The sequence below is a fragment of the Eleginops maclovinus genome, chromosome 9, assembly GCF_036324505.1.
Source record: "Eleginops maclovinus isolate JMC-PN-2008 ecotype Puerto Natales chromosome 9, JC_Emac_rtc_rv5, whole genome shotgun sequence".
Lineage (NCBI taxonomy): Eukaryota > Metazoa > Chordata > Actinopteri > Perciformes > Eleginopidae > Eleginops > Eleginops maclovinus.
This window is the reverse complement of record NC_086357.1, coordinates 11889556-12164740: the sequence shown is the minus strand read 5'-3', so window position 1 is coordinate 12164740 and position 275185 is coordinate 11889556. Positions and strand designations below refer to the sequence as shown.

The 275185-nt window shown below is 39.9% G+C and overlaps 8 protein-coding genes and 1 long non-coding RNA gene across 16 annotated transcripts; 2 read left to right on the top strand and 7 right to left on the bottom strand.

The window, feature by feature from the left end:
- Positions 1-4620: 4620 nt before the first annotated feature.
- Positions 4621-23406, bottom strand: dnai3 (dynein axonemal intermediate chain 3). The gene is given in 24 exon segments (XM_063891228.1): positions 4621-4898; positions 5703-5761; positions 5764-5818; positions 6078-6169; positions 7386-7593; positions 7826-7956; positions 8256-8316; positions 8481-8605; positions 11397-11496; positions 11835-11979; positions 12137-12210; positions 13272-13391; positions 14888-14974; positions 15193-15282; positions 15945-16063; positions 17066-17262; positions 17622-17738; positions 18014-18213; positions 18518-18646; positions 19109-19213; positions 19606-19790; positions 21779-21811; positions 21921-21992; positions 23357-23406. Coding segments are annotated over 23 exon segments (2628 nt in total). The 5' UTR covers positions 21976-21992; positions 23357-23406; the 3' UTR covers positions 4621-4757.
- Positions 23407-23524: 118 nt separating this feature from the next.
- mcoln3b (mucolipin TRP cation channel 3b) lies at positions 23525-29696 on the top strand. 2 transcript variants are annotated; one of them, XM_063891236.1, is made up of 14 exons: positions 23525-23711; positions 24427-24650; positions 24743-24910; positions 25272-25425; positions 25550-25625; positions 25740-25836; positions 26235-26334; positions 26491-26603; positions 27252-27401; positions 27519-27620; positions 27961-28083; positions 28480-28686; positions 28849-28976; positions 29121-29696. In XM_063891236.1, exons 2-14 carry the CDS (start codon positions 24429-24431, stop codon positions 29170-29172), a joined length of 1692 nt encoding a protein of 563 aa, XP_063747306.1. In that variant the 5' UTR covers positions 23525-23711; positions 24427-24428; the 3' UTR covers positions 29173-29696. The 2 variants fall into 2 exon arrangements, with proteins under 2 accessions (XP_063747306.1, XP_063747305.1); XM_063891235.1 differs by having other exon boundaries at positions 28846-28976.
- LOC134869537 (G-protein-signaling modulator 2-like) lies at positions 29580-47711 on the bottom strand. Of its 5 annotated transcripts, none has more exons than XM_063891233.1 (15): positions 47525-47711; positions 39733-39954; positions 39497-39632; positions 38998-39137; positions 35899-36022; positions 35556-35671; positions 35048-35203; positions 34256-34364; positions 33855-34020; positions 33232-33329; positions 32673-32858; positions 31991-32153; positions 31470-31655; positions 31274-31389; positions 29580-30563 (listed from the first exon to the last, which is right to left on the bottom strand). In XM_063891233.1, the coding sequence occupies exons 1-15, from the start codon at positions 47530-47532 to the stop codon at positions 30396-30398; spliced, it is 2094 nt and encodes a 697-aa protein (XP_063747303.1). In that variant the 5' UTR covers positions 47533-47711; the 3' UTR covers positions 29580-30395. The 5 variants fall into 5 exon arrangements, with proteins under 5 accessions (XP_063747303.1, XP_063747304.1, XP_063747299.1 ...); XM_063891234.1 differs by having other exon boundaries at positions 47412-47601; XM_063891229.1 differs by lacking the exon at positions 47525-47711 and adding an exon at positions 43512-43777.
- A 1025-nt stretch (positions 47712-48736) lies between these two features.
- On the bottom strand, positions 48737-54356 carry si:ch211-262h13.5 (uncharacterized protein LOC571127 homolog). The gene is made up of 7 exons (XM_063891781.1): positions 54055-54356; positions 52883-52993; positions 52399-52486; positions 51552-51718; positions 50988-51095; positions 50320-50400; positions 48737-49457 (listed from the first exon to the last, which is right to left on the bottom strand). The coding sequence occupies exons 1-7, from the start codon at positions 54286-54288 to the stop codon at positions 48948-48950; spliced, it is 1299 nt and encodes a 432-aa protein (XP_063747851.1). The 5' UTR covers positions 54289-54356; the 3' UTR covers positions 48737-48947.
- A 7844-nt stretch (positions 54357-62200) lies between these two features.
- LOC134869060 (uncharacterized) lies at positions 62201-64544 on the bottom strand. The gene is made up of 3 exons (XR_010166379.1): positions 64497-64544; positions 64194-64303; positions 62201-62747 (listed from the first exon to the last, which is right to left on the bottom strand). It is a non-coding gene; the product is annotated as an uncharacterized LOC134869060 (long non-coding RNA).
- Positions 64545-89871: 25327 nt separating this feature from the next.
- LOC134869570 (ephrin type-B receptor 1-like) lies at positions 89872-174334 on the bottom strand. The gene is given in 21 exon segments (XM_063891292.1): positions 89872-95327; positions 96499-96657; positions 96760-96956; positions 102589-102738; positions 103489-103636; positions 104672-104739; positions 106664-106911; positions 113296-113493; positions 113598-113659; positions 114924-115029; positions 115537-115702; positions 124117-124241; positions 125519-125594; positions 128403-128590; positions 128593-128664; positions 132404-132559; positions 144949-145129; positions 145233-145451; positions 146117-146407; positions 147062-147126; positions 174104-174334. Coding segments are annotated over 21 exon segments (3081 nt in total). The 5' UTR covers positions 174198-174334; the 3' UTR covers positions 89872-95215.
- A 1982-nt stretch (positions 174335-176316) lies between these two features.
- On the bottom strand, positions 176317-212997 carry LOC134870250 (glypican-1-like). The gene is made up of 10 exons (XM_063892354.1): positions 212567-212997; positions 187246-187404; positions 185563-185780; positions 184824-184997; positions 183432-183597; positions 182612-182742; positions 181726-181863; positions 181183-181313; positions 180015-180190; positions 176317-179649 (listed from the first exon to the last, which is right to left on the bottom strand). The coding sequence occupies exons 1-10, from the start codon at positions 212721-212723 to the stop codon at positions 179474-179476; spliced, it is 1626 nt and encodes a 541-aa protein (XP_063748424.1). The 5' UTR covers positions 212724-212997; the 3' UTR covers positions 176317-179473.
- A 6698-nt stretch (positions 212998-219695) lies between these two features.
- Positions 219696-265679, bottom strand: LOC134869300 (glypican-5-like). Its single transcript, XM_063890818.1, has 11 exons — positions 265391-265679; positions 261439-261600; positions 257688-258235; positions 255380-255562; positions 253880-254058; positions 253649-253708; positions 252949-253071; positions 240850-240970; positions 234500-234641; positions 222206-222312; positions 219696-222113 (listed from the first exon to the last, which is right to left on the bottom strand). Exons 1-11 carry the CDS (start codon positions 265566-265568, stop codon positions 222018-222020), a joined length of 1899 nt encoding a protein of 632 aa, XP_063746888.1. The 5' UTR covers positions 265569-265679; the 3' UTR covers positions 219696-222017.
- Positions 265680-267307: 1628 nt separating this feature from the next.
- Positions 267308-273162, top strand: LOC134870183 (nuclear autoantigenic sperm protein-like). Of its 3 annotated transcripts, XM_063892252.1 has the most exons (15): positions 267308-267540; positions 267932-267982; positions 268079-268192; positions 268539-268619; positions 268874-268986; positions 269445-269816; positions 270036-270082; positions 270167-270237; positions 270411-270484; positions 270792-270980; positions 271184-271335; positions 271410-271493; positions 271602-271676; positions 272140-272271; positions 272966-273162. In XM_063892252.1, exons 1-15 carry the CDS (start codon positions 267329-267331, stop codon positions 273002-273004), a joined length of 1806 nt encoding a protein of 601 aa, XP_063748322.1. In that variant the 5' UTR covers positions 267308-267328; the 3' UTR covers positions 273005-273162. The 3 variants fall into 3 exon arrangements, with proteins under 3 accessions (XP_063748322.1, XP_063748324.1, XP_063748323.1); XM_063892254.1 differs by lacking the exon at positions 269445-269816; XM_063892253.1 differs by lacking the exon at positions 272140-272271 and having other exon boundaries at positions 267309-267540.
- Positions 273163-275185: the final 2023 nt, after the last annotated feature.

The window sequence follows — 275185 nt, the reverse complement described above, 5'->3', positions numbered from 1 at the left end:
CGGTTTACTGCGATCAAAACATATCCTGACGACTTAAATAGGGATCATTTTAGCGACTCAGGGCTGTTTTGAGTTTAAAGAGATGCTGAGGATAAGCTTTTTCAGGGTATTTTTGTTTGCTGTTCTGACGGACACAACAATAATTAGAGACATGTCTGAACAATAGTTTTCTCAGAGGTAACCACCTGTTCCTTCTCCAGCGCGCCATTGCGTGTTTGTGTTTTTGTCTATCTAAAGCTGCGATCCAACTTTGGTTGACTGTGTGTGAAATATTCAGGGTGCCCCCATGTTGGGAGATTTAGGGAGCAGACCCTCACTCCACCCCACCCCGCCTAACACCCTCCCCAGCAGGAGCGGCTAAGAGGCCAACAAGAACAATGGCAAGGCAATGGCTTAATTCGCCAGGCCAGATTTACAGCCCCTCCTGCCCAGCACCTGCTCACATTGTTTCCCAGGATTTGTCTTGAAAACTTTGAAGAATTGGTGATAAAAAGTGGATGGCAGGCAATAGAAACCCCCCTCAGCTAGAGATTTCTTTTTATCTTTTTATGTTTGGGAAATCTCTTAGACTTAGATAAAGAAATCAACTGAGGGAAATCTTACATCATGAATACCCTTAATGCCAGGAGGTGGGGGGTTCACAGGGTTTATTGCTGCTGTGTTCTCCTATTGTCCAAAACATTAAAGAAGTGTGAGTGGAGCTTAACCTGCAAAGCTCTCTGCATTTATCTGTGGAACCCCAAATGCCACGGGTGTTTATGTTGCATGCAAGCTTACTCAATTGCACAACATTCTTTGCATCAGCCATTACAATAATGACTAACCAGCGAGGGTGAAGACACTCCCAGCGTGTGTGTTGGTTTGTAGAAGGCACATTCCTGAGCCGGCCTGGGAGAAAGTGAGAGGCTCCGCAGAGGAGAGAGGGACTGCAAAACAGAATTCCCAGAGCGGGTTGAGGAGGGGACGACTGGAGAGCAGAGGCCCCTTTTGTCACCCGGGTCTTGTTGGTGCCTCAGGGGCCATATGGACGCCTGCCTCTGTGCACTCTCACATCAGCCCATTCTTCCCCATCCTCCACCCCCTCTGCTCCGTGACAGGACCGTTCACGTGAATGGGTCATGGCCAGATTGAAGTCGACCCCAGCTCACTTCTCTTGAGGGGAATCAGCTCTGGTTTGAGCCATCTTCTTCCTTTGTCTTCTCTCTCGCCCGACATTCAACCATTGATGTTGCTGTTGTTCATCTCAATGCTCTCACAGTGTGGAAACCTGGCAATAAACAGCTGTCCAATATTATGCAGGGACCCCCCTTTCTGTGTCCCCAGCCTCCTTTCTGGCAGGATACCGACTGTCAGTAGTGCCTATAGGTTTGGTGAGCTGCTCTTGACCTGAGGTGGACTCAGCACTCAGATTTTAAGGAGCGGAACTAATAGAATCCAGAGTGCTGGAGAGGTAGTTGTTGCGACACACAGCAATGAAACAGCGTCTTCAAAAGTGTTGAAAACCCCGATTTCATTAAGTGGATACAAACATTGTACTCTAACCCACAGGTTACTGTTAAAGTAAATGGGTCAGTATCTGACCGATTTGCATTAGAACGTGGATGCACACAGGGCTGCTCTCTATCGCCCCTGCTATTCGATATCAGTATTGAACCATTGGCACAGTTAATCAGAGATGACAATGACATAAAGGGACTAACAACAATTGATGAAGAACACAAGTTGTCATTATACGCAGATGATGTGCTCTTATACCTAACAGATCCGGCAACAACAATTCCACGCATAAAAGACCTAATTCTAACATATGGATATTTCTCAGGCTATAACGTAAATGTAGATAAAACAATGGCAATGGAATTTGGGGAAAGAATTCCACGAACTGTAAAACTCCAGAGTGGGTTTAAATGGCCTAAAGATGGCATTAAATACCTGGGTATACAAATTCCCCCTTAATTAAAAAGTATATATGATTTAAATTACAAAAGCATAATCCAGAACATCAGTAAGGATTTAGATTGGTGGACAATACTTCCCCTGTCTCTGCTGGGCCATATCGAGACTGTACGTATGAATGTGTTGCCAAGGCTTCTCTATCCATTTCAAATGTTACCTGTGGACATCCCTAAATCTACATTTGACAAGTTAGAGAGGCTCATTTCAAGATTTATATGGCAGAAAAAGCGACCAAGAATTACACTTAAAACATTACAATTATCCAAGTTACATGGAGGGCTCAAACTTCCGAATCTAAGATATTATTTTTGGGCTGCACAGTTAAAACCTTTAACAACATGGATCCAGGATCTTACATGTACACAATGGCTTAATATTGAAAAAACTTTGTGTGTGAGACCCTTGGAGACATTACCTTTCCTAAACATCTCCTTAAGGGAAATTCCAATGGGTGAATGGACTAAAGTCACACTTTTGAAGGAAAATAAAATCACCATTTGGACTACCTAAAGCAATCTCAGCACTTTCAAATATCGGGTGCAGGATTTAGACAATGGTCAGCAAAGGGACTCACTAATCTATACCAACTCCATAAGGACGGTTACCTAAAATCATTTGATCAGTTAAAAGAGGAATTCAAACTTCCTGCCACCAAGTTTTTTAGGTATTTACAATTGAGGAACTTTCTGACAAAACAATGGAATAAAGTCTTGGTCCCATCTCCAATTGAATAGTTCTTGATACAATTACAAACAGGAAATGGAGATAAGAGAGTTATATGCCATCTTTACCAAATATATTTAGGCATGACTATGAATGGTACACTACAAATAAAAGGGAAATGGGAAATTGAAATGAATACAGACATACCACATGTGTGGGAAGAAATATGTACTGAAGCACATCTGGTTACCAACTCTAGTTCATGGAGGGAATTTAAATGGAAGGTAATTACAAGATTTCTCCGGACTCCAGAATTAGCTAAAATGGGTCCAACAACTTCAAATAAATGTTGGCGGAGTTGTGGTGCGCAAATAGGTAACCATCTTTTTCTTTTGGACATGCCCTAAACTATGAACGTTCTGGGATGATGTGTTTGAGGCCCTTAATGAAGTGTTTCATCAAAAATTCATAAAGGATCCAAAGGTTGCATTATTAGGAGTTATACCTGGAGGCATCGATGGAAGAGCTAGGAAATATCTTTTACAAATACTGCTAACAGCAGCAAATAAATGTATCACAATTAAGTGGTTAAAACCTGACCCCCCAACATACAATCTATGGACTGAGAAGGTGCGGGAAATCTATCAGATGGAACAAATAACGTATTCTTTGAGACTTCAAACAGATATATTTATTAGAAGATGGAACCCTGCCATTACTACACTAATACAGTGAATTGATCCAAATTTCCCCACACCTTCTGAATCATAACAGTATCTACGCCCTCCCAACCCACAATATCTGTGGCGGCATAGGTGTTAGCAGATGAGTACACACATTAACACACAAGTCCTCCGTCCAACCCCTTCTGCATGTTTTATTTTTATTTCTTTATTTCCTTATTTATATATATTTATATATATATATATATATATATTTTCATTTATTTTAATTGTATTACTTAATATATTTATATTTATTTTTAATTGATTTACTCTTTTTCTCTTCAGTTCCTTTAATCTTTCTCTACTTGTATAAAATATGCTGATACAGTTGCTGAAAAAATTGAAAAACAATATGCATAAGTGTATGTAAAAGTGTGAATATGTCTGTATAAGCTGCTGGAACTGAAATACAAATTAAGTTTTAAAAAAAAAGTGTTAAAAACAATGATAAAAAGATGATCCTTTTTGTTGTTGTTGTGAAAATGGAAAGTAATGACACCACCCTTTGTTTTTTTTAAATATCAAGCAGATACAGAATAGCTTTCACTTGCCGTTTCTAAACTAGCCTGTCAGGAACTGGGTGCTGAGCCGGTAATGTAGGGAGCTTTTTGTCTATTCTGTTAATAGAGACCTATATCCGCTGTGACTATGTGTTCAAGTCATCGTTTGCTGAATAAGAAAACTCCTTAAATCATGTGAATAATTACTTTTTCTTGCTTATTCATTTTAAATTCCAGCCAGGCCCACTACAAGAAGTTCAGATAGATGCTGTGTGAACCTGAGTCTGTAGAACTGAACCCCCAGAGGGTTATTTATAGGTTGTGATTCAGGTGTGTGTTTGCATTAAGGGTTTGTGGTCTTTGACTTTAAATTCCTACTAAATATTTCTCTATTAAAAGCTCACAAAAAGAGCCATGCCAGATTAATTTTGTACTAGAGGAGTTTTCAACAACAACAGATAAATATCATGAAATTAAACAGCCATAAAACGACTTCCTGTCAAGGTCAGATCCTTGAGATATTCCAGACTGTTTCCCCGGGGAGCACCGGTGAAGAAGGGGCAAATGGATGGCATTACCCTGTAACTAGATCTTAGAAGGGTTGAGGAAAAACAAATCCATGTTTGACTCTGAAGTACCAACCAAGGAAAGGTTCTGAATGTCAAAGGAAGAATTTATTTGATGTTTTTTTTAATAAATCATATTTCAATAAAAATAGTACATTAGAGGTTTCAAATAATGTGAACACAGAATGAAAGATACAAAGAGATTCCTGGTGAAAATTGGAATGTGTTTAATGTTACAAAAAACAGTTAAGGTAAACCATTTTTTGATAAAGTTATAAATAAAAAACTAAAAACCCTGTTTTGGTATAAAATGCAATCTGTGCAGATGTGTGTCAATGTGTGTGACATCAGGTATCTTGTGTGTCGGCAGGAGCTGACCACAGGCCCAAGCCCTTCAAGATGCTCTCCTCCAGCATCAGGTGATCATTACACTCCTTCATGTTCTCCTCTTCAATCTCTGTCAGAGATTTGACTGGCTTCTCAGGTTCCTGGAGGAAAAACACCAGAGGAGAATTACAGTCAAACAATATGTAGAAAATGGTAGAGAACTTCTTCTTACCAAAGATCAGACATTTATTTTTGCTTTGAAGCTGAAAAATGAAAAGACAGAATCTAGCTAACTTGTTGTAAATATAGAGTTTTTGATAAATGTTTTTGATTCTGAATTCTTGATTTTTTTTATTAACTAATGCAAATATTGACATTTCCCCAAAAATATGTCCTCCTTAATGTGGAAAACTTTTGTGGATTCAGGAAAGGCTTCACAAAACACTTAAAATATTAGTCTTTTAATGCTGATTGATGACATGTAAATGTGTCGTGATTAGCTGAGGTATGCAAAATGTTTCACCTTATTTTCCTTCATTCCTTTACTTTCCTTGACAGTGAGTGGTGAATTATTGAATTGAAAAAGAAATACATCCAAAAACAACACTTCCCCTGTGTTCAGTCAAAGATAAGAACATTTGGCCACTAAAAGATTTAGCTGCTATGGTTAGCGGACAGACTGCCAGTCACTGTCAATAACTTTTCTCTCCCTGGCGCCCAGGATCAAATAGCGATCAGACTGAATTAAACATGAGGGGAGGGAGAGGGAAAGGGAATAGGCGAGTGACAGAGTAATGGCCTCAAGCTTTTTCAGCGTCAACTTTGAACTTGTGGATACACTTTCAAATAGGCTAATAAAAAAGACTCTGAAACATTCAGAGGCCTGTCAGTGAGGTAACAGTGTAGCTGGGGACACAAGGTAGCACTCAAGGCTATAAAACAGCCAATCAGACTCCACAACACACCGTTTTCTTCTTGAACTCCTCAGCTTCCTTCTTCTGTTTCGGCCACAGTTCTTCCCTCTCATAAAGTCCTTTAACCTGTCCTCCTCCAGCTTAAAGTACTTCTTCACACTGAACTTCTGCAAACAAAAAAAATAAGAAAGGCACAGGTCAGCAGTTTGGTGAGCATTGAACCTGCATTTCATAATTGAATCTATTGTTGGCTCGATTATAATGCATTGTTTTGATATGTAGCAGAACTGGATTTATTATCTCTATTTTTCGGCTTTGAACAATGGTGCATTATTATCTGATAATAATAATTAACTAGACAGCCTTTAACTGTTTTGTAAAGTGAGGAGTACATACAGTGAGTAGGAGGTGGTTGGACTGTCTTACCTCACTCCTGGACGGATCGTAGAGTGTCTTTGGGATTTCCAAAACACGAACCATCCCACGGTCGTCAGTCACAGCCAAGAAGTGCTGCTTGGCTAAGAAAAAGAAATACAGTAAATAAACTCAATGCTCAAACTATCTTACTGGAACATAGCACCAAGGCTATGAAAGTATAAATAAAACAGACAGAGGCAGGCAGAGACAGTCAGTATCTGAGCAGCATAGCGGGGTGAACAGCAGAGTTGATGTGATTTCCCATTGTTTATGAGATTTAACCATTTATTTGATTGTATTTGTGTGTTAAAGTGTTTTTCTAAGACAATTTAATCTTTTCTGTTGTTTTTTTATAGCATTTTGTCAGATTTGTTTTCTCTAGTGTGTGTTAGTCTCAAATTGTTCTATTGTTTTTATTTGCTGTTTTATAAGCTTGTCAGCCAAATGTGAATCGCTCTGAATGTCAGTCTCCTGTAAGCAAAGGGCAGTAGGGCCTACAAAAATATAAATCTATATTTGTTTTGCATTTGTAGCAGCACACTCAACTCTCCACCCTTTATTGCCATTTAGTTTTAAAAGCTCCTATTGTGTTTTTTTCTATTATTCTGTTTTGTTCAAAATAACAAACAGATTATTGATTTTAGCGTGTCCGCTATCCCTCTGTTTAAGCCCCGTTTTCGAAAGTGCTGATTCTGAGACTGTCGCTTTATATTTGAGCTGAGCTGAAGATGGCCACACCCCTTTGGAGTGCATGATCTCTGTCTGAAGAGAGAAGTTTCTAACGGAGATAGTCAGCTAAACGTTGCCGTGATTAAACTATTAAATATATTATGTTCCAAACCACATCAACATTATTTCTGAAACACTTCTCAGTGTTTACCATTAGAACAGTGACATTATATGTATTAAATATACAACAACTCTCAAGTCCCTCATGCACACATCCTGCTGAACACACAGACAGACAGGTGCTGCAGAGGGGATTCAGCTTGCGATTGTATATTGCGGACGATAGGTTGAGACGTGTCACGTGGGTGGGACGTTGCCAGGAGTTCAATGTAAAGCCAGCCCACATTTCCGATATGACGTCATAACGGCAGCAAATCTGGAACAGCTCGTTCGTACCCCTGTTTTTAGAGATGTGGTTAAGGAAGAAAAGACAGAGGGTTGTATTTTCTGACACTTTGTGTCTCCTTACACACTGGGGACACATATGTATGTATAAAAGACAGCAAAAAGTGCATTTTGCATAATAGGGGACCTTTAAATAGTATTTTCACATTCACACAGATGCTAACTCCTGCGCCGGGAACTCACAGGAGGCTGTCCAGGGTTTGATGCAGGTGATTTTGGCATCAGTGATGTGTGCGTGGACCTGCAAAGGTTCACCGGTCTTTTCCAGCAGGTTCCACACCTCAATGCTGCCATCATCTTTCCCGATGAAGAAAACAGCTGGCCGGGATAGGGACCAACATCCAGCAGTGCACACCTGCTCAGAGCTCGGGGACGTGACGATGGGGCCTTCCTGGATGTCGGAGAAAACAAGAGTTCAAATGATTGGTAGGTTTAAAATGCAATAAACCTGTTGTGTTATAATTGAATTAATATACTTTCTTTACATCATGATGGATTGAAGAATACATTGGGTTAAAATACTGGAATGACTTGCATATTTTGAGATTATTAAATAAATGGGTATGATTTCAACTGGTTGCAACGTTTTCTGCTACTATAGTTGAAGCGACAGGTATCGTTACCATGACTCCCTCCTTCCAGATGGCGAAGTTCCAGCTTCCCGTTGTCAAAATAATGTCTTTGTAGAAGGGCGACCTCTGTACCGTATTCACCAGCCAGTGATGGATGCTAAAGCAGTGGAGGGGCTTGGCACCTGAGAGGAGAGAAAGGAAGAGCAGGTGGTTCCATCGGACAGAGTAGCTGCTTCCACTGAAGCAACAGGGCAATAAAATACATGAAACAATTACCCATCTGTGTCCTCCCGGTACAAGGCGAATACATTCAGCATGACAGGACTACGTTGACAACATTTTTTTTAATAACTTGTTTTTAAACCCATAGCTTTCTCAAGATTTGAAGATATAATAACTTCAGTGTAACAAACCACATCCTGGTCTTAAAAGTCAACATGGACATACATTAATACAATCAATCATCTTTAAACTGACTTACTTTGCATCCTCCCAGAGTCGTCCTTCATGAGTTTCCAGTCAGTGTAAACAACCTCCCCATCCTGGTAGTAAAGATAAACTCATTATGTGACATGTAGTTAACATGGGGTCGACCAGTAAACCTTTTTTTTCCATAGCTTTGTTTTAAAGCTCATCCAGCAGCTCAGCATTGGAGCATAATTAAGTACTGCTCGCTGTTGCTGATTATATTGGTAGGAATGTTTACCTCTGTTCCAACATAGAGCCTGGTATTGACATCTTCCAGAGTTGCGAGTGTTTTTGCCGAGGGCACTCTGAGCTGGCTATAGTCAGGGATGACCTTTGAGTTGCCATCATTTTCATTAGCTTCCTCTGTCAGGGGAAACAGTGAGGGAGGGTAGAGAGAAAGGAGAAGTTAAACCTTTCTTTTTTATATTCAGGGCCTTTTTCAGCCAATACAATGTAGAAAACTGCAGAATACAACATTTACAAAACATATTAGAGGACTTCTGAAAACACAAGTTACTTATTAGGCAACTAAAGAAAATAAACATTTAAAAATACCTACAATTTATAGGGTCAGTAAAGATAAAGAGGAATTAAGCAGCTGCATTGGTGAGGCCTCCCCTGGTATCTGACCATGAACAAGACAACAGAAGGACAAAAGACATGGAGATGGGGAGGGGTCCAGCTGAGGTGAATGGGTTGATAAGAGAGGATATGCGGGGAGTGGGAAAGAAAAGGAGGTGGAGGTAAAAGTGAGGATTGTGTCGAGAAGGGGGACAGTAAGGGAGAAGGGTGGAAAGGTAGAGATAGGCAGTGCTGGTCGTGATGGAAGAAGCTTTTTCCACCACAAAAGCCCAACTGTCTGTCAGGGACAGTACAGGACTATCCATTCACACCCCCTTATCAGCGGGCCGCTCCCAATCAAGTCTCAGCCTCTTGAAGGTCAGATCAGATTACCCAATCACACATATTCTAAATCCACTTTGCCCCAGTTAAGATGTGTGTAAAGATATCAGACAAACGATACAGCCCAGCAACAGATGTAGACATTGTTTCACTTTCACCACACTGCACTGCTGCTCAACTGTTGCTTAATCCCCATGAGGGGTTGCTACGAAAAGTGTGGAAAATCCTGTGGTACTGGTAAAGAGCCAAGTGGAACTTTTATACAGTGGCTACTTATGTAAGTGAAAGTTGCTCCAGCATCAGCAGAGGTGGAAGAAGTATTCAGATGCTTTACTTGAGTAAAAGTACCAATACACTATTGTCAAAATACTTCATTACAAGTAAACGTCCTGCATTTCAAATCTTACTTAAGTAAAAGTACAAAAGTATTGTCAGCTAAATGTACACTGAAAAAACTAAAACATGACATTAATTAAATATATTATGTAAACAAATTTCACATAACGGTACTAGGTAAGTTGAGAGCAATAATAACTAGTTTAAATAGGTTCAACTTAATATTATTGTTTTCTACTAATCTAATTTAATTTCTATTAATTGAAGTCAAAATTTCACTTTTTTCAGTGTACTTCAAGTATAACAAGTAAACGTTATCATTGTGCAGAAAAATGGTCTTTATGTGTGAATATAATGATATATTTATTGATGTGATATTTCTAAATAATATTGTTGCATAACGTAGCATTTTACTGTTGTAGACAAGAACATTTCAGATGGACTTTTTGTTAAATATTAAAATAATTTTGTGACTTAAATCGTTAGTCCACTATTTTAATTTTCAGAGATGCATTTTGTTAGTATATAAAGCTATTTAATAAATGAAGTGTAGTAAAATGACTTTCTTTCCCTTTTTAATGTAGTGGTATAGAAATAGAAAAGTAGCATAAAATGGAAATACTGAAGTTAAGCACCTCAAAGCAAATACAACACTTGAGTATCTACTTCCCACCTCTGAGCATCGGAGATGGCCGAAGGCGAGGAACAAAGTTAATGATCATAGAGTTCAGAGGAAGACAGTGTAGACTCAATTAATATGAGTCAAACATCTTAGCAAAGTATTAATCACACTGGGATTAATTAAAAAACGTAATAACAGACTGCCTGAGGGGTCTGCAGCAGATTTATTGCCTCTGATAGTGAACATATTAATTCTATAAACGGCAGCCACCGAAGCTGTGTTTATGGAGGCAGACCTTCAGCCAGACAAAGACAGGTCTCTTCTTGACCAGCCAGGACACACACAATCATCTTCTGGAGCCTAAAGGAGCCTGAGCAGCATATTGCAAAGAGCTGACAGTCACCGAGGCTAATGCTGTGCAACTATGAGGGCCTTGTTTTGGAAGTATCACTTAATAAAGTGCTATGAAACTGGAGCAGAGGACAGGGAGACAGACAGAGAATGAGAGCACTTGGGCTTGGTGAACCCTGCCCCGCTGATCACTGCGCTCAGCCATCCAAGCAGAATTGGTTCATAGTTAAGGAGGCACTGCTGCATTTAGTTTTCTATGCAATATCTATCATCGTTGTGTGTTTTTTAAATATCTTTTCTATATAATACATGTGTATTTATTTCTATAATTTTTTTTACTGTGTCTTTAGTGTACCACTGTACGGCTTTGTTGGCTGCTTATTGTTCTGAGTTGATTGCAGCTGTGTTTAACACTATCACCAAAGCAAAAACAATTCCTTTGGGGACAAAGATAACTTATGTTAAGAATCTAAAATATTTCACACAGCAAGGAACAGAGTTTTGTATCAGACATAGGATATTTAGGTTTGTAATGTTCATTATTTGGTCTCACACTTGTTTTTAATGCAAAACGATTTACAATTGGGTTGTTTTACTTTGTTTCTCGTGTGACGTTTTAAAGAGTAAAAATAGAAATAAAACTACTCTTGAAAAGTTACTCCAAACCAGACGCAGTAACCCAAGCTAAGAGTGGCTCTTTGACAGACGAAACAGCCATCCTTTTTGGACAATATATAATGCTTTTTGAAAGTGATTGAGTGAGTGAGCTATCACCCACTTTCATGGGGGGTTTTACATCCAACAATGACACCAACAGTATTTAGTGGGCACATTATTGTAATTAAATCATGCCCACGAGTGACTGATTGTAGGAGGAGGGAGAGATGATGTCACAGAGTGAAACCAATACACAGAGACAGCCTAAAGGTCAAGGTTTCTCACCTTTGGTCCTGTCTGTATTATTACCGTTACAGGTGTAGAGTTCCATGCTGAACTTAAGAGGAGCGTATTCTCCACCGGTATCGATCTTCGGAAGGGAAACCTGACACAGGACAAGACAACATTTGGAATTTTAAAAATGCTGACAAAGACAAAACACTATTTCAAATAATGTCAAGAATTACGCAACTGCACAAACACAGATCGAAATAGATATAAATACTGCGTTACATTTAACTGGGAAATACGTGTGGATTGTAAGATTCTCAACCTTTTACTGAATTTTATGTTGGTAGAATCAATGTCTGCCAGAATAAGTAGATACAATGGTCAATTGGTTAATATCTAGATGTCTATAGAGCTCTATTTTGGGGATTTGGAGACAACAGGAAAATAACTCTTGATTAAAATGTTTTATTGCACCCTCCATCCCTGCAGTACCCTAAACAGAGGTTTCCATGTCCGGTCCAGATGTTGGAAAGTGTCGGGGACCCCGTAGGAAGTATTCTGATCGGCATTCTGTCTCCTGTCTGACGCTGACTGGCTCAACAGTTTGGTCACTCGCACATCCCAGAACATTAAAGAACTTTAGAGGGAGACAAAGGAAAAATGAACGAAAGCTAGGGAAAAAAAAACTTGAATCCTATTGTTTATACACACACTGTGAATACTAACTGGAATGGACTCAAGCGCTTAATCAAAAAAAAAATATGGACATTACCAACATTTTCCGTACAACCTACCAGTCTGGGGAGCAGGTGACGACCTGAGCAGACACATTGTACTTGTTCTCCACTGCTAAGCCCACCCTGGTCACCTAATCATTGAGAGAGTCACAAAATCAAGAAAATGTGTGCCAGGCCTCATCAGAGCTGATTATAGTGAAGAAAAAAAGGAAAGCAGAAGATATATGGGAGCTTTATGTGACCCCAGGGGCACTTTGATGATTGCCTTATTGTACTTATCCAGACGAGTGGCAGTGCTTGTCATGATTTATTATGTAGACACGAGGGACAGGTACCAGTGGGAAACCATCATTAATTGTTTCATAAAGAAAATTCAAGCTACATGCTGAGGTTCTGGGAACTGTGATAATGTCTGTGTGAGACCATAGCTCATTGTTTGTGGCTGCAACTATTACCTTTCACTGTTATTACTGCACTTCTTTGTGCTGGGTTAAAGACCAAACCCCATAGTGTTACTGCAGCAAGGATCAATTTAGATCAATACATGTTTTATTTTATTATATGCAAAATGTTGTGGCAGTGGTGCTGTGGAAAGACTGTTCTCTCCCACAGTGTTTTCCTTACAAACTCCTTTGTTGAACCTTTTAATTTCTATCATTATATCCTCAATATGTTGAATTATTGGCCTCACAGTGTTTTTGCTGCCCTATTACTTCTCTGTGTCCACTATGCTGGACTTGTTTGCATTCAAGTGGCTTTTAGCCTTAGTCAGGTAAAACTGTGTCAATATTTCAAACCTAGATATAGAAATCATTAGAGCAATGACAAACCTGGACCTTTAAGTGTTTAATATTTATTTAGCAATTTAAGACTGAGGTTTGAAGGATTACAATGTATACTTGTTGCCTTCCGTATGTTGGAAACAATGCCCCAGTGTTTGCTTAAGATATGATAAAAGAAGCTAGAGATAAAGAAAACATTAAGAAATATTTTGCTGTGTAGTCACACAAAGCATCTTTTCATAATAGGCTTAAATAAATACGTATTAACCCCCTGTGGAAGGTTCCAACACCTACCCACAGCTGTCATGTTGGAAAATCCCAAGAAATAACTTGTTTGTGATCTTGTATTCTGTATGTTGGATTTGAAGTTGCTGTTTCTTCAAACGCTTCTGCGCTTCAACTCTGCGTACCTCAAATGTTGGTGGCAGCCACTGGACATCAGTAATTGGCGCTTTGTGGCTGCTCTCTAATGCGGACACAGCACAGTAGCGCACAACAGGAGTCTTATTCTCTTTGTGGTCATCGAGATCCTGGTGGCACGTCAGACACAAAAAGGCACAGCATGTACAGTGAGCTCTGACAATTCAATCTACATGCAAAGACTTTGGACAGCAGTCAGGCTGTTCTAAAATGGTGCAACAGGATATTAGAAAAAGTATGCATCTCAAATTATATATAGACCATTTAACTGATCTGTCATTTTAACAGCTTTCTAGTTCAGTTCTTGTCAGCATTCACATTCACTGCAACACAAAATACAATGGGACACATTATAATGTTGACATGTACAACTTTTAAAATGTCTATACTGCAAAATGAAAGTCTAAATACTGTCGCTGTAATATCAAAACATGCATAGAGCTCGGAACAGCATTTTTTTTTCAGTAACACTCTGCAGTGCTCATGCGGTTAAATGTGAATGGTGTGAACAGAACAGAAATCTGTACAGGAGGATTGTAATTCTCTGTTTATCTGATAAGCCAACAACAGGTGCTGGTGTAGCGCAGCTTTCATAGCATAGAAATGAAGTCTTTTAAGCAGATACAACCACCATGTTTACACTGCAAACACAAGTGTGTGTGGGGGGGGGGGGCGCGGTGATCTGATTTGCTTGTGTGTTATCTTCTATGTGGGCCAGCTATGGTGGAGGATGGAAAGGCTGGAGTAACAGCTGGAGTATGTGAGCTGATGCTGTTGACTCTAGGGAATGAAGAGCAAACAGGGACAAAGAGAATGGAAGGTGGTACGGAGGTGGGAGAGGGGAAAGCAACAAAGAGGGACGTAGCGAGGACAGAGATGGGAACAGCTGTTCCACTGTAGAGGCGATAAACAAACACAAAGCAAATGAGGGCCGGATGATAGGGGTAGATACAATTTAAACACGGCTGCCGAGTGGAAGATATCAGTGGAGGTCAACGAAAAACTGCTTTCCTATTTGGTGTCTAGACGCCAAGCGTTAATGTACTTGCTTAAACTGAGCCGTGGTTCTGTCACGTATCATTCCCGCTCTATTTTCCTACCTATCTGTATCACTCTACATCTAAACAGGGAAGCTATAAAATACAAAATAATAATTTACTATGAATTTAGGTGAAAAGAGAAACCATTTTGGAAGTGTTTGTCCTCAAGAGGTTTTTGATCACTTAAATCTGTCTTCAATGAGGCTGTCTTCGTTTAGCAGTCGGGTCATGCAATGATACAAACTTGCTTTCTGATGTTCTCCTGGCATTAGTACTAGTTTTGACAGCTGTGACTGGCTTGAAAAGGACCATTAGGCCACTGCATTCCCATCTAATGAAAGAGTGAGGATGAGGGGAGAACTCAGGAGTCAACGTATCATCATCTCAGTCTGTCATACAGCGCAGCCTGTCCTTACAGCAAATCTGCTGCATGCTTTGATAAACTGAGGGCACAAATTTGAATAAACCAAGCTGACCGTAACTGATACCACATGTAGCACACAAACACAGAAACAGAACAACTTGTATTATTGTATCAACATTAGAGAAAGTATATAGGTACTTACGAATGTGTCGGTGTTGACTGAAGCCTTTTTGCCAGGCTGTGTTACCTGTAAGTGTATGACGTGAGCAGAAATGTCCCACAACACTACCTGAGAAAACAGCAACACAAAATCAGTAACAGGAGATCCGAGACAAGTGCAGAATACACTTCCTGTCCTATAAAACAGGGGAGCAGTACATTAGATCTGCACAGCATATGCTTCTGACGACTGAGGGTCTATTTAATCATTTGCACTTGTAATGAAAAATGGAAAAGTGCAGAGTTACAAGGCAGGAAAGGCAGCAGATGAAGAGTCAAAGTCAGCACCTGGCCATTCACGCAGCCGCCAACGATAATATTTGGATCAGAGGGGCAGAACTCAAAGGCAAAAATGTCATCTGGGCACTCCAGCAGCAACTGCAAACACAAAGAAAACCCACGTACAGGCAGAAATATTATATTTCAGAGTACACATTTCCATGTATTGGGTGCTTGCCATCCCAAATATTTATTTATTCTAGTCTCCTCACTTAGAGTTCAATTTTGAATCCACAAAACCGAGTGCATACAGTATTCCATTTCATCAGGCATAAGCGGGAGAGGGCCCAGGAGGGCTAGGATGGTATTACAGAGAAGTCCTTTTCCAGCATTTTGTTTAAATCTGCTGCTTTTAAAATAGCTTAACTATGGCACTCTACTCCACACAGTAAGTACATATAAGCATTTCATTCATATTGATTCTCCGGTTGACTACACAGTAGCCTGGGTCATTTGAACTGAAATACACACTGAAACCAAAGCATGACACACGACCCGCTGAAGGGCTACGTCATGCAGAACTCATATTACTTTTGAGTGATTTGGCAACTCAGTTTTATTGATTGAGTGTCTGGGTTAAATCAATAGGGCCTCTCAAATGTTGCTAAAGCTAATAAAAGGCTTGGATGACAGGAGAAAGCAGATCCTTCCTGCCATTTATTATCAGAGAGTGTCAAACAGACGTGAGGTGGGAACTAGCTGTCAGAGAGATAGAAATATGCTCTCTTCCACCTGTACTTATTCATTTACAGTTTCCATACCTGGGGACTAGAGGGGTCGGAGAAGCTGTAGAAGACAATGTGAGAAGCTCTGACTTCAAACGTTGAGAACTCCTTCAATGGCTCCTCCTTCTTTTCTGTCAAAGCCACAGCTAGCACACCTGATACATGAAACAAGTCATACAGATGTATGACCACCACAGCAGCAGGAGGAAAGAAAACGTAGTGTTATTAACTTGATTGAGAAATCATTGTTTCAACTCTGATCTTTCTTTTCAATTACATGTTTTTGCTGTGATCACGTGATTTGGCGCTGATATTATGATTGAGGATCTTGCTGAAAGCCTACTCTGAACGATGACAGCCAGGCGACAGTACAAAGCAGGAGTGAAAAACATAAATGCTTTTTCAAGGACAGTGACAGTTAGAGCCAGTATTTTTGTTTTCATAAAAAAGGGCAACCTAATGGTGACTATGTAGTACTGTAGTCCAGGAAGTATAAAGGACTACAATTCCCACGGCACCACCCTCTAAAGTGACAGATGGGCAACCTGTGGAAAAGACGCCCTCCAGGCTCAGTTTTTTTAACCGTTTAAAGTTTCTTAGTTATACAAGCTTATTAATAGAAAGAAAGAGAGAAAGAACTACCTAGGTTGTTTACTATTTTATTTGAGTTTTGCCTCTTGTTTTTGACTATTGTAAACGCCTGTTTTCTTTATTATCTGTGTCTTTGCTATTTTATTTTGAGCAAACATTGCGCAATATCACCACCATCTGAGGCCAAAACAAGTCAACACAAATGTAAGTAAAACAAATACAAAGGAAAGAACAATGGGTTAAACATGTCTGTGTAAGGCTTCTAGTAGTTTGATAGGAAAAATAATAATAATAATTATAATAATACATGTTTTAATATAGCGCTTTTCATTCAATTGTATCTTTCAATTCATAAAAACATAGGGAGAGGGAGAAGGAAGGGAGAAGGAAGCCCTGACAGTGACTTTAGAGGGAATGTGTCCATCAAAAGTATCACGTTTAATCCAATGATTTAAAACTAGTCATTTTTTCTGTAGGAACTGCCAGAAGAGCATGAATCATTTTGTCAAAATGTAGAAGGATAACACTAAGCTATTAGACCACTCCAGTCCCTGTTTGCACTTTACCGTAGATGGTAGGGTGCCAGTTTATGCTGCTGATCTTCTTGTGCTTGCTGTACTTCAGGTCTATGAAGGCCTGAAATAGCATCAAACCTTCGGAAACCTTCCCGGACCAGTCAGCATCATCACCTGCTGGCCCCAGAGCCTTCCAGTCATCGAAGAACACATTGAGGATTTCCTCCTGCTGTAGGGCTTGCAAAACTCTGCAAAACAATCAAGATTCAAGATTCAAGAAGCTTTATTTATCCCGAGGGAAATTGAGGATTCTTATGTATGACTTCCATTGGCAAAACGTGTAAATATGTTCAATATTTTCTCCCAAAAAAGGTTCATAGCTACAGAACAGTGTTTCTAACAGGCAAGATGTTCGCTCATCCCTCAACAGGACACACTGGGAAGGTTAAGGTGTTGCCTTTGAATCGTCTAATGCTCCCATAATGGCAACATCAGATGGGTTTCAGTACCCCCAGAGAGAGAGTAATGTATGAGTTTGGAGTGACTATCAATTTGTGTTTACAATACACACGGGGTATACCATGTTTTCTAGAATAGTTCATCTTACCTGGGGGTCACAGACTTGCACAAATTCTTCAGACTCTCATGCTGGTGGATGTTTTCCTTTTCTCCATCACCTAACTCTCTTGGCGTGTACTGGGTGAAGACATTCCTCTTAAACTTCCTGTAAGGTTGATAGAAATAATGATACAATATGTGAAGGTGGAGGTACTATTAAAAGTAATAAAGACAGAAAGAAATGTGAAAGGCTGGTGTTATTTCATGAATGTGTCAGCTATATAATCTGAACCACCTGAGAATAAGGCTTGAGTAAACGTCACACAAAGGGTTTTTATATAGCATTGAGTGTTAAAAGTATGGTCTAAATGCACTGAGGTGTTGGCAGATACTGTTACTGCAGAACAAATCCATTTTATGTGTAGTGATTTTCTGGCATACCACTGTGTCTGAGCACTGCTGCTCTGCAGTCTGGGAACAGCCTGCATCCCGCAGTCCCTCTGCATCTGTTTGATGCTGAATCGGCTATCTTGGTAGGGAACACACTCCATGTAGCTGTCCTTAGCATCTGCAATGTTACGGTCAGAGAAACAGACTGGAGCAGCAAACTTCCCCCTTACTCTGGAGAACTTGTACCGCAGCTGAAAGAAACCCAGTAGAGATGTGAAATGGAAGTAAAAGGGTGAATGAGAAAAAAATAACCTGATTTAATATGTATTTAAGAGCTGCACACTGGAAAAAATGCTCCTCCAAAACCAAGTAAAAGTGTAATAAAAACAAGGTGTTTTTGCTTGTAATAAGTAAAGAAAACTGCCAATAGAACAAGTGATTGGTGACTGCATTGTTACCTCTTAGGTTATTATGTATTATATGAAGTTTAAATATTCTGACTAGATATTAGACACATATACTTGGCAAGATTCCATGTTTTTTACAGTGCAGTACCTTTTCCCTGCTGTCTTTGAAAGATTCTTCATTTATGTCCTGCTCACTACCCAGAGATATCCATGGCTTCGGTTCTGAGGTTTTATTGACTTCATTCTCAAGAGCCTCTGGTGTCTCAGGCTGGGGGGGCTGTGGAGAGAATAACAATGATACAAAGAACATACTACAATACATGCTGACAGGTAAATGTGAAGTCTGTCCACATGATCACTAATCTACAAAATATTAGAGCTGGAGCAAGGTAGTGAAATCCTTTTAGTTTAATCGACCATTGAAAATATGCCAGCTGGGAAGGCAAAATGGCCTGCTGATAGCAGCCATTACTCTTAGCGATAAGTGATAAAGTAGTGTACATAACTAAAGTATAAAAGGAGAGTAAATTACACAGAACAATACTGCCCACAGAATTGAAATAAATGATTGGCGCCACTCGTGCTCATGTTTATGATAAACGGCTTTTCCCATGACAAGCAAGATAATATATTTAGTTAGTGTACAAACCTAGTGCACCACTTCTCAAACACACAGTGGTATTAGTAAAGGAATATTTGAACCTTGTTTCTAAACCACACAAAACCACACTTTGCTTACATTGAGGATTCTGTCTTTGGCTTCTGGGGTCAGAACCAGGTAGAAGCACTGGTCATAGGTGAAGTCCCTGTCAAACACCAGCAGGAGCTCATCCTCTGGGTAATCCTGTCAGGGAGAAGAATAATAACTCATAACAATAAACAATGTTTCTTTAGAATTAATCAATGTTTGAATTGATAGTGGACAGTTTTTATAGAGGGATAGAACCACACTTCCATCACTAAAGTCAAGGTAAGGCATTAACTCGGTCCATTACTTTACACTTAAACAGATGATAGGGTCCCCTTGGGTCCGCTATCTGGTCTCAATAGAGTAATGTGTTGTAATAGAAGCAAAGTTTAGAGTAAGAGTGGACGATACTTTGTATTTAATCTTGATCAGAAACGAGATTGAACTTGTTGCTCTGTTCCCACAGCCTTTGAGTCGGGGTCTCTGTATCATCACAGTGTCTGGTGGATATTGTCTGAGTAATCTGTATGACAATGGATCAGTCTCACCAGCACAATCTGCTTCACAGGGCTGAAATCGGACACTCCGGCTCTTCTTTTAATGTCCTGTATGATGTCGTCCTTTTTTAGCAGCTTGTACGGGCTCTCCGCTGTGACGTCCTCATCCGTGCGGCAGCCGAAGAGCTCCTGGGTGGCTGATGTCAGGACCATGGGGAAGATGTCCTCAGGATGACCTTTGGGAGGAGTATCATGTATCAATACAGGCAGGAGAGATGGAAATTATATTAAAAGCTACTAAATGAGATCATGTTCGAAATCAAATCATGTTTTGGGATTTAAATGATTCGGCAAAGAACTCAATAATAGCATTTGTTTGGTGAACTAGGCACTCCCCTTTCAAAAACGGTCTTTATCACTCTGACTAGAAATGTTTCCGGGTTTACAAATAATATTTAACTTTTGTTAAAGTAATGAATATTAATCTGAAACATCTATTGCCACAGGTAATCTGTATTTAAATTATCCTCCTCGTCTACCAAGCACATAGTATAAAGTTTCACTGAGGTCAATCTTTAGGATCAATAAATAAAATCATAAAGAGAGTTGTTTTGTCAGAAGCGAGAATAATTGTTGCTGTAAAGTGTTGGAAATGATAATAATGACCTTAGTGTTACATTTTTTAAAGCTACATGTATGTGTTCTGTCTATTTCACTGGCTGTACATTATCTCTGCATCACTAATATCACGTTAAAGTCATTTGTACAGCTGTAGGTGTATAGTTGAGAAGTTTAAACAATAAATATTGATTGATTATGTCCTTCATATATAAGATTTAAATATTCAAATTCAACATATTTTCATGAATGGTGAAAGCCATTATAAAGGTTGTAGAAACAGGTGCTGATACAGGCATGATGAGTAGGAATTTAGAGATGCCACACTTACTGAGATACTATACTCTCATGTTGCTGAGGGGACGCTGGGTACTCAGGTACCGACTCTCAATAATCAAATGATTTGCACACAATGGACAGGCTTTAAATTCACCATGCTTACGGACTGTGACATTGGTTCTTGCCCCTACTTTTCTGATCAAACACACAACAATGCCTCCGATGCTTCACCTGCCCCACCCTGCAGTTTGGCCCACCTACAGTATCACAGGATGAAATGTAATCCTAATGAATAGACTACACGCAATGTCCAAACAATTATGTTGTATTTATCTAGTATAGTATGTGGGAGGCAGTGCAGTGGATTCACGATATGAACTGCTCATACACACAACCACCTGGGATTGTTACTTTATAAAACCGTAGCACTGCATCACCCAAAAATGTTTTCATAGTAAACAATCTATGCAGACTCCTTTATATCTGAGGCCAGGCTCAGTCCAGGGCACATTACAGTAAACAGAGCTCAACATAATGATAGTTTTCATCCTACTTGCGGTCTCTCTCTTCAAAGTCTTTCCACAAGGTTGCTGAGGGGACGCTGGGAATGCTAAAGTACAGCTTAAGTAACCACTTCCCAGCTGGGCGTGTCAACGTTTTCCACTCACACCATTCAGACCTAATGCCAAATCATTGTAGTGGAATCTCACACCAGTTATTTCGCACAGTTGTGTGTCAACTACGGCATTTGTATTCATGGGAAATATTTGCTTGAGAGACTTAGAGAGTGTAATGTGCAATGTTTCATAATACTAAAGAATGCAATTAAACTGCGTTTGTAGGGTTAGGGTTATATAAGGGCTTCATAAGAACACATATAGTTTCTCCCACTCCACTTCAAAGTCAGACGGATCATTTTGGTCTCAACTAACAAAGTCTAATCTAAATAAAAAGTTGATTTTTGGGGTCTTCCTAATCAAACAAATGAAGGTAATCAAAAACAAATGAATTAATCCAAGTTAAAAACATTTTTATAAAACTAAACATAGGGCCTAACACTTTAGTAAACTGTATCCCAAGGTCATGTTTCATTCACACGACCTTCAAAAAATATAATTTAAGATGTTTAAAATTCCCTCAGGGTTCGCAGACATGTTGTTCACTTTTAAACAGTTGCATCTATGCAGACTATGGCCAAATGTATGCTCAGTTTACCTACAAATTTTACTGAAATCCTTTTGGTTTTAAGAGAACCATAAGAAATGTTGTTTTTTTATTATCACCTACAATACATTTTAGGATGGGTGAAAAAGTAATTTTCTCTTACCTGGCACTTGTGCAGGTGACTCACTCTTCTTGCCTAAATTGGAAGAAACAGTAAGATCACCATTTCATTTATTGTGTCTCTGTCTTATCTTTCTGGGACAAGCGTGCACGAATTCAGACACATTAACACCATTGTTATTTACCTTTCTTTTTACTGCTCGCACTGCTAGCTGCACTCTTTGATCTCTTGGGTGGCATCCTTGCTCTTAGGATTGCTTCATTAATGAAAGGAAGAACATTTTCAAATAGTGTTGTATTTGTCTTGCAAAATTTAGCACATCTTTATCAATACAGACATGCTATTTCACTGACCAGCTGTCAGAGAGTGAACATGTATATTAACAGCCAGGCAACACAGAGAAGCAAAGCAGGGTGTCCTACACGGGCAGCACAGAATCATTATTCATGGCGGTGGCGACATCTTGTGGTGGAAAAGAGAATTGAACATATTTTATTTTAATTTGCGACATGAGAAGGAAGCGTACATCTATCTTTGTCAATGCAGTTTATGCAAATGAAAGGGCCCACTGCTGTGAAACAAGTTATCATCCAAACTGCTCTTTTGAAGTTAATACAATACAAAAAAAAAAAAGTTTTCATAAAATATACACACTTTTTGTATACATGTTAAATCATAAATTGCTCATCTATTAAGATGAAGGTGTACAACATTTTCCAATGGAAAACTTCTTCTGACTTTCATACAAATATGTCCTACAAGAAAATAATCACAAGTTTTAAGTAAAAAAATATCACAATTTTTATACAACAATATGCCTATATAATTGAGAATGTCACTTAATCCAATTAAGAAAGTGTCTCTTTCCTGTGTAGTAATAATATGTGCAATGTTTATGGAGTCATTGTGTCACATGGGATCTTACACTGAATATTTTTCTAAAATCAGTTGATGACACAACAATGATAAACTAAAAGTGGGATACATAAGACACATTTATTATAATTGTTTAGCATAATTTTCATTCATGCATTGTTTATGTGAAATGCAGCTGGTAATTTACTACTTAGACGACTAATCTTTTGATGAATCATTAATCAAGGCAATAAGTTTTACAACATATTTTGTAAGTTGTTTTGAATAAGTAAACAATAACTCATTAGTTGTGTTTTACATTGCAGTGCTATGATGTTGTGTGTTAGTTGTTTTGAATTAGTACATAATATTGTACATAACGTTACAAGGTCATAATGTTACAATAATATAATGCTAGCCTACTGCACAGGATAAAACAATACCATTTAATTCAGCTGTTGTTTGCAATAAGGACACATTAGAAGCCCACGTAAGAGTGACACATTACAGGTGTGCATGGTCTCTTTTCGACCAAAAAGGACAATAACGACTGGTCATGGTAATCTGGCAACATTTTCTTGGAGGCTAAAATACATTAGCATGGCTAACTGTTTAACAATGGTTCAAATACACTGTAGTTAACGCAGGTTGTCTGTTGTTAATCTTTCTTTGTATAGCAATAGCTACTAATTGCAGTTATGAATAATGTAAAATCCACAACGCTCCATTAAACTACAGTTTCAAAGATGAATGAATAAAGTTTACCGCTTGTTTATCAACCGTAGTTAGCGTAAAATCCTCCACGCTCATCGGTGGCACTGTTTGGTAACCAATGGTTACAGGAGTGAAAAAACTTGAGACGACTGACAGGCCAAAGAGCCAATCAGGTTGCAGCAGTAAAATGACGTTGCATCCTCACAAGAAGTTACCTGAGCCATTCCCACAGTCTGGGTTGACTTTGCTCACAAAACTTACCTCGGAAATCTAGCACAGTATTATTACTTTAGTCATGACTCTCTGGTTAAAGACTTGAGAAAGTTCTGACTTTTAGATAGATCAAGATATTTTGGACACGTGGTGCAGACGACAGGTGAACTAGATATTCTTGTACCGTACAAAGGTAGGTAGCCTATTGGATTAAGTTTCCATTCCTTGCACTGGCAGAATACTTTTAGTTATTACACAACACGTAATTAATATTTAATAGTTTGCCTCAATGGTAGAAGTCGACCAGCTTTCAAAATGTGAGCTGCTATGTTTTATTTAACAATTATCAGCTATACAGGATTTCCTTCCCTTCCTCTGGACAGGCAGTTGTTGGTTAGTAATCCACTTTTTGTGTAAACAAAACAACTGGAAATACAACTAGCCAACAACACTGGAGACCAATATTGATGCGGTGCCAAATGTAAACATGTTTATTGGTTTTCTCTCAAGGAAACAAAATAAGGAAGAATAACCTACAGTTACCAGCAGCAGTTTAAGAGTTACAAGAGACCGTTTTGTGAAGCAAGTGTACTAGATGTTATTTGAGTAGGATTGTTTTCTATTCTATCGACTGTTGTCTCGTTTATGTATGTAAATAAACTGAGAAAATACAGTATAGAGAAAAACAGCAACAAGTACTTTACAGTTATTCAAGAAAACACAACAACTTCTATGCTCTGTTGACTGTTTTATGAATAATTGGTGCAACAGCTTCACTTTGTTAGTCTAAAAGAGTGTAAGAATAATTGCATCAGTAACTTTGCCCTTGATTCCCCCTCACATTACAGTGATCTCTTATAATGCACTTTCTTTATAACATTTATATCACCAACATTTAATTGGTAAAGATATGGAGGACCGCAGTGACTTGTATGACGTGTACACGACCAATGCCCCCCCTCACTGGGAAGACCCCCAACATCAGTGTCTGGAAGATCAGGACAATGTGGAGTGTCTCAGAAGGAAGATCAAATATTACTTTATGAACCCCTGTGAGAAGTACCGCGCTCGCGGTCGAAAACCATGGAAACTCATACTGCAGATCATCAAAATTGCCATTATTACTATCCAGGTAATATATCTCACCCATAACAGGAACAGATGTTAACTGTGTTGTTTCACCAGCTTGATAACACATTTCTTTTTTTTTTCTACCTGAATCAGTTAGTGTCCTTTGGGCTGAGCAACCAGATGGTTGTCACATTCAAGGAGGAAAATCTGATGACATTCAAGCACCTCTTCCTGAAAGATTATGCCGATGGGGGCATGGATACATATGCTGTTTACAAGCAGGCTGATGTTTATGACCACATTGATTACATAATCAAACAGGTAATTGAATGGTGGTATTTCTTTTCTTCCTTCTTTTTCTCACAGAACACCAAGAAGGCATGATTTAATCTGAACAAGTCTGTTTATTTTAATCATGCAACACATTTTCTTTTGTGTTACTGTTATATAATCATAGTTAGTCAAACTTTGCTTGCTTATATGACCAAACAGCTTAACAAGCAAGTGTCATTTGTCATGGGTTTGGACTTTGTTCATATTTATTTGTATTTTTGTAGATTTTGACTGCACACATCTAACCATAAACCACAGCAGCTGTTCCTTTCTTTTTCCACACAAAGACTGTCAAGTTGTCAACAAACCTGACCTTATTATACCTGAGATTTCAATTCTTAATTTCCAGTTTGGACATCTGCACAACATCACAGTAGGCAATCACGCATACAAGAAAAATGGTGATTTCTACACGCCCCTGTCAGTGTGTCAGGAGTCCTACAGTAACGCTTCCATCTACCCTGGAAATGAGACCTTTGAAATTGATGCTCGTGTGGAAACTGGTGTGTTGGCATGATTATTTGAGTTATGCTCAGAAAAGCAGAATACTTAAATACATTTAATACGTTTATGTGTTGCTTGTTTGTCATTGTGTTTTTTTGTTGTTGTTGCGGCTTGTATCTACAGAGTGCTTTGACATTTATCCGATGTATAATCCGTCATTGCAGGAAACACTTCCACATTTTGAATTGCATTTCAAAAGGTTTGCATTTAACATTTAATTATAATCAATTAAATAAGGGAAAATAATGTCCACTCTTAATTTTGTAGTCGCTGTAAAGAAACTGTTGGTTAACATAGCTGCTCTGTTTTCCAGGATGCTCTCTGTTACGGTCACATTTGTTCTCAAGGCTATAAATCTGCAGACGGTGAGACATCGAGAGCTGCCTGACTGCTACGATTTTACTGTTATTGTAAGTCACTTGACTTGTTTTCATGACTCAGTAAACACAAGTGGATCACGTGTCAGACATTGTCTTTAAAAAACAGTGATGTGATGCACCTGTTCGCTTTATTGTTGTCATAACAGGGACAAGGATTCCTAGTGACACTGCTCTTGTTCTCACACTACAAATGGGGGTTTAAAGGAAAAGAGTCGGTGGGAATCTTGGTGTTTTTAATGAAACTACTGAGGACATATCTGAGCAGTCTTTAAGTAAAGTTAAGCTGTTTGCTCACCGTGCCTGCTATGCACATAGTTAAAGGTTATTTTTAGGGCCTGGAAATTGAATGTTTAGCTATAGGGTTTTACTGTATGTATACCTATTTAATTAATGTCTTACCTCCCTTGAACACAATCTCTGGTTTACAGATCACTTTCAACAACCAAGCTCACAGTGGAAGGATAAAGGTTGACCTGGACAATGATGTAGACATCAATGAATGCCGAGACTGGAAGGTGGCAGGGGCATGTAAGTTTGCTGAGATGAGTTTAGTCTGAGTTGTGTCCCCGATTTTATCTGATTCATTAAGGCTGCTCTTTAAGCTTGAGACTTTTCTGTTAATAAAATCTGTTTGAAGATCGTCCTTTTAAGGTGAGAGTAATTACAATTTCCCTATTCCCTCAGCTGCCAGGAACATATATCTGACTGTACTGTTTGACTGCCTCATTATTGTAACGTGCATCATGTCGCTCGCCCTCTGCACACGCTCAGTCATCAACGGGATTCAGCTGCAGCTTGTAAGTAAATGAAACTGACAGTAAAGCACAGTACCTTTTGCTTTGTTCAGATGTAAAAAAAAAAAAAGAAAATATGCTTGTCTGATGTCTATACTGTGATATATCATCTGATTGTTATGTATTCATTATTTTATTTTTATGGCATACAGGACACTTTTGATTAACTTTTCTGGTGAATACTTTCTTGTGTTATTTATGTACATAGGGCTTACAACACCATGTTTAAAACATTTTTAAATGGCATGCTATCCCCTTTTTTATTGACTTTTTTACGCTAACACAACTTTCTTTTTTTAATACATACTATACTTTTATTTTCAAGTGGATACTGTACTTTGACTTTGAAATACTATATATTACTTAGCTAATATTATAACCTTTTATTTTACAGAAATATTCACATATGATTTGTGTGTGAAATCTTGGTTAGGTAATTACAGCTGGTAAATAAATGTAGTGAAGACAGAAGTACCATATTATAGTAGAAGTGGCATGAAATGAAAATACTTAAGTACAACAACTTCTAATCTCTACTTCAGCACCTGAACCTCGAGTCTGTACCTGTACCTCAAGTCTGAGATGAACTAGTAATTAGTCCAAACGGAAATAAAAAGAATAACTACATCTGTTTCCTTCTGTTTTAACCAGGCGTACACTCTTTACAGCCAGAACCGCTATGATAAACAAGTCCCATGGTCAGACAGGTTAGAGTTTTTGAATGGTTGGTACATCCTGATCATTGCTAGTGACATACTGACCATCATTGGCTCCATTCTGAAGATAGAGATCCAGACTAAGGTAATGGGGATTTTCTGTAACAGTAAATTGAAATGTCTTTGAATATTGCATCCCGACATTAAAAGCTAAAAATGTCCTTAAGTCACATTTGAAAAAAAACAAACACTTTTCTTTCAGGTACTCACAAGTTATGATGTCTGCAGCATCTTCCTTGGAATAGGCACCATGTTTGTCTGGATCGGGGTCATCCGCTACATGGGCTACTTTAGGAAGTATAATGTAAGACAGTATTTATGGAATAACGCACATGTTTATTGAGTGCCTCAAGTAGTGCAATAACTCAACATTGTTTTATGATAGAGATGCCATAATATGACACAACATTAGTAGCATTTAACATGTTTCTTCTATTACCAACTCTTAAAGGGGATGCTGATAAACTTTTTTTTTTTTCAAATGGTTAAAGATAGAACTACCAGTATCTGATCAACAACCAAACTCCAATCTCCTTTTTCTCTAACAACACATCCTGTGGGACCAGAACATCACATTTGTGTCTGTGAATTTACGTATACTGGTGTTCAGTGTACCTTTTTCAATTGTCTGTAGCTATTTTCAGATTCTCATCCTGACACTGAGGGCGGCTTTCCCAAATGTTGTCCGTTTCATCTGCTGCGCCGGAATCATCTACCTGAGCTACTGTTTTTGTGGCTGGATTGTCCTTGGCCCGTATCATGAGAAGGTAAGGGGTGTTTACATGATTCAAAGACTGCTAGAATTTTGCAAAAGCCAAACTAGGAAATAATTTAAAAACTAGTTAGGTTCTGGCTGCTAGTATTAATAAAAAAATCACAGGGGTTAAAAAAAAAAAATCCAAATTGATGATATAAAATATAATAAAAATTCAGATGCTACCCAACATTATATATTTAAATGTGTTGCACCAATACCAGCGGCAAGAGAATGCATTTATTATTATAATCCAATGATACAACAGTTTCTGAAATGTGACCTTCTGCATAATGAGTACTATTTGTATGTTTTTAATATAATGTATACTTTCATACTTTTACTTAAGCAAAATGTAAGATTTTCTATCACTGGTTGATTCTTAACGGCTCTTTGATGTTTGTCTTAGTTCCGGACCTTAAACACGGTGTCCGAGTGTCTGTTCTCCCTGATTAACGGAGACGACATGTATCCCACCTTCAAGAACATGAAGCAGAAGAGCAGCCTGGTGTGGGTCTTCAGCAGAGTCTACCTCTACTCTTTTGTCTCACTCTTCATCTACATGATCCTCAGTCTCTTCATCACAATCATCACTGACACCTATGACACCATCAAGGTGATGATTACTATCATTTTGGATATGTATAACACATTTTTATTATGCCTCCTACCTAGTTTTGAAGGATTGTTTGTGTGCTGGTTATACAAAGAGGAGTAATGTTGTATTTGCAGTTTTTGCCACACTGTTAGCTGTGCCTTTTTTCTTCTCATTAAGCAGCAGCAGCAGCAGAGTGAAACCCCGACATCTGAGCTGCAAATATTCATGTCTGTGTGTCAAGATCTGCCAAACTCTGGGATGTACAGGCTGGAGGAGAACAGCTGCTTCTTAAACTGCTGCGTCACCAGGTAGGTCAAAACCATTCAGGGCGCCCCTTAGCAATAATTAAACTGTGGATTCAAGCTCAGTGTGCCCAAGCTGTTTAATCCTTTTTTCTAATTGCCGGTCATAACATCTCTAATGGGATCTAAGCTGAGACTTTTTTCTTTCAGGTGCAGGACGCATCAGGAGAGGCATCAGGAAAGGCTGACTTCAGAGGCATAGCAGGGCTTTAAAGTGGAATTATTATTAAAAATGTTATAGTTTGTACAGTATAACCTAACAATTGTGGCACTTTACACTTACATTCAAATGTACAGTCTTCAATATGCCTTTAAACATTTCTCAGGTGATTTATTTAATGAAAAAGGACTTTTGAAGGGTTTTTAAGTGCTAAAAAGACCTCAAAGGAAGCTTAGAAACAAAGGGATTTGAGTCGCTAATAATATGTGGTATTTATGATGCAGAGCTCTTTGTAAATGCACTTTTTATGTTGATTTGTAGATTTGAAAAGAGAAGATTGTAAAACATTAAAACTGGAATTGTTTTTCCTTAATATATGTCTTGGAATGATCCCACTGTTGTACGCTGATAATAATGTACAAGGTTAAATAAATAAGCTGCTATGTAAATTCATTTTAGAGATTTTATTTCTCCATTGTTTCAATACAAAAGCTAATATAACTTCTTTTTTTCATCACACTAGTAAAATGTTATTACAATAAAAATCCCATTTCAGTTTATGGCAATGATAACTCCCCTCTCAGCTTTTAATATAAAACTGACAGACTGACAGGCTATATTGACACGCAGATGCTATAAATGGATCCACAAGTCACCACTGCAGCAGTAGAAATAGATGTGGGCATTTATTTCCCCAGAGAGGGTCTGTCATTTGATCCTGGGTTATTGTTGCAGGGGTCTGAGATCAATCCAAACCAAGATGTGTCATTCAGAGATGGTACAGTTGCAGATAGAAAGAACAAGCAGTGTAATGTTTCAACTTCCTTGCGACAGATTCATGTAACATCTCGTGTCCATCATCGTAAAGTACAAATCTATTCAGAATGGCTTATATCCTTGGATACAGTTGTCCAAAAAATACGAACCACCTTGACCCACTGTTGTAGCTTGATGCAAGCTTCCAGAGTAGGCAGACGTCTATGTAAACAGGCAGGAGACCACATAAAAAAGGGTGCAGATCACCCAAAGACAATTTCATTTATCTAAAAACAAGTCCATGAGGCTTGAAAACCTTATCTTGTGTTGTTTTGAGATCTTGATTCCTTATACAGTAGCGTCCCTTTTACTCTTGGCAGTGCCATCTCTGTCAGGACAATCCAAGGAGGAAGGAAACAAGTATTTGGGGTTAAAAAAAAGAATGTTGAGAAGACCAATCGAAGCGTAGGTACTTCATCTTATATTCGGAAGAAAAATGTCCCTCAGAGTCAGTCTGGTTTGGATTGGGTGACACCAGCGGGCGGCAGCACCCGCTGCTCTTCCATCCTGTTGGATTGGGACCGCAGAATGAGACTAAAAAAATCCTCATCTGGAACGGTTGGTCCTTTCGTTTTGGGAGGTGGAGCAGGACACCGCTGGTCGTTCAGTCGGGAGCCCTTAACATTATGAGAGACAGTGCAGCTCTATTAGTTCCAGTAACCACATTGGTATCACTGCATATTAAGGAAAACTGGTTAGCTAAATTAAGTCTTTTGAATATACACATTGTGTAATTACAATGTACAAATACATAGAGTAATGGAGATATTTAGCAGGTACAAAAGTCTAGTTATTATGTGTTATGTTAGTAAATACCTGCAGTTGTTCCTAAATGTAAACTTCCTTTAATTATACCCTAAAAAGATCCTTGTCTACACCTTGCCAATCTGTAACTAAAAAATAATGGGTATATTGACTACCCATACTGTTAATGGCTTCCAAGAGGGATAGTACTGTTTGTCAAGCTTTCTTTCTTATAGATCTATATTTTCACAATCATTTCCAAGAAGATTCCTGGAAAGAACAATGTAATCTGGAATGAATGAACTATATCAATTGGTGCACTTTGAATAAATAAATACAAATATATTGCTGATGAAGTCTAGTGACTGTTTAAAGTCTGTTTAGACACATAACAATATATATACAATTGAACATGGACTTAAGATATATCCCAGACTTAATAATAAGAAACATATATATTTTTCTGTAAGAAATATGGTTCAGAAATTACAGGGCGTTTTGGTTCTATATCTGTGATGTAGAAAACAAAGACTCTTTGCTATTGCTTGGGCAGCTAACCATACACTGGATTTATTTTTCTTACCTGGCACTTCACCAGCATGTCGAAGAAGACATCCTCTTCCTCGGGCTGCTCAGAGCTGGCCTCAATGTGACTGTACAGGGAGGGTGTGTGATGGGCATCTGTACTGGAGATGGGGGCTGGGGGGAGAAACTAGTATTAGTCAGGATGTGAGAAGGCTTAGTGAGGGAGAAGATAGAAATGGTCACGGATTGGTCACCTTGTAGCGGGACTTGATCTGTGCTTAAGGTGGAGGGTGTAAGAGGCGGGTTGGATGTGCTGAGCCGTAAGCCAGGAAAATGGCTCATGCTCACTCTTTGGTCGTCCAGGCGACGGGCCTGGGAGCTGGCCAGCAGCTCCAGGAAATGACCAGGATCCTGTAAGGGTGTTTCGCCCTCCAAAATAGCTAAAAACAGAGATAGTCAATTTCTGGCTGATTTGTAACAACGTTAATTTATTACTCTTAGCTGCTCATTTACTCCTACATAGCATTTCGTTCAGATTTGAAGACCTAAAATAAAGGAGATCGAGACAGTAATTCTATGACGTTCAAACATTTCTTCCCAACATTTAGGAGAAAAACTGATTGGCTTCCAGTACAGAATTTTATTAGGATGAGTATTTGCCTTGTAAAAAATAAAGGACAAACTAAATTACCTTAATCCAGTATAACATTTTGTATTCCATGAGTATGAAAAATGGTCCTTTTAAATATCGTGTGAACACAAGGGGCTGACTCACATTTCCTCTCAGCTACAGGTGGGGTGGAGGAATGAGAGGGAGGAGCAGGGAGAGGGCTCTGGTCATCTAATAGCGAGCACCTTTGGTCGTCCATCCTGCTGCCTTGGAAACGAGACAGGAGATCGAAAAAGCCATCCTCTCCAACAGTGTCCCGCGATCCCAGCTACAGTGTAAGAATGAACGGCAAATAGAGTTAATAACATTAAAAAAGGGGGCTCCTGATCATTAAGGTAATCAGTATAGCCCAAAGTCTTTTAATGAAAACAATCAGAACACAGGAAACGACAGCAAGTGATCCTGCATCACTCTCAACTAAAAAGTGGCTTCTGTAACAGCAGCGTTTAAAAGTTTCAGAGGAAAACAAAATAAAAAAATAGTTTTTAAATGGTATATAATTGTTCTTGTGCAAAGTAACTATAGAAACATTTGCAGTCCTGTGTGTGTGGAAACAGAGGCCATAACAGTTTTGACACCACTATACAGTTTGTAATATAAACAGTGTTTTTGTTTTTTTGGTTTTAATACTGTACGTGGACAAATATTGCTCAAATTGAAGCTGTGTAAAAGGACACTTGGTTATACTTTTAACTTTTCCTCGAGGGAGACTCATCATTGCTTATCTTGTGGATTGATTCCATGGATGTTACGAGTGAGAAGGGCCATCTGATGCATTAAGATATACCTGAGCAGACACTGGTGCGTCCAGCTCAGGGGCTGAGGGCTCGGGGTGGTTTTCGTGCTGGTCTTTAGGAGGGGATTTGTTGTTCTTCTGCTTCTTGCTTTTAAGCCGGTTGAAGAGGAAGAGCTTAGTACACGCCTTGATGGTGTAGTTTTTGGAAGACCCTGGGAATACATCCTCTTCCATGTCCTTTACATTCAAAGAACAGATTGGTAATGAGTAGTGCTGACAGATTCATGTTAGGCCTTGAATGTTTTACCCGTGCAAACACTGTAGGGACGTGAACAAGTGCTTGGGAAAATATTTTCTTATTAGTTGTTTTATGACAGAAACCAACATTTCTGCTGATTGGCCTACATGTCCTTGGAGTCGTAGCAAGTGACTCATTGAATTAAACGAGACTGTCTCTAAGCACCAAATTCAGTGTGTGGTAATTCCAATTGGGCAGTTCTGAATGTTACAAGCCAGATTTCAGATAAAGACTAAATGTTTCTATTAATTTGAATTAAAAGGAGTACTACATACTTCACATCATTAGCCTTCGCTGCCTTTTCATACATACCGGATGTTCAGATGAGTCCGCAGTTTGATTTTTGTCAGGAGTTGGACTCAGTCTCAGGTTCTCTCCACTATCTCTGATCCTTGAAGGAGAATTTAGCCCTGAATAAAAAAATAAGAAATCCAACAATGAGTTCACCTTTTAATATTTAAACAGCACTTTCACAACTACAGGAAAGCAGTGATTTAAAAAGGTGTCCTGTGGATTCCTCTTGGAAACACACACAAGCCATGTTTACATTAAGTGTTGCTTGTCAAAACTCCTTGTGTGTATTGTATTTTTGAGGATTTATGTTTACTTTTCGCAATGTTATTCTTTCTTGCCTTGTTGGTACAATGCTGTGTTTGATTTGGGTTTCCAGCATGCTTATGAGATTGCATTCCTAGCCCTGCTTCATGAAAAATCCCACACAGGTTATTTTGAAGGATACATTAGAATCGAATGCTGCCTTTTCTGAAGATCGGAAAAATTTGGTTTTCCATATCACAAAATGTAACATCTCTAAATGCGTGTTTTCTGGCAGTCACGTTACTAATATGCTATGACACAGATTCACGAGTATGCTACATGCTCCAAATAAGGTTTGTCCTGAAAGCAACAAGCATTTCTACAGGGTGCAGATTTACTTTGGAGGCTTTGGAGACTCAGTGAGCCTGCTGGCAGGGCCGAGCTGTTAGTGTTGGTGTTACGGAAGATGTTGGAGTGCATGTGGGAGTTGGACTTCAGGCTTACGACCAGCCGTAGGTCCGACAGGTTCATCCTGGCTGTTGCTTCACTGTTTTTGTCTCCAGTCTGCAAGATTAGATAATGTAATGAAAAGCTTAATGAGAGCATGTAAATCCAGAACAAACACACTATTGCTGAGTGGGATTAGTTTTTAAACACTGGCAGTATGTCCGTGAAAAATCTGCATGCAAAACAAGCTTTAATTCCCTGCTGTTATCCATACAACCACTAGAGGGGGCTGTGGCCTGATGGCTGCTGCTGATTGCACTCAGAGGGGGGAAGGTAAACAATAAACAGTCACCTCTTTTGCAATTTCCAGATGTTTCTCAGCGAAGTACATAGCTTGCTGATGATTCCCTAGGGCGGTGTGGGCATTTCCTAGACTCCAGTACGCTCGTCCTTCACCGACTCTGCAGCGAGACACAGAGAAACAGGACGAGCAACTTCAGCTGACATTACGCAAGAAGGGGAAGGGCATTCATCACTATCATGCAGTACAATCACACAAACCTGACCATAACATGTACATTTCACAACAACAGCTGGTACTCAATTTCATATTTATCCTGTTTTGTGTTTATGTTCCATAGTACAAAGAAACCTTTATTATTAAGAGATTTTGAAATTGATCAGACACTTTCAGGAACCATGGTACTTCAACATTATAAATATCAGCATTGCTTTGTAGAGCTTAGCAGAGGGAAAGACTATACACACTGACACATCTTGTGATTGGCCTTTTGATATTCTACTTGTTCAAAGAGGAGCACATTTTAAATGTAATCTATAGAAGAACTTCATGTTATAGTTATAATAAATGAAGATATGTTGCTGTCTGCTGACATCTCATTGTGGGAAAAATGTGATATGATATTAATCCCATTGCAGGACCCAAAATACTCTTTCCTTGCTTTTTAGGGTTTTGCCTTTTTTTTTTTACTGTAGCTTCATGGGTGTTGGCAGTAACACCACCACATTTTGGTAGGTAGTTAGCTCAGGGGCCACCTACGTAGAAAGTATACATGCTCATTATACCTCGATCTAAGAAAGTATGGCAAAAAGCTGACAGCAAATGGCTTTTTATGGCCGCTACCTGTCATTGAGGTCCTGAGCAATGACCAGATGTTTGAGGTGGTAATCAATGGCTCTCTCATAGTCCTGCAGAAGTGTGTAGGTGTTTCCCAGGCTGTAACAGGCCTGGGCCTCCACTGCTTTGTCTTTCAGAAGCCTAGCCAGCTGCAGAGTCCTCCTGGAGGTAAAAACAGAGGAGGAAGACGGTCAAAGAATGTCTTGGGTGGGAGCGGGAGAACGATAGTTATCTGCTGCTTTCTTTTCTTTCTTTGCTGCAATTTTCCAAGGGCTGCTGTCTTAAGTAAATGATGGTGTAATAGATCAAAACCTTCAGAATGTTATCAACTTCTACTTGTGAACACCTACATGTTTACATATCTGTGCTTCTTAAAAATTATTGTATTGTTTTTAGCACTTTTTTAGTAAAAACAAAAAAAGCATTCCAGGATCAGGACGGTGAAGTGAAACGCATCGTTATCATTGTTGTTTCATGTCCAATGATGACATCATGAGGTCATTTGTGTACTCACTTGTAATGGCCTGCCGCTACTTCAAACTGGCTGAGGAAAATGTGAGCATTGCCAAGGTTACAGTGGGCCCTCCTTTCAGCGGACTTATCCCCAAACTCTTTAGCGATGAGCAGCCTCTGCCAAATAGGACAAACCGTAGTATGCACATTAGTCAGGTCATGAGTTAAACAAAACATTTTCATGTAATCGGGGAGAACAAAGCCAACATTTATTACTGATAAAAACTGAAATAGACTTAACTTAAACACTTTTAAACAACTGGTTTAAACTAAACACGGGGACGAAAGACCATTTGAAGCAGGTGATGCGTAGCAGACATTGAAAGCGTTACTGTTCCACATACCTTTTCATGTGCAGCCGCTGCCGCTTCAAAGTCACCAAGAAGATAGTAAGTGTTGCCTAGGTTACCATGGGTGCGACCCTGAGCTGCCCGATCACCCAACTCCTTCACCAGGGAAAGGTTTGCTCTTTATGGAAAACAAAACAAGGGTAGGCAAATACACATTATAAGGCACATGCAGTAAAGTATAAGCAATGCAGCTAATCGCTCAATTATGAAAAAACAAACAATAAGAAATGTGTTTTCAGAATCCCCCGCCCAATCCTTTCCACTTGTTTCCTTGTGATGATTAAGAGGGCTTTTCATAATATACACTTTGACAACATAATATTTCAGGTGCGTTCAGGAGCTTGACCGTAGTTTAAGTATCACCACCTCTGAGCATGAAACAAGGGTTACAATTAGATTAAATTGCTGAGTTAATTGACCTGGATTATGTTGTCAAAATAATATTTCCAAGGTCCAGACTGAAATTTCCCACTCGACAAAATATAAATACCAAGAAATAATATCTTGGCTACATTTCACAGAGCAGTTTTTTGTCCTATAGAGATCATTCCTACAGGCTGATTGAAATGACAGGAATAACTTCATCACCAACTTGACAACTTAAGCACCAGCAAAAAGTTAAACATATATATACATGCGTTTAACTTTTTATATATATATATATATATGGTATATGTGGGGCAAAGAAGTATTTAGTCAGCCACCAATTGTGCAAGTTCTCCCATTTAAAAAGATGAGAGAGGCCTGTAATGTTTATCATAGGTACACTTCAACTATGAGAGACAAAATGAGAAAAAAAAATCCAGGAAATCACATTGCAGGATTTTTAATGAATTAATTGGTAAATTCCTCTGTAAAATAAGTATTTGGTCAGCTACAAACAAGCAAGATTTCTGGCTCTCACAGACCTGTAACTTCTTCTTTAGGCTCCTCTGTCCTCCACTCGTTACCTGTATTAATGGCACCTTTTTGAACTCGTTATCAGTATAAAAGACACCTGTCCACAACCTCAAACAGTCATACTCCAAACTCCACTATGGCCAAGACCAAAGAGCTGTCAAAGGAGACCAGAGACAAAATTGTAGACCTGCACCAGGCTGGGAAAACTGAATCTTTAATAGGCAAGCAGCTTGGTGTGAAGAAATCAACTGTGGGAGCAATTATTAGAAAATGGAAGACATACAAGACCACTGCTAATCTCCCTCGATCTGGGGCTCCACGCAAGATCTCACCCCGTGGGGTCAAAATGATCACAAGAACGGTGAGCAAAAATCCCAGAACCACACGGGGGACCTAGTGAATGACCTGCAGAGAGCTGGGACCAAAGTAACAGAGGCTACCATCAGTAACACACTACGCCGCCAGGGACTTAAGTCCTGCAGTTCAGACGTGTCCCCCTGCTTAAGCCAGTACATGTCCAGGCCCGTCTGAAGTTTGCTAGAGGGCATTTGGATGATCCAGAAGAGGATTGGGAGAATGTCATATGGTCAGATGAAACCAAAATAGAACTTTTTGGTAAAAAACTCAACTCGTCGTGTTTGGAGGAGAAAGAATGCAGAGTTGCATCCAAAGAACACCATACCTACTGTGAAGCATGGGGGTGGAAACATCATGCTTTGGGGCTGTTTTTCTGCAAAGGGACCAGGACGACTGATCCGTGTAAAGGAAAGAATGAATGGGGCCATGTATCGTGAGATTTTGAGTGAAAACCTCCTTCCATCAGCAAGGGCACTGAAGAAGAAGCGTGGCTGGGTCTTTCAGCATGACAATGATCCCAAACACACCGCCAGGGCAACGAAGGAGTGGCTTCGTAAGAAGCATTTCAAGGTCCTGGAGTGGCCTAGCCAGTCTCCAGATCTCAACCCCATAGAAAATCTTTGGAGGGAGTTGAAAGTCCGTGTTGCCCAGCGACAGCCCCAAAACATCACTGCTTTAGAGGAGATCTGCATGGGGAATGGGCCAAAATACCAGCAACAGTGTGTGAAAACCTTGTGAAGACTTACAGAAAACGTTGGACCTCTGTCATTGCCAACAAAGGGTATATAACAAAGTATTGAGATGAACTTTTGTTATTGACCAAATACTTATTTTCCACAATCATTTGAAAATAAATTCTTAAAAAATCCTACAATGTGATTTCTGGATTTTTTTTCTCATTTTGTCTCTCATAGTTGAAGTGTACCTATGATAAAAATTACAGGCCTCTCTCATCTTTTTAAATGGGAGAACTTGCACAATTGGTGGCTGACTAAATACTTTTTTGCCCCACTGTACATGTGTTTAACTTTTTATATATATATGGTATAGAGCATCCAACCAGCTATGAGGAATTCTGCTGGCAAATGTATAAAAAGTAACAACGTAGGAGTTCAGCATGTTACTTGGGGGTATTTTTATACAAGGTAGAGCAGTGGGATGATAAAATATAAATATGCTACTGTGTATTTTGTCCTACTTGGAAAAAAAACACATATTTTCCAAGCAGAGACCTGATATATTATTACATTTTCAAGGTTTCAAGGTTTTATTTGTCATATGCACAGCAGATACAACGTATATGTTGGCAATGAAAATCTTATGTCGCGTGCTCCTCCAACAACTCAACATACATGGTGCAAATAAGATAAATAAAATAGTGCAAAAAAGAGAGAAGAATATTTTTGGATGGTATGTCATTCCGGAAGAAGTAACATAGATTTGACTTCACTTGCAACTGCGTAATACTTTGTTTAGTAAGACACTAAACACTAAGTTGACTGTTCACATACTTGGGGAACCTGGGAGTTGAGAAAAAAAGTCATTTATCAGGTGAAACTGTCTGTAGTGTACAGTTAAAAAAAATAACACTTATAATGCAACTTTTGACAGCAACTTCACTCTTTAAAAAAAAAAAATATCGGGATTGGGCTAGTTGTTTGGCATGTCCTAGATAGGACAACAACAAAATAAAATGTGTTTTTTGGGAGGAATAAACCTGCGACACAGCAGCAGATGTATTGTGAAATTACCAATGAAGTCCCTTGCACTATTCCTCAGGCCTTTCCAAACATATGCGAAACAACACATATTTATTGATTAGTGATGAAGACTCACTCGTAGTAATGTGAAGCTTTCCTCAGGGCGATCCTGGCTTCCTCTGGGAACTCTCCTGGCTCGGCTCCAGTCCAGCAGATGTTCTTGCCCTTTGCGTGGTACACGTTCCCGAAATTATACAGCGCACGAGCCTGCCCAACCTACAGCACGCACAGCACATTTTCAGAGACGGAAACCAGAGTGACTAGTGCTGTAATTACATACTTAAAATACACTGACTCTAGACTTGCTTGTTTTGCATGTGGGCTGGCAAACTATTCTAAATTCTGGTACGTCGATGCTTTGCAGTTATCGTGCATACCAAAACTGTTCTGTGGCTTGTGTGGTATGACTGAAAACAAATCTGAAATCCCTTGATACTATTCAAAGTAAATGGGCCATTTAGTCATTGACTGGCCTTTTGATTACAGGACAGTGAATAGGCATCTATTGTCAGTTTGCTAAGAAGGGCTGAAGGAGTGTTGCACGTATAACTAAATAACTCTTAAACATAACCCACCTTGTCATAAATGGCTCCAGTGATATCCAAATGTCTTTGGCAACAAACCACGGCTTCATCATACCGTCCTAAAAGCTTTAATGTGTTCCCAAGGTTACCGCTGGCTTTCGCCTCACCAAGTTCATCTCCAATTGTTCTGGGATTTCAATGGGAAGAACAGGAAATGATTAGACCTGAATTTTAGTGTATGAAAACACAAGAGGCAGGAAAGTATTTAAGGTTGTGAAAGTGTTTACCGAGTAAGTGTGAGGTCATGCCGATGGTACTCCAGGGCTTTGTTATACTCCTGTAGGTGAAAGTAGGCATTTCCCAGCTGGCTGTAGATGGCGCTAAGTATTTGAAGGTCCTCTGTTCCAACCTGGATGGCGGACTCGAAGAAGGATACACCGGCACGATAGTCACCAGCCTTACACAGCCGCTCACCTTCCAGAGCCAAATCCAGACACGATGACTCCATCCTGTGAGCAAGTGAGAATGACATGAGAACTGAAAGAGAACTATGTCCAAAGTGAGGACATTGCCTTTACTTTATCAGGAAGATTCTAAACTTACCTCTCTAAGGATTTTGTAAACAAAGGCTTTAAAGACGGGCTTAGCACAATCAAATATTGTTGTGATCAACACATTCAAACAGCCTTGGGTGGTACAGTAAATCAATAAACTAAATGAGGCAAAATAAAGGATTTTCAAAAACAATTATTCTCCCTGAGAACGAAGTGATGTCCTCAGGTAGCTTGCTTTGTCTCACAAACAATCCAGTTATATAAACTATTATTGTAAATGAAAGACACACAGATTATCCTTACATCTGAGAGGCTGAATGTTGGGGATCTTTATCTAATAAATAACGATTATCAATTTCTCACACATTTAATCTTCTGTTGCTCAACTCAAATTGCCACAAATGTAATTCACCATACACTACATCCAAGAGATGTCTCGTCCATGATAACATGCAGTCAGTGGTTAGTTAAATTCAGGAAGTACAGTGAATGAACCAGCATGTATACTCTGAAAGCGTTTACGTACAACAGATGCGAACGACACAGCGAATGTTAGGCAGAGAGTATTCCAGGCCATGTGAAGCCACAGACACAAGCTATAACTCCAAAATAGAACAGAGCACTTCCTGTCTCTTGTGAGGCTTAAAAACCCCCAAAATAAAATGTGTGCCTAACCATGACACAAAGTCAAGTCCTACGTGTCTGTGGTAAGGACGACCATTTAGAAGCGTCCACACCCTTCCTAAAAAAAAAAATCGGATCATCCGTTTTCATCAACATCAAATTGCTAGCAATAAAAAAAGATTACATCATACCCTAGTTAAACAAATCCAGTCATGCTTGGGTGCACAGGACACCCAGCATCTACTCTGATGCTGCAGAACATATCCCACTAGTCTTACATTTTGACAAAACAGCATGTGCTTCACATTATTCAGACCTAGAAAGCTATGTTCACAACTTCTTTATATTTTCTTCTAAGTATTTGCTAACATGGTTTCTGAGATATAACTGGATTTCCGTGCAGATCGCATGAAAACGTAAGAGATGCAGATGTGTATAAATAATGCCTATACAGGTTTATGACTTTAGGCTCGTCTTCTGATATCTAACAATGTCAAACCAAGTAAGGGTAAGACATCTAGCTCTCCACAGGTGAGGACTTCGCCCCCATGCTGACATTTGAGCCACCCATAGAGACCCAGGGCTTTAAGAGAACTAACCCTACCTAAATAAAGTTCAACAAAATGCAAAAAGATCAAACTGTGATTTATTGGCTGCAAGACTTGTATTTATTATCCTGTCTCAATGTGTGAATGATTGAATAATATCTGGAAAAGAACTACAAATCAATGTTGCTGTGCCTTCACCTATGGGTTTTCTTAATTTAAAGCTCAATCATCTCCATTCGCCACCGGTATGACTTACACACCTTGGTGGCATAGATGGAAGTGTTTAATCTCTTCTTGACAGCAGGGACCTTCTCTCAAAAGTACGAGTCGGTGCAGAGACTTCATAAACTTATATTAAAAAATGATTTATAGCTCGACACAATAAAGAAAATGCTGTATGCTCTAAGACCTTTCAAATTGGCTGTTTTTTTTATATTTACACGGGATGTGAAATCTAGGGAATATTTTGTTTAGTTTTATTTGAAATAAAAAAGAAAAAAATTCTACTAAATGGGTTCCTTACATTTAACAGAACAAAGTAAAGTGACATGTGACCAATGACCAGGCCCACCTACCTGTTGCATCTCCCCGTTTTGATGCATTGAAGACAGCTTGACGCGGAGGACATTTCAAGTTTCCTGATCACTCTCTGGAGCAAACACAGCTCTTTCAATACGACACCCGTTACATTCTCCTCCTTCTCATGGACACACATAATGTACACAATGTCCCAAGTTCAGAAAAAGAAAAGAAAAATCCAGCCCTCTTGAATCTGCTGCTGTCCCTCGTAGCGCTGTGCTAACCGGTTGTAACGGCAAAACAAAGGACTTAATCTGCTCAGCGTTCACATTGACCTCAAAGATTAGGTGTCGGGGCAAGAAAACGTTTGTTTAATCATGTGCAGATTAACAACAGGTCGTTACCACGCAGAAGTGATCAAAGAAAGAACGGTTAGATAAATTTAGCCGTTTGTCGTTTTTCACTACGATGAGCCATTGGTAACCTGCAACTCTAAGCCACCTGATGGTAAGTGCCACTTCCAATTAGGCCAGACGTCAGTGGTAATTCTTTTAAGTGGCTTCAGAGGACACTAAGGCTATTTGCTCAACACTCCAAGAAATAATCATCCAGGCTCAGGCAGCCTGGATGTGAAGGAATTATTCTAGAGAGCCCATTAATAATAATTTACGTGTATGATCATACACGTTTTAATAAGATGGATTACTCATTTTGGGATTTCCATAATTCTCCATGATCCCGTTGGGAAAATTCCAGCTGATATTTCCAAAGCGTCCAGCAAGTAATTTGATTCAAACCGGAGAAATCTTAATAACCAATTCTCCAATGATGTGCCCTCTAGGGGTAGAAAAGGCATTAGGCATTAAATCCGCCACCTCAGTTGACCAAAAATCAGTCAAACATTATATAATAAGGATGAATATTGTGGATAACGCAAACTCTGTGCTTGTGTAATACTTTCAGACTACTATAAATCAGTAGGGATGCTTCCTAAACAGTAACTCCGAACAGAGTTGACTCTAGTGCAGTTCTTCTTTAGCACCAACATTTTAGAAACACACCCAAAATCTAACAGTTATTTCTCACTGCCAAAAATATATGATGTTAGTGCCTGAGGCTGGACCTGCAAGTGTCTAGTTATCAGATTCAGTGACAGGTCACGGACTAGCCTGCAGGTTATTGAAACAGAGAGGAATTTGTTTAGAGGAAAATGTGCAGACGGTACACAGACTTGACAAGGCTTGTTTGTTATGCCAAACATTACAATGGGCTGATGCAATGGATGTCAACTCTATCTGCATTCAGAAGCATAATCTCACAATTGTTTCAATCTTGCCATGAAATATTTACATTGTGGTCAGAGAGGACCTCCTGTGGTCTGCTCAGCATCCTTCATCAGTTATCCAACAGGTGTCATATGACTGGCACTGTTGTGACTATTTTAACATCATGACACATAAATGTGTAAATATATTAATTAAATCAAGTAAAGGCAGTTCTACAATGATGAAAGAAAAAAATAAAAAGAACAAGGTCTTAAAAAATATTTGCCTATTGATATACTGTATATAGAATATATTTCTTAATCCATTAAGCTGCAACTAAACATTCATTTTTGTATTATTGAAAGATATAAGTAGCCCAAAAAATTGAATTTTGGTAATCAAACATCATGAAGCAAATATATACAGGCCCATCAATGTCATTGAATTTAAGCTGTTATAATAATATATGAAGCACTCAATGTAAAAACGTCTGATTCTACACTTCTCAGATTCAGAAAGTATAGAACAACAGTTAATGTGAAACTATGCAGCCTACCTCTGGTGGACATGAAGTAAATGCTCCCTGTCCTGTACACAGTGCAGGTTAACACTGCCATACATGACAGTCATCCTGGAAGTCCCGACAAGAGCCAGAGCCTGAACCACATCACAGATGCTCGTCGACTGCCAGGCTGAAGGGGTATTTGAAAGGAATTTGGAAACTAACTGAGAAGGAGTTGTCCCTAGAAGAGGCTGAATACTGCCGTGCATGGCTGCCTTTGGACTACACAGAAACTTAACCGTCATAGTATCTCCGTCCCACCTCTTATCTTGAAACTGGAGACGGGGAGCGAGAGTAAACACTCACTGACACACGCAGCCATGTGGTACATCTTATTTCATTCATTCAACAAACACTGTTGACTAGAAGCTATCAGTTCAAGAGCAGAAACAATAAGTCAGCGATAAGAAGATCAAAGGAATTGCCAGTAATTTTCCTTTGTTAACCATTTTACTAATTTTCTTAGCAAAATGTGCCTTAAATAACTAGTTATGTTCCTAAAATATACATTTGTGTGTTTTCTTATGAAACCGATGATAGTGAAGTGAGGACTTTTTAGCTATAAACTTGCTCTTAAACTGGTTAAACTTCATAGATCAAGATTTAATTGACTAAAATATCTTTATAGACCAAACCATTTAAAGATAGTGAGAAAAATCATTGATACAATATCTAACGATAAAAGCAATCATTAGCTGCATCCAAATGCAGTTCTCAGTTTAGTTCAACGCAACAATTTCCTCATGTTTCTTCAAGATATAATATGCAACTTAATCAATAAATAAGTAAAATGCAGAAAACATGCTTTTGCCACAAGCTAACATTTGTAGAATAATGACTTCACATGTGGATATTTAGCGGGAAGTATTTAAAAACAGGTTTGTCATCTACTATTTTTGGCTTCACTGTGGTATTGAGTGCAACGTTAACCAACGGCTTTAAACCACTGTAGGAAGGATCCTATTTGATCAAAAACACTCGGGAGCATGTCAAAACAGAAACTTGAGATTCAACTGATCAGACAGCTTTTTACCCACTCGTCACACCTCTTTGTAATGTGCTCACTCACTGTGGATCTTTCTGCACACACCATTGCATTGAGCTGAGCTGAACGCGTTTGCCTTTCTATTGGCTTGAATGAGCCCATTACACTATGACCTCATTCACTGACTAAACGATTTCACACTCAAAATCTCCTGCCGACTCACTTTTTGTTGATTTCACTCTAAACTTTAGACAGCGTAGTGCACATTAACAGTCCAAGGGTGCAGGCAACTGTGATGCAGCAGCCACAACGTCTGGAACCGTCACACCTATTCAAAGTAACTCTGGCGCTTCACTGTTTGATCTGTCTGCATGTTTGACATTGTTTTTTCACACAGTGTTTTAGACATGGATTGTGGCTGTCAAAGTAAAGAAAAGATAGTAGCTGAACTGAAACATTGCACTGAAAAGAATATATTGATTAACATATACTGTAGATTATTAACACAATTGGGATAACCTCTGCAGTTAATTTCAGCACTTCTAACCATTAGGCTTTGAACAATTGCTTATTGGTATCAAGGAACATTAAAGGATCAAAGAACAGCAGCTGAGAAGAATACCTATACACACAAAGATGTTTTCTAGTCGACTAGTAGTTGTCAATTCAGGCAATTAGGCTAGTCGACTAATCGTCTCAGTATGATATATTATGATTTATGAAATGGTTTCAGTTTCAAAAGCCTGATAAAGGCCGTTAATATAACAGGTCCGTTGTGCTTCACATGAAATATAAAATACAACTGTAATTATTAACCGTTGAAATATAAATTAAATTGTAGATGTAGAAAGCGCATGAGAGTCACAGCGCACCGCACGGACGGAGCGGTCCGCCCCACAGCGGTACAAATAGCAGAAGCTCCAGTTAGGATTCTTAATATGTATGTGTGTGTGTGTGTGTGTGTGTGTGTGTGTGTGTGTGTGTGTGTGTGTGTGTGTGTGTGTGTGTGTGTGTGTGTGTGTGTGTGTGTGTAAGCAGCGAGCACACACAGAGTAGGCTATTTTCTAGTTTCTATCATTCATATCTGAATATAACAACCCAATAAATACTACACAGGAAATGGATACAGCGACAAATATGCTCGTCTGCAAAAATCCCTCCGCACATTATGCCCTGATCATGAAATGAAAGCTTGAATTGATCGTTTTCTGAGCTCAGAATGATTATAGGCTATATTACATGTTTATATATGTTGATACAAAGCAAGCTGACACACTGCTGCTGTTTTCCTCACAGTCTGAGCTCCGTGTTTTGATATGATGGCGTTAATACGGAGGAACCTTTATTCCTGTGATTGCATGTCACCTTTTTGGGGTCGTCCTTTACTCGCTCAGAAGGATCGCACACTTTGGATATAACGCCCGACAAAATAACTTAAGGACCAGGCACAGCTCTGAATGTAGTCTGAGGGGGTTTCCGGCTGACGCGCCATAACACATGCAGCATGCGGATGGACCTTTTTTTTTGACTAATCGACTAACGATTAGTCGACTAGTCGGGGGCAGCCCTAGAAGGAACCACCAAATACTTTCTTTTGTACTTGGGTGGAAAAGTACAGATTTGGAGTATTGTAAGTTTAAAAAAGCTATTTCAAAAGTCTGTGCTCTAAGGAAGGTCATTCAGTCACATATGCTAAAAATAAACCCATAACCATTTCAACACGAACACGCCCAACAAATCCCTTTCCAATTAAGGGAGGCTCTCTAAAGTGAAAACCATATTTTCTTTTGAAGAACGCTCTATTTGAAGAAACCATCATTAGAGACTTAACCCTAACTCTAACCCTGCGTGGGAAAGAGGTCAAGCTAAGTTAAATGGAAAAATTAGCTGCAACACCATCCGTGATGTTCCTCTGTAATCACAGCCTTTCTAGCAAAGTTTGGTGTGCATTTCAAATACGTAGTGGTTGAAAGAAAAATTATTTTTACTCAAATACTGTACTTAAGTATAAAATGGTTGTACTTGTACTTTACTTGAGTATTTTCCACTTATGCCACTTTATACTTTTACTGCTGGAAAATACTGTAGTTTTTACTCCACCACCCTTATTTTACAGATTAAGTTACTACCTACTTTGCAGATTTAGGTTATTAATACAAATACTGAAACTCAATATTATTGTTATATATATTATTATAAATGAAGCTAACAAGTAGTACAAAAAAGTATTCAATAAACCTCCACATTTACCAAGTGCAAAATTGAAGTAATGAACACTTTCATGCATCAATAATTATATACAATTATTAAATGGGCCTTTCTGCTAAATTAGTAATTTACTTCTAGTAAACTTATTTAGATGCCAAATACTTACAATAGTAGTACAATAAGGAATTCAGGACTTTGACTTTACTACTTGTTTTTCATTGTGGTATTGGTACTTTTACTTAAGCTAATTATTTACTTCTTTCACCTCTGCAAATACGCATTATAAGACAAATGTTTGTAAAACTATACGCAATAATTTTAAAAGTCTACCCTTTCATGCGTCTTAAGGTATCAGAAACTCTTGTGTGCTTTTTAAAAGTTTATGTGGGAACCTGAAAGTTAGTCACATTATTTTTTAGTAACGCCTCAGGATTACACGGTGATGATGACTGTTTGGAAAATTACACGCTATAAATGAGTCAGTTTATTATGAGCATGCCATCACATGCTTGCTGTCTGACAGATATCTCAGTCCGTTAACCATAATATAACTTTAAAAACAAGTTTCAAACCAGGAAATGTGAAGAAAGCCGCAACACAAGCTAAAGTTTTAACGCCTTTTGCTATCCAACCATAACAGCGAAGTGAGCACGACAACACGACTGACGACAACAAACTTTTCAGGTAATCAGTTCACCTACCTCAAACTGAAGAACGCCAATTACACCAAAACAATAGCGTCTGTAAATATCTTCAACCAAGTTGCGGGATTTTTAACTAATCTGTTCGCCCAGTTGTTGTCTAAACTACTCACTTCTCCATCTGGGAGGAACTCTGTCCAGGGAAGCAGAATTTGTGAAGCCACTCCTCGCGCTGAAAATCTGCCTCTAATTAGGATTCCACGCATGCTGCCTTCAGGTACCGTCGGAAATGTTCTCACTGCTGCTTAAGCGTTAACCATCGCCCAATCAGATCTGTCCAACGTAAAGTTTAAGCATAAACTCTTTGATTTAAGTGTTGCGTTTAAAGGGAAGAGGACATTTGAAGACCTTTACTGCTTGAATATGTTGAAGATCTCTCCCGCCCCCTGTCGCAGCAAGTGTCTCTGTGCTACTTATTGTGTAATTCGACATTTCCCGATTTTTAGAGCTACAGTTTCAGAATCAAACAAATGCCCCTGCCTTTTTAAACATATTTTTAAAAAAAGTTAATCCTTTAGGAAATGGGAATTTAAACCCTTTTTTCCAAATATTTGCTTTCAGTTCAACAGGAGGGGTCAGGGTCACTCACTACTTGACTTTGCTGCTTTTGAAACATTTTGGATATCTTGTGCAAAAATCTAAGACAAAACCCAAGAAAAGAGAGAAACAAGGGCATTAATGTGATTAATCAATGTAAAAGTTATCGTGCTCAATGTTAATACCTCAGTGTTTGGTGATATGAAAACTCAAGCATAGTGTTGCAGCCTTTCAATTTGTTTTGGGATGGTTATTTTAGACTGCTTCACTCATCTTTCAAACCCCCTGTCCTTTGTCAAAAATGTACTCTGCTGTCCCCAATAGAGTTTCCACTGTCCTATAAATGAAGACAGGCAATTTTTCATCTCCAAATGTACATCTCTGTAAACTAGTCGCTATTGTCAGTTTCTGAAAATCACAGGTATCTTATGTTTATTTAGGATTAGACTGTACGATGCCCCATCTAGCCACATACAGGATGACTTATTACATCTTCACTTCTTCTCTTCTCTGTGTTTGTTTGCTCCTCTAACAGTTTCTGTGTTGACAAATGCCCACTTTGATTAACTGCAGCTTTTAAAGCTTCCCTGAGATGTTTGCACTTTCTCTGTTGTCTGAAAGCTATTTGACAAAGCTTTGGCCATGTGGTAAAGAATCCTAATTAACCATGACTTCTCCTTTATTGTGATCGAGTACAATCTTACACCAACCTAGGATCATGGTCCAAAACTATAACTACAAGACACATGTTTTTCTTTTTAAACTTTTAATATTATCAGACCATTAGCTGGGGTTTAAATCAAGGTTTATTCAAATTGTTCAAATATTTAAAGCCATTTTTAAATATGGTTTAAGCTTTGGCCACTTGAGATGTAGTATAAAAGTAGCAGCATGTAATTTGAGGGGCCAGGGAGAAGTGATAGCATTCCTCTCATTAGCACAAATCATTACAAGCTATCAGAGCACTTTACTGCTCCACCCCTTCACTGACAGTGCCAGTCAAACTGTGGTGTATCGAGCAGGACCAGGACAGGAGCGGAAAGGAGAAGACCCACTGGGGAAATCAGAAAGGAAGGTGGGGTTGTGAGAGGTTGTGTTCTCCATCAGGGCCTGCCTTTTCTTGCGGTCACGCCTCTGATAGCGGAAGTTAAAGGGTGGTCGTTTAGCTACGGGACCTCCCATCTCTTCAGAGGATGAGGCAAGAGGATCAGCACCTGGTGGTTGCTGTTGCTGATTTGCTAAATCTTCAGCAGACTCACTGGAAGAGGAGGGGAAGGGGTAAGAGGGATTGGCAATAGGAGGTTCATAGGGCACTGGGTCAAAGGGCACAGGGAGAATGGGTGTGGGGTCAAACGGTGGTGGTTCAACAGCAGGGGGCATTGTGGGATCATAGGGAACAGGCAGCAGATCATATCCTGGATCTTCGATCAGAGGTGGGAAGGTTTGCATTTCAGGATCCGGAGAGATTTCGTGACCTTGAGGTTGCACTGGTCTAAGGATATCGACATTCTGCAAACAAGAAGACAAGATCATGCCAAGCTGATATTTGACAAACTCACTCTCACTGGCTGCAAAATACTCCCTGTCACGCAATATTGCATTACAAACCACAGCTCTAAAAAGGAGTGAGAAGACAGCGTAATTATAGCTCAGAACCATACAATTTTGAATCTCATGCGTAAGTTAAACACACACAAGAAAAATGTACATTAGAAGTCACAAGATGACAGAATAATTATATGGCCAGTGGCATTCATTCAGAAAGTTGAATTATCATTTTAAAGGTTGCTTTTGTAACATCTGAAACAAAATACAGAATAAAACATTCTTCCAATCTTGCTGAGGCAGTGGCTTATTACAACCCAACTGCAGTCCCACAGTGTGAAGTGATTGGCATTTCAAATGACATTTTGCTAATTTTTTTTAAACAACATGTTGTTCATTTTTGGAGGTGTAGATGTTTTTTTCTGCTGTGATTAATAATCTCTAGTTCTGCTTTTTCTCCTATTTATTGCATTTAATAATGGTTAAAAATGTGTAGACTTCAAGCCAGGTTTAACATCAAGGTCCACATGTTGACTTACGTTTAATTTGTTTGATAATTTTTGTTAGGGGAAAAGACGAACGCCCTAATAAACTGTAAACATATGTTAGCATCAGTATTTAGAAGAATGGAGTTTGAATTATTATCTGTATGTTTTAGATTTTAACAGTAACTTTAACTTTGGTCTCACTTAAGAAACCTGTTTTGGTTAATCATTCAGGGATAGGATGAGTAACGCATTTTTGATGATAACTAACCCCAAATCCAAAGGATAATCCTTGTAGGTGAAAACCCTTGTTTCTGATTCTGATTGTAAGATTCCTGTACCTTTATTTTAAACATCTCGCAGGACACCTGCACATCAGGGTGGACGTCTCCGTGCACAGATCCTGCACAGAAACCTGCAGTCTGAGGGAAGAGATGAGACATTTTATCAATTTCATTATGATACTGGGTCACAGCAAAAGCAAAAGGATATACCAGGGAGTGTAGAATTATATCAAATAAAGTTATTCATTAAAAAAAGGAAGAGAGAACATGTCAGGCTTCTTTCATAAAATCATCAATAACTGCAGCCTTTTAGTGGTGTCAGTTTTATAATTAGAAAAATGTATCAATCTAGTCTTCAAGTAAAACTCCCAGGAGCTGCTTCAGTGATAGTCAACAATATACTGGCTGATTGATGTGTAATATTATTATTATTATTATTATTATTATTATTATTATTATTATTATTATTACGTTTTCTGAATAACATTAAATTGTGTCATAACAGCGTCAGGATGTCAGGCATAGGGATCCATTTTCTTTAATTAATGGAGCCTCTTCAGACAATGTTGTTCAATCAAATGGTCCAAATCAATGTTTGCACTTGTGCAACCAGGTCTGATTGTGTGACCTTTTCAGTGTTAAACTCATTTAACCTTTGACTTGTCTAATATAGTGTGTTAGTTGTGCTGAGATAGTCTCTTCTTTTCACTCTCTGTGTTGAGTACCTCTGTGTCAGACTCCATTGTTAGTCGCTGGCAGGTGCCTCTTTCTGTCACTCCCTCTGGACACTCTTGGACTATGTACTCCACAAAGCTGGCTTTAACTGGCACAACCTGAATACAAAAGTGATATGGTCAGAAAAGGGTACATTTAAAAAATAAACACATAAAAAGGCAGATACAGAGGGAGCTATGATTGATGTTAAGTAGATGTCATCATTTTGGTTTTAGAGCACCGAAACATTTACCCAAGGGAGGCTATTGAGCCATTTTCTGACCCGAGTAAACTAGTAAGTTTAATATTTTCTTCTCAAACAAAAGGCCGCCCAGACAGTAAAGTTTAAAGTCCCTCAAGTCATTCTCTGCAACCTCAGCCTGTATCATTATGTTATTTGTAGAGCAATAAAGGCACACAGAAGCTCAAAGGTGCACTTTTCCATCTGCCCATGTACACACAGAGATTTACCTTATGTTACAATTCACAACAAACGTAATATTCAACATATTGTTGTGTAATGATATCAACTTTGTCTGTCCAGTCAAAGATTATAACTGTACATGCAGGCGTACCTGTGCTGAAGCTCGGGTGATCTTCTTCACTCCCAGCCCTGCACCCACTGTGGACTGTCTCTTATAGGATTGCAGAGTGGCCCGAGCAGCGTCCACAGCCTGTGGGCTATCTACAGGCAGCAGGAGGGGGCAGGTGGGACAGGTCTGCTGGAGCTTCTCTGGGGGGTCTACGGCACCCAGAAAAGGATAATACAAAAAGCTTTAATAGTTATATCTGCTCTGAAATTACAACTAACAAGGTATTATGAGTGGAATATAATAGGCAGACATGCGTGGGCATTAAATAAAAGCAGTGATTAGATATATTCAGTAAAAGCTGACTATTGAATAAATTATCTTTTGAAACATTCTCTCGTTTATAATTTGATAAAGCCCTTAATGGTACACCAACACAGGTGTTTGAATTCATTTTGCAATTAAAGAAAGAATTACTTACAGCTTTAAGATTCCTCATAAAATTTCAAATCTATTTAAGCTCTTCACAAGTGAAGCTATTCCGAGCCTTTTAAGGAGATATAAAAATAAATATTGAATCTCCGATTGACATTAGGGTGAGACTAATCAACATTTCCATGGCCAACAATTTGATTTGTCATAGTGGGAAATGCACAGGTGTGGCTAATTATATTAATTAAGGCTCAGTTCCATCTATTTGTGCCAGTAAGCCATTATTAATGTTATTAGTTACACCTGTTTATCAAAATGTCTCTTTAAAGGGGAATATTTTCACTGAGAAATACTTTTTTTCTTCTGATCAGCTGTCATAAGAGCTATATTATTAGCACAAATAAAAAATAAAATTATTTGCAAAAACCTTATAATGCTAAAAAGTAATGTTTTAACATACCTGGGACAAGTGTGCAGTCGTAGCTGTACAGATAGGAGTATCCCTCTGGTGTGTGCAGAATGGTGGTATTGCAGTTGCCAGAGATTTGCTGTGAGGAATACAATGAAAATAGAATATAAAATGTCCCAGTTAATGCCACTTAACAGATTTGACCTCATGTGACATAGCAAAACCAATCCAAGTCAAACTGTCTTTAGGATTAGGGGCTACACTGCCGAAGAATTTGTAAAATAATATGTAGAATATATGGGTTAAAATAAGCTCGAATCCAAATCTAAACCATAAATTCAAAAGTAAAGTAATGAATGTGTTCACAACCAAGATTTATAATGCTCTTTGTACAGAGTGGGTTACAGGGACAGTGTGTGTGTGTGTGTGTGTGTGTGTGTGTGTGTGTGTGTGTGTGTGTGTGTGTGTGTGTGTGTGTGTGTGTGTGTGTGTGTGTGTGTGTGTGTGTGTGTGTGTGTGTGTGTTTGTGTCGTACTGTTTCCATGAATGGTCTGACGTCACAGCGTTTCCATGGTTTTGGGCTGCCTATGTGACACTTGGTCTCCAGGACATCCAGGTCCAGGTAATAGACATTGCCTGCTGGGCCCTGACAGGCACAATGCAAACACAGGTAATAAGAGAGGATGTACAAACAATGCTGTGAGCTCAGATTTTCCAAACATGGAGTTATATACCCCACAAATTCTGTTCATGAAATAAATAGAAGTTTTGCAAATATTGAAGTATATATCAGAGGTTCAAATGTATAATAAAACTTCTGTCAAGTACCTCCATGTGTTCATATTTTAAAGGAACCATTTATGAGGCACTGTGTGTGATTCCCTATAACACTTTAGACTTTTTAGCGTTAGCATTAAAAACAAATTACAACAATTTGAGCACTTGTAATGGCAGCCTTTTCAGGTCCTGAAGTTGAAGTGAGCGTCTTAAAACCTGATTTATCCCGCAGTCTGGTCACAATAGCCCTCAGCAGCTGACAGCATGAAGTTCATAAAGCCTGTCATGTAAAGTTTGTCCCAGTGCTCCTGGACTGAAAAGACCTGGACTTTTATTAACTGTTTCTTCAGTCCTGAAGGCTTTTTTCTGGAAAATGAAGAGGCTGGACTCCGATTTCAATATATACAATTCTGTACATCTACACATTCACAGTAACATTTATTATAAACAACATTAACTGATGGCTTGCATTCACAGCGAACAACACATATTTGTTTTTGTTTTTAGTCTGTAATGGTTGTGCACTAATTAAATTGCTGCTATTTTTCAAGTGTTTGTCAGTGGTCTGCAATAAGTATTTAAAGCAGAGTTTATTTTCATTATCGTTTCCCCAGAATGAGAGTAGACACATTGTTAAATGTAAGAGGGTGATTTCTGATTATAATTTTGACTGTGCACAGTCATTTGTGACAGCAAAACACACATCTTCTCAAATAGGATCCCACTGACATGAAGATTGGCCACGGTTGGTTAAATCTATCAACACGAGACTTTGTTTTTACACACGGATGTTTAGTATTTTCAGCGACATGAGGGGAAATAACCTTTCCACCCCTTTTCCTTTGTTCAACATGAACAAATCACCCACTGACAGAATATTACAACAACACCAGGCAGCTTCTCCCACTGGGTATTTGCCTCTTTACTGACCTGAGCGTGCAGGTGGACATTTGCAATGCGGTTGAGGGCAAACTTGTAGCCGTCAGTGCGATCCTCATTGATATAAGTGACAGCCAGACGAGACAGCTTCTCCACTGCTTTGTCATTACAGGGGATTGGAGCAAGTCGGATGGGCGACAGTTCAAAATTCTCGCCATACACACACAGAGTGTGAATAGATAGCAGGGATAATAGCAGTAATAATTTGCAGATGGATTTGTCCATGGTGGCAGCGGCTCCAGACAGGAGCTGAAATACAGAGCCGGTTTAAAGTCAAGTTTGTTCTCTTTTGTTTGCATTTGGTCTCTGCAGTGACTTTTGGAATCACTACAGCACAGAGATGTTGAAATTATGCCAAGGACAAAGTTTATTTGATGTCAGAGGACTGTTATTTGTTATTTTAGCCTTACAAATGTAAGTGTTATGTATACAAAATAAAAATAAACTACTAGTTTAATGCTATTATCCCCATTTACACTATGTGTTGGACCAAGCAATCACACTTATGTTGTAGCTGCACTATAATTATATAACCACAAGGGGTCACTGTGAGTCTGGTCTGCTGTACTGGTAGAAAATCTGGTAGAATTTTTGGTCCACCAGACAGAACTGGGTTAATGATTCTCTGATATCAAGTTAAATAATTTGAGCATTAGACTTGCTGCTGAATTACATCCTTCCACCTCCGATATTTGTGTTTTCAGTCTGTATTGTACAAAAAAAGGCCCCCCCCCCAAAAAAAAAAACATAATTCATATGACTTATCTGACTGTATTTAGTTAAAAAGCAATGGTAAACATCTAAGCTCCAAATATTATGTTGTATACGCAAAACATATATATGGATGAATTTTGAATGAATGGGAATCAGTTGTTATTGTACTGTTTCCGTAATACAAAGCAGCAAACAGATGAACTGGATTCTTATCTGTATAAAGGGTGGGGTTCACACCTTTGGAGCAGTCGGATGATTCCTTTGTTCAAAAGAAGACCAATTAATGTCTGTGATGCCGTTGAGTAAATAGTAGGCAACAAACAATCTATACCTTTGTGTCAACATATTTCATTTTAGGTTTTTTGTCTTTCTTTTTCATTCATGTAGCTTTTTTGTGAACGCCATACATTGTTAACAATCTTGTCTGTGGACACATGAAGAAGATAAAAAATATATTTTTTACCAGAGATATATTAGCAGCGTGGCTACAGGTATGGTATGTTGGTTGGTTGGTCAGTCCATACCCTTTTCGAGACTGGAACCAGATGGATTTTTGCAACAGTTATTTATTATCCCTGCAGGATACAATGTAATGATTTGGGTAATCCCCCCTTTTTCCCTCAGGAATCACCATCAGTTTTCATTTGTCTGACAAAATACCTTAGCATCTATTATATAGAACATAACATCTTGTACACACATTCAGTTCCCTGAAGATGAGTCCTGACATTTCCCCTGTTTTGACATGTCACATGATCACTCAAAATATCCATCTTGTCATGCTTTGAGCAAAGATGTTCTATAACTGAAGATGATGGATTATTACAAGTGGCGCCAAAGGTATAGTAAATGGAGAGCATTTACAGTATATAACACTTTATCCAGTCTTTATGACTCCTTAAAGTGCTTTTTCAAAAGTAGGGGCTGCCATGCAAGGTTCCAGCTGCTCAAGGAAGCTAATATTCGCACATACATTCACACATGCTATCTGGAGTATCTTACCCAGGGATACATCACCATGATGACTGCAGGGGCCGGGATCAAACCCATAGCCTTCTGATTGGAAGCAAGCACACTACCCCGACCACAGTTTCCCATATATACAGTAGGTATAAACTTGCTATTAAACATATGTGATGCAGATACAGGGGCACATTTTCTGTGCCCTTAAATCTATTGTTGTCAATGCAGATCAACCGACCAAATACCTTCAATTTTAATGACTTCCCCGTTGACCTCAGACTTTCTGAAAGCGCTAACTAGTACAGTTTAACATGCTGATGTTAGCAATTGGCTCAAATCACTGTACAGCCTCAGAGGGCAGTTAGCATATCAGTAGACTCTACCTTGTTTAAGTTGTTCCAAATTGCTATTCAGGTTTAACTCATGTAACTCCAACTCAGGGTAAACACAGGTTGTTGTGATGTATGTAAGCATATTCAATTGTGGTTTTAGTGGTAAAATATTTAACACAAAATTAGTAGTGGGTTCCTATTGAAAGCATCTATCCAGGGATGAATCATTTTTCCCGTTTCAAATATTCACTGAACCAGGTTCAGCTCTCAACAGGAGCTGGAGGAGGGAGAGAAAGATTGAGACTCACTCAGCAGAACAAATTCTACTAATATCAGAGGAAGAAAAAAGAGCCGCCTCAATGTTGTGTGTGTGTCTTTTTGAATGTGAGTTTGTGGGTGTGCTTCCGTACAAGATAATGTGCACCAGTGTTTGTCTGTGTGCACATTTGACCGTGCAGAGCCATGATTGCATGCGTCAGTGTTACCGGCAGCTACTTGTGTTGCAGCAGAAAGCAGAAGGAGTCTGTGGGGGAGAGATAAGGATGGTGAGGCTGCTCCAAGGACTCGCTCTACCAGCACAACGCCAGACCCAAGTTAGACAAACCTCCTTTGATGTGAGCACAGAGTAATCTCCCCTTCTGCTCAGTGCGAAGAGATGCCACGCTGTAGTGATGCCCAGGCCCAGATAGGATGGGGCTGCTGCCACTGGGGCTCCTGCTGTTCAGGATCGTGTGTGATGGGCCCTGGGTGAGAAGAGAAGATAACATTTCCGTTTGACGTGCTCTAAAAAGCAGTCTGAAAGGAGTCATCGAAGTTTCTTTTAGTGGAAAGTTTCACTCTGACATGGTCTTAATGGTTTTTCAGGGGAGTTCATTATTGGTATTGTTTTTCAGTGGAGAGTTTCTATGCCTAAATGCCGTTTCACAGATATTCTCACCTTGCCAAGAACACATTTCTGGGGGAAATGCTGGCAGAACTGTCCTGAATCATCCCCTGCCAGTAGGAGAGGAAAAGAAATGGTTTCTGTGCTGTACTGCATATTAAGGAAAAAAAGACACGCCTAATGCTATTCCTCCTGTTTTCCTTTCTAATCACATTCTACCTGGGATTTGTATGTCTGCATCAGAGTGTTCACATGTTGCCTTTTATCTTTACTTTGTCCATCTCGCACAGATACGTGTGAATGAATTGAGGAAAATTACAGGATGGCAGCCAACCTTTATCTTTTGGAAATGTTCCTCTTGTATTCACACACACACTATCTTTGCCATTGTTTTCTCTTTTGCAGTATATATATATATATCTTTCTCCTTTTACTGTTTCTGTTTCTTTCTTTCGTAAGATGCTGCTGGGATTTCTTTTTGATCTTATTGGTCACATTGAAAAAGAAAGACATAAGGATGGAGAGAGAGTAGGAAGAGGGATAATTCCCTCATTTAATTGGTTTCAAACTTTTTCTCCCCTGGAGGAGCTGCTTCCTGCACTGTTGTGGCCAAAACATGGACACTGATGCTAAACCCATTAAATTTCACTGTAATTGGTCAAGCTGTGAGCTCACGCTAACAAAGCTTTCACAGTTGACTGGCATTCTCTGAAGCAGTGGTCACAAATCCCTATCATTTTGCTTGGATAAAGTCGTCAGGTTTAAACTCTTAATTTCCACACTGTGTTCAGATTCTCTCACTGCAGCTGCAATAAATGAGCATGGGAGCCACATTGAACATTAGCTGTATGAGGATATATATGAGGAGTTATTTATATACAGGATTTGTATGCCTGTATTGTTATTGGGAGGGGAGAAAAAAGAATACTCTCTAAAACGTTGACATTTCAATGTACATTTTAGCTTCAAACAATGGTTTTATTTGTAATTATCTGTGATACCTTTGTATTTTAACATGTATAGGTTCAAGATTCAAATACCCTAGCATGCATTGAACAGTTGAGGAAAAGCTGTAATTTTCCTTTTTTAAATGTAACCTATAATAGAGGATTGTGTTAAATCATGCTATTTTATTCAATTCTTCTTCTTTATGTTGCACTGTATTCTATTTAAATCTAAAGGCTGCATGTGCTAGGAACTGGCTTATTTGTTCCTGCTGAAACGTTCCTGCATGCAGACAGATACATAGAGACCTCTTTGATTTAAATTTCAAAGCAAAGCGGCATAAAATGGTAAACAATAAGCTAAAGAGGATATGAAATTGGGCGAGTACTCTCTGTGGCTTTGTAAATCTGAGACCGTTTTTCACTACATAGTCATTTGATTCACTGTTAAAATAAAAATAAAAATTGAGCACTCCAGCTTTCATGTTTTTTGCTTGTCATTTAAACCGTTTTGCGTACTGTAGTACAAATTGAGATGCATTGCACAGTAAATGACAATCAAAGCATAGTTCCATCATATTGAGTCACAGAGAGAGAAAAATAGTGGAGAGCATAGTCACATCAGAGTGTGTTATAGAAACCCAGAGTTGGGATGATGATGCACACAGTGAGAGAGACTGGCTCAATCACTGAATGTGATTGAAGTACCATGTGTGGTACTCCAAAGTCTGGCCCTCACGATGCATTGCCCACTCCTCATTTTACCTCCTTGGTCAACTCTAACATGTATCACAACCAATCACCTGCTACCCACTACCTGGCTGGACATCAGTGCCAGCTATGCTGACAAAAAGATAATTATTTGACAGTATTATTGTGGCTATTTGGAGCATGTCCTAACCTCTATCTGCTATATTGCAGGCTTATGTACGCATACATTTAGAATATTCTCAAATGTGTTGGGTTTTTTATGATATGTGTGTGAAAGAAAGAAAGAAAGAAAGAAAGAAAGAAAGAAAGAAAGAAAGAAAGAAAGAGAGGGGTTAGGGAGAAGTCACTGAGTCAATGCATGACCTTGCCTAACCACTGGTTATCAAACTCATGACAACTAAAACTTTTTCAGCCCTAAAGCCTATTTATACACCCATACAGGCCGCTTTGATGTCGGCACTTAAAAGCACCACTTACTCACCCCGGAGGAAGAGCCTGGCACACAGAGGATGCTCTGGATGTCTCAGCCTGTGTATGTGTGTGTGTGTGTGTGTGTGTGTGTGTGTGTGTGTGTGTGTGTGTGTGTGTGTGTGTGTGTGTGTGTGTGTGTGTGTGTGTGTGTGTGTGTGTGTGCGTGTGCATGCGTGCGTGCGTGTGTGTGTATGTGTGTTGTGCACTCACCATCCGTTATTAGCTTCATGATGACTAACCGTTTTTTTACTTTCGTATTTCTAGACTTTCTTCCCTTCTATGTTCATCTGCTCAAACGCCTGAACGTCTGCAGTCTTTGTTTCGTGGTGGGATGTTTTTTTAAAAGCTTTCACACATTAAAAGGACATTTAAGCATCTCATTAAAAATATGTCTTCCGTTTGAATCCAAATCTGTAGTCCTAGCATTAAGTTGGGGGGGGGGTAGAGTATTAAACAGTACCTGTGTCTATTCTGTCAACAAACCACTGATCTGATAGCCTACCTTGTATTTCTCAGACTGCCTGATATACCACAGAGTTGGGATGTATTTGGCAGCATGCCATTTCAATTATCTTTTGCTTTCACTTACTCTGGAGTAATCTTTTAATCTCACTGCTATCCACCTTAGTCTCAGCCCGGCCTTAGAAAATCACTTAGCCTTTTTTTTCTCACTTTTTAATGTCCACCAAATATTGAATATTTTATTTGGTTCTCATTATGTTTGTGCGTCTTGCAGCAGCATTCTCCTGTGCTGAAGACTGTTGTTGTAATATCCTGTTACACATGGATTAAAACAATCCAGTTTTGATGTTATATATAATGGCAAAACAGTGATTTACTTGAACCAGGTTCGTACAAGCCTTTAAATATTGTTTTCCAAGATTTGATTTCTAAGCTTCTAAAACTGAATTAGAAGGGTTATATTTTACATTTTAAATATTCTAAAACAATCAGAGGAATAATCAGCAATGAACAGTGATTACACGGAGCCCCCACAGGCAATAATTGTGATTTGAGATATTTGGCATTTTAAATAATATTGACAGTAATGATGAACAGTCATCCATCTGTCTATTTATTAAAATGTTCACTTTAAAAGTAGCGCAAAGGAACACACTTCAATTTTGTTTCACACTTTCTTTATATTTTGTGATGCACATTGGTTGAAACACATGCAAATGATGCAGTTACAGTACATGTGTTCCACCTATTTTACTCTCTTACAGGCTTTGGAAGGGTACCAAAGAAAAGTATCATTCTGTGGTGTGCCCCTGTAATTTCAGCCAATAGTAAATGAAGACCCCCTAGAGTGCCTGTTTAAGGCACAACATCAGGTCATCAAAATTGTCAGACGGTGCTTTGGTGTAAAGTCACTCTTTATATCATTATGTCATCGATTGTATTCATGCTAAACAGAAACTAATAAGTTATATTGTGAGGAAGTAATGACTTCCTGTCTGAAGCTATAACATCCAACACGTCACCGGAATTCAAGATCACTCGCTGTCTTCAGTTGAATTTCACCTTTCCTTCACTTCAGCTGGATTGATTCTGGTTAGACGTTTGAATGAAGATGACTGGTTAGGGTCAATTAAAAAAACCCGACACCACACCCACACAGTCTGTCTCTGACTACCACTCTGCTTGTCTGCCTCTGAATAACTATCTGCCTGATTGCTCTCTCTCTCTCTCTCTCTCTCTACCATATCTGTTTTTCCAACAGAAAGGGAATGAGGAAGTGTGAAAAGCCCATGCAAAGACAGCAACCCAAGGACATGCAAACCAGAGAAGGACTGAAACATGAAAGTGTGTCAGCACATGTGTGCATGACGGGTTGTGTGTGTGTGTGTGTGTGTGAGTGGGCGCATGAAGTTATTGGAGTGAAATTGCGCGTGTTACGTGTCATTCTCCTCTCTCCAGTTTTCTACCTGTCTGATTCTCTTCACTTTAATGGATAAGACCCTCAGCCTGACAGTGTTATAAAGCATGGCATGTGTGTAATATTAAAACAGTCTTTTAGAGTAAATGGGGCTGATATAAATATTCCCAAGTTCATACACACAATCTCCAAATATAGGACAAATTCACATTTATATGTAGCATTTGCACATCGCATTTCAGAGCCAAACATGAAATCCATTTTAAGGTGTGTGTGAACACTTGCCATGGTACCGCTATAGTGGTTGTCCCAAGTCAGTGTGCACACGAGTGGCATGCAGGGGACATGATGATGTAGTCATTTCAACATTTTAATCATAGATGTTTCAACACTTTAATACTGTAGGAGAGGAAATGGAGAGTTGTGCCCTCTGCCAATGACATTAAGCATTTATGGATAAGAAAAACACTCCACGCACTACACACATGCACACTCCAGTGGCTCCTGAGAGGAACAGTTCTACAGCTTTATCAACCCTGAAATGGGAAGCGGTTTTGAGGTATTAAAAAGGCATACGTGACTGTGGCAAGCAGGCAGAGGCGAGTAGGTCCTTGGGGTGAACAGGGTAATCCTAATCAACTCTGCCATGTAACATGATTCTGGCTCAGGGATGAGCCTCCCGTTGCTTAATGCCCACATGGAAAATGGAGCTAGCTGACTGCTGGACAAATCACTGAAATAATGCCAAGTAGCAGAAGAGAGTTCCAATGTACCTATTTCAGTCCATCATGTAATAATTACTTAAAGGTGCCATAGAATGGAAAACTGTATTTACCTTGGCATAGTTGAATAAGGAGTTCGGCACATTGAACTGACATACACTGCAAAAAGCATTAATCTTATAACAAGAAAAGAAATATGTGATTTGAGTTTATACAGACTTGAAACAAGTGTAATAATCTGCCAGTGCAGTGAGATAATTAGACTTATTAAGAATTCTTAAATAAGAATAATAATTCTTGAAATAAGGATTCTGGAAATAAGAATAAGAATTCTTAAAATAAGAAATATATGGATGGTAGAAAAGTGGCAAATGTCCTGAAGTAAGCAGAAAAACACTTATTCCATGCACAGGTATAAGCCAAATATACTCAAAACAAGTTGTCAAATTTTCTTTTACCATTTGTTTATTTCTGAATTCAAGTACAGAGATCTCAAAACAAGAACCTAGAAACCATCCAATAGCATGCATTTTACAAAACGTATGAATTAACCATGACGATCATTTTAAACTTAAATTATAACATTGAAAACCACTCAACATTACTTTGTGTTAGATAACCAAAAATGAAGAATTATTGCAACTTTGTTTTTGTACATGAGTTGTTTTCTGGGATGTTATTCTCTCCCAACCTCGACAGACATCGCAGGTGAGCATTGTAGAAACAGGTTGGGAACCTAACTACCACCAAGATCTACTCCCCAATAAAAGCTTTCCACTCAGCCAAGGCTTTTTTGTATGAGGCTGTGGCGTCTCGGTCATGGATAGTGTCCTTCAATATTTCTGTTTGAATAACAGAAAGGATGGTTGCAACACACTTCGGATAAGTGAGATGTATTGTGTAGTAATAGGCCATTAGATATAGCAAACCCTCATGCAGGTCTTGCTTGGCAAATGTAGTGATGCGAGTGGTTCCTATGGCGACAAGGCAGTTGGAGTCATCAACAAGTAAGACAGGGCTGGACAGAGATCTCTTCTGGAGGTAGAGGGCGGCATCTTCTGTAGGCTAAAGGAGATAGCAAAACTCTGATAAACATCCATAACATAGAACTACTAAAGCAGACCCTCTACTACCATTATGTATATATTGCATCTATGATTGAAGTTATAATGCTTTGCATGTATTATGTGAATCCAAAGACAGCACCATTTTATGTACTAATGAAAATACAAAAACATGTCTTCCAATAAAATAATGAAAACAAATTGCTTAACCTCCTGCTGAAAGCTGGATTACATGACCAGCAGTAAAACAGCTCTGCACTGATGTGCCGATTTCTTCCAATGGAGGGAACGGTGCCAACAAGCTCCAAATTGCCACAGTGCTTACACTTAAAGTGAAATTATTTCAACTTTACTATCAATTGCCGCTGAGAGAATGTCCTTTTATGACAAGGCAGCTTAAAAAACAGCAACATATTTTGTTAAATGTTGTCCTAATTGTGAAAAGCGACTCCATTATAGTAGGGCTGGGCGATAAATCGATTTTATCGATTAACTCGAGTGTGTAGTTCACGTCGACTTGTTTAAATGAAAATCGGTTTTCTCTTCAACATCCGCCAACGCTTCCCTCTGGGATCCCGTAGTTCGGAATGGGCTCAGCCCTCCCCCCGCACAGTGCGAGCATTTACCAAATAGAGTGATACACAAACAACATGGCAACGAGCCGGGAAGAACTTGTTCCAAAGAAAGGCACGGTGTCATCCGTTATTTGGAATTGGTTTGCGTTCGCGAGGTCAGATTTAGGCCAGACAACACCCCGCTGCAAAGTATGTTTGGAGTATGTTGCTAGCAAAGGCAGCAGTACGACAAACTTACTGCAGCACCTCAAACAAAAGCATCCTGCCGAATGGGAGAAATGTTGCGCGCAGCGGAATGAAAAAGACCGCGGCACCACAAGCACCTCACGCACAGCCGCCAAAATACAGTCCACCGTAACACAAACATTTGAGGCAATGAGGCAAAACTATTTCTCACGTTGACCACGCAAGTGCGCGAGTCGTTTATTTCTGTGAATGTAATAACTCGAGTTAAAGAAAGCGCTGTCCACAAAACCGGCATGGAGCAAAGCATAACGCTCGTCTTAAAGGGGCCGTGGTCACTTAACAGCTAAACGTACAACATCACGACTGTGCATGTAAAACATGAAACACAACACACTGAAAGATGATGGTGAATTATGAATCTCACATTCAATCAAAATATATATTTTTTTGGAACAATTACTTTGTCATCTGCATATGAATTGGGGGGGGGGGGGAGAGAAGAGAGAGAGAGAAAATGATTTAAATCGTAAATCGATTTTTTGTGAAAAAAATCGGGGATTTTTTTTTGTTGGCCATATCGCCCAGCCCTACATTATAGACGTAAAAAGGATAAAGCATGGAAGTAAATGGCTTTATAGACACAAGTAAAAAAACATCCAAGATTTGAATGTGACACAATAGCTCACCTGAAGAACATGTATCAATGCCTCACTGGCATGTCCCAATTTCTTAGGCGATGCAGCTAGTGAAGGAAAGAGTGTAGGGAGTGCCTTGAACAAGGCAATCGAGAATTCCACTATGAGAAGAGAGAAGAGAAAGCGAACAGATGGATGGAAAGACAGACACTGTATTAACTGTTTTAGCTCACACAATCTGTATTAACATAACTACAGTTTAGACACATGAAACAAAGGATAATGCATATAAAGTCATATAAATATATAACTGACTTAAGGTCAAAGTTATTCAAGTTTAGGAGACATACATACCAGAGGCGGCTGGTCCATAGGGGGCGCTGGGGCTCTGCCCCACCAGCTGTTGAGGGGAAAAAATATTTTTTGCATATTTTTTTTTAAATCAATGTCAGTTTTACTTAATAGTGTGTGTGCCTACATGCAATTTAAATCATTTAAACAACATTTCCACCAACTAACACTCATTAAACAGTGAATTTCCACTGACAGACAGTGTATCATTCTCTCATGTGGCAATCGGCAAAGTGCCCCTGACCAGCAGCTAAACAGCCAATCCGGTTATGGTTGCTAGGGGGAAATTATGAATAATTGGCCTATCAACGTCGCCAAATTTAACGCCGGTGGGGCGCTGGAAATTTAGCCCCAACTGCTACGTAAAATGCGTGAAGGTTTAGGATTGCTGTAGCTACATAAGGAGCCAGTGATAATAGGAAAGTTCTGTTTCATTCTCTCTTCTCAACCCACACTCACTCATTCACTCACTCACTGTTGATTTGTATAGATTCAGCTGAAATCATACCCTTGTTGTTAATTTATCCCTTGATTGTATTGTAAAGTATTTGATAGCATAAAGTCTAATATAGCTGTAAATTGTTACTTTTTCTGTGAAGCTGGAAACTGTGAAATTAAATTATTATTGTGGAACTGTAGTCATTTTCCGACTGTTCATTTGAATGCTTATGCTAGATTAGGCAGGGAAATCTGTTGGCACACTAGCCCCACCAAGATTTTTTTTCACCAGCCGCCACTGATGCATACATACATTTACTGTTTTGAGTGTATAAATGTGTTCCAATCTGAAGGTTACCACTTAGTTACCATTTTGACTGCGTAATGGAAGTTGTGGGACCAGTGAACACATCATGATGCAAATAAAAGTTATACATGTCGTTTTTAATTCATTATTTAATAAACGTACCACTATACTTGTGTAGAAAAGCAACTGACAATTTTAGTGTATTAATTCAGCAGTCTGTAATGATTTGCTAACCCGAACGACAACGTTAGCATCGCCGCTAGCTAGCTAACAAGCTAGCTAGCTAACAGCGCTAGCTAACTAGTAGCGCTAGCTAGCTAGCGTTAAAAATTCAATGAATGTTATGTCTGTTAGCTAGCTAGTTAACAGACATAACATTAATTGAATTTTTAACCCAGCAACATTGGTACCGTGACAAATTAATGCGCTTTTATTATAATATGAATACACACCTTCTCTCAATGTGTGACCTTCTTCTCTTCTCTTCTTCTGTGACCTTCTCTTCTTTCTAACCTCGTGAACTTGCTACTTGACAATGATACAGTAGTGGGTTGAACTCCTCCTCTGACAAATAATAATCTGGGTAAATAGGGATGATAAAATTAAGCATTTGAGGAAAAAAAGGTGACGATAGTGTTTGTAATTGCTAATACATATGCTTTTTGTATTTTTCATATCGCAGCACATACTAAAGAGGATATAACAGAGACACCCCCCCCCATTGCTAATATGGTTTGACCCAACCAACGCGCCAAAGCCAGCCCGCCAGGAAGTATTGCAGAACTAGGAGATATTACAGTACTGGCACGGGCTGTGGATCAAGTTTACCTTTAGCAGATGTTTTGTCTGTCACATCAATCTGTCAGCTTCCATCTCCCCTCAGTTCAGAAGGTTTTGAAGAACATGGCGTATTGGCGGTGTGTGATTTGCTTAGTTTTTTGTGCATTAACATTGAAGTCTCTGCTGAGCCATATTAACAAGGCACATGGCCGCAGTCCAGATTTCCGTGTTATATGCGGAATTAATGGATGTACCGAAGAATAGAGTTTTCAACTCGTTCTACTACCACATCAGACGTAGACATGCTCTTGTATTTGGAAAATGGAAGCCCGCCTTCTGGGTTGATGACAACTGCATCCGAACCATCTAGAGTTGGACTTGAACATTTTGATATGCTCATTTTTTCTGGTTGTGCCACTGCAACACCAGGGATGCAAAGGACCAACAGTCAAATCAGCACATGTGTCCCTTCACAGAGAGTCATTCAGGGAGTACGTGCAGCTTGAGGGTGTTGCACCCATGGAAATTAAGTGTGTGTTAAAATACCTTATTCTGTCAGGACAAATGGAGTTGGACATTTTCAATTCAGCCATGCAGAGTTTTCCTTTTTCATCTATTGATGTACGAGACAAGCCCTGTCCTGTCAGTGTCAATACCTTGTCATCTAATGATAACAAACTTAAACAGTCTTCTGGGCAAATGCTGATATTGTTAAAGATCATGCCTTTTCTGTTGAAATATATGAAGGGAAATATTTACGTTAAGTTTATTTTGGAATTAATTGAGATAGTTCTAATAGTTTTTGCGCCTGTCATATCTCTGCAAACTGTATTAAGACTTAAACAAATGATTGAGCAGCATCTAAAACAGTTTAAGCAACTTTTTCCTGACAAAAATCTAACGCCTAAGCAACATTACATGTTGCATCTCCCTACCCAAATTCTTTCTCTGGGTCCTTTGACAAGGCATACAGTGGGGCAAAAAAGTATTTAGTCAGCCACCAATTGTGCAAGTTCTCCCATTTAAAAAGATGAGAGAGGCCTGTAATTTTTATCATAGGTACACTTCAACTATGAGAGACAGAATGAGAAAAAAAAATCCAGGAAATCACATTGTAGGATTTTTAATGAATTAATTGTAAATTCCTCTGTAAAATAAGTATTTGGTCACCTACAAACAAGCAAGATTTCTGGCTCTCACAGACCTGTAACTTCTTCTTTAAGAGGCTCCTCTGTCCTCCACTCGTTACCTGTATTAATGGCACCTTTTTGAACTCGTTATCAGTATAAAACACACCTGTCCATAACCTCAAACAGTCATACTCCAAACTCCACTATGGCCAAGACCAAAGAGCTGTCAAAGGAGACCAGAGACAAAATTGTAGACCTGCACCAGGCTGGGAAAACTGAATCTGCAATAGGTAAGCAGCTTGGTGTGAAGAAATCAACTGTGGGAGCAATTATTAGAAAATGGAAGACATACAAGACCACTGCTAATCTCCCTCGATCTGGGGCTCCACGCAAGATCTCACCCCGTGGGGTCAAAATGATCACAAGAACGGTGAGCAAAAATCCCAGAACCACACGGGGGGACCTAGTGAATGACCTGCAGAGAGCTGGGACCAAAGTAACAGAGGCTACCATCAGTAACACACTACGCCGCCAGGGACTTAAATCCTGCAGTTCCAGACGTGTCCCCCTGCTTAAGCCAGTACATGTCCAGGCCCGTCTGAAGTTTGTTAGAGGGCATTTGGATGATCCAGAAGAGGATTGGGAGAATGTCATATGGTCAGATGAAACCAAAATAGAACTTTTTGGTAAAAACTCAACTCGTCGTGTTTGGAGGAGAAAGAATGCAGAGTTGCATCCAAAGAACACCATACCTACTGTGAAGCATGGGGGTGGAAACATCATGCTTTGGGGCTGTTTTTCTGCAAAGGGACCAGGACGACTGATCCGTGTAAAGGAAAGAATGAATGGGGCCATGTATCGTGAGATTTTGAGTGAAAACCTCCTTCCATCAGCAAGGGCACTGAAGATGAAGCGTGGCTTGGTCTTTCAGCATGACAATGATCCCAAACACACCGCCAGGGCAACGAAGGAGTGGCTTCGTAAGAAGCATTTCAAGGTCCTGGAGTGGCCTAGCCAGTCTCCAGATCTCAACCCCATAGAAAATCTTTGGAGGGAGTTGAAAGTCCGTGTTGCCCAGTGACAGCCCCAAAACATCACTGCTTTAGAGGAGATCTGCATGGAGGAATGGGCCAAAATACCAGCAACAGTGTGTGAAAACCTTGTGAAGACTTACAGAAAACGTTTGACCTCTGTCATTGCCAACAAAGGGTATATAACAAAGTATTGAGATGAACTTTTGTTATTGACCAAATACTTATTTTCCACAATAATTTGAAAATAAATTCTTTAAAAATCCTACAATGTGATTTCCTGGATTTTTTTTCTCATTCTGTCTCTCATAGTTGAGGTATACCTATGATAAAAATTACAGGCCTCTCTCATCTTTTTAAATAGGAGAACCTGCACAGTTGGTGGCTGACTAAATACTTTTTTGCCCCACTGTATGTGCATGAGATTTGAGTCAAAGCACTGTTTTTTTAAACAGTGGTCATCTAAATTGAACTTCAAAAATGTATGTAAATCGTTGGTGAACCATAACCAGCTTCTTGAATGCTGTCAAAATGAAATGGGCATTGAGCATCCAATATTTTTACATGAGAAAGAATTGGGCCCCGTCTCAGAAGTCACAAATCCATGAACCTCAAACCCCATTGTTTCCTCCTTCACGTGCAAATCATGAATATGGATATCACAGCTCTAAAACGGCGAACTACAATAATCCCTGTGTGTTACGTAACACACGGTAGTCCAGCCCCAACATCTGCATAAACCAGCTACTGGAAACACTAATGCTAACACTCACCACTCCGTAATGTTGTTCTCCAATCTCCGACCAACTGCCCATGTTCTTCAAATTCATCAGTTTCCTCCTCCGATAAAGGCTCATACATGTTAGGTTAGATGCCAATAGATGGTTCATCTCTCACAGTTTCCCGAACTTCACTTACTTCTGTGGGCTCTAAGGCAGCCATGGATCGCTCCTTGTGAACCAGCCAATCAGAGCAGAGCTCGTCATAATTATTTAAATGAGCGCCCAAATAAGGCAATTCAGCTTGTTTCATTCTAGGACCAAATCATAGGGTTGTAAATGTGTCTGTAAAACCGCATCTGGACATTTTTTGGATCAACCAAAGTTATATACCTTATTTGTAGATATCAGAGAACAAAATACCAGATAGATGCTTTCTATGGCACCTTTGATGTACGAATTGCAAAAGTTAAAAAAAATGTAAATCGAAAAGAGTTTGTCGACAGACCAGCCTTAATTACGAGAACACATTTTAGTTTGGATGTGCACATCGGGTGGTATCAATGAAGTTGACATAAAAGTCTCTCTGGTTATTTAACAAAAATATTGATTAATGTTATGGTCATCAGATGATTTACATTTTATGAGTCTGTACCTTGAGCATTCAAGGTATTAAATTAAGTCAGTAAAATAAGTATTTTATTCAAATAAATGCAACCTCGCTAAGCTAGATAGAGAACATTTGAGAAAAAATGTAAATAGAATGTTTGGTTTGGGTTTTGAAAATGAATGCAAGACATTTCCTCTGACTATAAGCAGAAGAGGCCAGAAGTTGACCAATAGAAAACATTCTTGCAATATGAAATATGACTTTAATTTCATTACACTTTCTCCCAAAGCAGAGACAAACACAATCACACATTACACAGTATATGGCTTTGACCCGCCAGAAAAAAACCCCACTTTAAATTAGTTTTTTGTTTCAAAATGTTCCGAGCATTTTAAAACAAATGTCTATGTAAATAGAGAGGCAAAAAGGCTGCTGCAGGTTGTACCTTCAAAGTGTGACCACATGTAAACACAAAGGGCTGGTGCATGATTTAAAGGGTTTTAATGAGCTCAGCCATTGTGTTTCTGCATGTATAATCATGTGCGAATAATGCCATTGAACTGTGTGAGCACCTCCCACTGTGGGTCCCTGTGTAGCCGGTCCCTCTGCTTTCACATCTGGCAAGAGCTTTGAAGTGGCAGGTGTGCCATCTACATGCCACACACACACACACACACACACACACACACACACACACACACACACACACACACACACACACACACACACACACACACACACACACACATTACTACAGGTTGGCGAAGGAAAAGAGATATAGCCTTTTGTTGGAAAGAACAAAGAACATACACATTGTCGTTTTGGTCTTCAGGGATTGTTTTTGATACCGCATAATCAGATTCACATATCTTAGGTTACTGAGGCTTTTATGAAAACAAGAAAACAGGCTTATAGCCCATGTTGTTGTCAGGCACAAGTCATCTGGGAAGACAGTTGATATGACTCGATTCACACAACTCTTGTGTGAAAAGACCTGATCTGACACGATTTCCCCTCCCAGTGGTACCGCAGAATTGTATTTCATATCAAAAGATGTTGATGTGAAAAGTTACACACATGCACACAAACCCACACACATGCAAAGTTGCCTTAAAAATTATTTGCAAGTGAGACAAATATTCAGTAGAGTCAAAGTCAAAGAATTACAGAAAAGTCGGAGTCAGTTGTCACTATCTCACACATCCCTATGCACCTCTTGTTTAGGAGGTTGCATTGAGCCCAAAAGTTTGACTAAACAACTAAGCTCAACCAAATTACTTTTTCTTTCTATGGGGATGCATGAATATAATCTCCAACAAGTTTGGCAAGCCAATATGTAGATTTTTTTATTTAGAGTGTGTATGTTCTTTAATCCCCCGTTTATCTAATATTGCAGGAAAACAGTAAGGCAAAATAACACAGGAGAAATGGAGGCTTTTTAATTATAAGAAAAAGTGTGAAAGCAAAAGGTCAATACCCACCATGTGAATTACTTCATTACAAGGGCATTAAAAAGACCTTCTTTAATATAATTAAAGAATTCTTATTGACTAAATATACTTAAAGTATCGATAGTGAAAGTACTAATAACATCAACAAAAAAACATCCACATTGCAAAGAAATCGAAGAGGGCCTGTCTTCAGCAACCACCAAGATTAAAATATCTTTTTGTAAATGCTTTAGTAATAAAGCATGGCACATTTGCCTACAAAGGTATGGGTCCATACATTACTGTTTTTTGTCACCTTTAGATTTGAATGGACTTTTCCAGCTCTTTTTTTCTGGCAGCATTCACACAGATTACTAAACTGTCGCAAAATTGCATGTAAATAAAGTCAGTCACATGTTGCTCTAAATGATTAATAGGTGATTAGGATATACGCCAACCTAACAAAATACCTTTATACTTAGAGTAATATTAATATAAGGTTAAAAGTGTAAACACCCTCAAAAACACTGTTCCTGGTTAAAAATAAACAGTGTAATTACTTTCCTGAGTGTGTATGTTTCTGTGTGTGTGTGTGTGTGTGTGTGTGTGTGTGTGTGTGTGTGTGTGTGTGTGTTCAAATGTTCCTCAAAAAATAAATCCGCCAAAAATAACCAAGTCTAAAAGTGTATGCAAACCTTTAATTCTCTGCAGAACAGTGGAGGAGTTTGATCTGTCTGCTCTGGTGACTTTCTGCTTTTTGGTCACGGATTACATGTGACTTCCTTGAAATACCAGATTTAGGTCATTATAAAAAGTATTACAACTTTCTCCGAATCAGTTTTTCTTGCCAACTTTGTGACTAATTGACAGGAAGATAATTTGAATGCTGAACAGTGGCAGCAGGAGTCCACACTATTCAGCGGTGAGATTGATTCATCTAAACAACATCAACAAACATGGCCCGCAATCACTCCAGAGGGGGTGCTCCATCGAGAACATCATTACTGACGCTGTGTTTTCTTCTAAATCAAAGAAGCTCCCACAACTTTGATAAGAGGGGCTGGTGCCTACCAGGGCCGGAGTTTGCCGCTGGGTTACTGAGATGAGAATCATCCGATTGTAAACCAAAATGTTTTCTGGTATGAATGAAATCAAACTAAAAGGACTAAAGAATAATATTAGGTAAGTTTTTTTATTGCATCATGGGTGTTACAGAACTGGACTGAACTGCTGTTAAAGTCAGATGATAAACAAAGCAGTGATATCGAAAGAGTACTGATCAAAACAGGACTGTTACAGAGCAGATCAACCCTAGTACAAGTTTAGTGTCATTTATCTATAAAGACTTTATGACTTTATGTAGAAATCTATTTTATCGACATCAAAAAGCAGTTGGTGGAGCAAAGCATTGGTATGTAGAAGAGAGGGACATTGCAACAAGAAGAGGTAAAAGTAGTTTAAAAGGTTTATCAATGTCCTCTTGAACGACTCATAGCGTAGAAGTGTTTGCTGCTATTTGCAAGACGACATCATCACTGAATTCTGAAAAAGGGATCATTTTCACCAAAATATCACATCAATATTATACACCAACACTGACTGTTGGGGTCATAGTTTGGAAACATAGTAAAGAGTCAAGTGAATTTGATAAAACCTTCAAAGAAATCCTGCAGTTTGTCTGAGAACTTCAGTATATGCAAGGAAACACATTTTGATTGTCATCTGTATAATGAGGCAGTTTAATATTCAGAGCAGTGCTCACACACAGAGTTATTTCAGCAGACTTCAACATGCTAAACACATCAGAATACCTTATTAAATGCAGATTTGCACCGGCTAAATGAACAAATGTTTCACACTTTCTGAAAACTTGACCTTTTTAGAGTGCAGTCTGTTTTCTGTTTGTTGGAGACAGGCGATAGGTGTCTTAATCAAACTGGGGAATTTGGACCGGGCAGCCTCTGACAGCTTCAGACAGTTTCTCATTATTCAGCTGGCATTTAGCATTTAGTCATTTTAACATTCAGTTCCACTCTTGTCTGCTGACTCAGAGAACAGTCTGTACCCTGCTACTCCCAAACACACCCAAACACTCTCAGTGGGACATTAACAAGGTTTGAAAACACTTAATGGAACACTAAAGGCTGACTTACTAATAGCCTGATTAGGAGTGATGAGTGTACACAAAGATTTAAAAACAAAGTGACAAATGTTTTTGTTCTTTTTATGCTTCATTTCTTTAGTTAATAATTGTCTGGGTGGCTTGTGGCTCCCAATTTATACGTTTCACACACTTGCTGCCATTTACTGCTGTAAGGAAATCCATTATATTCCTCCCCTACTAAACCTGCAATCACACTGCAAGCATTTGCATGTCACTAGTTTCTTTTAGAGCTGAGAAACCAAACTTTGACAGTGTTTGGATGACACACAAACTTTTCAAGAGACAAAAAGTCGGCCAAAAAGGAATTTCTTTGAACCAATTGGACGTCCATTACCAATCATGTTCTCACCTCTTTTTGTACCAACATCACTGTGAGGTTGCTTCATGAACAATGTGGGTAAAAAAAAAAAATGGACGAGAGGCTGATTACAACCATTCAACGCCTCCCAGTTCTCTACTTCTTTGATTTGAAAGGCAACAGGACTGAAATGATTGGATGCTTGGTGAATGGCTACATCTTTCATTGACATCAATGTCAAAGAAATACTCAAGCATGATTGAACAGTTTCTGAGTTCCGTGATTTATCCTGACGTTTAGCATCATGTTTTAGTGCATACTCTGTATCCCACTTTGAGATGTGTTGTTTTGTTTTAAGCAACCATGACTTACAATCCAGGACATCCAAATTAACAGTAACAGGTCAGTTTAAAGGCTCATCAGGCGACAAAACACTGTACCCTAGTTTATAATACACAGGGAAATCATTTTTCAAGGACAGTTCACAATGTCATAATCAGTTTACCTTTTGGTGTGACGACGATGTGAAGTGGAAATACAGTGTTTACGCCACAAAGTAATCAGTCAGGAAGAAGTTCTTGCTAGGACACGATTGGACATTACAGTTGCTCCTTGGTTGAAGATGCAATGCAATGTGGCAAAAGTTGAGTCAGGTTCACCTTTTATTCCTGAACACCCTACAATTTCTTTGCCCGAAACATCTGCATTGCTGCTGTGTCAAAGGACTCAAATATATATTTGATATACTGTACAGGACGACCATGTTTGAACAAGCCTTTTTGCAGATTGAGCCATATCAATCATGAAAATTCTACAGTGATTGTATTATGGTGTAGAAAACACAAAAGGATAGCAAAAATGTAAGCTTTACTCATCGTCTCATCCTGTCTCTTGCAATATTGTAACATAATAATGTTATATTGCATCCCTGAGAACAAAATCTCCATTCCACAGCTTTTCTCAGATGAAGTTTGCCAAGCTGTCATTGAAATGTAGATATTAAGATTTGTCTTAAGTTCTGAAAAGTGCGGGGAAAAAAATGTAAGGCTTACAACTGGATGACAATAGGAACATTATGAAAAGCTCCAACAGCTAATGAAGGGACAATGCTGCTTAATAATTTCATCAACTGCTATTTCCAAGGTCAACAATGAATGTGCTATTGGTTACAGGGTATTGTCACAATTTCATGGCTCCAATTTCAACCCTAAGACTTTGGTTGCATGTCACCAACTCTTACCCCCTAAGATCTGTCTTCACCCTATCAAACAAAGACAACAATAAAAACTAAAGAAATATTCAAAAAATGAATGAACTCGTCTGATGGTGGTATTTTTTAAACAATGATGCATAATGCATTTACCAGAACAGTAAGCCAGTTTTTTCCAAAAATGAGATGCATTTTCCTTCTACGTATAAACAGCAGCTCCAAATATAACCTGTCCAACTCACTACCCTAATCTGTTTCTACCTCCAAATGGCGTAATGACTCACGTAGGGAAGAGCAATCTCCTGTTGCACTGTTGTTGGAAACCCCTGCCTCTCTTAGGTGCAATAATTTGGAAAATCCTTCAGTACTAAGGCTCTCTACTTGCCAGGTAATGGGACTTTTAAATGAGTACAGCTTGCTACCTGTACTGCACACCCTGCTGCTGCACAACACAGTATCAGGAGATTATCCCCTGGCGTGCGGTGAATCCTTATCTTTACGTTGCAGTAGGGATTATTTTTGCTCTGTGTTGTGGAGGCACCAGTAGGAGAGAAGACTCAGTGATGTAATAAAAAGTACAATTTATCAAATTAAAAAAATTTGCCCGACACATACTGGATTTCTATTTTATAGGGTTACTTTCCAGTATATTCAGATCGCTGCATTAACATTAGGCAGACACATTTTTTTTTCTGTAGAGCATGACTCACAAAACTGGAATAACACAAGCAGCACTGGATGCCTGAGCCAAGAAATGCCTCTGCCAGGCAACACATCAGTTGCCACAGGTGACACTGAGACGTCAATTGTTAATTTCCACAGCAACAACACTTACAGCCAAACACACAATGAATGAACTTGAAAAGACTGGTAGAACTGCTGCAATCCAATATTGACAATATGCGCAAGAGAATTAGAGTATTTATCAACTTCTGTGCGCCAAGTGTGTGCACATGTGTGTGTGTTGCACAGAGGGATGCTTGACTCCCAATAGATGTCATTATTTTCCACTTGCAAGCTCTCATCTCAGCATGAGTGCAGAGGTATTTTTATTATTAAGTGTGTGTGTGTGTGTGTGTGTGTGTGTGTGTGTGTGTGTGTGTGTGTGTGTGTGTGTGTGTGTGTGTGTGTGTGTGTGTGTGTGTGTGTGTGTGTGTGTGTGTGTGTGTGTGTGTGCATGTGTGTGTGTGTGTGTGTGTGTGTGTGTGTGTGTGTGTGTGTGCATGGAGTATATGGCAGTTGGAGGGAGGAAGGTATTTATTTCTGTGACACCTTCCTTTGCTTCCTGGTTAGCTTGAAACTGTGGAAAAATCTCATTTCCTACCAAAATTCCTGCAACAGAGAGACTACGGCGCATCAAGTGTCACAGTGTTGAGGGAATCGGTTCGAGTCACTGGCACAAATACAATCTTTCATCTCCTTCAGGAGCAAGCTTTTGAATTAACTCAGAATGTGGTGTCACTGTCTATCAGGCTGGCAGGCACAACGTTTGTGTGTTAGAGAGTGGGATGGGGTTCAACCTGAGAGGAAAGAGACGACACTATTAATTACATCACCAAAAATGCTTGCAGAAGGTTTTGACATACGGCTTTTTTGTGAGGGCATTGCCTGGGTAAAGGAAGTCAAGCGTTTTTGTCACACCAGAGATGTCGGTGTCTGATCAGCACCACGGACAGCAGCCTGCTCACTGCACCATGACTTCAGCTCTGATCACTGACATTCATCTCACTTTATGCCAATTAGTAAAGATAGATTATTGAAAAATAAGCTTTCATGAATGTATCTGAAAACCTCACACTGGACCCAGGTTTCTGCAAAACTGCTGAGCCTGTGACTAAAATGATGAAGTCTGACAAGGGCAGGCAACAGGGGGTTGTCAGTTATAATGCCATAAATGTTCCTATGAAGACTGTAACAATAGCGCAGTGAGTCGAACCTGATTGAGACCGAGTTCGGCAGACATGTGTTGGCACTGACTTGTCAAAGGAATATTTGAAAAGTTTTGAAAATTTAAATATAAATTTAAATGTATCTAGTATTTGATAATTGAAGGCACACAGCAGTGTCTATCAGAAGTACTATTATTGAGGAATTCAGTCTTTATATGACTTCATTAGAGCTGAAGATACCCATTATGAAGACTTCCTTATCTGGTTCTTGTTATTAAAATGTGATCAGCTTGCCAATTCCTAGCAGACCAAGTGCACAACACTGTCTGTTCTGTCCACTTGTATTCAAAAATGTTTATTTATCCCAAATAATAGCTTCATAGTTTGTGCTACCAATCTGTCCAACTCTCTGCCAGACAAATTATGATATAACTGATATATATATAACTCTCTGCCTTCATTTGTGTTAATGTCGAATTAAGTCAATTAGGTTTTCCTTCTATTAACAGCCTTTTTCATGTTTACGAGGACGGCCGCCTGAGCTAAGCTTGTTCCATTAAAACACATCCATGAGCCGATGAGCTGTTAAGATTTTTATATAGTGCTTCAAACCACCTTTACAGTATTTCCCAGAGGTGCAGTTTGCTGAGTTGTGGTGACTTTCACAAGCCTTTTCCCAATTACGTATATGTTGTTTGTCTACTTTGCTCCTTATTTTCGTAAATCTTGAAAAAATATATCCGTTAGTCATCAAAAAGAAAAGAAAAAAACAGATTGGTAATGCCTTTTTACTCTCACCTTGCTCTCTTTTCTATCCAGCTCTTTCCACTCCTCTTTCATTGTGAAAACTGTGACAAATTTGAAGCTGAATAACTCCCCGCAGCACTGAGAGAGATAGAGCGAGACAAAGAGGGACTGGGAGGGCAGAGAGATGACGAGAGCAGTCACTGGAGAGAAAGGTAGAAAGTGAGACAAAAGAGAGAAGCAGACAGAGAGAGACAGATAATGACGACAGACAGAGCTGAATATTTTACTACTTGAATATTTCACACTTCACATACTATTTAATTTTTACCCTCAGATTCCTTGGTTTGAGATTCTACCGGAGCGGACAGATTGACAGGCTATTTCTCATCAGCTTTTCCTCCCCGTCTCCTGCAAGTATAAACCACTCCCTAAATGACTGCCATAAATCCTACTCTAATCCACATATATTTCTGCCATATTTCTGGACACAAAAGATTATTTCAGCAGAGGTTAATGTGTGTGTTCATAACTAACAGTGTATTAATCAAAGTAACATTATCAAATCGATGGAGCATTTATCGCTTTGTGGGTGTGTGTTGAGTCCATATGAACTAAAATAAGATAGGATGGTCATTTCCATCAAAATAAGTTTCCTGAACAGAAAAACATAATCTGTATTGAAGGTATTGTCAAATAAATTGACCTTTCGCAGCAGGAAGTTAATGTCGCTTCTCTAGAGATAAATTAGGGTAAAACAGAATCAGATTAACACATTTAGGTCACCGAGCAGGGGCAATTTTTCATGTTTAACTTTGTCATTGCACAAAAGTGTGATCATGACGAGCTCATTTTACCCATAGTGTCATAAACTTGTCGAATGACCAAGGTACACGGTCCACTGTCTGTTGTACTCTCATTATAATTCAATGGTAGTTCACTTCAAGCTTTCTTGTTCCGCATATAATATGCGGAGCACAGGGATCAAGGGTGGCATATTTATCATATTTTTTGCTTAGCTTGTGTTTCTAGCCTAGCGCTTAATATAGAAGCAGAATTGTTTTTGTATCGCAGTGAAGCTAGGTGCAGCTAATTAGTTCTGGTCCAAGCACTTCAAGGAAATGTTCAAAATCAATACTTTTTTTTTAACAATGCTAGCCTACTTATGTGGTTGATGTGATGCTTGGCAAATACAAAACGTACCCTTTCTTTCGAGTAAATGATTACACTGTTTAATCAATCTTTCCATTATCTGTGGTGGTCTTAGAACCACATTTCTGTTATTATTTGGTTATTTTAGACTAAAATAGTACAATACTGAACCTTGAAGCAAAAAAGTAAAACATATCCATCCAACAAATCCATCACAGAAATCATAAATAGCAAAGTGAGATGATTATAGGGATAACCTGCCTGTTTTTTTTTAGCCTATAACCTATGACCCTGAATTCAACCCCATGAGGACATTATATCCCTGGAGTCTTCATTATACGGCTGGAAGAGCAGAATTATAAATAACTGTCTTTATTATATGACATCTAGTTTTCTAAGTGCTTTGCTTTGTTAATCCACATACTCTTGCTAAGGAGAGGTAACCAGAGCTTCATGAGAGTATCATGAAAATGCTTCATGACGGAGGCCTACACTATAAAATTGAGGTGGAATTTAAACATCAGTCATTGTTAAGCTGTATAATTATTTTGAACAAATGACACCATGGTTGAGATGAATGGTAATCTGAGCCTCGCAACCGTGTCGCCGTCATTGCTAATGTTTCTCTAAATTAAGACCATATTTCCTAAAAAACAATAAACCCTAAATCTTTTAAATGTGAAACAGCATTTCCTCACAATAAAAAAGATGATGCCTCGTCAGACAAATGCTTTACTGAAGAGGATAAAGAGCCAGAAGGTGATTTTTCATCCGTCTTTCATTCCAATCTCCTTTTGTGAGAATCTCTGAAGCATTAATTATGATGTGGAGGAACACGGTCTGGTCCTGGTATGTGTCATAAAGCAATAATTACATCTCTGGTTAGACGTAACCCTGGAAAACAATTTCAAATGTAACGTCAGATAGAGGCTTCCAGTCTTTCTCAACATGTTGTCATTTGAATGTTGCGCTCATCTTTGTTCTGGCATCAAAAGCCCAAATGTTTGCCAGCTCTTGCACATATATGGCTGCTAGATTTGGCTAAGATGTTGGGGAGTGCACTTCAGCTGAGAAGCATTCAGGATGGTGTCAACACCTGGACTGGGACAAAGGAAACCTGTGAGGATTCTGGCATAAATCAAGTCTGGCAACCATGCATGCGGGATTCATGCTGCTGTTGGGTTGGGTTTTGGCAACTGCGTGTGATAATGCAGTGAAAATCTGCATGTGCAACAGTAGCTTTAAATGTAACTATCACAGGTCTATTTTGTTATCTGAGAAAAGATCAGAAACAAAAAGACATACACTTCAAATGTTTTGTTTCCTGTGTTTTAATCATAAATGATGTGGTTCTCAATCGAGGTAAATGAAAACCTTGTTCTTTATGTAGGTCTTTAAGTCTAAATATAACTGCTAAAAAAACACTGTCAATGGCTTGTAAACATTATGTTTACTTGTCTCCTGCTCCCCTGCTGGGACTGAGTTTGCCCCTTTGGCTGTCAATCAAACACAGACACAACCCTTCAGTCACTCAGCGGGAATGAGTAATTTCTGATAAGAGGTACAGCAAACGTACAAATGCTTTTTTAGATGCTAACTAAATTACGCGGTTGCACTAATATGATAAAAACACATTTCTTACCAAAATCAATTGGTCCACATTTTGTCCACATACTTCCTTAAAATTGACTGATGCTGGCTGACCTCTTATCAATTGTCAAAGTCCTTTTTCCCCTCCTCTGTTTTTGAAGTGACAGCCTTGTTTCCTCAAGAGCCTTGTTCCTTCTTTTTGTTGCTAAGGAGAACTTTGATTCTCTGGCAGCTAATTGTCAAAGTCTTTGTCATGTCGCATGGCAATGAAGTGTGGCACATGGCTGAAGAAAACAACGGGGGAGCCACACTGCCACAATCAGTGTGTCTCTAGTCAAGCCCTTGGCTCGGCTGGTTAGTATGGAGATTTGATGCCGGAGGTTAAACGAGGAGAATAGACATTCCTTTTGGGAGAAAAACCAGGCGTCTGCTCTGGCTTCTAACCATGTGAAATATTAACAAGGCTGGGGACTGTACAGCGGCAGCACAGCCCTGGCCACGTCAAGACACAGAGACGGCATGAAAAGACACTTTCTTCCAAAAAGGAAGAAGAGAAATAAGAGAAAGGAAGCCACAGGCCAGCCAGACTGGAAGAAGGCAAACATCTGACAGAAATTCAGACAAAGATGATGATGCATGCCTTAACATAGCCATCCTGCGCTGACTGAAGAGTTAAGCGGGTACTTAATCAGTAATGTAAAACAGATCATAATTAAAAGTAACCGTCTGAGCCCCGCTGCGCGTGAGTCATTCTGAGCTCAGAGCTGAGTAGAACTCCTAATATGATGCAACGATCCTGCAACTCAGACACACACACAGGTAAAAAATATGCAGGAAAAGCCTGCTAAAATATTCATCACTTCTATTTTAAAATTTTCCTAAATCATATTTTGGTAGTTTTTTGTCTTTTGTAAACTACAGACAAACACTGAATCATTTCTCATGTAGTACAAACGCTGCCCCTCAACGAGTTACAATGATGCTCATATCAGCATAACTGTAGGCTTTTTCAATCGCTTCAAGGAGAGACCGGAATTCAAATTTGTACAACAACAAGATTACTTGACATTTGTTTACTGAAAAATGGGAAACAGAGAGAAAAAATGGAGATACGAGAGGGAGAGAGTAGGAGTGAAGAGGATATGAAAGCAACAAAGGATGCAAATTGGATTTCAATATGCCATTATTCAAGTTTAACTTTGCCGTGTCACCGAATATTTTTGAGTTTTTAATCTTGAATTTTTACCAGCCGAATTGCATCAAAACAGATCTAACTACTTACATATGTGATATACTCTGTGAAGGGAAAGCCAGAAGTCTTAAGGGAGCAGCCTTTGACTTGAAAGCCCATGTTCTTTCTTCTACACAAGGAGACAGGGGCCAAATGAGGCTGGCTGATTGCTATTCTGAAATGTGCTGTTGTGCAGAGAGAAAGACAAGGCCAGTGCACAGAGAAAATCTGTAGGCTGGCAATGGCGGAAGTAGTGAAGGGTGTGTGTGTGTGTGTGTGTGTGTGTGTGTGTGTGTGTGTGTGTGTGTGTGTGTGTGTGTGTGTGTGTGTGTGTGTGTGTGTGTGTGTGTGTGTGCGTGTGTGTGTGTGTGTGTGTGTGTGTGTGTGTGTGTGTGTGTGAGATAAGGAGAAGGTGTGGAAAGAGACTTGAGCCACAATAGCTGTAAAGGTTCATTCTCGTACTCAGTATTTCTCTCTTTCCCTCTCTGTCATACACACACACACACACACACACACACACACACACACACACACACACACACACACACACACACACACACACACACACACACACACACACACACACACACACACACACACACACACACACACACACACATTTTCAAAGATTTAAAAAGAGATTAAAAAACGAGAACAAGATTTCTCTACAGTCCCCCGTTGCTATAGCAATACCAAATTTTGGCCTCCCCCCTCCCTCTCTCATTCTTAAGGTCAAATCATCAAATCAACATGTAGGTGCAGTCCTGGACACAGAGGCAGACTAAGTGCAGGCTGAGTGTGTGTGTGTGTGTGTGTGTGTGTGTGTGTGTGTGTGTGTGTGTGTGTGTGTGTGTGTGTGTGTGTGTGTGTGTGTGTGTGTGTGTGTGTGTGTGTGTGTGTGTGTGATTTGGACACACTCCTGTTATCTTGGCTCACTATGCCTCCCACTTGCTGCTGTTATTGTTGCTGTTACTATGTGGGGACAATGAGGGAGGCTGAATGAATCAGACCCCGGTGTGATCTCATGTTAGGGTGCTTCCTCACACCGCTGCTGCAGTACGGAAACTTTGTACCATTAAAATGACAATGAGTTCCCAACAACATCTCCAAAGCCATAGCTTATGTTTGATTTTTGGTTACTTTTCTCCTTTATTCGTATGATATGAGAAATCACAACATGTAAAACTATACATTTTTGGAATTCGGTACGAATAATTCACTTTTTTATATCAGGGTAGTGCTTTCCAAATCAGGAAATAGGGCGCATTGCACATTGAATGAAACAGTTACATTGTCTATAGCAAAACACATTGCATTCCTTTCTAATTGTTTTGTTTTTTAGCTTTGAGAACCAGAAACACATTCAAATCATATATATCCATTGCAATTTTACGATGGCACATCATTAAACATATGTAAACATCAACAAATACTGAACTGAAAAATTGTGCGTGGCTAGATACTGCAACAAGGAAATAAAGGGTTGGGATTTAGGAGAAATAACCTTTTAAATACTTTATTGATGTGCCCATGATACAACAGAAACAAATAAAAAGCAAAGAAAATACACAAAAGCAAAGAAATGTACCTTATATATTCTGAATTCAGACTGTATCAGCGTAAAGACTTGGATTTAAATCAGTGTTTGGTTCCATCCTGTTCCTATATTCTCAACAGAAGACACCGTAAAAAAACAAGATTAGACTGAACTACTTCCTACAAACACCGAGGGCGGCTTCAGTAAGCAACACTTGTACTGATCCCTCTAGAAGAATCACTGGCTAAATTTAAACTTTAGAGGTTCCAGGGAAGAAAAGAACAATGGGAAGCAGGAAACAGAGGGGAGAGGGGAAGTGAAAGGGGGGATGAGGTGGGAGGAAGGAAAAGATGGAGAGGACTGGAGAGGAAGAAGGAAGTGTAAAAATGCAGACAGAGCAGGGATAGCATAGGGATATTTTGACCTTCGACACTTGAGTGTTCTTGAGCTCACTAAAAATAAACAGCCTAATACCTACTACAAGTATCTTACCTATCTGTTACAGTGCAGATGAGTAGATCTAAAACTAAAATACTAAATGTAATCGTAGTTCGGAAGAAATCTCTCAACAAAAGATGCTATAACAGAATAAAGCCGCCAGGTAATTTGCAAATTAACTACTTTACCTCTGAATCAACTTCAGGCAAGACTTAAGGGGATATTAAGTTCAGATAAAGTTGAACGAGTTGAGCATCAAAGGTATGTTTCAATTCTTAAATTAAGATGCTCAGACGAAGTCCCATGGCATTTTTTTGGTGTTCATTTAAACTGGATCTGGTAACACCATGAGTCTAGTCAAAATGCAAGACGATACTTCCTGAATTCATTAATAGTGAACTTTTGAGTCTGAAGGACCCCGTACTGGGTCCACTGCTGTGCTGTTGTTAAAGAAGTTGTGATGAAAGGTGGTGTGTTTATTTGGATATGCCCGTTATTAACATGGGATTTTCAGCTTTCCGAATCTGTTTCCTAACTTTGTGTTGTTGCTGTCACAACACCAAACACACAGCAGGCTGAATTAACAATTTAGCAAGTGACGTGCACAGAGACTTGGAGGGCAAAGCAAAGTTGAAGGCGAACGCTAGCAACTTAATAGAGCTACCCCACAAGCCTGTCAAATGTTCACGTTTTTAAAACACAACACAAAGACAAAAACAAAGGTTGCTTATACAAACAAACTGCAAGTTGGGGGTACCTGTCACTCATTAAAAGCACCTGCTGTTGTACTTCAATCATTAAAAAAATATGAAACCCTGTTGGGATTTTATTTCCACAATGTTTAACTACGTTTCATCTTACGGTGAATCTACCCCTTTATAGTCTACTGCTGCCGAATGAAGATGAAAAGCAATTCAATGTACAGACAGTTATCTGGACTTCTGATCTGCATGGGTGAAAATTGATGTTGTTTGGTACGATCAGAAATTGTTCAACATAAAGCAATGATGAGGCCTAATTGGCTATCTAACACAAAACATTGCTTACACAGAAACAACTGAATTTCAACCAAACCACAGTTGGACAGCCCTATGGTAATTCTATAGGGCTGTGACGTAAATTGAAAGCTATAAGTTGACAGAGAAATGAGGGAATTTACAGTTTATACAGTAACACTGTCAAAAATCTATGTCCTTGTCAAGAATTGTATCGAAGGCCTTTTTTTATCTGTGTCCAAAATTGCTTTCAGTGGAACACATTGCGTCCCATTATGTAAAAAAAGTTATTTGCGACATGACAAGGCTACACCGTGCTTCTAGAGAAAAACTGCATAACTTAGCATGAAAAGGAATATATTTTTAACTTAATTTAAAACTAGTTCAAACTCTTCTTTCATCTACCGTACCTGTAGTAAAGTTATCTGAACCTGCTGTGCCTCATGGACTGCTGCTCTTACCATGTATGTATGTGACAGGAGTGATTGATGTCACACGACGCCGTTCACAGTTCAAAAGGCAGGAAGGTCATAAACCTCAGTTTTTTTAAACAAGGTGTTTACTCCCTGCTGGGGTTGAGTGCCACTCTGAACAGACATTTATGGCACTGTTTTTGTTGTTCCTGGAAATTCCTTGATCGTTTAACACGCTCCACAGAGCCTCATAATGCATTGTGCATACAAGCGTTTGAATGGGTTGCTTTTTGCTGGCATTGGTTGAGATTCATATGAAAGCTGGAGTGACATTTTTACCACTGTTAAAAAAGACAGATGATGGCCTGGGTTGAGGTTGTATTTAAAGAGTGATCTGACAAACTTTATAAGACACCAACACTTGCAATCTTTTGACATTACACTTGCGCTGCACATCCTGTATTCATTACACATAAAGTAATTAGCCTAATGAGGGTGCTATAATTAAAGGTCGTAGTCTTTACCTCAGTCATGATCACTTGTTAGAACTAAAGGTTTGACTTTGACAAAGCTGAAAGGGATGATGCATCCTGGCACTAAGTTTAATAATTTAAAAAATGAACTCAGCAAATAAAATGTTCCAACTATGAAGGGGAGCAACCGCTTCCCATATGGCATCAGTATGACATCAGCTCACTGTCATCATGTCAAGTCAGGCAGCATGGGTGCTGGGCTGTGAGGGGATAAAAGGGCTATGAGACTTTAAACTCCTTTCCTGGATACAGATGCAAGTTCTTGAACACATAACACATCCCAAATTATTTTTTCTGAAAGGTCCCTAGTGGTTCTGACATGGGTATTTTGGTGGTATTATTCTTCTGTCCATGGCTTACTTCACTGTTAAGGTTCTGATTGTCTTCCAAATAATAAACCCTATTCAAAATGTCAAACCCAAATTATTGTCTTTATCATTTTTCATTTTGCTTTTACATCATCAAATCAATCCATGTTGCTATGAACAGTGGAAATGATGTCTGCCAATACAAATACAACACAATACAATTACTCAGTCTTAAATTCTGCAAGTGCAGAGAAGTCTGTATATTTGGATTTATCTTCAGTGATTTGTCTCTTGGCCAACACTGATTGAGCTTTTCTAGCTCCTATACTACTGATACTCTACCTCAAACACCAGATCCAGCCTTGGATGCCAAGAGAAGTAACATTTCTTGATCTAACCCTTCCACTGCCAAGTCCCACAACGCCTGAATCTATTCCTGACCCTGTCTGTGTACCTTACAGATGGTAACTCCACAAGGGAGTGATCCTGACTGGCTTTTCACCTGCAATAGTAGCACCCCGATGACTTGCTCTGGGCTTGCTGTTCCTATTCTGAACAAGGTTTTCTCTTGAACCAGTCAGAGGTGTTTTTATGAAAAGTCAAAGCTGCAAAATCATATTTTATTTAGTCCCTTTAAAAGCGTAAACTAAAGCAACCGAGCTTAAAAGCAGACTGAATGAACAGGGCATGTACTGAGAGGATAATACCATCTTAATTGAGACTTCCACTGTAATCAACAGACACTATACATAATAGGCAAACAAAATCAAAAAGAGAATTGAGGAAGAGGTAAAAATAAACCAAAGCAGGCAACACAAGGAAATAGGCTAGAAGGCTACAGCAGGGTGGCAAACACAGTGAATCAGACAAGGAGTAAGTGTTCACTGGAGAGTATATACTACGGTACATGACTAATAAGGGGCATGCATGCTGGAGGCTAACCAGGTGAATGAAGTCATTAAATAAACATAATTGAGGGAATTAGCTGGACGTGTGAAAAAGAGGCTGTAAAATGCCTGTAAGTTCAAGCTAAATAATGTAACAGCATCTAAAGAAAGGGCACCAAAACAACCTAAAAGCTGAGTTTTATCCAAGAGACTCAAAAAGGTCTTTATTTTCATATTTTGTCATTTTGCCATACCAACAAAAAAATAACTGTACTGGTTGGTTTGAGCATCTGTCTTTCTGGGTTTTGATTTGCTTTTCTGGTAAATGTGTAACTGGAGAGCACAAGTGGGCTCAGTTCAGATCTGTGCAAATCACTCCAGAGCTGTGTCATATTTATTTCAGCAGCCGAGTAGATGGAGATAGCTGCTGCTGACTGCTGCTCAATAATAGATAACCGTTCACTTCTTTAAAAAAAAGAAAACGCTCACTATTCATAGTTTTCCTGCTGAGAGTTCTGTGAGGAAAAGATAGGGCCGAATGAAAACAAGAGAACGGAACAGGGCGGGAGAGGGAAGAGAAAGAATCACGCTGTCTCATCTCCAGGATGAAGTCCGGAGAGCAAAACGCCTCACACCAGTGGACCAGTGTTGGTAAAGCGAGTCAATTATTCATCCAAGGGGTTGTTGGGGGAGGAGAGGACAGATTTGTGTTGGTGAGGTCGTATGAAGATGACTCACTTTTCAAGACGCATACACACACATTAAACACACATTTCGTAAAGCATCTCTTGTTGTCTCTTAACCTCCTTCTGTCAGGCACTTCTTGATGAATTCATGCCACCACACCCGGTGTTGTGCCTCCCGCTGACACGCGTGGCCAGGCTTTTGTCTGATACTGCTGAAAGCCATTAACCCTTAAAGCAGAGGTTTTGGCGAAACGCACGGTATCATCCATAAGATATGAGATCTGGCTCGGTTTTTTAAATCTAAAGGTAATGAAACAATAGCAGCAAATATGGGAAGTATGACATTTTTTAAAATCAAATTGAGGATTGGAAACTTGTACACCAAAATGGATTTGAATTATATCCATAACCCTAACCCAGAAATGTTGGATTAAATAGCCGTAATGAGTTTCTGTGATTTGTGCTCTCCATACTGTCCTTACATTACATTTTTTTCAAAGCACTAGTTGTTGACAAGCTGCCTTGAATTTCCTTCATGCGACAGCCAAGCCTGGTATTGTGCAGAGCATGGCCATTATTTTCAGTGCAAAAGTATGTATATTTTGTCCTGCTGTGCAAGCCATAGTGGATAACACTGTTTTTATTTAGCCTTTTTGGTTGAGTGGGCAAACGTTCAATTTGGTAAACAATTTCAAACATGGCAAAATGGGATGGTGGGAATACTAGAAGTACTTAGAAGTACTTAGAAATGCTAACATGCCAGTTTAGCATCCATATTAGTTCTTAAACCTTTTTCTACACCTTGCAAAACAGCTGATTTAGTTGCATATGTGGAAGTTGCTCAAATAAGTAATGTCCTACAGCAATCTTAAGCTCGCTGTATGTTTCCCATCTTCTACAAAAAGTAGACATCTATGCATTTTAACCACAATGGTGGTCTTCAACCAACACCATCATTTTTCCCTTGCCTAAACATTGAGTTGTAAACCAGACCAAACCAGACCTTAAGGGAAAACGTTCCCAGTGTGAAAAAATCTATTTAAAAAGTCTCGAATAGTGGAGCAGGTGGACCCAAAAGCAGGAGACTGCAAGCAACAGGAACTTGCATTAATGACTTTGAATCAAGGTTTTGTGCAGGAAACTAAACATCACAGAACTATACCAGGAATCCAACAAAGTGGTGTAAAAAACATTTGAATTAGAAGTCATCTGATGAAGGGATTACGTGCAGGTGGAGAAATGGGTGGAGAAGTGTAGGTGAGGCGAATGAGGTGATTATTCAGGATCTGCAGGGGAAAAACTCTGGGAGCAAAAAACACTAACCAGGAGAATACACAGCGGGTGTTTAGATGAAGAGAGAAGAAATACCGATAACAGAAAATAAATTCAGTGCATCTAGACACAACGCCAGACAGTGACACAAAGGGCCACAAATGTTTCAGCCCCAAGAACAAGAACATATCATTATTTGGTGTAATGTGTAATGTCAGTGTAATGTCAATAGTAACAAAGGAAAACGAAATTGGACAATGTGGCCCATGCTAGTATTTCTAACAGTTTTAGGACAACAATTATGCTTTACGTCGTATCCTTGAAACATAGTAGTAGTGGTAGATCCGTAAACTCATAGCAGTTGTTTTGTAATGGATGTTTTTACAGGGCAGGTTTATATTATATGTCTAATTACCGGTAGGGGCATTTGACTTGAATTTTTAATTTAGATGCTGTAGTGAAATAAATGGCAAATTTACTTATTGCTTTTCATTGCAGACCACACTTATTTTTGATCAAATTGTATTCCCTGTCACTTAGCTGCAGTTAACGGCTTCATGTCAATTACACTCCTAACTTGTATTCATGGCACTCATGAGCAATTCGCAGTAGTTCCTGTGCTGTTAATCTGTTTCATATGAATTGATGGGACTCTCACGGCTTTGAATAATACACTGCAGCAGACTCCACAGGCTGTCAGGTAATGGCTTTCTTTTATTAGTGAATCTAGCTTTAAATAGGATTGAATTTAGCCCGCCTTGTGGGTTTTTGAGTTTTTGTAAAAAAAAAACGTGTCAGCTCAGCTGTGTAAATTTTAGTTACGTTTATTATATTGTAGAATCCCCATTAGCTATGTCCTAAAGCACAGCTAGTCGTAAAGGGGTACTACACTGTGTCATTCAAAGCCGTCTTCTCATGTTGAACACTTTGCCATTTATAGACACAAAATCACAGTCAAAAACATAGGTGTTCACGTATAAAAGCTGACTCACATTTCAGCAAGATTAAATTAGTCTGCTGGCATGAAAGGGGAAACTCATTATGAAGTTTTATTACTGGTTTATTACTTTTCAGAATGCAGTTGCCTTCTATAATCTTCTAAGGCGTCAGGTGTTTCATGTTGCCTTCCAGTAGTGAACATTAAGTATTGAGAATTTTGATAAGCCTCATTATTACTATTAGAATTAATATTAACAATAGAACATACCTTATCTGCCATGTCCCAAGTAGACTCCAACGGACCCCACTGTTGTATGTGTGAAGGAAAAAAGTTAGTTGAAAAATCTAGTTTTTTTATTACATAAAATTAAATCTAAAAGAAAATGGCTTACCTTGCGTTGCCAAAAAAGTCACTCAGACAGTCCATGACTCACTGGAGTACATTTAATACCATAGATGTCTCCCTGTCGGGCTTTCTCCTTACACTATTTCTTGTATGTACGAAATAAATAATTTAAATTTGTTTTGTATTGATTATACAAACAGGAATGGCTGAGCTTTAGAGGTGCTGAGATTATGTCACTTCCTTCTCTCTTTCACTTCAGATCATCTGTTTGTTAATTCATTACCAAAGAGGATCAGTCTGATTGCTTTGTCATCTTTATTGACAAACAGTGCATTGTAAATGTAAGACTCAGGAAGGTAACAGCTACAAACTCACACACGCACGATATACAAACATCTTACTGTACACGGAGGAGCACACACACATTATGTTCATTATGTTACACACACACACACACACACACACACACACACACACACACACACACACACACACACACACACACACACACACACACACACACACACACACACACACACACACACACACACACACACACACACACACACACACACACACACACACACACACACACAGTATATTACAGCATTATAATACATAACAGTGGGCTGCTCCAATTATAAAAGCAGTAACATCTATAACAGTTTCAGGTAAACAGAGAAAGGCAAACTACAGCTGATTACTGAGCTGTTCTTTTTTCAAGAGAAACCAATATACATTACATACATACTGAAAACAATGGCAAGCAATAAGAAAAACAATAAATTAAAATGAAATAAAAGTACAAAAACACTTTTGTGCATCTGTCTTTAGCCAGACTGTTTTAGTTATTTGATCAAACACTGTGAATGGATTAACACATGAAGAACATATTGGAAACCTGCCATTTCTGGGTAAAGAAGACCTTGACATTCACAGTTTTGGGATAAATGCTCTCCTTAAAACCCTTCATAACAAACTGCAGGGTTTGTGTGTGTAAACATACATCATCAAGAGATGCAAGTCAAAACGTTTTAGAAAAAAACATGCATCTAAGAATAAAAGTGAAATGTTGGTCAGTGGAGTAACAGAGTGGAAGCAGAGTGAGTTGTACAGAGAGGTTGTGGGCTTTAGGAGAAGAAAGAGGATGGCTGGGAAGAGCAGGGAGAGAGGGAGACAAAAAAAGAAAGAGTAATCTCTCCACACCCAGCCTCATTTTTATTCAAACACCAGTGTCGAGCTCTGCCTCTCGCGCTTCAACCCCTCCTTTTCTTTTTTTCCTTCTATAATGTTTCTCCTCTGGCCCCATCTATTCCATATTCCCTTTCAGTTTTTCCCTCTCATCTCCAGCCTCACCTAACATATCTATTACACCAGAGCAACAGCAGAGGAAGAGAAGCAGCCGAGCTGGCCCAGCCTCCAGAAAAAATAAATGCCTTTAAAAGATGAATCCACCCTAAAGCACTTAGTGACGCACCTTGCATTTCTCTGCCTATTTTGTTGAATATTGTTATTTTTTTTCCCATTTCACGGTTAATTGGCCAAACACAAAGTAACATCATGTTGTTATATACGTCCACCACGGTTACAGTGGAATCTGAATGGAATTCTCTATCTAAAACATCTGCAGTAAATGTCAGGTTTGGGTGTCAGTCACTCAGTATCAGAGAGCAGGGGCTTTTGTTTGCTATCAATTGTTCCACTATTCAACAATGGGCCCGTCGTTCCCCTTGAGAGTACCAGCAAACCTAAATTTGAGACTGGGGACACAGATACATGCTAACCTTTTTCAGAGCAGCAAGTTCCTGTTAAACTAAATCCATAGTATTATGATTATGTTATGTAAAAATAGAGGAATATTTGGAGCTTTTCTTTTATAGGGGGAACCCACCTTTAATCATTACAGCCGCTGTGTCTCAAAATGATGCTATATGGAGATATGAAGCGAGAGGAGCTAGTTTGTTCATATAAAAGTCCCATTTCGTATTCTAATAAACACAGGGACACTTTATCTTGGGTGGATCTGATAGCTTCCCCTCATCTCAAGAATCTATGTTTTTTTGCATCAAAAAAGGATTCAAGGCAGACTAAAAACTGATGGTTTGAAACAACTCTGGAAATGGCGATGAGTTGGAATGGTTGTTTCACTCGCATTCATAAATATGATTTATTCAGCAGTCTGGGTGGATAGTTTAACAACAGGTAATCCATAATTGTTGTTACCACATTTCTAAAATTCAGAAGTTATTCATCATTGAAAGAACCCTAACCCTAACCAGGAGGAAGATGATTACATTTTTTTTTTAAATTCAACGGTTTCACACTACCTAGCTGACATCACAGGTGGTGATAATCCACCAATAATGCTGCAATGCTCTACCAAAAGGTAATGAAGAACACTAGCAAATGAAATCTAAAAAACAAACAAATATCCTGTGTTTTACAAAGATATATAGTGTTTGTTATGTCTAAGAGAAACATTTTTTAATCTAACAATGGTCTGCAGTGAAAAAGCCCAATATATGTGCGTAAAATAATAATGAATAACAGAGTGGCAATAATGTCAAGGATGGACTTTCACTAGAAGCTTGGTGATCTTTTTTTCTAACTAAAAAATCTCCATAAAAAAAGAGAAGCACTTGAAAGGCTTGATGTCAAACTCTCCACTTTCAATGAAAAGGATTATAAATGTAATTTAGCCGTGAACTAGGAGATGTGCTCAGGCGTTTTGCACTGATATCAGAAAACCTATTAAATCTTGCTACTATTCATTGCCTAAAAGCGTATCTCAATGTTTTTTTGTATAAAGTCATGTTTATTTTCACAAACAGAACACTGTTAAAGCATTAAGTTATATATTCCTTTCTTTTATGGGTTGGATTTAGGGTGGATTTAACTTTTAATAAGCACTTCAGAAAAATAACATCAAAAAACAATTTCTTTCCGGAGCGCTTATAAAGCACTTACTCTTGTATTACGCTTTCTATATAGTCCATTATTTACAAATAAATTATCGCATTTTATGCAGCAATGTGAAGGAAAACCTAACATCCTTCTAGTTCCTGAGATATCCCCTCTGTTTGTGCGCAAACCACACAAGACATGTCATCGTATAAATACAAAACAAACTGTAGATAATATATGCCTTTCTCAAACACAGACAAAGGGTCACGTAAACACCCTCTGAAAGCTCACAACTAACCCTGGTAAATAGAGGAAAGCAAAGGATAGATTCATCACACTTAGCTAAATGTACCATAATGTATTTATAACCCTGTCTGTGATGATAGCTTTTATTTCTTCACCATGACACATTCTTTAGATGGCGTTCAATATGAGGTTTTTAGGCACACTTATCACCTTGCTCTTTGTTTAACCCCCAAGCCAGCGCTGCAACTGTTTTTGCACAGGCATTTATTTACAACGATTATGCCTCTGAACCACTGTCACCCTCCCAGTTGATCTCAATATTTCCTAATAAAATGTTCAATAAGCTCTCGTTGCTGGGCGACAAATGCAATTGCGGGTAGCCAAAAGAAAGTGGCACATTTTTGGACGTCTCAAATAGTCTCAGACCTGTTCACAAATTAAAAGAGTGAGTGCTCCAGCTGTGAGACAAACACTATAGAATGTTAGAGGTAAGTCGAGTTGAAAGGAAACAACCTAATACTGTCACTTCTTTTGTGTGCACAGCTCTAAGGGGATGACAACTAAAAATCACAACATCCAATCAGTGCTGCCGACTGGTAATCCTCGGGATGTGGGAGCAAACCCATGACTAGAGGTTTGGGCTAAAGGCAGAGTGGGCTTGCTGTTGTTTCACAGCTGGTAATCTGCTCAGCGCTCAGATAAAACAGATTAGGCATTCTTGATATTACAGTGTGTCAGGTCCAGTGCATCAAACCTCAAATTTGTGCACAAAATGATGACAAACAAGCCTGTGAATCCGTTCTTGACCCCTCCAGCATTTTACTATCTTTTCCTGTTAGATCCTTTCTCTGACATGTCTGAAAAATCAATCATTGCTGCTTGTAAATGACTGTTGCGTAAAGGTTGCCGTCCACAGATGTGAATAGGTTACTTCATGTCATTTCATCTGCAATCTGACACGACAATATTAATAACTGATGTCAATCGGGAGGAAATGTGGCTGTCACAACAGAACCGAACAACATGGGACGTGTTCAGAAGCCAGAGAATGAAAAAGGAGTTGATACAAAGGCCCCTGCCTGCCTGCCTGCCTGTCTGCCTGCCTGCCTGCTGTAGAGTGATTACCATCTGGAGGGCAGCCATACAGTTTTTGACAGAAATTAGATTTGTTTCATGCGTGAACAGTACATGAGCATTGGATTTCTGGTTTGTTCTTGTGTTGTATTAATATGCCTGACTGGCGTTCAGCTTAAATGTTTGTAGCCAAATCACAAGAATATTGGATGGGAATACCTTTTCAGTCTTTCAGGACAATCTGGCCAATGCTGTTTCTTTTTTAACAGGTGCTTCTCAGCAGCTGGTAATGACTCAATATCCACAGTCTCTTAAGCTGTTTTCCTCTTCTCCCGTACGCTCAAGTTGCTTCCCAGATAGAAAAAAAGACATCTAACACTGCTATGGTTTAATATTTCTTTATCTGATTTTTGGTTTCCTGGTCTATAATTGCCTTTACTCAGAGGGCATGTGCGCTGATTGTAAAACATCACCCATAATGAGTAACCTCTGAATTAAGTATTTTAAGTAGGCCAGGCTTCTCAAGCTCTCTCTGTGAAAGGGTTTATCTTTTTTCTTTTGCTGCATAAAAAGGAGTAAAACACGGCACCATGAAACCTATTTTTTCCATTTTCTTTTGTCTACAGTGCACTTTAAAGTTTGTTCCAGTGATGAGTCAGGCAGAGGAAGATAATCAAAGAGCGCTCACAAAACACTGAAACACAATTAATTGTTTGATGCTGTAGAGAACATGAAAGAATGAGCAAATGGGAAATAAACATCCCATATCATAATATGTACAGACTCTTCAATATGAAGATAGATTCAAAAAAGTCCCATTTCACTTTTGTCTCTTGTCTGGATTCAAATTGTAGCAATTTTCACCAACTCTCTGAAGTAGTCTCAACAAAACTTAATGAAGATAAGAAAGCCTGTGAGGGTTCTCCAGAAACACTGTTTCAAAAGACTTTTTCTCAGACTTTTAGAGCAGTTTGTGTTTCAGTACATCAATGTCAGTTTTCTGTTCACAGTAGCACATTTGTGTGATTCATAGTCCTTTAATCATTGATCCTTGAATCAACCAGTCAAGCTGGTAAAACCGGATCTGTGGATCTCGATGGTATCTTGCAGGGAGATTTTTTGGGGAAAAGGGATGGTCGGCTGGTACCCATTACACTGAGTCCAGACACTATTTTCTGCTTTGTTTTTCTCTCCTACATTTAGTGTTTTTGCTAAAAGGTGTGAAGAAACTCTGTCCAACGACTCGTAGTCATGAGGCCACGGAGCGACAAAAATGGCCACTGTGATTTTTGAAAACATGTAGAGTGGTTTAGATATCCAAGAAAGTAGATGAAGGTAAAACAGATGTGTGAAGAGATGACAGCCTGCTCGCTCAGACTGTACACTTGTCAAATATTTCATACTGTGTCACTCCGCTGTGGTTACACGGATTCCGTAGGAGACTGGTCATCGATGTTGTGCCTCATCGACTGAACGCTGGTCAGGATTTTCTTCTGGTGTCCAGCTAGAGACACTCCAATCCTCTGAAGATCTCTGGAAAACCACAGAAAAAAGGAACAGATGACTTCTCAGATGATATCATCATTGTCACAACATTTTCTTATCAACTTGGCTGCTTTTTAAACCTATTAAATGCCATTTTCTGACACTGGGATGCTCTCAATAAAACAGTATTTTGCATATCTGTTGATTGGAGTTTGTCATTGGAGTCAGATTCTCTGGGTTATGATTACATCGTTGATTCGTTCAGGAGGTTTGCCCCAGGGGCCAAATTATCTACAGATGTCCACTACTCTTCAAAACAAACAGCCTGGTTGAGTAAATGTTGCGAAACATGGAACAAAGCAGTGTAAAAAAAAAAAAAAATCACCATATTACTCTTCATAGGATCCAAAATGAGCCTGCATTTGTGTGAAATTCAGTTTTTGTGTAGTTCCTTGTAGTTGAAGGTTGCAATATGAAGGTTAAAAAAGAAATTAATGTTCCATTGTGTTGCTTAAATCTGTGTGTCATCCATGAAAAGTGTTTACAGTTCACTGGCATACAGCCAATTGTGTGTGTCTCTATATGCACTGATACTATGTGAAAGCATACTTAATTAATCCCTGTGGGAAAACTTTGACCCTCAGTGGAGCGCACAGGGACCAACTCCAGGTCTGAGATTGGTGCCTTGGTCACAGAAAATCGCTGGGGCAGGAGACAAATCTTGTAGCTCTCAGACAGGAGGAGTGATGCTAATTATCCTCCTATGCAGGCTTGTTTGTGCATGAAAAGCCACAATGGACACAAACTAGAAAAAAGCTAGCAACAAAATGCATATTAAATGTTTTACATTTAACACATCCCAAGTAAAAAAATTAAAAACACCAGGTGTGAGAAATATCTGCAACAGCTTAAAAGAACCCAATATCTTAAACATCACCCTTGATGAAAGAAGCTTCTTATTATTACAGTTTATCAAGATATATGGACCCTTTGGTGTTGCACTAGGTATTTTATATCAAATTCAAAATAAGCGGAAATGAATTGATTTTGTGAGATTGTTCAGTGAGACAGACAGGCGTGTACATGGACAAGCAGCCAGCCAACCAGCTGCCCTGCCAGTTGTCCGACTAACAAGACAGACTTGGCAGGTGAACAGTGTGAGACGTGCTGGAAAGGCAGACACACAAAATCAGAGAGGCAGTAAAATGAATGGACTTACTCGGCTGTGATATCTGTGACGAGTGGCAAAGATGTGAAGCCGGAGCCCAGGAAGGAGTCTCTGTACTGGGTCATCTTCAACGCAGCCAGCCAGTCCTCCACAGAGCTCACCCTGCTCAGGTCTGGAGCCCCACGGTCTAACAAGGGATGATGGGAAGGTCTGAAGGCAGTGGATACAAACAAAAAGACAAGGAGCCATTAGAAAAAAAGAAAGAGTATAACTGTATATGTAAAGAAAACTGTAGTATTGTTCTCTTCTCACGCAGGAGGGATGTTATTGGTGCCGGCTTTGAGAGATGCAGGATTCCGTATCATTTTGTCCAACATGCTGACGATATCTGGGAACTTTGGTCGTGAGTTCCTGTCTTTCTGCCAGCAGTCCAGCATCAGCTGGTGCAGCACTACTGGACAGTCCATGGGCGCTGGCAGCCTGAAGTCCTGCTCGATGGCATTTATCACCTGGAATACAATAAGAGGGGCGGGACAGGGAAATGAGGCAAAGAGACAAACCCTCTGAGGATTAAAAGTTGACTCCCAGCTCATCGTTTTTAGGTTTTATCATGAGTAGAATTTTCAGTCACAGGGGGGAAACTGTTTTAAGTACACAAAAAAAAATAGCTTGCAGCAAACAGACATGAGTAGCAAATAGCTGGTGAACATAGTGAAGCATATAGCAGCTATAGAGCATGATGTTTCCACACCTGCAAATAAATGCTGATGTTTCTTTCAATCTAATGGATGTCCAACTTCACTGTTAGCAACTGCTAACACATTTATTATATATAACTTTGTGAGGTGCTGATATGCTAATGTGTTTTCTCCACAGCCCCCCGGTGCTTCATGTTATAATATTAAAAACACAGTGAGAGGGCAGTAAACACATTTTATGGCTTCTTATTATATTACATTATATATGCTTTTGCGTTCCAGGGGTGATGGAATATGTTTATAATTTTGAGAGGGATTTTATTAAATCATTCAAGGATTTGATGCTGTAAAGTGATTTAGTGAGCAGAGTCTGTGGGGAACTACTGCAGTTTGAAACTGGATTCAGGTGTAGAGGAGTGTTGGCCTCCACCCACACCTCCAACACTCACATTTTTTTGATGAGGAGGCAGAGAAAGAATAAGTATACACCTAGACTGCAAAAACAGCAGTTTTGGAAATCTAACAGCGGTTTTTCCAAAAAATTGAATCTTAGGTTAATCTTCTGCTTTTTTAGCCCACAATAAGTTAATGTGTGGTTTTATATAATAGAACGAGATACTGTTAGCTGGGGCATCACGATTCTCATTTATTTGTATACATTTAATTACACTTCCCATGTTCGATCGTAAAATATGTGTTTCAGTAAAAAGAGAAATAATTGACTAATGTTATTGACATGAATGGGACACAGGACACACCTTCTTTGTGTGTTTTCAATGACAGAGGTGACAACATATCTGAAAGAGATGTATCAGGCATCAGTCAATTGCACAAAGCATGGGGCTATTTATTGATCACAATTTCAAAGGATTGAAAGAGGCAAACATATCTAAAGCTGATTCCCTCTCTCTCGCTGCTGTTCAGGGGACACCTTATATCTGGCCCTGGAGTTTTGATTTGTGAGCTTCTGCTGGCAGAGAAGAGTGCAGTCTTCTCTTGTTTCAGCTCCTTTGTGATTTTGAAAGGTGTATTTCTATAGGAGAATCTTGCCTCGTTCAGCTTTAATTAAAAGCACAAAAAAAGAAGAAAACTTAAGAGGATTTAATTTCCATTTGAAAATTTCATCATGACAAAACGTGCTGTCGCACAATATACCCAGATATTCATCGCTAAGCAGCAGTGAAGCCTGCTGCAGTCTCTGATGTCGAGGCAGGTAGTTTTACACAGAGGAGCTTTTGATTTTATTATTCCAGTGCTTGACTGAGAAAGACAAGGATTTGTCGAGGCTTCTATGTGAAAACTTTTAGGCAAGAATTGTGTATCGCAGAGGAGTGCAGAATGTAATTATCTCAAGCATCACTGATTTCCAAAACTCCTTTGACTGATTGAGTAACTAGCTACCTTAACACTCATAACAAACATACAAGAAAGGAAAAATTGCTGTGATCATTATCTCAAATGATTAGCCCCGTTTCAGAAATGTGAGAATGCCTACCTTAATTATGATAGTCATAATGTTTGAAACTCACACTGCTGTATAACTTGATTGCTTATTACATTTTGTGTGCTCTTTAAGTTTTCAAACAAGATAGGTCTTTCAGCTGTTTTCACACATCACTTATCTGCTATCATCTTTCCCAATGTGTATTTCTAAGATGAACAACATCTTTATAGCATCAGGAATCAGAGCGGCTCTATGGACAACCGCCTGGAGCCTGATTGTCTGCTTCAGTACCATTTGATGTAACCATAAATAGGAATATGAAAAAGTACAACATAGATGATTAAAATACATTTTTGGGACACAAGTTAATTTGCCTTCTTAACAAGCATTAGATGACAATGTAGATGCAACCCTCTCAGCACAGTAAATATGAAGCTTCCCCCAGCAGCAGGTTAGTTTAACACAGACTGGCCGGCACATGAGGTTGACGAGTAAACAAAACCCCCATTGTTGTTTTGTATAATTATAGAAAAACGTATAGTTTCTGCACCTGTTTCGTGGATATTAAACACGTGAGGTCTGTACATTTCATAGGTCTTTGTGCTAAGCTTAAGCAGGCCCAACATGATCAGCACTGGCTTTGTATTTATAGATTTCATTAAGTTCAAATTGTGAAAGATAAAATTCATCAATTTTGACCTTTGTTGTAGCTGCTCTTTAAAACGGCAACCAATGAGCTTTATGCTATTTAAATACTCTTTGATAGCGGATACCTTCCCATAGTTTTGCTACAAGCTGTCCTCTGTGCCCTAAATCAATCAGAAAATATGAATACATTTTGTTCCTTCAGATAAATGTTGTTATTACAGTCAGGTAATCCAGAAGATAAATACCTGTTGTTGCCTTATTAAGGTCAATAAATTGTTATTTTCCAAAGTTTTTTTTTCATGCTGGTATGTATTTTCCCATAATAATACCTGCACATCTGCTCATTAGTTCACCTGTCCTGTTGCGGTGCTCGCATACTCCTATACTGCTTCCCTGACAAAATGTTCCATTGTTTTTGTTATTTTATTTCCCCTTCCCGTTTATAATCTTTTGCCTGCAGACATTTTTGCTTTTGGTCCTGGCTCTAGTTTCCTTGCTGTTATAGTTGACCCTATACAATTTGTTTTAATTCTACTTGTTCTGCCTGTGACTTGAGCTTTTGAGACCATATCTAAGCTGATGCTCTGTCTGTGACTGTACTGCCGCTGCTTTGATATCAATGACATCTGCCTTAAACAAAGCCAAGTGCAATAGAATTTTTTGAAATAATACTTCAAAATGTTTTTCTTAGCACTTCCAATGATTTTAAAGTTACCAGCCCGTGTCATTGTACAAGTAAGCCTTCTGAACAGTAAGCTAGGGGAATGCGGTGCTTCTACTACTGTAAATTCAGCACCGGGGATTTGTCTGCTTGCTGCCTGAACTCTAGTTGACCCCGACACACTTCTCAGACTTTGTGCCGCATAAATCTTCTCTAAGCAATGCTGTCAATCAAAATAGCAGCGACTGTAGTAAAACATCACAGGTCTCTTTCATGATTAATTCATGTCTAACACAGCACCTGTGGTGGCTCTGCCGACAGTTTCACCGTTCCGTGATCTTTGAAATCGCTTATGTGTGTGCGTGCCTGTATGTGAGTGTGCCTGCATGAGTGTGGTTAAGTGTGTGTGTGTGTGTGTGTATTGTGTGTGAGTTCAGGGTGTGAGGTTCATGCATAGTTAATGCCCCAGCAAACCCCTCGTTAGCTATAGTGGTAACACACACTTTCCCCATCATTATACACTGTCTATGCCATTATAAAACTGTCTCTGTCATTATACTGACTCTCTGCCATTACCGCTGCATAGACTGCTTCTTTTGCGGCGGAGCAACCATAGGGGAATGGGGGGGGGGGGGGGGGGGGGGGGGGGGCACCGGGGGAGGAGGTGAAGAGAGACGATAGGGGGGAGGTAAGAGACGGAAGGAAAGTGTGAAATATGGGAAAGAAATGGCTGATGTTGTATAGCTAGACATGGAAACTGCTCTCAGCTGACCCATATGGGGGTATGAGATATTTTAAATAGTAAAAATGTGTGTCTGTTATTCAGTCTTAAAGGGCATCTCACCACTGATTACTTCCTCATTAATGGGAAAGTTAACAACTTCAGATACAGTGTAGAGGTCGAAAGAAGGTTAAAAATGCTGGAGAGGAGCTTTGTGTCTTCAAATGCAGGTGAAGTATATCTTGTAGCGATGTTTGTGAAGATGATGAAGAAGTCTCCGGAGACACCAGCTTGTATATAATAAGGTTTATTACAACAGCATAGTATCAGACACCAACACGGGCGATGCGGGATTCCCAGAGCCAATTGTGGAAGTCCCCCGAACAGTCTTTGTGCATGCCATTTAAAGAGGAAAAAAGAGTGTGCGCACCCAAAGTGTGTGTCTCCCATGAGGTAAACAATACCCCTGCGTGCCCCACTAAGGTAACCTAGGTCAGTTCCTAAATGGACCCTAACGTATTCCAGATGTTGTTATTCACTTTTCTTCCACCCAACATTCCTCTGGCCTCAGGGAGTATTCACCTTAGTATATCTCCAGATTTAATACACCACACAGGCTTACAAGGACTTCCGCTACAGCTCCACATACTTCCTTAAAGAAAGTTAATAAGAATGTTTTCCAAGTGATGATACAATGTTAGTAAGTCAGCAGGGTTTTGTAACTTTTTTTTAATCCATACTTCAATTTTTTTCTTGTAGAAATTCTAGACAAACCCTTACATCTATCAATTGGATTTGGAGCACTTTGAAGTGGGTTTTGAGTCAAAACTAATTATAATCTGAGTATCATATTTCAGCTCGGAATAAGAACCTAAAAATACAAAGTGTCAGCAATCCCATCTTCTTAAACCTCCTTTTCAATGTACTGTCCCCTTTAGCTTTAAACATGAAAATGTAACACTCACCCAAAATAAAGGATAAAGATGAAGATGCATTTTAACACAAAAGCAGCAGAGGCTATTGTTAGGATCTCAGTTTTGGTATTTATAGTTTACGGTTTTATTTTGAAATGTATCTTGTTTTGTCACTTCCTGTCTTGTCTAGTTTACTTCCTGTCTTTAGTTTCCCTCCTGTCTGATTGTCTGATTGTGCTCACCTGTTGCCCCTGTGTTTCTCCTCCCCCTTCCCAGCTGTTTCTTGTCTTGTGATTACCCTCCTCTGTATTTAGCCTGGTCTTTCCTTTGTGTTCTTTGTCGTGTCGTCGTCGTTGTTTTCCTGTTCCCTGTAGTGATGTGGATCTCCCTAGTTAGCCCCCTGGATCCTTTCCACCTGTGTCTGCGTTTTCATTTTGATAACTTTTCCTTGTACTTTTTCTGCATTTTTGTTTCAGTTTTTTCATAAATAAAAGCTCGTCTTTTGTTATTCGTTTGTACCCCGGTCTCCTCTATCTGCTTCTGCACCTGGGTCCTTCCCCCAATCCTGACAGCTATGCAATTATTTTTTAAATAATTGCTAAATACTTCTAGTCTAAAGACATGTAATCTCAAATAACTTAATTACAACATTGTGATGCCAACAAATAAGGAAAATAAAAGATCAAAATGTGCAGCACATTGACCCCACTGTGCAGGTAATTGGGATAAAGATGTCAAAACAATGAACTATTCCCAACAGTCAACAGTCACACTCATCCCGATTCCTTTTGCTTGGATGTTCCAGGAACAAACATTTCTCTGACACTTAAATTGATGTCCTCATTTTCCATGTGCTTTCCTAGACATGCAGACACCCCACTGTGAGAGACAGCAAAGGAAACAAACAAGCACAACACACACACACACACACACACACACACACACACACACACACACACACACACACACACACACACACACACACACACACACACACACACACACACACACACACACACACACACACACACACACACACACACGTAATGACTCACATCTTGGTTGCTCATGTCCCAGTAAGGCCTCTCTCCGTATGCCATCACCTCCCAGGTGACAATCCCGTAACTCCAGACATCTGAGGCCGACGTAAACTTTCTGTATGCGATCGCCTCTGGGGCTGTCCACCGTACTGGGATTTTACCTCCCTGTGGGAAAGAGGAAAAAGTGAGGGTGAGATAATTAATGAGAAATCTTGGAATTTGAAGTTCCATTCTTTAATTGCACACAAATACATTCATGACACAGTACTAAACAGAGGTCATAGGCAGCATGTATCTGCAACAATACAATGTCATAAACATCCAGGGGAGGACTAAATATAAACATTATGGTCATCAAAAAATCAACATGTATGTGAGAGTACTGTTTTTTTAGCAGAGAAAGTAAACAGTACTGAAAGAAAATGACACTACAATATAACACACGTTTAGTAGAAGTGAAGACATAGAAGAAGGTAAACATACAACTACGACACTATTTTTTAAGTGTGAAGACATTGTGTTGATTATGAGTCAAAGAAAGTAAATGTTTCTACAGGTTGGTTTCGGCTAGGCTTCACTCTCTACCAACTGTCACCTTGTGTGTAAAATGAAATGGTATATTAAATTGGGATTAAAATGTGAATTAATTCATTATTGCTACAATATTCTTGTCTTTTAGCTTCTGACTTCAGATTACCTGTCTTGCTCATTCACAATTTCATAATAATAATAATAATTATGACAAACGTAGTTTTTTTTAAATGTATGTATATTTCATTATGTCCGTTTGTATTTAATTCCTGCTGCATTTATAAAATCACTTCTGTTTATTTTTAAAGAACATAATTGTAGCATAAGTGTATCAAAAGGGCACATTTCTTTGCTCTATTTTCCTGGGTGTGTGTGAGTCCTCACCAGTGAGCTTGTGTAGGTCGGGTCAGAGGTGTCCTCCTCCAGATATCGTGATAACCCGAAGTCAGACACCTTACACACCAAGTTACTGTTCACCAGGATGTTCCGAGCAGCCAGGTCCCTGTGAACATAACTCATTTCCGCCAGGTACCTGGAACATCAAAAGGATTTATTGTTCGGATATGTGTGTTATCCGTTGCCAGCTACCTGGGCTACTATAAAAAGCTAATGGGATTTAGTGTGTGTGCGTGTTTGTTATCACTGCCAGCCACCTTTGATAAAATAGGAAAGGGATTTTATGTCTGTGTACATGCACACGTTTGTGTGTTATCACAGCCAGATACCTGCAATAAAACACAGATAGGATCTAAAGTGCGTGTGTGTGTGTGAGAGAGAGCAGTGTTTCAAGCTTACAAGCCATACTTGATGTGTGTTCATGTGTTTGTGTTTGTGTTTGTGTGTGAGAGAAAGACATATTTCAAGCTGCTGATGTCTGAAGTAGAACACATGCTCAGTATTATACACTGCCTGGCCAAAAAAAAGGTCAAACACTCTAATATTACGTTGGACCGCCTTTAGCTTTGATTACGGCACGCATTCGCTGTGGCATCGTTTCCACAAGCTTCTGCAATGTCACAACATTTATTTCTGTCTTGCATTAATTTTTCGTCAAGATCTTGTATTGATGACGGGAGATTTGGACCACTGCGCAAAGTCTTCTCCAGCACATCCCAAAGATTCTCAATCGGGTTCAGGTCTGGACTCTGTGGGGGCCAATCCATGTGTGAAAATGATGTCTCATGCTCCCTGAACCACTCTTTCACAATTTGAGCCCGATGGATCCTGGCATTGTCATCTTGGAACAATGCCCGTGCCATCATGGAAGAAAAAATCCATTGATGGAATAACCTGGTCCTTCAGTATATTCAGGTAGTCAGCTGACCTCATTCTTTGGGCACAAAATGTTGCTGAACCTAGACCAGACCAACTGCAGCAACCCCAGATTATAGCACTGCCCCCCACAGGCTTGTGACCTTTTCTTTTGGCCGGGCGTGTATTTATTCACATGAAATCTCAATGTGGTAGAATTTGTATTGTAACAAAAAAAACGTATCTAACATAATGATTTAAAATAGATTCTTTTTCATCTTAACAATAACAAATGTGTGTGTGGATGTGTGTTTACCTCATTCCAGACGCGATGCCTCTCAGCATACCAACCAGCTGGATCACTGGGAACTGCCCATCATTTTGCTGCAAAACCATAAACAGTGAAAGGATTGTTTTTATCATTTTTTTTATCAGAAAGTTTTCACATCAGCTATTTGAAGAACATCAAAGAAATTGCAGTATTACAAATATCATGTCATGACAGGAGCTTTAACGATTTCTGAAGAATTAAAGCACCTGTTTCAAACCAGATGACAGTTTTATGTTACAAACATTTAAAATAAATTAATCAAAATGATATGTCTTGTTCAATAACAGAATTTGATGTCAGACACGTTCTCTAAAGCAACAAAAAAGATTCTCGAGCAGAATATGGAAAGATCAACAGAAGCACACATTTCTTCAGGACATAGAGGCTTGTTGTTATGAGACATGTTGACGAAACCCAAAAACTTTTTGCCGTTTTACTTTTTCCACCCCATAGGCCAGAACGTGCCTGTCTCTTATAAACCTCACTGACATCCCTGCTGACATAGTTGCAGTAGAAGGGGGTGTGTGTGTGTGTGTGTGTCTTTTAATTCACTTTGTGCATCAAACCGAGCCTTTGATGCTCCTCTAGCCTAATCCTCTGCAGAGAAAACCTTCTCTTAGGTACACACACACACACACACACACACACCCACACCCACACACACACACAAACACACACACATACAGATCCTCTGGGTCTTGAGGCTGCAAGATGGTCACGCAAGGACAGCAACACCATTGTGATCGATCAATGTGTGTGTGTGCGTGAATGAGTCAGCGGATGGTTTCCGAGTCAAAAGGGGTCACGCTGTGAGAACCAAACATGAAAGAGTTTCTTTTTCTGTCTTTAGAGGCGCCCCAAAAGGAGGGAAGGATCAAAGGGACGGACAGACTGACAGACAGACGTGCTCGCAGGAAGAGGAAGAAGGGGCACAGGAAGGGGAAAGAGAGGAGAAGAAGAGCAGGAGGATTTTCTGTCTTTGTGATTTTCTGTCTCCCAATCCTCTCATTTTTATCTGTTTCTGTTTGGCCGTTGTGTAGGTGTTTGTACTTTATGTGATTTTGGACCAAAGATAAATGTCCTTTTAGATTCTGCATGTACATATATTAACACATACATTATGTACAATGTTGCTTAGCTGTTTCACAAAAATTATGATATTGGTTGCTTAATTATTCAAACACCTTTCATTTGTTTGAAAAATGACACCTCTACCACCTTGTGTTAGAAAGAATGTAAAAGAGCTGTTTCATATGTAAAGAAAAAACTACCAAGTTCATTAGTGTGCTAAAAATGTTGATTTGACAAAGCTTAAAGCTCCAACATAAGATGGTAAATCAATTTTTTAATCGCTATTTCAAATGTTAGATGAATAAAGGTACTCTTACAAATCCATCGCAGCACAGCATCTCAATTTGCTGATGAGGATTGTTTGAAGCTCATGAAACCTGTTGCTCTGAGTGTGTCAGCAAACTGTTTGCTAGGTCAAGAGTGAAATGCCAAACTCGTCTTTTTGACACACGTTTAAATATGGTTTAGTACAATAAACATACTTTTATTGTATGGACTTTCAATAGCTTCTCTTAAAAAGGTATTTAACAACGTTATAGCATATGGGGTTATTTTAAACTTGTCTTATCTGTTTCTATATTTCTAATATGTCATTTAAAAAACAAATGTATATATGATGTATTTTTCTTTTTCATTGCAGTCCCAATGTTTGTGATTTGCTTTTCAACCAGGTAAAGCAATGTATTATAGAAGAAGTACTGTAAAGTATCTGACATTTGCAGCTTTAAAAAAATACATTATTAATACATGATAGGGTCAGTGTACTGATAGAGTAATTATGTCTGCTATTCCTCTGCAGAAATTAAGAAATTATATATATTTTTAATATCACATAACATGCAGCAGTAGACTGTTAACATACATATGTCTGTTTTTATCTGTGTGTACAGTATGTTTGTGTTTTACCCTGAGAAATGAATCCAGTGCTCCGTTTTCCATGAATTCTGTGATGATCATCGTAGGCCTGCTCTTGGTCACCACGCCCTCCAGTCTGATGATGTTTGGTTGGTCAAACTGGCCCATGATTGATGCCTCGGACAGGAAGTCCCTCCTCTGCCTCTCTGAGTAGCCAACCTTCAAGGTCTTTATGGCCACAGGAATTTCTTTCTTCCCGACCGGCTTCAGGCGACCCTTGTAAACCTCCCCAAACTCACCTGACGAAAACAAAAACATGTTGCTGAAATGAAAGCATCTTGTCTGAGATACAAATTAAAAAAGGTTCCGTGTACAGATACAGTATATGACCTTCACGATGTTCAAACCCTTTAGTGACCATTCATTATTAAAATCCACTTTCAATGAGACAAGAAGCAGCATATTGTCCTTTACCACAGCGAGGGGCAGGGTGTGTTAAACACATAAACACTCTCAGTGGTGGGAGCTGCCCTCTGCACGCTCACACTGATCTGAGCAGCTTTGCTCGAGCAGATTGAGGTCGAGGGCTTTGCTCAAGGGGGACATTGATGGTTTTTTTGCAGACCAAAAGAACAACAGAGTTGAATCCTCTCAATAGCTGGTCTCAGGGGTAAGAAAGGGTATGTAGCAAAGGTGGCAAACAAGATAAAAGGGACAATGCCATTATAATTGCAAAGGTATTTGGCTTTGCACACCACATCTTATCTAGGTTAAACAACTGCAGCAAGTGATGAAACACAACATTTTAACATGAAACAAAGGTTAATCCCTGCCTGCAGTTTAATTTGTCAAAAGCATTTTCTATCCTTGTTCATTGGTCCTGAAACATCAACTTATTTTGTGAGGTCTTTATGGCCACATAGGATGCCTTCTTTTTTGTTAGCTATGCAGGTTAATAAGCATTCACTGCCTAAGAAGTAAGAAGAACTCAGAGAGGACTATTATGTTTTACTCTACATAAATATAACCTTTCATTTTAATGTTATCATCAGGGTTATTGAAGACTTAGCTGTGGGTTATTATTGCATGATTGTCAAACAATGTTTCCTTCAGTAACACTGGAAGGCTTACAATCATAAAGAGGAGATAGGCCGTCATTGTCATTAAAATACAGGTATAAAGGTGGACATTTTCAGACCTTCATAGTGTTGCAAACGGTCGTTATTTTTTAAAGGGAAAAGAAGAATGGCAATGAGAAAAGAGAAAAGGAAGTTCAAACCCTGGCTCAATTATCACCTCCACACAGTGAATTTCAGATAATTGGGCTCGAGAAATTCCAGAAATAGTCGGGGAATCCCCCCTCCTATAAAATGTGATAATGTAAAGCACTACAATGAGGAAAACATTTTCAAGTTGGATAAACTTGATATAGGCAGTGGTCAATGATGTTACCCATTAGTGTGTAGACTACAGTTTTGAAGCTTTCAAGTGTACCTTTATGTCTGTTGCCAGGTTGGCTTTTTAGTAGAAGAGACAACACATGAGAGCCAAGCAAATTACAACTGAACGCTGGACATTTTAGACAAACAGCAGCGCCCCCTAATCCGGACAGCGCCTCATACTGTATTTAATCATACTTGAAACTAGCGATTGAGATCATCATTTTGTCAGAAAAACAATAACTACACTTACAATATAAGTGAGAAAATGGCAGTTTTCTCATAGACTTTCATACAATAGGACATCTTCCTACAGACAGTGGAGTTGGGCGGTGGGGGCGAAGTCCATAGGGACTTGGCTTGGAAACTGGAAGGTCACCAGTTCAAGTCCGCGAAAGACCAAGAGCTACCGAGGAGTCCATGAACAAGGCACCACACTACACTGTTCCCGGGCATTGTACATATGGCGGCCCACTGCTCCTAACACTAGGATGGGTCAATGCAGTATATTTCCTCTCTGTGGGACGATTGAGGGTACATTCTTCTTCTTCTGGACCTCTGCTGGCAATAAAGAAGGCCCATTTGAGGCACTTCCACACTGGCTTCATTTTTCAGACCCAGAAGTTGTCGCTTGGTTGGACCCATCAGTGCAATGTCCCAGAATGCACTATGTTCACAACAAACACCAGACAGTGCGGAGGGAAACTGCCATGGTGTTAAAAATAATATTCTATTTCATGAGTGTTCCCCACATTCGCTTTTATAGTTTAGTTGTTGTGGACTGTTAAACTAAAAGCTCCAGGAGGTTATCTTCTTCATGTCTCTCTCTTTCTTGCTTTCCAATGCATTGATGTTGATCTGTAAATTGCTTGGTCATGGTTGGTTACAAAATATGAACTGTTTGACTCAGTGTACAGAACCTGTCCTACAGTGCTGGAGAAACAGATGTCTTTTGTAAAAATAAACGCAGCCATATGTTGCTTGGGGACATGAAAATTGAATATCACTTCAAAATAAAAGTCCCCATCTCAGAGATATAAATCATGTGTGAATAATGGATGAGTGATGGGAATTGGATGACAGGCTGTGTCGTCCTGTCTCACTGTGATCTCTGCTCCACATCTCACCGCTCATTAAAACAGAGCTGAAGTAGAGATGGAACGAGGGAAGAAAAGGAAGGAGAATAGAAAGAGAGGGTGTCGGGAATAAGAAATGTAGAAATGAAAGAGTCGAGGAATGAAAACAGGAAAAATAAAAAGGCATTTTAAGGTGAAACCTCACTGAGTTGGTTGAGGAGAAAATGAGAATTAGAAAAAAGTCATTTGTTTTATTCCAAAATGTTATACACTGTACTGTAAGTTAATAAACAGGCCTGTCAGGTACACTACATTGATCCTTTATATGGTTAATTAAAGCGTTTCAGGATTTAAATAAAGTGCTTTTTGATGAATCGCAGTTCTTACAATGTGAATGATAGTAATAAGGGAAGTGGAAAAGAGGTAGAGGAGGAGGGAGTGAGGTGAGTTATTTTTATCATCTCCTTAGGGTGATCTATTCTTTTATCTTCCCTCCTCAATGTGTTGTTCCCCCTTGGTTCTTTGTTTTAGCATTTCTCTATACGCAAACAAACTGTAAAACTCCAGAGGGGCTGAATTACACGGAGAGAGATAACGATAGGAAGAAGTATCAAAGAAATAGAGAAAGTTAAACAAAAAGGAGGAAGTCTAATAGAGGAAAGCTGAACTGTGGTTACATTTTTACTTTCTATCGCAGCAAAAGGAGAGAGATTCAAATGTTTAAGGGCTCAAGCTCCGACCACATCACATATCAGCCAGGCTCACATTTTTCTCTCCCACCCCATCGTTTTCATCCCTCCTCTTTTACCTCTGGCTGAGGTGAGAAACCTTTCCCTGAGAGAAATAAAGCGCGAAACGGAGGGATTACGGAAAGCCTCTCAGAGTGGCTCAACAGACCAAAGCTCTTACTCTCAGCGGTGAGGATCTGAATCTGTTTAGTGACCTTTACCAGCCCAAGCGCCATGGCCATTTGGTTGATTTTGGTCCAAAGCACAAAAAAAAAGTTATACAGTAATTGGGGGATAACATTTACAGTTAAAGCTTTCCTACATCTATTATGGTTTAAGATATGACTCACATATCCCTTATTATTCAAAATGATCTTCACAAGACCATTAACTATTGTTTATCATACGACAAAGCATGCTGGTAACCTATTCTAAAATATGAACGCATTGCAGAAAGATGGTGACATTGGGGTCGGACAATATGGAAATACACACATACATTTCCTCTATCTTATACTGTGGTAACTATTACTATTTTTCTGTACGTGAATATATACAGTGGAGGAAATAAGTATTTGATCCCCTGCCAAATTTAGTTAGTTTACCCACTTACAAAGAACTGAACAGTCTGTAATTTTTATGTTAGGTTTATTTTCACAGTGACAGACAGACAAATCCCCCAAAAGAAATCCTGAAATAAAGATATAAATTAATTTGCATTTAATTGGGGGAAATAAGTATTTTTATATATCCTTTATTTAACAAGGTAAGTCTCATTGAGATTAAAATCTCTTTTCCAAGAGAGACCTGCAAAACATGTCCCCCTCCATCCTCCCCTCGATGCGGTGAATCGCCCTGTCCCCTTAGCAGAGAAAGCCCCCGAAAGCATCATGTTTCCACCTCATGCTTGAAGCTGGGGATGGTGTTCTTGGGGAATAGTCAGCATTTCTCTTCCTCCAAACGCGACATGTCGATGTTGATACCTAAGATCTTGATTTTGGTCTCATCTGACCACATCATCTTCTCATTAGCCTTCTCTGAATCATTCAGATGTTCACTGGCAGACTTCAGACGGCCTGTACATGTGCCTTCTTGAGCAGGGACGCTGCAGGATTTTAATTATTTACTGCATAGTGTGTTATTATTATTTTTTATTGTATTTTATAAACTACTGACAATTTCAACAGACACTGGAATGGCTTGTGGTGTATTAAATCTGGAGATATATCAGGGCAGATACTCCCTGAGGTCAGAGGAAGGTTGGTTGAAAGAAGAGTGAAAAACAACATCTGGAATACGTTAAAAATGTCCTAAGTCACCGAGTGGGGCATAAAAAGTTAGGGCCTAGGTGGTATAGTTAATCAGTTCAGATACAGTTGTTTACTCCCTGAGGTCGTAGAGAGTGCAGAGAGTGATGTGGTACAACAGGAGGTTGTGTAACAAACCTCTGGACTACGTCAGAAGACCTCCAGGGATGAGCAAGGCAAAGACTAACGTATATCTCACCGTATATGGGTACCCGCAAGACATGCTCTACGAACGTATAGTTCACCTTATTTGGGTACACATCCTCATGGAACATCCAATTTGACATACACACACACACACCCATATTTCTCCTATAAAGTGTATGCACAAAGACTGTTCAGGGAGACTTCCACATTTGGCCCTGGGAAGCTCACATCGCCCGTGTTGGTGTCTGATACTATGCTGTTGTAATAAACCTTATTATATACAAGCTGGTGTCTCCGGAGACTTCTTCATCATCTTCACAAACATCGCTACAAGATATACTTCAGGCTGCCATACATGTAGAGATACAGATTTAAGAAAAATTTGGAGTGGTCTCTGGAGCTGTATATGGTAATTGTATCTATTTAAAAAACTAAATGTACTAAAAGAACATGTTCCATATGAGTGAAATACAAACTAGAATAATAATAGAATAGATTTTGACACAAGGAGAGGTCTACAAGAGTAGGTCCCAATGCAGGTCCCAACTTAGTTTAATATTGTAAATGAAGTCTGTAAAAAAAGTACTGACAGTCAGCCGTGGCCTTTCGGAGTGTCAGTGTGCCGTGAGGAAGTTCAGTGACTTTGCCCCTCTAGTGAATGGCCTTGAGCTGCATGCAAGAGTTCAAAATGTAACATGGAAATGATTGATAAATGGCCTATGACTTTAAGACCTTGAATATGTTATCACATATTCGATGCAAGAATACACATTAAGTATAAATATCACACGCAGAGCTTAATAATATTCGCCAGCATTCTGTCTTCCCAAGTTTTAAGGCACAATGCAAATTAAATATTGAAAAAAAGTTAGATTTATCTGAGAAGTTGTTTCTTTCACCACCACTAAAACTGATTGGGTGAGGATGCGTGCAGGCACCCCTGGTTTGAATGGAGGAACACTGCATTTTGTGATCATACTGTATTTATGACCTTGTTTGCCAGGTTTTAGCATATGTTGTACATATTTGTTCTTGATGTTTTATGTATTTATTACGTTTTTAATGAATGTTATGCTAAAAAGGGTGTGTGTTTAGCATCTGACTTGGACCCCTTGGAGACAATAAATCTTAAGTGAAATGATTGAAGATGTTGCATAGATTTTAGCAGCTGTAAAATGTATCCTTGTTTTTGGTTTCTTATTATCTCCACCAAAGACATTATGTTTCATTTGTTTGTTTGTTTGCTAGCAGGATTATATAACAAGTGCAGACCTTGGAAAGAAGAATAATATAAAAAAGTTGTTTCGGAACTGAATCAATGGGAGGATATACACATTATTTTAACCTACGGTATGACCAACAAGCTTTCAGAGTGCCCTTCTTGTTTTCATCCTTTTTTCCATTTTCCAACCGATAGCAAAACCAGTGCCCCCTTAAAAACGTTTCAGAGGATGCTCTGGGACTCCATTTCACATCCAACTTTACTCTATTTGCCAAACATCACACAGCATTTTTACAGTTCAGCTCAGAAAGCCAAAGAGAATGCACGAAGACCATTTTAATTTATTCCTGTGAAAGTTTGGAGAATGAATAAAACATCTCTCCTGACTTCAAAGGAAAAAAATAAAGCAAAATAATAAATTGGAATAGCACTTTTTCAAGATCTTTCTCATTGACACAAACGTTGAATAAATTCATTCATTTACTGTAGAGTTACCGCTGTTTCAAGTGACAGTTGGTCTCATTAGAGGAAACCAAGGTTTACTTTTCTAACGTTCCCTTCAAAGCGGTATGAATATGGACTGTATTTTATTTTCTCATTTTATCTTAAGCTGTGAACAAATAGAATGAACGAACAGTAATATTTGAAACACATTGAAATACTCATGGATATGAATTTACTGGGGTTTTGTTGAGTTTATCTTTTATCTCTTACAGGAACTACATGAGAGTTAGAGTGGGTGAAAGAACTATGAAAATCTCTACCTGATCCGATGACTTCCTCAATTTTCACACAGGAGGGGTCGATTTCCTTGGCGAATTCTCTAACTGCCTCGTTAGGGTCCTCATAGGTGAAGGGGTCAATGTAAATCTTGACCCCTGGTGAACTATGACCTTCAGACAGTGTGGGAAAGGTCACAGTGGGGGTTGTTCCGCTGAACATGTCCGGCCTCAGAGTCACCTCTGAGGAGAAAATAAGAGAGTACAAATATAAACACTGTTTTGGAAGTTTGGTGTGTAAGCATATTTAAAGCGGAAGCTCATTAAAGTGTCAGCACTGGTCGTACCTCCTCCTGCGTTGTACTGCTGCAGCTTGTCACCGTACACACTCTCCTTCAACTGCCGCCTCCTGCAGACAGGAATAAAAGAGAGAGGTTTTGGGGAATTGAAAAGAAATGTTGCAAAAAAGTTAAAAAAGTTACAAATATAATTGGTTGTCTTCTCTTCAGCTGAGATGGGGTTAAAAAATATAGTCTTCCTTTATGTCAAAATAAATCTGCTTAAGACAAGGAAAATGACTTTCAGGAATGCATTTATATGTTGTTGCTTGTTACTGTTCTGCGTTGTCAGCTCTTGTCCCGTGCTTTCATCTGAGGACTGGAACCAAAGAAATGCACTGTGTTTTTTTTTAGATGTCAACTGATCTTCACAATAGATCATCCGCATAAAGCAGAGAGAGTTTGACACTTGTGTTTGTGGCAGGTCATGGGGTCACAGACACTTTGAAGCATTTCAGAAATGTGTGATCTACTTAGAAACCATTGGCCATACATTTGGAATTTTGTTATCTACAAATCATTAAAAAATGGACATAAAGAAACACTTTTTCCAAAAAGTGCCATTTCTTATGCATTACCTCCTACATTTTAAGTCAAATCTACTATAACAGTACTATTTAATGAGTGGAATACAGTATGAAGCTGCATTTGGTTGCACTAAAGGCAAATCTAGTCTATGAATACTTGATGTAAAAATGATGTAAAACTGAATTCCTCAGTGTAAGTCATTTACTGTAACAACAAGCTGATCAAACACACCAGACCAAACCTGATACATGATTTATGTGGAAGGTCATTCTTGACTTTGGGAAAAAGATGTGATAAATACAATACAATTCTCAACTCAATGTTCATTTACTACCTGTAAATCTCATCATGTGGCTCAGTCATTATCCCATGCCAATATGTATAACATAATATTCAAATAAGGAATCATCCTCACAATTCTAAATTAACTTGGTTTGCAATCCAATTTAGCTGCTACCGCTTCAGGGTCCCGAACTGCGTATGCTTGGTCACACTGTAATGGCTTTTCCTACATGGCAATCAACATGTTTTCTGTGAAAAAGGGCCAATAAATGGTTGGGATACCGAGTGTTTACACTGTTCATAGTCTGGTCGTCACCCCTATTCTTTTCAATGATTTGTTTTTCACACATTGAAAAACAATTGTACTGTATTGCTATTAAATCCTATCAAGTCCATACATATGTATTACATTGCTCAGGGACATTTTGATAGAACAATTACAATTATGTTAAGTGTGTAACAGGCAAACACGTGAATGCAGCATGTGTATCTGTGTGTGTGTATGTGTGTGTGAGTGTGTGTTACCTGGTACAGATGATGCCAATTGCTACCAATGATACGATACACACTCCACCAACTAAAGAGCCTGCAATCAGGGAGAGCTGCTGTCCAAGCTCAGACTTATACTCATCTGCCAAAAAACACACACATCATTTTATTTTAGAATAATACAGTTTCTCTTGTCGTCACATCATTTAAAGGCTTGCTTTACAAGACTGTAAGGTAATGCACGCACGCACGCACGCACGCACGCACGCACGCACGCACGCACGCACGCACGCACGCACGCACGCACGCACGCACGCACACACACACACACACACACACACACACACACACACACACACACACACACACACACACACACACACACACACACACACACACACACACACACACACACACACACACACACACACACACACACACACACACACACACACACACACACACACACACACACACACACACACACACTAGAGCTGAATGCAATTACGTCCCAGGGAGATACTGCTCTTGCTAAACGTCTCACATCCCCCTCTCAGTCCTGCTCTGTTTTCTCTCCGCCACAAACCCCTACTGACACCCCCACATCTCAACCTCCACCCCGACACACTCCAGGCGCCCACCCACTTACCGTCGGTGAGTGTTTGGAAGAGCATCTCCTTGCTGTAGGCACCATAGCCAGCCACAGTGCGGGCCCGCACCTGGACCACGTATCCGGTCCCTGGCCTCAGACCCTCCAGAACAACATTGGGAATTTTGGTCTGGACCACTGAACTGTTCAGAACCGAGGACAGGGACTGAAAGGAAGCATTGAAAAAGATTAATATGTTTCACAGCGAGACAAGACAGGCAATAACACTTCTACAGTCACAGATCCAGTTCCAATTTCCAATCTGTTCTTCTGTTGGTTTGTCACACTGAAAATGGCTGGAATACATAAAAATACTAAAGACTTTTTCTAAAATAGTCCTACAGAAAAATGGGTCAAAATTGGGATAGGAACACATGGAGGTGAATCAAATTGAGTTTTTTTCAAAGAATAGAATGTGTTTTCCAGAAGCACTGTCCAAGAGTTATCCACTCAGCCCCTTTGTAAGAATGTATTTTATTGGAACTACTTCCTACAGCAAGAAAAACAATGGAAACTGTAACTGGAAATGCCTTACTCTTATAATCTATACACGTTTTTAAAAAAGCAGCTTTTTTTGTCCTTGCTGTTTTATAGTATCAACTCTGTTGTAGTTTTCACCACATCCAGACTAGCATCATTGATAGACGTGGTCAGAGGTTTGTTAACTCACCTAACAGAAAAACAGAAAACGTGTACTGACACAGACAGGAGTAGACCTTTATATCTCAGCAGTAAGGTGACAAGTAAAACTACTTAATGAAAAAAGCAAGAATACTTTTTCGCCTGCTGTTAATTTGATCTTTTAGCTGACAGACAAAATGTTGTCTAGATAGAACATCCTCAGGCCTAGATGTAAACAGATGTGATTGGAAGTAGAATCTTCTGAATATATTGTCTCTATTAAAACTGGTGAAAGTTAGTTCTACAGAGGAAACAGGGTCACTGTTTCTGGAAAGACACATTGCCATTACATGTTACATTGTTTAAGGTTTGTGCACCACAAACAAAAATCAATGTACTCCATTTAGCCAGAGTGGTGACTGAGGAAAAGACAAAAGTGCAGAATTCAAAGTCGGGAACATAAAACCAAAACTACACTGCCTGGCCAAAAAAAAGGTCATGCACTCTAATATTCGTTGGACCGCCTTTAGCTTTGATTACGGCACGCATTCGCTGTGGCATCGTTTCCACAAACCTCTGCAATGTCACAACATTTATTTCTGTCCAGAGTTGCATTAATTTTTGCCAAGATCTTGTATGGACGACGGGAGATTTGGACCACTGCGCAAAGTCTTCTCCAGCACATCCCAAAGATTCTCAATCAGGTTCAGGTCTGGACTCTGTGGTGGCCAATCCATGTGTGGAAATGATGTCTCCCTGAACCACTCTTTCACAATTTGAGCCCGATGGATCCTGGCATTGTCATCTTGGAACATGCCCGTGCAATCAGGGAAGAAAAAATCCATTGATTGAATAACCTGGTCATTCAGTATATTCAGGTAGTCAGCTGACCCCATTCTTTGGGCACATAGCGTTGCTGAACCTAGACCAGACCAACTGCAGCAACCCCAGATCATAGCACTGCCCCCCACAGGCTTGTACAGTAGGCACTAGGCATGATGGGTGCATCACTTCAGCCGCCTCTTTTCCTACCCTGATGCGCCCATCACTCTGGAACAGGGTAAATCTGGACTCATCAGACCACATGACCTTCTTCCATTGCTCCAGAGTCCAATCTTTATGCTCCCTATCAAATTGAAGCAGTTTGTTCCGATTAGCCTCACCGACATGTGGTTTTCTTACGGCTACACAGCTGTTTAGTCCCAATCCCTTGAGTTCCCTTCGCATTGTGCGTGTGGAAATGCTCTTACTTTCACTATTAAACATAGCCGTTAGTTCTGGTGTTTTTCTACGATTTGATTTCACCAAACGTTTAAGTGATCGCCGTTCACGATGACTTTCAGACCACATTCCTTCCTGGAAGGTGACGTTTCCCCACTGTCCTTCCAGTTTTTATAATGCGTTGGACAGTTCTTAACCCGATTTTAATAGTTTCAGTAATCTCCTTAGATGTTTTCTCTGCTTGATTGCATGCCAATAATTTGACCCTTTGACCTTAACATCTTTTCCACGGCCACAGGATATGTCTTTTGACATGACTGTTTAACAAATGAGAAGCTACTCACTGCATCAGTTAGGGTTAAATAACTTGTTGCCAGCTGAAACATAATCACCCATGCAGTAATTATCCAATGGGAGGCTCTTACCTATTTGCTTAGTTAAATCCAATTTATTGGGCCGGGCAGTGTATTTGAAATGCAAGACACCATAATAGTTTAAAAATGAAAAGGTTTTTCAGTATTTTTGTACAGTAGTATAACTTTCCCCATATTTTGTAAAACAGTGTTCTTTGACCAGTTCTTTCATCCATCTCCTTCAAATGACTGAGTGATAATGGAGTTAATTAGTTATTGTCCTCAGAGTAAGATCTAGCAGAGCATCTGGGCCTCTTGCTGCTCCTGAGGTGAATCAGGCAAAGCTTCAACCTTATACCTCTATCTTTCTATGCTGTCCTTCAATGCTTCCTCTACCCCATTTCTTTAAGATAAGAAGGTTTTTACTGCGGCAATATCGAAATAGTCCAGAGGGAATGACAGATATGGTGTGGGGATGGCTTGAAAGGACGGGGGAGGGATTCATGCTTTGAGGTTGAAAGAGGTGGAGGGCTGGACAGCAGAGCGAAGAGGAGAGGAAGAGAGATCAGGACGATGATGAGAAAACAGTTCAGGAGGGAAAAGAGCGAGAAGAAAGTGAAGAGTAAGGATGGAAAAAGGGAAGAAGAGGGGTTATCAAAGAAGGACATGCACATGAATAAAAATGGGTTAACCATGATTGTCTTTTTTATTAATGTTATCATTGTAAATCTTTGATCTTCTTGAACCTCTATTTGTCGCTGCTGGCTATCTTTATGGGCACTGTTATGAAATAAGATGTCTTATATCATGTACTAGTGGTATTCCTGTGTACACACACTTCTTTGATGCACTGTATTTTACATCATGAGGCTATTATTTCACAATACAACACATGGACTGATACAGAGCTGTGTTAATACCTGGGAGAGAATAATAGGGTTATACTTGGAAGAAATGGGGGTAGTGTGTTGTGGTGGGGTTTAGATGTGAAAGTGTGTGTGTGCAGTTGGATGGAGGGGGGCCCTATGCTTGCCACAGTGAGAAGGTTAGGGGGCAGCCCATCTGGGAAGGTCTGGAAGTCAGAGATAAGTATTGGGGGAAAATCCTGCCTCCCTGTGCCATATCAAATTTACAACATTAAGACCTCATTATCTATAGAGTCACTACGAGGGGAGGAGGAGAGGGAGGGAGTAGATGGAGGGAAGGAAGGTGGAGAAATGGCGGTACAGTTCAGCTGTCTGGTAAGAAAAACTTGTCCTCTCTCCAGGCTTATCAAACTGCTCCCCGAGGACTTCTTCACTTGAAGCCATGAGCTAAAATGAGTCACTTGATTTTTGTTGGCTTGTCTTCAGTGAAAAATGAAGAATTTCTTTTGATGTATATCAAGGTAGAAGAATGAGAAGGAGAAACAATGAAAAATTGTATAACGACCAGCTTTTAATTCTGGGTCTTAATTGGCTTCCATGTTAAATAATTTTAAAGCAAAGGCAGCAGCATATGAGGCCAACTTAGAGTAAAGCCGTTGCCCTGATTTTGACAAAGAAAGTTTTTATCAGTGACAGTCAGACTGCAGCGACAGTGCATGTCTCAGCGAGTGCAGCTCTTCACACTCTGTCCTCTACTCTAACTCTAACTCACTATAATTGCTCTCCGAGCTGCAAGAATCTTTTTCCCTCTGCTTTTCTCCATCCTTTGATGGATCTTTGCTTATAACCAAACTATGGAAAGTAACCCCCCCCCCCCCACCTCCAGGTGCAGCACCCTGCTTCTTGAGATGTAATGGTATTGAAAGGATTTTTCTGTCACATTATTACCCTGTAACCTGCTACATCTATTATTTTTTCATGAGTTTTCCAGGTGATTTCCTACAATACTGTTCATCCTCTCCTACACATTTAGGGAGCGTCTCTCCTGTATACATACATTTCATGTCGAAATTATGTTTTTTAAACTAACAGCTAAGTGTTTCATATAAGCATTTTCTGATCTACAGCCTATAGTGTACATGGACAGAAAACACCAAAACAGTTGGTAGGACTCACATTACTCTAAGAGAGGTCATTCACTGTTTGCAGGACCACAAAAGAGGTTTGTTTTCAGGAGGAAAAAAAAGATAGATGTTAAGCACTTCAGTAAACAACAGCACTGCTGTTTTTATGTGCTGCAGACAGTCAACATGAGTACTGCACAGTTGAATCTGCAATGTTTTTCCCATGAACATAAAAAAATCACTCATGCATTTCACTGCAAAATATATTTTGAATACTATCTCATGAATAAAAACAGGAATGAGGAAAGTTACAACTCAGCTTTCATTATGCTAAAACTTTGACAGTGAATCTGAGATGATCCTTTTAGTAGCATTTCAGAATGTGAGACTAAGATAGGAATGTAAAAAACATTGAATATAATATGTAACAAAATTGCAATGGAATAAGAATGTCACTTTCGTAGGATACCAAATTATACTTCTTGTTTAGCATACACATTTTTCTATTTTATTTCATTTAAAGTTGAAAAATGATCAAAAGAATAAAAACATACATGCAAAACGTACATTAATAAAATGAACAGTTGTGTCAGGGCTGTGTTTAGTTTAATTACAGGATTACAAATATTAGTACTTTAGTACACCCAATTAACCAAGAGAAGAAACAAAAATAATAAAAACAAAACACACTTCCTCTTCCCTTTCACAACATAGTGACATTATATCCATATAGTGTGCTGCAGATTAATTGGACTCTACAATTTTGGAGTGTTTTAACTGGAAAAAAAAGATAAAAGAGAGCCAGTTGTGAATAGTCCTGAGCCTTTACAGTTTGTAGTTGTGATTTTATCTCTGTATTTTATTGAGTTATGGAGGCACCAACTCACTGCCAGTATGTATTAGAAAGACAGAAAGGAATAAGGGCAGAGACTAGCAGTGGTGTCCCAAAGAATGCCCAAAACAATTTTCTTCTATTTAAAAAAAAAGAAAAGATAAATGGCAGGAAATCAAATGTGGGCTGTGGATGAGGGGGCATGTTGTTCTTTTTGGTGTACAGTATCTCACACAAACACTTGTAGGTGCTTTGCTCTTTGTTTTTAAATCGGTCTGCAGTGAAAGTTCATCTGTTTACGCAGCCGTTGGCTCTGCTACAGAAAAGATTTGCTTAGCTTTGGGTGATAAATAAGCTTTAATTTAACTTTCAAGCTCCAAATACATTGCTTTCCTCTGACTCAATTACAAAGAAGACAAGATATGCAGCCCCAGTTTGTCCTCTCTATGGAGTGTTTCTCTGTCCCGGAGCAGCAGTCTTTGAGGAGGAAGCAATCAGCTCCTCCACGTTTCGACCCTGAATCAGAGGCACTTATTGTTGACCTGGATTTGACTTTCTTTGTGCCGGATAGTTTGATAATTGGACTCTGGCAGTGAAGTGTTTTGTACCTTCAATCTGCTGGTACACACTAGTAAGGACAATGTCCACTACAGGGCAGCTGGAAGTTTAAATTGCTTCGGTCGGACAGACTTCTTTACAGAGCAGAGGAGTGGAAATTTTGATTTCAGGAGCATCCACAATAGGGAGTAAATTGGTGTTTTTTTTTTCATTCGTCTTCAAGTGATTCAGCTAGGGAGAAAAAAAGAGCTTCCAGTGCTCTCAAGATGTTGACATACACAGCAAGATTTGAGAGTGAGAGTGACATTTTATCATCATATTCACTCTTTGATCTCTTTTGCAAAACACTGAAAACAAGCCCATGCAATAGGGTAAAACATCTGGAGGGAGATCTGCTGCTTCTTTGCATAAAAAGGAGCCGGTTGAGGTGGTTTGGGCATCTGATAAGGATGATTCCTGGGTGCATCATTTTGGAAGATTTCTAGGCATGTCAAACTAGCTTAGTAGGAGACCCTAAGGTAGAACCAGAAAACGCTAGAAAGATCATATCTCAGCTGGCTTGAGGTGCTTCAAGAAGTTTCTCTTGAGAGTTTTTCCTTAGATTATTATCATAGAATCTAACTCAAAGTGCAAAGTATGTAGCAAAGTTCCCAAAAGTTTGGTTTAAGGACATAATAGCATTTCTCAATAAGCACATTTGATGTCTGTGAGTTCATCTTTTGCTTATTGGCAATGGCAAAGATAAGAGAAACACCATCTTCTTCATGCAAGCCTTGATGAATGGATGGTGAGTCCATTTATTTGGGAGGAAAGAATCTGGTCTTTACTAATGAAGGTTTCAATTAAAAGGCGGTCTGTGATGTGACTTTTGTTAAAGATTGAGAGACCAAGCTGAGATCAACAGTAAGCACAGGAGATGAATCTCTATCATTCCTCTGAACAAACAGTGCAGCAATCTTAGTGGCAACAGTCCACAAACAAACCACAAAGAGCCTATGGTGAAAAACTGTCTCATGATATAATGAAAAAATGAACATACATATCCTGGATATGGCTCTAAAACATTAAAGCAGTCACGGTAACAGGGGAACGTTGTGTTGTTGGTCCAAATTAGGTTTTTCTAAATCACTGTCCATTATTATCCAACCTTTTTTTCTTTTAGAAATATAAAAGTGATACGTTGCCGGTACTACACATACAATATGAGTTGCTTGACCAATTTCAAGGTAGCAATTGGATCTTCCAGAGCCCACAGACCATAATTAGATTCCATTTTGCGTCATACAGCTCATGAAACTGTGGCCCCTTACACTACATCAGTTGTTCATCGAAGAAAGATACACAGCTTTGTAGGATACAATAAATCATTAAACCTTTCTTTCATAATTTAGTTGAAGTGATGTAGGCTTACCGTTTGAGAGAATATCACTGACCACTTATTAATGAATAGATGCTTTGTTTTCTACATGAGTACAACAATTGATGTGTGCTAGAACAAAGAGAGGCACTCCGTCACAGTGAAAGACTGTCAGTGTTACGACAGGCCCCATGAGATATGAATTTGTGACTCTAAGATCAATGGAGACTTATTAGGAAAGGATATTGTATAAAAATGAAGCATGGACCCAACACTTTCATTGCTATAGAGTGCAAGTGGGAGAGAAAAATACATCAATAACAGCAATTATAAATCTCAGCATGTTGACAGGTGTCTGCCTTCCACCGTCTTTTAATATTCCTCTTGTTATACAATATTGAATGATTTGTATTATTATTTTTAAAGACATTGCTGTAAATGGATACATTTTACAACCCACAAGCCAAACCACACCACAAAGGTCTTACAGTGGACATTGCTGTTTTAAGGTGATCATTTTAGTTCAGTTATATAAGTAGATGAACACATATCTCACAACATGATAACCTGATTCGTGTTTCTGAAGGAAGCAAAACAAGTGAGAATAACTCCCACACACTGAGTTATTCAAATTAGGTCATCTCCAGTTGTGCCGTCAGGTAAAACCTAAAATTAGTCTTGCATGCCTTTGCATTGCAGTATTATTCCGCACATATTAGGGTTATTTTATCAATGAAAAAAATGCTTTCATTACATTTTAAATTGTGTTACTTTGATCTCATTGGCCTAGAGTATTTATTTTTGGGAAAAATACACATTTGCTTATTTTGCTTAGAGTTGACTGAGATGATTGTTACCACTCTCAAGTCTCTACAGGATTGTTCATTATGAAGGTGGAGTCTGAAAGCTATTAGCTTAGCTTAGCATAAAGACTGGATAACCTGGCTCTGTCAAGAGGTAAAAACATCTGCCTACCAGAAAGTCTGAAGCTCACTGATTAACAAATTATACCTCGCAAAACTAAGTAACTGACATCAATGTGTTGACAAAAACGTGTTGTGTTTTTACTGGACAGTAATGTGCCACACTATTTATTGGCCAATGACAAACCTAAGTAATAGTGTTTAATTTGGAGGAGCAGCTCAGAAGATTTTAGAAGACCTAGTTGTTCCAATCTTCATGCTAAGCTAAGCTAACTATCTCCTTGCTCATGCTTAATATTCAATGAGTTTGGTTGCCATTTTTTTTTTTATTAAGTAGAATAACTTTCTTTGTCTGATTACCTGGATGACAAAGTGCAGGTTTTTAGGATGTTTTATCTCTGACCTAATGTTTTGTTATTCTTTAATTGGTAATTTACCCATATGTTTCTAGAGACCTTATGAACTGTTGTGACTTATTGTCCATATTCCTGAACATGGGCCAACATATTGTAAATGATCAAGCATGCAGTAGTTCTTCTTTTATTAAAGTTCTGTAAGAAGCAGTGAGACTGTTGCTGCTTATCACTGAGTCCTGATAATAGATGACTCAGACGTAGTTGATATTGATTCTCCTGTTTTTATCGACTCTAATGGATTACTGTCTGTGAACATAACACCACAGAAGCACAGACAAACACACACAAACATTTATCATCCCACTTTACCTTGTCAAAGTATTGTATCTCGTAGTCGAGGATAATTCCGTTGGGATGCTCGGGCGGTGGCCATGACAACGAAAAACTGCGACTAGTTGAACTCACTTGGTGCATTATGGGAACTACAGAGGGAGCTGTTAAAAAACACGTACACACACAAGTACACACAATCAATTAGCAGTTAAACATTTCCCTTACATGTTTTAACTTCATAAATATGGAAATATAGTGTGTAATGTAATGACCGAGGATTATATACACCCTGGCAAGAAAAATGTTTAAGCATCCGGCCTCGTTAAAACAAATTACTGCACTTGTCACTGATGGGGAAGCAAGAGTTATGTCGGCAATGCATTTTCACCCATCATTTTAGGAACCAGAAGCTCTTGGCTATAATATATTTTCATGGTTTTGCCTCCTAGATCTTTTTATGAGTTGTTTTTCATCACATTTGTACAGTACTTCACTTGAGAGGGTGCACTGAAGAGAGGAAGAAGCAGGATTGATACTATACCCAGTAAAAGTATCAAATTGATGTTGCTATATTGAGAATGCATGCATCTCACAAAGTCATAAGGGGATCATAGGCTGCCAAAAAACTCAGAAAAAAACTGTGATACCTCAAAAACCAAAGACTTCCTCTGTAGTCATAATTTGAGTAAGCTGTCACCTTAAAAAGACTCATTTTAGGTTGGCCAACATTTATATTTTACAGTGTTCCCTACATGTAGAGTCACTTCCATATCCTCAGGTCCCATGAAATACACTCAAACATGTTACATAATTTAAACCCCGCTGGTGCAATAAACCGGAAGATAAATCAGTTTTTGTCGAGTTCTAAAAGATTTCAGGGATAAGAGAGTTTTGCATCCGGCAGCAGTTACAAATGCGTTCAGAAAGCAGCAGGGTGACAATGGATCATGTTTCGATTAGGAATGAGCCTGAGTTGCCGTAGATGAGGTAAATGATGTGTTTTCCATCGGAGCAAAGCGGCTTTTAAATCTAAATTTGGTAGTACTGGAGATATCACTTGTGTCTGTCTCTATAAAGTATTGATTGAGCTGTAACTCAGCTCACTTTATAGTCTCTGAGAATTACACAGTGAGAGACAGAGGGAGGGGGAGATAGAGAAAGGAGGGAAGGGAGAGGGGATACAGACAGGAAAAAGAGAACAGAGAGAGAGGGGCAGAGGGAAAGACGAAAACAGGATGAAAGCTGTGGATATGCAGGAAAGACAGAGAAGAGGCAACAGAGAGAGGAGAGCTGACAAGCTTATAACATGTTTTATGAATAAAAAAGCTGTAACTCAATTTCCTTTATCCCCCTAGCCACCCCTCGCATAATCCGCTGTGCCCCAGGGTATGCTTACACACACAAACACAGATGCTTGCACACAGTTTTCTGCACTCACCCGCCTGATTGGTCGTAATGTTGATTGACAGTTGTTGGGCGGGATAAGGGCTTTTGTTGGAGACTCCGTTGACTGCCTGTAGGGTTAAAAGTGCAATGGTCAGCTTATCCATCTTATAGACATTAACCCCCATAGTAACTGTTTTTTTTTTCATCTCACAACAGTAGCAAAACTACCAATCCTTACTCTAAGTAATTCCTAAATCAATAGTTCCTTGATTTTAGGTGGAGGTAGACAAAAGCATGTTTCTCTTTTCTCAGCAGCAACACATTTTACTGGCTGATCGAACAACTTAGGGGCTATTTCAAAACGAATGTATTGTGGTCACTGACAGCACGATAAATTGTGAATCATTTGCCACAGCTATCTTCCCTGTCTCACTGTCCTATTCTCAAAAGATATTGCGCTCATGACATTAGAGCCTATATGCCCGAAACATTTTGCTGATTGCAATTTGCCATTTTTTTGTAAAAGGGGGATGGAGGAACATTTTGCCATTTTTTTTGGCAAAGGGAGATGGAGGAAAATACTTAGTTTTTTTGGTTTTGTGTCTCTTTTTTTTTTTTACACATGTATTCTCAAAAATGTTACGTAGAACAGTTGTGCATCCTGTCTCTGCATTCCAAAATAAAATGACATTGAGTTCGGCTACAATCACTGCTGCTCTGATCACAAGTCCAGGCATATATATACTTTATAGTCTAAATGACTTCAGTTACTATCAACGCTCTAAAGACGCTAATGATTTCACTGTAACTCTGTGTGGCTGTAGCTTGGTTTCTTGAAGGTTTGTTTGAATACAAAGGGGCAATTTAAAGAAAGATATGTTATCTTAAATAGCACAGGAACATCTCGGCGCTATTTGATTGCTAACGCAATTAGGATTGAATTTGACCCTTAGCAGGGGCTTTAAGGATTACATTTACATGTTTTCCTATTTGTGCAGGTTAAGTGGCCCCAAATGCCATACAATCCCTTTGTAAATGTGTCCCTGAATTGGTTGAAAATGTGTGAATTGATGTTCAAAATGAACTGCTTTAATTTTTCCCGCTGACTAATCTTTAAGGAAAACCATGTCAATTCATCTTAAATATGAGACAGTGCTAATAAAATGAGGCTTTAGCCAAAACAATTCAACTTCTCCCATTGAGGATCCATTATTCTTTTATTTTACTATAGAGGTAGTTAGTTTAGTTTTAGAATAATAATAAGGGAACATGTAATATCAACCTATTATTTGTGTATAAGATAACACTGTTAAACTGCTTAGCTTACACACTTGGACAAGCAATCCACACTTTATATTTATGTTCCTGTTATTGTTTTATTTATTTCAATGTAGAATGACTGTAAATGTTTTCATAAAACTGTCTCAGCGTCTTTCTCATCTCACCAACACAAAGACACAATTAAATGGTTCGGAGTGTGTTTTAAAGACCACCTAATTATCTGCCACATGTTGTTTGTCGTGAGCTCAGTTAATCATTTTGACGGTTGGAACAATGTCTTCAGTCACGGGAATCATTAAACCAAGGCGTGGCAATTACTAATGATAGCTTAATGGCTTACTCCAAGCTCTAATTCTATAATGTTGTGTTGTTCCTTTATGATTTCACATTTCATTTGATGTTTTTTCTTTCCTTTAATGTCTAAAGGATTACCTTAAAATATATCAGTGCCAGATTAAAAAAAAACATGTTTTTACATTGCACCACTAGTATTTTACACAGTTGTTTTATCAATATAGAATAACTTTTTTTAATGTAACCATTTGGAAGAAATGGATGGATGTCTCAATGGATATTCTCTTCTGGTGACTGCCTTCAGGAAGCACATCATATTATAATCAATAGTTTCAAAATCAGGACCGTATTTTAGACATTCATTCATACATCATTATAGATTTATACGTCCCCAAACAGAGTATTTTCTTAATGAATCAACTCACCAACTGGGCCACACTACTGCATATTAAAAAAAACATGAACTATATGTCATAAGACTAGATGTTACAGGTCTGAATTTGTAAAGTAAGACACCTCCTTACCTTACCAATTACAATGCAGTAGACCTTGATTTAAACACCCAGCCTTGATGTTAAAGGCGACCAATGGTAGATGATTGGTTCACAATGCTATGGGCTTTATAAGGGGTGGGGGTGGGGGGGGGGGAGTGGCCTTGTGGTTTGAGAGAACATGATATAACTGGAAGTTGTGCATTAAAGCGTCCATGTCAGCAATCATATTTGCAGCCTCAGTATCCTTGAACACCACAGGGAATATCTGGCAGCAATTTGCAAATTAAAACAAGAGTTGACAACACACCAGTTAACACTAAGTATATTTTATATATAGTTATCATGTTTTAGAGGCGCATCTTCATATTTTGACTAGCGATCCAATCTGTAGAAGTTACCGTCTTTAACATTGTGTAACTAGTAGTGTGAACAATTTAAGGAACTATCCAACTATCCACCTTCATCTGTTATGTAGGCTTTAAATGAGGCTTTGTAATGTTTGGTATTCATTTTTTTCCAAGGAGTGTTGCAGCCAATTGCAACCTTGAGCTTTCAGGGCTATGAAGTATTTAATAGTACGATGAAGAATTTTATAATTGTAAATGAATATTTTCAAGATCGACAAAAGACTAGCAGCGTGATTTTTGAAAGGTTTTCTTAAAAGTCTTTTTGATACATTTTGTCAACTGTTCTTGAGATTCATAAGAGCCATTGGTGTCCATTGCAACTGTTGTGAATCCACAGACAATGCATGTTAACTTTCAAGACATTTAAAGCCTAAAGACAGTAGGCTAAGCTTGTGATACTCCAAATAAAGATTTCCATTCCAGCTTTAAAAAAGCCCTTCTCTCCTCGCAATGGACAAACCTGAATTTCGAAGGTGTACGATGTATGGGCCCGCAGCTTGCTGATCTCCACCCTCGTTTCCTTTAAACCTTGCTTGCCCGGAATAAATGCCACGTTGTCGTCACATGGCTGGCACGCTCGGCGCTCATTGCTGTGGCAACGGCGGCACAGGACATTATATGACAGGTCCTCACGGTGCCCGATATCCGCGGTGGGTGCCACTCCACTGCCACCGATGTCTGGTTGACGACTGAGACCACGTTACGAGGAGCCGAAGGGACACCTAGAGACAGATGATTGGACGTTAGGAATTGAAAATACACACGTGAAGCGCCTGTTTCAGAATCTACCAGCTCAACTGTTCCACACCTGGATGCAATCAAACTTCATTATGGTGAGCACTTGCCAAAATAATTAGCATTTTTATTAGTCGGTGTACTTATGTCTGACATATGGATATATTGTTTTTATTATCACAGGATGTCTGGTATTTTATAGCCAAGCAAGCTGTTGTGATAGCAGAGAATCAGTGCTTGTATGGTGTGAGCTATTTTTGGAAACGTTGTAGTTGATATAGTATTACAGTAACAAAGAATAAACAGTCTCACACTGACAGTAAAGACAATGTCTGATGGGACAGGACATTTATGCATTCAATTGTTGGTACAGCAACTGGAGTATGATTGTCCTGTTGTTGTGTTTTTTTCTACATTTTTAAAGAAACATTTTTTAAATTGTAGTAAGGAAACTATTGGATTAGTGTTTGTTTTTTGTTTGTTTTTTTACAATAGTTTTGTGCAACCAGTGCCCTCTCTTGAAGTTACAGTGTTTAAAGAGGGAGACAGGGGATGACAAAAAAGGGTTTAGGCCTGATTGAAAAACCTCAACACGGGTACCAAGGTCCAGTACACACACAGCTCTATCAACTCATAAGCTATCAAATTAAAAGATACATCTTAAAAAGCTGATCACTCGTTCATCTCTGGTGACATCAACAGAAAAGAACATGTCCTTTCCCATCTTGTGAACTTTTTCTTCAGCTGATTTTGCCAGGAATATATTCTACAATAAAGTATGGACAGTGCAGCATAATATTGGTCACAGAAAAAGTAAAGAATCACAATTTGACTTTAAGTAAGTGCTCTGTCAAGAAGTTAACTTGACTTTTCTGTTCACTGAACAGAGACTATGAGGATGATAACTTTACTTCACTGACACTGCAGTATTGCTCCTACAGATGTGGAGAACTTAGCCAACCCTGTCTCTATCAGTCAGAAGGTGACCTAACAGCTCACCGCCAGCCAGAGAATCTTTTATTCTGTCACTCTTCATTCAGTCACTCAGCTTCAGTCTCTCGTTTCTGTCAACTCATCTCTTTGATCTGAGCAGAAACTCTGGCTTTCAGGGTGTTAAAGCAAGTCTTAAACACACAGACAGAGTTTTCACAAGGTTAAACCTAGCGGGTTCATTTATCCTCGACTGTTCACGCACATCACACAGAGCAGCACAGACACAACCGCACGACAAGTGGGAACAAGAAATGAAAGCCATATTCAGCCTTGGCATATGTTACATATCAGTTTCATGAGAAATGTCTGAGATGGCCTGTGGAATATACAATGAATGTGTGTGTGTGATAGACCCACACTACAGAGTAGCAAGTCAAATATCTCAGTAGCATATTTAACAAGCCTGCAGAGAGAGGACCCGCCTACTAACTGTGCATTCATACACGTACAACAATCATCACAAATAATCACTCGATCTGAATAGCATGACGACAAAAAAGGCCTTATGATCACATTTTAAACCGTCCATTTTTACTGCTGCGAAGCGTTATCTGTGCTGCAGTCCACAACCGTTCTGCCATTCCTCATTGTGCTGTGAGGGGCTTTCACAGTATCAATCTGACCTATACCCGAAAAAATAAAATCCATCTAATCACATTGAACACTCACTCTTTCATATCACTGATCAGATTTTATATTTGATTTGATTACACAAAATAAAACTAAACTGATGCTCCTATCGTTGCAGTTAAAACCCACAGGTTTCATAGTATTTCATGTGTTACCCTTTGATTAAAAGTATCAAGGTAATCTACAAAACTGCATAGGCTGAGTAGGTTGACACCTGACACCTTTTCACTGGCAAAGTAGATTTTTTTTATTTCCCATCTGCAATCTATGATCAGTAACATGGTTTGGATGACAAAAAAAAAAATTTTTTTAGCGTAAGATCTGAAATTTCTGGGTGAAAGTTAACCCACAAATTGCCTCTATTGGTGTTTTCATTGATCACTATTTTACAACAATAATGATTATGCCTCTATGGTTGCTATCCCTCTGCCTTTGACTTACTCATTCAGAGAGGAACATTTCAATCGAACTCGAGCAATTGGACCACTGTTGCTGGAAAATGTTGTTTTTGATTTGCTTCCAGTGCAGTTTGTTATTTGTGATGTGAGCAAAAAGTAAACCAACCCAAACTGTGGAATATTATATAACTATGATGGGAACTTTCAACACTGATCTCTATAGAATATGTATTTATCTTTCTTGGTTTTTAAGCCAAACTGTAAACATTTACACCTAATATGATGGGACAACAAGTCTCTGTTTCATTCTACTTTTACCTTTTTTAGATAAAACTGAAACCAAAAACCAATTACTGCTTTGTTATCTCTTTGTGACCATCATATTAGATTAAAAAAAACATAAGCGCTGATGATGCAGGAAAATGAGTCAGCACATATGACCAAACATTACCATTACATACCATACCATTTTTGTTATCATAATTCACACCACTGATGGATGAATTTGAAGAACAGATCGGGTTAGCACCTTGACATGGCAGATAGCAGTCACTACCTGCTAGCTGATATCACAATCGGTATTGCGCTTATATTACTCTCCCATACAGCTTCGTGTAATTTGTTTTTTTGTGTTTGATTCAAATCGTTCATGCGGCAAATAATTCACGATACCTTTTGCTGCAAGAACACAGTAGGTAGAATTATAGCAGAGAGAAAAAACATTTTCAGATCACATGCGGTGAGGAAATTCGTTAAATCCCCATGAGAGAAAAATTCAAACGTGACTGAGTGTTTTTGCAATGTGGCTCATTTGCATGAAAAGGGGAAAATCTTGCATCAAATGTATGCATATTACTTTTAATATGTGCAAACAGCACAAGAGCACTGAGACTCTATTTGCTTGACAGCGCAGTAAGGGGTCCATTTCACCCTTTGCAGGTGCAGCAACACAGTGTCTTATTGTCATATTTGATTAGGTTTAGTAGCAGCAAGAGCAGCGCAATCATTTTGTGAATTGGAGCAAAGACTGTTTTTGGGTTACTTTTTATATATTCTTCAAGCTAAATGTTGCAAATTCATTCATGAATGTAGGAAAGTAAAATAATGAACTGCCCATGAATGAACCAGAGCTTTTTTTAGCTTTGAAAAACATGAAGTTGTATCCAGGTCACCAGGACTTGCACAAGCACACACATGTACCCACACACACAGTGTACACAGACTAATACACACAGTTTCACAGTTTGAGACTGGCTTCAGAGACAGTCCAAAATGATTCATGTCTCAACCTACTTACACCATCTCTCAGTGGAACTGAGAGGCTGTGTTTTTCAAATTCGGTGCCTTGCCTCGCATAGCAATACAGCCTCTCCAACACACTAAACACATATTCACTTCAATGGAAAGCCTGAGGAGTGTGGCAGTGTTATTACTTACTGTTCCCCAAATCCCCAAACAACGAAGGGAACATTGCGGCACACTCGCATCTGAATGAGGTGCATGAAATTAGGTTGGAATGATAAATCCAAAAGTATATTGTCCTTTAATTTAATGAAGAGAAATTGGACTGTCAGGGATGTCAACCACTGATTTGTTTTTGTATGTCAGCTGGTGGTTACAGCAAAATTGTCCTAAAGCATAATTACACACACATTGCTAATAGGTTTACTGAGTATATATTTTTGGGTTTGACAGAGAGACTTACTGGTGCACACGTCCTCTGGTTTGTCCATGTCTCCACGGTAATATCCGTTGCGGCAACCACAGAGGGTGGCGGCCTCGATGGTGGAGCGACTGTTGAGTGGACATTGCTGACATAATCCTGCCCCCTGGAATGACTTAAAGGTGCCCTGAGGGCATGCTGAAGAGGGGGAGAGAGACAGAGACAGAGAAGGAGAGGGGGAAAAACACACATTTAAAAAAATTCAAATGTCGGCCTTCTGAACATGAATCAAACGCAACATGTAAGCTCTGTTTGTGCGTCTTTTGTTTGTCCTGATTGTAAGGCATTCGGCAGACTTTGTTTTTGAAAGATACGGCCCCGCTGGAGTTATTACCGGTAGAGTAAAGTTGACAAAGCACAGAAGGGGATTTTCTGAGAATAGCAAAACATCATCCTGTTCAACCAAGATAGACAAACACAGGTTGTGTCTACAGTGACACATTGATTATCCACAGTGTAGATCATACTTTAATTTCTCTGGTTTGTTTATTTGGGTCACAGTTGTTCCTGCCCATAAATCTACCAAGTTATTCTTTGTGACATAAAAACAATTCTTAAAGATCATGTTCCCAATTAATGTAATTTTATTCATCTGGGAACGGCTTGCTCTGAGCATACAGTACATGCTTGTTATTCAGCTTTTATATGAATCTGGATTTTCATTATTTGCAGTGCAGTCCGCTTGGGGAAAGAGGAGCCAAATAATGGGGGTCTGAGGTATTGTGTAACTGCTGTACTGAAATTAAGGTAACAGCTGTCTCACATCCACAGTGTTAAGGCTGTGTGAAGGCCCTTGTTTTTAGCTCTTTTAGTGCCAATGCCGCTGGTCTTGTTATGTGTCCCTCTGCAGCCTTGAATTTGAGGAACGAAAGTGCCCATTTCTAAAGCAATTACACTTCTCTCAGCTTTTGTGGTTACCTCCACTGGTTCTTGTGCATTTAATACACATATGTTACAAATAACCTCTCAAGTTTCCAAGGTTTTTAACCAGTCAGTTATATTCAGGAAACTTTTACACAAAATAAACCAGTACAGAAAACAGAAATGAACTCGTCTTTAGTATTGAACAGCCTCAAAACTGCCCATTTATACCACCGTTCTTTTTCACAGAAAAAAAAACCTTTCAGTATGTTTGCTTACAGTTAGCTTTTTTCAAACCAATAAAGCTAAAACTTTCATGGATAAAATGTCACAGACCAGAATCAGGACTGGTGTTTTTTGATTCAATCTATATATACTATCATGACTGCTCTTGAACCAAATAAGCACCGTATGATAGTACATGTCTGTTTTACCTCAAAGATGTTTTCGAAACTGGTTGTTTGCTGGGAATATTTATTTAACCTTCATTTCTTTAGATCAGAATAGCTGCTTTTTTAAACAAATCATAGCCAAATGGTGGCATAATTTACAAATAATTAAATAAGCTCTCAAAATGCTGGATCTAATTAAAACTCATGGACAGCTATACGCAACTGTTCATCTAATCAGTTATAGGCCTGTTTTTTTAGTGTAGAGTACTTAAAATTACATAACCTGTTCCAGGAAATGTTGGTACAATCTCCAGTACCCACTAAAAATGTCCAAGTGGGTTATTAATGGAGCCCTCCAAAGCTCCAAATTGTGCAAAAACACCACCACCACAGCAGCACTACAAGTATAGCTGACTGCATGACTGACAGCCCCCTCAAAAAAAGTATTTAATCTAGTTTGAATCTAGTTTTCACTTCAGTATATCCCACTTCTAGTCATTTGTATTCTAGAAGAACGCCTGCTTTCAATTCACATATTTCATTTCATAAGTGCTTTTTTGCTTAGAGCAAAACAGTCAGAACTAGGACTCAAAGTAAAAGATAAAAGCCTAATGAGAAACAGAGAGGTGTCACAGAACAAAAAGCTCCGTCAAAAACCTGAGTAAAAACAAAATGAGGTTACTTTCTTCCAGCTTTGATTAACCTTTAGCACTTTGTTTTCCTTTCCTCTGCTGTAATGCAAGTTCACTTTATCTCCGAGATGCTTGAGATGCTTTAAGGCCAAAATGCTAAACTTGTTACACAGATTTATGGTGAAGGCAGTGGAGGGATTGCAGAAGCAGGCATTTGCTAAGTCCATTTAGACTGGAGTCCAAATGATAACATGGATTGAGTGAAATAAGTAAATGAGACAAAGTGCTAGCAAGTTAAGAGCCTCAGAGTATCACTTAATCAAATGCTAAAGGTTTTAAGGCTTGGGCAGATTGTGTTCAAACAGAAAGAAAAGGGGAGGGAAACAAAAAAACTGATACTCAAACACCCGAAATGAATCAGAGGAGAATAAGGGGAACAATGAAACCGCAGTTTTTATTTCTCCCTCTCAGTATCACCATTTCTGCAGTATTGCTCTATTGTGTTCACGGTCCTGAAATGTTATACAGTTATTTCTTGGTTTTTGCTGATGCATTTGTTCTAGCATGATCTACAACAGAGGATGCTTTTCGTTGCCTCTGTGTTTTACTGCAGATTACATTGTGCATGAACCACAGAGCCTGAAGAAACGACTAAGATCTCAGGTATGAAGTGCACTTCATATCATACAGCAGGACTTGATCAAGGTTGTACTAATTTAACATCTTTACACATCGCTGGCCCCAAATGATAGCATGGTGTAACCATTTCATCACTTTGAGAACTAGAAACATGCTCTCAGTAGAGTGCAGCCCTCAGGTAGTGTGTGCCATGACCATTGGTCTTCTATTAGCTATGCTAAATTGTAACAATAATATTGTAGGGCAATATCTATACAGAACATGTCTGTGAAGTGTTTTGCTCAAAATACCAAACAGCTCACCCATTGTAGCCATGTCTCATACCCCTCTATTTCAGCACTGTTCCTCAAGTGCTGATTCTGTGGCTGTTGCTTTAAATTTGAGCTGAAGCTGGCCACACCCCTTTGGAGCACATGATCTCTCGCTGAAGAGAGAAGTTTCTAAGAAAGATACTCAGCTAAACGCTGCCGTAATCCCCATATTATGTTCCAAACCACATCAAGCATTATTTCTGAAACACTTCTCAGTGTTTACCACTAGAACAGTGACATTATATGTATTTTATACAGTGATGGGCAAGTTACTTCCAAAATGTAATACTATACATATTACTGTCTTTTTAAAGTAATAAGTTATATTACATTGTTACTGTCTCTGAAATGTAATGCGTTACACTACTTTTGCGTTACTTGGAGTTACTTTCAATAAAATAACCGCAAAAGTAGGGCTTTAAATGCTAAAATGTAGTTTATTGCAGCTCAATAATTAATGCTATCTATCTATCTGACAGTACATGCTGAAAATTAGGAAAAGTGCTCAGAATTAAACTCATGCTCCGTTTAAATGGGCTAAATAATATTTGATACCGGTGTGGAGATCGTATTGAAACGCAGGAGACGTTCATTAAAGTTGAGGACACGAATGCGTGTCTCGTTTAATCACACAGTCAAAGTTAAAACAAAACAAAATGGCGCTGTCCTGTAAACCAACAAGCATGGGGCTCCACGTCATCGTAAACACAGATTAATTAAAGGGACCACGATCCCTTTTTACAGTTGTACTTTTAAGCATAAACCAACGGTCATACTTACAGGCATGAAACAACAGTGTGTAGAACCACACTTAAGAAGGAGGTGAATTATGTATATTAGAGTCACTACACACGTCCCCCCAGAATTCACCATATAAGAAGAAAAACAAAAAAAAACAGTCATCGGCGAGGTGGTCGTATTAAACGGCCACAACGGCTGTGCCGTACAGGAGGCAGAGGAGGCACTACTGCGGCAGGTGTCTCACCATGACACGGGTGTGGGGCATGCAGTGTGGGGGTTTTGGGAGGGAGGGGAGCAGGGGGTGGGGGCAGACCTGGAGGTCGCCCGCGTCTTGGGGGCTGGGCCAATTCAATGGGCCTAGCCACATCCAAATGAGCGGGTTTGAGGCGGTCAACAGAGAGTCGCTCCGGTTTGCCACCCATGTCCACCACAAAATGTTTATCCCCTGTCTCCAACACACGGAATGGACCTTCGTAGGGCGGGCGTAGCGGTCCCCTGTGGGCATCGTGGCGAATGAAAACATAATCAGCCGTCTGAAGCCCAGCGGGGATGTGCGACTGAGGGAGGCCGTGACGGGAAGTAGGGATAGGAGCGAAAAGCCTCGCATTGTCCAGTAGCGTGGCTCGCTGGAGAGTTGCAGACCAAGGGGCAGTGGTGCTAGGGACAAAATCCCCTGGAACCCGCAACGGCTGGCCATAAACAAGCTCTGCGGATGAGGACTGTAGGTCCCCCTTTGGTGCAGTTCTGATGCCCAGCATTACCCACGGGAGCTTGTCGACCCAGTTGCAGTCTTTGAGGCTGGCACGAAGAGCAGCCTTCATCGACCTATGAAATCGCTCACAGAGTCCGTTCGCCTGCGGGTGATATGCAGTAGTGCGGTGGAGTTTCACTCCTAGGCTCTGGGCAACAGCGTTCCACAGCTCAGACGTAAACTGCGCGCCCCGGTCAGAGGATATGTCTGATGGAGTGCCGAAACGGGCAACCCAGGTGCCGATAAATGCACGTGTCATCTCCACAGATGCCAGCGATGTCAGTGGCACAGCCTCAGGCCAACGGGTGGTCCTGTCAACCATGGTCAACAGGTAGGTGAAACCCTGTGAGGAGGGCAGAGGGCCGACCAGATCAATGTTAACATGGTCAAACCGTCTCTCTGGCACTGGGAACAACTCTAACGGGGCTTTAGTGTGGCGGTGTACTTTGGCCCGTTGGCACTCAACACAGGTGTTAGCCCAGTCCCGAACGTCCTTCTTGAGGCCGTGCCAAACAAATTTTGCCGCAACCAGCCTCTGTGACGCTTTAGAACCAGGGTGGGAGAGACCATGGACGGCATCAAAAACTTGTCGTCGCCAAGCCATGGGAATGATTGGCCGAGGGGAGCCTGTGGAGACGTCACACAGGAGCGTGGTGCTGGTATCGCCAAAAACCACATCCTCCATCATCAGCCCAGTAGTTGAGCTCTTAAGGTGTTGCACGTCTGGGTCTGTGGTCTGGTCCGCTGCCATTCGGCTGTAATCCAAACCAAGATGGACTGCCCCTGCCACAGCCCGTGACAGGCAGTCAGCCACCTGGTTGTCTTTACCTGCAACATGCTGTAAATCCGTGGTGAACTCGGAAATGTAGCACAGATGACGTTGCTGGCGGGCGGACCACGGCTCAGCCACCTTTGCCATGGCGAAAGTCAGCGGCTTGTGGTCGACAAAAGCGGTGAAGTGTCGCCCTTCCAGCAGGGAACGAAAGTGTCTGATGGCGAGGTAGAGGCCAAGCAGCTCCCGGTCGAAGGTGCTGTACTTCCGTTCACTGGGGCGCAACTGACGGCTGAAGAAAGCAAGCGGCTGCCAGGCCCCGCCTACCCACTGCTCGTAGACGGCACCGACAGCGTAGTCTGAGGCGTCCGAGGTGATGGCGATGGAGGCTGAGGGAGAAGGATGTGCCAGCATGGCGGCGTTCGCCAGGGCTGTCTTTGTGTCAGCAAAAGCTTTGACCCTGCTTTCAGTCCAGTCTACACCGTGCTTGGGCTTACCTTTCAAGGCCTCGTGCAAGGGCCGCATGAACTGGGCGGCTCGAGGAATGAACCGGTGGTAAAAATTCACCATGCCCAGGAACTCCTGCAGGGCCTTGACAGTGAGCGGGCGTGGAAACTGTGTCACCGCCTCCACCTTTGATGGGAGAGGGACTGCACCATCCTTGGTGACTCTGTGTCCCAGGAAATCGATGGTGGAGAGACCGAATTGGCACTTGGCGGGGTTAACAATTAGCCCATGTTGGCTGAGGCGCTCAAAAAGTGTTCTGAGGTGCGCCAGATGCTGAGCTTTGGAAGTGCTTGCTACCAGGATGTCGTCCAAGTACACAAAAAGAAAAGGCAGGTCTCGTAGGACAGAGTCCATGAGGCGTTGAAAAGATTGAGCAGCATTTTTAAGGCCGAACGGCATTCTCAAAAACTCAAACAGGCCAAATGGCGTGATAACTGCTGTTTTGGGAATGTCCAGTGAGTGTACCGGCACCTGATGATAACCCCGGACGAGGTCAACCTTGGAAAAAATCACCATACCAGCCAGGTGTGATGAAAAATCCTGTATGTTCGGGACTGGGTATCGGTCAGGTGTTGTTGCCTCATTAAGCCGCCGGTAGTCGCCACACGGGCGCCAGCAGCCACCGGGTTTGGGGACGATGTGGAGGGGTGACGCCCACGGGCTGTCGGATCGGCGGACTATGCCCATGCGCTCCATGTTAGCAAACTCAGCCTTTGCAACGGCAAGCTTGGTCGGGTCGAGGCGCCGAGCACGGGCGTAAACGGGAGGACCAGTAGTAGCGAGATGGTGCTCCACACCATGCTTCACGGCAGACGCCGAGAAAGTGGGCTGAGTGAGGGCCGGGAAACCAGCCAGTAGACGTTGGAAGTCATCTGAGGATGAGAGCATACTAGACAGTTGTATGGAGTCAGCCCCGCTGAGCGTGCACCGATATGAACAAAACGTGACAGCGTCAATCAAACGGCGGTTCTTGACATCCACTAACAGTCCGTGTGCACACAAAAAATCGGCACCAAGGAGGGGAAAAGCAATGTTGGCTGTAACAAAATCCCAGCCAAACCGATGCCCTCCGAAACACAACTCAACATATCTCTTTCCATATGTGCGGATGGGGGTCCCATTAGCAGCTTCCATAGGGGGGCCATGGCTGTCTGTCGCAATGTCCAAACGGGATGCAGGCAGGACGCTCCTCTGTGCACCCGTGTCGCACAGGAAACGCCGTCCGGAGATACTGTCACGGATGAAAAGCAGCCTGCCTACACGGCCAACGCTCATGGCCACTACTGAGCGCCGGCCCTGGCGTTTCCCGACCCGCCGAAACTGCATGGAGGACGGCATTTAAGAGCCTTCGGTCCAAACTTCTCATGGTAAAAACACATACCCGAAAACTGCTGGGGGCCTGAAAACTGCTGCCGAACTGTAGACTGCTGCCGGCCTGAAAACTGCTGCCGACGAGAAGATGTTGCAGCAATGAGTGCGGAATCGTCCTGTGGCACAGGAACGACGTGCGCGGGAAGGAGCGCCGCCATGACACAGTGCCCTTGACTCGCCAGGAAAAATTTATCAGCCTCTTCAGCCAGTCTCCGACAATCAGTGATTGTGGTGTTTGCTAATGCAGCTCTGACTTGGGAAGGCAGCTGACGCAGAAAAAGTTGCATGAAAAGAAAATCGGGTCTGTGCTCACCTAGGAGATCCAGCATACGGTCCATGAGCTCAGACGGTTTGCTGTCACCCAGTCCCTGAAGGGAGAAAAGCCTGCTGGCTCTCTCAGCATCTGACAGTTCAAAAGTTTTCAACAGGTGGGCTTTAAGTGTTGCATACTTTTCAGCTGCGGGAGGATTTTTAAGGAGGCTCACCACTCTGGATGCTGTTGAATTTCCAAGAGCTGATACAACGTAGTAGTAACGTGTAGTATCAACGGTGATTTCACGCAACGCGAACTGCGCTTCAGTCTGGGCAAACCATGCTGACGCAGATGATTCCCAGAATTCGGGGAGTTTGAGGGTAACAGCGTTCACCGTCATTTTCGTGTCGTGTTGTGTCTCTGGATACGTCCAGCAAACAAACGTCAGGGTCACCAGTGTGGAGATCGTATTGAAACGCAGGAGACGTTCATTAAAGTTGAGGACACGAATGCGTGTCTCGTTTAATCACACAGTCAAAGTTAAAACAAAACAAAATGGCGCTGTCCTGTAAACCAACAAGCATGGGGCTCCACGTCATCGTAAACACAGATTAATTAAAGGGACCACGATCCCTTTTTACAGTTGTACTTTTAAGCATAAACCAACGGTCATACTTACAGGCATGAAACAACAGTGTGTAGAACCACACTTAAGAAGGAGGTGAATTATGTATATTAGAGTCACTACACCGGTAACATTAAGTTGCTGTTTGTTATTAATAACATGTTAGTGGAGCCTCTGCACGGGCCAGTGTCCCTACTGTATATGAAGAGTCTCTATTGCAATGTTAGCTCACCTTCTCATTGGTGTGTTAGCGGGGATTCTGCTGACAAGCTTTCTAAAAGCCGGCGATTCCACAGAGGACAGAGGCTGCATGTCTTCAACCCTCTGCCACGAGTCTCTTAACTTCTCCAGGTTCAAGCAGCAGCCCGAGAGAAAGTTACCTTCTGTTACTTTGGCCTGCGTGCACTCCTGTCTTTTTCTTTTCTTTTCTCTTTCTTTTCTGCAGCCCTCTGAACCAATAGTAAACAGGCTTACTGAGTTACTATTCTACCTGCATAATTATTTCTCTGGTGTCGGAATGTCTCGCAATGTTTGTGAATTCTTAGAAACTAAACACCACATCATTTCGGGTTAAAATGTGTTTTAACTGCATTACTGAGAATTGTTACTGGTATTATATTACCCACATTTCAGAAGTAATGCGTTATATTACTGCGATACAGCTAAAAGTAATACATTACTGTAACTCCGTTACTTTTGTAACGCGTTACACCCAACACTGATTATATACAACAACTCTAAGTCCTTCCTGCAGACATCCTGCGGAACACACAGAGGTGCTGCGGAGAGGATTCAGCTTTCGACTGTATATTGCGGACGATAGGATGAGACGTGTCACGTGGGTGGGACGTTGCCAGGAGTTCAATGTAAAGCCAGCCCACGTTTCGGTTATGACGTCATATCGGCAGCAAATCTGGATCAGCTCGTTTGTATCCCCGTTTTTAGAGATGTGGGTAAGGAGGAAAAGAGAGAGGGTTATATTTTCTTTACACACCGGGTTCATAAAATTAAGAGACCATTTCAGCGTTATCATTTTCTCTTGTTTTATTATTTAACATTACTGCTTTAGAGGAGATCTGCATGGAGGAATGGGCCAAAATACCAGCAACAGTGTGTGAAAACCTTGTGAAGACTTACAGAACACGTTTGACCTCTGTCATTGCCAACAAAGGGTATATAACAAAGTATTGAGATGAACTTTTGTTATTGACCAAATACTTATTTTCCACAATAATTTGAAAATAAATTCTTTAAAAATCCTACAATGTGATTTTCAGGAATTTTTTTTTCTCATTCTGTCTCTCATAGTTGAGGTATACCTATGATGAAAATTACAGGCATCTCTCATCTTTTTAAATGGGAGAACTTGCACAATTGGTGGCTGACTAAATACTTTTTTGCCCCACTGTATGTCTTTGTTATTGTATTCTATAAATTACTGACAATTTGTCTTTGTGTCGGAGTCAAACAGACACTGGACTGGCTGCCATACATGTAAAGATAAAGATTAAAAAAAGTTGGAGTGGGGTCTTTATTTTTTCCGGAGCCGTATATATATATATATATATATATATATATATATACACTTACAATTGTCATTAATTTATATGTGTGTGTGTGTGTGTGTGTGTGTCTCGAATAGGTAGACGGACATCTGGCTTGTCAAGGTCATTTATTCAACAACCTTGCTCATATACATGGGGCGTGTCACCATGGCAACAGGCATCTCCATTTCTCTCTCTCTTTCTTTCCCTCCATATCTTCATGCAAACACACAGAGTAACATTTGTTTGGTGTCAGGGAATTTAAACGCACACCACTGATCAGAAGTGGACGTCTCTATTGGTTTATGGACTCCGGTTTTGGTTTAAGCTGTCAGCATCTTGTTTTCTTGGAACCAGAAGTGATTAAAGGAGGAGCAAAGTTCAACGGAGCACTAAACAATACATTATAAGGCAAACAAAATGTTACACTGAGCTTTCATGAACTGAATACACACATTGAAAAGGGCTAAAATTGTAATACTTAAACATCATAAACTTTAGGAAAATCTTTGCTAGAGTAGTACTCGTCGTTTCCTCATTCTTCTATAAAACTCAGACTTATATTATATATGTACATATTTAAGAGAATACAAGTTGAAGGCACTTCCGCATTGGCTTCCTTTTTGCAGAGCCAGAGGTAGTACAAATGTATTTGGAGTGATTCAGTTAGATTTTAATACCTAATTTTTGGGTCGAGCGAAAGGCGAAAATGAAAATGCCTTTGAGGATGAACTGATGCACCTCAGAGTAGAAAACGATTATTCCATCGGATTCTCTGTTTAATGCCAGCTGTGTGGAGTCACACAGCAACCATATGGATAACAATGTGTGTGTGTGTGTGTGTTTCTCTCTAAGAGCCAGGTCAGCGCCACAGCAGGAGTAGTTTGTGTGTATTCAATGGTAGTGCTGACATTTGTAGTGTGGTGCATTTGAAGTAAGGGTCTATTTGAACATTTTACCACCCACACACCCACACACACACACACCCACACACCCACACACCCACACACACACACACACACACACACACACACACACACACACACACACACACACACACACACACACACACACACACACACACACACACACACACACACACACACACACACACACACACACACACACACACACACACACACACACACACACACACACAACTTTGATGTTGAGCCAGTTTTGCCGGATGGTTTGCACAATATGCTGGTTTGGTGCAAAACAATCACAATCTCTGCGGCCTAACACACACAAATGCACACACACAAATATGCAAAACACAACCATCTGTTCTAATAGTGAGTCCAGTTTCCTGCCAAGTTGTTATCAACTAATGGGCAGAAGTGCACACCAAAAAGAAGCCAGCTCGGTGAAGACAGTGGAAGGTGTAGGTACCTGCCTACACAGAAACGATGTCAAATCAGTCTGTCTTTGGGCTGCAGACTTTTTAGTAGGCTGTACCCTATAAAAAAACTAACGCAATGTAACATTTTGCCGTGACTTTTTAACCCTATATAAAAATATTAATACATGTTTAAAGATACATTTCTTGACAACAAAACCCCAACTCCAACACAGGAATAATGCTGTTTCTAATAAGCAGCGCACTTCTCAAAGTAGGTCAGAGGGATTGGTAAAAAACAGCACTTTCTTTTCATTGGCATAAATAATCAATTCATCACATTATATCAATTACTTTATTGTAATAAAGAGTTTTGCCATATGTAACTTAGATTTTTTCATGGGCAACAATAACAAACTCAGTATATTTTAAACAAAGGACTGGAGAGACTTTATACTTCCACAATTCACAGTAATTCTTTCTGCAGTGCCAGTCATAATCACTGTAATGTTGTCAGCCTTAATCACTGTCTCACCATGAATTGGCTTAGCTTTTACCAACTAAAATATTCCATGAAGAGAAAGTATTTCTGTGAAAATTGACACTGACACCAAAGGCAAATCTAACATTTATTGTGTTTCACTGGAGACATAATAATATTCATCAGTCGCTCTCGCTTCTCTATAACTTTTATCTCTCAGTTTTTTAAAAACTTTCTGTCCTTGGTTTGTCCTTTTTTTCACATTCTTGCTAGACTAACTCTCCTGAGGGCTCTCCTGCTTTACTTTCTTTTCTACTTTCCTTCCTCCCTTCCTTTATTCATTCCTTCTTCCTGATGGCCCTCCATCTCCTCGATCCTCTCTGGCAGTTCAGGACTAGTTTGTGGTAGAGTAATCCGTCTGGAACACCCTAAATTAATTAACATGGGATGGAATGGATTCACTTATCATTTCACCATATGAACATACATCACGGTCACACATGCACACACACACACACACACACCACACACACACACACACACACACACACACACACACACACACACACACACACACACACACACACACACACACACACACACACACACACACACACACACACACACACACACACACACACACACACACACACACACACACACACACACACACACACACACACACACACACACACACACACACACACACACACACACACACACACACACACACACACACACACACACACCTCTCCAGGCAGAATAATAAATGATGAGTAGTATTGCAGAGGAAATGGGGAAAGAGTGCAGATATAAAAAGGAGGTAACAGACTATTTATGTGCCATGTTCACCCGAGTCTGTTCTCACTAATATGAACATTTGGAACATCCATTGCACAAAAAACAACCAAATAAGTAAGAATGCATGCTTGGACGATTGACTCTTCTAGTCCAGCTGGTTTTGTAAACCAAGCCAGGACTTAAATATGGGCTATTTGTAATATTGAATTGAAAACAAAGAGTATGCACACAATTTGTTCACAAGGTATTTTTCATGTAATATAATATGTAATATTTGAAACAGGTGTTTTTTGATAAATTCTGGGCTTAATATAAGCTATTGCAAGATGCAAAAGCATTGTTGCTATGGTTCATTCTTAAAAGCACATTTGCCAATTATTGATCTGCTGTCATACCAGGTTGTTAGCCTTTGCCACAATATAACACACAAGCTGCAAAAGGTCATTAGAGCAGGTTTGAAGAAAGAGAATGAAAACGATTAAGCATACATGGCATTCACAGATTTACCTTTGCAAACGTTGCCATTGTCCGGTTCATACCCCGCCTTGCAGCTGCAGCTGCCGATGGGTACCATCCACTCTCCGTCCCCGTTACAGTAGAGCTTTATGGGCACGTCCACTTCCTCAGCATTGGGGATACAACTTCCTCTTGCGATGACTAATGAGGTGGACTCTGCTCCAGTCAGTGTCTACAGAGAAAATCATAAAACATGTCCACTTGATTGTCTGTATACACTAGCAGCTACACCACGTTCTGATAAAAGCACACAGTTTGCAGTTTGTGGTCCATACCTCTGGGAAAAATGCAAAGTTCTGCACCACGCTGGGACATTTCTTGTAGAACACTCTGACAGCCAGAAGGGACATGCATGCTCCAAGATCCTGGAAGGCCAAGTGGAAACCTTTGCCTTTGGACAACGGTCCAAAACTCCTAACTTCTGTGTTCACCTTCATTAGTCTTCCCCCGAAATCAACCTGGGAGAAACTCTCATCTGCTGCGATGGTGTCCACCTAACATTGACATACAGAGAGAGGGAAGGTTAGGAAAGCCAAAAGAAAGTAAGTTAAAAAGGTTCTAGTGTCCCTGATCTATTGTTACTACTTTAGATACAATTATATTTTAAATATTTAGATAAGTAATGTTCGGTATTTTCTTAGTAATACTGAATAAACTCAATTTTCTTAGAGTTTAGTAATAATTTGCTCTTTATTTCCCCAGTGAACCTTAACAATAGCCCCAGAAAGGCTGCTAGGAGATTTACAACACTGGAAAAAACACAAACACAAGAAGTCAGATTTTTCTAGACTTTAATCAAAAAACCTTGTGGATTCTTAATCAATTTGAGATCACTGAAGTGTTTTGTTCTGGATTGCAACTCTGCCATCAGCTTTGTGATTAAGCATTTTTCAGATCATCTGATAGGTTTCTTTCCATCTCTTAGGTTTAAGATTTCCAGCATTTACCACGAAAAATAAACGTGAGAAATGACATGAGAGCATTTGAAATGAATTAAAACGTTGAACATAACATAGTAAAACAGTCTCAGCATCTTGGGTGTGGTTAGTAAAATAATAACTATCATTAAAATATTACTTTGAAATGCACATTTTTATTGTGGCAACTACTTTCAAAGCCAGCAGGTCTTCACACTTTGCATCTTTGCTGGTCTCATTACCTTAAGAAAAGGGGCATTGGCCCAGTACTCCACCCCTTTGATGCCCTCTGACACGGCCCTCTCGGTCTCCAGGTAGTACAGGTTGAACGTCTCTTTGCAGGAGCCCAGGACGCTGGGAATGGAGGCGCAGTCGCGGACGGTGAAGCGGATCTCCACGTAGATGCGCTGTGCCGCCCGCCGGTCAATGTAAGTCGTGAGAAGCCAGTTGTTCTGGCTGGGCTCAAACACGTTGCACACCTGGTACGTCCTTATGGTGTTGAGGTTCTCATCATAGCCACTCACCTCCTCCCACTGGGGGTGTGTGTGTGTGTGTGTGTGTGTGTGTGTGTGTGTGTGTGTGTGAGGGAAGAGAGGAGGGATGAGAGGGGAGGAAGTAGGGGAATAGGGGAGAGGAGAGGCCAACATGATTAATGGGTTTACCAAGACCTGACACAAATTAAACTTTCTCTTTCCCTCCTTCCCATTTTGTGTATCTCTCTCTCTTTCTCTACCTCTCAACTCCCCTCCCTATTATACTTTTTTCTCTCCTCTACCTTTTTTGAAGAGGGACAACCATTCATCACAATTAGAGCTGTTCACCTCTAACACACAGACACCCACAGGCAGCAGACCATTGTTACCGGCTAGCAGCCAAGCCAGCATTTATACAAAATAAAGAAAGGAGAAAGCCAGTTAAAGAACATATCCTCTTTAATTTATACTGCACTTTCTTATTTTATTGTATTTTATTAATCTGTCACTGGTGGACCCTTTTGAGGTACACCTCCGTGATTCTGTGGAATCCATTAAATTCTGCATCAATAGCGATTAATTGGTGTCACCTTGTGACTGTAATTAAGATTGTGACGGACTCTTTAATGGAGCGCCGCAAGGTGTACTCAAACCGTTTTCTCCAACGGTGCACACACTTGCACACACACACACACACACACACAAACTTCTTACCCCATTGGCAGGGAACGAGATCCAGCCAAGCTCAGCTGTCGCCGTCCTTGTATCCATCACTGTCTCTGTCAGACAAAAGGGGGAGAAAAACAGAGAGAGGTGAAGGGAGGAAGCTGCAGGAAGAGAACAGGTATGAGTTTAATTAACAGTCAGTTCAGGCACCAACTTTACTACTGCACAGTGATGCGTGTCATTCGTGTCATTATTTGTAATGCTTCTCCCAACCCTATCATAAATACATAAGTAGCCACAAATACACCATAACCAAATAATCATGCCTCTGGCTGTGCTTAGTATTAAGTAAGTAACAATGATACACAAAGGTAATACAATTATAAACAATGGTATCATTTCCTTCTGGGTTGGCATCCATTTCATTGGTTCAGTTTTATCTTCTGAAAATATGACCATCTAAGTATACAAAATACTATATTGAAATCCTGGTGTAAAGTAATGAGGTCGTTTGATATTGTAAGACTGCCGTGATTGCAGCTGGTCTGGTAAAACCAGTTTGCAACACTAATGGACATTAGCGACTGAAAGCAGTTAACAACAACCTTTGCACCAGCTATAACAGTTAGCAACAGCAGGCAGTTAGGAGCAGCAAGAGCGGTTACAAAAAGCTATTACAGCAGTCATTTCTTCATCGAGTAGGGTGAGGTACATGAGTACATTGAGGTCGAGGGTGTCAGCAGGGGTTGTACTGCTTAATAATAATAATAATAATAATAATACATTTCATTTAGAGGTGCCTTTCAAAGCTCCCAAGGATGCCTTACAATTCAGAAAAAAATGGCTTGCACTTAACCAGTGATTGATTTATTGATTTGAATAGAAAACAATCAGCTCTGCCACAGCAGTAGGTGCAGTATATGAAATGACCTTAAGGCTTCTTGGGGTCCCTTTACCAATACCATAGATTGACAATCATTTATAAAAAAGTTACCATGCACAGTTTACTCTTAAACCTGGAAAAATCAAAACCAGTTGAAAAACCCCTGGTGGACGGCTAAGAATCATCTGTATTTAATATTTCTTTAGCCATTAAGGGGCAGGCCCATGCATAGCCTCTGAACAAAGCACAACTCAATCTGAGAAGCTGTTTTCTTTACTTTCAACCACGAATTAAAAATTAAATTATAACCCTAATTGCCTTATCTTGACATGTTGTTGTTTAAGTAAGCTCATGGTGCAATAAACAGCAGACCGTCAAAGTAAGGCTAGATTAAAAACTGCCAGAGCCATAGTTGTTTTACTATCCAGAAATGTTGAAACTCTGCCTAAGAAACGTGTTCGGTGATCAAGCTTTGTGAGCACCTTTACAGCTGACCCAATCTTACCATTGACCCAAAAATAACGTATTCCATTTAATGTGGGCAGTGACAGTGTGTTAACTGCCATCCACCTGCATACATTAAAAAGTGATGCACTCAGCATACTTTATGTGTTTATCATTATGGAAACCAGCATCGCAGTCATTTGCATATAAAAACAGTTCACATTAAATGGCAGCCTTGAGGTCATTTAGAAATAGGAGGCTTTAATTAAATAATAATTACAAACAGGTGAACTCAGTCATTTGCAGCAATAGCAATTGAATAGACAACCCTATGGTGTGAATGTGTGTAGGTAGTACTAAACTGATCTGGATGCCTCTAATGACTTCATGTCCTCAGCCGAACCGACGCCATCATCTGCCTTAGTAACTTCGCATACTAACCTGACTCATATGACACCACAGCTGGGTGACACACTGACACAGACTGACTGCAAAAGCAAAGGGGAATTTAATTGGGTAATCACTGTGGATGTTTGTTTTTTTTGTTTAAAAAAATATATATACAGTGGGGCCAAAAAGTATTTAGTCAGCCACCAATTGTGCAAGTTCTCCCATTTAAAAAGATGAGAGAGGCCTGTAATTTTTATCATAGGTACACCTCAACTATGAGAGACAGAATGAGAAAAAAAAATTCAGAAGATCACATTGTCTGATTATTTCAAATTATTGTGGAAAATAAGTATTTGGTCAATAACAAAAGTTCATCTCAATACTTTGTTATATACCCTTTGTTGGCAATGACAGAGGTCAAACGTTTTCTGTAAGTCTTCACAAGGTTTTCACACACTGTTGCTGGTATTTTTGGCCCATTCCTCCATGCAGATCTCCTCTAAAGCAGTGATGTTTTGGGGCTGTCGCTGGGCAACACGGACTTTCAACTCCCTCCAAAGATTTTCTATGGGGTTGAGATCTGGAGACTGGCTAGGCCACTCCAGGACCTTGAAATGCTTCTTACGAAGCCACTCCTTCGTTGCCCTGGCGGTGTGTTCGGGATCATTGTCATGCTGAAAGACCCAGCCACGCTTCTTCTTCAGTGCCCTTGCTGATGGAAGGAGGTTTTCACTCAAAATCTCACGATACATGGCCCCAATCATTCTTTCCTTTACACGGATCAGTCGTCCTAGTCCCTTTGCAGAAAAACTGCCCCAAAGCATGATGTTTCCACCCCCATGCTTCACAGTAGGTATGGTGTTCTTTGGATGCAACTCTGCATTCTTTCTCCTCCAAACACGACGAGTTGAGTTTTTACCGAAAAGTTCTATTTTGGTTTCATCTGACCATATGACATTCTCCCAATCCTCTTCTGGATCATCCAAATGCCCTCTAGCAAACTTCAGATGGGCCTGGACATGTACTGGCTTAAGCAGGGGGACACGTCTGGAACTGCAGGATTTAAGTCCCTGGCGGCGTAGTGTGTTACTGATGGTAGCCTCTGTTACTTTGGTCCCAGCTCTCTGCAGGTCATTCACTAGGTCCCCCCGTGTGGTTCTGGGATTTTTGTTCACCGTTCTTGTGATCATTTTGACCCCACTGGGTGAGATCTTGCGTGGAGCCCCAGATCGAAGGAGATTAGCAGTGGTCTTGTATGTCTTCCAGTTTCTAATAATTGCTCCCACAGTTGATTTCTTCACACCAAGCTGCTTACCTATTGCAGATTTAGTTTTCCCAGCCTGGTGCAGGTCTACAATTTTGTCTCTGGTCTCCTTTGACAGCTCTTTGGTCTTGGCCATAGTGGAGTTTGGAGTATGACTGTTTGAGGTTGTGGACAGGTGTCTTTTATACTGATAACGAGTTCAAAAAGGTGCCATTAATACAGGTAACGAGTGGAGGACAGAGGAGCCTCTTAAAGAAGAAGTTACAGGTCTGTGAGAGCCAGAAATCTTGCTTGTTTGTAGGTGACCAAATACTTATTTTACCGAGGAATTTACCAATTAATTAATTAAAAATCCTACAATGTGATTTCCTGGATTTTTTTTTCTCATTTTGTCTCTCATAGTTGAAGTATACCTATGATAAAAATTACAGGCCTCTCATCTTTTTAAATGGGAGAACTTGCACAATTGGTGGCTGACTAAATACTTTTTGCCCCACTGTATATGTTTTTTGTTTTTTTGTTGTGTGTTTGTGCTGTTGTGTGATTGTGTGTATCTATATTTGATAATTTGCTGTTATTTTTGTCTCAATTTCTTATGTGTTGTCGCAAGTGCTTGTTTATGTCTATGTTTAAAACCTCAATAAAAATACATCGACAAAAAAAAAAATGTATATGTATACACTGTATACAGTGTTCCAACAGCCAGAGGAAATGTGTTCTGCACCTTTCTGTTGCGTTGCGCAAAGCCTGGGATTTGGAATGAAAAAACACTTCTAATGGGAGTTGGATGGCAAACAGTGGTGCAAGATGGTATATGGCAAACAAACTGCATTTATATAGTACTTTTCTTGTCTTTGTCAGCACTTAAAGTGCTTAACTCAGCATTCACACACATTAATAAAGAGAAAGAGGCTACCATACACAGAATCACCTGCACATCTGGACAGATAAACATTCACATGCCATCAAGAGAAATGTGGGGTTCAGTATCTTGCCAAAGGACAGTTTAATATGTTAACCAGAGAAGCCGGAGATCGAACCACAGACCAATCTACCTTCTGCAGAGCCCCAACAACACCTAACGTCTATGATGATATACTGTAAATGTCCATCAAAGGCAACTAAAAACATTTTTAAAAATGATGTTTGGCTAAATACCAAAAAGTATTTGGACCAAAGAAATAACTAAAAACACGTAATTTCTCCCTTTTTTTTCTCCCGTTTGCTCGGTCAGTCTCTCACCTCTCCTAAACTACTTCTAGGTTAACTTAGCTGCTGTATGCAAAAATGAAAGTAGACAGCAAGATGGGCTGAGACGCCAAAGACAACATAAGTGAGTTGCTGAGCTAACACAGACCCAACACAGAGGCCTTTGTCATAAAACATGGTGCGAACATTCAACAACATCACACCACGAGGGAGCTGCAGGCAAACAACCCCCTCTTGATTCTTGACATGCTCTCTTTCTCTTGCAGTCTTTCATTCTGTCACCCTGCTTCTCATTATCTCCTCCCCTCCTCCTCATCCTTACATCCTCCCCACCTTCATCCTCTCCTTCATTCTACCTCACAGTCTTGTATCTCACCCTCTACCTTGGGTGCTTTTTTTTGTCCACCAGCGAGCCTAATTACAGCAGAATCCACTCTTGCAGCTCTCCCCTGGGAATGAAGGTCGTTTGAGAGAATAAAATGCTTGTCACCAGAAAAAGTAGTCGTCTACAAATTTTTTGGACCAAAGCTTATTCAAACGGTGACAACTGTCACTATCTAATTTGTAGCTTTGATGCGTTTAGTGGCATGTTGTCAACAAAGATTTTCAAACACTGATCCAGGGGAATTTAAACCCAGTTTATTTATGCCTTGCATATTTTGCCTGTTCAGATGTCTTTGAAGTTTGGGTGAAAAAAATGAGGATAAAAAGAAAAATTTAATTGAACAGAGAAATCCACAGTGTTGACAGAAGAGATGTTAGAATAGCTCACGTAGTCTTACAAGCTGTACCTTGCAGCAAAGTCTATGCACAGTTGAACCATGCCACCATATTTCTACTTCAAACAAAGGGTTTACAGAAATATTCGCAAGCCAATTCCAGCACACACACTTTGCTGCTAATATATTTGTGGAAAATTGATTGCACCATCATGCCCAGGAATTCTTGGGAGACCTCTGTGATTCATCCTTTTATGTTATTACATCACGCTCACAGCCCGAGCATTATGACCTGGGAAATGAATGTGAGTGTAAACAATAAAAAGTCTTTAGTTTGTATGGATCTAACTTCTTATTTTATATTGAATAAATATAAATAAATGAAAAAATAAACTACAGCAATGTCCGATCATCTTTCTGGGCTGGGGATAACGATATTTTGTATTATTGATTTATGTTTTGTATTGAATTGAGAATAACAGCATCACCACTTAAAACAGATGATTTTAACATTAAAAAGGAAAATGATTTCTCCAAAAGCACAAGTTAACATTCTCTAACAGCTTTGTTGTAGGGAAAAACCCAAATATCTTACATGTATGTCATATACGACAAATAAAACCCTGAAATTTGAGAATCTTGAACCAGCAATTGTTTCAGAGATTTGGCAACAAATACAAAATGTAAAAACTCTTTTTATTATCAAAATATTTACAAATCATTTGTTTTCAAATCTGTAATTAATAGAGTAATTATTTTATTTACTTCATATTGTTGTACAATGACAGCATAACAAAACCGTATCAGCAGACATGCCCTATGAATTCTGAGTTTAATAGAGAATATGTCTACGCCGGGCTTATTAGAGTGCATCTACTCATCAGTCTAATTAACAGCGCACGGCACACACTTCTCTGTGCATAATAGGGTCTACTCTCCGATCAGCCTAATTAATTTTGACATATTGGTGGCTGTGATAGGAGTGTGCCCACCACCCCCGCAGTGTCACACCTTCTAAACCACTGAGCAAAAACCAAAGCCATTTAATGGCAGAGGAAACAGCAGGTAAATCTGTGCGATATTGTCGCAGTCAAAGAGGCTGTTAAATTCTTGTTGTGGCCCAAGAGGGAATAATAAAAGTGTTTCCGTCCCAGACTCTGAATTAGAAGTTATTCCCTTGTTTTCACTGGCTTGTCCTCTTTCCCTTCCTCTATGTGTGTGTGTGTGTGTGTGTGTGTGTGTGTGTGTGTGTGTGTGTGTGTGTGTGTGTGTGTGTCTGCACAAGTGTTGGTCAAATGGCAAGTGGGGTCAGTTCATCTCATGCTAATTAGCGTAGTGTGTTCTAACAAGGTTAGTCTACTGTTCAAGACTGCAAATTAGTGCTGATTTATAAGCCTCTGAATGACTGTGTGTGCGCTGTGTACACTGTATTTGCCTCTAAATGAAAGCACAGAAGTACGCCAGGGAGCATTATACTCGTAGTTAAGGTGTCACACCAAAATTACATGCAGAAGCGCACATACTCCGCAGCCAAACACACGCTAAAAGCCCTCCTGGTGTGCAAGACGTCATGCTGCCAACAGAGGCAACCGCTGACCAATCAGGCGTGGAAGTGAACTGGCACAGCATCACAACACACACATTCAGACGCAGATGTTCACAAATCACACACACAACACACACACACACACACACACACACACACACACACACACACACACACACACACACACACACACACACACACACACACACACACACACACACACACACACACACACACACACACACACACACACACACACACACACACACACACACACACACACACACACACACACACACACACACACAGCAAGAGTCACGCAGAGCAGCCTTTTCTCTTATTCCAACCCCAAAAAATCAATTATGAATACAATTATGAGGCAGTGCACACCACTCTGAAATTCAAAAAAGGTTTTACACATGTAACCTTGGTGAACATATAGCTCTTCCCAGGAAATGGTGTAATTTATATTAAACAGGAAGGATAGTTTAACACAAAAAGTAAAGAAAGCAAGTTTGTTACAGCTTAAGTTTTCCTTTCTCAAAGCGTTTCCCTTATTAGGCCCACAGGAGCTCCAGCATTTTTCAGTGCAATACTCTGGAATCTCAAAACTGCTACATATGTGAATGCAGTTCCCTTCGAGCTACACTTTGGCTTGTACACTGCGTGGAAAGTGTCACCTGCTAATTTTAACACAGAACATATTTCTGAAGTACATGCTAATGGGCTGACCCTCATGTCTTACAAGAGTCTGTTCAGCAGTTCAAAAGCACGTTGGATCAGCAAAAAAAAAGACATAACTATGCAACAAGAGTTGATTTACACTGTGGGCTGAGGTTGTTGTGAACACAATTACAATGCTGCTACAATATCATGACACCTTCATGTCGTAGAATAAAGAGGGCGATCACCTGCAATTTGAATGTATGCTAAGAGGTTTATTAACCATCAAATTACTTAATTTCTATAACAGCAGCAGCAGTTCCACTTCGAAATGCACGGTTATATCTGAAAAGATAGTAAATCGGATTAAACTGCATGTTGTATAACCAATGGGCTGAAATGTCCTGATTTGTAGATCCTAATATGACTGAAGCAGCAAAGAAAAGCCTCTTTCAAACTCCACACCTCCAGGTAATTTGCATTTTTTGGGTAGTGCATGTATCTTCAGCCCATAATCCAGAGCCCCTAAAGACTTCACAAAACGGTTCAAACAGGCTGAAAACTACTTCCCATTACAATACAACAACATCTATGTGTCAGATCGGAGGAACACCCCTTTAAACTGTCAAGTGAAGAATTGACAGCATCATCAAGTATGTTCATCTGAGGTTTTTCGCATATCATATCTGATGGCTTTTTTGATCCTTCCTGCTATACGAGCTGCAAGAAACAAAATGTGACACACATGGCTGTTGGTTCCATTGTATTTTAAAACAAATGTTTCAGGTATGTACCGAATCTGGGGACGGTGATTCTGCCGGCTTTTGGGGCATTAGGTTGTTCAGGTAATAAGTGTAATTGAAAGTATTTGCTGGTAAAGGTCTACTTTTGAGTTGTTATTAAATTGCCTAAATGACCTGTGTTGACAAACCTTACCGCTTCTTTGCGGGAGTCCTTTGGCTTTTTTCCATTTTTCCTTTCTACAAGATGCAATGCTGTTTTCAATAAAGTTGCGTTTGTGCCAAAAGTATAATCCGATAAAATATTCCTGTGTCAAAGTTCCACTTGAGGTTGCTGAATTGCTCTTTTGTGGTGTTCAGCCTTGCTCTCTGGTTCGTGGCTGCTAAATTAGGTGCTGCGCCTCTTTAAGCATTTTGGTTTCAGCCGCTGTCAGCTCCATTCTTATTTATGCACATTTAAAGTCCTTTTACCACGAGAGGTAATTCAAGCACCTCGGTCCCCGCTAAAATAGTTCACAACAGCACAGGGATCATTGTGAATAGAGCAGTTAAGTCTTCTTAAACCCATTTAGTTTCCGTTCTGTTTTACTGTGATGTGAATCTGATAGTGTGCACTTTGAAATACCCAATAGGAGGCCAGAATTAGAGAAAATCTTTTTGTTCTTGATTTTCAGCATGCATCGATGGCTACATAGCTTTTTGGTACATTTAATAAAAGTGTGCCTGCTACAATTCACATGATGCTTTTACTTTGTATTTATTATCTGTAAAGCCTCTAGCTGTAGATTGCAATATGGAGGCCTCATAACATCCATTGATTTTACATGTGAGCCTGTATCACATGCATCTGCGTATAGCTTTCACTACTGCTCAATATTAATAACAGCAAAGTGATTCTCCCTCTGCAGTACCATACACTGTTCAAAGATAAAACTCCTCAGCTGTATGACAGCAATCCACCATGGTGATGCTGTTGTTGTGTACAGTATATGTGAAAAGTTGTTGTTTGATATATGGAGGTGATATGTTGTTTTTTATCATTGTGAACATGTGTACTCCACTGTGCTGTAAAAAACTGCATTGTCAACCTGCAATTTGTTTTAGTTTTTTTCCTCCAGCTACTTTACGCTTTTGGTTAACTGTCATGATAATTTCCAGCATAAAAATCATGCTTTCAGAAAAAATAAGCTCACAATGTTTTTAGCTAAAGATACAGATTTTTCCACAATTTATGGTATGGATGTATTGAGTGTCAGTCTTGTGGGTAAAGCTTGTACAGTTTGTTTATAAAGATAACATTTACACTGTTTACAAATCTTCAAAGCATGCACAACTTTTGACCCTTCCATAACTACAACTGAATTACATGTACCAGCAGCTAGCATGGACAAAAAACCTTCCTGACAACAGGTGATACACTGATGATAAATGGGCACAGATTTAAAGAGATTCCTCCATCCATCACACTCATTTCAGACGTTTCCAGGCCAAATACGCCCAGAAAGCAGTGTGCTCTCACAGCTACAGATGTGTGCACAAGTGAAACCACTGCCTTGAGGTATCAGATTGTTTTTCTCTTGGCTGACATGCTGTTGTTGTTGTGAATGGAAGCTTGGAGAGGCGCAGGACCACCGTGTTAAAAAGAACAACCGAGCTGTCACACATGAGCACTTATCTGTGTCACGGTTTCTTATTGAACAAGCATCACACACCGACACACCTTCAGCCTCAGTCTTTGTTGTCCCCGTCTTTGTTAGTGCCCTTTATTTTTCTCCCTCAGTCTGTGATTTCACCCCTCCTCTCATTCCTTTCTTATATCTGTTGTTAACAGCCTTGACCCAGACAATTTGTAGTGTCATGATTTCACTTGATGAAAGAGGACATGCTCTTGGTGTTGGAAAATACCTCTTATCATCATCGTTCTACAATAAAGCTTCTATCTGAAGAAAACTGTAAACACAAATTGAAAGATTGACAATAAAGTTGACTTGAACCCCTGTTATATCCCAACTGATACCCATGCATTTTAGATACTCTGTTGCTTCTGAAAAAAAAAACAAGTTGAAGAATGCGTACACATAGCTGCATAATTCTGGAATTCTTTACAATAGTATAGTTATATATATATGTGTGTGTCATTAAAACTGAATTATATATTAGATAATTCAATATAACACTGGAAAACATGGAAAACCTGCCACCACAAAACATTGTCAGACTCAGGGCAACATGTGGCCTAAAAACAGAAGGTATGTGGTGGTTCTGCAAAATGAGATTGCTTGTCACAGTCTGGTATGTCATTATAAACACAGCTGCAAGCTTTTAGTCAATGCAAGTCACTAACAAATAAATAAATAACTAGGTTATTGTCTTTTAGAAAAATAGGAACGGCACGACAATAAAAACGAGAACATATTGGATTGTTATTTTTAGAACTGAGCCCTGATGAAGCCTGTCGTTCTCTCTCTTTCTCTCTCTGGAAGAAAACTTTGAAACTGCCACTACCACAAAAAGAAACGTGCACACACACTCACACACACTCAAATGCACACGCATCGCTCAGAGACACAAGCACTGTGTGAAGCATCCAGTCTGTCAATGTGGCAGAATCCTTTGTGCCTTTGTGAGTAACACAAGGGGAACATGCCTCTAACTGACATGCTGTGTTTTAAAGGAGAGTGTGTAGACGCCAATGAGACATCGTCACATGCCGGATTGTTTGCTAACGTGAATGTCGAGTGCATTGATAGGACGTGTAATTCAGAGGGCTACAGAAGTGGACACGGGTGAGGATTATTTTGCTTCTGTAGAACTAAATAAACGTTTTTGTGCCAACTATAGAACATATGGTGGATGGGATTGGCAGCCATTACAAACAAGAGAAGTATGTGTGGTGGGGCTAAAGCACAATGGATATAGGCTTGGTTTCTGTGGTCAAGTTTTAATGAATGCTGTCAGCATATATGGAGGGTCAGTAAACAAGGTGAGCTGTTGGAACTGCTCATAGACAACAATTGAATTAATCCTGAAGCCAGAGAAGCACCAATCTCAATAATGGCCTTATTTAGCAGATTGGGTTTAGTTGCCAGATTTGAAGTGCTTCATTATAAAAGGCAGTGCCTGGCCTTTACTGTTAAACCTGAAGTGTTCACATGTCTATCGAGGTTACAATAAGCACAAAGCATCTAAATAGGTTCAATGCAGCAAGAAAACATTATGAAGATTCAAAGAACAAAAAAATTGCAGTGGATGCGATTACTCGGTATCAGCAGATATGAATAGTACACTTTCGGCCTGCTCCACCTCATCACTCCGGACCAGTGCCTTTGCCACATGGCGTCCATAGACCTTTTCATAGGATTTGGTATCTGAAGTGCTATCTGGAGAGGTAGATTCGCAGAAAATTACCTGCCCTTGAATTGCACTGTAATAGTGATTAAGTACCCTTCAACATGGGATATAGTGGGGGTTCAATAGGTGATGGATGCTTTGAGGATCAAATATAAAGCTAAATGGGCACCACAGTGATTTAATATTGACTTTCAATAACGTTGGGAAACCCACAAGAGAGGGATTAAAAAGGGACGCTCAATATTGAAGCAGCTGTGGCTGTGATATCCTGATGTTAACTCACTAGTATGGGTCCAAGTCCAAAAAAAGCTGAGACCATAATTTCCCATAACACAACAGCATGATCTCTTGTGAACACCAGTTGGACGCTGGTCAGGATCTTGCTTTTTGTCCGTTTTATGCTAACAGCTCTATGAATGACGTCTGTTAAAGCATTTATTTGACCAATTGTGAATTTCTTCTATATTGTTGTTTTATTTTTCCATTCAAGTGAATGTGCTGGTTGAGGAGCTAGTCGTGGACTCAATTGGTAGAAATATTGCCAAACCAGTGCAGCTTAATAAGTAAGTGTCTCCTGTCTGGATGATACAATTAGAAGCTAAACTAAAATCTTCTGAATTGAATTGGCGTGTATTGATTATAATGCAGAAATGCACATCAACTGAACTTTTAGTGTCTTCTGTTTGATATTCAGAAACTGCCACTTTTGATTTGACATGTAGAGTAGAAGAGGCGACAACTTGAACTGTCATAAAAGTCACAAACTCACAAAACTGGTAACTACTAATTCCAGCAGGACTTTAAAAGCATCAAGAGATTTCAAATTATTTGTGTGCGTCTAAGACCTGTCAGTCAGAAATGAAAGACGAGTGGGACACACATTCAGACGAGGCAGAACTGAAAGCTGCACATTGAAGCATAACAGCTCCAAACAGCAGCATTTAATCTTCAACCCCCAACCTCAAAACCATAATCCCCCACGTTTCCTCAAATCAATCTTAAGTAAATATACTTCCATTTTATGTTTCTTTTGCATTTTGACATGCAAACTGACATACATTTAGAAACCCATGGGCATCCATCAAGTGGGGTGTCAAAATAATTGTATATGACCTTTGCGATCAGAAAAGTCCTAATGGAAGAGGACTCAGTAGCTGAATAGAACTTTTTTGAAAGGAAATAGGCCAGTGTGTATTATGTGTCTATGTACATCTACACTTCATCTGAAACACTAACAAGCTCATCCTATCCACAAAGAGTACACCCACAACAGCATTACAACCTCTTAAGAGCATTGAGGAGACTGAAAAAAACCTCTCCAGCGTGGTGAAGACTGCAACAAGACAACCTTTTCAGCCAAGCCTACAATTAAAAAGCTTTGTATAAAAAAGACAGATCATTTTAAGTGGTCTGAATAATGTTGAGTTCTTCAAGTGAGAAAACATTACACTTGGAGGAATACAGTACTTTAAAAAACTAAAAAGAAATGATCAATCAATTATGAAGTATAAAATGCCAAAGGGAAAAAGGCTAATATATATATATATATATATATACACATACACAGATACACACAAAGCAGAACAACAAGATAGATCAGATAAAAATAAGAAGTAGGCCTACTTTATTAAACCTGAACATTCTTTTTGTTATTCAGCTCATGAGTAGAAATGGTGGCTCAAATATGTGAATTTGTGGCACAAATTTCCCCCAAAGATGACTTGAACATGTGTCTTTTCTTAATTATGGCTAAAAATTACTTTGCTGTAAATTAAAAAAGTCATAGCTACATCCATGTCCCTGTTTTTCATCCGAAACCCCTGTGCGTCTCTCTCACTCTGCTGGTTCCTAGGTCCCTGCTCAGCCTTCAAGCCTGACATCAATCAGCTCATCACCTCTCTCACTCTCCTGGCCCCACTGCTCTTCCAACACACCTGCCTGCCCTTAGCTCATCACATATCCAGCGTATCAACCCTGGCTCTTCCCCACTTGGTGACTGTCTTTGGGGTTTTAATGGTAGCTATGCTCGGACCAAGGTGTAAACTCTTTCCACCAAGTAATTGCTTCATTGTTCCCTGTGCTCCAGGATTTCTGTTTGCATGTGTGTTTGTCTGCCTTAGCCTCAGGTTTGTGAGCCTGTGGCCTTATTGTCCCGACCCAACTCTTGTCCTGATACGATGTAAGCATCAACATAAGTTGTCAAAGAGGGCACAACCTTTTTGTTGCACTTGTAAAGCTGTAATGGAGTCTTCGTTGTGTCTATCATCATCTTTCATATTGCCCTGCCATACATGTCAAATATAAGCAAGGATACAATTTTCGGTTCCAACAGTAATTAGCACTAAAGCATTTGGTTAACTGGATAATGACAAGAGCACAGACAAAGACCAGTTAATGTATCTTTATGAGAAAGATACGCCTTTTTTCCTAGTTGAAACGGTCCTTACAAATGTCATTAATGTTCCTGTAACATTATTTTTATGTGGTTTTATTGTAAATATAGCATGGTTTGTGAATAAGGTAAATAATTGTATATGCCAACTTCAACTACCTGTAAAGCTATTGGAGAGACTTAAGCAATTCTTCATTTCTTTTGACTTAAAATTGTTGCTGGTCTTCCAGGCGAAACAACAAGCCTTATGTGCAGAAGATGGCAGGTATGTGGTTAGTATCCAGCATTGAAATATCAAGGTAATTTGAACATGCATATATAATTTGCTTTACTGTGTACCAGGACAAGCGTGACCTGACAAGCCAATCAATATTTCCCAAATTCAAAACACACTGCAAAGCCGATGTACCAGTTTTAATTGAACACCATCCCCCCACCATACAGATGGGATATAACAAGCTGATTCCAGCTTCGAGCATTATATTGTTAACCAGGCTTTCCCTTGCTTGGCATAAAGGAAGTTGTTTAATCATCTAATTTGTATTCTTAAAAAGGCAGACCATTAGTCACAGATCTGTTTATCACATGTCAGCATGTGTCTCCGCTGGTCTCCCTGGAGACAGCCAGAGAAAGAGAGAAATTAACAAAGGAAGAGGGATATATCAGCTGACCACATGCCACCATGCCTCTGCTGTATCTCCCAAGACAGTCTCCAGCTATCAGCGGGTCAATCTGTTGACAGATGTTCTACCCAAACCAGCCTGGAAGACATCCGCTCACTCAGTGAGACACCTTATGCTAACTCAGGGTGTAAGCATGCCTATGAGACACATGGTCACACAGTATGAAGCTTGGTCATGTCAGCGTGGAGCCGCACACTTCCAGACTCAGTATAGACCACAATGTGAGGGTAAGCCCGACCCAGAACAAGAAACCTTTTCAAGGATAAGGCAGCCATTGGTTAGTGTTTTCTACATTGCTACAGCTTACTAACGGGTACAGACCATCTATTTCTGGTCAAAGTTGCTACTTTTCTTTATTAAGTTTTAACAATTTTAGCTAATCTAACCGTTTTACAATGGTTCGTATAAAACAAGACATGTTGGTAGATAAACTTCACTTTCATCAACAGAAAATCCAAATATGTCAGATTGCTTGGCAAACTCTTTGATTGCTAACCAATTCTTTCCAAACGAAAACATTCCCACCCAGCCGCATCCTGTTCACCCTGCTGCCGTCTGGCACAGATACAGAAGTGTCTGCTGCCATACCACCTGACTACAGAGCAGCTTTTATCTTTGGTCAGTAAGACTCCTCACCTCCACCTCCACAATCTCCCATAGAAGTGTCAGTTTTTGCCGTTTTTAAACAGCTCTGGAAAAAATGAAGAGACCACTGCAGCATTATCAGTATCTCTGGTTTCTATAGGCCTGTGTTTGAGTAAAATGAAAAACTAATATTTTATAAACTACTGACAACATTTTTCTGTGTTTGAATTCAACAGACACTGGAATGGCTGCCATACATGTAGAAATTGAGATTTAAGAAAAATGTGCAGTGGTCTCTTCATTTTTTCAATGGTGTAGGGCTATTAAGATAAGTAAGATGCACTTTATTGAGCCCAAATTGGGAAATATTTTCATTGCAAAGACCCAGGGAGCTGCTGCAACAGACACGTAAGAAAATTAATCTTAAGTTTTTAGTTATAAGCATGTTTACGAATTTGAATGCAACTTTGAATGCAAACTTCAAGTCTCTTCACACAACAACAATCTTTGGTATCAAAGTAATAGTTAATGATCATTTTGTCTACAGTAAAATATTATAGCAATGATAGTGGGTTAATCAAAGAAAAAAGGGATTCAAAGACTGATTAACTTGTGAATAAAATTAAAATGATTAGCTGAAATGGATATTGCAATCATTCCACATTGATTTTCACAGAAACTTTACCAAACATAAGAATATACGTTTTAATAACAGTAATAATTCTTTAACCTCTACCATTTTAGATCACTTGTTTCTTAAAATTCACATTGGACAATTCAACAATTAAGGAAGGTGCAGTGCTAGCACTGAAAAGACATGAGAAACTCAAACCAACCACGTTTATGTCACAGGAGGCGTAATTAAAAGAAGCCAAGTTCGCCAAAAGGTCAGCTGTACCGTGACATGCCACAGCTATTTTCTGAGGCAGTGAAGATGATTATGTGAAATCTGCATGCAAGCTAAGGTAAACCAAGCATACCTAAACCATTTCAGCAATGTGCGAGATATGTTTGGCGGTGGGAGAGGAATTTAAACTTTGCTCCTTGAGGGAGAAACCTGAGCAGGATCGATTGCTGAGCGGGGGCGGCAGGAGAGATGGATTTACATTTAACCACAGTTTTTTGCCATATAGCTTTAGCAATTTCTTAAGAGTGATCCCTTGTTTTTGTTTTATTTCCAAGTCACTTTGACAGGTACCACCCTATCATATGTGCCTTGAAGATGTTGTGCTTGTACGTTTGAGAGCAACAAGTAAGACTTTCTGTGGGAGTGTGTGAGGGTCGTCAAAGTCAAGTGTTGGTGTCTAGTGAAGCGCATGTGTTCGCTTGAGTACACACACATACACACCTGCTGTCATAGAGATGTGCCTGTGACTCTTTTTGAGTCTACCCTGAGGGCTGCAATATAACAGCTGCATCCAAGTTCACTTTTCTTCTGTCTGTGAATCTCTGCCTCCCTCCCTCCCCATTGCGACCTCTGCCCCATTCACTGCTGTCTTTTACTCTCTGTGAATCTCGGAGGACAGTTTGCCAGTGTTCAAGTTTAAATTAGATCCCCAGCTGAGTGTTGCTCTCGCTGTGGCCTTTCTAAATCCCTTTATAAAATAAATACAGTGCACTCAAAGAGGCAGTGTAAAGTAGGAGTTGTACAAGTTGGACTCTACCATGTATTTGGTGTCAACTAAGAGAGAGATATACTACTAATATACGGTAACAGACTTCATCAGTTAGGGCAAAACTATGTTTGTTGAATAGATTGCTTCATCTTTGACAATATTCATACTTGAATTTGAATATTGGACAAGATTACACTGAAAACAATGTGACGTTTAACATGAGCATTATTATTTTTCTTTAACTAGCAAAATGAGCATTTCAGCAAAACTTATGACCAACTGGAAATAAACAGACCTGAAATCAAATGTGTCTTGTTGAGGCTACCTTTTCTTCCCTAGTCCTCAAGATCAAAATGCATACAACACACATCATATACTTTAACTTTTGATGTTAGCACCACACATTAGCCGCAGTCTGCTAGTCTACTAGAAATGTGTAAGAATTTCTGTCAATCTTAATATTAGCCAAGGTAATACAGTGTTGTTTTGTGTGACTGCAATAAATACAAGTTTGCTTTTTTTTGAGTTACTGACTTTAAGGTCATAGCTGCTGATTGAAATTTAGAATTTACAATTGTAATCAATGAGAGATGACTGAACGTGATTTAAACTCTCGCAAAATCCCCCTGCTGTGAATATGAATGGAATGGAGTGTACACCAAAGACGTTGTTCCAGTGAAGATTTTATACAAACAATCAAGTATTCTGTACGGTATTGTGTGTACTCCAGGCAAGGTTCCCAAATAAAAAATTAATTTGCTCATTGTGAGGTGAAGAAATGTGATTCAGCTCAGAAGGGTCCAGCTGGGCCAGAGGCTTAAAGCACACAGTGCATTGTATGTCTGCAGTATAGCTGTGTTTGTATTGTAAATATTATATCTGGCTCATCTCCGCCTGTTCCTCCCATTTCTATCTTTCTTCAAAGACAATGCTTTAAACAAGGGCATAGTTCTAAAAATCCATATTTTTGATTTGCGATCTGAGGTTCATTAGCAGCGATCCTGAGAGCTTTGCCTATTAAATAATAATAACATAAAGGCATATGTTCGATGGACAGTCTAAAGCTGACAAGTGTAAATGCTCATAGTTCCTGTGGGTGTCTCATGTTTATAACTATGTATGTGTTCACAGTTTTATATTTTAAATTTCACAGTAGTCAGAAATTGCCGGTTGGATTACAGGCCTGCTAACAGCCACTCAAACACTAAGAGCTTGTTAAAATGGCTCCCCAGTGGGAGGGACCTGACACTCTCTGCTGTTATATCAAACTACACACAGCTAATCACTGGGTTCACCGTCTCTGCATACACGTCTTCTTTTTTTTGCCTTAACTCATTTTCTGTCCTCGATCCATACTTCTGCTTTCTCCAACTCTCAGGAGATCTGCTATCACAACTGATGTCACGCAGAGTAAAACTGTCAAACTAAAATTGCTCCCGTCGCGTTTCTTCTTTGCCCTGGTTTTTGCGTTGCCCCAGTTATACTGAAAATTAATAAGGAGAAAAAAATACAATCACACAAAAGCCTGAAATGTGGGGTCATGATTCGGGCACCGTTCAAGCCTCTGACATTTTGCCAGACAAAAGCCGTCACTCAGAGTACACGTGTTGGACCTGAACAATAATCTTCCTTTTCGTGCGGTCGCTTTCTTTCTCTTCCCGAGCCGAACACAAGTGAACGCCCCGCTGCTCCAGCAGAGCAGCTTTGTGGCCCAAAGAACAGAAGATTGTGGCTGTTAAAGGCAGGTGTGGATGAAACCAAGCAAGTGTAAAACTGCTATTAAAGAGCACTGGCGCTTAAATAGCACCTACTAAGTTGATATAGTTTAAACTAGAATAGAAACACAGGACAAAGTTTTCTTTTGACAATAAGATAAATAACTTCTGACATCTGAAACTGTGAGATATTTAGGGCTGAAACCAGGAGTTCATTAATTGATACTACATTTTTCACAATTTAGATTTGAGACTTTACGTCATGTATCATTTATTCTAGCTTTTCCCCAATGTTAGGATCTTATTTTTGTCTATTTTGATGTTCACTGGGAAATACAAGTTAAATAAACAGTAGTGGTGTAACACATTGTGGAAGTAAAAGGCAATTATTTATTTTGCCTTTCAGACCATTTACATGCACAAAACCTATAACACACACCACAGAAAAGGGAGAACCCCAAAAAATCATAATAGGGTCCCTTTAAACATAAAATTAAATGATCAATTAATGCAGCCTTCCCCATGTACCTCCATATAAAAGGTCCAATAACAGGCCAACTATTGGGTGGGGTAATGCATAGTATGGACCAGGCATATTTCAAAGCCTCGCTTTAGATTTACTTTTGAATCCATTTCCATGTATTTTATCCCCTGACACTTGAATGATGTCCTCTCCCCCTACTTTTCTTTGAATTCAACACAGTGACAGTCCTTCATTTCCAGTGTGGCTCTCTGTGAGACCATATGCCCACAACAGGAACCCTGAAGTGGCTGGCACAGTGCCAGCTCTCAACCGGCAAATAAATAATGGGCAATTATGTTCAATCATATGCTGAGCTGTAAAGGGTGTAAAGCTCAGAGCTGCAGTATGCATTATATATAGAAATAAGGAGCACAAGGAGTGACTGATACTACTGCTCTAACACCATTAGATAAACAGCAAGGCAGCATAGCTATCTTCAAAGATGCTTTTAAACAATTTCACGTCATCTGTCTAAACATGTAAAACAATGTGGTTAATAATTGTCAGTCTACAGTGGAGGTATAATCAACATCTAGCTTATTAAAAAAAATATTGTGAAATCGTATTTTAATATGCATTTAAAAATGGTAATGCATATTTAAACGATCTTATTCTGTTTTTAATCTCCTCTCTGGTCAGCAGGTAGAGCACTTTGAGAGCAGCCTGTGGACAAGATCAAACCAAAGTGTTTATTCTTGTGGGGTAAATGATTTAGCCTTTATCTCAAACAAAGGGTAATTGATTCTATCGCCGTCCTTGCATGTTGAAAATAGAAGACAGAGAAACTAAAGGAGCATCCCATTGAAGTCTGTCTAATACAGATGTGTATTGATGTGACTCTGAGCTGCAAATTAGTTGAAGTGACAGCATAATGGACCCAAGCGAAAGCAAACTGAGAATTTTAGGTGAAGGATTCCTTCATTCCTTTTGTGCCCATCATTGCTCTGTTTCAATTATAGTCTCATATCAGGGAAATATAATCTATTCAGACTGGTTGTTATGCAAATAACCTGAGGAGTTTGGCTGCCGAAGTGTTTTATAATGTGCCAGCCTTCTGCTTCTCTCTGCAGTTGAAAATCAATTCACACTTTTTTAAACATGTCAGCATTGGCAGCTGTAGTAGAGATATAGTGATTGTCGTTAAATGTTTGTAATAAAGGTGCTTTAGATGCTGATTTACTGTTGTTAATATAATCAGTAAATTCACTGGCCAGGTTGTTTACAGCAGGGGCTGCTCCTGTTGTATCACAGCACTTTCTGGATGCCTATACTGTAAGCCTATATTCATCCCCTCAGAGGTCACACACCAACAAAGATTTCCATGTCAAGCTTAAAGCTGTTATAATCCCCTCAGCTCTACTGAGAATTTTAGTATCGCTCAGCCCATTGGGCCCGTTTCACAAACCATTTCAACATTTCTTCTTAAAGGCCATTTGCACAATGCATTATGGTGTATAATGTATGCACACTTTATAACACGCTTTGCATCTTTTAGTGGGTTTTTTTACATTCACTTCTGACATTTCTAAATAAGACAGCCCATCATCTCCCTGCAGTTGTTTTTGTTGCTCCACCCTCTTTGTTTAGGATTATTTGACAGCATTGTCTAGTCTTTTTAATTTCTGTATGCAAACAACTCGTCAGGTTGTGTACCTCCTTTAGGATGAACCCACTGGGACGATACTATTATCTGAGGCACAATGTTTTGGTCTTTGCGGTCACCCCTTAATACCCAACATAATTTCTAAAAAGGCAGCTGCAAAAATGCCTCACCAAATGACAGGCGGGAAAAGTGAGCAAAGTTATTTGATGAACATAGTGGAGCATTAAGAAGCTGAACTTCGAGATATTTCCCTCAGGAGTTGTTGGGTTTTTTGTATGGAGTTAAGTTGCACAATAGAAGATGCTTTTCAACTCTCACATTGTGTACTGTAGAATTCTGCAACGATAATGAAAAACACATATTACCATGCCAGGCAGGCCCTGCAGAGCAGAATAGGCTGAATATATAATTATTTAGTCTTAGTCATTTTCATACAGCTAAATGAAAAAATGTTCAAATGCTATGTGACTCCAGTGGATTTAAAATGCTTGCAACTGGACTCGGAAGATCTTTGGTTGAATTAGTCTTGCCCTAAAAGGGTTTCAGACTTGGGACTAAAGACTACTCTTAAAAACAGCTAATTATTTAAGGCTGAAGATATAATACAGTACATAATAACTGTTCACAATCCACAGCAGACACTCCAGATGTGCATTTGGTATTGAAATTCTGTGAAAGGTATACAGTAAAAAAGCTATCTTTCCTCAGTAATTGACACGACTCAACACAACAAGTTTGTCCTCAAAATTAACAAGAGGATTGTTGAGTTGTGTGAAAAATCACAGCCAATGTGTGAAGATAAGGATTTATTTTCACACTAATAGAACGTATTAATCACATCTCAGTAAACATTGAGGGTGTTTTGTTAGAAATTACTTCCTGAAGCACTGAAAGCTGTGATATTGATGTCTGACAGCCTGTGGGTACAGAGAAGCGTGGTATTAATGCCAGACTGACTGATCTGAAATTGCCTCTTGATGCCCAAACCGCCGTTGGAAACACACCACCAAAGCCCAGGACTCTGAGTTTCCCTGGGAAAGGTAAATATTCTCACAGGTTCCAAGTACCTTACAGAAGAAAATATATTCTGAAAACTATGAATGGTACGTGGAAATAAATATGTAATACCAACAGGAGGCCCTGAGGAAAAATAGCAACAGTGGAACAAAAACTGTTGAGAAGGATCTTCTTCCAGGCTCCTAGTTTTCCCCAGTTCAACTATATGTCTGTCACACATTGATAACCTGTCACCAGATGAATATAGAAACCACATCTTTAAAACATGAGCAGGCAGAGCATGGTGCAGTGTACAGTATGTACATATATGGTATGCGTGGCAGCAGCAGTGCTGTCAGTGTATGTGCAGCATGTCATCTGCATATCTCTTTGCAATAAGTGTGTAATAGGTTTCCCTGAGGAGATAATTAGTTTATCATTAGATGCACACACAAACACAAAGTCACAAATTGCAGTTAGTCATGATAATTCCAGCATCTAAAAACAGGATATAGGAGGTTTAACCTTTAGCATTCCCAGAAGATGACAGATGGGGCACCGCACGTACGTGTGCAGACTCCGGGGAAAAGGACAAAAATACTTTACATGTAGGAGCAGAAATGATATGTGCGGTGTTATCATGTGTACAGTGCTTATTTTACATGTAGCCATACCTTAGCAGCAAACAAACTCAAGGTTTTTAAATTAAGTAGCAGCTCTTGCATTCAAAAAGGCGAAATGAATTAACTCCTCGACCCCTAGCCGACACTCAACACGGACACAAATCAGCAATTTCCGTGATTTCAGAGCCTGCTGCTGACTGGGTGTTTGGGGCAGACACATGACTTTGCCACTCCCTCCCAAGGCTTGTTTGTGGGATATGTAGCACTTATACCCAACAATATCCGCTGGGTCAGGGTTGGCATTGACTTTCAAAATGACAGGGTCAAATGCTGGATTACTGTACTGCATTGTGGGCTCTATGAAAAGTGTACATCCAGAGGGAAAGGAAAGGTCAGCCATTTCAGACTACACGGATACAGCAAACTGCCAAAGCCAGAGTGATGCGAGTGATTTTTCTTCATAAGAGGAAACTTCTCCAGTATTTTGGTCAAAACCTGAAAAGACCGCCTAATTTCATGCTTTCAAAAAGCTGCTTTCTGGCAGGTACTGACCAGGTAGGTGGGTATGAACAAGATAAGAGATTTTAAAACTGGCACATTTCTCAATTCAGTCAGCAGGGTAGCGCATAACTACATTTCAGGAATGGCAGAAAAACGGAAGATAGGGGCTAGTTTGATATTTGACTTTTATAAGCGAAGAGAAACACAACAGAAATACTACTTTGAGGTGTTGCTGCTTTTTTTTTTACTGTCATTTGATATGACACTGAATATATTTGGGTTTCCTAGGGAAGGTCTGACAAAACAAGGAAAATGAAGACAGTCTTGGGATCCTGAAAGTCATAAAAGCGATTTTTCATACAATTTTTTTATAAAACAAAAGTAAAACAATCATTTTTAATTGATAATGAAAATGTGTTTTATTGCAGTCCATTACTAACAGTAAGCCTTTTAACATTTAATTCAATTTGATCAGAACCTCACTTATATATCAATATGCTTTCATTTATACAGTGGTATGCAAAAGTTTGGGCACCCCTCTGAGATTTCATGACAATTTGCTTTTCCTTTATAATAGAAGATCACAGCAACAACATTTGTTTTCCTACAAAGATGTAGACGTTTTAGTGTTTTCCAGACCAAAATTCTTAGGGTAGCATTACATAGTTTTATTATAATAAAATAAAATGCAAAAATGGGATGTGCAAAAGTTTGGGCACCCTTATAAATAGCATTCATTTCAACACCTGTACGGATTTATAGCTGACAGGTTGCTGCACAAAATTGCTTTGATTAGCTCATTAGACCTTCAATTACAAAGACAGGTGGAACCAATCATGAAAAAGGCTATTTAACATAGGTAATAGCTGGCTGTGCCTGGCCTAGGTTCTTTCTTAGGGAGTGGCAAGATGGGGACCTCAAAACAACTCTCCACTGACCTGAAAGCTAAGATAATCCAACATTATAAATTAGGAGAAGGGTACAAAAAATTATCTGACAGGTTTAAACTGTCTGTCTCCACAGTCAGAAACGTAGTTGTGAAATGGAAGGCCACAGGAACAGTCCGTGTGAAGGAAAGATGTGGTAGGCCGACAAAAATAGGGGAAAGGCACAGGCGAAGGATGGTGAAAATGGTCACAGAGAAGCCACAGACCACCTCCAGAGAACTACAACAACATCTGGCTGCTGATGGTGTAGTTGTTCACCGTTCCACAATCCAGCGTACTTTGCACCAGGAAGAGCTCATTGGAAGGGTGATGTGCAAAAAGCCTTTCCTGAGTGTTAATCACAAGAAGAGTCGCATGAGGTATGCAAAAGCACATCTGGACAAGCCAGAAGCATTTTGGAACAAAATACTGTGGTCAGATGAGACCAAGATTGAGTTATTTGGTCATAACATGAACAGGTATGCATGGCGAAAAAAACACACTGCATTCAATGAAAAGAACTTGTTGCCCACTGTAAAATTTGGTGGAGGATCTATCATGTTATGGGGCTGTGTGGCTAGCACAGGTACTGGAAAACTTGTTAAAGTTGAGGGCCACATGAATTCCTTACAGTACCAGGAGATTCTTGACAAGAATGTTCTAGAGTCAGTCACAAAGTTGAAGCTACGCCGGGGTTGGATTTTTCAGCAGGACAATGATCCTAAGCACCGATCAAAATCCACCAAGGAATTCATGCAGAAGCACAGGTACAATGTTCTGGAATGGCCATCCCAGTCCCCAGACCTTAACATCATTGAAAATGTATGGATTTATTTGAAGAAGGCTGTCCATGCACGGAGGCCAAGAAACCTGACTGAACTGGAGACGTTTTGTGTGGAAGAATGGGCCAAAATACCACCTGCCAGGCTTAAGGGACTTGTCTGTGGCTACAGGAGGCGTCTACAGGCCGTTATTGCAGCAAAAGGAGGCAATACTAAATATTAATGGAATTATTTCTTAGGGGTGCCCAAATTTATGCACATGCCTATTTTTGTTTGAATGCACATAAACATGTTTCTGTTTGACCAATAAAAGTTATTTCACTACTGAGATGTTTCTGTTACCATAAGGTATAACATATGTTAAAATGAAGTTGCTGCTTCAAAAGCTCAGCAAGTGACAAACTGATGCAGTGGTTTTCCTAAGGGGTGCCCAAACTTTTGCATACCACTGTACTTGATTTAATTTCTAGTATTATAATTTGTATTTCACACAGGGAACCAGAGCACACTGTAGGTCAATGGCAATGAGTACTTGAATAATTAAATTAGCAGGTTCACAATCAGCAACAATTTCGATATTCAATTATTAAGGTGAAAACAAAGTGTGGAAGTTTGCAGAGGGGAATGTGAAAGTGTGCACAGACCAGCAGTGACTGTCAGCAGAGGGTCTATTTACACCAACACTCACTTGTGCATCAGTTCATTAAGCACCTACTTACCATGAAAAGGCCACCGTGACCACAAAACAACCCTCCACCCACACTGTACATATTTTTCTCTCCTTCATCTTAACCTCCTACCTCTCTCCCACACACACCTTTCTGTGTAATCAAAGTAGACCTACCCTTCAACACATTTACATGTCTCATAATGAGGGAAACTTACTACGCAGTCCGTCATTACGCGCACCATTAAAACACAGCAGTAGACTAATCTAGCGCTTCCATAAGGGACAGCAGCAGGGGGAGGAGGAGGAGGAGGAGGAGGAGGAGAACCAGTAGAGGACATGGGAGTGCAAGCTAACAGAGAAATACTGCAGTAGGTAAAGGTGAAGACGCTAAGAGCAAGCCAGAAAAAACTGGTAAAGAAAATGTAAGGAAATAAGAAGAAGAGGAGAGAGAGGATCTTGAGGTAGCGCAGCACTTCCATAAGCAGTAGGATATTTGAAGGAGTAGCAGCCAAGAAGAACAGACAGGAAGGAGTAAGGGTTGAGTGAGCTAGGGAGGCAGAAGGTGACTTATATGAAGTGATGCATGGGGAAGAAAAGCAGGAGGAAAATACTTGAACGGGAGCGAAGGGAAAAACAGTATAGCGTGTTTTGGAAGGAGAACAACACGATGCTTGAAGAAGAGCAGCAGGAGTATAATTTGTTGTACCAGATGGAGGACATGCTTGGAGAGGTGCATTACCAGTAGGTGATCTTTGGGAATAACAAGCAGGAGCAACACACAAGTCATAGTAATGTTTTGGAAGGAACACTGGAAGGATTAATAGTGATACTAACAGAAGAGGGGGTAATATTGGAAACAAAATGAGAGATTCTTAGAGGTGAGGTGAGCTCTGAGTGGAACAACAGGAGAATGCAATGCATCTGGAAGAGTAGGTATGGAAGCTGAAATGCTGGAAGAGGAATACATTGAACTTGAGAAAGAGGAGAAGCAGGACAGCAGGAGTAAAATGTGGTACTTGGAAAGGAACAGAAGGTGGAGCCTAGGAAGAAGAAGCAGCAGTAGCAGCAACACAGTGCTTGGGGATAAATAGCAGGAGTAATGCTTGCATAGGGGCAGCAACAGGTGCGGCGTTCTAAGAGGGAGCAGCCGCAGGGATGCTTGTTAAGAAGGAGCATGAGTTGATAATGTTTTGGGAGAAGTAGCAGGGTGGTTTTCTGGGTGAGGTGCAGCAAAAGAAGCAGGAGGTGGTGTTGGAGGAAGAGAAGAAGCTGCAAGAACAGCAGGAGGGGATGTTGGACGATGAGAAGGAGCAGCAGGAGCAAAATGTGATGCTTGAAATTGAGCAGGGGCGATGGGAGATGCTCTAAGAGAAGCAGCAGGAGAATCAGCAGGTAATGCTGGAAGGAGATCATACATGTAGACGGGCAACAAAAGAGGCGGAAGGTGATGTTTGCAAAAGAGCAGGGGAGATGATGCCTTACTGTGGGGGGGGGGTGGCAGCAGGATGTTATGTTGGGCAGGAGCATGAGGAGAACGAGGGAAGGGGGTGCAGCTATGGAGTGACTGAGCACCTGTGAGCTATAATTATGATTCACTTTGCTGCTCCAGGTGAGCAGCAGGGAGGGTTTTAATAGCGCCACCACAGTGCACTGGAGAGGAAGGAAACACTAATGTTTGGCACTAAACACCACACAATATATGAGACCGAGAATCCATATCATAGGATATTGGTTGGGAGTGAATGCCTGATGTACTTTAAGCCTATAACATCACTCACTATGATTAAAAAATGGAAATGGAATAAACATTAGTATGCTATTTCATGCTCGGTAGTTGCATGTATATTATTCCTTTCAAGAATATTTTATAATGATGATAGTATAAATGTGGATGTGTAAATAAAAATGTTTTTGATGGCTATTGGTGGAGCAGAAGCAAACAAAAAATGCATGTGACTTTGTTCTGTAATGACTTAATACAGAAATGTTGGCTGTAACTCACATTTCAACCCCAAATATGACACATTGCGTTCCTTTTCTGTGCAAAATGAGCCTTCATTTTAAACCCCAAACACACCCTGACGAACAGGAAAACTTATTGATAAATACTGAAGCACCTCAATGACTAAATAAGTTTCTGCTGGTCTGCACAAAGTTAAACTGTGAGTCTATAAGAATTTAACGATGGCAGTGGGGCAGCTTGAATCACAATTAGCCTAAATGAATGATCTGAACAGTGAAAAATGTCCCCTCTTAGCACACCTACCTTCCACTGCACACACCGAAGTCACCACACAGAGAAGCACCGCAACACAAGTGGCCCGCATGGCCAACATGACTCTCCGCCTGTCCTCTCCCATTATCCGGCTGACAGTAGAAAGAAAATCCCACAGAAACACGCTGTATTCCTCTGTTAAACAGTCACATCGCAGCCCTCAGTGTGTGTGTGGGAGTGTGTGCTGCACAAGCAGTCAGCGGGGACTGGAGCGGATACACTGCTGCTGGCTCTCCGCTCTCTCGCCTCTCACACCACTCTGACCAATCAGGAGACAGCATGGCGGATCGTAAACCAATCACCCGTTCTGTTCCACCTGACCCAGACTGAATGCCTAATGGACAGCCCCGCCCCCCCCTCCCCAAACCCGGCATGGTGGCTTGTGTGACGGGACAGTGACCCCCAGTGGCCAAACTGCAGTACAGCAATACAAGCATCCGACTATTTACACTCACATGTTTGTTTGTGTAAATTAAACTATTGTTTTCTGTATCGTATTACTATTTTTATGAAAACTAACGCTTGTAAAATGTTCACTACATTGAATAATAAAGGTGTATGTTTTCTTAAACTGAAAAGTTAAAGTATTCAGGACGTTTGATAACCTATTACACAATCCATCCAAATAAAAACAAAGCACATCTCTATTGTAGTGACAGTTCACTACAATACGTTTGTCTGATTCTTCAGCTATCATGCCTACACAATAATTCAGGTTTCTGTCCAGTCTCCTTAATAGAAGTTAAGCAATAAGTGATTCATGTTACTTATCATGGGCACCTTAAATATAAATAACTACCAAAACCGATTATTTTTAATGCAAAAATAGCACAATAATAGATGATAGTAATGTTTTTGTGTATATTTTTATCTATGGTAATCTATGAGTCTATTCATTTTTGAACCAATGGACTTCAAACGCTATCCCCCTGCCACATGTTCAAAGACAAATTTGAAGATGGCAGGATAGCCAGAATAGAGATTACTCGGAAACAAATTGTGTGACACTCCTTAATTTAATTTAGAGAACTGCATGTAACCGATGGGAAAAAATGACATTTACAACTTAATTGTGCTATAAGAAAATGTATCAATTCAAAAGGCCTTATTTACAAAAGATATTTTGACCGTTCACTGTTAATAATGACTTTAATGATGGCTGAATTCAATTTAGCTGATTTGTGCATGCTCTCTTATTCTCACTAGGACAGCTGAATATGTCACAGCCATTGTTATTGTTATTGTTATTAGATCCACCTGTGTTTTTACTACCATGACAACTCAAAATGCCTGCTGTGAAAACAACCTATTGTACTGAAAATGACTATCTTGCATCCCGATTTCCAAAAGTGTATACTACCACAGGTCTTTTCATGTTCTTTTGTCTGACTGTACGGTAAATTTAAATGCATCAGTTCAAGAAAGCTAGTAAGCGAGTAGGTCAATTAAATATACACAACCACAATCCCACACACCACAATGGGTGTGCCAGCCCTTTAAATGCTTATAGAACCACAAATTGTATGTCATTGATAATGTATTCATCACTCCAACCAGTAGTCACTGTCTAAAATATTCTATTTATTTTACCTTCGAGGACCAAAGCACAGCTCCAACAAACCTCCATCTGAGAGGCCTAATCAGCCAGGTAAAGGGAAGCACCAGTGTGCGGTCTTTAGTAACCTCCCACCCACTGTGAGACCAACATGGTTTATTTAATTAAAAACCTCTTTTTGTATCATTACACTCTCCAGATTAGACAAATTGTTTTGAAGGATTTATTACACAATTGGACTTCCCTATTTTGTGTGCCAAAATTACCCCCCTCCAAAATGATATATCAATACACAAAACACATGCTGAAAGTTCTTGATAGTTCCAGCATCATAGGCTGAGAGTGTGTGGTAAAAGGTTAATTAGTTTAATGAAGCAGTTTTTCCTGCTCAGTGACATTAAATAACATTTCTGTGAATGTCATTAAAACACCAAATGTTTCAGTCATGATTTATTCAGATTTGAATGCCACAGTTATCCTCAGTTTCCCTTTGCTGAGTTTTTAGATTCGGGGAAAAGAGAGTATGTCATTGGGACTTGGTACAGTCAGATTCTTCAATAAACAAACTTGAACTGATATCAGGGGAGAAAAGTTGGACTGGTGCATCCCTTGCAGCAGCATTATGGATCATGAGAGAACAGAGAGTAAGTAATAGTTGTTCCTTAGCAACAACAAGCCAAAAGTTTTAATGACAACAGCAGTTTGATACACTTCATCCCCCAGTGGCTGTGGATCAATTTTCTCTTGAAGTTACTGTTGTCTCATGCCCCTTTCATCTCCTGCAGCTCTCAGAAAATGTGCTTAACAACTCAAAGGTACATATCATTGCTGTGACACTCGTTTTCTGGCCCGACAACCAGTTTGCATTCTCACAACCTGACATTTCATTTCTACAGCTTTGATGTCATTACACCATGGACCAATACATCAATCCCCTTTATTCAGTGGCTCCTGCATCCCTCCACACATTGACCAGTATCATGAAGAGTTGTGTATATGTCTGTAAGTGAAAAGCAACCTCAGTGAGAGATGCTCCTTAACTTAAAGTAAGCAGTTGGGTGCATTTGAAATCGTTTTATGGAAGCCATCATATCTCCAATAAAACACATTTGAATTTCTTTTCAATGCACAGGTGTAGGCGCAAAAATCAAATCTAGACCACATAAGCGGAACAATTGTGTTTAAGCTGTCTCCAGAGTTTTAAAATGTGTGCAGTAAGATTTGAAGCAGTTTTTATTCAGACATACCTGGGGGACTTAAAACGGTGATCACGGACAGACAGTTCAGCTCAGGGGGCTCAACACCGATAAATCATGTTTAGACAAGTTAAGTCAACAGAGGCATACTGTGGCTGATACACCTGTCCTCCCACATCTCAGGAAAAGTCAGTTCATATTATACCTTTACTTCCACATTATTCACAATTACAGGACAAGACTCATGAAACTTTTAAGATTTTTCCATCATTTAAAGACAGAGACGTGCAGTGAAGTATTTGCGTATGTGCTTGCTGCTCTGTCTCATTCTGTTGTATGCATCAGGAAAATACATCATTCATTAACTCCAAACCCCCTGACTGGTGATAGTCATCCCCACACACAACACATGGCTCCATTTTCTCCAGCAGGGACACATACAGCTTATCAGCGCCTGTTACAAAGAGTTGAATGTTTATTTATAGCTGTAGAGCAGCTGGCAAATTTAGTTTTTCTAGAAAACAAGCACAATTAGGGACTGAGTCATGACCAAGTGTGGTGGCAATAGAGCATCAGAAATAGACAAAATGAAGACGAGAGCAACTGGTCTTGTTCTCATCTCTGTGGCTAATAAATGGATCCTTGGATACATGCCTGAAAAGTTGCATCAGATGACTCAGAAAATCCTTAAAGGGGTTTTCCAGTGATTAAGTATAGCACTTCCATAAAGTTTGTTGAACTTGCAAGGGACTTTTAAACAATCTTTCAAGCTAGTGATTCAGTGGTGCTTTCACCTACATGTGAACATCACCATAAAAACATACTGAATGATTTCAAGCAGAAGGACTTTTTACCATGTTTATAATTTAAGTTAACCTTTAATTCATGTACAGCTGAAGCTGAACTTTATAATCAGTATTTTGCAGATTGATATTGCCTCATAAAAAGTAATAAGAATGAGATAATAAGAATTTTTTCAAGAGATCCTGACTTTTAATCCCTGATATGGTTCAAGATCCATAAACACTGGAGGCTATATTTGCCATAACGCAAGTCAATATTTTAGTTTAACCTTTCTTGCCTGATAAAAATGCACATTACAACGCAAACACACTCTTCCTGTTTTAGCCCCGACACCTACGCTGATAACAGCCCCATGACATCCTCTAGCTTATTTAAAGTGCCCTTTAAATAAAGATCTAGCTTTTTTTCAAACAGATGCAAATTAGTAGCAATCAAATCAAAATGTACATTTCAAAATCCACTGCTATAATCAAACAGAGTTTAATGGATGAAAAGTGATTACATACAGATTAGTACACAACCCCAGTGTGTGCAAATGTGTGTATGAGACTTGTGTGAGTCTCATATGTACCAGTAAAGTGTTGTAGAATGGAAAAGGCATGCCGAGTAAATGATGTATAACCAGGCAAATGTATACATGTTGTCAATATTCGGCAGATATCCTGTTCTGTATGTACAAAACACGTTTTCTTAGTAATGTTTTTTTTTTCTCATCAACATATGCAGTCACAAAACCTGGTTGTTACATTATGTTCAACATAATTGGGGCGATGTTGAAATTGTAAAAAGTGTTCAGTGTCATAAGTGCTTTGGTTTGACCCAATGTATTTCTCCATTGCGTTGCTCCTAAGACTTCATTTACAGTTACCTTATGTAGGTGTGCGTTCAACAAGGACTCCTCTGTAGGATTACTGCGTCCTGAAATGTTTCCTGTGCAGATTTTTGTTTTTCATTGAAGGAAAATTACAGGACTGTAACAAACGGTGTCCCGTATTTGTTTACGTGCCTTCAAGAGACTGGGGATGAAATGTAAAAACAAATGTAATTTTCAATTCTTCCCTTTGAAATGGTTGGGTGTACAGTAAAAGTGAGGTAAACTCTTGCAATCACAACATCTCATGAGTGGGATGATTTGTATTTCAAACAAATCATACTGACTGTTTATGCCAACACACATGAAAACATCCGGACGACTACATCACAGATAACGGGGGGATTCATTGCCAATAGAGTATTATACTGTACATTCATGGCTCAATATGGTGCCAGTCTTTTAGCTAATGTATGCACATTTTTATAACGTACACAATGTTTGTTAAGGTAGACAACTTGACTCAACTTAAAAAGCGTAGAAGTAAAAAAAAACAAGAACCTTGTTGATCGCAACATTTTTTCCTTGGACTCTGCTGCCTGCTGACTAGAAACTGGAGCTAAATAGACCTGACAGAGTGTCAATAAATCATTACCAATATCCCCATCATTATCTTCATCATCAACAGCAGTCATTCTTTTTGTCTTCCTCTTCTCCTTTTACTTCCGACAATCCATTGAAACCAGCTCAACAAACTGAATGACACTCAAACTAAGACATAAAAACTGAGCAAAACTACACAAAAGAAAATTGTCACTGTCAAATTTTGCTCCTCAAAGAAAATGTTGTCCTTTCATTCCCCAAAATGTCTTTTTCATTTCATTTTTTTGGCAAAGTTACGTTCCAACCCCCTCCCCACAAAACCCCTTTTTGTCCGACCAATGGTTCAGCCCTCCTCTACGCTTCAGAGTCTGACTGGAGGAAGCGGCGGTCCATCATCGCTGAAGCAGCAGGCTGGCCAATGGGAGCAGGAGTAGGCGTCCGCAGAGGCGGGTTTGAAACGTGGCGGCACCTCTGGCTCGGGTTGTGTCTGGCGAGTAGTCGAATCCTCTGTTCCGATGACACTGACCACCGTAGCACATCCCGCTTCCTGAGCCGCTGATGTCATCACCTAGGGAGATAATTACACATTTTTAATGCAAAGTTGATTATTACTTTACTTTTACAAAAAACAGAAGAGGAGATAACTTTTTATAGTTTTTGTTCAAGAAGGATGTCCCCTTAATTGGTCATTATTACATGTTTCTAAGTGGCGCTCTCTAAGTGGGGACGTTTTGACCTTCAGGAATGGAATCAATGTTTAAATCAAGATGATGTGTCATTAGTTAGAAGCCCTTGGTCTGTTTCAACATTAAGAATCAGGCAATAAAATGACCTCATCAAAAACATAAAAAATGAGACACATAACACAGTTTTGTCACATAAAATGTTAACACTAGAATGTACTTTCAGTGCAATTGTAAGAAGATGACCCACTTGCATCCTGGAAGTCCACGTCATTTCCTTCCAGTGCGTTTTTCAGCCTGTTGCTCATGATTTTGAGTTGCATGATCTGCTGCCGGATAGTCATGTCTGGCTTTGTGATGTCAAGCTCCACTTCGGGGTTGTTGATCTGATTGGCCAAGCCATCACCCATCACCTCTGGAAGATACCTGATTTGAGGAATGCAGGGATAGGGGATCAATGTGTGGCAACACCATTAGGGCAGGTATGGTGTTTAAAAGAAATATGAATGTGTTTCAAGCACAGTTCTATTGTCATGTTCTGTTTATTTGAAAACACATGCATATATATGATTGTTGTGTTCAACTCAACTCACAACACTTAGCTGTAATCCAACCACTTAAACATATGTGAGGTGTATGTGTGTTTGGAGGGGGTGTTAAGATGCATATACAAGCCCGGAAAAAATGAAGAGACCACTGCAGCATTATCAGTTTCTCTGGTTTCACTATTTATAGGTATACAAAGAAATACATACATATATTGCATCTTTTGTTACCACACAAAGGAAACAGATGGCCTTCAACGAGAAGAGATCTGGCCTCTTTGATAGCAACATTATCAAAAACCACCTCCTCTTATATTGCTGACCTCTGAAGTGTCTTTAAGTGCTTCAAGACACAGGTTATCTGTCTGTAATGTCTTATTGTCTATGTGCTGCATAAATGACACTTGTGTTGAACAGATTACAGACCTTGAAAGTGTATTATTACACACTCCACTATTATGTAGAAAGATGAAATGGAGTTGTTTGTTGAAAAGCTTGGTTGCATGAACAATGTTGCAACCTTTAACCTAATTATCCTCAAAGATGCATCAAAGCAAAAGAAAAACAACCTAACATTTAGGAATTCAATTCAGAAGAAATGGATTGCCAAAGTAAGTTTTGGTTACAAAAAAAAAAATTCTAATGATGAGAAATGTAATGTTGTCAGAACCTTGTGTTTTTTAAAGCTGTTGGAGTCGATGTTCTGTATCCACTAATTGTACGTTTCTTTGCATAAAAACATTAGTCATGTCACGGTAATGTAATATGTGGACACGGTCGGGATTTGATGGTCATTCTGAAGATTGAGGATTAGGTAAACTGGATGTAATTGATTTTATTTAGTTCAGTCAGGTCAGCAGGTTTCTTCCTCACCTGGCTTTAGTAATCCCATTCCAGCATTTATCCTGACTGGCACCCCCTGCTGCCAGTTTGCTGCAGAGAGCCAGAGGGAGCTGGATCCAGTACTGCCGCATCTCCCTCAGCTTACTGGACAGATCAGACACCTGAGGACAAGGACAATGATCGAAACCAAAATAAGTAATACGTTTTAATTCACACTTAATAACATGTTTTAAATGTAAACAGGAGTATAATAGCTATGATACATAAAATGAATGAAAATCATGACTCAAAATCATTATAATTAAACAATATATAGCCAGGAATGTATCTGTTTTCTATAAACAATACATGCTTTAATAAACAAAACCAAAAACTCAGAGATTAAACTCATCTCATAATAATCTTAAAATCACTTTTCCCTTATTACATCTTTACCTTTAACTCTAAATCTTGCTGTGCCCTAAAATCATTCACGTAAAATCTCATTGAAACAAGTGCTATGACTTTTTTTTAAATCTCAGTATCCACAGTAAAACACGTGTGTACATATATTACACATGTATGTGCACAGACCTGCATCTCCAGTCTGAGCCCAGCGGTTGGAGAGGGTTTGTACTCGGATGCAGTCAGGGAGCCGCTCTTCTTCCTCTGCTCTGGAAGACTGGGACTTCCTGTTCCTAGTTCACCTGGAGTTCCACATGTCTGGTACACCTACACACACACACACACACACACACACACACACACACACACACACACACACACACACACACACACACACACACACACACACACACACACACACACACACAGATTTACAGACAGACGTCAACACAAACACACCGCAAAGATTCTATACTTAAAAATCGTGTTCATATTCATTTTACATAGCTCTAGAAAGGACTTTTTAGTCTGCATTGCAAACAGCCTGCAACACTAAAGGTGTCCACCAGAGGTCACAGTAGACACGTGTTTAAAACTGCATGGTAACAGAAATAAACAGACTCTAAAAACATATAATAAAATATGAGAATATAACACTGTGTTATTAAAACAAGGTCAGGAACACTCATAGTTGCAATTACTGCTTGTCCAATACATTTGACATTGATATATAGTTCAGTAAAATTATGGCAGCCTAGCAATTTAATAATGCGGCCCAGCCTAATTTGAAGGATACATCTATAAAACCAATAAATCTCGTGGTGAGAGGTTGAGCTTGTTGCTGCCGGAGCTTTGCCTCTAATATTCTCAGGGTAAGCACTCCTTGAGGATGGTAAATGTGATATTGCATACTCCTTAATTATATTTACCCGGGGAAAAATCTGATAAACAGTTGAGAGGTTTCACTAATAATTCATAATAATAATAATAATAATAATAAGGGAACAGGATTGCAAACTTAAGCTGGTATTTGACTGGAGAGTGAAATTGAGTGAGTGATGAGACAAAGTCTTACCTTTTCTGTGAATTTGTCCAAGTTTTCCTGCAGGAAGTGAACAGCCTCATATATTCGAGCAGGGATGGAGGACAGAACCACATCCAGGCTTGGCTCTGTGCTGAAGCTAGAGGCCACCTGGATCATGCTATCTGAATGGAGGAAAGCGAAAAAGACATATTTTGGGATAAATTCAGGTTTTTTTTAGCCACTAAAACCCAGTTTGCCAGTTTATAAACTGTGCTACATATGGTCACATAATAGTCTAAGTGCCACATAAGAAAGACTAGTGGTTATTGTACAAGGCCTCATTAGTGTAGCAGATTATATCCTATGGAAGGTGTTGTATATTTAATGACTTTAATGTAAATCTTTCTTCATTTTTTCTTTAAACTATATAGTTTATTTGACATGGAAGCATTCCAAATTACAGCTATGAGACCAAGCAGAGGGCAAAAGATGTTTAGGTGGAAAATGTCACTTTTTAAAATAGCATTTGTAGGCACAAAGTCGTTATACATATATTAATGAATGATATGAAAAAGAGATTTGATTTATAAGATAAAAAATATACAAATGAACAGACTGGGGGAGCCCTTCCCCAACCACATGCAAACACACCGATGATTAAATCCAATGTACCAAAATCACAATATCTCTTCAAAGACATCGAACTGCATTGAAAAAAACTGTAATTTTATGTTTGTTTTGTTTATGTTATTATTTGACTTGAACCAACTAACCAAACTTAAGTTGGCATGCTGTGACACTGACTATAGATTAATACCTCACACAACCCCACTTCAAACCTTAAACCATCTCTTCAAGCTCTGAGTCTCACCTATTAGGTTCTGCCACTCCGGGTCCAGGTCAGCTTGGTTGGCCAGGCAGCCCTTCATGACGTTGGAGCAGTAGCTGGAGCAGGGTTTGATGGAGGCCGTACCGCGACAGTGGGGGCAGTAGACCAGCTTCATCAGGGCCTTCGTACACTCTGGACTCAGATGAACCTGTAGAGGTAAGAAAAAAATATAAGCATTACAACGTCAGAGTCAGGGCATTTAATACTGCAAGAGTATGCTTTTACTACAGTCCAGTTTCTTCCTCTATCCCTTGTATGCACTGTTGATATGAACAGTAGTAAATTGTGGCTTTTTAGCTCTTTCCTTCTACTTTAATCCATGAGGGACATGCACAGCAGTATACACAGTTTAAGGAACATGATGAACAGTAGAGAGCAGTATTGTAACATTATATGGGACACAACGGGAAAAAAAGCAGTGATGGTCTTCCTTATCTTTATAGAGCCCAGGGTTTTTGTTACACTGCCAGCTTCTGAGCATGTATGCAAGTAATGAAAGGTGTCCAGTTCCACAGGAGAGTTTTTTTACCTATCCTGCGGAGACATTATGGACGAACAGCTCTAAAAAGGGGGGCGGGTAGTTGGCAAGATTTAATATCAAGTTTTGCTTACTATTTGTAAAAGTGTGCTATGCAGTTTCTCATATTTGGATGCATCTTCCGACTGGCCTTCATGCATTTATTTCAGTGCAGTTTGAAAATCAGTATACACACTTGAGTTTTATGTAATCCATTGCTGTCAACATCAAGTCTGCTCCAATTTCTGTCAATGTTACATTGCGGTTGTGTGGTAATGTGGTTTAAGTGCTGATGTAAAAAGTCTGCCCTCATGACAATGATGTAGCTATTATCAAGCACATTTAAATAGAATCTTATTTTTGCCTGGTACTGTAAGGATATATTCACATTTATACATGGTAGAACAAACACCCTGAATGTTGGGAAATAGAGAAGTGCATTGCGAGCTAGACAAACATCCTCACACCCATTTTTGACAGCAAACTGTAGTCGTTCGTCAAAATGAAAGCTTTGTTCTGATGGCAACGTCTGACGCTTAATTTTCTGATTATCTTAGGTTTTTTTTTTCATATTTGGGTGGAGACGTTTTCTTTGACAGTTTGGGTGTGACAAACATTCATCCATCATACTGTATCTGCTTTCCTAGGAAACAGCCTAGCAGTTCATTGAAACAAACACGATTTTCTTCAACATCTCTCTCACGTCAAGAACTCATCCTGTCGCTCTCTGTCTGACTCACTCTGTCTCTCTTTTTCGTCTTATGTGCACATACCCACCCACACACACACACACACACACACACACACACACACACACACACACACACACACACACACACACACACAAAGACTCTCACCTGTGAGACCTTCCTGACCACCTCTCCGCTGACGATCAGCCCCTGGATAAACGACCTGGCTGTGACAAAAGCACGGATCAGCTTCGCCTTCATGTCCCGCGGGACGTCACTAAATGGCCGCAGCGTCTCCTGTTGCTTAGCAACACATTCAAGGTAGTCATCTGACAGGGTGACCTGCAAAAGGTGACAGGGAGGGGAAATGTAGACGATGATATTACTTTTTTTCTGTTAGCATACTACAAAGGTCAGGACAACTGTTATTGTTGTTTAAAAGTTGCAATATTAAAAAAGTATGTCATGATAAGAGTACTCCATGCCACTGGTTATCCATTTAAAAATAATAATAGATGAAAATGCAAGACAGGTGATGTGTCTAAAAATGTAACTTTTGGAAATGTTTATTTTCTTTATGAGCCAGAAATGAAGCAGGAAGTGAGAAGAGAGGGAGCACAGTTAGCAGCTGAATGGATCAAGGGAACTAGTTCACCAAATCCTTTAATCGTGTCGATTAACATTTCAAGTACTCCCATTTGAATATCATTTGGTGTTATTCACATGATTGTTTTCAGAGTTTTATTAATAATCCAATATATAATTGAAACAGCCATAATGTGAACTAGTATTTAGAAGGTAGCTCTGGTTTCTGCTGTATTTTTATAATTATCTTTTCATCATTCTGTACACCAGTCCCTTATTCAAAATGTGGCTCAATGTCTTCTACTTTATCTTCTTCACTCACATCTGTTGGAGCAGAGATTTTGAAGGTACGCTCCAGGAGGCGGGACCAGAACTCAGTCAGGGTCTCGTCCAGGTTGAGAGCGGAGCCCCGGTAGTACTGTCGCAGGTCGGTGTAGAGATCTCCGTAGAGACGCGTGTTCTGGGAGTACAGGGGGCCGAGTGGAGACAACACCTCCTGCAGGGAGCGCTCAGAGCGACCATGCAGCTCAGTGAAATAGGCTGGAGGCGGTGAGAAGAGAGAGAAGGACAAAGGAAAGACAGAAAGAGAAGAGAAATAAGGGGAGAAGAAGATAACAACAACAATAGGGATTAGAAAATGAGTCGTTACTTCACAATATTTATTGGATTTATTTTTTCTGTCTACCTGACAGTTGTAGGTTAAGCATTCACTGTCTAACTCTGTTTTTGCATTCAAAAACTCCTGTCTCTATACCTGGTGAATGCTCCACTATGTTTATATTTTTGCTAGCGTACAGTGGGTTTATCAGACCTCATGTTTTCCTCTGTAAACATCACTAATGAAAGTTGAGAGACAGTGAAGTTGTTTGCCCGAAAACTAAGAAACTCAGAAGATTATTTCTCTGTGAGTTTATCGATATGAGCGTCCCCTTTTGCGTTACACACACATACATTTGATTCATTTCTAATTAAAAAATATTGATAAGGCCAGTGTCATTTTATTTTTGGGAAATATATCAAATAACTAGCAATTTAAATTATTATGGAGATTAAATCATGCTATTTGATGTATCACATTTGAAATTTTCACCATTTATTTAACATTTAAAGGTTTACTAGACATTTCTCTTCGCACCCAGCTGGATACAGAGTGATAAAGAGGTAAAACGGAAAGAATAAGAGAGTCAGCTCGCTGTCTCTGCAGTAAATTGGTCTGGGCTTTTCCCTCATGCTTCAAAGGCTGTGGACCGGTGCCAGCCTGTCCTAACCACAACCAGATGGGTGAACACATTACTGCTACTGAGGTGGCCCGCTGCCTTCAGACTAATAATACTGTCCTCCTCCACTGACAAGTCCTCCTGCTTCTCTTTTGCTTCCTTTTTCAGTTTTTATCTTAAATGACTCTGCTAACAACACATTTCTCACTTGCTGCATTTGTCTGTCTCAGTCCTTCCTTCTTTTTCCTCCTCCCTCCATCACTCTTTTTCTCTGATGTGCAGCGATCTGCAGCCTCGGCTCCTCAGTGGGTCAACTGCTCATTAGCTGAACCAGCCACTGCCCTGGGGGACACCCCTCTGTGTGTGTGTGTGTGTGTGTGTGTGTGTGTGTGTGTGTGTGTGTGTGTGTGTGTGTGTGTGTGTGTGTGTGTGTGTGTGTGTGTGTGTGTGTGTGTGTCTGTGTGTGTGTGTGTGTGTGTGTGTGTGCCCCTTTGAGATCAGGGGATCGGCTTATCACGTTTCATTGTGTCTGGCTGACTCTGCTCTCATTATAACACCCAGTCAGGGGTCCCCTTGACGCACAGGACATATCCTCCCACACACACCCCATCATTATTGGAGCGGCAGTATTGAGCGCTAAGTCAGAGCTTGTACCGAACACACATTTACAAATACAAAACATATTAATGTCACACTCCTCTGGGCACACTGCTGAAGCTTTGGTATTGAACTCAGCCGGTAATGAGAATCTATCGTTAAAACAACACACACAAACACACCCTACTTACTGTCAAAACTCCTGTGGAGAGCATTGAAGGCAGACTGCAGTGACCTGCCAGCCTCTCTGATCAGCCCCTCGGTCTCTCTGGTGCTGAGACCCGCCAGGTTCTCCTCCATGGTGCTGGTACAACAAGTCGGACCTTGAGGACACATCCTCAGATGTTCACCTGGCAAGATGGGGAAGACACAGTCAGAGTTAATTACCTAATTGTTTTATTACATAATTTAAACACTGGATGTTTTTTCTCATGGACAATAGCCATTTAATCAACAGCAGAGTCAAATAAATTGAATTAAAGACCAGGTAATTGCAAATGTAGCTGTTATTAACAACACTAGTTGAATGGCTTTATGTATCTATTGCAATCTCGGTCATTCCACAATGAAATTCTGTGCTGACATTTATGTTTCCCTGAGGATGAAGCGTACGTATTGATCCTGTGACTTTTTGTCTCAACGCGTGGATGACATTTGTGGTCTTGAGAGAAATGTCTCAAATATTGAAGTGATTGCCATGACATTATTTTAAAGTCGTTGTCAACCTCAGGATGAATTCTAATAAAGTGTCTGACATTTTTGGTCTTAACTGAATAAAGTTTAGAGATCATTTAAAGATCTAGATTTAAAAATCTGTAGAACGCAAAACATTTAGTTTTTCTTGACGCCTTAAATTAATGTTTAAGGCCTACCCGTTGTGACCAGTTGAGTCGAACAGGACTTTTGGTTTTGTTTGAATACTTTTTAGAGAAGTCAAACAATCAGACAGTTTCACCATGTACTTACTGCTCTTGTATTATACAAATTGAGCATTTAAGATCCAGTTTGTTGTCATTTAAGTTCTCCAACGGTAGTAACTTGTATAAATTGATTTACTAAAATGTGTTGCAGGACTAGAGGGTTTTTCCAACGTGCTTTTGCTTAAAAACAACAGTTTCATGATCATTTCAATATTTAAATTTGCAATTAAAGCCAATGGGAGCCTGACAGAGATGTTTTCTTTTCTTACCATATTAAATAAATACTATATTACAAGTAAAAGTACTACTTTCAAAATGTTATAATTACAGATTAATTAGCTATAAACTGTAACCAAAAATAAAATTGTTGGGTTTATGTTTTATTGGAACACACACACACACACACACACACACACACACACACACACACACACACACACACACACACACACACACACACACACACACACACACACACACACAAACAGACATGTTCACACGCACTTTTCACTTAAAATACACACACTTGAAGTCTGCCAGACAGCCTAAAGAGCAGTCTGCCGGATCAGTCTCTTGACAGATTGGATGTGTGTGTGTGTGTGTGTGTGTGTGTGTGTGTGTGTGTGTGTGTGTGTGTGTGTGTGTGTGTGTGTGTGTGTGTGTGTGTGTGTGCGTGTGTGTGTGTGTGTGTGTGTGTGTGTGTGTGTGTGTTTTAGTGTGCCTATGCCTGAAAAAGTTAAAGGTGAGTAAGTACCCCACAGCTGTGTGCATTATTGCTCCCGTTCTTCTTTACAGTTCCTGGGCTACTGTGTTTGTGTGTGTGTGTGTGTGTGTGTGTGTGTGTGTGTGTGTGTGTGTGTGTGTGTGTGTGTGTGTGTGTGTGTGTGTGTGTGTGTGTGTGTGTGTGTGTGTGTGTGTGTGTGTGAAGTATGTGTGTTGTGTGTGTGTGGGTGTATGTGTGGGTTGGGGGGCAGAATTTGTTCACCAGGGTAAGTGGAGCAGAAGAGGAGACGCCTTAATCATCCCTCCTCCATGAATCTTTCATTGCCACTGGCTGGTGTGTGTGTGTGTGTGTGTGTGTGTGTGTGTGTGTGTGTGTGTGTGTGTGTGTGTGTGTGTGTGTGTGTGTGTGTGTGTGTGTGTGTGTGTGTGTTGGACACAGAGACCGGCAACAATAAAACAGGAAATAGCAGTTTATGTTCCTCCTTTATTTTTTTCTACATCCCTTTTTTGGGATATTTTTAAGATGTCTTTTTTTCTATAATACAAGAAGAGGTGAAGCTGCATTGGAACCCTCTCACACACACACACACACACACACACACACACACACACACACACACACACACACACACACACACACACACACACACACACACACACACACACACACACAGGTTCTCACTCCACAGATCATGTGTTTAATATTCTCAAGTGTCAAGTACTGGTCGCTCAGTCTGAGATAAATCACTTCACCCCTATGAACCCAAACTCCATCAAACAATATCACTTCCTGCTAATCAAACCTGTTTTGACTGAACTGTGTGCATCCTGTCAATCCTTTCTCCTACAATCCTTTCAATCTTATATCCAGAAAGCACTACTGCATCACCTGCAGGACTTTGTATTCTTCAGTGATTACTCATTTAAACATCAGAGGAAGATATTTTGTTTGTTGAACTGCGTGTGCTATTGAAAATAGAAAGCACCAATTAAACAATTAAATAAGTATGTTAATATACAATGATATTCACATAACTCAGACCACAGATACGGTTTAGGTTGATTGGAAACAACTTTAAGAAAGAACAAAGAAATCAGTGTATTCTGTATATATTTTGTTTTAGTTGTACTTATTCAAAACTGTATTCAGCAAGAAGATTGTTACTGGTTCTTCTGCAGTGATAACTTTTACGCTCTCCATAAGGTGTGATATTATTAAAATAATTAATCAGATTTTGAATTGAGTCACAGAATATCAAAAAGTAATTTGGTGCATAGTTAGGGAATAAGGTGGCATGACAACTCTGAGGGCACAGTCATGTTATAGTGATATATATCTATTTAAAGATTGAGTTTAATCATTTAATAACTAGCTTTGCAAGATGAAGTTGCAGAAAGTGGAGTATCAGGGTTACAGCAAATTAAACACTAGAATCCCTAAACAAACCAAGTAAGGACATTCACAGAGGTATACAATAAGTAATAACAAACAAAAACAACCAAAATCTTAACTACAAACAAAAGCCATGGCACTTTTGTTGCAAAACCATTTGTAAAATGTCAACAGCTGTAGAATAGAAAATGCCTATCCAGAGGGTTCAAGCTGTGGCTTGATTAATGGCCGCAGCAGCATTTTAGGTGATGTTTCAAAATTTCAGCTTCACTTAAATCAACACCTCTGACACACTCTCCGCAAAAATGGAGCACCATAAGAAGAGGAAAAGAGGAGAGGGGAAAAGTGACACAGCCGAGATGTGAGCTTTCAATCAAAGTCACTTAGCTTCACCATGTCACAGCTCTGAAAGCGTCTGAGAGCGCTACACAGTCGGGCAGAATAAGGACAGATTCCTCTGAGGCGGTTTAATCCGCCCCATCCGTGTTACACATGTGGGTCACAGACAGCAGCCTCCATCTTGTTGCGCTCATGTGCTGCAGCTAAGGTTAGCATTTAGTTGTTGGTTTGCTTACCAACCTAGACGTTGCAGGGCGTTTACCACAGACACTTATGCTTTACTGAATTCCTGGGTTACTGGGTAATGGAAGCAGCTGGCATCCTGCTATAAAAACTTAATTCACTCAGAAAAGACAGAACTTAGAACAGTAGTGCCACACAAACACATGTTCAAAAAGCCAGCTTGCCAACATGTTAATACATGCACACAGAGACTTTACAGCAGTTGAAAGGACTACATCTGGGAATAAGAGCCTTGCTCAAGGGCTTTGGGATTGGAAATGGAAAGCCTTTGGGCAACCATCAAAATCCAGAGTGAATGAATGAGAATAGGAAAATGGTGGAAACTCTTTGAAGGCAAAACTATTTGAAGGGCTGCTGGGAAAACAGAGGAAAAGTTAAGAGATTTTGGTCACATCAAATCAGTTTCTAGGTGCTTTGGTTGCTTGCATTGCGTTTCCTCAACCTTTAGCATATATTTAGTTAAGTCACCATCCTGAGACACACACCTCATTGACATTACATATTCCCAAGAGTCACAGCTTCATTAAGATCAGAAATGCAAGATTCTACAGTAAAAGTATTGCAACCTAACCTCAATAGTTGTCTTGAGAAAACAGGTATTCATGGTTAAGATTTAATGACTTACTTAACCACTTCACAGCATCACACTTAACTTTTGAAATAACTCCCCAGCCCTAAAAAACAAAAACGGTTCAGAATCAAAGGAAATGTGAAATGCTTGTGATCACTTACAGATGGAACATTTGTCCTTAAAGTTATTATGGCGATGCACAGCGGAAAGCATTAAGGGTGGCAGATTGATGGTCAAGTGGGATTCTTTGTTGTCAGAAGAGGTTTCAGACGCATTTTGAAAGTCTAACAGGAAGTTTTAGTCAACTTCTGTGTAGGATATAGGGTATTTAAACATCTGCAGCCAAGATTTTCACCAGCTTTTATTGCCTCCTCCTAGAGGGGACCTGATCAGCAGAAAGAGATTTCCTGCAGCCCTGTAAACAACGATGAAACTTGAGAGAGTGCAGCTACAGAAGAGACTCTCTCCCTTCTGACTGATGCGAATTCGATGCTCCTGGCAGTTAATATGGGTTGAAGGAATTAGAAAAAAAACCCTCACTTTAAACGCTCTTGTCTAATCATTGCCCACTCATATTTTAAACATTCATGAATGGAGGAAAAGGTTCCGATCGATTGGCTACGATCCAGTAAAATTCTGCTTCATATTAATGCAATCATCATCACAATCAACCCTAAGTGCTCCTTAGTACGATTACAGTGTTTTTTTATTTGGCCACAGCTCAGGGACTCAAACCGACAACCTTATGGCCTCAATCAGCTTTTCCTAAACTCTGAGTCAAGGATGCAGTCAAAGCAAAGTCTTTTTAAACCCAGATCACCCTGATTATTATATGAGAAATAGTTTATTCACCTCATTAGACTGGCATGAATCCTGATGAGGTAAACTCTTTAGTATTGATTATGTGGAGACAGCTGATGTCATATTTATGGGTATAAAGTAATTTAAGGCTGGATATTGTGCCAAGTATAACATCAGAGTCTCCCACAGCCCTCCCGGAGCTAAGTGCTGCTTTAGAGAAACTGCAGAGCCTTGTTCTGCCGCAAGGTATTTTTTGCACTTAATCATTAGTATATCCACTTAATTCAAAACTTGTTTTCGGTTTTCCCTGCAGACGTTTAACAACTTACACAGGTCGCCATGGAGACCACATCAAGACAACATTGCTTAGCCGTTCATTTCCTCTTTCCATCAAAGGCATCTGGCTCTCACTTTCTTCTCCCGGTCACACCCTCCTGCTCTGCCTGCTTTTTATTCCCTGCATTCCTTGTGGCAGGCCCCACATACCTGAGCCGGTCTCAGCAAGTCAGCCAGAAATCAGGTTGGTGCCAAGCAGGTGAACAGGTACACCGCGCGGCACTGCAGGCGGACAGGAAGCGGGGCCGCAAAGAGCCTACCCAAAACCACTCAGTGACAGGAAGTGTGGCATTTACGGACACTTCAGATGTGACATGCTGGCCAGCTGTGAAGACTAAATATATTCCGTAAATCTCAAATTATGCTTAGACAACTTAAACTACAGCAGAAACACATAGAAACTCAAAGCAAACTCCCATTGGGCAAAACAAACTTTGAGCCAAGTCAAATATTTGGCAACACCCAGTTTTAATCAAAGACAGGACGCTGTTGATACAGGAATTGATTTACACACTTGACAGCGGCTGTCTGTTTATCTCTGTTTTGCAGTTTAATTAATGAATTTCTTATTTTTTTAGTGTCATGGTGCTATGCTTCTGGTCAAATGTTAGGCAGCAAGCATTATTGGTTTGGCTTCTGGCTACGAACTGATGATTGCTATTTCCCCTCTGGTGAAGTTCATGTTTAATGTTCATGGGAAGATTATTTAGCTTGACAAGTTGTTTTCTCTCTGCAGAAAGACTGATTATACAGATGCAGAATCTAGCATTCATTATCGACTGGAAGGTTTTTCATAATAACCTGATTTTGTGTTGTTATTATTACTATTATTATTCGCTGCCATTACTTTGATGTGTAATCACAATGTGAATTTGCACTTTCATCCTTTTAATGCACTATTTTGTTTTTGGAACTTTTAATCTATTTTATGTTTGTTTTTATGTCTATGTGATATCCATTTTCAGTATAATGTAAAGCACTTTGAACTGCAATTCTTGTATAAAAAGTGCTATACAAATAAAGTGTATTATTATTATTATTAATTCATAGAAATGGTTGGACATTTTTGGGTAATATGTTGCTTTCTCCTCCAATTTAGAAGAGAAGATTGAAACCACTCCTGTGTCTATAAGGAGTCAGAACCAGGAGGCAAATAGGTTGCTAACTTGGCTCCCTCTGAAACCACTTTCTGTCAGTTCTATGTTACTGTTTATGTGTGAATTACACAAATGAGATGTTCCGTGTTAATTAGTGTGCTTACAAGGTGCTTGAAGGCAGATACAGGGATTTTAAATAGAGCCAGTCTTGGATTTTCCCCCTGTTTATAGACATTATCAATTCCTCGCTCTCAACACATAGTTATTAGATTGCATTAATCTTGTTATCTCACTATGAGAAGAAAAACTGCATTAAAACAGTATATTTTTTGCTTCCTCCGGCATCAAAACACATGCCGCTTCTCTTTTAATTACTTTCCATTTTTTGGTTAGAATCCTTGAAGTCAGTTTACCTCCAAATTGAATTATAAAACACTACAAACAACATTAAAATAAATCTATACAGGGTAAGAGTTATACACCTAAATGCAAAAGGACCTATTTCAATCACTCTGTGGGGGCTTATAAGACTAAGACACACGCACGCACGCACGCACGCACGCACCACACACACCACACACACACACACACACACACACACACACACACACACACACACACACACACACACACACACACACACACACAAACACGCATACACACTGCTAAGCATTTATTTGGTGGATCAGGGTCACCAGACACACAATTAGGAAGATCAGGTCACTGTATTGTACAACACACACACACACACACAAACACACACACACACACACACACACACACACACACACACACACACACACACACACACACACACACACACACACACACACACACACACACACACACACACACACAAGGTAGTGAGACATTTATTTGACGTACACAGACATAATATTAGTGGAACAGATAACATCATATTTTCAGAGGAATCATTCAAATGGTGATACAAGCACCAGAATTGGCACAGATACTCCTTAGACATTACTCTTTTCAAAAGGTATGCGGGCCACTTGAAATTCAAGATGGCCACCCATTTTCAAGATGGCCGCCATAAGCAGTAATAAATATGCACAGACCTGGCCAATATGGATGATTCTGACATCAATATATACATTTCTTACCATGTAAAATCCAAATTTGGGACCCTTCAACCTCTCAAAAGCTTACTTTTGCCTTATTCTGGCCTTAGATAAAAAATAATCCACTATGTTGGCTCACAGGCTAAACCAGGCGAGGGTCTCTGTGTGTGATTAAGCATTTCAGACTCTAACACATTGTGCATGAAGACAGCACCCACAACTGATTGATGTGGAACATATCCCAGGAATGAGAACTGAATTGGATGCACCCCCAGTGAGGGGGGAGAGAGAGTCAGAAAAGAGTGGATGTCAAAGCACAGCCAGGGCACACTGGTGACATCACACTGCTGTGAAACTCTGCATGGGGTTCAGTGTCGGCTAAACAAGCTTTACTGTAACTAGTAGTACTGGTAATAGTATAGTTTAGTGTCCCAAATGCTATCTAATTCAAGCCTCACAACAGTTAGCTAGTAGTTAGATATTAGTTATATGTAGTTAGATAGCTGCACCTGAATCGACAGGGTGTGCCAGCGCGGGAGAGCCGAGCCAAAGGTGACGGGGCTTTACATGACTTTGCATGTAGTCACCCAGAAGGTGCACAGATCGCACGGGACTTAAATGGCACTAGATGAACGATCGGGCTAGGTGTAGGATTTATGTCTGAACCTAGTTGTATCCCATACCTGAATGTGTACAGTCATACTGTGGTAAAGGTGGTAAAAGGATAAACCCTCGGCCTTACTGCATTAATTAATTCATTACCGAACAAGATGGCAAGTTCAGCTCCAGGATCATTTAAATGGAAAACTGACTGGGGCAAATGTTGTATTTGCCAAGAGGACAAAGATAATGAGGATCTAAAATCCCCACCTAAACGTTATGCATCTGAACAAGATGGCTACAGCATGATTGCGACCAATATCCCCCTGGTCCATGTCCTCAATGAGATGCCCATTATTCTGGATCTATCCAGACTGGATGAGGGTGGTGGAATAGAAGAAACACTGAGGAGGAACATGGCACAGTACCACCAGAGCTGCCGATATATATTTTCAAGAACACCAAACTGGACAGGGCAAGAAAGAGAAGGCTTGGACCTCAAAGTGCTCAATCAGAAGAAGGGCAAAACAAACTTCGAAGAACCAGCCCTGAGGGTCTGGAGTCTGAGTGCTTCCTTTGTGAACACAACGAGCCAGCATCAGAACTGAGACATGCCATGACCATGAAGCTTTACAAAAGACTCAATGACTGTGCTAAAACTCTAAATGATGGAAGACTCCTGGAAGTACTGAGTGGTGGAGATGGCACAGGAGCTCAAGTATCATGCTGCATGTTTGACATCCCTGTACAACAGAGAGAGAGCCTGCCTGAGAAATGTTGAAAAGAGTGAGCAGAGCCAGCAGTGGGATGTCCACCCACTGGCATTTTCAGGACTAGTAACCTACATAGCGGAGACCAAATAAAGCTCAGAGGGACCTGCAATATTCAGACTTGCAGATATGGTCAACCTGTACAAACCGCGTCTAGAAAAGCTGGGTATGGAGACACCGGATGTTAACGCCACCAGACTGAAGGACACACTGTTGGCTGAAATACCTGGAAGCTCACAAGAAGGGAAGAGATGTCCTGCTTGCTTTCCAAAACTATGTAGGCTTTGCCCTGTCACAAGCCTCTGACTATAGTGATGCTATGACACTTGCCAAAGCAGTCAAGATCTTGAAGAGACACATGCTAGACCATAAGTTTTCCTTTGATGGAACCTTCCATGAGGGATGTATTGAGGATGCCATTCCACCCAGCCTTCTTCAATTTGTAGGCATGATTGAACACGGGGCTGACATCAAATCACAACCGAGACTTGGTGCCTCCAAGTCAGACCATGCAATTGCACAGCTCCTGGAGTATAACTGCTCCACAACACACAAGGAAGGAGCATCGAGTCACAGGCATTCCAAAGATCGGGAAACACCATTTCCCATCTACATGGGAATGTCAATATATGCCAAGACTAGAAAGAGGATGCTGGTGACAATGCTTCATGAACATGGCCTTAGACTTTCATATGACAGAGTACTGGAAATATCTGCGCAGCTTGGAGATGCAACGGTCAACAGGTACAGAGAGGATGGGTGGTTCTGAGGAGAGGGTTGTTCACCACAACAGCCATGGACAACATTGACCACAATCCCACTGCAACAACTGCAACAACCTCTTTTCATGGCACCAGCATCACAGCTTTCCAACATCCAACCAGGGTGAATACCATGAACCTGTGAGACTTGGAGAAGGTGAAGACAGTTCCAGAACTGCCTGACTCCTTAACCAATATACGCCCAGCCTTCTTCACCAAGAAGAAGCCTTCTCCTCCACATAGCCGTCCTGTGCAGACAGATCCAGACACCAATCTGTTAGGACCACAACTGGCAATGGAGTATGAGTGGCAGGAAAAAGTCAGTGCAACTGAAGAGACAGATGGGGCAGTGAACATGACCTGGCCAGCCCACCATGCTTCCACAAGAGGAGAAGCCCTGAAGCTGAGGTTAGCATAACATCGCTGCTACCTCTCTTGCGACACCCAGCCCAATCAGCTGCTACCATCAGACATGTCATGGACAAAGTCAAAGGGACTGTATCTTTCCTGAATCCAGGTCAGATGCCTGTCATGACTGCCAACCAGCCAATCTATGCATTGGCAAAGCAAATCCAGTGGCACTGGCCGGAGCAGTATGGTGAGGATAAGTTTGTCATAATGTTTGGCGGCCTACACATTGAGATGGCTGCACTGAAGTCAATTGGAACTCTTCTACAGGAGAGTGGTTGGACAGGAGCCCTGGTGGAGGCAGGGGTGGCTTCCTCTGGGACCACAGAATCTTTCCTATCAGCAGCAAGCATCACTAAGAAACGCCAGGCCCACCTGATAACAGCATGTAGTCTCTACCACCTTATATGACCCAATCAAGAAAAACAGGGTGCACTTCTTCGGACAGGAACCAGCTTCTGCTGATGCTTCAAAGCAGAAAGTGCTGAAGGAGGACTACAAGCTCTTCTCCAAGCTGTTCATCTCATGCCAGAGCAGAGAATGTGACCTGCACAAGTTCTTTCGCCATGAAATTCAGCAGTTCCCTGCTGCCTTGAGTGACGGTGGGAAGCTTTACTCCAGTCAGAAGTCCCAGCTTGCAGCCATTCTTGAGAGCCATGTTACAAAACCTGATGTGGAACCAAAGGCTGATGCAATCATCATTGATGGTTCAGCACTGGTGAACCCCCTGCCACCACGAACCTCAAAGACTTTTGAAGACTATGCCATGTTGGATCTGCTCCCCAAAGTACAAGCATACTCCAAGAGAACAGACATCGTGTTTGATGTCCACCAGTCATCAAGTCTCGAGGCTGAAACCAGGTCAAAGCGTGGACATGGGGTAAAACGCAGAGTAACAAGCAAGGGCAAAATCCCCTCAAACTGGCGGAATTTCCTACGGGACAGTGATAACAAAACTGAGCTGTTCAGGTTCCTGGCTGACAAGACTGCACATCAGCTTGGATAGGATAGCACCATGTAGTCACGAGGAAGCAGACACACGCATCTTTGTACATGCCAGGCACGCAGTGGAGGAGGGGAGCAAGGTCCTGATGGTTAAGGCCAGTGACACAGATGTCCTCATCATAGTAATCATGTTCTGCCTCTCTTTCAATGGATTGGTTTGCTGCAGTTGTGGGTGTCCTTTGGCCAAGGATGCAACCTGAGGTGGTTTCCTATACATGATCTTTACACCTCTATCGGACTGGAAAAAAGCAAAGAATACTCCTCGTTCGTGCCTTCACTGGTTGCAATGTTGTTTCAGGCTTCCGCAGCAAAGGGAAAAAGTCTGTATGGCAAACCTGGGCTGTGTGTGTTGAGGCATCTGATGTCTTTGCCAAGCTAAGCCAGTACCCACCAACAGTAGGTGATGATGATCTGGAGGTCCTCGAGAAGTTTGTGGTGACAATGTATGACAGGTCCAGTACAGTTGCATGTGTAGATGATGCCAGACTGGAAATGTTTGCTCAGAAACAGATGCCTTATGAAGCCATTCCTCCAACTCGTGCAGCATTACTTCAGCATGTCAAGCGTGCTGCCTATCAAGCAGGCTGCATATGGAGTCAGACAATACTGCGCCAACCAGAGACACAGAGTCCTGCTGACTGGGGATGGACAAAGAGTGGAGATACATGGAAGGTCTTCTGGACAACACTTCTACCCATGGCAGAGAGTTGCCAACAGCTGATCAAGTGTGGATGCTATTTCACTATTTGAATGATTGTCTCAGTTATCTACTGCACTATTACAAGTCTGTATGGTGGCCATCTTGGAAAATGGGTGGCCATCTTGAATTTCAAGTGGCCCGCGTACTTTTTCAAAAGAGTAATGTCTAAGGAGTATTTGTACCAAGTTTGGTGCTTGTATCACTATTTGAACAATTGTTTCACTTATCTGCTCCACTATATCCTGAGGCTGTGGGTTCAACTAAGTGGAATGTACACACAGGATAATCTCTTACTGTATCTTTCAGGCACACACAGACACAGACACACACACACAGACACACGCACACACACACACACACACACACACACACACACACACACACACACAGACACACACACACACACACACACACACACACACACACACACACACACACACACACACACACACACACACCGCAGCTTGTAATTTATGCCATAAAGCTTTCAAAACGTCAATTTTTGGTATTTTAGAAAACTGTCAAACACGTTTGCTTAAACAAATGACATCGTAACTAACTTCCCCATGGTTTAACTAAAGTAAAGAAAATAAACAAGCAAGACATCGCAATTATAGCTTTAATCGCAATAAAGAACCAAAGTGGCTAAACTTTGCTGACCTGGTTGAAAACATATTTTGTTAGAAAGTTGCACTTTCTGTAATTGCAATTAATTAAAGACTAGTTCTGTACCGTGGACAATACCAGATCAATGATGCTACACTTGAGAAACTCAGGCGATGTTTCCAATATCTGGTATTGTCGAGGCATCTAGCTGGTTCAATGAGACGTGTAAATCCAATTACACGTTCAGCCACAAAAGTGCTCCATCACACATCTAACCTGCACCCACACTGCAGTCTAATCTCTCTCAGAGGTCGGCAATAAACGCTGGAGCTGAATCAGCACACTGTAAAGCATAACTGAAGTCTCTCCAATGACTAGTTTCCAGATGTTAGCCCGTTGCTCAACCTGTTTCAGCTGCTGACAAAGGAATAAAACTAGAGTTTGACAAACACCTCTCTTCAATTAAATGGATGAAACAGTCAAGTCTCTGAGGGATAATTCCTGTTTATTACAACACTAGTCATACTTTTAATCGTTCTAGCCATCATTTCAGAAATAAAAACAGAGCGTTTACCAAGTAAATTGCAATCATTTGGAAACGTGCATCAGCAAGAAATACAAACAGTCACAAATGTTTAACAAATGGTGCAACTGTGTGTTCCTCCTAAACTGGTAATGGATGTCTGCACAGAATTCAATCCAATATTTGTTGAGACATGCCGCTCAAATCAACATGTCAACCTGCTGGTGGCACGAGAGGAAAAGTCAGAGGGTCACCAAATTACAAGGTTTGTCCTTATAGGGATTTCAGTTTGGATCAAGTGAATGGCTAAAAATGAACAATATGAACTCTTATAATGGAATGAAGTCACTGTTGATCATTATTATCATGAAACTCATCAATGTTCAATGTCATGCAACACCCAATAGGATGGAATTTAACACATGGGACTTTCTTTCAGGTCTTTTCAACTCCAATCTGGTTTAATTCATTTTCCCCTATGTCCACCATTCTTCCCTCTTTTTCTTTTTTCCTTCCCCTCTCCCGCTGAGATGAAAGTCTGTTATAGGATGTGACCTGGCACCGCGGTAACAGTCTGTCTCGTAGTAACTATTCTGACCTCTGACCCTCTAAACTAGTAAAGAATTTGCATGTACAGTACATACATTGAAGTGTACTCTACATGATACACGCAGAGCAAAAATAACAAGATACTGTGATAGCGCTTCAAAAAAGTGTAAAATCTGTGTTAGGAGATGTAACTACCACTCTGACACACACATACACAAACGCCCTGAGTCTGCCCCAGCCCTGCCATCACACACCACATCAAAGCGGCTTATTGCTGAGCAGTAAAAGTGGCGCACTGGTTTGAATTTATCCCCTTCAGTCAGACGTTTATTCGCTGCTTCCCTTTCTTAATGAGCGTCTTACAATAACCCTGTCACTTACTGCGGCAAATTACTGCTACCTAAATGAGGGGCTGATGGTGCCTTTGTGTGTGTGTGTGTTTCCGTCTCACACTCTGTTAAGGGCACCTGTATGTGATTTAGCGTTCCACATGGCCTTTCTCCCAAAGTACACTTTTACCTTTTTACTATACACCCATAAGCGAGGGGGGGGAGAAGAGGAAGAGAGAGAGCCATGGAGCTGTAATGATGAAAGAGGAAAGAGATGGAGGGATGAGAAGGCAATAAAATGGAAATGAAAGGAGAGGGAGAGAGGAGGGAAAGATCAACGGAAGAAGAAGCAAAGGGAGAAAAAAGGGGAAATGGAGTAAATTATAAAGCTGTAATCTTCTTCTAAGTGTCAAATAAATCTCTAGCTTACATCTTTTCCCTGTGATTTTTTTATTTAAGTCACACTTCTCTCTTTTTGCTGACATATTCACGGTTCCTCATAAACTGACAGCATAATTGATCGACACTTGATTGAACATGATTTTCTATCATCACAAAAATGACTTGCACTGCAGTTTTGTGACAGTTCATCAGCTTTTTTTCCACAGCAAGCAAAGCTGGTCAACATGCAAATCAATGTAGCTGCTTGTCTTATATCAATATTGCATGTTTACTGCAAAGGAGGATGGAAAGGTCTCTTGTAAATGCAAATAGCATTCAAAGTCAAGGTAATATTTTATTAATCTAAAGTCTCTCAACAAACATCCCATGTATACAGTTTATTTTTATATTGGTATTTTAAAACTAATGAACCTGAATGCATTCTGAATAGTGCTTTCTTTCCTTTTTTACATTTGATTAATTTTACAATTAATGAAATAATTGAGAGAAAGCTCATTGACTTAACCATGATTAAAATAAAAGTTAGTAGAACCCTTTATTCAACAAGACTGCCAGTCTACAGGCATGCGTTCAGCTTTGTAAGGCTGTACTTGGACACTGTATTGTTTGAGCTAAATGCTAAAATCCACATGCTAACAGGCTCTCAATTAAATGTGTTTTGAGATATTTCAGTCCGAACCAAAGTGATGGGGACTGGTCCTTTTTAGATTACATAGCACTGTTCTGCTCATTCTTTATATAACACATTTACTGTGGCATGACATATAAATGTTGTGTTTATTGTTTCCAATACAGGCATTTTTAATGAGAACAAACAAACAAGCAAGACCATGAACAATGTAATTGCTGATGCTTTGAAGGTCTGGAAACCCGGCTTGTAAACATGAAATAAAAAGGAAATGAAAGGGTATAAAAATGAGAGTATATTGGTTTAAAATAAAAGATAGAGTAAATTGTCTGAGAGAGGAGCAGCGGGAGGTGTAGGCTAACTGTTCTGGGGTGGACCTTTCCTTATATTATACTATTACTAAACTAAAAATACCCCACCGCCTCACAGTCCGACGCTGTCTGCAGCCCAGCAAGTGTGTGTTTGCATGTGTGTGCGCTCACTGGCACCAACTCCACCATATAATACTATAATTCTATGTCATTTCTGGGAGTAGTTAAAGGCTCTTAAACTAAGTACTACTTTTACTCCCCTTTACTCAGACTGTAAAAAAGCACAAGTGGCAACTGGTGGGTGCCACGCTGCGGAGTCTGACGGTGCACGTTTGTGTGAGTATGAGGATAATTCTTTTGAGGGCAGAGATCAAGTCAGCTATCTTTGACTGCATGGATTAACCCTTATTTAAAGTTGACCATAAACAAGAGATTGTGTCAACCTGTGACCAATCCAAAGGAGAGGAGTAGGAATTAGAGTTAGAGTACAAAATAATCATAGTTTCTGCAAATGTAAACATGCCGAAAGTCAAACAGAAACAAACAAACATGGTATAACGCCGGGAGAGATTGTGTTATTCCCTCTACAGCAAGGTCGGTGCATTAGCTGTCATGCTGTGAGCTAAAAACTGTGAACATGTAGATTAACAGGCCGGGATTAGCAGGAGATTAGACATCAGTCTCTAATCCAAATGCGCAGCGCTGGTGGTGATGGGAAGATGGAGTGTGACAAGTGGGAGTATTTGGATGTGAATGGGGGTAACAAGAGTGCATCAGAGGCGGAGTCACCGTCCCTACCCTTTCTCAGCGAGGAGCATCAAATCTCTGTGGGGGGTGGGGGACATTGGGTCACAGCCTGAGGTCAGCCGTTTCCAGGTCAAGTCATAAATGTCAGAACAGTGGACCAACTGAATGAATGTGGCACTTGCTGCCTGATTAGAGCTGCTGGGTGAACAGGCACATCATTTTGGATTGTCGGACCAATGGAGCTGGACATTAGGGTTATCTAAAGTTTGACTAAATAAAAAAATAATAACATGTTTGAAAATCTTACGCCATACGCACAAACGGGTTTGAAACCGACACCGCTTCTGTTGTTGAAAAACTTCATAACTAGCTTTCATGCAGTTGTTAAAGTGGGCGTTCTATGGAAAAACCAGAAGTGAGTCTAAGGGGAATTTTTGTAGGTAAAGATGTTATTAAAAGGGGTGAGCACCCCTCGCTATTTTTCAGTTTTTACCGCAAATAAATTGCATCATTCTAACTCTGATCATTTGATAATTCAGGGTCTGAATCCGGTTTGCATGCAGCTACATGTAATCAAGACAGATAACAACAACTGCAACATAGACTCTAAAACATTTTTAATATCTGTGCATGTTAAGACGTTAAGACTAGGCAGAGACTGTGGTTGTGGGCAATAAAATCAGTTTAAGCTCTGTTGCGGGAACTCAGACTCTAGTTTCTTTTTCATGCCAGCATGATGTGCTAAATGCTACTCTACCAGCCAAACCTCCACTCCTGCTCTCGGCCTCACTTTACATAGCACGCAACATCCTGGATTTGTAACATGGGCTCTGGATGTAAATCATGTGCTGAATTGTCAAATTATGGATATAATTCCTAGGGATACTGTGCTGTATCCTAAGATTTGCAGAGCAAGCAATACCACAAACAAACCGCAAGCTTCCTTATTCTGTAGCTCTGGAAACCAATGGAGACCAAATAACCTCTGTAGTACAAGAACATCGCCAATGTGCTTAAGATATCATAGGTATTTATCAACAAAAAAATGGACTTTATCAAAAGAAAATCAGTTTGATTTACTGATATATAGAAACACTATACAAGTTTTAAAAGTCTAGAAAGATTCAAAGGAAAAGTGAGAAAATGTAAAGCATATGATTAAATTTCCTTCCTTCTTCTACTGCTCGGAAGTCTATTCAGAGAAATTCATTACTATGTCTCCCATGGTGCCTTTGGGCAAGCCTCCGTGAGTAACTTGGCTGGAGCTAAGGCACAAACCGTGGTACATTTTCGTCAATCTCTTACAGACACCCTGGTGTCCCATGGAAGCGGCACAATGTTTCTTCAAAATGTTATGAGCCAAGGAGCAGTTTTTATGCAGTACGCCACCTCTATCAAATAAACTTCTCCATCAGTCCCTGTGGCAAACTATCTAATAAAGCAGAGATGCCATGAAAATAACAATAAAAAATAACATGAAATAGTCTCTGAGCTGATACTCAGGAGGTTAAAAGGATTATTCTTTTTAGGTACGAGGGAGACTTGCTGTACGGAGCAAAGTAAGGCTTGGATAAAGGCAACATACTGTACAGAAACATGTCTAATTAAAGGCCGGACATGCACAAACGGACATTTAAAAACACACCAATGGAGTGTTTCTAAGGATGCAGCATTGAGTCTCACATTCTGTATTAACTAACCATACTTCCAATAATATCCAAAGGGGGGGCTTGCTACAGAAGAGCCAACACTTGGAAACACTATGATAGCTACAGCATGATCCCTTATTGCTCTGACCTTTAATGTAAACTTGTCTAAATTAGGATCAATCACCTTTTCACACTACTAACATGTAATGTGACATAGATGAGTACTCCTCTCTGTTGCTATGTTTACCTTGTAGAGCCGTGACAGATTCACCTGCTACATAGGAGTGAGATCTGCCTCCGATAATACTCTCCACACACAGGTCAGGGCTCAGGGTGTGAGTGCATGCACATGTGTGGCGGTGACCTCTGTCAGGACAGGTTCTCTTCTACACAATCTTCTTACAGAGAGAGAGATTTAAAACGCTTTCAAACAGATAAAAACCCTACTGGGGTTTAGGGAAATACTTACAAACCACAGTATGTAATTATCTATAATAATGTAATGTCTCCCCTGGCGACTGTACAGCACATTGAACAAAATGATTTTGTTCAACACACTGAATCGAATATGAGGGGGAAATATTTCTGGCTGCAAACCATTACAGTACACATTCTGAGATAAATATATTGCGTCTGGTCCGTGGTTTTCAGGTTTATACTTGACAAATTATATGTACATGTTCTTTATTCCTTTATATGTATCATCAAGGTCTGTCCTGATTGGTTAACTCAATCAGCTGACTGTGTTGTAGCAGCAGCAGCTTTATGTTATTATAAAAAGAAATCAGTACAACAATTAACATTTTTAAGTTCAAACAAACTCACTGGTCACAAAAGTTGAAATTGCTCGGTTGAGCATATTTTTGAATATAACTTTACCCAATTATATGACTTATAACCAACAATTAGGTCTCAGTTTAGGAACACCAAGCTAAAATAATATTACTGAAATAAATCTGTTAAAATGTTAAGTTTTCGTTGTGTCGGTTCAATGTTATGGTCTTTTTGTAGGCTGTAGTGTGTGCTGCTATTAAACTGTATTGCATTCCACTGGCAAGTGTTTCTATTACAGTTCATTTATACCAATCAGGCCAGGCTGAATAACAGAAGAACCTCTCTGCAAACTGCAATAAATCCTCCTCCATGAAAAAATGGGGTGTTTTTTTTGCCGGATTGTGGCCAATGGCAACTGATTTGTATTATAATTATAATATAGTTGATAACAATCAGTTAATTACAAAATGATTAATCCACATCATGGAAAACTGGACTGATCTTGTTTATATCTGATGAAATGTATGCTGCACTAATGACTCAAATTAACAACAACAGCAACAATATAACCAATCGTTGTAATACACAATGGATAGAAATGAGAGGCCCTGAAGAGCCTCACTGTACATTCTCTAACATTATGGATAACCCAGTGAGGAGCATGCACTCGTGTCCTTTGCTGGAAATACAAACCACAATGCATGACCGTTAAATGCAGAGCCAAGAGCTGTGAGCTGAAACGCAGAGTGAGCGCACTCAGCAGATCCACGCTTGTCGTATCCACTGTCATAGGAAGTTATAACTCTTAGAGTAAAAGTGAAGGCTGAGGGTAAAATATTTCTGAGCTTCATATATGTTTGTACGATTCTTAATGAAAAAGAGCTTAGCATTCTTCTTAATCAAATTAAAAAGATAAACGTGTCAATTAAAATGCACTAGAAAAATGAGATGAGTTTCTGAACATAGATTAATCAGGAATAGTTGAATGTAGGGCTATAAGTAGATATTGACTTAATTATAAATTATTCCACAGATTATTTTTCCTAATTTTGTCAATTCATATTTGCCATTTGCAAAACATTGTTTAATATCGCAATAACGCTGTTAATTCATTAAAAAAATAGATGTTTAAATACGACATATTTACTAAATTAATTGAAAATTGAACTAAACTGAGGCAACAATAGAAAATAAGTCAAAGAAATCAAACATTTAAACTGCAGTTTTTCTCATGACATTGTTTTACTGGTGATGACACTAAAATAAATATATATATATATATATATATATATTTTCTAGCCCTATTATCAAGGAATCGTTTGAGTTTTTATTGACTGAACATGTCATTTGATTACATTGTTCAGTAGTCTCTTAATGTAACTGAAAAAGCAGCTCAGACACCACAAACAATCGGTTCTGCACCAGTTAATGTCACTATGTAAATGCCTGTTATACCAATAAATCTTCATCCTTTCAGCATGCACGCACACACACACACACACACACACACACACACACACACACACACACACACACACACACACACACACACACACACACACACAGAGTATATAGCCGTGAAGCATATGTATGAGCGTTGACTCATAAAGCAACCAAGCAACCACCGAGTCCACCACATCAGACAAACAGTGCATCTTTTCACTTGGAAAACAGATGGATGCTCGGCTCCCAAAGAGGGGGAGAAAGATGAGAGGAGGAGGGCTGGGAGAAGGAGGAGGAGAAAGTAAAAATAGCGACTGATAAGAAGGAGGAAGCAACATTAAAGGGCGGGGAGAGAACAAAGAGGGGAGGTGTGAACCAGAGCTTTGGGAGAGAGAAGAGGAGTAAAAGAGAGACAGAGGTTATCGAGAAACGATGCTGGTTTGTACCACATTGATTTTAGGCGCAAAGATTGATGTTGAGGCAGCCAACGATTTGTGCTTCTGCTCCTCAGTTCTCCCCCCCTCCATCACACCTACTCCTCATACAGTATATGTGATCAGGATGCAGGAGGGCCTTACGACCCTTGCATTTATCACTTTTACTCCATTATATGTTGGCAATGGAGGAATTTAATCTATTGGGCTTTATCCACAATCATTCTGGATAATAGCTATGGGTTCCTATATAGAATGTAAATGTGTATTTAATGTGGGAGCATTACATACAGAATATTACGCTTCACCACTAAAAAGATTATAGGAATGTAAATTATTTTTGCATGTTTACTGGTTGGTTATCTTATGGAAATGTGTAGTTACTGAATTCAAAGTTCTCGCAAAGCAAATAAGACGTTTAGATTTAACTGGATATTCAGAAAGAATATATATATTTATATATAAAGCAGGACTGAGCCGCTAATGTTAGCTTAAACTGTGGTAGCATCCAGGACCAGCTTCCACACAGAAAGGATATATTTACACAGAAAATGTGCTGGTAACGTACAGGGTGTTTTTTAATGTAACCTGGAGTGCTATATATATATATATATTAAAGCTGAATATGCTCTTTGGCTTTTGAATCAACGCTGTAGGTAGTAGCCAAAGCTAGTTAGCCATACGTGCGATCATTAGCTAACGTTAGAGCAGATAACCAGACTTAATACATTTCTTACACTTCCGCTCTTGTGATTTTGGTTTAACAAAAGGAAAAATATCCTCAAAACACCTTACATGTATTGCTCTAGTTAATTCAACCCTCTTTAGCATCTTAAGAAAGCTTGACAGATTAGCCATGCAGAGTAAAGCTATAATTGTTAAACTGCTGTTTGCTGGACAACCAGGCATTTCATAAAAAGCTGGCCCACTATTGGTGAACAGGGGCCAGAATTATAGCAGTTGGAGCGACATCCATCCCATGTCAATGGGAGTTGTCATGTCTCCTACATGTCGAATGAAGGAGACATGACAGAGTCTTCTCCCTTCTTCCTTTTGATCTCCCCTACTCACTTCCCTACTCCTCCTCACCTCTATCGCTGACTGTCTTTCTCTCATGTCGCTGCATCAGACATCATGAAAGATTCACAGCTTTTAACACATCTTGCAAAACCCCCCCCTGCCCCTCCAATCTCGCACAAGACAACCGTGCATGAGCCTGTCTTGGAAAACAATGCAGGGATGGAAGTTTGAATTTGACAACAAGGGAAAAGAGGGACTAATGAAAAACCTAAAGAATTGTATTAAGAGATTTTGCTTGCTTGTGTGTGTGTGTGTGTGTGTGTGTGTGTGTGTGTGTGTGTGTGTGTGTGTGTGTGTGTGTGTGTGTGTGTGTGTGTGTGTGTGTGTGTGTGTGTGTGTGTGTGTGTGTGTGTGTGTGTGTGTGCGTGTGTGCATGCGTGTGTGTGTGTGTGTCTGTGAGTGCGTGTGTGTGTATTTCTATTTGTGTGTGTGGTGAGTATTTGGCGTTCCACTTGGTGGCTTGTGCTATGAGCGCCTGAGTGAGCATGTGATTTGTGACAGATGACGGACAGTATCACTTTCGTCTTTTACACACATATGTAAACACTCACACACAGACAGACACCTTGGACAGATATGAGCCAACATCTCCAGATGCTGCATCAGGAAAAAAAAAAAAATTGTAGCAGACGTTGTAAAAAAGGAAAACAAAAGAAAGAACATACAGGAAGAGAGCGGGTTCTCTGAAGGTGGGATTGTTTTTGTATCGAGTCCAGACATAATTTTTGGGTGTATGTGCATGAGTATTCTTCCCAGATATCACTTAAACAGCCAGTCTTTTGATGTTAGCGTAACAGTATTTTATGAAAACCCATTATTATTTTCTATTGCATTTGAACTATTTCCCATCACCAGGAAGGGTGTATCTAAAAAAGGGTAACTGACTCTAACTGAAAGGAGCCCCCTTGCTGACTCAGCCTAGTTAAGTAGTTATTGAATGGTGAGCAAACCAGTAATGTATCATAATCTACAAGTAACCTGACCTAAAACACTGTGTATCAGGTTAAACTCTGACATTCAAACACACATCCTTTCTTTTTCAAATGAGCAACAACGTGACAAAAACTCAATATGTAGGCTACATAACACACACAGGCGTCAAAACTCAATATCTCCTATTGCAGAATATGAAGCGTGCAGGATATATGGTCCCCTCTGTTACTGGGTGTCATACGATCGTATGGGTGTGTGCTGCCCTGCTCGGACAATGCATGTGTGAATGAATCTAAGTGTCTTCCCTGGAGAAGGTGTTGGCTTTCACTGTCTTTCAAACACACACACACACACACACACACACACACACACACACACACACACACACACACACACACACACACACACACACACACTAAAGGAACAGCTAGTCTTTAACTATTGACCAGGAACAATGTGTGTGAGTTAAAAACGCTCACAGGCACAACGGCAGACAGGCAGACAGCAGGAAAGAGGACTTCCATTCACATGATGTTCAACCTATAGGACAATAGCAGTGACAAGAATAGGTTTTTTGTTTGACTCTCCAGAGATTAAGAACATTTACCCATAGAATTACACACAGTGTACTTTTTAGTTTGCTATTTATATCAACTTACAAATACAGATTTAACATCCTGTTTGCACCTGCTAATACTCATGTCAGCGACTTGTGACTAGTTTTTTGTTTACTAGTTTTTAATGTTTGTTTTGTATTGATATTGTTTCACTTATTTGAAGAGCTGTTTGACTGGCATAGAAATAGAAAAAAAAATGGTTTCTTATTTATCCATATTACCTTTTACTTCTGCATTTGAATGCAGTAGAAAGAAAAACCTCTGGTAAATGTTAAAAAAAAGTCATTCTTTTAAACAGTCGAACGAGACGTTTACATTTTTTTATTATACATGGAACTGGCTGTAAAATAAATGGTAGGTAAAAGCGGCATCAAACTAGGATGTCATTATAATTAGGTCAGTTTCACCCTTAAGGAGAAAGTGAATATAAAATAAAAGACCAACAGCTGTTAAAAACTATATACAAATGGAAAGTTATCAATTTTGCCCTTTAATTTGGTCTATAAAATGCTTGCGGTAATAATGTTGGAAATTAATTTAGCAACTACAACTTTAAAGTATAATTTAATTTTCAACCAAGTAAAATTGTTCCCAATGTTGGTGCATAAAAGGCATTACATAAATGAATGAAGATGAATCTCAGCATCAATTCAGTTACTAAAACCACTTTAGGCAGTTGCACTAACATTTTGTTGTCTGAGGAATCCTTTCCCCGGTTGACACTTACACCCTCTAGAGTGACACTGACACAGGATTGCAGGGGAGGGAGTCTCTTTCTCCCTGAGCGGAAAGCTAAATTTACCGACCTTGGTTCTCTGAGATGAGAAAGATTGAAGATCCCCTGTTCTGGGGAATTCTGCCACCAGTCGCGCTCTCTGTGTTTCTTTCTGCTTGTCACTTTTAATAGGTTCTGGGAAGGAAAAACTCTTGCTCAAATAACTAGAGCAGATCAAGGTCCAAGTGACTGAAGCCTTGTGTTTTTCATCTGTCAATAAAATATGAGGTTTTAATGGAAAGGGAGGGAGAGAGTCATGTCGGGTCTGACAGAAACCTTGAGTGACTTGCTCGCTCTGTCTCAGCCAACCCACCCCTCTGTCTGTCTCTTTTTCTTTTTTGCCTGTTTGTTTCTGTTTCCACATTTCTGTGGCTCTCTCTTGTCTTGTTTGTTGATCTTTATTTCTCTCACACGCCCACCAACATCCAATATTAATAACTCACACGCCCATATAAGACCATTTAACACTATAACACTGACACACATTAAATGACCTTCAGATCCAACACACCAAACACACACACACCAAACACACACACACACACACACACACACACACACACACACACACACACACACACACACACACACACACACACACACACACACACACACACACACACACACACACACACACACACACACACACATACCACCTCCATCTCACCTAGCCTTCATCTTATCTTCTTCTGTACATTTTTAGGTGAAATACAGCACAGGCAGAGACTCAGCTGCCTTAGAGGGCAAAACAGCTCAATTACTGCAATTCCCATCTGCATTTTTCCTCAAGGCCAGGCCAGTTTAATCAGTATGTGTGAAGAGTGGAGAACAGAGAGATAAAATACAGAGACTTTAATGTCTGACTGAGTGGCTGGTTGACTGACAGAGTGTCGAGCTGATTGATCCATTGACTGACTAGATAATTGATTGAGTGATTGATTAAATGCATGATTGCATCGACAATTGGATTGCTAACATAGTGATAAGAGAGGATAAAACAAAAGAGAGATCATTCAAAATAATACTCTCTTCAACTTTCTAGAGCACATTATGCTATGAGTCTGCTGAGCTGTACTTGTTTCTGGATATTGCCCCAGGGTGGTTTAAATTATTAGTTTATGCGAATGGCTAAACAGGCCATTTCAGCATCTATTGAGTCACACACACACACACACACACACACACACACACACACACACACACACACACACACACACACACACACACACACACACACACACACACACACACACACACCCTACACCTGCAGTCCAGAGCAGACAATGAAAAATGTCCCAGCACACATTAGTGCACTACTGCTGTTCAACATGGAGTACCACCAGTTACAAGGCGAAAGCAAATCTATATTTTCCTCTGTTGTTTCTATTAAAAGTTGTTCACACGTGCAGCGCAGACATCAGCAAACAACTATAAACGCCCTGAATAGACCATGATAGCTCCAGAAGACACATAGCCTACACCCACCTGCAATCGTGCCTTCAGCTGCAGACAATGAAAATGCCCCAGAAAGGACTTTAATAGTGATGTGCAGGAAACTGTGGGAAACACCTCAGTGAGGATGGGTGCATTGCTCAGTGAGGGAATAGGATCAAGGAGAGTATATTACACAATACATAAACTGAGATTTAGGAATTTAAGCACACCTGCCTTTTAGTTAATGCCAACTTAAAACTTGGCTTCAGATGCGTTTGTGCAGATGTATTCACAGTGCACATCATTTAATTCATCCTTGTGGAAATAAATCTTAGTACTTAAAAACTAATTAATTGTCTCCATATAGAATAAATCCCACAAAATAAGGTTATTATTATTGATAACATTAACATATAGCCTAGTTGAGAAAGTCATCTATCTGGTGTTGCAAAAATGGTAAACACTGACTCAGTAAAGTGCTGTGAGGTGCATGAAATGTTTTTTTTCTGTAAATGTCTCTAAAACTTACCAGAGATCTCTGTCTGGGGCACCTCCACCAGAGTGAATCCTTTCCCGGTGTAGAACTGCCGCAGGTCGGTGCAGCTTTTGTCCGCCCCAGCCCCGGACACCGGGCCCGGTGCTGCAGACAAACACAGCAACACACAGAGGAGCACCGGGAGACACATCTTCGCAACTGTTAGTCCTTTTTTTTTGTCTTGAAATACTGAAGATGGCTGGTCCGAGAGAAGAAAAAGGTTGCTAAGAAAATAGTTTTCAATATGTCAGCAGAAGCAGTGTTTCTCGTACAAACTGCACTGAGCACCGGTTACGCACGCACAACCTGGCCAGAGAAGAAGGCACCGTGGCGGGCAGGTCCTGGGTGATTCTGCGGGGAAGAGAGCTGTACGCGCGGCTGTAGGTGTCAGGTACACCCCGCTACTCCCACTCCTCCTCCTCCTCCACCACCTCCTCCTCCTCCTTCTCAGCACTGCTGGCTGTGAGCTGCAGAGATGTCAGAGACAAAAGACAGAGAGAGTGTGTGAGAGAGCAGGTGTCGCTCAGTCAAAGCCTGTGCGAATCCACGCACTGACTACCGGTTCATGATTATGGAAATCGGACGCAACAAAAGAGCAAAATCCGTGTTTTGAAATATGGTTTCAGACAGGAGAAGGACACATCGGTGAATCCCTCTTTCCAGGATTTGGGATAATGAATTGAGTGTTTGAGGGAGTGTGCGCTTGAGTGTTGATGCTCCCTCTCTCTTTCTTTCTTTGTGTGTGTGTGTGACTGTACGAGTGTATTCTGCTGCAAGCACCAAGGGCTAAACAGTGCCACCTGCAGGTTATACTATTAGAGGAAGAGCGTAGAACATTTATCTATTCCAGGGATTCCCCATCAAAAATGATTAATATTTATTCCCATTAATTGAAAATGACCAAGTACACAATGGTTTCATTATTCCAGCACACGATCTTCAAAATGAAGGCTTAACAACAGTATAATTCACAAATAAGGAAAACGTTTTCTATTGTATTATATCAAATTGTGGTCTGTGTTTTGAATCCTAAATATCTTTAGTAGTCTCTAGTCAGAATATACAAATTAAAGTATTAATTTGATAAAGAAATAGTAACACTATGACTTACTATAATATTTGCATGCATTAGATAAATATAGTTTAAAAATGTTGTGTTGACCTTAAATTCATGTCTTAAGTTCAGGTACAAGGTAGGCTACCACACAGTACATGCAAAAAAACGGTCAAACGTAATGTGTAATAAACAAACAAAAAAATACATATTAGAACTTAATTGTAGATGTAACATTTATACCAGTTCTGAGTAGTTGTGAGTATTGTAAAAGATGTTACTGATTCTGTGAGTCTCGGATGGTCAGGCAGGGAGTTTGAAAGCTAGAGGGATCCTGAATTAATTATTGTTCTCCCACACAATGTTCAGTCGTCCTGCAGTGCTGGAACATCAATCGAATCTTTAACCGCAAAAATGTAAACAATGATATCGAGGTCAGGATTTGATGTTGAAGGACACATTTTCTTCTGCAAGTAAATATATAAAAATGGGAAAAGAAAAAAAAAAGGGAGGAAAATGAAACCGTCTGAAATCAAACCTGACTCACACAAACACACACAAGGCTCAAGACACGCTATGTATCCCTGCAGGGAAATCAGTGGCTGGTAGGGATTCAGAGCCTTCCTCTGGCTCCATTTGGCAGGGTTGGTGGATGTGACCGATGAGCTGTCAGGCGCTCTCCAATCTTACATCCTACATCCTCCCCAACAGCAGCATGGGTCCAAAGGCGGACAGGGAAAGGTCACTGGCAACCTCAAAATACGACTCACAAAAGCAGCTAAAATTAAATCAAATTGTAGGTGGAATTAAATCCTCAAAGGGTATAAATATGCTTTAATTAGTTTTAAATTGGATGAAGCAAAGCAGTGTGAAACTAAGTGTGAGTGCTGTATATGCTACGCAGGTCAGACTCAGGGTTAAGGCATGTTAATTATTAATAAAGCATGTTGTGCATTAGCAGAACTTACTGTACTTGAACTCAGTCTCTATTCTTTGTCACAATGTTCTCATAAGAAACTCTGAACATACTTTGATGGTAATGCCTAATACACTAAAACACCACTGTTCCTCCCAAATGAACTTACATTATATGCTCAAAAAATATGTATGTCTCAAGCCAGCTTTTTTATGGTTTAAGACAAACCTCTCGGAATGAACTAAGACTACACTATTTTATAATATGTGAGACAACAGCATGCTTCCAATGGGCTTCTATTTTTTCCACAGTTCTAAGTGGAACTCAAATAGCCTTAACAGAGCGCTAACATCAACAGCGTCCAACACCTTGGGTGAACTTGAAGGCAGGCCAAGCCTCATCGGCCAACATCAGTGTTGGACCTCACTAATGCTCTTTTGACTGATTTGGAATAAATCCCTGTGTCTTGGCCAGAAGAGTGAAGGATGAAACAGCAGTGTACTAAACACACATGGTGTTGATTAAGATGCTCACAACAACATAAAAGGTATTGTGTTAGGAGCCCCAGTTTGACTCCTGCACATGTCATTTCCCATCTTTTCTTCCTTTATTTCCTGTTATATTGCTAATGTTTATTTGAAAATAAAGCCATAACAAAAACTTACTGCAAGCTGTAAAACTTGTCATCAATCTGAATATTTTAAGAAACACATATTTCAACCTTTAACCTTGCACATTGATTGTCCGTCACAAATTTATATTTAAAAGTCACAGTTTATACTATACAATTGATTATCTTGGAGGTAACAAATGGGTTACAGCTTAAAGACTTTGTTGGCTGTCTGAGGACAACCTTCAGATCAAATCATTTGTTGTCGGCTGGAACATTTTCTAATTAGACAAACAGGTTGAGCCGAACCTCCGTGTCAATCGAAGGAGACACATTCAGGGACCAGTTTGGTTCAACAAAGAGAAAGTCCCACACATGACATGGCACATACCATCAACTTAAGCCTTGAGAGAGAAACACGTTCTATAATCAAAAGCATTAAGATAACAAAAGATAATTGAGCTCTGTGTCAACAGATATTGAAGTGTTAGATTTCACTAGGCACTGGTTTAAAGTGATATCAGACAAATATTGAGGTCACTTATCCATAAAACAATGCATACTCTGTCTTTGGAATAGTACAAGTAGCCTCAACTTTCCTTTTGGCATCACGTTTGTACAGGATTTCAGTGTTGGCACAGGCCACCAAGCTGAAGCATATCTAAATTTGTCAATAAGGTAATGTAAGTTAGGTTTTGTTTGTTCAAATTAAAAACAATAATCCTGTTGTAGTCAGACATAACAAAAACATTCCCACGGCAGAAACAGACACCTGAAATAACCACTGGATAAGAACAGTTTCAGTGTTTTTCGAATATTACTCATCTATTGCATCTGCCCTTAACTGAACCCACACACTGTAGAACAAAATAGTTTTAATATCTAGTACTTACCCTCTTTTAACATCTTTACTGTACGCCTCCTTTGCACCTTGCTTTCTGCACACACAGTTAGCCTCTTAGTATCTGTCAGATACATCCTAGTGCATGCTTCAGATGCATCAGAGCATGAAGATGTCAGGGAAAAAATAATGGAAGACAAGGCAGCTTAGCCTGCTACGACCTGTAATGTGTACATGTTTCGGTTTTACTCAGTGTCCTTTGAAGACTGTAAGCCAGAATGACAGATATTTCCTTCTCAGCAGATTTAAACCATTGTCTCTTGACTCATGTCAGTCATTCTTGGTAGCGTCTACAGTAGCAGGTCTGAACCATGGATTGATAAACCTCAGTGGAGGGCTGTTGAAGGCACAGCATGCAGTTTGTATGAGCATGCACACGGTTAGATACTGAATATACTCTTACAAATATAAATCATAAGAAATCATGATGAAACTTTGATATCTTACCTGTCAAACTCCATCCAAACTATCTGTCATTTAGGATAAGATCTCTGAGCCTTAGCCAATGAACACTGATTGTAAATGATTGAATGACTGGCTGGCATCCAGGTCACTGAACTTGCTCCAACCTGAAAACAGCATACAGTTAATCAGAGAAGATTGTGACTTCTTGGTTACAAAGATGTCGTTCTGCAAATCTGTCCACTACTTTGGTCCAAAATGAAATATCTAAACCACGCTAAAGAACAAATTCAAACCCAGAATCATGCAGCTAAACTAAGTTTCGCATCTGTTACAGTAGTATCGGAGTAATCAGTGGAGCTCCACTTATCGCGATTAGTACGCTTCTAGCTTTGCCGTGATTTCGTTGCTCTCCCAGTAGAAAAACACCTCAAGAGTGAGAAACAACCATATTGTGATACTGTTTTGATACTTAAGTCAAAACCATCTAATAACCACCTAATAGTTTAGTTTAGGTGATCATTCTTAGTCTAACTTAATCATAAAATCTAAACTAATTACATTTCCATTCACCTATGCTGTAGACTTACTTTATGTTTTCTTCTAGTTAGCAAATGTTGCTGATCATTGTAATCATTATAGTGCTAACGATTAGCATGTTAAATGCTTGTTTCTATGCTGATGTTAGCATCTCTTTCAAAAAAACAACTGTGCCTCAGTACTGATGGCTATGGCTGCTAATTGTGTTGTACAGTTAAATTGGCAATGATTGATAGTTTTATAATAACCTTAGCTCCAATCATAGTGTAAGCTATATAGCTACCCCACAGTAAAGTCATTGTAGTGATGACATTATCACATGACTGCAGTTCCACTGGACTCTATTGATTGTTAAAACATATTTTAGCTCATTGTTTTCTGGCTTAAAAGTGTATTGGTTTTATTCTCTCTCAGCTCTCATTATAAACAGTTACAGGTTGTCATTGCCTGCAGCTATTTTCAGTCCCTTTAAAGACCCACTGTTCACTAACTGCCAGGCACCAAACAGCAGATAGACGGAGTTAGAGACTAGCTGGGGAACAAAGTTCAGAAATCTTAAGGGCCAGATGTTTTCCTTGGAAGTTGGTGGAGCCCAAAAGTAGAGCAAAAAGTAGATTGAATATTGACTTACATTTACCAGGTGGACATTAACATGACCCAAATTGATACTGTTGATCTGTGCTGGATCTGTATAAAGGCAACTTTTCTACTAATGTAAAAGGTGATCATGTATTTGTTTCAGTTGACCCAACCTAGAAAAAAATATTGCAGGTGTACCAGAAATAATTATTGGTTTAGAGCACTGGGGGAGGAGTGAGATTAAGTGGGTGTGTTAAGGTGAGTTAGATGAGTCAGTGCTTAACTGATGTTAAAGTATCCGTCAGCAAGACACTTAATCCCTGATTGCTTGAGGAGAGCTGCTCCGCTGGCATTAAAGACTATGGATAAGGAGGCTGCCAACCAGTTTGAAGTTGATCAGTTTTCAGGGTTAAATGAGTCTTAGACACCCAATCCAAATTTAGACAGGGAGCACATACAGAGTTATTCATCAGTCTTTGATATTCAATAATATGATTACACACCCAGAAGCATGAGGAAACAATGGGCTTCTCACATCACATTCTTAAAGTATCTACAATATTTGAACTCCAGAGGGATAAGAGATCCAATATTGGTCAGTACAGCTTACTCTGAATAGAGAACTCAATGCAGAGAGAAAATACCTTATGCTTCAATGTCTGCAGTCCATTCCAAAACCAGAACAATTCTAAGTAAAGATACACAGATATTCAAATACATTATGGCTAGTGCAGGTCATATATTGTATAACCTGTATAGCTGTTACAAATCAATCCAGTTGTGTTGTTATCTGTCAATAAAAGGCAGGTGTGTTTCCTGCGGGATGGACACATGGCTCTCGAGACATAGAAAGCCTCTAGTAATGATTTTATATCAAAAGCCATAAAACCATGTGAAGCTGCAACACGTTGACAGCGATTAATCTGATGTAATGTGTGTCACTGAGACGGCAAACACTGGTAACAACAGGAACATAAATATGATTTATACAACACACATCTCAATTATGACCCTTGGATAGGGTTAAAGTAATCAGAGCTCTGATTACATTAGTGCTGGCACAGAGGAAGGATATTATTCAGCAGAGCAACCTCACCAGCTTGTTGAAACAATATCCTGCAAATACCTTGTCTCTGGGCTTATCTCTTATGAACTTCAATTCCCCCTCTTCACCTCTCATCCTGCCTGATTCCTTTGTTTATTTCAATACTTTATGTTTAGGTTTAAGCAAAGTATAATGGCCCATTGCCCTCTTGGGCTGAAGTGCTTTCAGGGAATGAATCAAAGCAGCACATTTTATTGTCTAAAACAAACACACCATTCCCACAAATAGGAAGAAAACGATTAAGCAACAACAATTAATAATAAAACAAGTAAAACATTACATTTAAAAACACCTTAAATACCATTCTTTAATTTTAACAGAATATACTGTATTTGTGGGAGAGGGAGTGCAAACATCAGGATGAGAAATGGAAACACACCACCTTCTCAGTGTGCTCTCCCTCTTTTTTTTGTGTTTCCTCTCCTTCACAATTTGCATTCAATGATGTCTTTATTTCCCATCATCCCCTGGCAGTTTCCTGTGCCAGCCAAGTTATCTATGCCAACTTCCAGACTGTGCCAATCCAATCACAGTAATCTCTCAAAGGGCCAAAGGCCAAAGAGCTGCAGCTGTGTTCCCATATATATGTACACATACAGCTCTGATGGCACCAAACTGCTCTCTGTTTAAACCTCTTTAGCCAACCCAGACATGGTGGATGCCCTGACAGTAAAATACACTGCCAAACCAAAAAGGAAAATTCCAATTCCTGCTTGCAATTTCGAACAAGCATATCATCTGTATGAAATTGCCCGAATTACAGTTTATGATTTGAATTAAAATTATTTTAAAAAATGTTTTATGCAGGTAGCCATATGTAATTGGAGAACCAACACATTTTTTTCAATTAAAACACGTAAAATGATCTTTATTATTATTAAAAAGCAATATTTGCTACTGTATCTGGTCTCCTTGTGGCGCCAAGGTGCATCTTACACTGGGACTATTGCCAAAAATAAATGACAAAATAGAATTTGTATTTGAAAACGGTTTATTATTAGGATATTGAACTAAAGATTATTGACAAAAAAAGAATAGAAGGACACAGTGTATTACAGTATTTCTAATCACTTATAACACTAGAGTCACTGATTTAGTTTACTGGGGAGCGAAACCTTCCTATCCTAATCCTACATACAACAACATTAGAATCCTACACAAAACAAGCTGTTAAACCTTGAAAAAGTACCAAAAAAGATTTGCTGTGACACAATACAATTCCTTCCATGGCACATGGCAACCATTATAACAACAGAGTACAAGAGGAACAACAGAAAGTCACTTCTATGCTTGATATGAAAAATATCGCTCAGTCTCATTTACAAATATACACTCACAAGACTCACACTTTATTCATGGCAAAGTTTTCTCAACAATTCAACCTTTGATTCACAGCTTGTAGCCGCACAACTTGTAACGACGAATGATTATTTCCAGCTTCACTTTGCAGTTGATTTCTTTTGAAGATGTCAAAGCTCATTATTTCCTGTTTTGTTCAGTACATAAGCATATGAACTCCCTTTTTAAAACTCCTAACATTAATGTCACAACACACTCGGTTGTGAAAAGCATCTTAAATGTTAACACATCTTTATGTGCATTGGTGTGTGTGTGTGTGTGTGTGTGTGTGTGTGTGTGTGTGTGTGTGTGTGTGTGTGTTGGTGCTAGTTTATGTAGGACGTATCACAAGAGCTAGTGGTTAGCTCAAATCCAAAACCTCATCTCATCGATCTAATTTGGGTTATACTATTTAAATAGTAATCAAATAATGGCACACTTTGTGGTGTTAAAGCATCCCACTAACTTACATGGTGTTTGCGCTCACTGCCCGGATAAGTCATGCATGTTCTTGATGTTATATCTTTAGTCATCTCAACTGTCATGCACATTCCTCCATGAGAAAGGTGAGGTCGTGTGGGAATTCTGCCTTTTAATTAAGACTACACGGGAAATATTGAACGCAAAAGTTATTCACAAGCTGGAACAGTGGTTCATTTGCTCCCTTTTGAACGTTTTAATCAGTATTCCAGTTGTCTGTCCTGTTGCTGTGTGCAGTTTGAGGCTGAACAGAGAGCCGAGAGAACTTGATGGTCCTAATTAACATTACATTTAAATCATGTGATAATCTCTCGTCTTCACTGGACACAGAGACAGACTGATAGCGTGTGTCAGACTTAAAAAAAAACAAACATACAGTACGTAGTATGTTGTTGGGTGGCCTAAATACTTTATAACTATAACAGTTCTCATTAATACAATTAGAGACAAGCTGTATTTCAAATCAATATGACAGGAGTATTGGTATATGAAAACAAGATGTCAAATGATTCAATGTTTAGACCGAGGGTTATCGTTTTTTTCTTAAACGAGGGTCACATTTTGTATTCTATTGCATTGTGTTGTGAGAGTTTCGGTCAAGGGTGACTGTGACCTTGTAGTGCTTTTACAGTTTACCAGACTATGCATCTTGAGAAGAACATAGCCTTAACTCAGTTTTTGCACGCAAGACAATAAAAGGTATTATTTGTGAATACAGGATAAACTACCTGAAGACACAGTTTCCTGGGAGAAATGACTGCCATTAAAATATCATTTTTGGAGGAAATAAAATTGTGTGTGTTTGTGTGTGTGTGTGTTCAACTTTGCAGGATACTTGCCAGGCTTTCATGAACAATAGAGCATGTTTGCGTGAAAAGAAAACAGTGCCGGATGGGCTTCAGTCTGCACAGACTTACAAGACAAACTGTCAAATTCTTCATTATGCTGCATGGCCATCTGTCAATGGCCTGAAGTGTCACATAATTGGTTGTTTTGCTCATCGACGGCTGAGTACTCTTCAACAACAAAGCTTGTGTCTTCACTGTAAGCACCTTGCTGCCACAATGGAGGCCTCAACTTGAACCATAGCTGTCATAGATCTTAGTCTCCCTGGGGGTTACATAATGTCAATGTCCGACTGAACAAAACACTCCTTTACATCAGTCAATCACTTCTGCTCTATATTAATCTCTACTTACACATCAAGCCATCTATATAAATCCTTTATATAAATATATAATATATATATATTTGTATTTACATCTCTCTTCAAAAAATGTCAGTAGTGGTGTGCAATCTATCCTAGCAAAGTTAAATACACATAAACAAACACATGTAGAGGTAAGTACAGGTAACATTAAAATGCATACTGTGCACCTGCAACTGTGATGAATCTTATCCCAGCCAAAAATCATTCAGAGTGCTTCCTGCTTACAGAAACTCCAAATACTCATCTTCACCACTAAACACGTGTGGTTGTCTTTCAGTCTTTTTGTCTCTGTCAGACAGTCCCTCTGTGATCAGCGGTGTTCCCATTGTGACAGCAGCAGGAGCAGCAGGGTCCACAGCGTCAAAGAATCAACAGACAACGTGTGGGCTGAGCCCCGAACAGCCACCTGACAGGGAATATGCGAAAAAAAATTCAAAATCATATTAGAAGCCGAAAAGGAGAGAATGGATGTAAAAAGGAAGAGCGGCCATGGTTTACCTTTGGAGGGGGAAGGTGTTCAGGAGGGACGGGGTGGCGAGGAGGAGGAGGAGCCAGGTTTTTTGTCGCTGGACTCCGACCGCTTGATGTATCACCTGTTTCTTCACCTGAGCAGAGGCAAATAAAGACATTAAGTATACAGTAGCTGTATAACAGTATTCAGTTGAACTGACCTCAAACTAGATGTTATTTCAAACTAATTGTATTATTTAGCAAAAAGACTAGACATAGTGATCCAGGAATTATCCATATAAGGCTTTGACTATGTTTAACCTTTCTTCCCCTTTCTGTCTGAAAAGGTCATTTAAATGAGCCTAAACCAGTTCAGGCCTTTGCAATCCTTTTGGGAAATCTAGTTTCAATATATAAATAATAAGTCCATAAATTACCAGTCCAGATTTGTTGAAGTCACTTCTGGTTCTGTTTTTAGTCTCATGGCTGCACAAATTCTTGCATTATTTAGGGCTGTTTTTGTTGTTGTTTAGACAAGAAAGATTTATGGATTCCACCCCACCCATCCACAGCTTCGCACAAATGAAAATGCAGTTACCTTACACACACAGACAATCAAACAACTGCACAGACACCCCCCCACCCACACCCACCCACGCACACACTCACAGATGTGTGAAATGTTGCTTCATTTAATAAGCATACGGCTTGACTTCGCCAGCTGCTTTACTGCTTTCATATCCGTGTGTGTGTGTGTGTGTATGTGCATGTGCATGCGCGTTTGCAGGACCTCAGTAATATGGGAGGAACTCAGGTAAATGAGTGGATTAGGATAGCAGGGAGACAGACTGTGCCGCCAGCTAAATGCACACGCACACCACACACACCTGCATGGGTAGAAATCCGATTCTGTCTCTTACAATACACATTGTCTTGCACTACAATAGACAAAGAGCCTCTTTCAGTCGCTGAGGAATGAGGTGAGTCGATAATGTTCTCACACTCAGAAAAATATTATATCACATAATACTACAGACATCAAGAAAGCAGGAAAGAAAACACCCATATAAACACACACACACACACACACACACACACACACACACACACACACACACACACACACACACACACACACACACACACACACACACACACACACACGACAGTTAGAAACCATAACACAGACACAGAATTTCTCCTGCGAATAAAAATGTGTTTCAGAGACACATGAAGTGTTTTTGTTTTGGTCTGTCTGTGTTAATGATTCAGATGATTTACTCACAGCGGAATGTTTACCAATTAGGAATCCGTCTATTATTGTGTGCTGTTGTGACAAATAGCTGCATGGAGCAATATGGGACCCGGGGCTCATGGCTTTGGAAATGTGTGTGTGTGTGGTCTGTTTCGTGTCCATCTGTTCCCATCAGAACTCACAACCTTGTGTCACATCTGGTTTGAACCTGTTTAGGGAACATGCATCATGTTTTAATGCTTTTCCACTAAAACAATTGTAGTGTGATGAATTCATCTTTCAATTTTAGCCCAGTATTTGTTACTTTTGTACCATAGCTATAATTTATTTGTAAATGTTCCCAAAAAAATTAATTTCCTTTGCTCTTACTGGGAGAAAAAAAAAATGGCATGTTGATGTTGATAGTGAATTAGACTAAAAGGAACATTAGAAATGCCTCCCGTGTCCAGCAAGAGATTACATTTAACTAAGGATGTGAGCAAGACTTATAACACTCAGATATGAAGGTAAATAAGGCGACATTTGTGTTACAATTCAGAGGCATGACAGTACAGTTTTGATGCAGAGAGGCCTGTTATGTGCTTCAGTGGACAACTTTAATATTTCCTACACCACTGACTTTACCTCGCAGTGCAGCTGGATTCTCACAATATCACACTAAAATCACAGGGTCGAAAGATCCCACACAAATCTATCTGGACAGTCTTCACACCAGTCATTGTTTTGTTAGGTGCTAATGGCAGCTTCCAAACAGGTTAGCAAAGATTCTGCAATAGCATCAGTCATAAAAGCACTGCAGATTAACTTCCATGAAAAAGGGGAAAAACGGCACTGAGAGCTCTTAAATATTTAGCTATGTAATAGACAGATGGTTCATCCAATCACCTGCCAAGTATTTTTTGAAAGTGCCGTCTCTTGTCCGTACAGTTTCCATGACTTGTCAGATGCAAATCCTCTTCCTGATTATCACTGCACTATGGTACAATAAGGTGAATAATAACACTCAATCAGTGTCACATCAACTTTGATTGGCTGCCTTGCATGTGCATATGCATGCTCATGTTTGTCTGTCTGTTTTCTGAAACGGGTGGCAACACGCAGTCTCCTCCTACATGCCTTTTGGCACGCTTGTCTCTTAGCAACAATCTAGTGCATGTCACATGTGGCAGATTGGCTACCAATACGTGCACACCAACACAAACACCTAGAGATGAGTGATGAACAATGTCCCTGGTCATACTCATGGGGTAGTTTAACCTTTACTAGAATGAGTAATGAGTGTGTGTGTGTGTGTGTGTGTGTGTGTGTGTGTGTGTGTGTGTGTGTGTGTGTGTGTGTGTGTGTGTGTGTGTGTGTGTGTGTGTGTGTGTGTGTGTGTGTGTGTGTGATAATAAGAAAGCAGGAGTGACATTTGGAGTATCCTGTTGGTAAATTGCAGACTCTAGGACCGTCGGATCAGCGAAAAGTTTCATCCTCCAGCTCTGGCGTGCAGCGTATGAAGAGCTTACACTTTCAAGCGCAGTTTGCATCCTCAGAGGAGCTGAACTGACAGTTTACAAGGAAGGACAACAATGGTTACCGTGTATTGTGATAGCGCAGGAGGAGACTGACAGGGATACAGTCATCCCCAACTATCCAACCAAAGAAATGTGTCCTCTTCACCATTGGCTTGTCATTAAAACACATTTTCAAAATAATAACATAAAAATGGAATTGGATTCAATTAAAGCATTCGTCCTGGGGTGACAGTAAGCAGGAAGCAGCTGAAGCAGGGCAATAAATCAAAGCTGTGTTGACCCACAGGAAACAGACTGGCTGAAAAGCGCTTAGTGCATCTCTCTCTCTCCGATTATCCAAAAACACCATCTGCACCTGTGGTGCTTTAATCCATTGTAATGGTCAGGCTTTAACATCCCAGCCTGGTCTGTAACAAGCATCCCAAACCTTAGCGTTGCTATCTCTAATCTTCTGTCATGCATTCCTCGAGTCTGCTGATTGGAACAAAAACCAACTGAAAACACAGCATATTCCTAATTACAGAACACAACAGCGACTGTGTGTGTCCATTAACACTGTGTGTATGTCAAAGAAACATATTAGTTATGCTTTGATCAAACTGATCTGTGTGTACAGCAGAAATGAAGCAAAGCATGTGAATGTGTAAAATGCAGAGGTCTTGTCTTGCCTCAGACGGAAACCTCAGGTAGTTCAAATATTTACGATACACTCCCATTTAGCTACGGCTTTTAACCAAAGCAACTAACGGTAAGTGCATTTGAACCAGGAAGATACAACCTTGAATTGGCACGCATCATGCAAATATATTAAATGAATCAAATATATGGTGTGTTTTTATGTTCAATATATAGTATGTGTGGGTCAATGAGGTTGAGGTAAATAATGAAAGGATGTCAGGGATGGATCTAATGAGTGGGGGTTGAAATGTAACTGACAGCAAAGGTGAATAAGTGTGTGTGTGTGTGTGTGTGTGTGTGTGTGTGTGTGTGTGTGTGTGTGTGTGTGTGTGTATATGTGTGTGTGTGTGTGTGTGTGTGTGTGTGTGTGTGTGTGTGTGTGTGTGTGTGTGTGTGTGTGTGTGTGTGTGTATTAATGATCATGTTAGATCAAAAGCCTGGGGTGTATTTCTCAGAACTGCCAAGTTAAGCTCCAATTATGCCCAATCTTGTCCCCCTGAATTTGTAGTTTACAAAAGATATTCATTTTCTCTCCCTCTCACACACACACAAAAGATGCAAGCTGACCTTGAGAAGCGTCTGGATAGAAGGTGTTTGTGCATGTGTGTGTGTGGGCGTGTAAATGTATCCATAGAATTTCCAGCTGAATCAGTAATGAGCATTTCATTACTTCAGCCTCAGTTCCCCTGGGAGGAACACACACACATATTGACACAGACACACAGACACAGACACACAGACACAGACACACACACACACACACACACACACACACACACACACACACACACACACACACACACACACACACACACACACACACACACACACACACACACACACACACACACACACACACACACACACACAGCAGAAAGTGCATGGTAAAAGGTAGCTGTGGATTATAGTCTCAGCAACTACTACTCAAAATCACATTATAAAGCTATCGCAAAATAAAACAGCTGTGAGGGAAAGACAGTGGACTATATCCTGTGAATACTGTGTTAAATAAAAAGTGGTTCAACATCTACAAAACAATGATGATAGCTACATTCTAAACACACATTATGCCCACACACTGTATTTCATCTGTTAATATTCATAAACCCTGTCATTTTATTATTTAAAAACGTGGCCTGCCAGAATCTATAGACACGAAACTCCTCAAATCTACCCTTGGTGGGTCATTTGTCACAATGCTTCCAAGCATTTCAGCAAGCTTATAATGTATTATACTGAGTGATTCTCATTATCTCAGAGAGAAGTAATGAGAACTTTTTGAGAACTGTACTTTATTTTACAAGGGATTACTCAGAAAAGTTTATTACGATCAGTGTTAATTTGCATAAAATAATGATGTTGGTTTTTATTTTGACAGGTTTGAGCTCCTAACTGGTTTTACAAGAAAGCACCGTGTTTCTATTACGCCACATTTTCATTTAAACTTGCCTAAAAGTCTACTGTTAGAGATTGAGAATAGGCAAAGCGGTGGTTTAAGCTAGACAGTCAAAATGCCAACATGCTGATGTTACGCAGATTAGTGAACTATTTCAACTACCTAGCATGCAAACATTTGCTAACTATCAGTACAACACATACAGCTGTGTATGATGGGTTTGCTACTTTTGTAGGTATTTGGTAATCAACGGAAGAAAAGGAAACATTTTTTAATTGATGCAAGGTTACAAGATCACCAAATTGATTAAAATTCATTCTAATGGATCTAATGAATGGTTTATAAAAGTTCATGGCAACCCAAACAAAAGTTGTTAAGATTTTTAGCTAAAAACCACACATTTTTACCTCAATGTGGCACAAGAGGAAATTACTGGGAATTACAATTAATAATTAGGGTATATGTTTTGGGAACCACGCATGTCTGTACAAAGTGTAATGGCAATGTCAGTTGTTGAGTTAGTTTGGTGTCGACCAAAGTGATGGACCAACAGAATCTGCCGTCCCTCCAACAACTGCATTTGCATGGTAAATAAAATAAAACAAAACACAATTCTAAAATAACTGGAAAACAGATTTGCTCTGGGCAAAATTCTTATATATTCCATCATCATCTCGTATCCATCATTTCTTAGTTTGGGTTGACAGAAAAACCGGCAGGCAGGGATGCATTATTTATGATCAATCAATACACGGTTGCTCCCTTGAAATATCAAAAGTACTGTTTCGATGAACATGTCTACATTTTCCACCTTTAACATATAATTTAACCTACTGAAAAATGTATGGATGTTCCTGAAAGGTGTGTTTTTATTCATACAAACAGAGCAATAGAGTGAAAGACTTCATTATGAAGTTAAATATCTGGATGCTCTTACCAAAACTTGTATTTGGGACAACTTGGGTCAGGTTATAAAAGTTAGCATAGCATCACCCTCTCCAATATTGACTGTGCAGTATCATAGACTAAAATGTAATACCCATGTTAATGGCTACTGCGTGTTTCCAAATGATCATAATAACAGTTAACGACTTGCAGTGAAGCATCTTCCCAAGGTCACACTCACGAGGTTAAGCACAGCCTCAAGTGGAATAATAAATCCTTTAGAAGAAACACATAGGAAAAAACATTGAGCTAAAGACTGCGGCGTGGAAGCAACGAGGGACCGTGATTGCAGCTGGATGAAAGCATACACGTCAGAGAGTTTGGTTGAAGGTTGAACATCAACAAAGCCAATGGGGGTGTTGTCTGCTGTGTGTGCGGCATCTGAATGCTCATTTTAATAGATGCCGAGTGACGCTAGAGGTGGTGATAGACAAAGCGAGAAAAAGCAAGGGCTTCTTTTCATAAAAGGTCAAGTATTGGAATAACAGAAGCTCAGAGGAGGACTAACAAACATATAATGTCTAATCAGAGTCGCATAAACAAACTCACTCAGGTGTATGGAGTCGAAGATAAGCAGGAAACAGACAGGCTGATAGACAGGCAGAGGAGATGGTCGTGCGGGTTTGTTGATAGCTTGAGTGCATGGTGTCAACTGTGCACATAGTTATTCAGTAGATATTCTCCGATGTGCAGCATTTCATGTAAAGTTCAATTCTTTCATCTCTCTAGGGCTGATTTGAACAAAAGAGAGTCTTAAGTCTCTTTGAATCCGAGAGACAGAGGGAGCAAAGTGAATGTGTAATTCTTTAATGAGCCGAATATCCTGCCCCAAGGATCTATCACTCTAACTCTACTGCTTATTAACCATTGCCACATGCTGAACAAACACACATTCACACCTTGCTCTCTGCCCCGACTGTTTCCCCCTATCTCATGAATCGCCTCTTCGCTATCCCATTTTTTTATGAATTGTGTGTATACCAGCCCTAGTCAATATACACCAAGCTGTGACAACAAAAACAAAATACAACCAAAGGAAGGAGACAGGGGTTGCGCTATGTGAAAACAAAGCATGCTGGGGAAAAAAGTGCTCCAGTGTGGATCTCCAGAGAAAAGCTGCCGTATTATTTGCACACTGGTTGCACTCATAGCATGTTTTAAACCCTTATGTTCTGCATTTCATTTTATAGCGCTGATCAGACCAATCCAAAAGCTTGTGTGGGGAACTTTTATAGTCACGGCTGCAGATCAGGAGACTCGCCAGGCTTTTTATTGTTCTCTCTGGTTCCCTTTACACAGACGCTCACTGATGCAGATCAAACTGTCTTCGGGCAGAGAGGGGTAACATGGAAAACCCTGGCCTTTGCCTTTAAGATGAAATGGCCTCTAAAGGCTTTGTGAATGTGGCCCCAGGGAAGTGGGGGAGAGGCCAGAGGAGTGAGGCAGCGATGGTAAAGGGAAGATACATGGAGGCAGAAACAATAAATTGAAAACGGTTCAGTGCAGTATCCTGTTTTGCGTCCGTTATTCACTGCAGGATTATGATAAGAGCCAAATACTGACAGCATTTGAACTGGGCTCAGACACAATTCCAAGGCATTGTACTTGGGCGAGAGAGATGGCACAAAATCTGCCACACCTCCTCTCTTTCTCTATCTCTCCATCTTTGACTCCCTCCCTCCTTCTCTCTTCATTGTTATCAAATAAGGACCCATGGGAGGACAGACCACCTGGTCACCATGGTTACAGGGATTGAGTGCCCCTTGCTGGTACACATTCTCTCTCACACACACACACACACACACACACACACACACACACACACACACACACACACACACACACACACACACACACACACACACACACACACACACACACACACACACACACACACACACACACACACACACACACACACACACACACACACACACACACAGTGATTGGTAAAACTACAAGTGCATCTGATTGAATATAGAGTACATATATTATTGAGTGTTATAAATAATAATAATTCAAATGTATTTATCCATGATTTTCCGTGAATTTGAAAGACATAAAGCCTAGTCATAGTTGGGATTTTGTGAGCAGCTTCAAACTGATGCATTTGTCTTTCTTTTTTTCGGTGCTTTCCCGACTTTATTGACATTAGTGGTTGCAATGTGAGTCATGGACACCTGGAGGTTTAAATATCCCCACCTCTGCATCCACAACCACATCCAGGTTTAAGCCAAGCAATTATAATGACACAGCTCTCATTTTGTTACACACAGAAAGAGAAGAGAAGAGAAGAGCAGAGAAGCTATGATTACATTTACATTATTGACATTATAGGACCTGGATATGTCTGGGGAGACAGCAAGATCGGAGAAGGGGCAGATGAAGAAGGGATTGTGCTGGTTTGAGGAGAGAAAAAAAATCAATGGGTTTAATCTCCGTGAATTCAAGGGGAGGAGAGAATGAGAAATGACTAAACGAAGAAAGAAGAGCAATAGAGGAAGAAAAATAACTCTGCAGCAGTTCAGTGCAGAACTCCATGGCAACATTAGCATGAAACTTTATCTTATCTTATTGAATTGCCATTACCCTTTTAATGGCAAGACCTTGTGTGACTATGCGCATATTCTTCCATTCACATATCATCCAGTGAACAAAATGTACTCTTTGGCATTGAGATAAACTCAATATAACAATTCATTTTAAAACAACAAATGACTGCAATGTAAGAGAGGAAACTACAGTATCAGCTTTTCTGGCTGGACTTTACCTGCTCTTTGTAAAATGGCACATAAAGCGCTTAGTTAAGCTTTGTGCTTTTAACCGCTCATATTGTTACGCCTGCCTTGTTTTCTGCTTTTCATCAGTGAGCATGTTTGCGGAGTGATTTTCCCTCTGTGGGCTGAGATCAACGTGTGAATGGACTTAAATCAAATAATAACAGGCTGTGTACTGTCTCAGCATGACCAAAATAACTTCTCACCATTAAATGGCACACTTAAATAAAACACAGGCTTGGCAATGAGGTGTTGCGATTTTGAGGCTTTATTGCAGCTCTTGGCTGATATTGCCTGGCACCCCACCTCCACCTCGCCTCCTTCACTTCTCATGTCCCTCTTCAGTATTCAACAGAGCCCAAGTGTCATGAGAATTAATTAGAAGACAGGGAGAATATTTCCTTTGTATTACTCATCCCTGTTCACATCATCAGTTCAGGGATGGAGAGAGAACTCAAGCTCAGTCAGGTGTGGGTAAAAAAAAGGTTGATGCTAGGAAAGACATTATAAGTCAGGAAGCAGCACACATATGGATCCGTCAGTTAGATAAAGAGGTAGAGCAATCATAAAACATAGTGGATTACACACAAAGATGAAATGAACACCCTTAAATCACACACAGAAGGGCAGAAGGACATAAACAATCATTTGTGTATGAGGATTCACACACAAAACGTGTCTTATTCTAGCAATGTTTTCCTTCTATGATTTTTTCCTCTAAATCTCAGCATTTCAGAGATTGAGACTTAGCAAAGTGAACTGTAGGCAGAATTTAATTGAATTTAAGAGGAGAAAGTCAGAGAGAGTAAGGACGGGTGGGTTAGAGGGCAGATCTATCCATAAGAATAACAGAGTGGCTTACATTTATTTATCTGATGGTGTTTTATTTATACGTTAACTCAGAACTCATTACATGTACAGTACAGGCATAGGAAGTAAACAAAAAATGAACCCCTGTGATTTCTGTGGTCTGGTTGAAGCGGCAGCCGCATCATCCTTTCAGCTTCAGTGCGTGCAAGGCTTGTTTAAATGCATAGAGATGCCGCCCGACGGCGATACATGCAGAAAATCCCCTTTTTGTCACTCTTTATTGTGATTCTTTCTCCAGGAACTCATTGCGGCTTGAGAGACACGATCCCCGCACGCTGCCACCAGCTCGGTAAATCATAACTAGCAATTTTCTCTGTAAATAGCCAATGTACCAGTTTCAGGCCCAGCGGGAGGCGTGTGTTTCCACCGATATGACACATCAAGGTTATTCTATGACAAATGTGCAAACACATATTTTATGTTTAGAGCTGGTGGTGATGCATGATAAGAAAACAAACATTTTAGGTGGCATAAAGATTGTATCATGTCATTAACACACCCAAAACTGTTATAGCAAAAGCATGTGCATGTATAAACAAGTGAGACCCTGAATGTAGCTTTGTTCTTTTTAAACAAACACATATCCCTAATTTTAGTCAAGGCTCTTATTTTAAATACTCCAGTAAAATGTCATAACTTTCATTTTGAGATGACCCCTGGATACTCATTATCAGATAAGTTTTCCTAATTGATCACAGCTACATCACCATCGTAACGCAAAGAGAAATCCAAACCAGTACATAGACTTCTTTTAATAACACAGTTTTTTATCTCTCCTACAGACTCCATCTAGTTTGCCTGTTTATACTGTGTGATTATTCTTATTCTGTTTGTTTGTTTTTGTGATCTCTGTTACTTTCCATCTTAAGCTCCCTGGTATATTTACCAGTCCACTTTCACCAGTTCGCTGCGATATTATGTCTGTACAGGATGCCTGTACTTCCTACACATATCCAGTGTTTTCAACTGCTTCAAAACTGGGACTTTCTCTAAAGAAATGTTCAAATTCCCTCTCAAGGTTATTTTGTTGCATTATAGAGGAAGCAGCAACAGAAAAATACCATTAGAGTTCTGCACACTCCTGAAAATGATTTAAAACAGTATTTTTTGTAGGCTCGAAATTGAGTGGCTCACGTTAATCACAACAAAATGTCTTGTAGCAAAATTCCAATGGCCTTTTATCAGTCTGTGGCCTGGAGTTTGGGAGCCCCTGACGTAACAGTTCAGGATAATAACAAGCTACACGTGTGCTTTGTGTCACTGTCAATACACACTCATAACTCCAATAGACAGTGACGGGGTAATTAGTGTGACAATGACCCATGAGCTTATTACAGCCTGCCCTCGGGAAACAGAAACCCCACCACCCAGCGTTGTGTGGGTGACATAATCTGATCATGAGCAACAAGGTGATATAACCAAAGAAGGAGCTCTGATGAAGTAAATTATCACAATCAATCCCATGGAGCAGGGATGCCTCCAACAACAAACTGGTATTGTATTCCATTCAAGCACTAACTACCGGAAAAACAAACAAACAAACAAACAAACACAGCTATTGCATTATTGGTTTGACCTAAAAAATAATTGGCCTAGGTCTTCCTGGAAAGTCCAGTCAAAACCACTTGTGTGTCATGGAAATTTCCGCCCCCGAAAAGCAGCAGGGGGCTTCTCTTATGGTGACGGGTTAATCAACATATGTGTTTTTCCAGATAAAGATAAACAGTAAAGCTTTCCATACATAAAGAGGAGGGTTTTTGAGTACTGTTGCCCTTCAAACCGCTGGCTGGATATGAGATTGATATTTGACAAGATCTGTTTGCCTTTTATGATGCGGGTACACAGATTACTTTAAAAAAAGAATGCAACCTTAACTAAAATATAGTGTGAAACATTTTGCCAAGTCTGATCAAAGTACAAACTTCTCTCAATTAGCTGCTTACTTTAAGTGATGGGTTCATACTTAAGCACATTGGATGCTGTTCAATTTACATTACAGATTTATTGCGTGTGTTTATGTCTGTACTGTTGCCTGACGGTATTAAAAGTGACATCATAATAAAATGTATAAAAAATACTGTTTCTTTTCTCTATCTGTGAAGGTATGAACTGAAATTCTGGTTACAGCCTAGTAATGCATTTATCCTCACAAAAGAAAGGGTGGTACAATAGGATAGTATAAATAGGAATATACAGAGGATAAACTTGGGACTAAAAATGTTTTTTTTTTCAGGTCAAGAATCAAACGTATGACAATGGTCATGTAATCAATCAATAATTCTATTCAACAATTTAAATAAGAGCGCATTTTTAGTACATGAAATATGTGGGGTTGCCTCAAGGCTCCTCCCACACCTCCCTGTGAACCCATGTTTTATGTATGAGCAGGAGCCTGGCGAATGTGTCAAGTGATAAATGAATAATTACAGTTTTAGATCTCCACTTCTGTTTTTGGGATGACCTGGTTGTTGGTGCATCCTTTATCCTGGCCAAAGAGGAAATAAACCACTGAGACCAGCAGAAATAAAGCTGGGAAAGAGAGAGAGGAAACGAAAAGAAAGGGAGAAAGGGAGAGGGGGGTGCAGTTGAATCCATCTCTCACTATCCCTCCCTCTGGGCATTTCCCTGCTGGCACAATATGTGTAGAGGCTGTAGCATATTAAAACCACTACCATGCACCATGCCATGTACTGTGTGTGTGTATCACTTATATGTGCTTACAGTATATATGTATATTTTATCACGGGGTGCATATGCGGATGTATGCATCAGAATCCGGATATTTGCATAGTGAAGACAGGACAGGCTTGAGCACCAGTTGATATGTTTATATGTGTGGGTGTATGTTTGCTAATGTTTGTTCCTCTATTTTGGACAGTGTGTATGTGTGTGTGTGTGACTCACCGTTTTCCACACCAGATGCTTCACAGCCATCTTCATCATCGCAGTCGTCCCCACTCCCTCTTTCTGTCTGTGCGCTCCCTCCCTCCTCTTCCTCCACATTTCCTCTACTTTTGCTAGCCCAGCCGAGTTCCACTAACAGCTCCTAAATAAAACACACACACACACAAATGTAAAATGCTCACATCCATAATGAATGACAACGTGGTGTGACTTCTGATCTAGCACCGTCATCGGATCAAAATTGCAATTGGGCTAATAATTGCAAAATCACTATTAAGTGTCATTTATTTTCATAATTTGAGGTTTGACTATCATTAAATTAATATCAACTATGAATTACTGTATTATTTTTGGCTTGTAACCTCTCCTGCACAATGTACTTAATCATTAATTGAATCCTTAATTCTCACTGCCTCTTTTACAGTGTGTGTTTATATGCAAAAAGGCATAACTGAGGTTGTGAATACAAAATGTGAAACCCTGTGAACATATTAGCCAAATTAGCATTTAGCATTAATATTCAGCTTGAGGTTAACAAGGTCAAAGGTCAGCAAAAACATATTTGCTGATAATACTTGAAGGATAAATGATCCTAATGCAGTGATAAACGATAATTGCTTAATGAAGAAAAACACAACATCATTGTTCCCTCTAAAGAGACTGAAGGCTACACAAAATAATAATGAGAAATACACACACATACACACACACACACACACACACACACACACACACACACAGGTCAGAGAGCAGATTGAAGGGTAATTGAGGTCATGCTGTCTCTGCAGGAATCCATATTATCTACTGCTCAGTTAACTCACAGTGCGGATGCTGTGGCTATCACTTATTTGTGATTCCGAATGGAAACCTGCACTCCCTATAGCTCAACTAATGAGGGAGCAAAACAAAACCATCTATAACCCTCAAATATTGGGGTCAAGAATGTTGATCAGGACAACACAAACTTGATGTCTATGTAAGAAACTATGAAATACCAAGATGGGAGTTGGTAGGTTGTTACTCATATTGTCTAGACAACAGGAACATATAATTGGTTCACAGTATGATAAATGTGTTGTATAGAGTAGAGGTGGGAAATATATAAACTCCAGCTGAGGGTGGAGATAAGGCAAACATCCACCAGTTTTAAAAGGCAAAAACATATATGGTAGTGACGTTTCATTTTGTTTTATTTTAGATAACATTTTTACAGCAAAGCTTAAGATCGCCACACCTATCGTAATGATTTATGTTATTTCACACTGGTGGTCAGACAAATTAAATTCTACAAAGGCAGAGAGTCTGTTTTGGATTTATAATTACAAATATTAGATTTGCATTATTTTGCAGCGTAAGAGAATTTGTAACAACGCCTCACCGCCTACGTAGCCTGTTGCTTGACAGCCAAATCCATTCTGCGGTCTAATATTTAGACATGGCTTGCATTTGCATTGCAAATATAATCCCTTTAACACATGAACATATGGTATAAGCTGCTGCTATACAGTCACTGTGGTCGCAGTGTGACACACACATGCCGACTGAGATGGCAAATAATATACATTTGTAACCCTGGACATGTGTAGCAGTAAACATACACATTATTATAATCATATGTAAATTCTTGACTCGAACAAGGAGAAACCAAGATATGAAGGAGAACAAGTCCTGTCACCTGTTCTGTTTGTTCACATGATAATTTAAAGATACACTGTTTTTCTATTTTCAGTATTTGACATCACTTTAAGTATTTGTTTACAGTTTAAAAATAGCAATTGTTGATATAGTCTACCTATGTTTTAGATGAGTTTCCCTGCTGAATAGATGCAAGTGGGGTAAACACTGTAAGTAGGGACATATGGCATCCACTGTACAGCAGGTGTGGGGTAGCCCGTGGAAACAAGGGGAACCAAGGTTATTATGTGACAGCATGTCCAAAGGGACATAGAGACTCTGTGCAGTGATTCACTATCATGTCATCAGGTTGCAAATGAGGGCTGAGGGAAAACCAAACGCATTACAGCAATATTTATATCAGGACTGTGATTCTCAGTAATGTGGAAAGGGTACTACAATTTAAAAATAATTTGGGTCATGTGGCACTGAAACTCTCCAGTAAAACTATTAGACTGCTAGTCAGTTATTTCACAACTCCAAAGTGGTTTGTCCTAATTATTAGTGAACACATTGTTTAATAGAATAGCTGACATTTTGGAAATAAGCTTATTTACTTTCTTGTTGAGAGATAGTTGAGAAGATACAAACCTCTCAACTCTACCTCTACCTACCTTGCAGCAACAGGGAACTCCTTTTCCCTATGCTTTCTACATCATATGAATGCAACACAAATGCCCCATCTTGCAAAGAAAGCAAAAACAAAATGTGTGTACAGTATGTGCAGATGATCCGGATCCACTACCTACATTCACTGGTTCTTCCTTGGGCCATGCAACACTCTACAATGTTTTTAATGAAAATAAGGCAAGTTGTTTTTCATAATCCAGCTTAACCCTTTCACATATAAATATTTTTGGAAAACTAATTAATTGCTATTTTTAACATTCCACCCATATTAAACACATTACACCCCTATTATACTGTTATTACACCCCTATTACACTGTTATTACACCCATATTACGCCCATGTTACACCATTATATACACCTGTATTATACCCATGTTACAGCGATGTTATTACACTGTTTATACATCCATATTAAACCAATATGACACCAATATACAGAAACCATTTAAGGATTGCAAAACAAACACCAAATTACCTAAGAGGTCATAATGGTATATGACCACTCCCAGTGTTGATGGTAGGAATGTAGCTGGTACAAAGTATTTAATAATTGCCATTCAGTACTTAATTCGTTTTGAATGAATTATGTCCTGTCCTGTTGTATTTTTTGATAAAAAAAGTAAATTAATTAGATAAGACCTCACCTTAGGAATCCTTGCGTCTTAACCTCATTAAGAGGTTAAGACGCACCACATTTCCTGCATTCTGCTGTCACTTCAGAGTGGTGGGTCCACTGCCCTTCCCTATGCAGGGGCAGCCCTCAGAGGGTGCATGAGACTCAGGCTGGTTGACTGAGCATGTACACACACATTTTAATTGCAAGGATTGGCGACTGGCTACCCTAATAGAATCCCATTAGAGGGCATATGAAACAAAACCCACTGCGGCAAAGGTCTAATTAACACATAATACTAAATTGTGACAGCGAAGCATAAGAAGAAACTGGGGTAAATACTGTAAGAACGACAGACCCTCAAAACAACATGGCTGGGGAAATAATTAAAATTCCAAGGATGCTTGTTTGTCTCGTTACATTTTTTTGCTCCTCCTCTAATCCTAGCTGTGCGACTGTGTAAATGGCACACATGACAGGCATGAATAGTTATTATCAAATGGCGTGCATTAATGTTTGTACCTCAGATAAATGGCTTCTCCCATGTAGAAAGCACTGGTGCAGCTAGCATGGAAGAAGCACAACCCAAGCCCTGGGATTTACAAAGTTGACTCTAAAGCAAAACAATAACAGCTCTGTGTGTACAGTTCTTATACACCGGGTTTGTTTGTGTGCACAGACTTGCCTTCTCTGAATTTATCAAAAAGATGGAAAGACTGCACACTCCTTGGAAGTGAACATAGTTTGCAATTCAGATGCGCTGTGTTATATCTGACTTTCCCCTTTGGTTCATGCTGTGGACTGTTAGCATAACCATCATCAATTCAGCAGGCATGCATTACAAGCCAAAAGCATTGATCTCACTTTTCCAAGTCCTATTTATATATAAGTGTGTGTTTGTGTGAGGATGTTAGAAGATTCACAGAAGCTCCAATAGTCTTTAAATCATGTAATAACGAACATGTGTGGCTTACATAGAATTAATGGTCCTGAGAAAGCGAATCTCATGCATAAGTGATCGCATGGTTCCTGTGTGGTGTGTGTTTGTTTTTATGGTTGGAGGATGCTGACTTGGTATTTCCTCCATGTAAATGCAACATGATAAATGGACCATCAAAATTAGATGGGGCAAAGAAAGAGCCTCAACAGCAAAAGGAGAAAAACAAACCATAGCATGTCACATCCCATGATTTCTCTACATTCAAATTCACTTGGGTTTACAGAATTCATCCGGTTTTCTTGACAAACAACAATTTCCACTCTTGCCTTACAAAAAACATGTAGTTTGTATCCCTAATTAATGTATAATCGACTTCTGATGCTAATAGCATAGACTGACAATTCTGTCATCATGGCAGTCATTGTTATGGCTAATTGATGATCTATAGTTTAGTTGGTCAACAAATCCTACATTAAATGACAATAAACAAACAATAAATTGACCCTACTGCCTGTGTAACCAAAGCCTCACATCTTTAATCCTATGTGCGCCAAAAACAAATGAAAAGCTGCTGCCATAAATTCCTGCAAGCACACAAAATATGCAGTTGATAATAGTCACAGACTAAAGCAATATAATTCCTGTTTGACCCAGTTGGTTTAGGAAATGATAAATGATTAAATAAAAAAGAAATCACGACCCCACAGTACCTCGGACTGGCTGGGAAATTTGGAAAATAGTGAGATTTATGGTGAGTTAATGAGTTGACAATAACAAAATATAAAACTGTGCCAGCTTTACAGTTTCATGTTTGACAAATCATTAGTTCTGTTGGTCTCTTCTTCAATCTTTCGTTTGTTCCTTCTCTCAGCATGAGTCTCAAAACTCCCCTGAACACAGCCACATGGCCCTCGCGCAGCTAATGAATCATCTTTATGGATAACCTTGATGTATCATTTTATGGAATCATATTCACATGATTTTGTGAATCATTCATGTGAAACGTATCACCATATTACCATGCTGTTCAGAGCTTTGAAAGCTGCTGCATAAATCTAGTTTAATTATTGAATCAGTAAATTTATTATTGCATGTTATTATCTACAGCTGTTCGGAGAGCTGACATTTAAATGTATTGGATTTAGCAGCGATTCACACATGAGGTGATAACGAAAGACTGAGAGCCAGAACAACACTTCACAAACACAAGTCGGACCCCTGCAGCTAGCTTTAGAAAATGTGTATCACACCTACATCACAAGAGAAACACCGGGAGGCTGAACTTAATATTCCACCATTATAATAACAGACAAGGATCAAACTAACAATAGCATCATTTTTTAAGCATGGATATGAATAATTCTGGCCATTAACGGCAGGTGGACAAATTCCTGCAGAATGCTAATCACCCTCATGCGTCATGATGTCACGGCCAAGGTGACCACAGATGATATTAATGCTCTGAGGAAGACTTATGAAATCCCACAGAGATCTTATTGTTTACTCTGATCAACATTTAGGCTCTCCAAATTACAGTTTTTCATCAGAGGCTACAGCACAGTGGGATAAATAAATAGCCCAGCCCGATGCAAATTTATCACAGCTTACACTAATGTGGAATGGTTAAGACGCTGACTTCATAATGTGGGCTGTGGAGAGAAAACTGGATTCATCAATGTCCATGTCTGATATGTTCAAGCTGGTTTGCCAAGAAGATTATGTTACAAAGTTCATGCTGATGCAAAGCTGCATCATTGCAAGAAAAGAAAGATCATGTGTCTGAAATCAAAAACGTCTCTTTGGGCAGATTTCATGACCATCTTCTTCTGTGTATAAGTGGTTGTGCTAGAGAAAGGTCAGACGTTCTCCAAAAACAATGGGATTCAAAATGTGGGATTCTATTCATGGACTGGATATTATAGGAATAGATAGGGATGAATATTGGAAGAACAAAAGGTCAACAAAATAATCAAAATCATCATCTGGGGACCATGAATCTATATATTATTTTATATCAAGATAGGTTTCTCTGGGTCACAATTACCTTGGTTATCTGCAGGATTTATAATAATGATAGTAATAATTCATGGTATTTATTGAAGCGTTTTTCCAAGTGGTGAATTGTCGTGCCCAAAATGCAAATATACCTCTGTGAACATACAATTTGGAGTGGTTTTTCTTCACTGAACGCAGGTAAATGTTAAATGGACTGCATGCATTTATTTAGCGCTTTTCCAGTCCCTAGGAAGCTCTTTTACATATGGTATACAGGTCAGCATTCACGCCCATTCATGCAGAGGCTGCCACGCAAGGTGCCACCTGCTCAGGGAGACTTACATTCACACACCATGCCATCAGGGAAAATGTAGGGTTAGATATCTTGCCCAATGACACATCGACATGTTGACTGCAGGGGCTAGAGAGGTGACATATTCTGGCGAGAATTGGTGCGCCCCAACTACTTCTTACTGAGGTGATCACGAGTGGTTACCTGTGTAAGCTGCTCCAGCCTCTGTTGGGCCCCCTTCAGGACAGGATCTGTATTACGGACGGACATCTCTGGGTTCTCCTTCTGGGCTTTTAAACTGCTGCCAACAACACGACCTGCATAACTACAGAAAGAAAGAAAGAGAACAAGAAAGAGAGAATTAAAGTATTTAATGTCCTAGTTCTGAGCATTTGTTCTTACCCTGCCCCAGTTTTCTCAGAGGCACTGAAGTAGCATGTTCAATCAGGGCGTGGTGAGTCACTTTATGTGCAGACACACGCACACATGAACACAGAGAAGAATAAGTTATCTCCTGGCAATTGAGACAAAGAAGCAGAGGAGTCACTTGAGACATTCAGCTATGGTGACAAGAGATCATCTTCTGGCAGTCCTGATCTTAATCTTAACCAGCATGTTGAAGTCATTAAGCTTTTATTAAGAACATGTTTTAAAGCTATACATTTGACTCCATGAAAGTAACTCTTCCAATTACAAAGAAAAAAAACAACAACTATAGTTGACTGCTCGTGTTTCTGGTTTTCTACAGAGTTTGATTTCAAAAGGCACTATTTTGATGGAGTTATGTGGTATTTTGTAAGTGATGAATGAATGTTCCACTTACATGTTTTTTGTTACTGGACTACGAGCAGAGTCAACACAGTCTATGTTGCTTTCAAAGGAGCTATTTTCTTTCCTTCCTGCATGATGCTTTACCAGGTATAAAATAAATGTTATTCTTAAAAGATACCAGCTGTTGTTGAGATACCAGCAAAATGTTGTCATCTGTGAATGTGTTGAGACTTTCCAATACTTCTCTCTAGATTCTTCATCAATTCTAGCTACATATATATATATATATATATATATATATATAGATAGATATGTGCATGTTCTGCAACTTTTAACTACACTACTTTTTACTGAATTTCAATACCACATTGGGTAGTGCTGCCTAGATGTGACTGAGTTTCTGTAGTGGGTTTAAAGCAAATATCATGTCATGGTATCAGTGTGTGGGGTTGCAGTGGGTGGATTAAAAGAAGGATGAAGTGAGAGAAAAGGCAAAAAGGAGAAGAAACAACAGTTTGTGAGTCATATTTTTCCAAGTCTCCAAGTTCCAAAACAGCTTTCCTAGCTAATACAATCAGCCACCAAGTCACTAACCGCTGAGTACACACCCTTGAAAACACAAACACACTCTGGCTATGGCAACAAGGGGAATGGGTTGTGGGAACCAGAGAGCAGATTCATGGTGGATGTCAGCCCGAATCTTTAAAAAATGACTTGAGTAATGCCAAGATATGGGGTAGTGGTGAATACCCCAACCTCTGGAGCCAGGCTAACCCCACTGGTTAGCCTGGCCTCAAGTAATTTTATTCCCATACAGTTGGAGTTTTATTGCATATATTGTTCATGAAATAAAGGTCACACCGTGGCTTAAATCGTATTCAAGTTGATGTGCTAACGTCCTGAGGTATGACTCACAAGGTAAGTTCAGCTTAGTTTTTCCTGTTGTGGCTTAATTGAGCCAGACATTAGAAATCTATTATAACTGGTCTCACAGTAGTATTTATGAGCTGTGTCTGTGAGATACATTTTGGATCCAGCTTTGAGAAAGTTCACATTTAATATGCGGCCAATCGCACACAACATCAACAGATCAAAAGCTGCTTGTTTAATTTAACGGAGGGTGAGAGTACATATTCTCATGGGAAAAAGAGGTCATTAAGGAGGCACGAATCAAATAATGGAGTGGGGAAAAATAATAAAGCGCACAACTATAATAAATAAAAATCAACAGAGGTGGAACTAAATTAAATAAATTATACTGCTGACTTTATTGAATAGCCCAGGGTTTGGTATAAACAATAATAACTACCAGTTTTGCTCTTATGTTTCATGATGATATCGCTGAATATTACGCTGAATGCAGTGAACATTACTGGAGAATAACTGCATTGAAACTGTAACATAATGGCTACAGGAAAAGATCAATTGATTACCTCTATGTGACTGTAACAATGTGTGCATAAATAAGTAGTAGCTTTAGTGTGCAAATACTTACACAGTCTAAGGATGGATTTATGGTTGTAATATGGGGATAACAGATGTACGGTATCTGCACATTTTTTTATTTATAGTTCCATGTCAGATGCAAAAAACATTGTTTTTATAAAGCAGAGCAATTGACATAATAATGGGTCAGCTGTTTATACAATTACTAAATGTCTTTGATCTCAACATGCTTAGAGGTAGTTCACCTCAAAATTCACAACCAATCGTATTTCATGGAACAGACTACATTTCGATAATCTCTTTTGTTTTGCTACATAACTAAAAAGGTACATTTCAAACACAATCACCGTGGAAACTGTTAGCATTGATTACAAAAATGCACCCGTAAACAGAAAGAGATCCCATTGTGCATCCTTTCTAATCCCTGTAAAGAAAGAATTATGTTTTTGAAAGTATGTTTAGGACGAGTGAGCAAGGTTGATAAAAACAGGATATGATGCTACGTGTACAAATATGGCCATGTAATGACAACAGGAAGTTGGACAACATGTGAATGCATAAACACATGTGAAAAGGTCAGCACCAGCTAACCGATTTATATGGTAAATATATGGTACACATTCATGGTAAAAGATAGAACAGAATATGAAAAAATAGGGGGAAAAATGACAGGGAAGGGGAGAGTGAGGAGGAAGGAGTGAAAGAATACACTCAATTAAAATCCACATTCTGTTCACCAGGGGGAAATCCCCTAAATTCCTCAAAGTCCAGGAAATATTTTAGGGATCCATGTCAACACCACACGTTTAATAAATCTGCTACACACACACACACACACACACACACACACAACACCGGCAACACCATATCCATGGTTTCCTTACATTCATTCAGCTAGAACTGTGTGTCTTCATTGTCTTCACAGAGCAACGAGTGACAGGCAATTGATTTTACCTTTATTTATCATGGTTGGCTGACCACACTAGCTGTTTTATTACGATAACACCCTGTTTACAGTCCCAGTGACAAATAAACTGGCTGATATTAATCAAAAGACAGAAGAGAAGAAAAAAAAACGAGTCAGCCATCATAGTTTATGGCTTTAAGGCTGCAAAGAAGTATAAAAGTGCTTGGCCTTCAAATTCTCTTTTTTGATTTCTTAATGAATCCCAGATATTCCTTTCAGAGCATTAAAAGAAACATACAGGACGGAGTTTCTCCAACGAGACATTTGTAGATAAGTAATCACCGAGGTTTATTGTGCCTCTCAGTAAAGAAAGACCAACGACCTAATCATGAAAAATGCAGTTGTGAGTATTGTAATTATCTACAGTAATGAATCCAAGAGCTTAATGGAGAGCGTGTAATGAGGACCTAAAGGTAAAGAATGGAGCTTGTAGATTACATTCACATAATCAGGAACTGAGGGTAAAGAACTCAATAATGGCTTGAACTGAGGAATAATCATTCTCAAATTAAAGATAGGCTTTTGTGACGGCTTTCAAATGTTTTAAATAGGATATTTAAATGTAAATTACTGATTTGATTCTATGTTATACAGCAAATGTCTAAAAATTGAGTATTTTATTTATACCATTATAAATGTTGTTGTAGTTGCATTTAGTTTATTGCAACTAAACATTTAATTATGAAATATTTGTCATTTCTATGCTGAACAGAATAAGCAACATAGTACATTTGTGTATCATCTGCATACAGATGTATTTCACCTTTAAGCATGAAATACAGCCATCCATTCTGACTCATAAAACAGGAAATCTTTTAAAATAAAAGTTTTTCTTTAATCTTTTCTAATTATACTGGAAAGTATTCAAATTGTCCCACTCATTTACAACTAACATACTTTGTAATGAGGGGATAATTGTCTCGTTGTGGAGTTCTTGACAGGAATGCCTTCAGCTGTTATTGATTAGCAATTCCAAGAAGAGTGACAGGTAGGACGACAATATTTATTAGGGTCACTGCAATCTCCATCGCAAATGCAAAATGTCCCAATTTCTGTGGCTTTGACTATGCGAGACGTAATGGAAACATAAATGATTAATTTGCCATGCTCTGTAATGTTTGGTGCAATGGAAAGAAGAAGAAAGGTTTACTGCTGTTTCACCTCTCAGCTGTCAAACATCAGCATAGCAGTGAAAGCTGAAAGGGGAACAGAGAGCCAGAGTTGGCTGTGTGAAACTATGTGTTATTTGCAGGAGGAGACATTTTTAAAACAACACACCAGCTGCAACTAAACATCTGTTGAAGGCTGAACAGATATCGTTCTTGCCTAATGCTTAAAAGCCATTCGATTTACTGAAGGCTGAAGGCGAAGGTGGGGTGGCTTTATTTGTTTTAACTTGAGAGCCTCTCAGGGTTCATTCAAATGACTTTAAGCAGAATGATGCAATGAAAGGTGAATGTTCTTGATTGGAGCCTCAGATATCAGATATTTGGCGTCTTCTATTTAGTATATCTAAAAATAAATGACACATTGCTGAGAAACTTCATTTGTTGGTCAATAACCTGTAATTATAATTTTGTTATCGCACAAATCTTTAGAATATTCAGAAATCCCACTTTGATATTCAAGAACACATATCAAAAGCATCTGCACATTATGAATTCTCTCATGTCCAATACCTGCTGTCCTACTGAAAGTATTGGGAACTCTCAGTGGTGAGAATGAGCTTTTGGGCAGATTACACACTGTCTGGATGCTCGGTCTGTTTGATGAGATCATAATGTTGCAGAAAGTGTGCTGCAGATGACACACTGAGTGACCTTTAATAAGATCTGGAGAACGACAGACATAAATCAACGGCAACGTAATGACAAAGCCGCTCTGCTGTTGCCCTCGGTTACAGCAGGGTTGTTAATGGTAACGTTAAAAGCGACTTTGGCATGCACTGAAACACAAACACACACATTGCACACTTCACACAGTGAAATGAAATTACCCTGAGATAGTGATCTGATCTGAGCGAGGTGTGTAATTATAAGAGTCACAGCCTCAATTGTACATCTAGATGCATTCCTGTGGAGTCATTTACATACCTCTAACACACACACACACACACACACACACACACACACACACACACACACACACACACACACACACACACACACACACACACACACACACACACACACACACACACACACAAACACACATACACACACACACACACACACACACACACACACACACACACACACACACACACACACACACACACATTACACTGACACCTGAGGCACCTGTACTCTCTGTACAATACATGAAAGTGATACGCTGTGGTTTGTATAGGAAACATTTGCACTTTGTCTCACTTTCTCTATCCTTCATATTCCTCCTCTCCCCCTCCGGACAATTCTTCCTCTGTCTTTCAACAGCAGTTCCCTGACTGAGAAACATCAATGGCTGATGTAAAACAGATTTTAATGCATAAATCTGTCACGTAAAAGCTGTAAAGTACTGGGTGTGGTTTTTCTTCAGAGGTGAAAGCAGAGCTAATAACTTGTAATTTAGGATACTGATAAGATGCTTCCCTCTTCTGGAGAAAACTAGCTATTACAGCTCTTACTCATCAATATAGGATTATAGTTTATTCAGTTTAAATAGCTGAAAAACACATATTTAAACTGTAAATGTTTTCAATATTTAAGCACAGGTACGCAATACCATTCACTCCTATACCGTCATACTTGATCATCAGTCTTCATACGCATGTCAATCATAGATATAATAGACACTGCGATGAATATCACGTACTCTGGATTTCATTTTGAATCACAATTTACAGCCACTGTAAATGATCTACATATGTGGCTGTGACATTAAGAGGATTAAAGGCTGAATGGGAAGGTGCTCTGTGCAGCTGTGACTTCAAATGTCCTTGTATTATATATTATGTGGAACAGATGTATTGAGTTACTGAAAGTTATTTTGAAACCTATTGTCACGGACACACAATAGTGAAAATGGCTCTCTGTTAACAATGTGCTCACTGTAGGATTGAGCTAGTAGTGTGTTATATTTGGACTATATCTGCATTACAGTATGTGTATTAGTATGGGATTGTTTCTGTATAAAATGAAGTTAACATATACTTAATGCTATGCTTTTATTGAAAAGTGAGTGTACATTTTATGGTTATTTTTCAGTTTGACCTGCAAGTCACAGTTAATGTTTTTTTTAAATATATTTTATTCTGAAAAAAAGCAGTTTTACTTTTTTTTGTTTATTTCTACATAATACATATATTTGATAAAGCAATATCCTTTGAGGACATATTTACTTTAGCTTCCACAAAGTCATATAAAACATAAAAATAATAAACCACCTGCGCCAAAACCTAATTTTGAAAACCAATAAACAAGAAAAACATACAAAAATCAAAGAAATTAAATAAATCACATGTGAAAAAACAATGTCCTTTTTTTCTCACAAAACAGAAACAAAGCAAATCCCTTGCTTTCAAAATATATGTCTGATACTCCGTTAATGGTCGGCTTAGGGTTGCCAGTTTGTGTTGGCAGCTGATAGCAGCGTTTACTCATAGTTCTCTACATTTCTCAGGTCGTTAGGGCAATCACTGGTAGTTGTATTCTAAGATTCTGACAAAACATTTCTTAAATGTAAAAGGCATTGTAGTTATCTCACCTCTGATTTATTGTTTGTATTTGGCACTCATTCATCCCGTATGAATAACTGTTATAACTAGAGTTTCTATTGTGGTGAGGCTTGACTTTGGTGCTCGTTAGGAATGAGGTCTACTCCTCTGCTGACCCATCTGTCCTGCCATGCTAGCTCGTATCAGTATAAGCAAGAAGAGCGCTGATAATCTGCTCACCTCCCCTTTATCATGCAGCCTCAGACTTCCTCATCATTCTGTGTGTTTTGCCGCCTATCTCTTTTGTTCTCACACATACTCACACCAACTTAGACATTTGTAAGTGAAGTGGGTCAGAGGGTGGAGGAGATGAATGGAGCTCTGAATAGAAGGACGGAGAGATGAATGGATGGCTGAATTAATGAACGGACGGATAGATGGATAGATGTTAGAGAAAAGAAGACGTAAAGAGGTCAGTGAGGCAGAGACTGGACAAACTCCAACGCGACCAAGTGTAACTATCTCTTCCCTTCCACGAGATAAAACTCTAAAACACACTTCACAGATAGAGACGGTCTGAGGGTTCCTAAATATTTTACTCTCAGTCTTCTTCAGAAGCCTCACCTTACCGACCTGCAGAAAGTTTCAAAGTAAATTGTGGAGGGCTAAGAACCGATTTTATACCACTTTACCTTTATCTAGTACTCAGACTTAATGGCTGATATGGCTTTTCAGAAACCATGATGATGATAAACAGACTTCTGACTGATCTGGCACATCAAGTCCCTTGTGTAAGCTATATTACAGCATCTCTTTCATGCCAAAAAACCCCTGTATGATAGATGTTTTTATTTGACAATAGCAGGTCATTCACAATGTACTCCACAATTACATCTCTATTCTCAATAATATCGCTTAAAGAACCTGGGCCCTGGCCTAATATGATTCAAAGTGTGTGCATTTCACTTTAACTGGAACACAGCAGAGCCCTGAGTAGTGTTTTTAGTAACACTTGTGCTTTTCCTGCTATGACAAATCCAAAACTTTGCCATAAAAAGGCTGCTGTAGGATTATTAGGTAAACTGCCTACTTTTCAATGCGGGTTATTGTGGTAATCATAACCAGTGATACCTTCTGATGCCTATGGAAACAAATAATTATTTTTTTATAAACAAAGTACAATTCCACCCTTAAATTACTTTTGATTAGATAATATATCTTAACAGGGTCCTGCTCCATGTCTCTTAAAATACTACCAGAAGCTAAAAACATGGCAGAGCCATTAAATCTGAGGTTAACTAGCCTTGACTCAAGCACTGGAGCTCTGGAGACAGAGCACAGTCTGTGTGTGTGTGTGTGTGTGTGTGTGTGTGTGTGTGTGTGTGTGTGTGTGTGTGTGTGTGTGTGTGTGTGTGTGTGTGTGTGTGTGTGTGTGTGTGTGTGTGTGTGTGTGTGTGTGTGTGTGTGTGTCAGTTAGTTTGTGTAGCATGTCCTTGTAAAACTACATGTCCTGTTTCATGTGGTTGATGGACCATTGGCGAGAAACCTTATCCATCAAAGAAACTGAAATAATGGATGGTGTACGTGTGTTAAGAAAGGCCCATGTTACTGTCCAGCCATCAAAGACTACTGGAGGGAGATACACAATGCCTTACAAGACATTTTCAAAGACATAATACCCCTGGAGATCAAGATTTTATACTTTGGGATTTTGCCACAGGAATGGTTGAGAAAGGAGAAATATTCATGAAACATTCTGCTGGTTGCTGCTACAAAAGGCATTAACCAGGAAATGGTTATACAAGGATAGCCCAACTCTGAATGGATGAATGGACATCACAATGGAACATGGAAAAGATAACTGCTTTTGGCAATCATAAACTGGAGCAATTTACTTCATACTTGGAAAAGTGGACTCACTATGTAACGCTCTATAGGCCTCATTTTGTTTTCACAGATTCTTAACTCTGCAAAGAAATGACCGGTCCCTAATTGTTCATTCTCCTTTAATATTATTTTCTTTTACGTATCTGTTATTTGTGTCGGCATTGCTGAAAAGGATGAACAGATTGTCATTCATGTAATGATGCAAGGTACAGTATGCTGTAACAATGTTTGATACAACATTACAGTAAAAAGTAAATGAAAAAAAGAAAGGCCCATGTTTGGTGACATGTCAGATGAACACAACATCTCATTATGTGTGTATTGCAGGGTGCATGTTGGTAGGTGTGTTAGTCGTTACGTGTGTATGAATGTGCGTTTGAGTGCACGCCTGTGAATGTGTGTGTGTTGGTGCGTTTATTTGTGCCCATTTGTCTTGTTACCAGTTTAAGCTGCCAATGTAATCACCATGAGAAAGACTCTGGAAACGAACTCTCTAACCTTCACAACCCTGTCACCCCCCCCACCCCCAGCCTGCCAACTATAAGAATGCACAAACACACACACACACACACACACACACACACACACACACACACACACACACACACACACACACACACACACACACACACACACACACACACACACACACACACACACACACACACACACACACACACACACACTTCACTTTTGTAAAATCAAAAATCATTCAGACTCAAATTGAGACACTGTCATGGATGGACTGGGAAAGTGAATAACTCATTACTGGTGTTCAATACCATTTCAGAAAAATGTAGAAAAATGCAATTCCACCGATGTTACAAGAGCTTCTCAAAAGCAATTTGGAGATTTCACTTTGATTTCAGAGTTTAAATGATTTACACCAGTGGAGCAGTTGAGTAGAAATACAATCAAAGGTGGCCCTTAACATCTGTCTCACAGTCCCGCTGGGTTGCTACACTGAAACTGTGACTATATGCTACAGGGCACTGGGACAAATATACTCCCTACTGTACATCCATATTGCTGCAGTATGCTGAAGCTTCTGGGCAGGTGGCTGTACAGAGAGCCGGGCACAACTCTGAATCAGCAGCCCATTATTGAAGAACAAATTAACCATGCAGCATCTTGGATTAACATGGAGTCCTGCACATGCCTTAAATGTCAGTTTGTGAATGAGGCCTTAACCTTATGTTAAATTCAATTTTCTTTACATCAAAACCTCTGAGGATACATTTCTTTAGTTTGGCCTGTTCTGCTTTAGCTTTTCACTCCAGCATATTTGATCTAAAATTAGATGAAGTTCTTTCAAATATGGAGCTATACGAACATTAAATGCAATACATGGGGTTTACTCAAGAAGTCATAAAGGATCACATGTGATGTTGGAACAACTACATTACATGCGTGGTGTTTGGTACGTCCTTCTCAACTAGGAAAGTAACTAAGTACATTAACTCAAGTACTCTATTTACAGTATGTACCATTTTATGCTACTTTGTACTTTTACTCTACTACAATTCAGAGGTGAACGGTGTAGTTTTACTCCACTACATTTATGTGGTACCTTTAGTTACTTTGCAGATATAGATTAATGATAAACAATATGATCAACAGTTAAAAAATACTTTAGTTAAACCTGGAGTAAATTCACATTCTACCCAGCAGTAAATTATACAAATTAGTTCCACCTTTACCAGCTTTGATAAGACATCAATACATCGACCAGTATAAACAAAACATATAATATACAGTGGGGCAAAAAAGTATTTAGTCAGCCACCAATTGTGCAAGTTCTCCCATTTAAAAAGATGAGAGAGGCCTGTAATTTTCATCATAGGTATACCTCAACTATGAGAGACAAAATGAGGAAAAAAAATCCAGGAAATCACATTGTAGGATTTTTAATGAATTAATTTTCAAATGATTGTGGAAAATAAGTATTTGGTCAATAACAAAAGTTCATCTCAATACTTTGTTATATACCCTTTGTTGGCGATGACAGAGGTCAAACGTTTTCTGTAAGTCTTCACAAGGTTTTCACACACTGTTGCTGGTATTTTGGCCCATTCCTCCATGCAGATCTCCTCTAAAGCAGTGATGTTTTGGGGCTGTCGCTGGGCAACACGGACTTTCAACTCCCTCCAAAGATTTTCTATGGGGTTGAGATCTGGAGACTGGCTAGGCCACTCCAGGACCTTGAAATGCTTCTTACGAAGCCACTCCTTCGTAGCCCTGGCGGTGTGTTTGGGATCATGGTCATGCTGAAAGACCCAGCCACGCTTCATCTTCAGTGCCCTTGCTGATGGAAGGAGGTTTTCACTCAAAATCTCACGATACATGGCCCCATTCATTCTTTCCTTTACACGGATCAGTCGCCCTGGTCCCTTTGCAGAAAAACAGCCCCAAAGCCTGATGTTTCCACCCCTATGCTTCACAGTAGGTATGGTGTTCTTTGGATGCAACTCTGCATTCTTTCTCTTCCAAACACGACGAGTTGAGTTTTTACCAAAAAGTTCTATTTTGGTTTCATCTGACCATATGACATTCTCCCAATCCTCTTCTGGATCATCCAAATGCCCTCTAGCAAACTTCAGACGGGCCTGGACATGTACTGGCTTAAGCAGGGGGACACGTCTGGAACTGCAGGATTTAAGTCCCTGGCGGCGTAGTGTGTTACTGATGGTAGCCTCTGTTACTTTGGTCCCAGCTCTCTGCAGGTCATTCACTAGGTCCCCCCGTGTGGTTCTGGCATTTTTGCTCACCGTTCTTGTGATCATTTTGACCCCACGGGGTGAGATCTTGCGTGGAGCCCCAGATTGAGGGAGATTAGCAGTGGTCTTGTATGTCTTCCATTTTCTAATATTGCTCCCACAGTTGATTTCTTCACACCAAGCTGCTTACCTATTGCAGATTCAGTTTTCCCAGCCTGGTGCAGGTCTACAATTTAGTCTCTGGTCTCCTTTGACAGCTCTTTGGTCTTGGCCATAGTGGAGTTTGGAGTATGACTGTTTGAGGTTGTGGACAGGTGTCTTTTATACTGATAACGAGTTCAAAAGGTGCCATTAATACAGGTAACGAGTGGAGGACAGAGGAGCCTCTTAAAGAAGAAGTTACAGGTCTGTGAGAGCCAGAAATCTTGCTTGTTTGTAGGTGACCAAATACTTATTTTACCGAGGAATTTACCAATTAATTCATTAAAAATCCTACAATGTGATTTCCTGGATTTTTTTTTCTCATTCTGTCTCTCATAGTTGAAGTGTACCTATGATAAAAATTACAGGCCTCTCTCATCTTTTTAAATGGGAGAACTTGCACAATTGGTGGCTGACTAAATACTTTTTTGCCCCACTGTATATGAATGGGAAATGGACCGATCAGCAAAATGAGTAATTTTGGTACTTTAAGTATATTTTGATGCTAATACTTTTGTACTTTTACTTGAGTAACATTTTGAATCCAGGACTTTTACTCATAACAGAGTATTCCTACACTCTAGTACGGATCTGAGTACTTCTCCCACCTCTGCTGGAAATACATTTTTAGTTACAAATGAATGTAATGTGACACACACCTTTCTACGACGTCTTGACCACTCCAGCATGTGTGCTGCTCAACCTCCATCTCACTTTCACAAAGCATCTCTGGCAGCTCAGAGAAAAACCACTGGTACCGCTGGATGGAGCCCTCAAACTCCCTTAAAAGAGACAGAGACAGTAGTGCACAGTTGATTGCATGGTTTGTTGGTGGTTAGTGAGTCCATTGTATCATTTACCATTATTTGTTTCAATTCAGACTTGTCATGTACAGTTCCCTCTGAAATCCCTCCCGAAAGTTACCAAGTTGAGAGCAACAAGGGGAGGGGAAACAACCTCACAGCACTTTTGATAAAGACTTTGTAATGAAGATCTGATATGAAGGTTTTAGTTTAATGAGTTTTCTGATCCCAGGTTTTATTTTGTCAAAGTTTTACCTCTAGGATATGGATCTATCCTTTAGGAGAAATTAAATGATAACTATGTTGTATAATTCAAATGCCAATAAAGATAAAGATAATTAAAAGTTTAGTCACAATAGCGCCTTTGCACTTTATTTGCACGCTGTGAATAATTGTTCATTTCAGGGTGTAATTGTAAGTCTTAACAGATAAGAATTCTTTAGACAAGGGCATATGAATAGACAGAATGGAGAAAATGACATACAAAACATAACCAAGTTAAGAAAAACTCTTTTGACAATAATTCAGATAATGCAGCTAATGTGGATGTATTTACCTAGACAGTTTTTTCAGGCTTCGACTTTTGTCTCCTCTGGAGCCTTTAAGGGGAAATGGCCTGTTTCGATACACAAACACAAACAAGCACAGAAAAAAGTTTGATTTTCCTCTCCTACGATGGAAGGTTGTGTCATTTTTTCTTCCAAAGTTTATTTCACTTTCTGTGGATACATTCTCACTTGCTCCAGATATTCTCACTCTGACATTTCATCAGATGTATGTGACTCACCTCCTGGATTGTGGCGGCAGACGATGAGAAGCAGGACCTGCTGAGGGCGGCGATGTCACATCTGACCTCTCTGACGTCACTGATGCAGCAGGGCTCACAGACGCTGTATACTGCCAGTTGATGGGATTTGCATTTGGCATTAAGGGACCTACTGCCTGGGGTCCACATACCTTCTCTACCTGAAGAACAGATTGTGTTTTAGCTGTTTTAGAATAATTCAAAATGATGTGCAGTTTCTTACCAGAGAAGCTCAGATACCCCCATTGACACCATCCATCATATCTTTAATGTGTGTTTAGTAGATCATTAAAATAGGGTCAAATTCAGCACCATTTATTATACAGTGGTCATTGTTAATTGTTTCAAATATAAGACTGTGATTGTTGCATAGTGAGTAAAGTTTTTACTAACTATCAAATGCAGAATATAGTGTTAGCGTTTACAACTGGCTCTGGTGATAGTTTTGTAGTTTAGTCATTGTGACAAAAATCATAATTTTTATTAATCATACATTTATTTCAAGCGGGGGCCCAAAATCTTCCCATGTAATCTTCCGGATATTGTTAAGTACACTTTGTTGGTAATTACTAATCCAGTACCATAAAATTAACACATTTACCTAAAAGATCCAACACAGTAGAGCACAACACAAGATGTATTACAGAGGCCACTAAAATTCAATCTTATCAACAGTGTTTTTCCTTGTTTACAGGAATTACTGCTGTCTAGTAATTCCTCTCTCAACTTTAGCTGCTGCACAAACATCGTTAAATGTTCAGGGGTTTCCTTTTTAATGAAGTGTCTAATGAATAAGAAGCTTGATCAAATATTCAATTAAGTGCTATTTTCGTATTAGCCACAATTAGCAGTGTGATTATGCCTGTGTATGTTTGTTTACCTCTCAGGAATCTACTCTACTAAGTCCACAATGTTCTCTCAAAGTTGGATGGCTACTCTATTTCCTCCTCCAACAGTGTGTGCATACATGCATGTGTTTGTGTGTCGTCTGTTTGTCCAGAGATTAGCCACAGAAACTTTCTCATCACTCAGAACCAAGCTGCATTCTGGGTATTCGTTGTCCCGCCAACCAGAGTCTTTGTCTGGCACTGGATCTGTATTCACACTCACATACACAATCGCACACACACAGACTGAGGGGAACCCCAGATTCTCTGAAGAATTAGGCTGTTTTTAGCCCATCGAGGTATAAGGCTTTTGTAAAGAAACTCAACTGCCGGGCTGAAAGAAAACCTTCCTCCCTCTGTGTCCAAAATTCAAATGACTATATTATTGGGATATACAAGGAAGGATGGTTTAGCAATCAGTTTAATCAGTTTATTTTAAACTTTTGAAGGGCACAATTTTTTTAGCATTCAAACCTTTTTCAATAGACTTCTATCAATATCCAGAATCCCAAAAGTGTTCAACTTACAATTACAAGTACAGAGCCTATAAGTTAACCACAGCTGGATATACTACCCCCCCCTACCCTCTGCTTACTGTGGCTGTAATGCGTGGCCCGTGCAGCTGAGCGTGCAGTATAGCATCATTCACGTGATTCCGGACTGCTAACAGCGCTAACTCCATGCTGTTGTGGTTGCTGCTTGTTGCTAACATGGCAGCTAACCGTTGGAGCAACACCACCAGACTCCCCCAGGGGGCGCCAAGCTCTGATACCCCCACCTACAATATATAGGATGGACAAGGAAAGAGGAGACATGATAATAGTGAAGAGAGAGGGGGAGGTTAAAGGGAATATAGAGGTGGGAAATGTGGAAACAAACAAGGAGTTAGAAAACAAGTTTAGTTTGGTAAATTGGCTAAAATGTTCTGTACATATTATGCTCAGAATCAAGACACAAGTCACAGATTGGGACACTTTGCTATAATAAGAAAAACAATAAGATAGAAGGAAATAAGCCAATGATCAAGATGACAAGCAGTTTCTATCTCTTGACAGGACAGAGTTTCACATAAGCCGAGATGCCTTCTGTCACGGCGAGGCTGTTCCTACTTCTCCGTCTGCCTTCCCCTGACTTCACTGAAGAGGATAAACATGATGGGAAGTTGTTTTACCACCACGCTTCCTTTGCTTCCAAGATACTCTCACGCGGGATGTAAAGCGCCATCTTCCAAGTCTGTCTATTGTGGGCGCTGTTAAAGCTGTCCAGCAAAAGTCGAAGCAGCGAAGTAAGATGCACAGAAGACACTGCCAGTTCTCTTGGCAATGCTCTTGTTATTTGTCAGTCTAAAACTTAATGAGGAAATGATTTATTGATTTACAAAATGCTGTGAATGAGTGATTCAGAAATGTGAGACATGGGAGCCTTACTAAGACAAGTTTTGCTATACTATCCAGAGTCTGCTCCATTATGCACACACGTTACAGAGAATAATAACTTTAGATTAACATTTACTAACCCCGTAATCTGGAACTACAATATGTTTTAAAGAAGCAAACACACATATATATATATATCTATATATCTATATATATATATGTCTGTCTCTGTCTGTTGTACTTTGGAAGATGCAGGAAGTTTAAGAGCAAGATCATTTAAAGGATAAGTGTCACATTTTGGGAAATGGTCTTAATGCATGCACACTCACTGGCCACTTTATTAGGTATACTTGTTCAACTGGTCGTTAACGAAAATATCTTATCAGCCAATCACATGGCAGCAACTCAATGCAATTAGACATTGTCAAGACGACTTGGTGAAGTTCAAACAGAGCATCAGAATGGGGAACAAAGGTGATTAAAGTGAGTGAATGTGGCATGGTCGTTGGTGCCAGACGGGCTGTTCTGAGTATTTCAGAAACAGCTGATTTACTGGGATTTTCACAACCATCTCTAGGGTTTACACAGAATGGTCCAAAAAAGGGAAAATATCCAGTGAGCGGCAGTTCTCTGGGCGGAAATGCCTAGAGATGATGCCAGAAGCCAGAGGAGAATGGCCAGACTGAGAAAGGCAACAGTAACTCAAATAACTACTCGATACCAAGAACAAGGAAGGAATTTCTGCTGCGACATTCTGACGGTCAGTATTTGGCGTAAACAACATGAAAGCATGGATCCACCCTGCCTTGTATCAATGGTTCAGGCTGGTGGTGGCGGTTAATGGTGTCGGGGATATTTTCTTGGCATAATTCTAGCCTCTTAGTACCACTTGACCACATCGTTTAAATGCCACAGCCTACCTAAGTACTGTTGCGGACCATGTCCATCCCTTTATGACCACAGTGTGCCCATCTTCTGATGGCTACTTCCAGCAGGATAACGCACCATGTCACAAAGCTCAGATCTTCTCCAACTGGTTTCTTGAACATGGCAATGAGTTCATTGTACTAAAAGAGCCCCCACAGTCACCAGGATCTAAATCCTATAGAGAACCTTTGGGATGTGGTGGATTGAGAGTTTTATGCATGGATATTGCAGCCAACAAATTAGCAGCAACTGCTTGATGCTATCATGTACATATGGACCAAAATCTCTGAAGAATGTTTCCAGCACCTTGTTGAGTCTATGCCACGAAGCATTAAGGCAGTTCTAGAGGCAAAAGGGGGTCCAACTCGGTACAAGCAAGGTGTAGCTAATAAAGTGGCCGGTGAGTGTAACTCCCAGTGAAATCATTGAAAGTTGTTGGCATAGTTGTAAGTTTTTTTTACTTCGGACCAAGCCAGTCTAACTGTCTTTTTGCTAAACTAAGCTAATTTCCTCATTCCACTAGCTCCATATTATTGCATCTTAATTTAAACCGTCATCCAGCATACACACATGGTAAATGCACAACATTCAAACACCTACCAGACATCCTCTCATAATGTTGACACACAGTCCGGTACAGGGCCGTATCAGAGTCATCCCTCTGCAGTGGGAGCAGTACTGCATCCTCACTAAGCCCCGCCCACATTCTCTGGATAATGTCAACTTCTCTGTTGCGTTCACGACCTCTCCGGCCAGTCTCAGCAGTCGGCTCACTGCTCGGCCCGCCCTGAGCGCACGGGACAGGCCGCTGACCAGAAGGCGAGGATGGGGTCCGAACGGGCTGACATCCTGCCGCGTCATCCGCAGACAGTCATCGTGATTGGTGGAGGGGGAGGAATGGGACTTGGGTGACATGTGGCCGATCCCAGGGTTCAGCAGGCGACGGTAGACCAACGGGAAAAGATCATTGTAGAACCGACGCACAGCGGTGTCCAATGAGGATTTAGAGTCCCCGGAAAGGTGTCGTTTGATGTCGCTGAACAGTTGAAACACAATGGGGCGGCAGTCGGATGCCAGTGCAGAGTAAGCACTGTCGAAAAGAGTGCTGGTCAGGTTGGATGTGAAGGATACCAGTGACTCAAAGGTCTCTGGAAAAAGACAGAGATAGAGAGATAGGGAATGAGACAAATATCAATTTTATGTTATCATGTGCAATAGTAAAAAAAACTGTATGATAAAGTCATGAATGTACAGTAACTGAAAGGAATATAACCACAATTATCAGATGTTAGAAACTGTTAGACAGTTAGCACATTCCTTATTTTGGGTGATGTTAAATTTAAATCAACTGTAGTTAAGGTTGAACCTTATGAGGATCCTAAATTAAAAGTCTAGGATCCTTCACAATTTGGATTGCGCAATTTCAGTTGGGCCAAAAGTGGTTGCAAAAATTTATGATCAAAAACCTTCTCCATGTAATTGCTACTGTTCAAATTGTCTTGGTTAGAGATAAATAGAACTAAAACCTTAAACAACAAGAACCTTCAACCCTTTCCAATACCAAAAGATATCCGCTACAATTATGGGTACAGCTTTATGTTTTGTTATAAATTATAAATGTCAAAATGTCGTATAATTCACTCAAAGCCATAAGTGAATTATGCAAGACAAAAATCAAATGCAACGCAAAAAATGATATTATATTATCATAAAGCTATTCACTGTATATCTTAAAGAACCCCTTTTTTTGTAGTTAATATGTAATGTAAGACATAACAAATGGTACTATAACTGATAGTAACTGAGGTTGTTATAAAACATATGGTCGTTTATCAAATAGGGGCATAAGTTACCTACAGTATATGTAATTTTAACCTGTAAGAAGAGGCGTTTCCATACAATATCTATTTATTAGTTTTCATTGTTACAGTGTCTATTCCACTAACCTTGGACTGACACTATCCTGCCTCATGGGAGCCAGAATAGCCCACAACCTAATTCATCGCAAAGCTCCTTTTCACTTCCCTGTTATCTATAGACAGGTGATAATGAGGGGCCCCAATCTCAGGATCCACTGTATTTCCTCTGACAGGCTAATAAAGTGGAGAGCACGCTTAACAGAGGCTGCCTGCCAATGGTGTGTGTGTGTGTGTGTGTGTGTGTGTGTGTGTGTGTGTGTCTATGTTTAAAACTTCCCAAGTGAAAAAGGTGATGTCAATATGATGGCATCCTGACACACACACACACACACAACTGGCAGTAACAGTAAGAGGAAGGTATCTGTGACTCACTGTGTGTGTGTGTGTGTGTGTGTGTGTGTGTGTGTGTGTGTGTGTGTGTGTGTGTGTGTGTGTGTGTTTGTCTTAACTGCTTTCACTATCACAGCTGCTGCCAAATGACCCTCCAAGTGACCCGTGTCATGGCAATTTATTAGGGAATTGCTCAAATAACTTACACATTTGCTAAATAAGAAAATGATAAGAACTATCAAGGAGCTATATGCAAATTCACGTCATGTCATTTGTTGGATGGGGGGGGGGGGGTTAGAGCAGCAGTGACTGAGTGAAAACCCCTCACTTTATGTGTTAGCATACCCATGTCCTGGCAATAGCAACACACATACAGTTGGCATCAAGTGACACAGCAGAGACTATTCTGGGGTCATGTGATTAGCTCTTTACCCCCTGTGATTGGATGGCAGCTGCACCGTGGTGGAGAGGGCACGAGGGGTCTTACAGCGCCAGGAGAAACACACGCAAGCATGCAGACACATATTTAAACACACATACACACACTTATTCTACACTCTAGTAGTTCTAGATCCAAGTACTTCTCCCACCTCTGAAAATCACTTTCACCCAACTAAATTAATACTTTGACAATTTCTTCTCGACCTGCTGTGCTCTATAATTTTTTTGGGTGTGTTTGAAATCCCATTTACTTCCATTGAATTTTCAGAGATCTTATCTATCGCAGATCATGTGCAAATAAAACATCTCCTTGGATTAATTATAAAATCAGTTTTATGTCTGATTTGACTATATTTTATAGTGTAAACCACACGTAAACGCAGAACATTCTAAACTTGCCTCATCTCCCTTGCTGCGGCCCTGGCCTTGTTGAGCCCTTCTTTGTGTATGGGTGTTTTGCATTAATTTTACCCATGGATGGTTCAGCCATCCGTTGGGCATAAATAGCAGCTGAAATGGAGCCTGAGTGCATTCAGATGTAGCAGGGGAGGAGAGAGTGGGAGATAGGGAGACAAAAAAAAACAGAGAGGTACATGTTTGCCATGTCTGTCTGCCGGGTTTCATCAACTCTGTCCATCTCATAATCTCTGCACGACACGCACACACACATTCATGCATACACACACAGGCTCATTCTATCGCACACACACAGACTGGTGAATAGCGTTGAGAGACAAGTGGACAAGCAGTGTATTCTTCCTTCTATTCAGAGCAGCCCGTTAGGGACCGGCTGTTGCCCACAGCAACAACACTTTGCTGCGGATACGTACTGAATGTAAACATTCTCCGTCCCTCGCTCTCTCATTGGTCAAGAACAAAACCTGATTATGGCAGCGACAGAGACAGACGGACAAGGGAAAGAGAGCGCAGAGTTGTAACAAAGTTTTCCGCTGCTCCCTCTGAGAGTTTGCTCTCTCAAAGATTCAATCGGACATCAGTTGTTTGTTTGGCTAGCCACTGTGGCGCCTCACAAAATAAACTGGCCTCACACCACCACCCTGACACAAACTAGCAATTTCATGATGAACACACAAAGTGAGAGTGGCAGGGGGGCTACAGGCACTTGACGGAACAGTTAAAATACCAGAATCACCACTGCTGTTAAAGTCACATTGATTTACATTCTGCAAGCACCGAAGCAGCTTATTACTGCTAAATCCTGAAGGAAAACTAATTCATCATGATCATTTTAATATGGATATAAATTAAAATACTTTGTTTTCTGATATTCTGGCAACGTAAGTGGAAAAAAGTGGAAAATCCTATTCCTTTATTATTACTTGTTAAGTTTAAATTCCAAATAAAATGTTGAATTTAAATGATATGAACAAAAAGGAAACAAATGACTCTTTAGTTTGTGCTCATAAAAAAGAGAGAGTTGACTCACCCATTTTGAGGATTTATATTAAAGAAAATTCAGAAGGAAGTGAGGAATAAAAAAAAAACATGTGTGCTTCCATTCGTTATTTGCTCTTTTAGCACGCCTTTATCCAGCAACAGACATTTGTTTTCAATTTCCTGATTGTTTTCTCTTCTAAAGTCCAGAACATGCATTATTACGTATAGTATTCTCTGGTCCACACCCACCCCTCCTGCCTCACCTTGGTAGGCCTTCATGTGTCCAGCGATCAGGTACTTCAGCTCGAAGCTGTAGGATCGCATCTTCTGCTGGGTCTCACTGCGCACAGCCGCCATGTAGCTGTCCTCCATCTTACTGGTGCAGCAGCTGGGCCCCGGGTGGACACACACGCGGAGAGACTCATCTAAAAGAGAAGAAGAAATAGAAAAAGCTTGAAAACAACCCAAATGCATCCATTTTGTACTTACCCTGATGGAGGCTCTAATGGCTGAAATACGTAGGCATGGTTTGAACTGTTACTGTCACTAAATAGCCATGAGTTATTAAATCCTTTTCTTCTTCACTGCCTCAGATTTGTTCAATGACTCAGAACCTGAGGGACACCTTTCTGACAGTACTACAGGCAGACTGTTTTGTGACTAAGCTTCAGGTTCTGCGTTATTTACCCTCAGAGAAAAGTTCAGTCTTATGTAACACAGAGCTGTGTCATGAAATCTTTATAGCTTTCTATCAACCTTAAACATGACTCAAGTTAGCAAATTGTGTAGGCATACTCATCAAGTTTCTAATGAAAAAAAAGCAATGCCATATCTCCATCCATCCATCTTCTCCCGCTTTTCCGTCAGGGTCGCGGAGGTAACAGCTCCAGCAGAGAGCCCCGAACTTCTCTTTCCCTGGCCACATCGGAGCAGCTCTGACTGGGGGATTCCAAGACGCTCCCAGGCCAGCGAAGAGATATAATCCCTCCACCTGGTCCTAGGTCTACCCCTCGGTCTCTTCCCAGCTGGACGTGCCTGGAACACCTCCCTAGGGAGGCGCCCAGGTGGCATCCTCACTAGGTGCCCGAACCACCTCAACTGGCTCCTTTCAACGTGAAGGAGCAGCGGTTCTACTCCGAGTCCCTCCCGGATGACTGAACTTCTGACCTTATCCCTAAGGGAGATGCCAGCCACCCTGCGGATAAATCCCATTTCGGCCGCTTGTATCCACGATCTCGTTCTTTCGGTCCTGACCCATCCTTCATGACCATAGGTGAGGGTAAGAACGAAGATGGCCCGGTAGACAGAGAGCTTTGCCTTCTGGATCAGCTCTCTTTTCGTCACAACGGTGCGGTAAAGCGACTGCAGTACCGCTCCCGCTGCTCCGATTCTCCGGCCCATCTCACGCTCCATTGTTCCCTCACTCGAGAACAAGACCCCGAGATACTTGAAATCCTTCACTTGGGGTAAGGCTTCATTCCCTACCTGGAGTTGACATGCCATATCTGTTTCAGAGAATAAATCTTAAGAATCTCTTACACCAATACACATCTGGGTTCTTTGAAAGTTATTCAGTGGTAAAAAAGGTTGTTTTGAGATTCAAAAAAAGTTCTATATGCTATCCATAAATAAAAAGGTTGGAGATAACCAAATACCATGACAGTCTTTAGATGTTACGATATCAAACATCTATGACGACATCTAGCTTCAGATGATGACATTTCTATACAGTATATTGCTCAGCCCAACTCATTACAAACCAGCATTGATCTGTCTTGTTATTCAATTCAATTGGTTAAATACAGAGGGGCCAGTCATCTAAAAGCAATCAGTGCAAGACTTCATGACTTGCCTAAAAATAGTTCTACAATGAGACGTTTGGGACCTGACATGATGACATTCACAGTGGGTAACACTTCAGACTCACCACTCTGTGTGTGTGTGTGTGTGTGTGTGTGTGTGTGTGTGTGTGTGTGTGTGTGTGTGTGTGTGTGTGTGTGTGTGTGTGTGTGTGTGTGTGTGTGTGTGTGTGTGTGTGTGTGTCATAGGCAGTTGGACTGCTGTAAGCCAAGCTATAAAGTAGCTGATCAAAGGAAGGGAAGAAAGATGAGCCACACATACACAGACGCACACACACGCACGCATATACATACATTTATACATTCATACATACACACAACAGGTCTGTGTCAAACTTTTGGCTATTCAAGTTCCCACCGGCTAACCGGAAACACGTTTTCAAAACTAACTTAGATAGCATGACTGTCTAATTCAATTTCAGAGCTTACTGAACATTTAAATGTATTTCATTGTCATAGAAATAGGTTCATCATCGTCATCATCGTCATCATCATCATCATCATCATCATCATCATCATCATCCCGTGATGTATGTAGGGAATTTCACTCACATGATAACAGGTGGTGATCATACAGTTTGTTTGTGGTGGGATTGTCATCCCTGTCTCGTGTGTTAAATGTTGAGCATTTGTATGTGGAAGGTCAGTACGTTAATGTGACCTCAAGCTCTTATTCATAAAGTAATTCTAGTAGGTTAAGGCGGATTTTTTTTTTAAACAACCTTCTTTTTTAAGCTTTTATTTTGGAAAGAAAAGCCCACCATAGTATTTGAGCCAAGAGCACAATTGTGGATATTTCCCTGAAGGGGAAACACAGTTACAATGACAACTCTTTCCCATTCATTCATGTATGGCCACACCAGATCGAAGGACTGTGATGAGAAGGGATGACGTGTTAAGATTCTACTGGTGAAACCATCTATAATAAGCAGACACCTCAGCCTGAAAATGCAAAGGTAACCACCATGTATCGTCAACTAGCTGTTAACAATCACAAGCTAATTGCACGCTTACAGGTCCTGCAGCAACACACACATAGTTTTACAGTTAGATTTGACATTCTGATGCAGCTTATTGACTGCTGTTTGGCAGAGATGTTGCTCCTGTCTGCTGATTATATAACATCTGATTCATATGCATGTCCATGAATTGTATAATTATGACAGGGAGACCGTTTATGTGATGTCAAGATTAGAATAAAATGGAGCTTGTTAACCCGAGACCTGTACCATCCTCCACTTGTCTCCACTTCACTTGGGAAATCTGAAATTACTGGCGACAAAGTGAGACCATGGGATCACCTTTCTGTGTGCAGTTACATTAAGCACGTTGATGTCGTTTTCAGGAATTTAGAAGTGGCCGTTCACTCAATGCAGGACTGTAATATTATGCAAAGAGACTCTCATGAGCCAGGAAAAATCTCACATGAGCATTTCGAATACAGCATCTTTAACACCACCACTTATAGCTTAGAGTATGCTTTCAAGAGTTGTTTAAGTGCTACACACGTTAAAGGCAAGTTTGCAACAGAAATAACTTCTCTCCCTTAGAAGTGTTAGCCTATGCTGCACTGTGAAGATCCTTATATTTTACTTTTCTAAAGCTATGACTTTAAACTCTGCATGAGCTACAACACAGCAATGTATTAAGTATTACAACACATCAAAGCAGTAGAGATATTCAAAAATCAGACTATAAAATGCATTGAAATTTGATTTAACACTGAGTTTATTTACTTGTATTTAAAACATTAAAAAGATAATACATATGGAAACTATTGTGATTATTTTCAACTATTTTTAGCAAAGGAAAGTGGCCAAGTTCAGCTGTATTACATTAATCTGAAAGTGTGGGATACGGAACAGCATAACTTGTAATAGTCATAGCGTTCTTTGTTATATTTATTGCAGTGCGGGTGGTAGGGCTCATATATTCCCAGGTTTAAAGGAAGAATTGGATCCTTTACTTCATTAAGGAACACTTGATAAAAATGCAGAATTTTAGGTCATTAAATTGCTGTTATGAATAGGTATTCAGCAAAATACATTAACTCAAATCAAAAGCAGCATAATTGCTTGGTGTTCAATTATGATAAATGACATTATGGATTATAATGTGTGATTAATTAAACACTGCATTTTGATGTATAAACTCATCATATTTTCCATTTAAAATCAACAGAGTAAAATATAATCCGTGTCAGATATTTCTAATAAGGGAATAATAATATGTTATTTTATAAGGAAAATTGTAACAATATGTTTATACTCAAAAAAAGTTCGACCACTATTCAAAAAACATTTGCTGTTTCTCCTACAGTGTTTTCATCAGGGTGTTTGCAGCCGGACTCACTGACCTGTTCCCGGCCTGTCTGGCACCAGCTCCACCGGGCCTATCTGGCGCATCATGTAGGCTGTCTTCACCTCATGACAGCTGTCTGCATCGGCTGATCCACAGCCAGGGTTCGGGAGAAAAACACAATACAACAAAATCACCCAAAGCAAGTCCACGTTTTGTAAGGCTGCACGGAACATCGCAACATGTCAGTGAGGAGATAGAAAGTCTGGGAGGTTAATATGAATTCCTAAAAGTCCCACGGTGCAGTATGACTGAAAAACTTCATCTGCAGCCACCAAGTCCGTCTGGAGCCCACCGGGAGCTCAGAGCCCTCCCCTCTCTGACTCTCACTCACTTTAGCCCAATTAGCTATCTTAATTGAAATGTGAACTCAACATACTTATAAATATGGTGTAGTTTGAATACGTGTTTCCTGTACATCAGCCGACATATTAACAATAGCTTATTACAGATAAGAAAACGACCAATGATATAATGACACAAACACTTAAGGAATTCAAGTAATTGATTCCAATTTCACTTAGTTATGAGTTTTAAAAAATACGTTTCCTCATGGTTTTCACAGATAACTGTTGATTTTGCAGATATTGTCCATTAAACTTGACTGAAAGTTGTGAGTTAAGTGGGGCTTAAGGAAAAGAATGTTTGATAGTGATACGTGGGCGCCACCTGCTGGTTCTATTGGATCATAGCAGAGGCATTTTAACAGCTCCTGAATAAAAGAACCACAATATTCATTCAGTCATTCTTTAATATGGACGTCTCCACTATGTAACTATCTAATAAAATGACATTTTGTGTTAATCAATAACACTCATAGTAGATGGCTAAAGTAACTTGTTAGCAGTAAACTAAGGCAGGACGATCTGTGCGATCGGTTTCAGAAACGTTAGCTTACCTTTCCTTATCTTACAATTTGGACAAAAACATTATTCGACATTAATTCTACCAAGAGGACATTAAACTGAAGTTAGGAATATCCCAGTTGGTTTAGGTTGACAAAGTAGCGAAAGTTAAAGATGCACCTTATTGACGTTTCGCTGAATAGATTTACCCCATTAAGAGGAGTAGTGCTAACTTTGTTTAAGTAACCAGGCACACCTATGACGCCGTGGCGTGGGAGGCTCTGTACAATGTCACCCCGTGATCTGACTGGTTAACGTCTATTGTGATCCCACGGTGTGATTGGTCTAGTTCCAATGCTGTAACGTCGTACAGTGGGATAAGTGCTCTTTCAACAAAAAGGCTTATGTTTTTTAACCCAAGCCAAAACACTCAAATCTCGAAGTAACTTTTCTGTAAAAACTAACTGTTACATGATCGTTCAGATGGAAGTTCGTAACTAATCACGGGTTTGACGGTGAAGTTTTAAACAACAGATTTAGCAATAGTTTATCTGATTAAGTTCTTCTAAGTAAAATGCGTTCGTATATAAGAACAGATTAGCTAATCAAGTCAAGTCAAAAAGTTTTGTTTTTTTAAATCTACTTAATGTATTAAGAGTTGGTCGAGCATCTATCATGAAGTGTTTGTTAGTGTATAGGCGTTTCGGCCAAGCGGGAATCGTACCCGTGTCTCCAAGCATTTGCGCCAATGTGGAATGAGACCAAACCAAATCGGTAATCATACCATTAGAGATAAACCAGTACAACATCTAAATCACACAGTCGACTTTTTACTAAAGTAATCTATGCATAAAAATAATGTTCAGGTCATCATACGCTAGATTTAATAGGGGTTTCAGCTCAAGCAAAAGCATCTACAAACGTATTAATATGTCATAAAATGGTATTCATCAAATAGAAATTCAAATACAATATCCACTTGGTATTATTTATGACTTGTATGTGCCAATCAGTACGCCGCTCAAATGTTTTCTTTAACACCAATGTTTAAAACGCTCTCTAGATTCTGCAGTTTTTCCCACGCGCCCTGAATGCATCATGGTACTCGCTGCGGCTCCTTTAAATGCAATCTCCCGCGTTCGAAGTTAAGCGGAAATACGGAGCCGTCTTTTCTGTATTTAAGCGCGGCAACAAAGACCCTCACAGTAGGCATATCTGTTGTCCGTCTTGTCTCACTCCACAGTGTATACTATCGTCCTGAAATAATGCCAGAAGAAACGTCCACCGCGTCAAGCTACGGGAGGTAAGACTTGTTTCGTTTTCTCACTGTATACCGTACGCTGGGAAAACACAGCTAGGTAGCTTTTAGCTAGATAACACGGTTTACGTTAATTACATTGTGTTGTTGCATGACTTCTTGGGTTGAATACTAAGAGTCAGTGGGTTGTTAACCGTATTGAGTGGTGGCATAGAGTGCTGCTTACAAGCATCACGTTCACCCTTGTGTTAGGCTAGTAGGCTAACAGGCATACGGCGCTAACAACAATAAAGCTTAGCTAACATTTCCAAGCGTAGCTGAAACTATGAGTCAACTGTAATGGTTAGGTGTGTCAATTGTGGTTGTACTTCATCATCAGATTAGTTGGCTTGCGTTTGCATTGACTGAACTAAAGTGTGAACTTTGACTTTTGCAGTGCGGAGGAGAAGCCGTGCTCCTCCTCATCAGCCGCAGCTGCTGCAGACAGGTGATTGTCCACACGGAAAACCCCCGCTGCATCTCTTAACATTGCTATTCAACGTTGACCTACTTTGAATACACGTGTTTTTGTTTTTCCCTGCAGCTCTGTGGACGTTGCAGAGGAGGCAAAGAAGCTGATTGGCACAGGGAACAGGCACCTAGTGATGGGAGATGTTGTTTCTGCTGTCAGAGTCTTCCAGGACGCCTGCGGCATGCTGTGAGTGCATCCATAGTTCGCCATGTGACTCACTCAACATGGCGAACTTTATTAACACTGTTTCAAGCTTTATTTGAAAATAAAATGGTTGTTAGTTTTCCCTTCTTACTATTTTCTGGGAATCTAAAAGTCTGTATTAATGAAATAGAAAATGTATTTAACATTTCTAAATGCTTTTAAAATGTATATGAAGTCTGAAATGCATGCTAACGTTTGTGCAATAGTTATCTTAGTTTGTAACTACCGTACAGTTGTGTGTTTGGTCATTTAACCATAGACTGTACCTGGCTCACCACCTCTACCAACAATCATACTCCACCTAACATTTGTGTTGTCTATCTGCCAGGGCTGCAAAGTATGGGGACACAGCAGAGGAGTGTGGCGAAGCCCACTTCCTGTGTGGGAAGTCACTCCTGGAGCTTGCCAGGTATGATCATTGCATGGCCTTCCTTCTTAAATGACTTGCTGTATGAAGCCAAGTTTCTGAACATTGATGTACATTTGATTATTGTTGAATTACTGTTACAAGTGCTTAATCTACCTTTTGTGTATGATGAAACCTTAGACTTCAGTTTAACTCCACCATTGACCAAAGGCCAATTGCTGTCAGGCCAACTGTTGAATAAGGTTCAGAGTGACATTTTCTGGACTTGACTCTTTTCTTTTTTTTGTTTTGCTTAGGATGGAGAACAGTGTGCTTGGAAATGCCCTGGAGGGAGTCCCAGAAGAGTCTGAGGAAGAAGAGGAGGAGCAGCCGAACAGCTCAAATATCGAGAGTGCCAACAATCTTGATGGTCAGTATTTATTAAAAAGGGTTGCCAGATAAAGGGGGGGCTTGCTCAGAAGTGTTTGCTATCACCATACATTTAGTCTTGTATTGTGTTTTTAATAATGACACGATACTGATCCCTCAAGGCAGAATTAGTGACTCTAGTTTGGTAGGTCATGGCAGTTTTCTGTTTTATATATTACAACTTTGTCAAGCTTTGTGTGTTTTGTGCATTTCCTTAAACCCAGTTCTGGGAAAACACTAGACCTTTAAGCTGATATGCAGATACACTAATATAAATTAAAACAAATTATGCTAACTGCCAGTTAAGACATAAAAAAAAAAAAAATAGCATTGGCCTAACACTTTCCTCTTGTTCCCCTCATGAGTTGAAAGCTTCCTGACAAGTGTTTGTCAAAATTGACTGAGCTTGAGTGTGAATATAGAATGTGACCGTATTCTTCACATGACATCCGTGTGCAGAAGAAACAAGAGATGACCTACGAAACCAGGTGTATGATGCCATGGCGGAAAAGGCTGAGGCAGGTGACATCAAACTGGAGTCCGAGGAAGGAAAGGGCACCACTGAGGTGAAAAAAGAAAACTGTGTGTCTCAGAGCAAACCTGAGGTGAAGGGATCTAGCTCTCCTGTGAGTAAGAAGGAAAATAGTTCAGTTCCAAAAGTGAACGCAGTTGAGAAGAGCCCTGGTGCTGCTGTAAATGGTGTGGCAGAAAGATCCAATGGTGTAAAGGATCCAAAAGAGCAGGACGGCGAGAAGACTAATGGAAAGCCAGAGGAAGAAGAAACCGGGGAATCCGAACTGGCAGATGAACAGGACGATGAGGAATCAGAGGGCAGTTGCTGGTCTGATACAGAGCACTTTTGGTGTGGCAGGGTGGAGCACAATCTTGGAGTTTCTTTATCTTTAAAATGGGACACAATAAGGTGTTGCAAAGGGGGAAACTCACTAGAGCAGTTCTAAAGCACTCTAGGGGAAACGCTTGCCTTCAGCTTCAATCTCAGCCTGGGAAAATGCTTTTATAGCCCTTTGTAATCATCCTTTTGTTCAACAGATGATGATGACGAAGACGACGATGAGGATGGAGAGCAAAATGGACAGGTTAGATCCCAAACTGTTCTCTTTTTTTTTTTTTTATTATTGGGTATATTTTTGATTTGACATACGGCCTCTGCACCTTTTCAGGAAGAGGAAGAAGTTGGAAATTTGCAGTTGGCATGGGAGATGCTAGAAGTAGCTAAGGTCATCTACAAAAAGTAAGTGCAACATTGCTGGATGACGCTAATGAGTAAAAACTATAGCGCAAAATCAAGGCAATCGGAATTTGTAAGAAGTGACTAGAAAGCTTCATACCGCTCAAGCAGGTCACTTCATAGAAAGTCAGACTTTGAGGATGTGCTAAGTTAATTCAGTTTCTTCACCCCCACAGAAAGGAAGGCAAAGATGACCAGCTGATGGCAGCCCAGACATATCTGAAACTCGGAGAAGTCAGTGCTGAATCGGGTATGTTTCATGTAGCATTCCCAGGATTGACTTGTCACACTACTTGTTGGCCCTATTTTCCCCTCTCCTCCAAAGAACATCTTAAATCATTTTACCCTGGCTTGTTGAATTTTGGCTTTGCCCTTCACCAACTTGTGTTCTCTATAATAATTGGTACTTAGTTTGGGCTCAACAGTGTTTCACCGCTATATAGATTAAACTCGACATGCCACTAACACGAGCGTATTATGTCACTCACAATCAGAGTGGCTACCACTGCAGAGCCAGCTAAATGTGGCCCCATTGTGACATGTGGTCCCATCTCCAGGTAACTACCCCCAGGCGCTAGATGACTTCCAGGAGTGTCTTGCCCTGCAGCTGAAGCACCTGCCCCCCCACAGTCGCCTGCTGGCTGAAACCCACTACCACGTCGCCACTACGCTGTGCTACATGGATCAGTACAGCCAGGCCATCCAGCACTATAACAGCTCCATTAAAGTCATCGAGACACGTCTGGGTAAGCTGTCTTTCTTGGAGAAGTGTGTTTTTCAGAGCTGTGTTTCCTTGCCCTTGACTCTGTAATTGTGAAAAATAAGGTTACTGATAGTCTAGTCACTAAAAATACTTCACTGTTTCCAAAAGTTGAACCTCAGTTGATGGCAGCTGTAGGCCTGCAGTTATCCTGTGTTATCATACTCATCCGTCATTGTCTGTGTATAGCCATGTTGCAGGAGGCGATCGGGGCAGCAGAAGACAAGAACGAGATGGAGGAGCTGAAGCAGCTTCTGCCCGACATCAAGGAAAAGGTAGAGGATGCCAAGGAGAGCCAGAGAACCGGCAGCGCTGCATCCCACGCCATCCAGCAGACACTAGTGAGTACCTGACAATGGTCTGAATTGCAAGTGTAATTCCAGTGTTTCAGCGCCTAACGATTGATCTCTTTCAGGGCGGAGCCTCCACCTCCTCATCAGCATTCCGAAGTGAAAATGGTGGCCCTTCATCATCTTCAGCTTTTGCAACAGTCAACAAGGTAAGGACATGGTATTTAAAAATTCAAAGCTTGTTACTGCTTAGCTGACTGAAATAAAACTGATCCTACAAACTTTTGAAGCAAACACATCAAACTCTTCCTTCTCAGATCCCAGTTAAGTCGTCGGACAGCGCCTCGTCTTCCAAAGCAGTTTCAAACATCTCCCATCTTGTCAGGAAAAAGGTGAGCCCCCTGGCAAGCTGCCACCGACTTGTTTTTTAATTCCATCTTGATCGCTGCAACCCTCATACCTGACGTATCAAAGGCCAGTCATGTTTTTCCGTCCTGCCTTCTGAAACTCAACCATTTAATCATTAAGAACCCAAAACATGACATGTGTTGAAACTTGCAATGCCCCCTTAATGTTGATAGGCCAACATGCTTGCCTGCTTTGGTTGTCGGGATGTCATGGCTCTCTGCTCGTGCCAATCTTTAGCCTGTGTGTTGTGGCTTTTGTGTGAACGGTGACTTCTGTCGGTTACTGTGGTTGTGGTACGGCTCAATGCTGTAAATAAGGCTTTTGATTTTAGCTTGTGTGTGCATGACAGTGTTTGACCTTGACTTGCCATATTTGGTTTCCCTCTTCACAGTAGCTTCCACTCTTCTCTTTCCCCCTCCCTCTCACCGGTTTTATGTTTCTACACAGAGGAAACCAGAGGAGGAGAGCCCAGTGAAGGACACTGATGCTAAACAAGCGAAACAGGAAGCCACAGTTAATGGCAGCGGTGACTCTAGTGCCAGCAACGGCAATGGAGTCCGGGAGGGCAAATCACAGGAGGCGAGTGATAGGCTAATGTCTTTATATGCGTTTCAAAGACGGCACTCCAGATTGAAGTTTGTGCTGTGACGATGCTCCACATAGAGAAGCAACTACTTTCCCATAGTTTCTGCTGGAGCTCCAGCCCCTCTTACTTTGACGTAATCTGGAAAAGCTGGCATGTCGCTGTCTGCCAGGACGGAAGGCTTATTAAAAGTACATGAAACCCACAAGGAAGTTGGGAGGAGCCCTTGGTTATTTGATGACTAAACTAGTATATGGGTTGTCATGCATGATATCATTGCATTGGAAAGAATATTTGTCTTTGACCCTTTGCTGTTTGTCGTCCTTTCTGCAAAAGAAGTTAAAAGACCAGAGATTTTTTTCCAAAGTTACTTTTAAGTAACTTTATTCTTATTACTGTTCAATATAATGGTGTTCTTCCACAGGACACTTGTAAGCGAACATGCAGCATTGGCTGTTACTGTGGTTGTCTTAAGATGTTGGACAAGCTTCAAAACTTCCCATTTTCCTTACACTCATTTGTCAGTGGAACTGTCTTTTTTACATGGACAAACGAAAGGTCTGAAGTCTTTTCAATAGGTAGAGAAATCCACACTCACTAGCAATCTGCAGCGTCTTTACTTGAGATGAGCAGGCAGCTCGCTCGGTCTTGCCTTTTGATTGTTGTATAACTTTCTTTTCTTTCCTGTAGTCTGCCAGCCCGTCGGCCTCTGTGGGGTCTTCAGCGTGACCACCCTCACCTCTTTCCTGATCTCTGAAACCAGCACAGCATGCCTGTCCAGCCCCTCGACACTTTTGTTTCTGTAAATAAGATCCATTTTCATAGGTTTGTCTGTCCAGTTTTGTATACTTGTAGTAAAAATGAATTAAAAAAAATTGCAGATGTAAGTTTGTTGTTGGCTTTTCTTTGATCTTTACTCGAACACGATTGCATTTTTCCCCTTTAATATGAACAAGGTTTAATTAAACATGCTCATTTTTTTCATCCACATTATTACATTAAAGTGCTACAACAGAAGTGAAATGATAAGAGGATCCATTATGCAATAAAAACAAAAGGATCACTTATCACAGTACTCGGGGGAAAATGATCTTGTGTCTTTTTAGAGACACAGCAATTTCAATGATTACGTTACAGCAAACTAAAGAATTAGGAATTTACCAAGTTGTAAATCTGGTGGTTTTTTTTTAAATAAAATCATGATGCCTCTTAACAGTGTTTCGCTACACATTAATCTTGATTTAAATTCCAACTAAAGGAAAGTGAATGCCTTTGTCTTTAGCAGCTGAAGAGCAGAGCCCTAGTAAAACAAACCTTCATAAATGATCACGTGTTGCATTCTGATTGTAAAGATGTGTGTTTTAGTTTTCAATGATAGCTGTAGTTTCTCAAGTTTTTTCCCCGGCCTTACCGTGTTCTTATCCTACCGCCGCTAGGTGTATATAAAGTAATGGTGCTTGTCCGAGTCTGAAGATCTTCGTCTTGTCAGTGACCAGAAGTAGCCTACACACAACTCCAGGTTTCCCCACTTAAGTTTACAGAAACACACAGTCTGGTGTCTAATTTACGTCCTTTCTTTACAAACGCTGCATAAACCAACAAACAACGCTTAGATTACTTCCTCTGTAAAACAAGTCATAACGGCTTCTGTTTATTTAGCAACTGCTGTTTACAGGTCTGAGTTGATCTGGGCCGAGTGCTCAATGGCACTCTCCAGTGGCCACTGTGCTGATGTTTGTTAGAGACAATCATTAAATCTTAATATATCCCATATACTGGGGTTTGATCCCCATGCTGTGGACCCAGGTTCGAATCCTGAGACCCTTTGCAGCTCGTCATCCCCTCTCTCTCCATTTCTCATCTGTCGCTATAATAAAGGCACTGGTTACCCAAACAATTCTTTAAAAAAAAACAAACAAACATATAGATGACTTGATAATGGGTCAATAACACCTGGTTTAACTTTGGAATCATAGCAGATAGTGACGTCCAAGTTGTTTGGTAATCTCAGACAGATTCATGATAAACTGAAAACATTTTATTTTAAGAATGTAAAAGTTCTGTAAAGTTACTTTTGAGAACCATAGCCTTTTTTCAACTCGGTTTTTCAAGAACACTTTAACTGAGCGGCATTATCCTTGGATACCAAAAGGAAGGGGTTAGCTTTGCAAATCTCCCCTCTGTGGGACGAATGCAAGTATTCTGATTCTGCCGCCAGACGATGCGCCCTTTGAGAAACATTTACTCCAAATAGTAGGTTGTGGAAAACCACAATAACGGCAATTATAAACAAGAGGACTCAACTTAATATCAAGAAAGGTAAGTTGGCTGAAGCTTTCCTTGATCAGAAGATGATTTACAGACACAATTTTTTAACTGAAATATGATTATGGGGTATTTGAGAGGATGGTAATATACTGTTGCATGAGTGTCCAACATGGATGTTACCAGTGGAGAGGAGAAGGATGTGTCTGAAGCTGAGGAACACACAGAGGTACATCATCTGACTCACTGTCACACATCAACACTGTCAAATAACTTGGAAATATTAACCACAATTATACAAGTTGCCCTTATATGTTCTTTTGGAGAGACATTTTTTTGACTAAAACGGTGACAGATGTACTACTGAAAGAGCTGCATGAATGTGAGTCTTCAGCTGGAGTAGGAGTAGCTGTGGGGGAGGCGGAGGAGGATATCTCATGGGCCTGGGCTCCATCTCTCTGCCGTAAATCTGCAGGACGCTCTCCCTCTGAATCAGCTCAAGGTCAGTCCTCTCTGCTGCTGGAGAACACACAAAAACAAAAACCACCCTAATGTGTGTACAGTGTCAGCATCACAACATATAAGCAACATATTTAACAATAAACCGTCATAGCTGTGGTGTTTCTCCCTGACCAGCTGCGTCCT

What these genes read in the sequence shown, in the direction of transcription:
- LOC134870250 (XM_063892354.1), bottom strand. Translation starts at nt 212,723, where the DNA reads ATGTGTCTCCCGGTGCTCCTCTGTGTGTTGCTGTGTTTGTCTGCAGCA. An exon ending in TCTCCACAGGAGTTTTGACA is followed by an intron (nt 185,781 to 187,245) that starts GTAAGTAGGGTG and finishes CACCGCCTCCAG; the next exon opens with CCTATTTCACTGAGCTGCAT. An exon ending in AAATCTCTGCTCCAACAGAT is followed by an intron (nt 184,998 to 185,562) that starts GTGAGTGAAGAA and finishes CACCTTTTGCAG; the next exon opens with GTCACCCTGTCAGATGACTA.
- LOC134869537 (XM_063891229.1), bottom strand. Translation starts at nt 43,762, where the DNA reads ATGACGGTTAAGTTTCTGTGTAGTCCAAAGGCAGCCATGCACGGCAGT. An exon ending in CTGGAGCCATTTATGACAAG is followed by an intron (nt 39,138 to 39,496) that starts GTGGGTTATGTT and finishes TGCGTGCTGTAG; the next exon opens with GTTGGGCAGGCTCGTGCGCT. An exon ending in ATCTGGAAATTGCAAAAGAG is followed by an intron (nt 34,021 to 34,255) that starts GTGACTGTTTAT and finishes CTAATCTTGCAG; the next exon opens with ACTGGAGACAAAAACAGTGA.
- LOC134870183 (XM_063892252.1), top strand. Translation starts at nt 267,329, where the DNA reads ATGCATCATGGTACTCGCTGCGGCTCCTTTAAATGCAATCTCCCGCGT. An exon ending in GAGTGCCAACAATCTTGATG is followed by an intron (nt 268,987 to 269,444) that starts GTCAGTATTTAT and finishes ATCCGTGTGCAG; the next exon opens with AAGAAACAAGAGATGACCTA. An exon ending in AGAAGTCAGTGCTGAATCGG is followed by an intron (nt 270,485 to 270,791) that starts GTATGTTTCATG and finishes TCCCATCTCCAG; the next exon opens with GTAACTACCCCCAGGCGCTA.
- LOC134869300 (XM_063890818.1), bottom strand. Translation starts at nt 265,568, where the DNA reads ATGTTCCGTGCAGCCTTACAAAACGTGGACTTGCTTTGGGTGATTTTG. An exon ending in AGCCTGAAAAAACTGTCTAG is followed by an intron (nt 253,072 to 253,648) that starts GTAAATACATCC and finishes GTCTCTTTTAAG; the next exon opens with GGAGTTTGAGGGCTCCATCC. An exon ending in GGCTGGAGCAGCTTACACAG is followed by an intron (nt 234,642 to 240,849) that starts GTAACCACTCGT and finishes TGTTTTATTTAG; the next exon opens with GAGCTGTTAGTGGAACTCGG.
- mcoln3b (XM_063891235.1), top strand. Translation starts at nt 24,429, where the DNA reads ATGGAGGACCGCAGTGACTTGTATGACGTGTACACGACCAATGCCCCC. An exon ending in TTTGAATTGCATTTCAAAAG is followed by an intron (nt 25,626 to 25,739) that starts GTTTGCATTTAA and finishes TCTGTTTTCCAG; the next exon opens with GATGCTCTCTGTTACGGTCA. An exon ending in AGATAGAGATCCAGACTAAG is followed by an intron (nt 27,402 to 27,518) that starts GTAATGGGGATT and finishes CTTTTCTTTCAG; the next exon opens with GTACTCACAAGTTATGATGT.
- si:ch211-262h13.5 (XM_063891781.1), bottom strand. Translation starts at nt 54,288, where the DNA reads ATGGACAAATCCATCTGCAAATTATTACTGCTATTATCCCTGCTATCT. An exon ending in CGACTGCACACTTGTCCCAG is followed by an intron (nt 51,719 to 52,398) that starts GTATGTTAAAAC and finishes TGGGTGCCGTAG; the next exon opens with ACCCCCCAGAGAAGCTCCAG. An exon ending in CAATGGAGTCTGACACAGAG is followed by an intron (nt 50,401 to 50,987) that starts GTACTCAACACA and finishes CTCTTCCCTCAG; the next exon opens with ACTGCAGGTTTCTGTGCAGG.